We start from the raw sequence: 286,094 nt of genomic DNA on the forward strand, positions 1-286,094 counted from the left end.
CTGATGTGATGCACCTTCTGGCCAGGTTTTCACAGTTTTTGTGACTGGGGGGGCTCTTCTCCTAATGGGAGTGTATGCAGGGATCAGCAGCATGGACATGTGGTCTGACAAACCTAGATGTGGTAGAGGGGTTGCTCTGTAGCCTTTTTGGATGTTGGTGTAGGCTTTATCCAATGTGTTTTTCCCCCTGGTTGCACATTTAATATGCTGTTCAAATCTGGGGAATACTGACCTTAAATCAGCATGGTTGAAGTCCCCAGCTATAATGTGCACTGCGTTTGGATGGGAGTTCTGCTGGTTGCTTATTGTCTTGTGCAGCTCCTCCATGGCCGAGTTAGCATTAGCATCGGGTGGTACATACACGGCCGTTACCATGACAACAGTAAACTCGCGGGTCTGCACTTCACAGTCAAATATTCCAAATCCGGGGAACAGTGGCTGTCTACAGTCTTTGTGTTTTTGCACCAGCTGTCATTGGTGTAGATGCATAAACCCCCTCCTTTGATCTTACCGGAGTGGCCGTTCCTGTCGTGACGGTGGACCGTGCGGCCTGCTAGCTCAATAGCCGAGTCCGGAATTGATGGCTGCAGCCAAGTCTCTGTGAGTAATATTATGCTGCTGTCCCGTACACACTTGTTGATTGCAATCTGTAATCTCAGTTCGTCGATTTTGTTGGTTATGGACCTGACGTTAGAGAGGAAAATACTCGGAAGCGGTGGCTTAAATGGCTGTTTCTTTAGCCGTGCTAGTGGTCCCGCCCTGCAGCCACGCTTTTGCCTCCTTTGTTTACGTTTCCTCTTTGTCTTGCCGCTGGGAAGAACCAACCACGGAGACCCTGGAGCTCTTATTATGTCCTCCGGAATGCCGTGAAAATGGTGGTAGTCCGATGTAATGCTCCTTGCACAGCGTAATCCCAAACTCAGAAGGTCCTGACGACTGTAAGTGGACTTTACTCGTTGTATAATAATAAAAAACACACACATCCACACAGATACACGTAGAAAAAGTAAAAAACAAAACACCGAACGTGAGGAGCAGTGAGCCGCTGCGTCTGTGCGCGCCGCCATATTTGAAAAATATTTTCTTATTTGTTTTATATGTTTGTTTCTACTTATTTTATTTATTTCTTTATGTATTTAGCGCTTAGTAATACACACACACACCTGCGGCGCTTTCACTGGCACGAGAACAGAGAGAGGTGGCTGACACGCCCTTCTACTTTTGAGCTATTCTCAAAAGCGGTGTCGACTTTATGTGATAAAACACGACCTTCCTCTCAGTTCACCAGTACTTCAGCGACCAACAGTAAACAAATCAGTGGAATAGTTCAGCCTCCTTATTGTGCTGTAGAAATCAACTTATTCCACCACAAAAATAGACAATAAAAGACAGACAGTTTCAACGCGCGTTCACGGTACCAGCCTCTTTAAGGCGAGCGTAGTGCTTCCAGCCTCTCTGGGCGAGCTTACAGGCCTATTTTTACCCTTTCAGGGAGCTACCAATCACTCTGGACGAGCTCAATGTTTATTTTACTTCCAGCCCCTCTGGGCGAGCCTAATTTCTTTTAGGTTTCGATTTCGTTTTTATGCAAACCTTTATTATCTCAAAGTAGTCTGTCTTACCTTGGCGCTGGTTTCTTCAGATGCACCTGATCAGCCCCCGACGGTGCGGACCGCTTGTAAAACGTTGACCAAGACCCGAATTCACGCTCTTGGATTTTATCACACACCTAGTGCGTGAGCTGCCGGCAGACTTCAATGTGGGCTTCTCGCACCGACGGGACCTGGTGAGGCGCCTCTTATGGGAGCTGTTTTAAATAGGCCGTCCCAATCCGGCTTCGAAGGACCAAGAAATGTCGGGGGAAAATCCCAAATAGAAGGCTGCCAAGTAAAACAGACACAGTGAGACAATATAATCAATCACATGTACATGGGTGAACGTCTCGAGAGAGAGTCACCCAGTACACTTCTTTATTGCAGGTTATATAGGCATGTGGTTATCACAACAGAGCGGAGGCAGTCTCCGCTTATTCTCAGAATATAGATTGCTTAACAGACAAATGCATATCTTGTTAAAACATTCTGTCCATACTATACTAAACATCTGCTTAAGAGGAACTTTCCGTTCTTTTGTACACAGGCATTTGATAAAGCATAGGCAAGGCTTCATGTTTATCAGGGTGAATCGTCATTCAGAGTTTACACAATTACAAGCAAAGCATATTTCAAGAATAAACAAAATCTTTTCACAGTACTTAATTAGAGTAACTTAACTCTGCGGGCCCCGCCCCACGACTTCATGGTTCGAGACATGGATGAGACACACCAATCTTTGGTGGACCGGAATAAAAAGCCCAACGGGCCGAAGGTGGCCCGCAGGCCGTAGTTTGCCCACCCCTGCTATAGTGGAATACATTTTAAAAGTAACCTTCCCAACACTGTTGACAACTACTCTTTGAAAAATGTTTGAGATGAATGGAAGGTTGGAGATTGGGCTTTAATTAGCTAAGACATAGCTTTATATTAATATATTAATAGAGATAGACTGATCATATTTAAGATGGAAGCAGTAATTAATGTTTGGATACCCAGCATCTCTGTTTGCGTCATCATCAACTCTTCCCCCCACCCCACTTCTCTTTCTTTCTGTACCTTTTCTTTTTCCGTTTCTCTTCTTTCTTCATCCCCTGTCAGCTCCAGATGCTGTGGCATGACCTTAAAATGGCAGTTCATGCCAAAAACCCTCCAATGTGGCTGAATTACAACAATTCTAAAAAGATAAGTGGGCCAAAATTCCTCCAGAACTGTAAAAGATTGATTGTAAGGTATCACAAACACTTGACTGCAGTTGTTGCTGCTAATGGTCGTCCAACCAGTTATTAGGTTTAGGGGGGAATCACATTTCCACACAGGGCCGTGTAGGTTTGGATATTTTTTCCAATAAACACCTTTATTTAGAAACTACATTTTCTGTTTACTTTTCTTATCTTTTTCTAATATTTAAATTTGTTTGATGATCTGAAACATTTTAAGTTTGACAAACATACAAAAAATAGGAAATCAGGAAGGGGGCAAACGCTTTTTCACACCAGTGTGTATAGATAGATAGATATGCATACAGTTTTTTCAATGATGAGTTCATGTTTTTCCATCAAACATATGAGAAGATGTAAAGTATCTGATTTAGTGCTATCAGAAGAGAAGTAGAAAATTAAAATGACCAAATAAAACAAGTCAACCCAACATCCCAGTAAGAGAGAAAGCACAAGAACCTGATTCTAGCCCCTGATTTACTTCCTGTTTTATTTATAGAAAAGGCAAAGCTCCAAACAACCAAAACAGGAAGTGTTGTAGCTGTCACACCTCTCACATGGTGAAAAGCAGATGACCACTGAAGGTGGTATGATGATTTTCATTATCAAACACTCTTGTTTCAGCAATGAGATGCAAAAACACCTGATGAAGTAGTGAGGCAAAATTAGAGGAACTTCCAGCCCCAGATCACAGGTGTTCATATGCAATGAAAATCTTCTCTTCATTTTTGTACAACACAGCACCTGAAGCAACGTCTCCATCTCCGTAAATGTTCCAGTCAAAGTGGTAGGCCCCTCTTCTCAGAGTGCAGTGAAAGTACCTGTGGGACATTTGTTTTTGTCATGTTAAATGGAAAACCAGCTGTTAGAACATCTGGAACATCTGACATCAACATGGCTGAAATGACTTTCAGTGTTATTACCTGAGGACGAGTTGTAGGCGTTTCCAGTGTTTGTGACAACATACACACAGGTGCACAGCTGACAGCCCTATTTGACAACTGTTAGAATTCATACTATGGCAAAAAAACCATTCAGCTAAGTAAAGAGAAACGACAGTCCATCATTACTTTTAGAACTGAAGGTCAGTCAGTCTGGAAAATTGCTAAAACTTTGAGTGTGTCCCCAAGTGCAGTCGCAAAAATCATCAACCACTATGATAAACTGGCTCACATGAGGACGCCCCAAGAAGGCAGAGCAAGTTTCACCTCTGCTGCTGAGGATACATTAGTAGTAATATAGCTATACCTTTTTTGCCCCCCCCCACACACACACCCCATCCCACACCCCCACACCCCTCACCCCCTCCCCTTTCCCCCTGCGCGTCCATGTGAGTGCACGTACGCGTGCGTGTCCCCCTGTAGCAGGTGGCTTTGCTCGTGCATGTGAGTTCGGGGGTCATGTGAGTTCACATGTGTTTAATAGTGTTTTATTTAATGAAACCATTATGTGTTTTAATTAAACTGTTTTTAAGGATTGTATAGGTCTCAGCGCTCTGTTATTTAGACATAGATGATTTAATTTAGCTAGTTTAGGGGTATTTCCTTTTTCTTTAGTGCTCTGAAACACACAGAGGCTAATAGTTTTAAACAGACTGCCACAAACAACATGTATTCCTTTAGAAATAAACTTTTCTTGTGATACTTCTAAAAACACATATTCACACATAGCCACACTCTGCAACAGTAAGACTTGATGATTAGACAGAGGGGTTACAGGCAGGGCCCCCAACAGCCAGCAAAACAAGTCATGAAACAATAAAAGCGGCTTCCTTATCAAGAGCATCCCAGCATCTACACATCCCAACTGTAGTTCCATAGTTTCCACCTTTTTTCATTACAAACAGTTCCTTTATCTGACAATTACAACTCCTACTGACTAACCAAACCTCCATAGTTTTTCCACCTTTTTCTTTACAACCTGTTCTTTATATCTGCATCTCAGAGGCCAACTGAAACCAAATCCGCCTATATAAAAACACCCCATCAGACACACAGTATTTTCCTCAGCACTTCACAACTGTCGCAAGGTATAGCGTTTTAACTTTTTAGTTTTCCCAGACACAGCGGTGTGAGGTAGTTAGCGCACAGTTTGGACATGTAGAAAACATCGTTTGTTTGGAACGCATCAGCAGAGGTAGAATCATCGCTGTTCATAAGAGTTTAATTTAATCAAACCTCATTTTATGGATCTAAGTGGCTCCTCATCATTAGCCAATTCACCATTTTATTTAAATATCTGAATTTTCGGAATGATGATCCAAGCGGGACACAGAGGCTGCTAGTTTTAACGCACCAGAATGCAAATATAAATAAAAGCCTGACTATCCTGAGGGCCTAGCTGCAGCGACACCTTTCTTTCACACGGATGCCTGGATGTGTGTTGGAGCCGACTTTGCTACCCACACACAGCGTTTCTGACCTACGGGCGCTGCTTATACAACAGAGAAAAGCAACAATACAGCGTGTTTCTCTGCTCCAAGACATCAGCGGGCCTTTCACACGGTAAGCATGTCTGTTATACCCAGCGCATAAATGTCTGTGTGTCAGTGCTGATTATACAAACCCTGTTTAAAATGTGACACATATGTTGTCCGAAAACAAATCCTCTAAATTTGCAAAGCTACTGATTTAAAAATATATTTTCGAATTTTTAGTTGCATGACAAACATACGATAGACTCTTGAGCACATTTATATAGCTACATTCACAATGGTATAAACGTGCTAAATAAAAGATGCCCAAGCACCAAAGCACTCTAATGCAAGCCTCTAAACCAGGGGTGTCCAAACTTTTTTCACTGAGGGCCACATACATAAAAATATAGGAGGGGCTGGGCCACTTACTAGAAATAAGGTATATAACCTTAACTTTACTGTATTAAAAATAATTTAAAAGTGGTCAAATGTGTTATATTGTTGAATATAATTAAAGACAAAACTGCCTTCATCACAGTTTTCCATAAATGGATCTTTATTGATTTATTCAGAAAAAGCTTTGGTAGCTCATTCTCAGAACAGCAGCAGATTTCTTCTTGGACAGCAGATTTACAGCACAGAGGAAAAACAATAAAGGGGAAAATGGGACGGGGACATTTCAAGCTTGTTATTTAAGTTCTTAGGCTTAGCAACACACCTATTAACGTTCGTTTGAAACGGTTATCAACATTAACAGACTGAACTGGACTTAATAACAGGAGTGCATATAATTTTAGTAAATTATTCTGGTGAGCATCAGCTGTGCTGGGTATGTAAATCGGGCCATCCAGCCGCGGTGCTGATCCGATGCCACTCGTGCCAAAAATCCGGACAAATGTCACTTGATGAAGGAGCAGATCTGCATCAGATGAGATCAGCTGACTTTGCGTGTGCGTGCGCTGTGCACAGCGGTGTGTACTCTGTGTGTTAACAAGAAAACGCATATAAGAAAGTGGTGCGCAAAAGCAGGGTAGTGACAGAATTGATGCGCATTATTGATATTTGAAGCGTGTGTACCTGCACATGCATGCTTATTAACACACGGGTACTGTGGAATATATTTTACTCACCTAAAGCGCGCTCGTGCTCGTCCACCCCCATAAAAAAAAATTTGCAGTGGTGCGGTGTCTGTGGCATCGGTGCTCGGATCACATGCGATGGAGTAAAATCAAAAGCACAGCTTTATCAGACAGTTGCAGTTTAATGTTGGCTGACAGTCTTCAGTGCGTGGCACAACTGTATTTCTGGACATGCTGACGTTGTTGAAGTCCTGCACTGTTTCCAGGCACATTATTTTGGTGACTTTAACGAGGCCGTGTTTTATGAGGTCTCCATCTGAAAAAGGCTCGCCATGTTTTGCGATGAGTTGGGCGACCTCATAGCTGCTATTGGAGCCTTTTCCTGGACAATTTGAGCACGAAACAAATACTGTTGCTGACCCTGCAGGACAGCTACCCTTTGCTTTAATTTCTGCTCTCGCTCAGCACCAGTGTAGGATGCATAGGCCTGATGTTTGGTCTCATAATGACGTCGTACATTATACTCTTTCATAACTGCCACAGTTTCAGTGCAGATCAAACAGACACACTTCCCCTTTAATTCTTTGAAGAAATATTCACTCTCCCACCGTGTCTGAAATTTTCTGTACTCACTTTCTTTCGCTTCTTTGGTTCTGCCATGTTTGGTAACTTGGGGTAAATTTCTTCTGTGATTGTCCTTTTTGGTGGAGCAACTGCCTTGATCATCAGTAGCTCCCCCTGGTGTTAAAACTAAGAAGTGCAATACACTCAAGCAAAAGTTAAAGTGCGGGCCATTTTATATTCTATTTATAAAATTACTTGAGGGCCAATTAAAACTGGACCGCGGGCCGGACTTTGGACACGCCTGCTCTAAACTGTATGTTGATAAGTGCGTGAAGTGTACCTCTACCTCTACAGCTGAAAACAGTTTGTATCCAAACTTTGAGGATCTGCTGAATTGTTTTAATGGCACGTTTTGACAAACTGCAGATGATGAATTCCTCTTTATTGGAGAAACTGTCCCTAAGCTATCGTTGCTCATACTTACTGAGTTCCCTAGCTACTTCCTTACTATGGCAGCAAACCTTTTGAACAATAGAAGGTATGGTAGATTTAAAGAAGCATCCTAATTCAAGCAAAGGCAAAAAATTGGAATTAATTTTATGTGACTGTTCATATTAAAGCCAACAACAAGTGAAAATCCAAAACCGGCTCCAATCCTTTGTATTAATGATCTCTCTCTCTCTCTCTCTCTCTCTCTCTCTGTCTCTGAGTGTGTGTGTGTGTGTGTGTGTGTGTGTGTATGCCTTAGAAGTCAAATAATACATTAGCCGTATAAACAAACATCTGAATTTCATTTAGAACTGAGATTCTAAGTTGTAAGCAGAAATCTTATGCTCAGCCACAAACATGTTTCCCCACTGTCACAATGCTGAGGTGTCAAATCCACAACCCCCAACAGATGGTTTGTTACACGCGGGTGTGAAGGGCAAGCTTTACTCACACAGCCTCACACACAGTAGATTTTTAAAGTTTTTGGGTACAGCGGTTTAGCCACAGATGCAACTTCTACTGTTGATAAAGATCACTCCACCTGTTTATTTCTTAAGAAATTAAGCTCTTATTTATAAATGTCTACACAATAATAGACACCGTGTGCTCTGTGACATTACAGTCTTCTACTGCTGCTTCCATTGGTTTGCATTTTAAACTCCCAACCTTTCAGGTTGTTATGAACGACTTATATTTCTAACATTTTGTGATATAAAAGTGAACCATGTGTTTTTTTTATTTTCTGTGTGATGGAAGGACTTAAGACACGAGTTATTTAAACAATTCTAAATGACAGTGTGATGGCCATAGTACTTTATGTGGGCCAAATATGTTAAGGATAATGTTTATCAGTGTAACATTGCAAAGAACTTGTGGATAGATTATAATATTTTGTAAACAGTTACCTCAGAAGCTGTACTGTCAGCCCTGTGTATGTAAGGTAAAACTTTCCACAGTAGTTCCACTTAAGTAACTAAACACATAAAGTCACCCTTACCAATAATCCACTGCTCCTTGAAAAAAGTAGCACAAACAGACAACTGACTCAGCAATGATGAGTAGAGCTACCCGAGGCCGAGACTCAAGCAGAAGAAAATTAAATGTTGTTGTTTTTGTTGCTCGAAAAATTTAAGAAAGTATATTTAATAATTCAACAAGACCCGCACTTTCAACACGTGTACATTCAAACTTTGGAACAGGCTCAACATTGCTGTTTGTTCAATAGTTTTTATCCGTTCGAAAAAGTCATTTTATGGCTTTAATGTTTCCAGCTGATGAGGAGAATGAGTGCATTTCAAATGTGCGTCCAAAGGCTTTAAACATCCGCTTTGTCTGTAACGACAGTATCAAACTACAGAGCATTGTTTTTACTAAAATTCAACATTTTCAGATGATTGATTTTGTTACCACAAACTTTGTGGTAAAGAGGTAAAGAGATTTAAACACACCAGTTTAAGGAGGCAGCGGTTGGACCAGTTGGACCAGCTGCACAGGACAGGTGAAGCAGAGAGTGTCGGGGGAGACGTGCAACAGAAGCAGAGGGAACATTTTACAAGATGATAAATGGCACATTTAGGTGATTAAGGACTTGTTGACAAGATTAAAAGACACGTCCGTCAGAGTTCAACAACATTTCAGTTTGATTAAATAAAAAGTTTTTAAACTACACAGGGTTTATTTTCTCCTCTGATAGTAATCATATTAAACATGTCAAGAAAGAAAGAGCATAAAGAAAAATAGTAAATGTGTCTAATTCAACTCTTCCTGTGAACCTTATATCATCCTTTAATATGTTCGGTGTTACAAACTTGAAGAAGCACAGAAAAGATTATCAGACATTAATCTAATCAGTTTTTCAGCCTTCATTTATATTGAAACGTTGAAATCTTCCCTGCTAGACCGAAGTGCAGCGTTTAACACTGTTGACCATAACATTTTATTACTGCTATTATTAAATGGAGAGTCCTCTTCACACACCGAGGTTAATTATGAAGCTCCACAGGCTTCTGTGCAAAGACCAGTTCTCTTTACATTATACGTGCTTTAGAAGGCATAGCGTACATTTTCACTGCTATGCAGGTGATACCCACTTTTATTGGTTAAACTGTCTTAGACACATAATGAGCTTTAATTTTCTGCTTCTAAGTTCAGATAAAACTGAGGTTATTGTAACGGGGCGTAAAAATCTTAGAAACACTGTCTAACAAGATCCTTACTCTGGACAGCATTGAGCCGCCTGTTGTAGTGATTTGACACATTATAAATAAAATTGAAGCACACAATCCTGTCGCACAACATCAACATTTATTTATATACAAAATTAAAAATGCTTTTTACAGAAAAGAATTGTAACTTCACAATTCATCACCGATTACGTGGGTACATGTTTTAAAAATGCGCTAAATGTAGGATACCTTGTTTGGTAAAATGCAGGTTACACATTTGAAGAAAGAAAGAAAAAATAAGTCTTTCAAAGAAAACATTAGCAGCCTCCTTTGTAACACTCTGCGACCAACCGTAGCTGTCTGATTTTCACCATGTCCAACCCAACCAGATTGGTGTATGCCTCGGCTATGGCGTCAAAGACTTTCTTTACCGATTTCAGTTCGTGCAAGAGAGTTTCCGCCACCATGCGGACTTTGACGTCGTCCATTTTGACGTTGCGAGCAATCAGCAGCCGTTGAATGGATGGAATGAAACGAGGGGTGAGGAATATTTTTCTGATGCTGTGATAATTTTCAGCGTAAAAGTCATCCTCCAAGACTTGCACACACGCGTGTTGTTTCTGGCGGGGGTGATCGGACTTACAGTCGTTGCATTCGTCAGTGAGGTACTTGTTGATTACTAGGTTGACTAGATGATACACCGCGGTTTTCACGGTATCGATGAAAAAAGAAGATGCCCAACCGTCAAGCTCGTCGGCTTGCTGCTGCTTCTCCAAGGGACGATAGTAACCGGGCGTGTCAGGTACTATTGTGCCCTCGTCCGCAGAACTTTCCTCCTCCTCAGTGTGGCGCAGGGCTGTAGAGACCATACTTCTCTCTGTTTTTGAGCTAAAAAAAGGTTTGAAGGAATGAGACGGCGATCTTCTTTTTTAAATAACCGAAGGGGGCATGATCTGGAAGTGGGTTGATCTTAGAAAGTGGGTAGGAGTGGCAGCGATTTTCAAAAACCGTAGAGTTGGCCATGGCATCTCTCCAGCAGCTGTAACTTTGGAAAAGAACGGTAATGTCCTTTCTCATCTGTTGGGGTTTAAATTCTCCATGAAAATGGCATCTTCCAGCCCTTCTGCTCTATCAACCATCAAAGTGGCAGAACTTGGTACAAGCAGCATCACCAAGAGTAACAGAAGTGAGTGTATCAGGGATGCTGGGCAATCTTTACTCTCTGAAGAGCCATCCACGAACCCTGCATTTGAAGATTGCACTGTAAAATGTAATATTGTGTTTAATTAAAAATATTAAATAGGCTGAACTCAATTTTTATCAATTTGTTATTAGAACTCAATTTAAATAAGTTACCAGTACTTTTTATGCAAAAACGCTGATAAACTCCATTTATTTGAGTTGTCTTAACTTAGAAAAACTAAGTAAACTGGAAGTTTTGCTTCTCAGTGCGGAAGGATGAAAGATGTGTTTTGAAAATGCCACGTCACTACCGTCCTCCTCCCTCGGATCAGTCCGTATGTTCACGGTGCATTTTTTATGGAATATATTGAGCAAACCTGGAGAAGCGTCAGCTCAAGATATTATTGTTGTCATTGCTGTGGATCTTTACTGACTTGGTGAGTAAATGTTTACTGTTATTCAAACTGATTTTGTAGCTTCTCTTAGTTTAGCACCAGGTTTATAATCTTGCTAGCTAGTTAGTGTTAGCCTAGCGTTGCTGCTGCCGCTGGGCTCATGTTACTTAAAAATTAACACCACAGCCTTAAAAACCTTACATAAAACTATGTGGTGAAATTTTCTGTTGATTGTTTGAAATAAATAAGTGAGATAAGAGCCCAGACAAAATTCTTTGGGAGGTGCAACCGTTAGGGGTGGGGTAGGTGTGGAGTGTATTTTCAATCCATAGCCATAACTAACTATAACTAACTAACTATATATATCATGTTTAACCTGAGTAGCAAAAGACCGCAGGGGGGTTGAAAACAATACGCCAGGAGTTAGCTGTGCTCGCGGACTCTATCAAGCCTTGACCTCCCGGTCAGCTATCCCGCTGGTGGATAACAGAGCTCTCCGAAAACGTGGAAGCACTTTTGCAAATATGTGATATTTTGATAAATTAAGTAGATATTTGAGCATTACACAGCTACATTATCGCCTGAAAATATCTTAAAAGGTTATTTTGTGACCCAGAAAGGGTAGTGTGGGGAAAAGGAGGATCGCATTTGTCGGCCACGGTTGTCGGAGCCTGTGCGTATTTGTAAGCGCGGCAATGGCGGAGGCGCCGCTGAAGAACTTATTACTTTTTCTGGGTCACAAAATAAACTTTTAAGATATTTTCAGGCGAGATTGTAGCTGTGTAAATTTCAAATATCTGCTCGATTTATCAAGACATCACATATTTGCAAAAATGCTCGGCGTTTTCGGAGACGTCTATTTTTATTTTTTTCATGCTTTATGGCAGCTTTAGAACATCTGTGGCATCTATTAATGTCAAATCTAGCCTTTATTTAACAACATAAGCAAACTCTATGTTACAATGATTGCACAGCCATTAAGGATCAAATCAATGTTCTGTTTTTTCTCCCTCTGCTTGCTTCTTACTGTCTTTGAGGCTCGGGACCAGCACTCCTGTTGTTGGACAGAAAGACATCAGTAAGTGTTTTGGTTTTCCAATATATTAGCAACTGTCAGTGACATTTATATTAATCAGGCTGAACTTTAATCATACTTTAGATCAGCCTGTTTTACTTATTGTTTTATTTGTGCTTTGGTTTGGGGAAGTTGTTTCTTTACTGATCTTTTCCTGTCTTCTGTTATTAGACTTGAGATATGACTGCACTATGCTGTTGCTGGTGACCACAGTTAATTCTAGAAGACATGCTGTGTAAGTAAACAAACAACAACAGTTTGGTCTGTGACAGGGGATTTCTTTAAATCACCCTGCCGCTCTTTCTTTAGCCAAGACTCCTGAGTTTAGAAAACACAAACACTGCAGTTCTTTCACTCGCGAGGGCAGTCATGAACACAGGATCTGCGCCCATTGACTGTCCGCATCCTTTATTTATACTTTTTGTGTGTGTGTGTGTGTGTGTGTGTGTGTGTGTGTGTGTGTGTGTACAAAGGTAACAACGTCATTTAGAGCAGCGGGTTTTTCCCCTTCTCTTCATTTGCATGTTCTCGTAAAAGAGCTGAGCTTGGTCTTCTCTACATCTAAATGTTCAGAACAACAGGATGCGGTTAGTATCTGCATAAGTTCAGCACACAAGTTACTAGGTAAAGAGTCATGTAGAAATGTGCTTAATGATAATACATTTCATGTAGCTGATCACATATATACCATATTCTCTTAACATTCCGCCCTGTTTATCAGAGAAATGAAATGTACAATAAGCAACTCAGTTACTACATCATAAGTTACACTTCATCTTCATCTGACAAACAGGAAAAGAAGTCTTCACTGGTTTTGGTACATCTGCGTATGCTGTGAATGATAAACTTATCATCTGTGAAATTACAGCTTTAAACAAAGAATAACATAAGTAAAGAAAAGCAAAATAAAATCAAGAAAAATTCAATGATGATCAACAGTCTCTTTAAAACTTGTTAAAGTTCAGGGCTTCTTCCTGGATCAGGATGTTGATGATGTTGTGCACCTTACAAAAGTCATTAGATCAGATTTGGTGCACTTGTTCCAGGGTGTTTAACATAACAGTCTTTCTCTGTGGTCTGTATCAGGCATTTTTCATCCAAGGATGGATGTAAGGGTGAGCTTTTGTAGTCAAGGTAACCATGAGGCTTCCCCTTCACATTGTTGCACATTGGTCCATCACACCTGCACCTGGCTGCCCTAAAGTTGATCGGATAGAGAGTGGAGTGCAGGCTTACCCAACGGGGGCCCAATCGCACTACCCCCCCCTCACCCCCGAAGCAACCAAACGTAGGTGAGGCCTTCCCAATGTGCTTCCTCCTTAGTGATGGGGCTTCCCGGGACCTCAACCCTTTTGCAGTGGCTCTGATGTATCCAGGAGGGTCTCTCTGCAATTTTACAGGCTGTGGGTGTCGTCAATAACACTTGGTGTCAACCTGCAAGAGACTGGAGAGTCTTACGGCAGTTTATTGTTCAAAACAATATCCTTATTTTCTAGTAGTTTTGCCATCCATTCTGCCAGAGTTGTTTCTCTGACGGATTTTTCTAAAGGTTCACTTTTACAACTGAGATTGCATCTGCTTTTTACACTGGATAAATCTATAATCACTAGAGTATAAAAGTGTGTATTAAGGACCTGGACTATCCTCTCGAGGACACATGGGTCACCCCATGTGTCACTAATGCTGCTGTTCTGCACAGGGACTTGGGGAGTATCGGTTTACTTTCACAAGTCATCAAATCATATTATTTTGGTATTCTGATGATTAAATTGTGCCCTAAAGCAATGTCAGCTGACTTTCTTACTGCTTCTGCTGCGGCTGCACAGGCCTGCACGTCCATCTACGTGTAAGTAGAAAGGCTTATCATAATCAGGCAAAGCCAAAACTGTATTTGTCTGTAATGCCAGTTTCAAGTTACTGAATGCTTCTTCTGCTTTCTTCTTTGTAGATGCAACACTACATTTTGACTTAGGGCATTTTAGGCAATTCCTATTTCTCAAAGAATTCATACATCTTACATATTTCAAACTTTTAAGTTAAGGAAAAACTTTGCATTGCTTACAGCTCATAGCTCACAGCTCTGAGCTGTAAGCTCAGACAAAAAACAAAACAAATTGCCTATGGCACCAAGGCTTTTGCGTTCATATTAATTGAGTGTAAGCTGCTTTCTTCATTGCAAGTGTTTGTTTCAATAAGGTTTAATTCATGCATCTTATCACTGAGTTCTAAATTCAAACTATCTCACTCCTGATTCATTTCAAAAATAATCTCACATGTAACAATTTGTATGTGTGTTTTCTATTTATTAAGGTAATGACAATTATTTCTTTCATTATTCTTACCTTTTCTAATGTTTACCTCTTTGTTATGCTGTGGTGGACATCCCTAAACAGTCATGAGTTCAGGTTTCAACTTTCAATCCAATTATATCCTATATTCTCGCAGTCAAACTCGTCCAGCTTCATCTCTCACGGTCTCTCTTTCATTCACAGTGTCCTGTTCGTGCTTCAAAGCTCCAGCAAACACAGTCTCAACTCAGCTGTTGTCTTCTTCTCTGTTTCTTTACAGTCTTTCTTTCAGATTAAGTCCCAGCATGGCAAAATATCACTCAATGTCCAGTGCTCTTCCACAATTCTTTATCCCACTGTTCAACTGCCCAGCCTGTATTTTCACAGTACATGTTGCATTACTCTACACATGCTGCTGCTGGTCGTCAGTCGTCATCAGTGTTAATGGATCAGTGGCACTGTCGTTTGCCTGCTGTATTCAAGTCCACGATGTTCTATCGGTCTTCATCAGGCAATTGACTGTCCTTTGAACTTCTTCTCAGTTTCAGGGACAAAGTGAGAGATCAAACTGCACAATTTCGAGCCAAAACTGGCTTATTTTCTCCCAATTCTGTTAATCTGCTCTTCTGCTGCTGAACTCAAGGTTGCAAAGTTGAAAGACGCCCACCTGTATTGACACACTAAAGCATATAATTTAGTATTATATTCATTTTTTCTTAAAGGCTTCATTTGCTTCATGGGCCTCATCTGTCTCTCTGTGTTCTTTCTGTACACACTCAGTTCCCATATATGGGCATGCAAAGTTCCTGTTCACTATTTCCTGTCGCTGCAGCGTCGGTACACAGAGCCATATTTCCTGTTTCTTCAAACTAATCTAACTCTTTTTTTTTTTTTTTTTCTTTCTATTTATAATCTACAGACCCTCTTTAATTCTACTAAATCTCTTTAATTCTACTAAATCTTGATCTAAAACCAACACCTTTATGTCATTCACACTTTTAAACATTCTAACCTCTTTTGTCATTCAGTAATCGTCTCACACACTGCCTTTTCTCTCTCAAACTTCCATTTTCCACTCACTCAGACAAATCATGCAGAGTCACTCAAATCAAATACTGACAGCATTCACACGGTTAAAATCACTTAAAATACGCTTTCATACGAGTATTTTAAACATGCCTTCCATGATCAGAAAGAGCAAGTCAAAAGAAAAAAAAAAGAAAACTGAAACCTCTCATCATCCTCACGGCTTCTCATTTGCATTCTCACACACACACCGTCTAAAAATAGAATCAGCAGCCAGTGCACTGTTGTGTTGTCACAAACCTGTAGCTTTAGCTGTTGTATTCAGGGCTTGACTTATTATTTATTAGTATAGGTTTGCTCTTCATCTCAAGAAAGTCTCATCTAGGCTAACAGGTTTACAGACAGGTCAGGTGTCTCTATGCACTTGATTAGATTAGGTATTTTCCTTATTTTTTTTCATCGCATATATCATTGTACTGAGTTTGAGCAAACCTTAAGCTTGAATCAGACTACTTTTAACAATTATCCACCTCACATCATAACTGACTGAGGTGTCTCTTATTATTAATATTATGTCATTATTAATGTTATCATTGTATTGTTTTTCCTTTATTATAACAGCAATAGTATATTACAATATACTACTATACTACTAATATACAATAGATTATTATTTTATATTTTATTATGTATCCATCACGGGTCTGTGTGAACCTGCAGCTTCACACCTTCCCAAGCTGGAGACATTTTCCTTGGCTGAACAATGACGCAGCCGTAATATACCTTATGCATCTGTCTTTTTATTTGATATATTTTGTGTGAATTATCTGCTTTCATTCATTCTATTCATTCTGGGTATGGTTGTCTCACCCAATTTTGTATCATTTGGTAATACCAATTTACAGGTTGCTATGCTTCCTATTATTAGTTTGAATATAGTAGCGATAAGCTCTAATTTAATTTAAGTTAACCTTAATTTAACCTTTTCTTTATTCCACTTTATTCCTAAGAGTATTTATATATATATTCAGTTGGGTCTGTATCCAACTCATTTTAAACTTCTACTTTGATCTCTAATTTTCACTTGATGAGGGATTATTATGTTCTTCCTAGTCTGAACTGCTTCTTAGTTTCTTACAGTCACGTACAAAATGTCCCTCTTTTCCACACCTCCAGCATGCAGTGCTAAAGCCACTTTTGGTGTGTGTATAGGTCTACCTCTACCTCTTGCTGTTCCACTAAGCATTCCTCTGTCTTTCTTTTGGATTAGTCCTACTCTGGTTTGTTGTTTTTCTAAACATTTCTCATCAGGTGTTAATTTTGCTTGTTTATTCTCCATTCTCAAAGATTTTGCTGGGCCGTCACTGGCACGCTAGACTTCAGAGTGGTTTACTGGTACGGCCTTCTACTTCATTTCTAAAAAATGAAGCGGTATCAGTTTTACGAGATAAAACTCAACCGTTCTTCTTTGTCACCAGTACGTGAGCCTCAGCAAAGAAAACAATAAAAACAAAAACAATGGAAGTAGTTCAGCAACTTATTGTGCTGCAAAATCAACTTACTTCCAAAACACATATACGTACACACAGATAGACATTTGCGCGCTAATTTGTCACTTAAGTAATTCACGGTCACTTCTAAAACCACTCTAAACACAGTTCCTTGTGGCGAACTTAAACCTTATTTGTCACGAAGTATTTGACGGCTACTTCTAAAACCACTCTAAACACAGTTCCTTGTGGCGAACGTAAACCCTATTTCACGTGCTTCTTTGAAGTAATTCCGGCTACTTCCAACCTTTGCGCATTTCCTGAAGTAATTCGGCTACTTCTAACCTATTTGCGCATTCTTCTAAACCCTTCCGGCGGTTTAAAACCAAAAGTGTTTTCTCACCCTCAGTCGTCTTTTGCTGGTTGTTCAGGTCATCTGGATCCCAACGTCGTGGACCAGTACTAAATCACCGGCCTGGACCCGAATTCAACGTTCCAGGACTCTCACCTCTACCTGGAGAGGGCTGTCGACAGACTTCGGTGCTGGTTTAAACCACGGCGTCAGGATGCAGAAATCAGACCTTATTGGAGTCACAGAAATGAGTCTGCTGTTTCCATCTCTAGGTTCGAAGGACCAATTTAAATGACAGGGATTTCTTTAAATCACCCTGCCGCTCTTTCTTTAGCCAAGACTCCTGAGTTTAGAAAACACAAACACTGCAGTTCTTTCACTCGCGAGGGCAGTCATGAACACAGGATCTGCGCCCATTGACTGTCCGCATCCTTTATTTATACTTTTCTGTGTGTGTGTGTGTGTGTGTGTGTGTGTGTGTGTGTGTGTGTGTGTGTATGTGTGTACAAAGGTAACAACGTCATTTAGAGCAGCGGGTTTTTCCCCTTCTCTTCATTTGCATGTTCTCGTAAAAGAGCTGAGCTTGGTCTTCTCTACATCTAAATGTTCAGAACAACAGGATGCGGTTAGTATCTGCATAAGTTCAGCACACAAGTTACTAGGTAAAGAGTCATGTAGAAATGTGCTTAATGATAATACATTTCATGTAGCTGATCACATATATACCATATTCTCTTAACAGTCTGCATTTCTTGAAAGATCACATCCCCCAAACTTAGTTTAGAGGGTCTACACCAGGGGTCTGCAACCTTTTACACCCAAAGAGCCATTCGTACCCGGTTTCCACGCAAAAGAAATCACTGGGAGCCGCAAATACTTTTTGACATCTAAAATGAAGATAACACTGTATATATTGTTTTTTACCTTTGTGTGAACAACTAAGGTGTGCTGCTTATGAAATCCATGAAGTGCTACAGAGAAAATTACATTTTATTTATGTAATCAACACATTTTGAACTCTTAAAGAAATATAACAAAAGCAAAGACACCCAGCTGAACTAAAATGATCCATGTAGCAAACAAAAACTGTTGTCAGCCGCCTCCCTTATATCGCCTTTGGGCTGTTGGAGCCTTGACCTGACTTTTAAAAAATAATTGGTAAAAAAGCTTTATGCTGCTGAAAAATTGAAAATAGATATTTGCAAAATTCTGCCTAAATATGTATTTTACCTGGTTAATGCGTGCAGCGGGGGCGTGGCCTGCAGCGCCGCTGCAGGGAAGGCGGACGCACCTGAGCGACACCGCAATCACACCTCGCCGCCTTAAAGTCTGGCGCGCTATCTGTGCTGTTGTGTTGGTGGTGTGTGTCGGGCTGTGAGCTGCGGCTACAGCCGGCTGTGGCGCGTACAGCAACCGCGTGTGAAAAGCGCGTTCATGCAAACATCGTCGGGTCTGCCGTGGTATGTTTACAATGGGACTTCTGCTCCTGAACCTATGCGCACAGCGTCTGCTAATCGGTGCTGTGCGAAGTCAGTTTACGCAGGACTGTAAGCTGTCATCTGTCGTCTGTGAGGCGTGAGCAGTGTTTGTCTTTAACATAGTTCACGGTGGAGCTGCTGACATAATGTGGATCCGAAGATCCATAATTGGCCTACCCGGGTTGAAAGTCTCGATAAATGCACGGTGTTTTGCGGGAATACCGGCTTCATGAGTGTGACGCTTGTATTGAGCGAGGAAAAAATAATAGAATATAATTTTATATTTATATTTCAATATCACAATAATCTTCCAATTTACAACTACAAGTTTAAAAGAACTAACATAAATAAAATACACTTCAGCTAAATACTTCTAATTTATTTTCCCAAACCACGCGGAGCCGCAGTATAAGGACTAAAGAGCCGCGGGTTGCCGACCCCTGGTCTACACTGTATATAGTGAAGTCTGCAAGTTTTCTAACAGCAAAATTTGTTTTGTGCCCAAATCATTTTGCAGATCATTAGAATGAAAGTTATTGGCCATGTTTGCATAGCCCTTTTTAAAATGATGCTTTCATGACATTATTGTATGTTGGGTGGTGGTCAGGGCTATGCAGACTGACAATTGGGACATTGAATGTCACCTCTCCGGTGGGGAGGGGGCCTGAGATTGTCTAAATTGGAGTCTGTTTTATACCAAATGCAGAAAAAAATGTTTTAAGAAAGCAATTAAGGTCATGTTCCAAAATATATGATTGTTTGCTTGCAGGACACCAGGAGAGATGAGTCCTCCGTCACAGATGGTGTGAAGATGGTCGCCTGCAGGTTCAAGCTCATTGCATCTCCAACCCACATCCACTGCTACTGTACTTAAGGGAAGTTAAAGACTTTCTTCTGCACCTACATTTGGATCATCTCGATCCATGATAGTCATTCAGGCAGTAATGCCTGGACTGGAAACAAGCATCCTTAAAATAATACAACATTCCAGCTCATGTGTTGGAATGGAAAACAAATGTGTTGTTTAAATTAGAGACTGCACTTGTGACAGAACAACAAATATTTTATTTTGATTATATAAGTAATGTAAGTACAAAACAAACTGTGGTAGGCCTAAACTTATTTTCAGAATAATTAAATCTGAGACTTTGTTTCATTGTAAGATTATAACAGTGATGGCAATATAATTGTTTGTTGTTCAGCAGAACAGTGTCCAGTATGTTGGCTGTTGTACTTTGTTGTGTTTGAAAATAAAAGTTGGGCTGATTTTAACATCATTACAAAAAGTGTTGTTAATTATTTTTAATCATATTCAGGTTACCACAAATTGTTTTTTCATTTAGTTGAACTTAACATGTTTGTCAGTAGGTAAACAATTAGTATTGTACAGTCAGAAATATCAAGTTATTGTTAATACTGCAGACTTGCAATGTATAAGTTGTCCTAACAGTCATCTTAAGTAAGCTTTACTTAGTTTTTTTGAGGCAACGAGTTTCCATAATTTTTTTGAGTTCTGGGAACTAACAAGGCTGTACAGTGTACTCAAAATGAGTAAGTTGCCCTAACTTGGTCATCTTAAGTAAACTTGATCCAATTTTTTTGAGTTCTGGGAACAAATGAGCTTGTACAGAGTACTCAAAATAAATAAGTTGTCTTAACTTAGTCATTTTTAGCTAAGCTTTACTCAATTTTTTTGAGGCAACGAGTTTCCATAATTTTTTTGAGTTCTGGGAACTAATTAGATTTTACAGTGTGGAGTGAAGACGCACCGTATTCACCAGTATCAGAGTGGAGCCCACCCCCCTCACCACCACAGCTGTGGACTATGGACACTGACAACGAGGAAGATTTTTTGTATTTCGGTGACTCTCCCGACATTGATGAGGTAGACTGGACATGGCCACCCTTCCAAGGCCCTGAGAAATTACCGGAATCACTATGGGATAATGATGAGGACTTACCCTATGTACCCACGTAATCGGTGATGAATTGTGAAGTTACAATTCTTTTCTGTAAAAAAGTATTTTTATTTTTGTATATAAATAAATGTTGATGTTGTGCGACAGGATTGTGTGCTTCAATTTTACTTATAATGTGTCAAATCACTACAACAGGCGGCTCAATGCCGTCCAGAGTAAGGATCTTGTTAGACAGTGTTTCTAAGATTTTTACGCCCCGTTACAATAACCTCAGTTTTATCTGAACTTAGAAGCAGAAAATTAAAGCTCATTATGTGTCTAAGACAGTTTAACCAATAAAAGTGGGTATCACCTGCATAGCAGTGAAAATGTATGCTATGCCTTCTAAAGCACGTATAATGTAAAGAGAACTGGTCTTTGCACAGAAGCCTGTGGAGCTTCATATTTAACCTCAGTGTGTGAAGAGGACTCTCCATTTAATAATAGCAGTAATAAAATGTTATGGTCAACGGTGTTAAACGCTGCACTTCGGTCTAGCAGGGAAGATTTCAACGTTTCAATATAAATGAAGGCTGAAAAACTGATTAGATTAATGTCTGATGATCTTTTCTCTGCTTCTTCAAGTTTGTAACACCGAACATATTAAAGGATGATATAAGGTTCACAGGAAGAGTTGAATTAGACACATTTACTATTTTTCTTTATGCTCTTTCTTTCTTGACATGTTTAATATGATTACTATCAGAGGAGAAAATGAACCCTGTGTAGTTTAAAAACTTTTTATTTAATCAAACTGAAATGTTGTTGAACTCTGACGGACGTGTCTTTTAATCTTGTCAACAAGTCCTTAATCACCTAAATGTGCCATTTATCATCTTGTAAAATGTTCCCTCTGCTTCTGTTGCACGTCTCCCCCGACACTCTCTGCTTCACCTGTCCTGTGCAGCTGGTCCAACCGCTGCCTCCTTAAACTGGTGTGTTTAAATTTCTTTACCTCTGTTGTGAACTTCACACAAAGTTTGTGGTAACAAAATCAAACTGAGGAGGATCTCGTTTGAAAAACACGCACTCACGAGACAAAATAAAAACAGACTGCTCAAAGTAAAAGCAGAGCCCTCACAGCTGGTAGTACAAAACACAGTAACAACGTGCGTATTAGATACACTTACTCCCAAAAGCATGAATATGAAAAAAATGGGATCACCAAGAATATCCTAAAAATGGCATTGAGGGTGTGTTACAGTGAAAAAAGCAGCCAAATTTTCATCTGAAAATGTTGAATTTTAGTAAAAACAATGCTCTGTAGTTTGATACTGTCTTTACAGACAAAGCGGATGTTTAAAGCCTTTGGACGCACATTTGAAATGCAGTCATTCTCCTCATCAGCTGGAAACGTTAAAGCCGTAAAATGACTTTTTCGAACGGATAAAAACTATTGAACAACAGCAATGTTGAGCCTGTTCCAAAGTTTGAATGTACACGTGTTGAAGGTGCGGCTCTTGTTCAATTATTAAACATACTTTCTGTAATTTTTCGAGCCACAAAAACAACTTTTTTTTTTTTTTTTTTTTTTATTTGTTCATTTCAGGCGCAACAAAATACATATATTGAACATAAAGTGCACAAAACAAAAAACAAAAATTACCTGAAAAGGAGTGGGCCGAAGAAAACTTATTAAATCGCACCCCTATACTCACTCATCAACAAAAAAAACAATAAGCTTCCCGCAGCTACGCCCATCGTTGCAAACCAAACAAACCCATCAACAGCTCCGGGCACATGCAAGCATCTCAACCGCAGCTCGCAAACAACAAATAGAACCTTCATAACAGAATACAGAATATATTAATTACAAATTGCGTTACCACAGGTAACAGGCAATAATAATTACATAGTAACAAACACACATACATATACATACATACATATATATCTACACACACATGTACATACATGTACATACATACGCACACACTCTTTTTTGGGGGGGGGGAATCCATACCAGCAATGGTAAGAGAACAGACATTTCAGAGCACACTAACACCATCATTGATTATACTGTGACCAGACCAACTGTTTGTAGAGGAATTTAAATCTATGAATATTTTTGCATTGTTTCAGTTGTAAACTCAGACTGTTCCAGATTTTCACACCACATACAGACACAAAAAAACCTTTACGGGTTGTTCGAGTTCTGGGTAATTTAAATTCTCCGAAGCCTCTCACATTATAAACCCTTTCTCGAATTTCAAATATAGTTTGTAAATTTGCAGGCAGAAGTTTATTAAAGGCTTTGTATAAGATTATGGATGTCTTGTAATTAACCAGATCCTGGAATTTAAGTAACTTTGCCTGAAGAAAGAGTTTGTGAGTATGATCTAGATAACCAGCCTTGTGAATAATATGCAGTGCTCGTTTCTGTACTGTGACTAATGGATTAGTTGTATTTTTATATGTGTTTCCCCACACTTCCACACAATATGTAAAATATGGAAGAACCAGAGTACAGTACAGAGTACGAAGTGCATCTTTATCAAGGTATGGTTTCACTTTGTTCAAAACTGCGAGGCTTCTGGAAATTTTGGTTTTTATGTGTCTGATGTGGGGTTTCCATGAAATTTTGTTATCAATTACGACTCCCAAAAATTTGTTTTCACTCACATTATCAATTGGTACACCTTCTATAGTAATTGGTAATTCTATATTATATTTTAAATTACCAAAAAACATTGCTTTAGTTTTATTTATATTTAATGATAATTTATTTATATCCATCCATTTTTTTATTAATTTTAGCTCCCTGTTTACGGTCATTACAAGATCAGTGTAATCATCGCTACTGAAAAATATGTTAGTATCATGTGCGAACAGTATGAGTTTAAGTACTTGAGAAACATCAAAAATATCATTTATGTAAACATTGAAAAGTTTTGGTCCCAACACTGACCCTTGGGGAACACCACCAAGTTTCTCTGAATGGTAATGCCCTATGCTAACATATTGTTCCCGACCCGTTAGGTAACTTTTTAACCAGTGTTACGGGTTCGAAATTGAGGACGAGAGTAAAACAATGATAGTCCAGAAGAGGTCGTTCAAACGATTGATTTTAATGCACGCAGCGTGGAGAGGTGTAAACTGCCAAACAGTTGTACATCTCTACCCAAAATACACTCTAGATTGCTTTTATAACATCAGGGTATTGTAACGCCCCTTCTTGCGTTTACAAGCACATAATTTGCATGTACAGAACATTCATGTATTTTAAGAATTAAATGCAACATAGAGGTTCCTCCTTGTGGCATACTCTTCCGAATATGGTGATGACCTAAGGCCTTTGAGGTCACCCTGGACTGGACATCCTTCCGTCACCTGTAACTAGGCAAACTCAAATACCACAAGAAGCTGAATACATTCAGGCCTTTGCTCAGCTACTATTTTACTGTACCAATATACTCAGCATATGAGTTATGATACATATATATTTAACTCAATCATTTTAAAGTAGTTATAACTGCACCTGTAATAAACATGTTAATATTTGATTATGATAACCCCTATAATATAAATTATAACATAATGCCAGCAGCTTCAATAAACGCTTTGATGAAATGATAATTAATGCAATGATAAGATGATGGTTATGTAAAATAATCCCTGTAATTCCACAATTCCCTCTTTTGACGTCTTCCAAAGACGTCACTACACCATTCCCAGGTCCACTACCTTCACTCTGACCCTCTCTCTGCTACACCTTACTAACCTACTGTGTTCATCTAAGGTTCCTGTCATTATTCAAAGTTGGTTCACAATATCATATCAGGCAAAATGATAAACCCTACTGCCACGTCTGCTTTGTTAAGCTCTTCAGTTAGACTCTGTACCGGTTTACCAATCTGTGTGTACATACCTCTACACTTTTAATGTCTAAATGCACATCTGGATGTATGTGCACTTGTATGTCTATCTGCATCTATGAGTCAATCATTTTTCAGATATAAGGCGTTAATGTGAGAAATGTTTCCTGACTATTAACTCCTGATACTGGAGGGACTTTCCGGGTTGCCCAACCTCTTAGGTTTGGCCTTTTACACTTTTACTAAAGAAATTTTAACAGAGCCCAAAGAGATTTTTATTTTGCTCCTGTGCTTGACAGGTTAAGCGAAGTTGGTTTTTTTTTTTTGTTTTGTTTTGAAATTTTTCCCTTCTGTGTGTGTGTGTGTACATAAGTAAGAATATAATAATCAACATAAGATCCCTGGTTTGCAAATGATTTTCTGCCCCCGCTGCAGGGCAACATCATGTGGTGGTGAGTCTATGTTGGCTAGTTTAATACAGATATGTAACAGTTGCTTCATTGCATTGCCCACTCAGAGTTGCGCAGTTTCAAAGTATGTGGAGAGTGTTTTCACAGTTTAAACATAGGTTACTCACATTTCTAGCCTGATTGTTTCCCAATAAAAGTGAAATCAAACATTGCATTTGATTTCACTTATGTATTATCATGTTCTGGGCTCTATCCATTATATTAACTTTATTCAATCTCAATACTCTTTATGTGTGTGAGCAACGCTTTTAGCTTTATTAAACACAACCCGAGTAAAATACACACCATCCCCATGTCAGCCTAAATCTCCGCTAAAAAGCACACTTCAAAGTTTTCTATCTGGATTTACGCCTCTTTTGGCCTCAAGCATATACATAACATGCAAAAGTTACTGTTAATGCCCATTAGACAAGTTTCCATTATCTACAACATTTTGTTTCACCCGGCTCACCCTTACACATTTCCTGTTCACTTATTGCATATTTATCATTAACACCTTTTACCTCAGTAGTTGCTAAGCAGAAACAAAGCAACCTGTGGTCCACCTTTACCCTGTAAAATAAACCCCTGTCATGTTTGTGTCTGTAAGCATGTTTTGCATTCATTCATTACACTCCCCGCCATTCCTGCAAGTTAGGAGCTGTAAAGTTGAAAGCTGCATCCAGTCCAGGCCTTTGGCCTGGCCTATATATAAATCATGTGTGTTTGTAAGCGTGCATGCAATTAACCTGCTATGTTCTCATCTTCCCTCAACATGTATCACCTGGACACTCTCACCAGTGAAGCTTAAAACCCTTTTGGACGGAACATCAACTCTAAACAAGCACAGTTATGCATTGTGTATAAAATGAACTCAACCTGTAAATAGAGACATCACTGTTATGACAAACATAAAATAATACTGTACAACACGTTATTAACACAGTCATCCTAAGGCAGATTATATGATAGCAATAAAAAATCTCTAAATCCCCAATCCCAACAGGTCCTGCTTTTAAATCTTCCCTGACTTTCCCTTCAAGTTCTGCTGTCTTAGTACAATAATTAGGTCCTCCTAATCCCATTAAATCTGCCATATTGATTCCTTCATGTGTAAATGTCAGATTTGGAGCATCTAAAACTTTACTCAGTCTCTGTTGTGCTAATGATGTCATAGTGAACGCCTGCAAGTTCACATACGCCACCACACTATGTTAGTTAGAACTTTTAGTGAGTGTTCTCTCCCTACATGTGCTGTTTCCTATATTATTTTGGCCACCCCTGCTGCATGCTGTGCACATTTAGGGTGCCTTGCTTCTGTTGGACTCAACCTCATGCTAACCTACATAAGTACCTGTCTTAAGAGAGACCTCTGCACAGCTCAGACGCCAGTTGCAAGAGCTCTCTAACATTAGAATCATCCACTGTGACTTATATAGTGTTATTTCGGTACTTTATACTTCACACATTTTCAACGTTGTTTATATGGGGAGTTCCTCTTTTTGTGTCTATATTTATTAATATGCCTTGTGCACTAAAACTTCCTGTTTTTCAGTCTGGCTGAGCACTTGTTTGTGAGTAAAAACTGACCTCTACAAGCCTTCATTAGCAGATACACATTACAAATGCTTCATATATACAGAGAAAAACCCAATAATCCACATTTCACTATTTTGTTCTTTGGTTCAGATTTGGATTCTGTATTGTTCTTTATTTGTTATTATTTATATTCAGATTGTTTTGCTAGTCTTGGTTTGTTGTTGTCTGTTTGGGAGCTGACATAGTCTCTATAAATAAACTTCTTTTGGTGGAGCAGCACCAGGAGAGAAGCTCCAGAGAGGCATCTTCCATGTTAAACACTAAAATATAACAAAAGAGATCTTCTCAACGTGTTGTATATTTTTAATATTTCCTTATTATTTTGTCATAAAATAAATCAACCAAATAACTTAAGCTGTGTGACAGCACCTTGCGTTTACGCCAGGCTGTGAACTGCCCTGAAGCTACACCCCCTTTTACCCCATTTACTTTCTCAATCTTAATTTAAACTATTCCTGACCTTCTCCTTCTCTCATCTGATCCTCTCAAGTACGTCCTGTACCAAATTTGCTTCCTCTTTTCAAGTCCCACATTTAATTACAAGCTCCAACACATTTGCCCTATATGGCTGTTCCGACGTGTTTCCTGTCAACTTAACAGAGTTATTCTCAAAACTCAGAGCTGAGGTTCCCCTTTTCTAAGTCTGTATGTTCTACAAGAGAGCAAGTCGGTAAACAAGTTTATCATCACAAAGGTTATTAGGCAAAGGTCACGTAGACATTTGCTTAGTAACCCTAAAACAGCACATTTCATGTAGCTAATCGCATATATTAACACCCCCTTTTGTGACACATCTCATGTGTTACAAACTCAAAATCCTTCACTCAGGTTAGGCAATTAAAAGAAAAGTTTAATCCTATCATATTATGTATAAATGCTCCGGAGGTTAAACCTGTGTTTAAGGAATGAAATCAAATTACTCATCATGTCAAATCCTTTCTTGGCTCCATCCACAGCCTGCATCCTTGAAACGTCCTAGTCCAGTCTTTTGTCAGTGTCCAGGTGGTCCAACCTATGGTCTGCCTGGTCCGTCCATTCACCTGTCCATTCCCACACATTCACTCACACGCATTAACATCTGGTAGTGGTAGACGTCTGCACAAATAATCACATTTTCCACTTTCAGTAAACTCAGTTAATTTATATACTCATCTATTTTCTTTTTAGTTCAAAGTTTTCTAGGAAAATAGTTCTTTATACTTTTGGACTGGATTGGCTCGCTGCAATCCTTTTAGACAGGGACCCACAATCTGACCCATTGTAATTCGGACAAGGTCACCTTACTTTTTGTTCTCCTGAGACTATTGTCAGCGCCGTTATTCATTGTTTTCTTTTGCAGGCCTGCTTACAACAAAAATGAGAAAAAAGAGAGCTGAGTATTAGCTCATCAAAGTACCAAACAAAATCACCTGACAGGTTTTTTCTTTATAAGTGCACTGTTACAAAACCCCTTAAACATGTCCATGTTTATTAAAACTCCCTCTTTAAAAATAAAACAACAACCTCAAAAATCTTCAACAATCTTAAATTTCACCCATCCAACACACCCAAAACGTAAAAAGCTTCACCGTTTTGTACACAACATCCCCTTTAAGCACTTTACCAAACTCACATTCAACCTAACCTATAAGCACGTTCTCACAATATGTCAACACTAATTTATAAACCTCTTAATCAAATTTTCAGCTCGTAACAGTCTACTTCTCCTCTAAGGCCTCAAGCACACACACAGCAACCTCCTCTGTCCTCAGTCACATAAGCTCCCTAACTAATTTGCATACTGAGTCACATCTCAACAACTTAACTTGGCATACGAAATACATGATTACACTTCATCACATTATTTAATTATTGTCAATTTCTTCCTATACTAATCCCTTGTTTTGATCAATCAGTGCAAGAGCACTCCTAAGTCACCCTTTTAAACTATGTCAACCACTTTATTAAACATTCACACCATTCTATCACTCATACAAGTAGCAAGCCGATCTTCATTGCGTATGTTTGTGTGTGCTATTTTGCATATATGGCTTCACAGTCTCACAGACACTTTCCCATTCTCCAGTTAAAGAGTCAGTTTTCTCCGTCCCCCAATCACTAACCCAAATTTTACTTCCCCACCTTAAATCACAGCCCTCCTGATCTTCCGCCGCCAGTTAGGGCTTGCTGTCAGGTTCCTGGACACTGTAAACAATTCAACCAGAAACTTGCCTTAACATATCCATTCCTGTTAACCTGTAATTTCTTCAGACTCCTGCATCTGGAGAATTGGTCCGGGTCTGCTTTACTCCTGAAAATAACAAACTAAAACATTTTCATTATTATCACGGACGCCTAAACGACCCATTTCTCTTTTTCTAGTCAAAAATACCAATTATGTCATGTATGTAAGCGTGTTCTTCCTTGCGTTATGTGGTCATGTAAATGCAGTGTAAGCTGTTTTCTTCATTGCATGCCAGGTGATCATCTTAATTAAGTGTAAGCAGTTTCTTGATTGCATGAGTGTAAGCTGCTTCTTCATTCCATCCTTATGTATTCATTGCATTTTCATGTATTCATATTTAATTTATGCATCTTTTCGCTGAGCTCAACATTCAATCTCACTTCTGAATCGTTTCGAAAATAATCTCACATGTAACAATTTGTATATGTGTGTTTTCTATTCATTAATATAATTGTCAGTTATTTTGATTATCTTTACCTTTTGTATTGTTTACCTCTTTGTTGTGACGTGGTGGACATCCCTAAACTATCACAAGTTCAGGGTTCCATTTCAATCCAATCATCTCCTATCTTCTCGCAGTCAAACTCGTCCAGCTTCATCTCTCACTGGTCCTTTTTCATTCACAGTGTCCTGTTCGGGCTTCAGAGCCCCAGCAAACACAGTGTGTTTCTTCTCTGTTTTGATCTTTCAGTATTTCCTCTTCCTTCAGTCTTATTTTCATTTGCTGTGTTTTCTTCTGCATCCATCTTTTCAGTCTTTTCTTCCAAGATTGCTCCAAGCTTGGCAAATATGACAGTCAGTGCCTTCAAGCAGACATATCACGCTGTTCTTCACCAGCATGCATGTTGCATCACGTGCTTTCTTCCATGCTGCTGGACTCATCAGTCGTTGTCAGTGTTACTGCTTTCGCCTGCACTGTCTTTTAGCTTCGTTACTTCTTCACGTCCACGATGTTCTATCGGTCTTCATCAGGAAATTGACTGTCCTTTACGTGTCTTCTCGGGGTCAAGGACAAAGTGAGAGCTCAAGCTGCACAATTTCGAGCCAAAGACTGGCTTATTTTCTCCCAATTCTTTTAATCTACTTTTCTGCTGCTGAACTCAAGGTTCCAATGTTGAGAGAGTCCACCTGTATTGGCACACTAAAGCATATAATTAGTACTATATTCATTTTTATCTTAAAACCTCCCTTTTGCTTCATCTGCCCAGAGTTAAATCTCTCTCTCTACTCTGGGTGCACACTTGTCACCGTGAGCTTCCCTTTTATGGGCATGCATTTCCTGTCCCAGACACACACACGGTTTCCTGTTTCTACAGCTTCTGCAGAGACTTCCTTTTAATTTCACAGTCTACAAATAATCAGTAATTCTACTAAATCTTTATCTAAAAGCAATATGCCTTCATTTCACTCACACACATTTTAATAGCGCTCTTTCACACATCAGGACAACTAACACTTCTCCACACACACATCACCATTCTTTAGGTCAGTTTTGTAGCATCAGTCACACAATAATTTCTTGAGTGGGTGTACTAAGTGCATATACTTATGTGTTTTCAATCAGCGTCAGTGGGATTTAGATTTCTATCCTGCCTACAGTATAATTCCAGGGCCCGAAATATAACAATACTACTACCTGCAAAATCTAATAATGCTTCTTCTGATCGCCTTATTACTTAAGTTACTAAAAAGCCGTAATGAGTATCTGAAACCACAGCGTGACATCGACAGGTTACGTCATAAACATCCCCTGTCCATGTATATTCAACTACACAATACCCTGAATCCAACATATGTATTTACGCAAACTGTTATAAAATGTTAAAAAACGGTGTCAGTACAAACAGTCAATAAAACACAAGTCCTATTACTTTCAGCAAGTATTACGTCGTTCAGGGACGTGTAAAGCAAAACCCATACTCCAATTCTACATGTATCATAAAGTAGTCGTCATATTTAATAACCGTAATGCCAACAAAGTAGAAATAAAAGCAATTCTTCCCTTAAAACACAGACGTAAGTCGTCCTGAACCCAGTCTCTGCAGTCAGTCATTAGTTACTCATTAGTAAACAGGAAATGTCACTCTAAATAAGTCACAGGCATCTCATTTACATAGACACAGACACACTCTCAAAATAAACAGCCTGCTGCAGTGCCCGTGGCAGACAGAGCCTATATACAAACATAAAAATTATAACACAGAGACGTCTGATAAATTAAATAATATTTACAAGGCCTTAAATTGCACAACCTACATAATTTAGACAAAATTTGAATTAACTCTCCAAGGGACAAACTCCAAGTTTTTGATAATCAATGACCCAGTATCAGGTCCAACCTGTGTCTGGTCTAATTGCTAAAGTTCCTAAGTCAATTTAAAAGCGTCCAACGCCCAAGGTCCAACCTTTACTACCCAAAAAAGTGCATAAACCGTTCCAAACGGTCAACTGATCCAATCAGTAGCTATTTAGGAGCGTCGTTGTTCTCCACACTTGCCAAGTGAACTATCCCTCCCAGAGGAAGATGTCGATCGTCACCGACAAATTGGAAGCGTCACCTTCCGACAATGCACTTCCTAGAACATCCCACAGTTCCGTTCTACAGAAATTTAATTGTGTTGTAAAGACATCCTATGAAACCACAAAACCGACTATATTGATGTCCAAGCCCAGCTTTATATTCAATTATAACTGCATGACCATATACAGTTTCCAAATTACCTAATCCTAAATTCAGTAGTCCAACTACTTTAAATTCTCTTTCCTTAGCAGTCCAACTGCATTTCCTTTAATCAGTACTGTCACTTAACCTTACATTATCATTACTTCAACTTCAATTCTCATGAGATTTTCACCAAAATCAAAACAGACCTTTACCAGTAATTTTCAGTGAGTAGACTTTCAATTTTGTCAGAACCAATTCAGCACTGTTTGGAAATAATTCAACAGGTAGTGCCTTACCTTTGAATAAGCCGGCTTATGTCAACTCACTTCGACCACTGACTCGTGTCTGCCTGTTTGAGCACCTTGGACCCTCTCAGTCTCAACCTCCAACTCTCTCTACTCAACCTCGGCCAATGCACCAAATGTTACGGGTTCGAAATTGAGGACGAGAGTAAAACAATGATAGTCCAGAAGAGGTCGTTCAAACGATTGATTTTAATGCACGCAGCGTGGAGAGGTGCAAACTGCAAAGCAGTTGTACATCTCTACCCAAAATACACTCTAGATTGCTTTTATAACATCAGGGTATTGTAACGCCCCTTCTTGCGTTTACAAGCACATAATTTGCATGTACAGAACATTCATGTATTTTAAGAATTAAATGCAACATAGAGGTTCCTCCTTGTGGCATACTCTTCCGAATATGGTGATGACCTAAGGCCTTTGAGGTCACCCTGGACTGGACATCCTTCCGTCACCTGTAACTAAGCAAACTCAAATACCACAAGAAGCTGAATACATTCAGGCCTTTGCTCAGCTACTATTTTACTGTAACAATATACTCAGCATATGAGTTATGATACATATATATTTAACTCAATCATTTTAAAGTAGTTATAACTGCACCTGTAATAAACATGTTAATATTTGATTATGATAACCCCTATAATATAAATTATAACATAATGCCAGCAGCTTCAATAAACGCTTTGATGAAATGATAATTAATGCAATGATAAGATGATGGTTATGTAAAATAATCCCTGTAATTCCACACCAGTTACCAGCTTTCCCTCGAATACCATATCTTTCCAATTTATCCAATAAAATTGAGTGATTGATTGTGTCGAAGGCCTTTTTGAGATCAACAAAAATACCAACTGCATATTTATTTTTATCCAGTGCATTAGTAATTTCTTCTACTGCCTCAATTATCGCCATTGAAGTGGTTCTTTGCGTTCTGAAACCATACTGACCAACATTTATTATTTGATGTTTTTCAAGGAATTTTTCTAATCTTGAATTAAAAAGTTTTTCTAAAATTTTTGAGAATTGAGGCAGTAGAGAAATAGGCCTATAATTGGTAAAACTGTGTTTGTCATTACTTTTGTATAGTGGTATTACTTTCGCAATTTTCATTTTTTTTGGAAAACAACCGGACTGAAATGATAAATTACAGACATATGTTAAGGGACCAGCAATATTCAGAATAACCTGTTTAACTACAGACATATTTATGTCATGATAATCCATTGAAGACTTACTTTTACATTTTAATGTGACATTTATTACTTCTTGCTCATTTGTAGCTGAGAGGAACAGTGAAAAAGGATTTGATTTTATATTACTGATATTTTCATTTTTTTGACACGGGATGTCCGCTGCTAGTTCAGGGCCAACATTTATAAAAAATCAACAATGTTACTCATGTTGTGATTTTCACCATTTGCATCAATGAAATATTCAGGATATGATGTTCCAGAAGATCCTTGTTTGATTAAGTTATTTAACACATCCCAAGTTCCTTTTATATTGTTTTTATTTTCATATAATCTTCTTCTATAATAAAGTTGTTTACTCTTTCTTATAATATCAGTCAATTTATTTCTGTATGCTTTATATCTTTGTTCCACTTCTTTTGTTTTTACTTTGATGAACTGTTTATACAGATTGTTTTTCTTTTTGCAAGCATTGATGATTCCTTTTGTGAGCCAAGGACTAATTTTCTTCCGCTTGAGTCTCGGCCTCGGGTAGCTCTACTCATCATTGCTGAGTCAGTTGTCTGTTTGTGCTACTTTTTTCAAGGAGCAGTGGATTATTGGTAAGGGTGACTTTATGTGTTTAGTTACTTAAGTGGAACTACTGTGGAAAGTTTTACCTTACATACACAGGGCTGACAGTACAGCTTCTGAGGTAACTGTTTACAAGATGTTATAATCTATCCAAAAGTTCTTTGCAATTTTACATTGATAAACATTATCCTTAACATATTTGGCCCACATAAAGTACTATGGCCATCACACTGTCATTTAGAATTGTTTAAATAACTCGTGTCTTAAGTCCTTCCATCAGACAGAAAATAAAAAAACACATGGTTCACTTTTATATCACAAAATGTTAGAAATATAAGTCGTTCATAACAACCTGAAAGGTTGGGAGTTTAAAATGCAAACCAATGGAAGCAGCAGTAGAAGACTGTAATGTCACAGAGCACACGGTGTCTATTATTGTGTAGACATTTATAAATAAGAGCTTAATTTCTTAAGAAATAAACAGGTGGAGTGATCTTTATCAACAGTAGAAGTTACATCTGTGGCTAAACCGCTGTACCCAAAAACTTTAAAAATCTACTGTGTGTGAGGCTGTGTGAGTAAAGCTTGCCCTTCACACCCGCGTGTAACAAACCATCTGTTGGGGGTTGTGGATTTGACACCTCAGCATTGTGAAAGTGGGGAAACATGTTTGTGGCTGAGCATAAGATTTCTGCTTACAACTTAGAATCTCAGTTCTAAATGAAATTCAGATGTTTGTTTATACGGCTAATGTATTATTTGACTTCTAAGGCACACACACACACACACACACACACACACACACACACACAAGAACAACAACACAGAGAAGAAGAAGAGGGGGTAGTTTTACTATGCATCATAAAAACGTTCTGGCTTTAGAATCGTAGGTTGTTTACTGAGCCGTACTTTGGGAGTCATACTGTTGTGATACTGGGGAGAAAAGGGTAAAGTTTGATAGACTAAACCATCACACACAAAACTTCAAAAACCTAGAGAGTGAGACTGTTAGCTGTGTCGTTCAGCAATAAACTCATCTACAAATGTGTTAGTAAAGAGTGACGTGTACTTCTGTCACATTAAGCAACGGTTTAACAAATTCCACTGCAAACTATAAAAGGAATCTGGATTTAAATAGAACATAGTAGTGATGGATTAAGTGCAGGAAACACTAGTATAAGGTGTCTATGGAACAAATCTCCTTCAGTGTTCAAAATGACCAAAGTGAGGACTACAGGCGTTTCTCTCAGTTGGTTGTGTTTAGGGAACAAGCAGCTAAATACACTGAGACTGCTCCACATTGTTAGTGAGTTAACTCTGGATGTTTGTGGGTTTGTCAAACTTGGAGTGAACAAAAGCAGAAAAACAGTAAAAGATGCAGACGGTGAAAGTCTGGTTTATTTTATGAACACAATGAAACATTTTACAGTCCACAGAGCAAAGCAGCATACATGATAAATAGATACACATAACACGACCTGTGAGAAGTAAAACTCATCGTCTTACCACATGTTATATTCTGTAAGCTTAAAATAAACCACAGAAATTAGAGTTTAGTGTTTTAAAGTCATCTATTAAAAACATGAGTCAACGTTACTGAAGTGACACTTTAACGATGCTTCATATCACAGTGTTTATGATGATAAACATGTTCTCTCATTAGCACATGTCTGCGCTGTCACTTGTCATGAAAATGTCCAGAGCCTGGGTTCAGCTTCCTCTTCAATTACCATTGATCATTAATAGGGCCACAAAAGATTTGTTACATTATCCCCATAAACAACATGTTTTTATAGAAATCGTTGTGACACAAAATATTTACATTCTTGTTTCACAATGTGCATGAACTCAAAATCTTTAGAGTATCGCAAAGAATACATTTACAGGGAGTGCAGAATTATTAGGCAAATGAGTATTTTGTCCACATCATCCTCTTCATGCATGTTGTCTTACTCCAAGCTGTATAGGCTCGAAAGCCTACTACCAATTAAGCATATTAGGTGATGTGCATGTCTGTAATGAGAACACCCAGCTGTTGTGTCCCAAGATCCCGCCAACAGTCAACCCAGGCTCCAAACTTGTGTCGCTGGTGTTTCTGCCACGGACGAGAACTGCTGGTTTCAACTAGGGGCCAGACCCAAGGCTCTGGTCAGCTCCACTCCACTCCAACCAGCGCCATGGACCATGGTTGGGACGCGCGGTGGCTGCAGAGGGGCCAGGAGGATCCGTCTCTCGCACCCTCACCCCTCCGCTGTGGTAGTGCTGGAGAATAAATTCAGTATCCTGGATCCTGTGGACTTTCCTCCTCTGGCCGCTAGCCCTCGCCACCCCGCTGTGTCGCTGAAGTCTGCACCATCTCCACCACTACGTCCCCGGAGCCGTGGCGGGCAGCCCGGCCCTGTGGCGCAAACTCGCCGCGGAGAACTGTTCTTCACCCCGGCTCCTCGGAGAAGAGGACCCACGGCGCAGCTACCTGGGAGTCACGCATGCGGTCCGGCTGGTGCATCCCCATTTGAACACCCCCGGTGCCGTGGCGCAGGCGTCTCAGATGGTCAGCAGTCCCCGGTTGCATCTCCTCTCTCCACGCTGGTCCTCGGGGATTCCATCATCAGGAACGTGCGGATGAGGGGGCGCCACGCTGTCGCTCCCGGGAGCCACCGTTGTCGACATAGTGGACAGAATTCCCAACATCCTGGCGCCCCACCCACAGGCCAACCGGCTCATCATCCACATCGGCACCAATGACATTCCCAAAGAGCAATCTGAGCTGCTGAAGCTGGACTTCCTCCAACTCTTCAGCCTCCTGGGTCAGTTGCAGGTGAGTGCTTTTATCTCGGGCCCACCCCCACCTGCGGCAGAGGATAGGCCGTTTCAGCCGGCTGCTCAGCCTTAACACCTGGCTTTCCTCCGCCTGTGTCTCCCACGGTGTGGGTTTTATTAACAATTTTGATGCCTTCTGGGAGAGGAGACATCTTTTGGTGCAGACGGACTCCACCTCAACGCCTGGGGACGCCGTTTGCTGTCCGCCAATTTGGTATTTGGCGACAGCACTCCCCCAAGACACGGCCCTGTCATTACCCCAAACCGACACTACCCGCTGATCTGTCCGCCACTGACTGATGTCCCCTGGTCCCAGCTCCTACATTTGTTCCACTTTTAACAGTAATACACAAAACTCTGGACTCGGACCTCTCTCCCACAGTCAACACAATACCCGTCATAATCACAAACAGAGAGCAACACAATTATCATAAATCCAGTAACTCCAAAACATTAATAACCTCCGGCCTCTTCAAAAATGTCAGCATTCATTGAACTCTACTGTCAAAAATCCACCAGTCTCAATTAGTATGGCACTTTTAAATGTCCGCTCTCTGTTGAATAAGTCTTTTATTATTAATGATTTAATTTTAGATAATAAACTTGATTGTTTATTTTTAACTGAAACATGGCTGGGTTCGGATGCACCAGTTGTTCTCACTGAGGCCTCCCCACCAAATTTTAATTTCTCTTTTTCTATTAGAAGTGGTAAGAGAGGTGGTGGGACTGCATCTTTAACCAACAACACACTCACCACCAAACAAATTTTATTCGATCATTTTACCACTTTTGAATTCCACGCTATTGTTTTTAGCAGCCCTCCAGTTTTATCTGTCACAATTTATAGACCACCTAAAGACAGTGCTGCTTTTATCAAGGAATTCTCAGAATTTTTAACAAACATACATTCAAAATATAACATGATAATTCTAACCGGTGATTTTAACCTGCACATAGATAATCCTTCTGACCCTGCATCAAAAGACTTCTTAAACATTCTTCACTGTATGGATTTTACCCAGCACGTCACGCAGCCGACTCACAACAGAGGACACACTCTGGACCTGGTCATCACCCATGGGCTGTCCACCAGTGTGTCCTCTGTCGTTGACTTAGCTGTCTCTGACCACTACTGTGTGTTTTTTAACATCACCAGTTTTATTCAGCGGGAGACCTCGGTGCGAACTGTGAGGAGGCGCTATCTAACCTCTGAAGTGGCTGCAAATTTTACCAGGGTTTTAGACGAATGCCCCCCTGTGATTCTACCTGCACCCTGTGATTTTATTTTTAATCATTTTAACCTCAAACTGAAGAAAAGCCTTGACTCTGTTGCTCCACTCACCACCAAAAAGATTAACGTAAAACGTGTATCACCCTGGAGAAACGAAGAAGTCAAAACACTCAAAAGAAATTGCAGGGCAGCAGAAAGGAGATGGAGGAAAAATAAAAATGCAATCAACCATCAAATACTTTGCGAGCAACTAAAAATTTACAATAATACACTAAGGAATTCAAGAAATTCATACTTCGCCAAAATAATCAGTAATAACAAAAATAATCCCAAGGTCCTCTTCTCCACCATAGATCATTTATTTAACCCTGATTTTAACAGCTCCCAAAGAACCCCACAGACTCACTCTGTGAGCAGTTTGCAGACCACTTCAGGGGAAAAATCAACACCATCAGATGTGATATTTTATCTTCTCGTGATATGATTTTAAACACATCTGAGGGCTCGACTGTACCTGAGGAGACACTGGACAGCTTTGTCTTGGTTAATGCTGAGAACCTTAAGTTTTCTCCACAGTGAGACCCACCACATGTCTTTTAGATCCAATCCCCTCTTCACTTTTTAAAACACTTCATGATTTTTTTGAAGCTGAGCTTTTATACATGATGAATTGCTCTCTTCAGTCGGGTGTCTTCCCTGCTGCCTTTAAAACGGCGGTGGTGAGGCCCCTTCTGAAGAAGAGCAATTTGGATTGTAATGATTTTAATAACTACAGACCTGTATCCAACTTACCATTTTTAAGTACAATTTTAGAAAAACTTGTTTTTACTCAGATTAATGATTTTCTGAATGATAGACAGATCCTGGAGATATTTCAGTCTGGATTTAGGGTGAACCACAGCACAGAGACCGCTCTCCTAAAGGTTTTAAATGATCTTAGATGTAACTGGGACTCCCAAAAGCTCTCAGTCCTGGTGCTACTGGATCTAAGCGCAGCCTTTGATACAGTAGACCACGCTATACTTTTAAACAGACTGAAACACATGGTGGGCCTCTCTGGTGCTGTACACAACTGGTTAACTTCCTATCTCTCAGACAGAACTTTTATGGTGTGTATGGATACATGCTCCTCTAAGATCCATAAAATGACATGTGGTGTGCCCCAAGGGTCGGTTTTAGGCCCTGTACTTTTTAATTTGTATATGCTCCCTCTTGGCGATGTCATCAGGAGGCATGGAGTGAACTTCCACAGTTACGCTGATGACACTCAGCTGTACATCTCCGTGTCTCCTGATGACACCAGACCAATGGATGCCCTTTTTAACTGTATTTTAGATATAAAATCTTGGATGGCAGAAAACTTTTTACAGCTTAACCAGGACAAAACTGAAGTTTTAATCATCGGTCCTGAAGCTCAGAGAGAGAAACTCTTGTCTAAATTACAGGCATTTTCACTATGTCCTTCACTACAAGTGAAAAACCTGGGTGTTATTCTTGACTCTGAGCTTGGTTTTATCCCACATATTAAACATGTAACCAAAATTGGATTTTATCATCTAAAAAATATAGCCAGAGTCCGCCCTATTCTCTCTCAGGCCAACATGCTGATGCATTCTTTTATTACCAGTCGCATTGATTACTGTAATGCCCTGCTCTCTGGTCTCCCCAAAAAGAATATTTCACCTTTGCAACTTTTGCAAAACTCTGCAGCTCGTGTGCTGACGAAGACCAGAGGGCGGGCCCACATTACACCGGTTTTACAATCGCTGCATTGGCTCCCCGTGTGTTTCAGGATCGATTTTAAAGTTCTTTTATTGGTTTTTAAATGTCTTAATGGTCTTGGGCCTTCTTATCTTTCAGATCTGCTTTTACCATACGAACCCTCGCGGACCCTGAGGTCCTCTGGTACTGGCCTTTTGACTGTCCCTAAAGTCAGGACACATACTCACGGAGAGGCAGCTTTTCAGTGGTTCGGTCCTCGACTGTGGAACAGCCTGCCGGAGGAGCTCAGGGCCGCAGAGAACGTTCATGTTTTTAAGAACAGGCTCAAGACCCATCTTTTTAATTTAGCTTTTAACTAACGTTTATTTATTTTATGCTTATTTATTCTAACCTGTTATTCTATTTATATTAATTTAGTTTTATCTAATATTTATTGATTGTATTCTTATTCATTTTTTATCTTCTTACTCTGTTTATACTTATATTTATATTGTATCCCGTTCTTATTTATTTTATCTTTTTATCCTGTTTATATTCTTATTAGGTCATATCTCCAGTGTTTCCTCGGAGGGGGCTCTCTGCACCGGGGCTGTGATCGACCGTGGCTGCTGGGGCTCTGTGGGTCCTCTCAGCCTGGCTGGGGGCTTCTTTGCCTCCCTCCTGCTGCGTGCCCAGCCTGGAGGCTGCGGTCTGTGACCGGCTCCCGGTGCAGACGGCTCCCTGTGATAGTGTTTCCTCACTTGGCTAATGCGTACCAAGCCCAATTTTACTCTTTAAGTGTGTGTGTGTGTGTGTGTGTGGGGGGGGGGGGATGTGTGTATCCATGACCTTTCTGTTAATGAGAGTGTGGGGAATGAGTGGGAGGGTGGGCTGCTTTTAACCATGTAAAGCACTTTGTGCTACAGTTTTTTTTTGTATGAAAAGTGCTTTATAAATAAAGATTGATTGATTGATTGATTGAAGGGGTGTGGTCTAATGACATCAACACCCTATATCAGGTGTGCATAATTATTAGGCAACTTCCTTTCCTTTGGCAAAATGGGTCAAAAGAAGGACTTGACAGGCTCAGAAAAGTCAAAAATAGTGAGATATCTTGCAGAGGGATGCAGCAGTCTTAAAATTGCAAAGCTTCTGAAGCGTGATCATCGAACAATCAAGCGTTTCATTCAAAATAGTCAACAGGGTCGCAAGAAGCGTGTGGAAAACCAAGGCGCAAAATAACTGCCCATGAACTGAGAAAAGTCAAGCGTGCAGCTGCCAAGATGCCACTTGCCACCAGTTTGGCCATATTTCAGAGCTGCAACATCACTGAGTGCCCAAAAGCACAAGGTGTGCAATACTCAGAGACATGGCCGAGGTAAGAAAGGCTGAAAGGCGACCACCACTGAACAAGACACACAAGCTGAAACGTCAAGACTGGGCCAAGAAATATCTCAAGACTGATTTTTCTAAGGTTTTATGGACTGATGAAATGAGAGTGAGTCTTGATGGGCCAGATGGATGGGCCCGTGGCTGGATTGGTAAAGGGCAGAGAGCTCCAGTCCCACTCAGATGCCAGCAAGGTGGAGGTGGAGTACTGGTTTGGGCTGGTATCATCAAAGATGAGCTTGTGGGGCCTTTTCGGGTTGAGGATGGAGTCAAGCTCAACTCCCAGTCCTACTGCCAGTTTCTGGAAGACACCTTCTTCAAGCAGTGGTACAGGAAGAAGTCTGCATCCTTCAAGAAAAACATGATTTTCATGCAGGACAATGCTCCATCACACGCGTCCAAGTACTCCACAGCGTGGCTGGCAAGAAAGGGTATAAAAGAAGAAAAACTAATGACATGGCCTCCTTGTTCACCTGATCTGAACCCCATTGAGAACCTGTGGTCCATCATCAAATGTGAGATTTACAAGGAGGAAAACAGTACACCTCTCTGAACAGTGTCTGGGAGGCTGTGGTTGCTGCTGCACGCAATGTTGATGGTGAACAGATCAAAACACTGACAGAATCCATGGATGGCAGGCTTTTGAGTGTCCTTGCAAAGAAAGGTGGCTATATTGGTCGCTGATTTGTTTTTGTTTGGTTTTTGAATGTCAGAAATGTATATTTGTGAATGTGGAGATGTTATATTGGTTTCACTGGTAAAAATAAATAATTGAAATGGGTATATATTTGTTTTTGTTAAGTTGCCTAATAATTATGCACAGTAATAGTCACCTGCACACACAGATATCCCCTAAAATAGCTAAAACTAAAACAAACTAAAACTACTTCCAAAAACATTCAGCTTTGATATTAATGAGTTTTTGGGTTCATTGAGAACATGGTTGTTGTTCAATAATAAAATTATTCCTCAAAAATACAACTTGCCTAATAATTCTGCACTCCCTGTATAAGCAGCGCCCGTAGGTCAGAAACGCTGTGTGTGGGTAGCAAAGTCGGCTCCAACACACATCCAGGCATCCGTGTGAAAGAAAGGTGTCGCTGCAGCTAGGCCCTCAGGATAGTCAGGCTTTTATTTATATTTGCATTCTGGTGCGTTAAAACTAGCAGCCTCTGTGTCCCGCTTGGATCATCATTCCGAAAATTCAGATATTTAAATAAAATGGTGAATTGGCTAATGATGAGGAGCCACTTAGATCCATAAAATGAGGTTTGATTAAATTAAACTCTTATGAACAGCGATGATTCTACCTCTGCTGATGCGTTCCAAACAAACGATGTTTTCTACATGTCCAAACTGTGCGCTAACTACCTCACACACCGCTGTGTCTGGGAAAACTAAAAGTTAAAACGCTATACCTTGCGACAGTTGTGAAGTGCTGAGGAAAATACTGTGTGTCTGATGGGGTGTTTTATATAGGCGGATTTGGTTTCAGTTGGCCTCTGAGATGCAGATATAAAGAACAGGTTGTAAAGAAAAAGGTGGAAAAACTATGGAGGTTTGGTTAGTCAGTAGGAGTTGTAATTGTCAGATAAAGGAACTGTTTGTAATGAAAAAAGGTGGAAACTATGGAACTACAGTTGGGATGTGTAGATGCTGGGATGCTCTTGATAAGGAAGCCGCTTTTATTGTTTCATGACTTGTTTTGCTGGCTGTTGGGGGCCCTGCCTGTAACCCCTCTGTCTAATCATCAAGTCTTACTGTTGCAGAGTGTGGCTATGTGTGAATATGTGTTTTTTAGAGGTATCACAAGAAAAGTTTATTTCTAAAGGGATACATGTTGTTTGTGGCAGTCTGTTTAAAAAAAAAGCTATAGCTATATTACTACTTACATTCATCCAAGTCACCAGTCGCAGAAATCACAAGTTAACAGCATCTCAGATTACAGCCCAGATAAATGCCACAGAGAGCTCCAGTAGCAGACACGTTGCTGCATCAACTGTTCAGAGGAGACTGTGTGAATCAGGCCTTTATGGTCAAATAGCTGCTAAGAAACCGCGACTAAGGAAAAGCACCAAGAGAAGAGATTTGTTTGGGCTAAGAAACACAAGGAATGGACATTAGACCAGTGGAAATCTGTGCTGTGGTCTGATGAGCCCAAAACTGGGGTGGCTGTAGCTCAGGAGGTAGCACAGGTCACCTACTGAGCGGAAGGTTGGTGGTTCAACCCCTGGCTCCTCCAGTCTGCATCTCAAGTATCCTTGGGCAAGATACTAACCCCAAGTTGCTCTCAGATGCATCCATGAAGTTAGAAAAGCACACTCAGTATGTGGCATGTTGCATAGAGCGCTTTGAGTACTCCGGGAGAGTAGAGAAGCGTTATATAAGAACCAGTCCAAAACTGAAGGCACACTGAACCAGCATGTCTACCACAGCCTGCTACAGTGACATGTCATCCCATCTGGTTTGTGTTTAGTTGGACCATCATTTATTTTTCAACAGCACAATGACCCCAAACACACCTCCAGGCTGTGTAAGGGCTGTTTGACCAAGAAGGAGAGTGATGGAGTGCTGCACCTGACGGCCTGGCCTCCACAGTCACCTGAGCTAAACCCAGTAGAGATGGTTTGGGATGAGATGGAGCGCAGATTGAAGGCAAAGGGCCAACAAGTGCTCAGCATCTCTGGGAACTCCTTCAATACTGTTGGAAACCATTTCAGGTGATGACCTCATGAAGCTCATGGAGAGAATGCCAAGAGTGTGCAAAGCAGTAATCAAAGCAACGGGTGGCTGTTTTGAACAGTCTAAAACATATTTTGAGTTATTTCACACTTTTTTTGTTTACTACATAATTCCATATGTGTTCATTCATAGTTTTTGATGCCTTCAGTGAGAATCTGCCATCTAACTAGTCATGAAAATAAAGAAAAAACATTAAATGAGAAGGTGTGTCCAAACTTTTGACTGGTTGCATACATCGTTTGTCAACACGTTTTTGTCCTTTAAAAACTGTTCTTTCCATATTTTAGTTAATTTGAATTTGAAATTTAGAAGAATTGTAAAACTTACAGTTTTTAGTACACTCACACAATGTACACTCATAATATGCTGTGTGCCAGGCAGCATGTAGACCCAAACACACAAAACTGAAACAAGACTAAACCTAATAAACTGCTTTATTTCTGGAACTCTCAGTAAAGTAAGTAATAAAATACCAAATGCAATGCAAAAGCTCAGAATCTAAAGGAACACAAAACAGGAGAGCACACAGCTAAACCTGAGCCTGAGACAATAAATACACATGCAGGCTAAACAGAGGATGGGAACACAGCTGACAACAATCACAGGAAACTCTACAACGGAAGCAAGACTAGCAAAATAAGACAGGAAACATAAGAAGTGCTGAGAAAGAGAGTGAGACGTACAAACTTGACACAAATGAAAAGGAAGCAAACTGGGAGACATGACTGACTGAGGAGACCGGGCACACAAACAAATCATTAACTCATATTCTGCACTGTTGGCTGCAGCAGTCATCAGGGGCACAAAGACATTCTTTCTTATTGCTCTCCTGCTGATATGGATAGGAAAGGTGGAACTCTTGTACAATATTTAATGTTTTATTTGGTTCTTACGTGGTTTATTTTTATATTTGATTTTTGTACATCTTGAGCCTTGAATTCTTAATTTCTGTTTATTTCCTTTTTAAATTGCGATAAGTGCTGCTTTAGTATAGTTTGCTTGTGTTATTTTTCCTAACACTCAAGCAAGTCCCAGCTGTCTTCATAGCAGGAAAAGGAAACAGATACAGTCACAAATACAAGAAGAAAATACAAATATGAATATAAGATGCAAACATAACTCACCTGAGATTAGCAGAACACTGAAATTAAAGAGTCTGAGTTTGTAGGAAAGTTTAACAGAGAAACACTCACAAACAGTAAACTCATATCTTAATTAGAGATGGACCAATCCGATATTACGTATCGGTATAGGTCCGATACTGACCTAAATTACTGTATCGGATATCGGAGAGAAATAAAAAAATGTAATCCGATCCATTAAATATCAAAAAAACACCTCACAAAACTTGCGACAGCTGTAACTCAGCTCATAACCGTAGCACGTGGGAGCAGTATGCTCACATAGAGCGGCTGTGTGTATTTGTAGCCTGCTACCAAACCAGCATTTCATCTCCGAGGAAGTTATCCCAGAGAGAAGTAAAGCAAGTGTGTAAGTTCATCTCTGAATGTTTGTAAAGCGTTCCCATGTTAAGCTTAACAACCGATATATGGAGCGACTGCCTCTCCCTCCCTCTGCTGCTGCTACTTCAATCATGAAACTGATCAATGATCAGCTGATCGGCTTTTCTGTCGCGAGTCCGTCTCTCTTCTCTGTTTTTGGCCCACTTTGCACCAGAAAGAGGAAACCAGCGGCTGAACAACAGCAGCACGTTTAAGCTTGATAAGCTGTTGTTAGAATTTATTTAATATTACTTTCACACCAGGATCCTTTTCACGTAGCTGACGGCTGGTAACTGTGCAGGGGCGGATCTAGCAAAGTGTAGCCAGGGGGCCAATAGGGCATGAACAGGGAAAAGGGGCACAAAGACATACTTTTCTTTCTTATTCTCATTTAAAATGTCTCGCTTTTAATAAATAATTATCTGAATCTTACACCCAAAGTTTTAATCTGATGTAAAATGTACAGAAGTCCATTACTGTATATAGTAACTGTTAAGTCTAATATACCCTAGTAAGCTATAGTACTTTTTCCTTTGGGAAGGTACCATCTGTGCAGTCTGCAGTTCTGTTGAAGAAAGATGTTGAATCTATTTAATTATTCTTGAAAAATAATTTAATTCTGTGCATTTTTTTCACCCTGCATCAAATTAAAGTTGATTACATCGATTAAGCATCATGAGGTGGAGGGTGGGGGTGGTTCCCTTTTTTTTGTTGGGAGTTTGCAACCCTATTAGTTAGGTTGCTTAATATTTCTGCTAAGTACTCTTTAAAATACCAGAATAGGGAGGATGGAGCAGGTTTAAGTTTATTAGATTGATCAGTGTTGCTGAACTATGAAATATTTTGGGTGCAGTGTATTTTTTGCATACAGGTATAACAGAATAGCTTTAGTGTTGTTGTTTATTTAAACTTGAGTATGAACTTATACAAAATGCAGCAAGATATTAAAAAAGCAGTTTTATTGATTAAAAAACACACTATATCGGATTCATATCGGTATCGGCAGATATCCAAATTTATGATATCGGTATCGGACATAAAAAAGTGGTATCGTGCCATCTCTAATCTTAATCATTACATATATAAATGTTTGATTAGACTTCCTCAATGATCCATTTGTACTTGAATTAATACTTTATTACATGGTTAATCGATCATTTATGAAATATAAAAATGCTGTTATTAAACACATTATATATGAGCTTATTAAACTAAATTTAACATTTATATCCATGCGTATAACTGACATGGCAAGGAAGAATAATGGGTTGAAATGAAGGTAGTAACTAATAACTTATTATTGCTTAATGACATGTAGATATTATGTTAGAGGTTAATTTGATCACAATTGTTCCATTCAGTTTTATTTATACAGCACCAAATCACAACAACAGTCACCTCAAGGTGCTCTACTTTGTAAGATCCTACAGTAACACAGAGAAAACTCAAAAAGCAGATGATTCTCTATGAGTAAGATTAAGATAAGATGGGGCCTGATTATTTAAGACCTTGTATGTGAGGAGCAGGATTTTGAATTCTGGATTTAACAGGAAGCCAATGAAGGGAAGCCAAAACAGGAGAAATCTGCTCTCTCTTTCTAGTCCCTGTCAGGACTCTTGCTGCAGCATTTTGGATTAACTGAAGGCTTTTCAGGGAGTTTTTAGGACATCCTGATAATAAAGAATTACAGTAGTCCAGCCTGGAAGTAATAAATGCATGAACTAGTTTTTCAGCGTCACTCTGAGACAGGATATTTCTAATTTTAGAGATGTTGCACAAATGGAAGAAAGCAGTCTTACATATTTGTTTAATATGTGCGTTGAAGGACATGTCCTGGTCAAAAATGACTCCAAGGTTCCTCACAGTGTTACTGGAGGCCAAGGTAATGCCATCCAGAGTAAGAGTCTGGTTAGATACCATATCTCTCCTGGGTTTGATCTTAATTTAGACACACAGAAACAGACTGCAGCCTGTAAATGATGATGCCTTTGCAAGTACAAAACAATTTGAAGCGTATGGCAAAAAGAAAACAATATCCCACGAGCCCTTAAAGAGTTTTAGGATAAGAAATACAAGCTAAATTTAATGAAAGCCTATCTGGGAATTGTAATGCTGTGAATACAAGACCCTGAAATGCGTTTCTGCCATGGGGTGGCTGAGCTCAGCTTTAGAGTTCAGACATCTGGAGCCATTTGAGAGGGACCAGAAAACTGAGCCCAATCCACACCAGCTGGGCAACTCCCTTATGGGACAGACAGAGTGTAACATGACACTGTGGGGAATACGATCTGGCCTGGAAATACATTGGGAACTATGAAGTTTTGCCGAGGAGAAGAAAGTTTGGAATACCTGCTCAGCAGGTGTTAGATAATGAATGGATGGATAACTTTAATGACCTTTATTATTTCTGACTGACCGTTTGAACATTTTAAAAAATATCATGAATAAGTTAAGAAAGCAAAAACCACACAATGGTGATTTTTATTGTTTATGACAGGGAAGGTTTCTACTTCGAACCGACAGAGGCACAAAATGATGGGCTATGACGAGACTTTGTTGGTGTATTGATGTTCATGTTCACAACTTTACAGCTGCTTTAAGTAAACTTTCACTTTCAGACAACACTGCTGCATTCTAATCCTGTCCCTGTGTAAGAACGCAGGTTTCAACCCTTAAAATATTAAATGTTGAAAAGATGGAGTCTTCCTCAGATATTGGATTGTTTTACAGTGTTCAACAGAAGTAACTCCCTTTAGCACAACTCTCTCATGTGAAAGGCCTTTACAATGAAAGTGATTCCATGGTTAAACAAACCTTTGGACACACAGAGCTCTATAGAGTGCAATGGGTGCCACTGAGACTAATGCACATAGAAGGAGCTGTCAGTGTCTGACCTCAGTGCCCTGCTCTGAGCTCCCTCTGAGGTCACTGAAAGGTATCAATATATTAAAAGGGGTCATCAGCAAATGTTTTAATATGAGGGCTAAAGCAAGCACCACATCTTCAGCATCTCTACTTCAAGCCACTGAATGAGAGGCGACTCATGTAAAGAGAAAAAGCATTTCCTAACGAAAATGCAATTTGAAGATTTTGCCTGAAATCCTTAAAAATATTTGAAATGTTTAAAGCTGAACTTACTGAATGAGCATAATTATATAACATTAGCAAAATATCAGCCAGCTTAAGGGTAAAAAACCAAAAAGTACCGAAAAACAAAAATGCAGAAAATAAAGCCAAAAAAGTCTAAACTGAGCTTCATTTGCTAAAATGTATTTTTGTTTTTTCAAAACAAAAAATGCAAAACTTGGAGCTAAAGATCAATGAAATGAAGAAGTGCTCAAATAAATGCTGATCGAGAGAGAAAGACCTGAACTAAGCTCAGTGTCAGTCCATAAAGTCTAAGGATGCAGTTTCTGATTGGTGGCAGTTTGTAAACACCCCTCTGACACACACAGACTCGTTTTCATATCTTAATGAGGACATCTCATTGACATAATGCTTCCCCTAGCTGCTGCCTAACCCTAACCATAACCCTGACACTAAAACCACATTTCGAGCCTCAAAAAAGTCTTCAAACTCGTGGGGACGGCGTTTTGTCCCTTGTTTTGTTGGTCCCCGCAAGTATAGTAACATGCCAATTTTTTGTCCTCACAAAGATGTCTAAACATGTACACACACACACACACACACACACACACACACACACACACCATGGAGTGAGTGTGTGTGTGTCTGGCTTTCTATTCCAATCACGCAGTCTGAACCCACGTCTGTCTTTCATACAGTCATTAATCTGAATGTGCTGAATTTGGAGCCAAAATGAGATGCGCCGAAGCTGTAAATGACAAACTGAAACAAAACACACGTGCTCAGGTTCATTGTCGTGTTTACTTCTTTTTAACAGAAATGACAATATTTGATTTTTTAAAAAAGAATCCTTTGAGTATCTTGGGTGTGTTTGTGTATCCGCCGAGATCAACGTGATCACGTTTCAACATGAAAAATAATAATCAGAATCAGACATCTGCCAAACACCTGAAATCCCTCCTAGGACCTGCTAAGAGTGTGTGTGTGTGTGTGTGTGTGTGTGTGTGTGTGTGTGTGTGTGTGTGTGTGTGTGTGTGTGTGTGTGCGCACAGCTGTCTCTGTGAGGACCAATGTGAGTTTTAGGTCTTTAGAGTGAGGACGTTTTCAGACTTTTAAAGGGCTGTTTCAGAGTTAAGTCTGGGTTTTAGACATAAGTTTTGAAACAGTCTGCCAATGGCGGTCCCCATGTAGACACGTGTGCAAAAGTGTGTGTGCGCTTTATATTGACAGGCTTTTGGGGTTGACCACCCGGCCGATAAAGAGCAGCGCCCCGGATGTTTCATCCCGGATCAGGTAGAGGAAGGGGCGGTCCACCCGGTATGTCAGGTGGCTTGGCGTTGTGTCGCTCGGATACTGATTCCCCTCTGGTGCTGTCTCCATGGTGACCTTGTGATTGACAGAGATAAGTTTGGCAGCCTGAGTGGAGATTTTCTCCAGCTCCGGGTTGTCTAGCCATTCAGAGAGACCTGCCGAGAGGGAGAGCAGGAGGAAGTCCATGTTAATCAATCAGCAGAAAAAGCCTACACTACTACAGCTTCATGAGTGTTTTTTTTTTTCTGAATGGACAGGTCATCATTGATATATAAATATTAATATACTCCTATATTAGAACCCTCGAGTCAGAAACGTGGTGGATCAAACTGACCAAGGTCGCCGAGCAGCGGCAGCAGGTCTGTGGAGTAGCTGAGCTTCAGGACGGGCAGAGTAATGGACACTTTGGCAGGAAGTAGCGTCATGGAGAGGTCCTGGACAAACTCGGAGGTCAGACTCTCCTCCAGAAGGGTCATGTTGGAGGTCACATCCTCGGGCAAGAAGATGAACATGCTGACATCGTCCTGCATCTGGATCTGAGTGATCTGATCAAGGAGAAAAACATAAAGAAATGTGTTGCAGTTACGCTCCTGTAGCCATGGTTCGGAGACGGGTTCCATCGAAGGAGTCTGCCGTGAATTCTTGTTTGATTTAGGACTATTGTCAATGCAGTATTTTTAAACTTAATAAGAAATGTGTGTTTTTTTGTCAAAGACCTGGTAAAATTATTTTAGTCATTTAGCATTTCTATTCATTAAGTATCAGCTCATTAGTGCCCCCTACTGTATGTACAGCTGAACTGCAGCCTATTTTTGTACAATGGGATGAATGAAAGGAAGTAGAATGGCTCTGTTAGATCTGCTCCATTACCAGGAGCTCAGCAGCGTTTTTCCTCTCTGCCTTTGTTTGCTTTAGTAAATATCAACCCTATATTATTTTTTTTCCTTTGTAATACTAATCATGTGATTATTTTGATTATCAGTACAGTGCTGTTGAATTTATATACATGAAACTGAATAATAACCTGCATGCAGAGACTCTAAAGTTTACTCCCAGCACATAATGATATGCACTATGGTCTAACATACATAGATTTTATACTGGCATCCGTTTATTCATCACGCTCACCGTGCAGCCCAAGTCCGAGTCAACCCCCATCTTCACTGGGTAGTTATCCTGTTGCATCATGGGAACGTGCACGGGTGCTGCGCCATCCACCTGGAAGTTTTCCAGCCCTCCACTCTGAGCGAACCGAGTCGTCCACTTCCCTGTTTGGACAGGAAACTAACCCATGATTCATCATGGCTGAAACTCACTTTGAGGATCAATCACTTGTCAGAACCTGTTCATGGTTTCAATGGCATAGGACTTGGATACACAACCAACTTTGAATTAGTTTCAACTTTTCCAAGATTTGCTGAATGGATAAAGGTCACTTTGTAGCAGCGACCGGTCTTTAGTCAACTCTCGGGGTTAGGTCCCGTTCCTAAGAACTTTAGTCGCTTGCCTCAAAGTTCAGGTGCGTTTAACATGTGAGCTGATCACTTCACCTACACATAAAGCCATACACAAGCATTTTGGAAAAACTCTTACTATTACAGTTATCTGATAAGTAATACTGATCTCTGACTCACCATATGGATTTTATTTATATGATAATTCTAACTAATTCGTAGATATCTGCCTCTGCAGAGCTGAAGATGTACCTTTAAAATAGGCGGCGCTCACAACGCTTATGCCGGCAGCACGAGGGAGGGGCTTGGTCAGAAAGCGCTGCACCTTCTTGCCCGTCTGCTGAGACACCCAATCGTTGATTTCTTTCACATCTTTGGATCCTCCCAGCAGCGCCTTGGGGCGAACTCCATACTGCTGCTCCACAAGACCAAAGAACTCCTGCTTCAAACGAAGTCCTGACAACATGAGAGAACATTACGATTTCAAAATAAAGATTCAAACGCCGTGACAGCGAGCCACCACCAGTTCCACCTGGCTCCTTTACTGCCGCTCACCTCAGTAAACACGTTCATGAAGAGCTTATGGTCTCGGTCACTAATTTCAGTCCAAACATTTCAAACATTAAATTAAGGTTCAAGATAAGGTGAAGGTGCTTAGCTCACTTAGCTGCATCTGATGAAACTGCAATGTTTTCTTAACCACTAAACAACAAAAACCTTTTTAGGCTTCTGATGGTTTTATTGCTCACATTGACTTGTTTTCCTCGCATTTCTACAAGAACTCTTCCCAGAAGGTTGAAACACAACTGAGCCAAACACAGTTTTTTCTATGGTGATCGGGTCCAGCTCACGGGCCCCAGGCACTGCCCCTCAGCAGGCTTCCAGAAGAAAGCCAACCAGAAAAACTGGGTTTAATGGATAAGGTCCCTAAATAGACATTACAGGACTATAACTGCACCTTTCATATGCCTTTTTTAAGTTTCTGTGTAACACATCAAATAAATAAGCGCTTTTGTTTTTAAAGATCATGCTAAGCTGCTCAGGAGAAGTAGGAATGAGAACCTGAAGCAGGACATAGAAAAGAAATGAGCCAAATTTGTGTTCTGTTGCTTTGGATTAGCTGCAAAGTCACAGCTGATGTTTAGACTCCATTCAACCCCAACGTGAACTCACGTCTCGCCAGGTACAAGCGTGCAGCGGTACTCAGGCCTTTCCCCGCCGTCCTGACTGACGCCAGCATGTCCTTCAGGGTGTTGTGGAGCTGAGGGTCCTGCAGGGTGTGGTACCTCAGGGCCCTGTACAGCTGCCTCTGAGCATGCTCAGATCCTCCTGGGAGGACAGGAGGGCTTGTGTTAAGGTCACAAGTAAGTAAGTAAAAATATATTTATATAGCACTTTTCACAGATAAAAATCACAAAGTGCTTTACAACACAAGAAATGGAAATATAAAACAATGTAACACTAAATACAGTAAACCTCTGACACAACTGTTTTATTCATTAGAGAAACAGACGTGGGCATCACTTTTACTGTAAGAATGTCTCTATTTTTAAATGAATATTCTCCACTAAGGCTCTTGTGTCCACCTCCTCCACAGGGTGGCACTGTTGTACAATCTTAGCCTAGCTGAAACTGAACAGAGGAAAACTAATCACAGAAGTACAAAAACAGACTAAATAATTCACAATGGAGAAAAAACAAAACTGATCCCGTGACACTGACGGTGTTTTTGGGAGCAGCAAACACGAATGACCTTGAGCCAGTCTGGCCTCTGAGCTCGTACCAACACTAAAGCCAAAGCTCGGGTTTGGACTGAATTTGTGTGTTTGTGTCTTCACCCATGGACAGCTGAGTCAGCGCCTCGGACACGCTGAGCGGGGACAGGAAGACATTGGTGGAAGCGTCGCGGCTCGCCAGGGCACGGAAAAGGTTGTAACCGAAGTCGGAGGTGGCAGCGCCCATCTTTGTAGTCGGAGTCGTGAAGAGCTCCACGTGTTCCTCCTCTCCGGCCGCCTCCTCGCCGCCCGTCTCAGACTGCAACGGAGCAATGAGGGAAAGATTTCTGGACTAACTGAACTTTGAACCTTCGCTCCACTAATAACTCTGAACAAGGCTGTGTTCATTGAAGAGGAGTGATACTTCATCAGTGTCTGCACAGGTTTGCTTCATTTTTTTTATTTGGTTTTCTTGTTTCAAGTCACACATCTGTAGTAAAGTTTAAATAACAATGATCCTGTTCAGCATCTCCAAAGCATTTAAAGCCTTTAATGATGTGAAAAATGTGCAAGTACACATGAAATACTAGATTTCCCCGATTTCAGCAAGACAACAGAAACCCACTCTGATTGTATTTGCTTTCCAAATTGTGATTTAATGCCAGGAACATGTGTCAGTGTGTTAGCTCATCATTTAACAACACTGTAAGTGTTTGGGAGAACAGCTGCTGTAGCTTAAAGCCAAATATTCCTCCTTGTAGGATCTTAGACAGACAGGGCATCTCTGAAGCAAACATCATGTGGATGGCAGCACATGTTGTTCATAAACCTGTCAGTGTGCTTCAGTTTGAACTCTTTACCTTGAAAGGGGTAATCCCTGAAGCTCTTTTTAAACTGAGGGTGGTCTCAGCCAGTGCAGCCACCTTTGGAAAAACCCAGAAACCATTCTAATGTTTGTCAAACCACATCTTCATTGATCTATCCTGAAGCGTCAAAGCTCGTCCTTTAGGGCACGGGTAGGTCATCTTTTTACACACAGTCACATCACTAATTGACCTCATCAGCTCTGAGATTTTCCACCAACGTTTCGTCTTCATGTTGTTTATGTTGCAGCTTTTTAAGGCATGTTGCTGCCATCAAATTCAAACATGTTTTAAAATTCGATGTCCGAGCCACAGACTGATTAAAGATGGATGTAGCTTCCAGTGAAGCCGGAGCTTAAGCACCCGAAACCTGCGATCTTTCTAAAGGCCACCAGGGGGCGACTGTTGTGTCTGCAGAGGGACTTTGCGCTGCAGAGACGTCTGTGGGAAACAGCCTTCAGCTCCTGTTCTCTGACCTCAGCAGACACTTTATGGGCGCGGTCGCTCATTTCAAGTCTGCCTTGTGGTTTAGAGTCGTTAGTTAATCAGTGTGTGGCTTTACAGTGAGAATAGGAGAGAGCGAAGACGCTCACCTCGAGGCTTCATAAATCAAACCAGTGGGTGGGGTGACATTGGATACATCCATCTTTTTTACTGTCTGTGGCTCCAGTGTTCTGGCTCTTGGGATGTAAATTACATAACTGAGGAAACAGGAGCCCAGAAAATGTGTGTGGATGGCAGATGTTGATACCTGAGCATCACAGAAGCTCAGCACGACTCCAAACAGCAGCAGGAAAGTCGTTCGCTTCATCCTGAAATCCAAACACAAAGAAACAAAAGTTTTTACACATTTCCTCAAACAGAGAAGGAAATTAACCATATTTCATATATCATCTCACAGCTGCTGTTCCTCAGGCAGGGACGCCCTCTGCGTCAAACCAAATGCCTCTAATTTCTCCATAAGTGCAAAGAAAGGCTGAGCCAAACCAAGTCCAGAGGACGAGTAAAGAAAACAAGTTCAGCCGCCACAGAGGCTACAGAGACGAAATTATCCAAAACAAAGGCAAAATTCAAAGACAAAGATTAGAGTCAGAGCCAGAAGCAGAGCTGTGGAAACTCTGTGAAGTTTATATCAGGTTATGTAACAAACTCTGAGCTGCTCATCGGGACACAAATCATGATCTCAGGTCTGAGCTCAGTGTTCATTAAAGAGTAAGTCTGACACACACACACACACACGCACACACACACACAATGCTTTCTTTGTTCCACACACATCTGGACCTGCTGCTCATGCTTTTACATAAACAGAGGTCTGTCATTTGAAGCTCAGACACACACACACACACACACACACACACACACACACACACACACACACACACACACACACACACACACACACACAAACCACAGGCCTGATGGAAAACCCAGACGCTCTCTTCTTCTTCTTCTTTAACCTCCTGATGGTCGCAGTGTCTCATCTTTTCTTTCCTGCAGCTTCATAAACTCAGAGATAACATGTCGTCAGTTAGGTGGGTTTAAATCTAAGATATTTTAAACATTTATGAGAGAAATAAAAGAATCTGTGCTTTACAGCCTCACTGAATCAGCTCAGCTTAGAAAAATGTCCTTGAACTGCTCACAGTGACCTGATCAGAGTCTGTGAGGAGCTCGCTGCTGCTGCTGCTTTTAATCCTAACGTCACACACAGACCTGAACTTTATGAAGCTGACCTCTGTCCTCCATGCGTCAAAGCTCAGATCATCTCAAACTGGTTTCTTGGAGTTAACTGAACTGTTACCCAGAGGTGAATGTGGAGATTATCTGAGCATCTCTGGGATGTGGTGGAACAGAGATGTTTCCAGTTCTGCTCTGAGGGCAAAAACTGGATCCAACCCAGCACCAGTAACATCTCTGGGCTTCATAAGGCGGTGGTGGTATGTGAAGAGTGACAGGAAGCCCGAGCCCGTGAGTCCAAGCTCAGGGTTAATGAAAACTCACACGTGTGCGTGTCGGCAGCAGATATCACACTGACATCAAACTGAGGGCTGGGTGAGATGTACCTAATGATTTGTCATTTTAGTGCGTGGATAAAAATACCTGCGCACGCGCCCCGAGAACACAACAGTGTTTCTGCTGAACTGCGAGTGAGTCAATGACACACGTCAGTGTAAACGAGTACAGAGAGGTGACGTCTCATCCTGGACTACTGTGTGTGTGTGTGTGTGAGAGAGAGAGAGAGAGAGAGAGAGCGAAAATGTGCGTGTGTGTCTTTGTGTGCTCGCGCGCTCATCCCCCGCCCTGCAGACCAGCTGACTCAGCACACTCCTGTTCCTGCACTAACTTGTCTCCGGTCCTCACTGGAACGTTTTGTCATTGGCTGTTTGTGAACTCTCTGATATCACATCAGGGGGTTTTAAAGTCCAGGTCACTAACCTGAACATATTCCACAGTGAAACGTTTTTCTTGGCGCCAAACTCTTTACAACCCCAAATAACCTCAAACCTGCAAACTTATTAAAAATCCTCGGTTTTATCAGAACCATGACAATTTAGAAAAATTAAAAATGTCTTTACAGACTGAAGCTGATGATCGTCTGTCTGGTTTTAGTGACTCTGACCTGCTGGTCTTATATAACCTGCTGAGTGGAAAAGCCCAGATTGGCTGCTGAACAGGAGGAAAAACGCAGCGTGTCTGAGAAACACCGACCTGACCAAGTTTTTCACAAAGTCTGAATCAAAGCGCTGCGCTGAATTCTGCAGAAAACCTTCCTGTGCTTCATGTCTGATCTGATCTGAGCTGGGCTGCTACGAAAACGTCCAAGTTTTACTTTTTTCCCAGCTGGCGCAAATATAACGACGCAAAAAAGTTCAAATCCAGTAGAGCGAGAGTTACTCACCTCTCCGCTCTCTTCTCCACGTCGATCAGCGTCTCTGCCTGCTCAGAAAGTGAGTCTTCCTCCCCGCTGACGCCTCTTGTCTCCGCACCCTCAGCGGCGCGCATCCAGCTGCTGCCAGCAGAGGCAGCGGGAGCGCGCACAGATCCAGAAAAAAACGAAGCTTTTAAAAATTCTGTAGTTTAATAAAAAGTGTAAAGACTTTAAAAATAACTGAAGTTTTGAGAGAACACGAAGAAACAACAGCTCAGCACTGTTTCAGAGAAATCAGCTGACTCGAAGCAAAGACTGTAGATAAAAGAAGTACATCATCACATGACACCGCCCAATGGTTTCTGGCCTCCACACATTTTTCTGTGCACGTTCGTGTGCCTGTTTGTGGTCCAAGTGCTGCTCAAACACAAAGTATCCATCTGCATGAAAAAAACCTGGAGGTGTTCATGCTCCGCCCCTTTTACCCAGAGTCCATTTGAATGAAAAGAATTAAAACTGTCAGTTATATTATCAGAACACTGCTGTCGTCCATGATGTGACATATCTGCTCCAGTGTTTTTAAGATAAGATAAGATAACCATTATTAGTCCCACACATGGGAAATGTGTTTGTTTGGAGATGTGATGTCCTGCTAGCCAAACTGAAAGTGTGTCAGACAGCCTAATGTCAGAACGGTTTCCACGTAGTTTGAAAAGTTTCCTCTGGCTCTGAAGCTCAGATAAAAATCTGTCATCTGTTTCTGAACAAACCTTACAACTTTGGTTAAAGCGCCTTCTTCACCTGTGACTGATCTGGCTGTCTTTATTCTCTACTGCATGTGCCACTGTTGTTTTATTAAATTTATTATTTCTACACCTGCCTTTGAGTCTACCTTCAGCTCATGATCGTTTTCCATCACAGAACCACGTCTGTCTTTAATACGGTGCTGCTGAGCACGTGAAGGTCAATGGCAGCCAGTGATTTTCAGGCTCGTCCCATGCGTACAGAGATTTCTCCAGATTGTTCAAATCTTTTGATGATATCATATACTCTGATCAGATATTGAGTTTTCATTGTTAACGCTGATGAACATTACTCTGTAATTGTATTTGCAGATGTATAGATGCAATTTTTTGCAGATTAATGAACCATCTACTGACCTGCTGAAAATGAACCTGATTGGCTGCCCATCCAGCTGTTTCTTTACTTGTTACTTTTGTTACTTTTCCAGCATCTTTTATTTATGTATTTATTTGGCACTATCCCAACTTTTAGTGTTGATAATATTTTTCATGCAGTGTCTCTCTTTTTTTAACATCTGATATCAAATCATTGCAGCCTGTTTTTTATACAGAGTCTCGACTTTTTCTGAACTGTGTTTGCACTTCTGTGACCTGAAAATGGAGCGAGTCAGTGACAGCAATAAGAAAACCCTGTTAGTGTCACTAATGTGGCTGCTAGCACCCAAACACATAACATACTGATGCTATGTGACAAATCGCCGGTATGTTACACATTCAAAGACATGAGAGCTAATGAATCTATACATGTAGAAGTGTTTTACATTCTGATCCCGAATCCCTTTGGAAAACACTATCTGATACAGTTAAATGGTAAATGGCCTGTATTTGTATAGCGCTTTACTTGGTCCCTAAGGACCCCAAAGCGCTTTACACTACATTCAGTCATCCACCCATTCACACACTGGTGATGGCAAGCTACATTGTAGCCACAGCCACCCTGGGGCGCACTGACAGAGGCAAGGCTGCCGGACACTGGCGCCACCGGGCCCTCTGACCACCACCAGTAGGCAACGGGTGAAGTGTCTTGCCCAAGGACACAAGTTAGTTATGGTTATGGTTAGGGCTGGAATGGAGGACTGGAGCCTCTGCTTGAAGTGCGTGTTACAGCCATGAGCGGCATTCTGTTGGATTCAATAGAGAATCCGGAGCGTCTCATAAGGATGCAGAAGGGTACCTCTTGTGTTACTATGAGACGCCTCAGGCTGTGACAAATCGTTGGTATGTTACACATTGGGAATGAGAATGTTCTCGCTAGCATTGATGGGGAAACTAATCATGTATAAATACTGTACCGTGTGTGACTAACAGCCTCAGCTAAACTGTGAGCCTGCTGCATTCCTTCTCTTTTATTCTTTCACTCACACTGGATTTTGATGAAGTTAAATTTCTGAAAAAATCTGTTTCTGTTTCGTTTTTTTGAGACAACAGAACAACTGACGGATTACTTTAAAGTAGCCCAAAAACTACAGGAAAAACATTAAGATGCACAAGAGACGTAAGCCAGATTTTGAAACTATGCGAACATGCATTCATTCAGGTCAGTTCAAAGCTGCATACACAGAAAGTGGCCGTTAAAGTACGAAGTACATTAAACCTTCGAAACCTGCAGCATACAGGCATTGTACAAAAAATCATCTGTAGGTTATTTCATGATAAAATGTAAAATATTCATTCTGGGTGTGTGGGTGTAATCTTCACTGTTAGCTTTTTTGTTTATTCCATTTCATCTCTTAAAATAAAATCAACACACAAAAATGAAACTTCTGTAAGAAAACAACATTCATGATGTACAATTTTGTGGAAAACTTTCTTTTTGTATCAAACAACTTTTATGAATTTGTATGTAAAGCTTGAAACGCACCAGCAGTCACTGAACACTTCATCAGAAACCTATGTTTATGTTTAAAATGTCATTATTAAAAGTCTTCGCATGAACTTTATGGAACAACCGATTACTGCATCTGTATTTTTTTGTTAAACTACAATAACTTGTGAACACCAGCCGTTTCCTCGGCTGTAATTCTAAATGCACTTTCACATCAGATGCGGCATGCGCTGCGCTCACCGCTAGGTAGAAAAAGTTCAACTTTGAACTTTGACCGCGGCACGCATGAGTACTCCACGCTGCTGTGCCTGCGCTTACCTTGGCACAGCGGGAAACCATTATTGCGCAGCGCAAACAATAGAACTGAAAGGGTTTCAGAGCGCAGCGCTGCATGTGCTGCATGTGCTGCATGTGCTGCATCCAGTGTGAAAGGGCCTTAAATCTGCTTTAAAGGGAAAATGACTGACACTTTGGAAAAAGGGCTCATTTTGTTTTACAGAGAAGGAGTTAGGATGAAACAAATAAGACATCAAGTATAATTAATGAACTTTAGAAGTGCTTTTACATGTATATTGATTTCCAGTCTCTTACTGTAAGCAAATCTAAATAGTTTGTTTTCCCCAAATGTTTTTTCTTTAATTTTAAACAGTTAAAAACTCAGGGAAGTCTATAGTACCATTCCCATTACCAGAGATGGGTTTGTATGACTGCTTGTTGTGGGACTCATCATTCAGCATGGGGTTGTCAGGGGCAGGGTTTGTGACGATGCCCATGAAGAGGGGGGTCAGGGAGGCGTCATCGACGAGAGCAAAAAGAAAAGGGGAGTTTACAGAGAACATGGAGACTGAGCGCATGGAGGTTACAACGGTGGTGGCGGAGGCCTCGACGCCTTCTTCACTGAGTTCTATTGTGCTGGCGTGCCGGATGCCGGTCACCGTGAGGGGCTGGTCCGATATCCCAGAGAGGTCAGGACCAGAGAACAGAGAGCCAAGGCCTGATGGACACAATGAGAAACAGAGACAAAGGTCAAACGCTTGCAGACTAAGAAGTTTTGGTCAGCCCCTGCAGGTAACAACAACTTGTGGAACCACACACTTTCATAAGTTTGGCTCTTTTTTTCATTCTCAGGACCGACATGAACTCTGAACTGGAGTAATAGTCAGTTGGCAGTTGGTATGCACCAAAATGTCCTCAGTTATATACAGTAGGGCAGGGGTCAGCAACCTTTAAGACCCAAAGAGCCATTTGGACCCAGTTTCCACGTAAGAGAAAACACTGGGAGCCGCAAATACTTTTTGACCTCTAAAATGAAGATAACACTGTATATATTGTTTTTTACTTTTATGCTTTCTGTGAACAAATAAGGTGTGTTGCTTATGAAATCCATGAAGTGCTACAGAGAAAATTACATTTTATTTATATAATTAACACATTTTGAACTCTTAAAGAAATATAACAAAAGGAAAGACACCCAGCTGAACTAAAATGATCCAATGAAACAAAAACTGTTGTGAGCCACCACCCTTATATCGCCTTTGGGCTTTTGGAGCCTTGACCTGACTTTTAAAAAATAATTGGAAAAAAAAAAGCTCTATGCTGCTAAAAAATTAAAAATGCAGGGAGTGCAGAATTATTAGGCAAGTTGTATTTTTGAGGAATAATTTTATTATTGAACAACAACCATGTTCTCAATGAACCCAAAAAACTCATTAATATCAAAGCTGAATGTTTTTGGAAGTAGTTTTTAGTTTGTTTTTAGTTTTAGCTATTTTAGGGTGATATCTGTGTGTGCAGGTGACTATTACTGTGCATAATTATTAGGCAACTTAACAAAAAACAAATATATACCCATTTCAATTATTTATTTTTACCAGTGAAACCAATATAACATCTCCACATTGACAAATATACAGGGAGTGCAGAATTATTAGGCAAATGAGTATTTTGTCCACATCATCCTCTTCATGCATGTTGTCTTACTCCAAGCTGTATAGGCTCGAAAGCCTACTACCAATTAAGCATATTAGGTGATGTGCATCTCTGTAATGAGAAGGGGTGTGGTCTAATGACATCAACACCCTATATCAGGTGTGCATAATTATTAGGCAACTTCCTTTCCTTTGGCAAAATGGGTCAAAAGAAGGACTTGACAGGCTCAGAAAAGTCAAAAATAGTGAGATATCTTGCAGAGGGATGCAGCAGTCTTAAAATTGCAAAGCTTCTGAAGCGTGATCATCGAACAATCAAGCGTTTCATTCAAAATAGTCAACAGGGTCGCAAGAAGCGTGTGGAAAAACCAAGGGGCAAAATAACTGCCCATGAACTGAGAAAAGTCAAGCGTGCAGCTGCCAAGATGCCACTTGCCACCAGTTTGGCCATATTTCAGAGCTGCAACATCACTGGAGTGCCCAAAAGCACAAGGTGTGCAATACTCAGAGACATGGCCGAGGTAAGAAAGGCTGAAAGACGACCACCACTGAACAAGACACACAAGCTGAAACGTCAAGACTGGGCCAAGAAATATCTCAAGACTGATTTTTCTAAGGTTTTATGGACTGATGAAATGAGAGTGAGTCTTGATGGGCCAGATGGATGGGCCCGTGGCTGGATTGGTAAAGGGCAGAGAGCTCCAGTCCGACTCAGACGCCAGCAAGGTGGTGGAGGTGGAGTACTGGTTTGGGCTGGTATCATCAAAGATGAGCTTGTGGGGGCCTTTTCGGGTTGAGGATGGAGTCAAGCTCAACTCCCAGTCCTACTGCCAGTTTCTGGAAGACACCTTCTTCAAGCAGTGGTACAGGAAGAAGTCTGCATCCTTCAAGAAAAACATGATTTTCATGCAGGACAATGCTCCATCACACACGTCCAAGTACTCCACAGCGTGGCTGGCAAGAAAGGGTATAAAAGAAGAGAAACTAATGACATGGCCTCCTTGTTCACCTGATCTGAACCCCATTGAGAACCTGTGGTCCATCATCAAATGTGAGATTTACAAGGAGGGAAAACAGTACACCTCTCTGAACAGTGTCTGGGAGGCTGTGGTTGCTGCTGCACGCAATGTTGATGGTGAACAGATCAAAACACTGACAGAATCCATGGATGGCAGGCTTTTGAGTGTCCTTGCAAAGAAAGGTGGCTATATTGGTCGCTGATTTGTTTTGTGTTTTGTTTTTGAATGTCAGAAATGTATATTTGTGAATGTGGAGATGTTATATTGGTTTCACTGGTAAAATAAATAATTGAAATGGGTATATATTTGGTTTTTGTTAAGTTGCCTAATAATTATGCACAGTAATAGTCACCTGCACACACAGATATCCCCTAAAATAGCTAAAACTAAAAACAAACTAAAACTACTTCCAAAACATTCAGCTTTGAAATTAATGAGTTTTTTGGGTTCATTGAGAACATGGTTGTTGTTCAATAATAAAATTATTCCTCAAAAATACAACTTGCCTAATAATTCTGCACTCCCTGTATAAATAAAATATTCATTGCAGGACTAAAAATGTTGTCCTCAACTGTAAGTCCAAAGAAATCCTCAAAATTCAAGATGGCTTCAGTGACTCGTTCAGTTTCTTACCCATGTTGGTCAGAGCCGCCTGGAGCTCCTTTTGGTACTCCAGCTTCACTTTAGGCAGGTTCACCTGCATCAGTTTCTCCTGAGGTAGAGATCTGTAGAGGTCGGAGATGTTTAGTTTGGGAAGCACTGACAACAGGTTTCCTCTGGGAAGGATGATTAAGAAGCTGGTGTTTCCCTTGAAGGGAAAACTGGCAACCTGGACAAGAGAAAACGATATTTTATCTAGGTCTTTTCCTCAACTTCATCTCAACATATAAACTAAAAGTTGAAGGGAACAGGCTGGAAGATGAGGCTTGCAACTTTGGATGGGAAACTGAGAAATCAACTTTTGTTTTTGCCTTTGGTAAGACACCATTGATTAACCTCCTGAGAACCAGCCTATTCATTTATGTCCTCTGTAATGCACATTTGTTCTTTGATCTTTCGACTTATTTGAGCTATCCTAATAAGTCCTTTCCAAACACCGGGTCTCTGTGGCTTTTAAACCCCAAAACACGCTGCGCCAAAAACTGGTCCACCCCAAGGATCGGGTCCCCCGACACAAACAGAGTAACATAGTGTACGCTGTTAAGTGCCAGGAGGATTTCCAGAATTTATACATCGGGGAAACCAAACAACCTCTGGCTAAGAGGATGGCACAACATAGCAGAGCCACCTCGTCAGGCCAGGACTCTGCACTCTATTTACACCTACAGGCCAGTGGACACTCTTTCAATGATGAGGATGTACACATCCTGGACAGGGAAGAACGCTGGTTTGAGGGCGGAGTCAAGGAGGCCATTTACGTGAAAAGGGAAAGACCATCTCTGAATCGAGGAGGGGGCCTAAGGGTACATCTGTCACCATCTTACAATGCTGTGATTGCAGCCATTCGCCAACTCTCTGTGAATGGGACTCATGGTTATTGATCAGTAGTTATTGATCAATGGTCATGAGAATTTGCATATTAATGATCAAGGAACTGACCTCACAGCCCATTGTTCATTCAGTGGTGCTACTTTCAGTCACTGTGCAAATGTACAGTTTATAAGATTGGGGAAACCTGCAGTCAGCTGAGACCGAAGAAGTCACTTGGATGAGTGAAGAAATGTTTCTCCCACTGAAAACGCTACGTCCAGATGAACAGAACCAAACTTTTGGGACTAATACGTCCTGGTGTATTAAATAGATGACATCCTGGGCTTTACATTGATGTCTTATGTGTTTGGGCAGCCTCTTTTAACTCAAAAGAGGAAGGAAATCACAAAAAAAGTTTAATGGGAAGATTCATTTTTCTTTGGTTCTCTGGATTAAGGCATGGCATAGGTGAGCTTCCACAGCTGCTATAAGACTAAACAAATTTAAGATTTTTATAGAATTTAAAAAAAAAAAAAATTACATCTTGAGATTTTATCACAAACAACAAATATGCCTTTCAAGTCACATGGTTTCTGTCTATGTTCCATGTTGTGCCATCACTGCTGCTGCCCCAGACGTTGGTGTTACCTGTGCTTCCAGTTTGGAATCATACATCAGGCGTAAAGGGTACTGGACAGATTTCATCATGTCCACTGACACAGAGTTCTGACTGTCCAAGTAAAACTCTCCCTTTGATGTTGCTTGTGGGTCAAACTGTGTTTGCCACTGACCTGATGAAAAGTGGAAATAAGGCAGAATCATTAGCAACTTAAATTCAGTTTGTTTATTTCTCTGTTATTAAAGCGGCTGTACATAATCACACTGTATCACGTCTTTTCTTTACAGTGCTCATTAATAGCATAAGAAGCATCCCTGGTTTGCACAATGTGCTGTCTACTCATATTACAGTGGTACTGTTTCTTGATAATGATGTCCTCCCTGGCCAGGACAGATTTCTCCCTTCAGAAAACTTTCATGTATTTGTCCTGTTAATGAGGAAAGATTTAGCTTTTTTCCATCTTTTCTCTGACTGTAAAACACAATAATGAAGAGTTTTGTTTTGTGGAGTGGGTCACCTTTGAAGTATACAGCATTCATGAGCATAAGCACCACGTCGTGTGGAATACTTTCTAGGAAATTGGGGATGTGTCCATTGGTAACATTCTCAACCCACTGGTTGACCTCCTCCATAGAGACTAAAGGAACAGGCTGTGATTTGTACCTGGAAAAAATCATATCAACATGGCACATACAAGACAAAAGTAATGAACAGACGTTTAAGAGAGGTATCTTTTCTCATTTTTGCCTATTTTTTTTACCTGCATCAAATATAAAATTATATATTTTAACATGACGTTCTGTATTATCCAGTATACATTTCTGGTCATGCTCTCAGGCCCTCTTTAGCTTTCTTCTTAATATCTTAATTGATTTTGAGCATTGTTGCACCACCTAACAGACCGTAAAACCGTAAACAAACAAGAACATGTGAAACAAATTAGTTTCATCTGTTTATTCCACCAAAAGTGTCTTCTGTCTCAAAACTAAACTTGGCTGCTTCTCTGTAACTTTGTGCAATACTTTCCCAAATGTAAATTATACCTGTGCAGAGACTCTTCAACAAAGGACGCCTTCACTTTAAATCCTGAGATAGAACGAATAGGAAAAAGTACAAATAAAAGTCCAGATTCATACCAATCTTACGATAAATCACCACGAGTACAATATTCATCATCTCATACCTGGCTTCAGGTACATGCGTGCTGCTACCTCCAATGATGTGTGGCTAAAATGAGGTACTAGGCTTCCCAGTGCATGATGGTAGCATGCCAGACCGTGGGCATGAAGGGTCTTTAGTAGCAGGTTCTCTGTCTCAGTGCGAGCACCTTCGAGAAAAATCAGATCACATAATAAAATCAAAGAAATACATTTCATACCCAGCTCCTAAGCTTCATCACAACATGTCTGCTTCTGTCTTGTGTAGAAAAATACAAAATGTAGGCTGTTGGTGTTTATGATGTTTGTTCCTTTTGCATGTGGACTGAGAAAAAAGAGAATTCACAGTAGACAAACAGCTTCTATGAAGTTGAATGAAACCATATTTAAAACCAAGTCAGAAGTACTGGCAGACTTTCTGTTGTTTGGGGTTCAGGAGCTGAGCTTCTTCTATTTGATATTAATTCTGTCTCTCTTGTTCACTTTAAGTTCAAACCAAACTTTGAATCAGCTGGCCCAGGATACCACAAAGTCAAATATCAAACTTCATTAGAAGGTGGAAATGACCATTTTTAACATTGTTGACAGTAAAGCTCAGACCCACCATCAAATTCATTGCCTCATCTTTGTATTTCAAGCAAGTGATCAAGAATTTAACAGGTTTCGTCTTGTGACGGTGCTGGCAAATCATATTTTACAACATTTGTCAGATAAAGAGATGGCATTGAAAATATAACCTCTAACCCACAACTGACCTAAGGTGAGTTGACCGAGGGCAAAAGCAAGGCTGAGCGGTGAGAGGATGACATTGGGCTGCTGTGGACTAACAGGAAGATTTTCCAGGAGCTGTAAACCCAGTTGCTCAGTGGCCTTTCCTATTGCCCTGTGTGCCTCAGGGCTGAACGCTCCTCCACAGCTGTCACCCTCTGACGCCTCGTCTTCTTCTGTTATACTGACATTTGTAGGTGCTGGACTGGGCTCCTCCTGAAGACATGAGGATAGACTGGGTTATTTTCTAGTGTACAGTTACACAGAAAGTATTTCCTCTTAGTTATTTAGACCAAGGTTATTCTTACAGTGAGTCCCAGATGGCAGAGACAAAGCAAGAGAAGAAGAGGATATAGCTTCATCTTTGAACAGTCAACCTGAAAAATGTAAGAAAGAAGAACATGTTTCATTTTAATGAGGATTATTTAATGAGCGGCAGAAATGAGCTTCCTCCGAAGGGTGGCTGGCCTCTCCCTTAGAGATAGGGTGAGAGGTTCGGCCATCCGGGAGGGGCTCAGAGTAGAGCCGCTGCTCCTCCACATCGAAAGGAGCCAGTTGAGGTGGTTCGGGCATCTGACAAGGATGCCTCCTGGGCGCCTCCTGGGTGAGGTGTTCCGGGCATGTCCCACCGGGAGGAGGCCCCGGGGCAGACCCAGGACACGCAGGAGAGATTGTATCTCTCGGTTGGCCTGGGAACGCCTTGGTGTTCCCCCGGATAAGCTGGAGGAGGTGGCTGGGGAGAGGGAGGTCTGGGCTTCTCTGCTTAGGCTGCTGCCCCCGCGACCCAGCCTCGGATAATGCGGATGAAGATGGATGGATGGATGGATGGATGGATGGATGGATGGATGGATGGATGGATGGATGGATGGATGGATGGAGGATTATTATAAAATGGGAACGGAAACAGCCATCAAAGTTCCCAGATACATGTACAGGGTTACTCCTTTTTAAGATCTCTTTTCATTGACTTTTGAACTGATTAAAAGAATAGGGGGACACAGTTTCCCTGAGGGTATAAAGTCCCGCTGGGTGCAATTCATTGATTTTTATTTATTTATTTTTGTACCTTATTTTTTTTAAATGTTATTTTCCTTAGTACTAATTTAAGTCTTTTAACCAGAAAGAACACAGCTACATAAATGCTGAAAAAATATTATCTAGCAGTAGTTTTTCCACTTCTTGCACCAATAAGAACGTAGCTACAGTGATGTCACTCGCTGGTTTTGCCATCCTAATCTTGGTGTTTTGATGTGATGAGCGAGGGCCGGATCAGACTGTTAACATCATGCAAAATGAAGTACAAGACAACAACAACAATGTAAGCATAACATTCCCCAGCTGGAGAGTTTTAGGGATAAAAACATGTTAACACAGTATATGAGTATCACCTCCGAGTACACCTGAGGCTCAGGGAAACTGGTTCAGAAATATTCTGTACTGGACCTAAACGCTGAACAAGTAGCATTCTAAATGCTAAAGGAAACCCAGAACATCCCTGCGGTGACAGTTGGGTTTCATCCTCTAGGAACCAAAGGTAACAGTATATTTACATGTGGTACATGCAATATTACTCAGGGTATTTTAGCCTGGACCAACGCAAGATGGAACATAAGGCCAACATCTGCACACCTATGCTCCTCAGTATGAAAGCTTTCAGGGTTATTGATATGTAAATATTCCTTTGCTAGGTTCAGACTGAGTTGACGTTTCAGATATGGCTGCTGTGTTTACCAGGAGACTAAAGGTTACTGTTTCAGAACCTTTTTTGGCTGCAGTACGCAGAATACACAGAACAGCGAATGCACAGAACCACATAAATACACCATCACTACATAAAGCGATCAGGCTCACCGTCATATACATACTCCTCTGCAGAGTGCACTTCAAAATTCAACTTATATACAGATATTGTAGATAAAAGTCGCTGACTGCAAATTTCTCTCTAGAGATCAAATGCACGAAGGTTTCGGTAGATGAAGACATCCTTGAACTCACCTGACTTTTGTCTGATGTGGAGACAGATGATGGGGATCAAAAGGGTTTAAAAGGTGAGATAAAATAAAAGTAAAGAAATACAAACCAACCTTCTCCAGGCTGGACAGCGTAGCACCTGGACCCGACTACTACCACTCCTCTGCTGGCTAGTTAATGATCAACCTGGTGTCTGCTGCCGCCACGCAATGTAAAAAACATTATACAGTCTGACAGACAAGCTGCTTTTCACACTGTAGCATGTTTCCCTGCACAAGCTGCCAGACTGTGAAAACACTTCAGTGAAGTTATTTGGCTTCAGTGAACAGGAAGGAACCAAAGTTCCTCTCAAAGTAATACTCCGATGCAATACTTTGTCTTTAGCGTTAAAAATACTCTCTGTGTAAAGTGAGTGCACTTCACCAACACTGGTTTTACTTTGAAAGTCATAGCTCACACAGAACAACAGTTATGGTGAAAAACACTGACTGTCATTATAAAAAAACATGATATCATTTAATACTGACAGCGTACACATAATGTAAATAAGTCATGAAGCCTCTGGGTAAATGTTTACCGTAGTGAATCTAAAATTAACTATAAATTTTACTTAGAGCCATATTTATTATTACATTTACTCTTTTTTACTTTCCAAGGAGAGACTTTTTTAGCTTTTTTTTTTAGCATAACTTTGTTATATATTCTAAAATGACAAATAAAGTAACTCTGACCACATTAAAAATAATAAAACTTTCTTTTAGTATCTTAATTTGAAAACAATAACAGGTTAAACCTGACAGCAAAGGTTTCAAACTCCACCAATCATTTGGCCCCCTGGAAACATCTTCTGGAAAATTAAATAATCACGCCGTCTGGCACAAACACACTAGAGATCTGGGAAAACGCGTCATAAAGAACTGGAACAGCAGCATACTGCTGTTTGATTTCGGAGCCAGGAAAACGATTATAACTTTAGGTGCAGGCTCGTATTTTATAATCATTAAGTGCAGTTTGAAAATGATTGTGTGCAGAGAAAATGTGTAGAACCATAAACAAAGAAGCCTCTTTCTGCACAAGTCAGCAACAGTTAGGTTACTAAGCTCCGGTAGGCAAAACGGCACAGCTAAGCTCAAATAAGTGTAACCAAGCTGTGCCCTGTTAGACTTCAAGGTAAAATAATCAAAGCTTAATTAATTTAATACCAACGTTGGGCCACAGTAAACAACAAAGCTGCAGCAAAGCAAATAAACCTCAATTAAACTTCACAGTGAAAGCTAAGTTAAACATAGCTCAACACAGCTGGTAATCAAAGCTGGAGCGGCACCACGTTTCCCTGGACTGAAACACAGTCTCAGAGTTTCTTGTGCAATCCTCCTCCACTTTGGAACCTTCGTGTTGCCGTGCACATACATTCAGCAGAGAGTGGGCGAGTGTTTGTCTTGTTCTGACCGCCGGGTTCCAGCCTGACGCCCCCACAGAGCAGTTCAGAAACAAACAGCGTCCTCCCCCCACCTACATTCACTTTGACCCTCGAGTTTCACCACAGCTTCCATTATAAATAAATACAGAGCCTAATTCAAGAGTCGCTCCTGTTACTTTTCAAATGAAGACAGCAACATTTGAGATTTTAGCAGTTTAGCGCACGTTTAGCTGCGTGGCTTTCCTTTTTGGTTTGTGCTGACTGTGCATACAGACAAACCTACACGTGCCATCTCGACCCCGTCTGTTGGTGTAGATAGAGCGGTTCACTGAGGCTACGACCAAACATACAGGCGTGTGTTTAAATGAAGATTTCAGCTTTAGTTTGGGGAAATGTCTCCACATAACGATGCAAAAACCAAAGCCAAGTGCTGTGAAGAGAATGTCGGTGCAACGGTTGGAGTATGACCCTAACCACACAGATGAAAGACTCACCTTCAAGATTCAAGATTCAAAGTGTTTATTGTCATATGTACAGAAGAAATAGCATTTCTCTGTGCAATGAAATTCTTCCTTTGCTGTCCATACACAAATGTCAAGTTAGGTCAAGTTTAAAAAGAACGAGATAAATAAGATAAAAATAAGTATAAAAAATAAGTAAGTGAAGACAAGTGTGGTATGCAGATGTCGATGTAGATGGATGTACAAAGGAGCTTAACTGTGTGAATGCCGTGATCCTGTTTCTCTTTATTCTTTCTTCTACCTTATTCTAGTTGCTCAGACCTTTGCTGGTTAACTACTCCCTCAGTTTTCATCTGATTTTCACCATTCAAACTTTAAACTGTTCTGCTCTTTCTGCTAATGCCTGCTATATCTTTTGGTGCTCATAACTTTTATACTTTTTCAGATATTAAGCTTTTTATGTCATTTTTTGGCCCATTTTGCTGAATGGGACCACATTATCAGTGTGATCACCAGTTTAGCTTGCCGGGCTGAGCCATGTTTTAGCTCAGTGAGCTGAGCAGCCGTTCTCAGTGCGGGAGGCCTGGGTTCGAATCCTGCCTATGGCAACAACTATTTCAGTTACCAGTTAAACTTTTTTTTTAACTCTTTTCCACAGAAAGTTCAGCCTCTTCTGCTCTTTCAGCAGAATTTCAGCTTTTTCACCTGTTTTAAGCATGATTCAGCTTCTTTCCCTGAGGACCAGTTTGGCTCAGTGAGATGAGCAGTCGCCTTGAGACCAGGTAACGCAGGTTCGAATCCTACCTGTGTCTAAGGTAGTTGACCTGCCAGTCAAAAAGTCCTGTAGCCAGTCACATAGGGTGGGGTGTAGACAGTTTGTGGATGAGTTTGTGAGGGATGAGAGCCTTGAAGGTGGAGCTGCAATCAACCAATACCACCCTGATGTAGGAGGCATTAGTTTCCAGGTGGGAGAGGAAGTAGTGAACGGCAGCAGCGATAGCATCTGATGTTGACCTATTGGGGGATCCAGAGTGTCTGGGACGTTGCTCTGGATGTAGGCCAGCACCACTCTCTCAAAACACTTTGCAGTGAGTGCAACTCCTCTGTAGTTGTTTAGGCAGGTCGGTGGGCTTTTCTTGGGGAGAGGGATCATAGTTGTGGTCTTGAAGCATGTGGGAACGATGCTCTGGCTGAGGGAGAGGTTGAAGATGGAAGTGAGAACATCAGCCAGCTCGTTAGTAAATGCTTTAAGGGCCCATCCTACGATGTTGTCTGGTCCTGCTGCCTTGCAGGGGTTGATCTTCCTCAGGACTTTGTGTACTTGGTCTATTGAGACCGCTGGTGGGGGAGAAGGTCGGCTGATCTTCTCCTTGTGCATCTGTAAAAGCACAAACAGGGTTTCTAAAAAGTTTCACCTCTTTGGTCAAAACACTGAGAAAAAGCAGCTTTTTACAAAATACCCACAAATGTGTGGACAAGACCTGAGAATTATTATATTATTGGTTTAAAGTCTGGGTGATTCAGTAACAGTTATGGCTTATTATTGACTGATGAAGCCATTTATTCAAGCTAGAGATTTAAAGTTGTGTAGATTTAGTGTGTTGTTAAAGAATAATTTTATTTTTACCCTGTTATATTTTCCTATAATCTCCTTATTGTGGATTTGTGGGTAATGCAAACTTTGCATTGAGTCTTATATCAGGGCAAAAAGCAAAGAAGTTCCCCTGAATGAAAAAAATGATCATATTTAGAAAATTATTAGCAGATTGCCTTTAATTTCATGACTTTTAGGGTCCTGAAGCAAACGAGGAAGTCCTTTAGATCATAAATGCTGTATGCTATCCAGAGTTCATTTGACTTTTTCTTCTTCTCATTCATCTTGTTTCTCTAAATCTTTGGAAAAACGTCTCCTGTTTATATGGACGTTATGCAGCGGTGACAACTGCATATGGATCATAGGGGTTGCTGGTTAACATGCTTCAGGTTATAATTCACTAATCTTACCTTTTAGTAACAGTCTCAAAATACTCCCTGGTAAAAATACACCTGAACTGATATCACTATGAGCTGCAAAGTTGCTCCTCATGGAGCCCAGGCTTGTGTTCCTGGAACCGTACATTATTACAAACAGGACACTTGATGGCAGCAGAGACACTGATACAAGCTCAAATTAATTTAACAAAACAAAAACACTGTTATGGTCGATACACATTCATGTTTTTGTGATCACTGTCTGTTTCTACTGCATTTTCTTAACTAACTTTGAATTATTAGTTATTATGTCTCACCATAGACAGTAAACAGTCTACTGATGCATCATTATCCATGAGATCTGGTGGTGTCGGTCGACGATAGGGCCACGTTGTCTCCTGTGGGCTGAAGAGGACGGGTGCGTGTCTGTAATTTCAGACATTTTTCAGTTACTGACACAGTTTCAGGCTTTCTGGATTTCTGTTTGACACTCCTGTTTGTCTGAACCTCTGAGTTGTGTCACAGCAGATGTGGTAACAATCCACCACACTGCCATCATCTGGTGAATGCAGCAATGAGACTGTCCCTTCCATTACCCATCCACAGAGGCAGACGTGACCATCGTGTGAGCAGATTTACACCACTTTCTTTGATATTTGTGTAACAGAGAAAAAACTATGTCCTGTTCGAGTAGCCAACATCTCCACGATATTGATTCTGACTCACGTTGTAGATACATGCAGCACTTTATTCTTTTCAAATCAGTCCTTTCTCACGTGTCTCTTAAGGAGTCCTGTGTCAGGCTGCCAGGTTCTCTGTGGGTCAGCATGTTGCAGATACTGCTGATCCTCCGTCGTGGTTGCAGGTCAGAGTACTCCCATCATTTTGGCTGTCATTGTTTAAATAAAACTAAACATATGAAACTGTTAGGAGCTACTGCTGTATATCATATATGCATTCATATATAAACTGCAACAAAACATGCACAGTTGCCAGATGCCAACATTACCCAAAACAACCATCTGATGTCCAAGTGAACTAACGACCATAAAAACTCTTAACATGTGTTTTCTGTTAATAGTATTTGGACCAAAGTCAGAATGCCCGATCAGTTTGGGACACGTGCTGTTTGTAAATGTGTGGAATATAGCTTGCTATTTACTCTTCTTTAAGCTATAAAAAATAATACATTCAGATAATTTATTAAAATATATCAGTGTTGTTTTGTTTTTTAATTTGATTTGTATGTTTTACAAGAGAATTTAAAATGAAAATCATAAAAATCAGGCAGTGTACAATCAAAGTTGTAGACTGGCTGATCTGTATTTAGATGATAATCCTAATACAGCCAAACACGATTACTTCAGTGATTTGGGGCTTTATGACATCAGATATCTGCTTAAAACTTTAAAATAAGCTTTATTTAAACGATGCTTTTCCCCGGTCTGTCTCCACTGAGGAGGAAGGCAGATTAGATTAGATAGATCGTTTTTAAACCTTGTATTTGAACTTTTGTCATCAGACAAAAGATAAAGACTATTATAATCCCGCACAAACCGACTGACTTGGCCTACAGTGGCCTACATCATGCCCAACACAACTGTTTATACATAACTTAAAAATCTATTTCTTACGCATCTATTTATTAATATTATTGTCTTTTTATTGTTTGGTTTTACTATTTGTTCCTCTCTAATGGGCAAAGGAGAGATGCTGGTCTAAATTTCATTGTACTTGAGAATAAAGATTATTCTAGTCATCTCTACTGTGCCCCATCCTCTGTGTGTGTCTTGAGTCTTTCTGTGACTCAATGTGTGAAGCACCCCACACGTGTTAACGGGCACACACATGACCTCGTGGACGATGTGAGCTTCAGACCACAATGCTGTGCTGTTTCAGGTTCCATCTTCTGTGCGGTGATTCACTTCAGGTCACTAAATTCTACTCATGTTGCTAGTTTCTGTCAACCTTTGCCACTCAAACAACCTCTCACAACATGAGCGAACGCAGCGTCGCTCTGAGCTGGTCACTGCCTTTGATAGCTCCTGCTTGAGTCTCGATTCTCTGATTCCAGCCAAAATAAGAAAATTAGAAACCTCTGGTCGTTGGTCATTAATGAGGAATTTTAAAGAGGAAATGCAGAAAGACTGAGAGGAAGTGGAGAAAAGATAAACCAAATGCTTCTCTCATTGCTCTGAAGAACCTGATTGCAGGATTGTTCGACTAACAGTGTCGTGTTATGTTCTTGTTTGTTGAGTTTAGGCTTCAGTTAGTTCTGTTGATACTGAGATACTGAGTCTGTCAAGTCCCCCTCGCCCTTTGTGTGTTTCGGTGATGTCTTTGTCTCCCGTCCTCTCTTTAACTATCCTACATCAAGTCCGTGTGTCTTAGGTTTGTGTCTCTGCTTCCTGTTTTATTTTGACAGCCTCGTGTTCCGTGTTCATTGTGTTTAGTTTTGCTTCCCATGTGGCCTCATGTTCGTGTGTATTTATGTTCTGCTGTCATTCATTCTTGGTCAGGTCGTCTGTTATGTTCCTGCCATGTTTCCAAGATTTTTGCCATATTTTTTGCTGTATTTTTGCCAGGTTTCCATGTATAGGGTTTTGTCATGTTTCTAGTTTCCCCATTTTAGGTTTTGTTTACTTTCTTTTGATTTGGCCTTTTTGTTTTTGTACTGCTTAATCGGCCACAATAACGGTTCGCTTTCTGTTAGAATCAAGTTTCGTTTTCACATGTCTGTATTTGGGTCCTGCTTCCGCTGATTGTGACAACCAGAAGAAATTCAGGGAACTACTGTCTTTCACAATCCATCACTAACCATGGTCACAAGTCCAGAATCCTTTTAAAACTAACTGTGATTGGTTCTCGGTCTGCCCATCATACTGAATCTTCATCATCTTCATTGGAAAAAAAGAATGAACAGTGTTTTGAATATATTATCAATAAAATGCTGTATTCCTTATGTTCGTAGAGCTAAACCCAGATCACAGTCTTTTCCCTTCTGCCCAGACTTCAGTAACCACACACTCCATTTCTGATCCAGCGTCTGTTACCCTACAGGCGATGTCCTCTTTAACAAAGGTAACAGCCTCCTCCCACCTGTCCCATTTATAATAAGATTTAAGGAGGGTTTGAGCCATGTCTCCTGGACACAGAACAAGTCTGTCCTTCTGACCATAAATGAAGTGCTACTAGTCTTGCTCTCCACTGGAGGATTAACATTCAAAATACTGATGAGCAGCACTTCGTAAATGTGGACTTTTAGCTGCTTTGACTTCCTTATCAAAGCAGATTTTTGGGCAGCTGGTTTCGTTATGATCAGTATTGTTTCTGTTTTAGATTTGACCTCAGCGGTCATATTCTTGATTCCTACTATGAATACTCTCCTTCTTTTCTTGCGTAACACTTGCAGCAGTTTGCCCCCCGACAATTTTTGTCCAGTCATCAGGGCTTTCTTAGCATATGAAACATTCTTTTTCACTCTTGGCCACAGTAACAGCACATGGGTTTGGCTTGGGTCTCCCCCACATTTCCCAAACTCATGGTCACACCACCACATCGTGTTAGGACCACTGCCACAAACTACTTTTTTGCTTTATGAGCTTATGACCGTAGATAATGACGTGTTAAATGCAACCATTAGTATTGTGGATGTAAACAAGGTCCACAGAGACTCACAGAGGAAAATTACAATTAATTTTCAGCTCAATCAGCTCTTGTAATCAAACTTTGTATTTGATGTCATTCATTGTTCAGTTTTTAACATTTGTAACCTGGGTTACCCATTTTTCCTCGCCTCCTCTATCTGTGAGCACTTATAAGGATGTCACATGTTTGAAGGGCAGGACTAGAAGCAGACTCTCACACTGAGATAATATAAGAGGAAAGCAGTCAGACCTGCAACACAATTATACACCAGCTGCTTGCAGAGGGACAAACATGGACAGCACATATGCTTTGCTAGGTAAGTACATGGAAACAAATAGAGCTCACTACACATCTGTTTTTAGCGTTTATTTTCTCTTTTCTACTTCTTTGGTTGTTTTCTTTTTGTTGTTTTTTATGTATTTTTTTTTTATTATTAAGCACTTTGTTGAACCTGAGCTAACATATTCAGTCACTAATTGGGTTTTGTTTTTTTTTTGATAGGTTTTTTTTATATATTAGTGTGTGCTGAAATATGGGACTGCTGGACTTTTTCATATTGTAAATATCTAGTTATTAAAAATTTTAACATGTTAATGTTGTAAAAACAGGCTGATTTTAGATGGATTGACCCACATGAAAAAAAAAACGGACCCTCTTCTTCCTGTAAATTCTGTGTAACTTCTGTTTTAAAAGTTCTTATTAATGTAATTTTCTTGCAGTTCTTTCTTGCAAAATTCGTCACACTTGCAAGATTTTTCTTCATCCATCTCAGCAGCGTGGTACTGTCAGCTCACTGTTTAGGTTCCAGATAACAAAAGCAAACTTTTGATGTTTTAAAAAAAAATTTCCTTCCAACAGAAAATGGAAGGAAAAGGTCAAATGTACTCTTCTGATCACCATTAACATCAGTGTCATGTTTTTAATATTGTCTGGCAGATGATGAAGAAGAGGAAGAACCTGAGTTCCGGATAATCCTTGTTGGGAAAACTGGAGTTGGGAAGAGCGCAGCGGGAAACACCATCTTAGGAACAAGAACTTTTATATCTACAACATCTCCTTCCACAGTAACGTTAGAGTGCCAAAAGGAAAGGGGAGAATTTGGTGGTCACGCGCTGGCTGTCATTGATACTCCGGGTCTGTTCGACACCAGCAAAACTGAAAAGGAAGTGAAAAGAGAGATCGCTAGATCAATCTCTTTTGTTGCTCCTGGTCCTCATGTGTTCCTGGTTGTGCTCCAGGCTGCCAGATTCACAAAAGAAGAACAAGAAACAGTGAAAATCCTTCAGAAGGTGTTTGGAGAAACAGCAGCACAGTACACTATGGCCTTGTTCACACATGGAGACAATCTGGAGGCCGATGACGTGACCATAGAAACATTTATCCATAAAAGTAAAGCTCTCAATGACTTCCTCGATCAGTGTCAGGGAAGATACCATGTTTTTAACAACAGAAAGGAAGATCCCGCTCAGGTCAGAGAGCTGTTGGAGAAGATCAACACAATGGTTCAGAGAAATGGAGGAAGCTGCTACACCAATGAAAAATTCCTAGAGGCAGAGAGAGTCATAAGAGAGGAGATGGACCGACTTCTGAGAGAAAATCCAGGCATGACACCCCAGGAAGCACGGAGACTGGCAGAGAAAGACAACTGGTTCATCCAGGCCATTGTGGCAGCTGCTGGAGCGATTCCTGGTATTGGTCTTGGAGCCGGTGTTGGACTTGCTGTTGAAGTTGCTATTGGAGCAGGTGTTGGAGCTGTAGGAGGCCCAATTGGAGCTGCAGTGGGAGCTGTAGTGGGAGCTGTAGCTGGAGCTACAGTCGTGGCTGTGAAAAGCGGTGCATGTCCTATACAGTGAAATTCATTTAGCTGTGACTCATTAAAGTCAGCTTAATATGAAGATCAACATTGAAGTTATTATCATGTTTGTCTATGTTTTTACTGAATCACATTTACTCAGATGTTTGTTTATCATGAATGTTGATGAAGTGATTATTGGGATGTTCCTGAACTCTTCAATCGAAAATAATCAAAAGGTTGGATTATTACTGCATGTGCTGTTTGACCGAGTTTGACTATGACTTATGAATCAAACACATTAATAATGAAAGTTGTTTTCCTCTGCTGTCAAAGGAGGAGTAGTATCCCTATTCAAATAATAATGCTACGAGTAAACGTTTCAGCTTTCAGATGATTAAAAACTCTGTTTTAGGTCCGTTTTCAATCAGAAGTAGGAGCATCGAATTATGGAACTGCTTTTCATATAAAATAAAAACTGTTCCTCCATAAAATGTTTAAAACCTTAAAACTGGTGTAATTTGTTTTGTTGGTCATGTTGGCTTCATATTGATGCCGTTGTATCCTTTGATTTTTTTACTTATTAGAATATATACTGTATATTTTCATGAGTCAACACTGTATCACTTCATAATAATAAAAGTAATCATATTTTTTCCCAAGTATAACTTTAAATGTGCAAAAAATAAAAGCAAATTGCTCAAATGTAGGAAACTGGATTCAAATATTTTGCATTGAGGAAAATTTTAAAAAATGATAATTTGTCTTGATCAAAATGTGACATTAAAGATGGCAGAGAAATTTCATGTTTCCTCTGAAATTTTTCCATTTTCTTTCATGTTAATATACAGTTTACTATAGTATAATATAGTATATAATCCAGTGTTTGTTATATCTGCCCATTAATCTTCTCCTGCTTATCTGGGACCGGCCTGGGCAGCAGATTAAGCAAAGAAACCCAGACCTTCCTCTCCTCCTTCCTCACCTCCTTCAGCCCAAGTGGGGAAACACCTAGGTGTTCCCAAGCCAGTCGAGATATATAATCTCCCCAGCATGTCCTGGGTCTGTCCCGGGGCCTCCTGTTGCAAGGACATTGACGGAACACCTCATCCAGCCACCACAGAGTCATCCCAGTCAGAGGCCTGAACCACCTCACCTGGCTTCTTCTGATGCCAGTTGTTGCCACTCCGATGTGGAGTTGCACTTCCACTCTGAGTCCCTCCTAAATGACTAAACTCTTTACCTTATGTCTAAGAGAGAGACACTCCCAGGCACCCTTTGGAGGAAGTGTGCAATCTTATTCTTTCAATCACTACCTAGAGCTTGTGGAGTGAGGGTAGAGACATAAATGGCCCTTTAAACGGAAAGCTTTGCTTTTATACTTAGCTCTCTCTTAACCAAAGACCAATCCATCGTTTAATCTTCCACTCCCCCCATGAACAGACTTGGAGGTGCTGATTCCCATTCCTGGTGGTTTAGACTCAGTCCATTGTGTGCTGAAGGCCACTACCTGATGAAGCCAACAGAATTCAATTCAATTCAATTCAATTTAATTCATAAGGCGCCAAATCACAACAACAGTCGCCTCAAGGCGCTTTATATTGCACAGTAGACCCCACAATAATACATACAGAGAAAAACCCAACAATCATATGACCCCCTATGATCAAGCACTCTGGCGACAGTGGGAAGGAAAAACTCCCTTTTAACAGGAAGAAACCTCCGGCAGAACCAGGCTCAGGGAGGGGCGGGGCCATCTGCTGTGATTGGTTGGGGTGAGAGAAGGAAGACAGGATAAAGACATGCTGTGGAAGAGAGACAGAGATTAATAACAGATATGATTCGATGCAGAGAGGTCTGTTAACACATTCTGGCTGTGTCCCAATTCAGGGTCTGCACGCTTGAAGTACGCATTTCAAGCGCGAGTACGTCACCGCCACGCGACGACGGCTGTCCCAATTCAAAGTGCACTCCAAATGCACCGTCGATTTCCCCAAATATCAAGCGTGGTCCGGTGGACGCTTCGTGGCCCCATATATCCCACAATCCATAGCGCGGCGGTGGGTGTGGATAATTTTGCCGCAAAATACGGCAGAAGGGAGCGGCCGAAGTGTGAACTGTCAAAAGTAAGTACTGAATATGATGTCACTTATTTATGTGCGAATGTTTAAGAACATTAAAACATGACTGTTGGCCACATGTCGGCAAAGTTATGTGACATTAGTGATGTTTGTACTTTCAGCGGTAACTTGGTTTTAAAGCCTCTACGTCTAAATATATATATAGTCGACCTTAATCTTACAGAGAATGTGATGATTTTATGGATAATTAAAGTCAGTCATATATCCACAAACACAACAAGCTGAAAGTCAGTGATGCTGCTCGGTTTGCAGTCCTGAATATGACGGCACAAGCAGGATTCACTGCACTGTTAATGTTAGCTATGTTATATTGCTGCCTCTGTTCGGTGGTGTCGAGCCAAACGGACTTTAACGTGTGTTTGAACGAGCTGACGGTTCACTCGTTAAGCTGAAAGAAAGATGCTTTAATCACAGGAGTCACACATGTGTCCACTGGACCATCTGGGAACTCTTCTTGTTTAGCACTCGTAATAACACAAACACTAAATCCTCCTTCTCTTGTGCTGTTTTGTAGCAGTGTGTACACCTGAGACTGTCACCTGTCTGTCTGTCCTGCACTCTCTCTGTTTCTTTCTCTCTGATTGTGGAATAAAAGTATGAACATGTATTTATAAGTTACACTTGTGTTTGAATCCTGCAGCTTATCACACATTTGATTTCCATGTGTGACAACTGCAAGTGTCCAGAGTGAGGACAGACTGAGGGACCCACTGCTGCACATCATCTGTGAGGCTTTGCACCCTGATGATCCACCAGGACAAACTCAGCAGTGTGTGAGGAAGAGGAGGAGGAAGAGCCAGCAGCAGCTGACAGATGGAGAGAATAGACAGACTGTTCCCTGTTTGTGAAGGACTGCTAGGAAAGTTTAAAATAACTAATTGTCTGTCCTGAATCAGTCTTATTAGGTAATGTTCAGATAATGTTATCATCCCAGTGTTTTCAGTGTGGGAGAAAGTACTCAGGGCCTTCAAGTTACACACTATGAAAGGCAGCAACAAGTTTAATATTCAGAAACCTAAAGTATGTATCAGCAGCAGAATGGAGCTAAAAATAAATGTTTGTTTCAGTTCTATGAAGCTTTGAGTATTTTGGATTAGTAGCACTGCTGTGTTTGTTGCATCATATTGTTGTAATTGTTTATATGCTTTATATATTCTGAGCTAAGTTGATCTATAGTGTTACATCATATTCTATAAGGATGTTATGTGTTTGTATACTTTCTGCCCAGTTTGACCCATTTAGCAGAAGTCAGCCTGTTTAAGGCTCTGATATCTATTCTGTATGACTTAAAGCAGTTATGACATGGTCTGATTTTCTCACCCAATAAAGGAATATTTAATATATCAGTCTACTCTGCATTCTATCAGAAACAGTTATCACAGCTCATACATTTGCTTTTTACACATATATATAAGCATTGAGCCAAATTTAGTAATGCCAACATAATGAAAGAACAATATTTGTCTATACATACATATATATACATATATATACATATATATGCAGCTGGATAGCGTAGTGGTTAAACTACACTCCTTTGGAGCAGAAGCAGAAGAAGATCGCAAGTTCGATTCCTGCCTGGGGCGTCTGTATCCAGTAAGGGTCCTAAGGCTAGACCCCCTATGCTAAGTGAGCCTACCGCAGACATGAGCGAGACAGATAAATATGAAGGCATGCCGGCTCGGACGTCGCCCGGATCAACAAGGTCCGCGTCAGGTGTTGAGGAACCAGGGCACCCTGACGACAAGTGGGCTACTGGAACAAGAAGGCATCTGTGGGCAAGAGATGAAAACAGGGCGTTGTTGGAATGCTACTACGCAAGTAACCCTGGCGGAAGGGGTTACATGAATAGGATGAGGGACCTATGGATTCTTCGATACCCAACATCCACAATGACGGCGAAACAACTAGTAGCTCAGTGTTCCAACATTCGAAAGAAGGGACTGCTCTCACAGCTAGAGATTGGCGAGGTACAACATAAATGCTACGGCAAGGAGGATCCATCCAACTACCGACCAATAACCTGCCTCAGTACTACATGGAAGCTCCTGTCAGGCATATCGGCTAAGATGAACGGGCACATGGGTCAATACATGAGCGGGGCACAGAAAGGGATTGGCAAGAATACCAGAGGTGCAAAACACCAGCTACTGGTCGACAGAACAGTCAGCCGAGACTGCAAGACCAGACTGTGCACAGCCTGGATTGATTACAAGAAGGCCTATGACTCAATGCCCCACAGCTGGATACTGGAATGCCTAGAACTATACAAGATCAACAGGACCCTAAGAGCCTTCATCAGGAACTCAATGGGGATGGCGCGACAACACTAGAGGCCAACCCAAGCCCATAGCACAAGTCACCATCAAGTGCGGGATCTACCAAGGAGATGCTCTGTCCCCACTGCTGTTCTGCATAGGCCTGAACCCCTCAGTGAGATCATTAACAAGACTGGCTACGGATACCGACTACTTAAACGGAGCGGTTGTCAGCCACCTCCTGTACATGGATGACATCAAGCTGTATGCCAAGAGTGAACGAGACATCGATTCACTGATACACACTACCAGGCTATACAGCAATGACATTGGAATGTCGCTCGGACTGGAGAAGTGTAGTCGGATGGTAACAAAGAGAGGGAAGGTAGTCAGAACTGAGGGGATTGAACTACCAGAAGGCAACATTGCAGACATAGAGGACAGTTACAAGTACCTGGGGATCCCGCAAGTTTAATGGGAACCATGAAGAGGCCGCTAGGAAAGCTGCAACCACCAAGTACCTGCAGCGGGTCAGGCAAGTCCTGAGGAGTCAGCTGAACGGTAAGAACAAGATCCGGGCCATCAACACCCACGCCCTGCCCGTGATCAGGTACCCTGCTGGGGTAATAGGCTGGCCAAGGGAGGAGATAGAAGCCACTGACATAAAGACAAGAAAGCTCCTTACGATGCATGGAGGGTTTCACCCCAAGTCCAGCACCCTGAGGCTGTACGCTAAGCGGAAGGAAGGGGGCCGGGGACTGGTGAGTGTCAGCACCACAGTCCAGGATGAGACAAGAAACATCCACTTATCACATCACGAAGACGGCCCCAACTGACAGCGTGCTCAGTGAATACCTCAGGCAGCAGAAACCCAAGAAAGAGGAGGAAGGCGAGGAACCATCATGGAAGGACAGGCCCCTGCACGGTATGTACCACCGGCAGATAGAGGAGGTGGCTGATATCCAGAAATCCTACCAGTGGCTGGACAAAGCTGGACTGAAAGACAGCACAGAGGCACTAATCATGGCAGCACAAGAACAAGCTGTGAGCACAAGATCCATAGAGGCTGGGGTCTACCACACCAGGCAAGACCCCAGGTGCAGGCTGTGTAAAGATGCCCCAGAGACAATCCAGCACATAACAGCAGGGTGCAAGATGCTAGCAGGCAAGGCATACATGGAACGCCATAACCAAGTGGCCGGCATAGTGTACAGGAACATCTGCGCCGAGTATAACCTGGAAGTCCCGAGGTCAAATGGGAGATGCCCCAAGGGTGATGGAGAATGACCGAGCTAAGATCCTGTGGGACTTCCAGATGCAGACGGACAAAATGGTGGTGGCTAACCAACCGGACATAGTGGTGGTAGACAAACAGAAGAAGACGGCTGTAGTGATCGATGTAGCGGTTCGAATGACAGCAATATCAGGAAGAAGGAACACGAGAAGCTGGAGAAATACCAAGGGCTCAGAGAAGAGCTCGAGAGGATGTGGAGGGTGAAGGTAACGGTGGTCCCCCGTGGTAATCGGAGCACTAGGTGCGGTGACTCCCAAGCTAGGCGAGTGGCTCCAGCAGATCCCGGGAACAACATCGGAGATCTCTGTCCAGAAGAGCGCAGTCCTGGGAACAGCTAAGATACTGCAAGAGGACCCTCAAGCTCCCAGGCCTCTGGTAGAGGACCCGAGCTTGAAGGATAAACCGCCCGCAGGGGCGTGCTGGGTGTTTTTTTTTTTTTTTATGTATATATATGTACACATACAGACAGACAGACAGACAGACAGATAGATAGATAGATAGATAGATATGTGTGTGTGTGTATATATACACATATATATATATATATATATATATATATATATAATCTGACAATACATATAATATTGTCCATATTATATTAACATTACCACAGTGAGATGACTTTAGTCTCATGAACAACATTAGCTAATTATTATTTACTAACTAATCTTGAAATGACTGTTCAGTACAGAAATGAAGCCCAACTATCATGTTTTACAGTCCTGTGGTCTCAACTAATCAAAGTGATGTCATGACAAAAATGAATGACCAACAAAACATTTTTTCTCCTTCATTTCTGTCAGACAAAGCTGTATGAAACATTTCTCGCAGTTAGTATCATGGTTGCTAGGCAACCTGAACAGCGCGACGAAGGCTAGACCGTCCCATTTCACAAGCCTCTCACTTCCGCACTTCCCGTACTTGTAGTACGCACCGTACGTAGTACGCGTAGTGTGCGTACTTCAAGCGTGCATACCGTGAATTGGGACACAGCCAGTGAGTGAGAAAGGTGACTGGAAAGGAAAAACTCAATGCATCATGGGAATCCCCGGCAGCCTACGTCTATTGCAGCATAACTAAGGGAGGATTCAGGGTCACCTGGTCCAGCCCTAACTATATGCTTTAGCAAAAAGGAAAGTTTGAAGCCTAATCTTGAAAGTAGAGATAGTGTCTGTCTCCTGAATCCAAACTGGAAGCTGGTTCCACAGAAGAGGGGCCTGAAAACTGAAGGCTCTGCCTCCCATTCTACTTTTAAATACTCTAGGAACAACAAGTAGGCCTGCAGTGTGAGAGCGAAGTGCTCTAATAGGGTGATATGGTACTACAAGGTCATTAAGATAACAACATCCACATTCACAACATTCGCAAAACACAATTAAATTATAGTGCCAAATCACAAAATCAGTCGCCTCAAGCTTCTTTATATTGCACAGTATACCCTCTACAACAATAGAGAGAACACCCCAACAATCAAACAACCCTGTGTGAGCTAGCACTCGGCAACAGTGGGAAGGAAAAACTCCCTTTTAACAGGAAGAAACCTCCGGCAGAACCAGGTTCAGGGATGTCCAGCAATCTCTACGATCAGTTGGTGGTGAGGGGAAGAAGACAGGACAAAAGACACACTGAGAGCCAGAGATGAAAAATAACTGGTGATTAAATGCAGAGTGATGAAGCAGTGAAAATGTATGCTATGCCTTCTGATGATACTGCATAAGGGAAGCATGTATAATGCACAGAATGTAAACAGAATTGGTACTAGCACTGAACCCTGTGGAACTCCATAATTAACCTTAGAGGTAAAGAGGACTCTGCATTTATATGAACAAATTGGAGTCTGTTAGATTGATATGATACAAACCACTGTAGTGCTGAAATCTGCACTGAGGTCTAGCAGGACAAGCACAGAGATGAGTCCACTGTCAGAGGCCATAAGAAGATCATTTGTAACCTTCACTAAAGCTGTTTCTGTAACAGGCAAACAGAGAAACAGAAATGAGATCCTGAGACCTTCAAATTGGAAGCATTCTGCATATGCTTAGAAGTTCTACCCATTAACTACCAACAAATGTGACAAAGGGCACCCCTAGTGATGTTCATCACCCACTGACATGCCTCACAGGATCCTCTAAAGGTCAAAATGTTTCATCGAACTTCACAAAGCACATATAGACTAGGTGGCCAAACCCTTTCCACGACCAGGGTGAAAACTGATGCTGATCTCTGGTCCTTTGTTGGACCCAACAAGTTTCATCACTGGTCCAAAATGTCAGCTTTATGTTATAATCTACTAAAATGAGGACGCAAATGCAGGCTAATAAACAAAAGTAAGATTTAATATAAAACTGATAAACCATACAAACAATCCAAAATATAAAATTAACCACAAGAAAAACATGTCAGAAAAAACAGATAATGCAAAATAAATATAAATACAAAAATCCAAACAGTCCACAGTCAGAGGGGTAGAAAAAACAAGGACATGAAGTTCAGCCCTTTAAAACTTGTAAAAGTGAAATATTCTGGGGAACAGCTAGACTTAACATATTTGGCAGGTACCCCAGTCTAGCTGGAGCAGCTTTAACTTCTACAAATCTGGCCAAATTCATTATTATCATTATTATTATCTTAGTTCAAATGAATGAACATACTGAGTCATACTGTCAGGATCCTCCAAGCACAGGTCAAGGAGGAGGACTGGCAGCAATCCTTAGGAATCAATCATAAATTCAGAGAGAGTCTGAAATCATTTGAAACCCTGGCTTTTGTACACCTTAATTAGAAAACTGAAAAAACAGTCTTATTTGTTATGTATTGTTCACCTGGACCTTACTCAGAATTACTCCGAAAATAGCTTCTGTGATGACAGGTAGAAGCTGGTGTAGAAGTTGGTGAACCACAGGAAATAATCTACAATAAGTGGAATCATTTATGTGAAAATGCTTATCGCGTCCTTTTTTTTTTTTTTTTTTTTTTTTTTGCTTTCTTATGTTATTAAAAACTGGAAATTTTTCAGAATGATGCAACACCACATGAATGTTTCATGTCACTCTTCATCACAGTTTTCAGGACCGCCTTCAGCTGCTAACATGACCCCTGAGTGTGAAGCACTAAATGATGCAAGGCCTGTATTTCCCTAGGAGAAGCAAACATGAGGGCTGGTTTCTGTGTGCAACTTTAAGGAAGCGATCCTTCCTCTGTCATTTCCTATAGTCTGTGTGGTGCCACAATGCAGAGCAGCTACCTAAATCCTGCTCTCACAGAAGTCAATCATGTTGTTTATTGTATTACATCCTCAGTGCGTATGACGCTGGATGCCGTGGCTTCTCTGAAAAAGAAAGCAATCAGTCAGCGAGGTTAGACTCCTTCCTATAAAGTATCTAAATAATGTTTGGCATGGTATGCTGGGGGTTTTCACTGAGGGATGAGAAGGTCGCTTCCTGGCACCTTTGGGTCAGGGAACAGGTTAGTCAGTGAGTGGGGCAGTGGAGCTGCCTCATCTGGTGACTGCGTTGTTCTTCTGGGAGACTTCAATCCTCACATTGGCAACGAGACCTGGAGGGGGGTGACTGGGAGGAAGGAAAAGTTTTCTGCAAAAGCACAGCGCTTTGGGTGTGTATGTGTTCCAAGACAAGTTTACATCTTAAAAAAAAAATTGTGTTGTTTTTTACAATAGTCACAGTGTGTGAAGGCTATGAGGCTGTGGATGCACTGCATCACTCCTAATCAGCACACTCCTCAGCGACAGCAACACTTGTGAGGTGTTGAGACCCCACAAGCAGCTGCTAACAAACAGAAGAAGACAAAGCCATCATCCACCCTACACACCACCCATATCCTGGGGACACAACACCTGCATGTATGAACCTCCGAAGAGTCTCACTCTACTGCTCTATGGACAATCCTACTCTCAGGAAACCTGCTCATGTTGGTCACTTTATTTCACACTGTAAACTGTAAAGCTGCTACATAGGTCATTTTAAACCACTTTAAATCTCAATTGTAAATTTTTAGACTGTTATTAACCCTTTTACCTCAAAGTGTATATATATTTATTCTTCTTATTCTCACTCTTCCTATATTTATTGTTGTTCTTTTGCACTGTATGGAACTGGAGCCTCGTCGTCTCGTCTCTCTATATACTGAACTATATATAGCAGAGATGACAATAAAGTTTAGTTTGACTTTGACTTTGATTATATCATGTATAACACTGTCAGGACACTCGATGGCAGCAGAGATCCCCGTACAGTTTTTTAGTTGGAATAGAGGCAAGAAAAATTTATGCAACAAACTAAAAATGAGCCAGTGTGAACTGTTATCACATCAGTTTGGCACAACAATCCACATTTACTATGAAACATAAACTGAGTATAATTTAATGTCTCAGCATTTTAAGTTGTGTTTTTTTCTAATTAAATTCCAAAGCAGTCATCAGAGCCTCATACTGCATATTTTTTATTTGTGGCCATATGTATAAATCCTCCATGTTTAAAGGACATAAAGGTCCACTTTCATGATTGTTCTAAGTTTCAGCAGTACATCAGATTTTCACATACTGCAGTTCGGTACATGAACACGGAATTTCATGTTCAGGAACATGAACCATCGGATTAAATTAATTTCACGCTGCTACGAGTCTGTGTTGCTATTGAATATCTTAAACTATAAACCAGCACACTTGTCAAACAGACTATGAAATCCAGTTTAAAATAAATGATCAGAGCTGTGGACTGACGATCTCACGCTGTGATCTGTTTTTATGTGATAATTCCAATAAAACAGGATTTCTACTGTGAGTTAGACATGCTGTTCACCAGCCGGCATTATTTTACTTTTTAAAACTCTTCCTTAGGACTTGTGATTTTGGGCTTCATGAGTGTATTTGCCAAGTGAGACACCAGATATCTACTCTGTGACTTCAATAATTGAAAACAGATAAATGTTGAAAAGCTGAAGGAGGCTTGGTGCAGTTCGACCTGTGTCCACTGAGCGGCAGCAGAGGACCACCTGCAGACTGTAAAAGCAACAGAAGTCAAAGATTTTATCCAGCTGTCATTTTTCCAAACACACTACAAACTGATTTGAATTGACATGCATCTATAAAGTGCCTGTGACTTTTCTCTCTAAATAAACTACAACTTGTATTTCTCAATTTAATTCTGGCAAAAATAGTAAAGTCTAAAAAAAAGAATAAAATAACATTAAAAAGTGATTAAATATTATTTAAACATTTAGTTAACGACAGTAGCAAAGCAGTGCAGGAGTGCAGCACTGGTGTCAGATTATCTGAACATATACACTATATATGTGCATGCACTACGTTGGTGTTGGAGCTGCTCTGTGTAACATTTAGTTTAGCTTTAGATTCTAGTTGTTAATGAAATGGGACCGAACGGAGCAGCAAACTGAGATTAAACATTCATCTCCATAAAACAAACAGTTCAAAGACCACTGGATGACATCACAGTGGCTTCATCCATCTTTTACATACTAAACCAATTCATATGTGCTGAATTTAAAGTAAGAAATGCACAGAATGAGAAGACCTAAGCAAAACATATAGAGCCTGTATCTACTGACCCTGCAGCGTTTAACCCTTTGCGGTGACACGTGTTATACATCTTTTAGAGTTCAGTTTAACCTTTTTAACAGTAACACATAGGGTTGTTTTTTTGTTCAGCTGACTTCATTGCGTTGGTCCAGTGTCATGTATTTTAATCCATTTATGTGCCAGAACCCAATTTTTCTACCTGTGACTAACTAGTTTATCCAGACTGTTTAAAAGGTGTGTTTCCACTGTCTAGGTCAAGTATCAGCAGCCAGAGCTACTGACATGGCCCTAACTGCTGGTTATTAGGTCAGGGTTAGAGAATATTGATTTGTGTAATGTAATGCAGTGTTGCCCCAATTACAAAGACAGATAGCCTTTGTCGGACTCAGCTGGTCTCACTGAGTCTCAGTTCAGTTAAAACACAGCAGGAGGACGAAAGAACAAATAATCAGAGTTGGCGAGAGGGGAGCAAAGGCTGGAGTGAAGAGGAAGAACGAGGAAGGTCATTTTAGGGCAGGAATTACAAAAGAAGAAGAAACGTTTAAGAGAAAAGCTTAGTTGTACGTTATGATGTTAATTTTTGCCCTAACGTTTAGTTTCACTCATTTGAAGTGCCTCAAAACTGCATATATTTTAATGACCAGCAGGGAGCGACTCTGTTGGCCAAGAACAAGAAAATTCTGGTTGATTGAAAGTCTTAGAGAAAATGATTCTGCTGCTCCCTTAATTTATAACCTTTGTAAACACTTTGTCTGTACGTTTTTGATCTCAGTCACTAGTTTAAAGTCTTATTGAGTAAAGAAATGATCATTTTGTAAGTTATGGTCTGATTGGAGACAAAAAGGCTGACAACTGGCCAATGTCCATGCAGTGTCCTTTAGTTTCATCTGTGCTCGTCAGTTTCAGCTGCTTTGGTGTTGATGAAATTAACCAACAGGTACATTAGAGGGCCAACAATGAGACAACCCCCGAAACAGGAATGGTTTTACAGGTTGAGGCCACTCACATTTTTTCCAGATATCTGGACCCTACAGAGGTTCCACGGGTAGTTCAAATTCTCCATGATGGCACATGAATACGTGCCATTGCCAGGTTTGCTGTGTCTCCCAACACAGTCTCAGGAGCATGGAGGAGATTCCAGCAGTTACCCCACAAGAGCTGGACAGAGCCGTAGAAGGCCTTACCCCATAAGCAGGACTGGTATATACTCTATACAGGATGAGCATGCCCAGAGCTACAAAAGGAGCTCCAGCAGGCTGCTGGTGTGAATGTCTCTGACCAAACAGTCAGAAGACTTCATGAGGTTGGCCCGAGGGTCCCTGTGCTCTTATGGTCCCTGTGCTCACTTTTTGACACTGTGGAGTCCAACTGGCATTTGCCATAGAATACCAGAATTGGTGCCCTGTTCTTTTCATAGTGACAGCAGGTTCACCCTGAGCACATGTGACAGACTTGAAAGGGTTCAGAGAAGCCATGCCTGTAACATCCTTCAGTATGATAGGCCAGATCTAAATCCAATCGAACACCTCTGGGACTTAAATTTTCAGTTCATCTGTCCAGGAGCTCAGGGATGCCCTGGTCCACATCAGAGATCTCCCTAATGAGACAACATCCCTTGTCTCATTAGGAGCATGCCCCAGCATTGTCAGGTATGCAAACAAACTAGTACTTTTTGGAGTTGCTTCAATGAAATTTCAGCAAAACGAACTAACTTGCTGTTGATTTTTGGGGTGTCTTTGAATTCAGCCCTCTTGATCATTTTAATTTCCATCAAACGATGTGATGTCTTTTAATGCCGAACACGTTACCCAGTCTATTTCAGGAGAGATATCCTGCCTGATTTTTCTCCCATTAAGATTTTTTGAGCTATGTATATTTGCTCGGACTACGCCCTTCTGTCTATTGGGGGCTCAATGCCATTTCTGTCAATGCCATTGGATGGGAGCATCGATAGGCCCGGAGTTTGACTGCAAGTACAGTTTTAATGTCCTTGTTACATAATCAACAGTCAACAGGACAGAAAGCGAACACTACAGTCAGGCAGAGCTAAACATAAAGTGCACCCTCCAATGGTGGTTAGAAAGTAGTCCAAAATACAAAAAAAACATGAAAAGTAACAAATCCAACAAGCAGGAAAAACTCAGGGTGAGAACACTGAATCAAGGACAAGGGGAAGACTGAAGCTATGTAAGCACACAGGATGTCTGTAGTTTCTTACTCATCCAGGTCATGGTAGTCTTGAAAAAAGAAAGCAACTGGACTTCTATAAGTTTGTGAAGATGTTTCAACTCTAACCTAAGATTCTTCTTTGGTTCTAAAAAAAGAAAAGGTGGAGAGTCAACTCATTTGTTCTTGTGTCTCTCTTGTCTTTGGTTCTAGACATTTAAGGTTCTTTATTGGTTTTGACTGATGATTGTCTACGTGTTTATGTCTCAGTCTGATGTCTTGCCCCCTTAAATCTAATTCTTATTTCTTATTTAAATTGAATTGGTTCTGAACCAGTATTGGATAAAAAATTCTGATCCTGGACAGTACTTTTAACTATATTTTTATTCTTCAAAATGTCCTTTTGTTTCATTTAAAGGGTCGAACTGCTTCTTTCACTCGTTCAGTAGAAAACATTTTAAAAATGTTTAACTTTTATCCAGCTCCACTTATCATGTGATCCATCCAAATTCTGGCAGAGTGAAGATGAAAAAGTGCTCTGAATGATCGGATGTGTTGACCTCGAGCAGGAAGATAACAGGTGAGTTGAGACTGACGCAAACGGATCTGATTTCCACTTCAGTGTTTGTTCTGGTGAGAGTTTAGATAAAGAGAGTGTGTGTGTGTGTGTGTGTGTGTGTGTGTGTGTGTGTGTGTGTGTGTGTGTGTGTGTGTGTGTGTGTGTGTGTGTGTGTGTGTGTGTGTGTGTGCGCGCGCTGTAACACACATAAAGTTAATATTTAGTGTTGACCGTGAAATGCATCACAAATGTGTCGGAGAGAGAGTGAGAGAGAGAAACCTGGGAGCAGCCAGACTGTGAGCCGGACACAGCTGCGAGGCACAGATTCGGCTTCATTCAGCACTGACAGCTTTTTGTTTTCATCTTCATCTTCATCACCACCATCAGCCATGTCAGTTCTTCCTCTGCGGGTGAAAATGCTGCGGCAGGTCTGGAGGCTGAAGGGCGTCGTGATCCTCGTCTGCAGCCCGTTCCTCCTGCTGCCGCTCGCCGTCAGCACCACGGTGAGACCGCTTCACAGACCAGTTTAACCCACCAGTTTACTGACAGGTGACCAGTTCACTGTGCACTTTAACTAGTTTTCATGAACAATGACTGGTTAAAGTTACCAGTGAACAAATGTACAGGACCAACTCATTTAACCTGTTAACTGACAAGTAACCAGTTATACTTCCAACTTTACTGAGTACTAGCTGTCCTGAACCATCTCACTGAGAAGTGCTCAGGTTAGTACTAACTGGTCTAAATAACCAGTTTATGGCACAACAAAGAGTCAATGTTGACAGTTCGATAGTATAGAGAACAAACTAGTTGAATTAACCTTCTTATTCAGTACTGAACAGTTCTGCTGATAACATGACGGAGCAGTAACTGGTCTAAATAACCAGTTTACTTAGAAGTAACCAGTTTACTGAGCAGTTTAGCAATGCAACCTAAAAGTCCCACACAGATAACCTCCAACCTATCAGTTTAATATAAGTGATCTAAATATTACATTTGAAGAATGGTGATTAAAATAATTTAATTAATTACATAATTATTATTATTTTCTTTGGTTTTTTATTAAACTGAACACTAACCAGTTGCACTCCATTCTTACCACTACTCTAGCTTCTGCCGACGTTGCTATTTCTAAACTAGTGCAGCGTAGTTACCAGTTTAATGAGCACTTATTGGTCTAAATATTACCAAGAACAAAAGATCAACCAATCAGTACTCATCTAAGCAATCTGTTTAAATAATCCATATTCTGGAACAATGACCAGTTCAAGTTATTGATTGACCACTCCAGAGAACAAACTAGTTTAGTGAAGCTGTTAATGAGAACCTGCCAGTTCAAACTGAGCAGTAACCAGTATAAATGGCCAGTTTTCTGAGAAATTACCAACTCCAGTTAAGAGTTTACGGAGCAGTTTATTAATTAGTACATGCTAAAAGTTTCAGCGCGACCATTTTAGTCTAAAGAGATCAAATATCCTGAACAATGACCAGTGAAAGTAACCAGTTTACCAGAACAGAGAAGAAACTGGTTACATTCGCCTGTTTACTGATCAATAACACATCAATAACTGCTGTTTACAAGCGTTTGAGCACCAACCAGTATGAATGGCCAGTTTACTGAGACTGTAATGCAGCAGTGAACCAGTCTAAGTGATGTCATACCTGTGTGTGTTTAAAATGACCAGTTTTCTGAATGACTAGTTAAAGTTAGCAGTTTAGTGAACACCTGCCGTTTAACAGAGTAATCATGACTAAATAACCTCAGAGTGTGAAAGAATCTCTACGATTTAGTCTGACACATTAATCAGCCTTGTGTTTCATCATCATTTTCTACTTTGTTTTGATCTCACGTTTACACTACAGTGTAAAGATTTGATTTAGAAACCAAATCTACTCATTAGAGTTCACACAATAGAAACTGAAGACAAAGGAGGTAATGAGTTATAATATAAAAGTGTTCCTAATATTTTGCTCTCCTCAGGTGTGTTATTAACCTTTGAACCTTTTTTCTCATTTATGCCGAGCGTGAGCTCAAAAATAACAAACAGCAGATTTTCTGGAAACACTGAAGTTTTGTAAAAGTTCACAGCACAGGCGTTCCTAATAATCTGCTCTCAGATAAGAACTTGTGAAAGTTTGGAATAACTGCAGCTGTGTGTTTATTTCACAAAGAATAATAATATAACATGTTTTCTATAATATTAAATAACAGAAACAGTTTCTTTGTATTCCTGTTATGGGCGTTGTGAGCTCGATGCTTCGGTGATGAACCTGAGCGCTGTGTTGATGAGCAGCTGCTGCTTGTTTGCACAGCAGCTTCTTTCACAGTTTCTTGTCACTGATTGACAAACAGACTACAGACGGTCTGAAAGGTCACGAGACGCTCTCTGAAAACACAATCATTGCTTTAACTATTCGCTCGTACTTCACTGGATTTCCACAAAACTGATAAAAGTTTGGAGCTTTTATTTTATTTTAAATAATTTGAAATAAAGTTACACTGTTGTCTGGGTCACACTCCAAAAATCTCACATTTTTGTGGAATTTTCTTTCACAGCAGCTCTTCGTCACTCACACAGCACACAGTCCAGCCGGACTTTGCACAGGGCAGCTGGACTGTTGGCAGGTCAAAGGCTGCTTAATGCCCGATGTGATCACGACTAATGCAATCAGATTATTAGAGAGTATAAAATCCCTCCAAAGATTGAATCAGGTTGTATTTATATACTGCTAATGTACAACAATCATGTCAACACACATGATGTTATCAGATAAAGAAATTACAATATCAGACAGACATCCTCTATCAGCGGTACGTGGCAAAGGTGAGGAAGAAGAACTCAGTTTTGACAGGAAGAGACCTCCAGCAGAGCCAAAGCCAGGAGGGCCAAAGCCAGGAGGGCCAGGCGCCTGCTGCAAGTGGAAAAGAGAGAAAAGACGAGAGAGTAGACAAAAGCTAAAGGAGAAAGGCTCAGTGCATCATGGGAAGTTCCCCAACAGCTAATAACAGAATAAATAAGGAAGCGTTCAGAGTCACATGATCACACGACTATAACCTTTATAAAAGTTTGGAGAGTGAATGAATGAGTCAATCACACAAACAAAAAGTCAATGAAAACACAAAGAAGGAAATCTTCAACCAATCAGAGTACGGCCTCACGTCTGAGACTTTAGTCACGTTTCCCAGACTTCCACATTTCCTGGAAATCTCTGCGTTACACACTGTGTTAGTGTGTATTTAACTCTGAGCAGGTTTTGTTGTCTTTCAGTTAATACGAATGGAGACGCCGTGGTTTGTTTGGACACAGGGGGTCCTGTCAGCAGACTCCCAGCAGCCTCTGGGGCTCTGCAGATAGAAACAAATGCAATCTTTCCCCTCATCGTCACGCACTCTTCACCCGTCTCCTCAGAATTACAAGTTTCCACCAGCTGCGGTGTACAGGGGTGGGCACAGTAACCCTAAGCTGCTCCATCAGTGTGTGAATGTCAGGCAGGAAGCAGTAAAGCATGGGAGAAAGTGCTGATACAGGCAAGCAAGGTGTGGTGGGTATGCAAGAACCAGTCCATTTACAACAGACGTCCAGTTTAGTAAAAAGCTAAACACGAATCGCATAAAACAATAACAACCATTTTCTGCTGCCCTTAAACGTACTGTTACACTGACCAACTGTTTTTAACTCCAATTAAAGTCAGAATCACACAAGATCGAAATGAACATTGAGAAAAATTACAAACCTTAATAAATATGATTAAGTGTTTATAAGATCATAAAACAAAGAATTTTTCAGAAAAACGTTTTTAAAAAAAAAACTATAAAAACTCAAATTTCCAAATATTATGAGGCATTTGGAACATTGTATAAACTCATATTTTATTCACAATCAAAGATGGAAAACGTAGCAGACGTTTAAACTTTAAAAGTTTGTGAGAAATATTTTGATGTCAAACACATTAAAAAGACACAAACAGTCTGACAGACGGTCGACGGCTGGAAAAACCCTCGCAATTATGTTCCTGAATATGAAGTGTGAATACTGTGAACAGTCATCATCTGCAGTATTATTATTATATCATCATTCAAAGATCAGTGTGGACGTCTGCAACCTTCAGGCAGAAACATGATTCAGAGATTAAACCAGGAACGTCCACACATGCAGGTTGAAGCTTCACCAAAATGCAATTTACATTTAAAACTGCAAATGATAATAATAATAATAATAATACTACTAATAATAATAATAATAATAATAAGAGGTAGCAGGAGCCACAGCTCCAGATGTTTTGTAGCTGTAATGGCTGATTATCGATGTGTAAAACTGCAGAAAGTGGTGAGCTTCTCTTTATGGAGCGTCACTGTGATTATATTTGTACTGTTTCACACGTAGCTTTGCTTCAGCAGACAGGCTCAGATACAAAAACATCCAAATGTTCAAAGCTTTAAAGTTCACGGTTCTGAAAAGTCAGTCATCATGAAACTGCTGGAAGTGGAAAATCCTGACACGTGTTGGGTTCGGCACCTTAAGACTTCCCAGCAGGAGTCTGGATCAACACATCTCCTCTTCTACAACAACAACTTGTGTTTACACAGTTTTAGGTAACGACAGGGGGAAGTCCAGACTTTAAGAGCATCACAGCTTACATAAATCTGACAGCTTACAGGTGTGTGATCCTGTTTCAAGAATTAGTTAGAGTTCGATTAGATTAATAGAATAGAATAGAATAGAATAGAACAGAATAGCCCTTTATTGACACTGACTCTTTGCAGCAGTGTCAGAAACGACTAGAGCAAAACTGTAGATACTAATTTCCGGTACGGTTGTTCCAAAAACAAGCAGAACCTGAAGTGAGGTCACGTTACAGCACACGCTCTATTTTTCCAAAATATTTCAGTGTAAAAAAACAATATTACTATATTACAAACCATTCTTACCTTTATGTTGTTGATAAATGGACCTCAGTAAAGAATAGTAAAGTGCTCTGAGAACTCACATAGAGTAGAACAGCACATTTACCATTTAAGTCTGGGTGTTGGAGAGCCAACCATCCACCCAGACCTCCTCCCTGAAGTAATCTTCTAATGTAACTTTTTACATTAGAAGATTACTGCCATTAAGAACTTATTAAATTTTCTTTCAGTTTTTTAAATTCACAACATGTTTTCTTTGTCTTTAGTGATACTGTTCACGCAGAGTGAAACATTTAGATGAACTAAGGTTTGGGGAGCTGTAGTTTTGGGGGGTTTCTTTAAAGTAAGCTTACACAAATATCATCCTTGCAGAACTCGACATGTGCAGTGAAGCTGGACTGGTTTCTGTTTGCAGCAAACTGCTGGATGAATTTTCTTTTCTCACAACAAAAGACTCAGAAAAATGCGACTAACATTTTAGCAATAAACAGAAAAAAAAAGCTAATGGCAAATACGTGGTCTTAATGCTAGGACGCTACTGCGTAACACGTTAAACCTGTGAGATCATTCACGTTTACTGCAGCCACTAGAGGGAGCTGTCATTTAACTGTAGACACGTGTCCGTTTGAAGCATCTGTCTGAATTTTTTGTCTTTGTTTAACCATCATTTGTTCTGCAGCAGCTTAATGATAGCCACAAGAGCGTTAGCGCCCCCTGCTGTTTTATATGAACACTACATTAGTGCAAGGAAACACCCACTCGTTCATATCTTATGGATTTTGTGTTAAAAACTGCAGGTTTCAGGTTACATTTTGACCTGAACTTGTTTTCTGATGTGTGTCTAGGAGGCAGCCTGTGCTTATGTCATAGCCCTCATGGCGGTTTATTGGTGCACGGAGGTGTTGCCACTGGCGGTGACGGCGCTGCTGCCAACCATCCTGTTCCCCGTCCTGGGCATCATGGAGTCCAAAGAAGTAAGACTGTGCACATACACATAGTATACTACATCTGGTACTACAACTCCTTTACATGTACATTTACCCAAAAAATGATACTGAATTATCAAACAGGTTTTTCTTGCACTCCTGTATGCTAACCATTATTCCTCCTTGTTTTTGTCCAGTTGTGTATGCAGTACCTGAAGGACACTAACATGCTGTTTGTCGGGGGCCTGATGGTTGCCGTAGCCGTCGAGCACTGGAACCTCCACAAACGCATCGCGCTCCGGGTGCTGCTGATAGTCGGAGTCCGACCTGCCCTGTGAGTCACCTGAACCTAATTTGGTCCCTACAGGGCTGCAGTGGAAGCCAATCACTTCCTCTGTTTCTCGGGCTTAATCCGATCCCTCCCCCTCACAGGTTGATGCTGGGGTTCATGGGAGTGACGGCCTTCCTGTCCATGTGGATCAGCAACACGGCTACCACCGCCATGATGGTCCCCATCGTCCAGGCCGTCCTGGACCAGCTCCACAGTAACGTAGACCCCGAGCATCCGGCCAAGAGTAAGAACAGGAGTGAGGCACTACCTCAGGAGCATCAGGAGAAAACCATCAGCATCCTTCAAGCTGTTAACCCAAACATCATGGAGATAGGTACGATGTAGGCTTCTGACATGTAGCTACTTTCTATAACCACATGGAAGCGATGCCAGAAAAACATTCCTCTAAGGTACTGGTAAAGTCCTAAAAGTACTGCATTACAAAGATTACAACAAAGACAGTGGAGCAACCTGTCAGATTGGTCTATCACAAACTACATGCTAGCAGTTTTGTGAGAAGGGTTTTAAAGTGGCCTTATTCCGCCTTTCCTTATTTTCTCTCATTTAAAAAAATACTGAGGTAATACAGCTCAACAATATTAGGTGCTGCCCCTCGGCAGGCTTCCAAAAAGTGAGCTGTTAGAGAGGGTGGCCTTAAAGAGAAAGCAGCTTATTTCAGACTTACCATAAACTGATGGGGTGCATGAATGATCAGAATAACTGTCAATCATGAGGAAACTCTGGTCAAGACCCTGAATACAAAGTACAGAATAGGGCCTCTGTCAGGGAAACAGACAGGCTGAGTCTGATAGAGTTTGTTTAAATGAAAGCATTAAAAAAAAGAAAAAGGAAGAAAAGTCACTTTGATATTGATTCGAAAACCCTAAACATGTCGTCAGTAACATTGAACGAGACAGCTTAAATATTCCTCTTTAGTCTGACCCTGAGGTATTAACGTATAGGTTTGTTTTCAGGTCTGAATCAATCAACCCAACCTCAAGGCAACTCAGAGAAAACCAGCAACCTACAAGGCAACGTGTTGCCTGAGCATAAAGGGGTGTCACAGGGTCAGATGGACACAAAGGAGACTGTCAAACCAGCACCACAAGACAAACCTCCATCAGACAGCAGCAGCAGTCCCGGTAAGTCCACAGAGGCAAGGAAAGCTGACATGTTGGTGAAACAGATAGATGAGCACATACAGAGATCAGCTGGAAGAAAAAGCTGTAATCAAACTCTTTTGTCTCTGAGATAAGTGAGTCACAACCTTTGGACCAAGTGTCTAAATGGCTGATGTAGCCTGAGGGAGGAATGGTTTTTCTGCCACTGTTAAAGAATCTAAATGAGTCCAAATCAGAAATAAAGAGTCAAATATAAAGCGTGGACACTGTGAATACATTAAGATAAGTGTGAGCCTTAGCTCAGTAGCTGTTGTGGGTAATAGGTTCATTGATTAACGCTGTAAACTGTTTTCAGTGGTCGTGACCGTGGAGAGCAACTTCTGTCAGATGGAGCTGGAGGAGCTGAGTGATGTGGAGGAGGAGACGAGAAGGATGAGTAAAGGCCTCCTACTGTCAGTCTGCTACGCCGCCAGCATCGGAGGCATCGCTACCCTGACAGGAACCGGGCCGAACCTGGTCCTCATCGGACAGATGAGCCAGTACGAACTCAGTAACGGCACCAAAATCATGTGACCACAAGTCCTGTAAGGCCTGACTTTCAACTTCCTGTTTCTTCCTCGCAGGCTCTTCCCTCAGAATGGTGACGTGATCAACTTTGCATCCTGGTTTGCCTTTGCCTTCCCCACCATGGTGCTGACGCTGACCCTGGCCTGGTTCTGGCTGCAGTTTCTCTACGTGGGCTGCAAGTGAGCCATTTACCAAAACACAACCCCCAACATTACTGTGACGTCTCCCACAGCTCCCACAGCTCCCACAGCTGCTCTTTACAGTTGCAAACATGTTTGGGTTTTTTGCTTTTGTGCGTCACAGCCTGAAGAAGACGTGGGGTTGTGGTGCGGTCCAGTCGCAGAAGGAGCGGGCGGCATACGAGGTCATCAGGGATGAGCATTCCCGTCTGGGACCCATGAGTTACGGAGAGTTCAGCGTTCTGGCACTTTTCATCCTCATGGTGGTGCTGTGGTTCACACGAGACCCGCGCTTCATGGACGGCTGGGCGACGTACATGTTCAACTCCAAAGCTGAGTGAGTACCAGCGAAACCTTCATGAGTGCGCGCTGTTGTAGCTGTTGTAGCGGCGCAGACTGAACCCAAATCAGTCACAGTAATGACCCGTCACATTTTCGTGCGGGGCTCAGAACAGATCTCCATCGCCATCTCGGTCTGAGGGCCCAACAAGCTGGGACCGACAGGTCACTGACACCTGCTCATCCAGCATTACCTGCTCGGCCGGGGTCGGCGAGCTCTCAGCTTTAACATCGCTCGGGGTCGGAGGTTCTGCTGCTAGCGTTGATGTCTGTATGCAGCGTTTTGCAGAGTTAGAGTTATTTTAGCAGCAGGAAGCTGCACCCAGGTGACAAACATCACCCAACAGAATAATATCTGAGTTTCATCAGGTGGAGCTCAGACCTGTTGAACTCTCTGTCGGGACAAATCAGCTGCTCAGATAGTGTCATTAAAAATGCTCCAAAAGACCCGATTACGTCCTGGTTTGTTACTTCTTGTTTTATTTCGAAGGTTAGCTCTTTATGTGATTTTTGAAAATGCACTTTTCTTGTTCTGGTTCATGTTTTTAGATGAATCTGCCTCTCCTCATTAACAACTTTCCAAGCTTGTAGTTTATTTATTTATTTATTCTGTTAAATGAAAAATGTAAGAAATTTGGATTTAAGTCTCATTTTCAAACTGAATCTAGATCTTTTGTGAAGCACTGGAATGATCCTTTAAAGGGGGGTTTTGGGGGGTTTTAGCAGAAACTTTCACGTGTTCATCTCTGTTTCTGCATTAATGTGAGATGGAAAAAAAGGGCCTGCCTCGGGGCAAACTCCCAGGACAAACAGGAATCAGAGGCGAGGAACAAACACTGGACGTGCCCTGGGTACAAATGCTGGACTTTAGTGTCACCAGCTGCAGCTTTGACCCGTGTTACACAAATACAGGAGGCATGAACTGAGATCACCTCCACACCTGACACTGGGCCTAGTTAGAGTCAGACTTTTCTTTTATTTAAAAATTATTATCTCAGTTTTTATTTTTCAATCCTTTCAGCAGAATTTGCACAATTAGTTTTTGTGAATTAAATCTTAGTCTATCAGCTGGTGATACTGGACTCACTGGTTTCCAGATTAGGTTAACTATGTATTTAATCCATTAGATGATATTAACAATTAGAAGATTTGCCATGTAGTTTGTAAATGTGACCCAGTCACGTGCTTTGCTTGCACAAACTCAGCTTCTCCAGGATCGAGGCTCGTCTGCAGGCAGATGTTTCACAGCTGGACTGATTTTCTTCAACTTCAAACGTAACGATGTCTGAACTGTTCAGGTTTCGGTTCTTTGCCCCTGCAGCTGTGACTCTCTGACACCTGCACAGTGGTTTTAGAGACTTCGTGGGGCGATCGTGGCTCAAGAGTTGGGAGTTCGTCTTGTAATCGGAAGGTTGCGGGTTCGAGCCCCGACTTGGACAGTCTCAGTCGTTGTGTCCTTGGGCAAGACACTTCACCCGTTGCCTACTGGTGGTGGTCAGAGGGCCCGGTGGCGCCAGTGTCCGGCAGCCTCGCCCCTGTCAGTGCGCCCCAGGGCGGCTGTGGCTACAATGTAGCTGCCATCACCAGTGTGTGAATGGGTGGATGACTGGATATGGAAAGTGCTTTGGGGTCCTTAGGGACTAGTAAAAGCGCTATATAAATACAGGCCATTTACTTCCGGGTTATGCTTGCTGCAAGATCCTTTTGTACCACAGACTGTATGTAAAAGATGGACTTAACGTCTCTGTCCTGCTCGGCAGCAGGAAATGCGTGAGCCGGTCGTGTTGTTGCACTTTGCTGAGTTTCTGGATTTGAGTCATTCATGAGCAAACTTTCAAAACAAATTCACAGAAACAAAGACTCGATTTCAGACACAGAAGCAGCCTGAGCGTTGTCACATTTGTTTGCTTCACTTCTGCACTAACTGAAATCATATATGTCTGAGTGTATGTGAGTGAGTCACAAACAGGAGCTCATAAATAAAGGCAAACGCTGCCTAAAGAAGCTGAGGCTGTCTGCCTGACTCCTGCTCATAGAGGAAGATTTTAATCTGTAAAATGATGTTTTGTAACTCTGAGACGTTAAAGTTGACTTTAAACCGCCACCACAGTTAAATACACATGCGTATTTAACCGTGTGGGAAATTGGCAACACATGACATGACCTCCAGTCCCGGCCCCGCCCCCTCACCTATCACCTGCTTACCTTCCCGTTCATTCATAAACTCCCGGCAGGGTCACATGACCAGCGGGAGTAGCGCAGACGTCACGCATTGACCTGTTTGTTTCTGCGCTCGTACCTGTCATGTTGTTGTTAAGGCCGAGACTGGAAATAAAAAAATACTCAGTTTCTGAGAAAAAGAAGAAAAATGTGAATTTTATCACGTAAACAGAAACATTTACAACATCAAATTCAAAAACAGAAGCACTGAAAAGTTCATTCATCTTTCTTTTAATCAGTTTGACCAAGATATAGGACAGTTTTTGTTTTTTGAACATTTTAATCTTTAAGATAAGATAAGATAAGATGACCTTTATTAGTCCCACAGGTGGGAAATTTGTTTTGTTACAGCAAAGTGCAAAGTTATGTAGCAGAAATTAGAAAACACTGGGAAGCAATAAAATAAAATAAAATAAAATACCATATACAATAGAATAAAATGGAAATACAAATACGATATACAACTGAATTCACATTTTAGTCTCATCAGAGCGTTTTTCTCTTTGGAGAATGAATGTGGAGAGAAAGTCTCGAAGAAGCTTCCAGAAACAGTAAAAACTGCATCAAATATTCAGTGAACTCGTGTTTTTCTGTGAACAGTATGTTGCCTCAGGTTCAGAGCTTCATCATAAAACACGTTAAAATGAACAAAAACAGCTGATGTCAGATGTTTGCCCTCAGTCGACTGATTCTTTAAGGCTTTGTTGGAAAGCTTTTTCAGACTTTATCAGACCAATAACACGATTGTTCTCAGAGAAGTCACAGTTCTGGATGTTACTGAGCATCAGTTTGCAGGTTGTTGATGAAGCTAAGGAGCATTAGCCTTCAACCTTTCATCAAAGATGAAAAATATCAATATGCTCCAAAAAAACCTGGAAGTCAGCAGGTCTGTGTCCACCAATGAAGGCTGCAGGAAAAGCTCATTATTATTTTTATTATTGTCATTTTTTCTTAGAAATTAGGATTTTTTTAACTCCCTCTTCCTTCTTAAGTGAAAATCCTTCAGCTGTCATTGACTCTGTTCACTTCCTGTCACACGGTCTAATATCGACCGCTGAGTTCGTGAGAAGGAATTTCACCACAGCCGGAGGTTTGGTATTTGCACACACTCAGTGACCATGCAACCACTGGGTTTGTGTTTCTACATCCACCTCCTGTGAGCTTTGTACTTTTTGACCTTTTAGGGCTTTCAGTTATTTGAAATATTGATTTGGAGACAGGAAGCAGGCCGTGCCCTGTGCCTGGTAACAGCGTCTCTGTGTGGAAGCAGTCAGAGCAGAACAGCAAAGAGCTGCAGGCAGACTGTGAAAGATTGTCTGTGGGTATCTGTAGACTGAAATCTGAAACAGCTGCTTTAAATGGGCTCTCGGTGGAGAATCTCTGTTTTTACTGAAGGAAAATTCCTTTTTTGCTGCACAGTCGTTGATGATGTAGTTCACCTTAGATATTTTCCAGATGTGTTTAACTCTGGCCAGCTAGTAGGAAGTGATGCATCAATCTGAATGAAATCCTTTTCGGCTGCTTTGAACAGTAATTGCTGCTCGTGGCATCGACAAGGTTGCAGAAAATTCATTTGAGGTGAATGTTGCTGTCAGGGCGTGACATCAGCTGAGATCTGAGGGCGATTGCACGTCAACTGTAAGCCTGTGTAATCAGGAAACATTTCATAATCGTCTGTTTGCACAAACTAAAGGTCCAAGGTAACCAAAACTAGACACACCCCCTTTCAACACCAGGTCAGGTGAAACAGAAACAGAACTGAATTTAAAGTATTGTTTATAAGTTATTAAATGAGCTGGACCCTGAACACACAGCTGGGATGTTTAATGAATACAACCCTGGTGAATCTTTACGGAGTGAAACTAAACAGAGGGATCAGGCATTCACCTGCTACGCTGTCACATCTTCTCCGACCTCGGCAGATTTGAAAAAGAAGCTGAACAGTGTTGATCTTTCAAAGCCCCGTGACTGACTGTAATGTTTGGAAGGTGCTAGAAAAATGAACTTTCCTTTCCTTTAAGTCTTTAAAGTTTGATGTTGCAGATTCAGGAGGAACCTGCAGCTTCAGTCACAGGAAGCAGCAGGTTCCCCGGAGGCTCCGAGTTTTGTTATTCCTGTTACAGAGAACCTTATCTGCACTTTGACCGTGACACTGGGTAATGAGTCAGTGAATAAGCATAACCATTTTGCAAAAGCTGCCATGGTGATTGCCAGATAACTATACAGCCATCAGAATTCCAGATGGTTGAGACAACATAACTCATTAATACTGTAATCTTCCTGAACCACCTGTGGTCTTTGGAAGTGACAGTATTTAGTTCATTGTTTGATGCTGAGTGGATGACAGTAGATCTAGCACTGAGCTCTCTCTGTGTGTCTGCAGGTTCGTCACAGATGCAACCGTTGCCTTGTTTGTTGCTGTTTTGTTGTTCGTTCTTCCCTCCGAGCCACCGCGATACCTCTGCTTCTGGAGGCGCTCCGACACAGGTACCACAAAAACACAACATGTGGATGAGACACAAAGGCAATTTCTATTTGTGATTCAAATGGTTTTGTTTGATCCAATCAGAGTCTCGGGTCTCTCAAGGCCCCGCCCCTTCTCTGCTCACCTGGCAGGTGACTCAGAAGAAGATGCCCTGGAATATCGTCCTGCTGCTGGGAGGCGGCTTTGCTTTGGCCAAAGGCAGTGAGGTAAAACCTTTGATTTTATTTATAAAAAGTAGATCTGTCAGCGTTAATCTCATTAAAATGATGTTAATGCCATAACCGCATTAACGCGCCAAATCTCTGTTAGCGAGTTAACGCGGATCACCCCGTGCAAAGGCTGCACGGCGTCAACACGTCATCGTGGCTAGCTCGTTAACACCTTAACAACGTACAGCCCCTCGCACGGGCGATCCGCGTTAACTCGCTAACAGAGATTTGGCGCGTTAATGCGGTTATGGCGTTAACATCATTTTAACGAGATTAACGCTGACAGCACTAATAAAAAGAATAAATGAGGACCAAGATGACAAATCACTAGATACCAAGTCCACCACGAGGTTTCTTTTATTACGTCAGCCTTGATTTTTAGTTACAGTTCAAAGACATTTACAGATTAGATCTGTGGCGGCCTTCTGTTAAATTCTTTTATGCAACCTTAGTTTTGATATTTGTAGAAGGAATAAACTAAAAATACACTTTGATAGCCAAGAGAATAACACAACTAAGACTTTGTGAGTAAATGAAAACGAAACGACTCTTCTGCTCTGTATGGGCACAGTGCAGATGGTTTAATGAGATTAAGTAAATCTTATATAATATGGAAAAGTAAAGACACCAGATCGAGTTTTCATTAATAGTAAAGAGAAACCTTTGCTTTCAGACTCAGACTGAAGTCCTGCCTTTTCTTGTTGGTTTTTCAGGAGTCTGGTTTGTCACGTTGGCTCGGTGATCAGATGACGCCGCTCCACTCAGTCCCTCCGTGGGCCATCGCCATCATCCTCTGCCTGCTCGTTGCCACCTTCACTGAATGTGCAAGCAACGTTGCAACAGCAACTCTCTTCCTGCCCATCCTGGCTTCCATGGTACCAAAAACACAGGCAACACGGACTGTATTTGTACATATGCATAGTGTGATGTAACAGTACATTATCATCAGCATACAGTAGAAGTACAAGCTGCTGCACTTCCTACAGATGTTTCATATCATAAGGTGACAGAGAACAGAAGGAGCTTCACCCTTTGAGCCACTGACAGACGTTTATTATGATACATCTGAACAGGAAGTGTTGAAATGTAACAGGAAAAAAAGCCATTGAAGCCAGTTTATCGGTAAAGTTGATGACTCTGTTGTCCTTTTCCCGACCCAGTCCCAGTCCATCAGCTTGAACCCTCTGTACGTGATGATCCCCTGCACCCTCAGCGCCTCCTTCGCCTTCATGCTGCCGGTGGCCACCCCACCTAATGCCATTGTGTTTTCCTCCGGTTTCCTCAAAGTGTCCGACATGGTGAGTTCTTCATTTCTTCCAGTTGGAAAGAAATAATCATTCTGATTCATTCTGTCATCATAGCCTCCTCTTCCTCTGCCACTGTGCCCCCTACAGGCTAAAACAGGTGTGGTGATGAACATCATCGGCATCGGCTGCATCAGTCTGGCCATCAACAGCTGGGGTCGGGTCCTGTTTTCTCTGGACACTTTCCCCTCATGGGCCAACGTCACTGCACCCGTATAGGAGCAACATCCTCCCACATCTTTATTTATGCACATAAAAACTTTTTCAGGTTTGATCTTTCAGCTCCAGCATCTGGGCATTTCCCTGCAAGGAGTTTGTTTTTTATATTCGTGCTGCAGCACTTTCTGAGCCACCAGAAACATCATCTTGATTTTGTTGTTTGTGTCATTGTGCATGTGCACGTTCTAGTAAACTGTCTACAGAGTAGCATTAATGGCAATTAATGGACTCCCACATACAAGGAATATAGTCTACGTTACCTTTGGTGGATTGAAAAACTAGATCTACCTTTATATGTTTGTACATGATGGTGTTAAATAAATACACACAAACTGAGGTTACAGTTTAACATAGAGTGCAGGTTTTAGTATTTGTTCATAGTGTCTTTAAAGCAATCTTAGTGCCAAACAACAACAGCTTCATGCACAATTCCAAGTCCACAAGTTTTAAATGGATTCTTAAAATGAGTTGGACTGTGGACTCTAACTACAAACATTCAAATTCTTGTTGCCCCTTTAATTATAAAAAAAAAAAGAACTATTGAATGACATTGATGAACATTTAACAGCTGAAAGAAACCTGAAATTAAAAAAAACATCACAGGCTTTTAATTTGAAACATCTTCAGAAAGCTGTACTGTCAGGAGTGTAATATTATTTTTTTAAAGGCATCAAAAAAGATGAAGAAGCTGAGAAGGATGAAGGATGAAAGCACATTGTGAGTAAACCATGGAAACACGGAGTAAGTTTAACAGAGGGTGAAAACAGGACCTAAACAAGATGATTATAAAACACTTAATAAAGTGTTGTCTGTAATAACAATGTCATATAAAATTGTTCTTTTTGTTTGAAGTAAAATAAGAAAAACTGCTGCTCCTGATATTTATCTGCTCATCATAAATGTGTGAAACTGCTTGTTAGCAGGTGTGCCACAGGGCTCTGTTTCAGTTTATGTTAATGAGATTGTTTCTTCTGCAGATGATACTGTATTATAATTTTCTTCCTGATTGCTGTGAAGTTTTTTTCTTTGTGATTATTTCGCTGTTCTGTGTTTTTTATTTGGAGGACTGACTCTAGAAGAGCTGCAGCAAAACTTTACTGACTGGGAAAATTCCCAATGAAGAAACCACTATTTTCCCTGTGAACTGGAATTATTTTAGCGTAATTAGTAAATATGCTTCACATTTTATATGGTTTATATTTAAACATAATAACACAGTTTTTATGCGAGCTGATGAGTGTGTTCTGTACATATGTGATGTTTTGTACCATCTTGTTAACAGTTTTATTTCATATTAATAAAGATCGATCTTTAAATGCACTTTTTGTAAATTCTGCTGGGTTTTTTTAAACGAACATCTTCCAAAGTGAACTAAAGTTTGAACAGAAACAAACAGAAGCTTGGATTTTATGTCAAAAACATCTAAGTTTTATATTGAAGTGATATCAGCTGAAGTTCAGCTGATGCCAGGCTGCACTTTCATGCCGTTTGTACCAAAAAATGGTGCAGTGCATCGATGTGGCCTGTATCTGAAGAGCAGGACACTGACATCGAGGATAAGACTAAAAAGAAGAATTTTAAATTAAAACAACACACATCCAGGTGAAACTCTGCCCCCCAGTGGTCAAACTTTTAGCTGCAACTTTTATCTGGGGGAGGAAAAATGGGATTTGGACAAAATGATTTACTTAGATAATTAAATGATTCTTTTGCCACTTCAAATGTCCACTAAACATTAAATTAGCAGTGTCCAATATTAGTGGTCATGCTTTTCACTCTGCACTTGCTTTGAAAGCAGTGACAGGGTCTAGTCTAGGACGTCACTCTTGTTGTCACTCTTGTTGGTTTTGGCAGAACCTCTCAGCTCAGCTATGTTGGCTGCAGAGATTGAGTGACTGCCAGGTGCAGCTCTCTACATAGATGCTTTATCAGGTTCATGTCCAGTCTCTGGCTGGGCCAGTCCAAGCCTTCCTGTGTTCATGATGATGTGCTTTGGGGTATTGTCCTACTGAATGATCCTGCTCTGCGTTTGTTTTTCGCTCTATGTTAAAATACATCATCCCCACATCCCTGCAGTCGGTGCCTGTATTCTTCCACTCATGTCACTGTGTGTTGTGTCACAATATTTGAACTTTGGTTTCATCAGACTGGAAGATTTTGTTGCTGACGGTCTGATAAGCATTCGGGTAACTTTCTGTAAACTTCCAGCAGACTTTTATATATCTTTGAGCACCACACCTGGAGATTCTGCAGGGGTGAAAATTAGACTCTGCGTGTGACGGTTTACACAAGGACAACATCCAACATATTTTAGAGGGTAAACAGGAGAGAACCTTTACACTGACAAAGACATATACAGCCAATATGTGTTCAAACTGAAGAAAGCTGTGCTTTGTTTTTTATACTAATACAAAATCTAAAAAGAAAGGCTCTTAGTTTTGTGTATAAGTAGCAAAATGTTTTGAAGGATTGTATAGAACAGAGGTCACCTGTGACCTGAAATAGTACATGATCACAGTCACAGTATTAGCACATTAGTTGGTTTTCTCATCATCTGACTGCACCCTCATGGCCTGATCAGTATAGTAAGTACATCTTCAGTGCTTTTCTGTGCATGAAAAAATTATTATTGTTATTATTATTATTATTATTATTATTATTATTAGTTATCCTGTGAATATTGCGCTCACATAAATTATTATTATTATTACATAAGTGTAATCAAGTTATTTGTGGTAGTTTGAAGGAGCTTTTTTCTTGTCGTCTGTTGCCTCCCTCTGGCGGCCAAACAACGAACAGCAGGCGGCGTAAAGCGACGTAGATGTCGCGAAGACGGCGGAAGTTTTACGTCATTTAGTCTGCACACGTTTGATAGCAGCGATTAAACCTGAAAAGAGCAAAACCCGGCTTTCTTTTCTTATTTTTGCCTTTTAAACATTTTTAGACAGTTTATCTGACATTTAAGTCCTTCATCTACTTACTGGTGCCTTCAGGCTGTAGCCATGGAAACAGGTTTGTAGCAGATTGTTTGATCAATGCTAATCTGCTAGGCTAATATTTCCTGCAAGACAAAACACCAATAAATCCGTAAGTTTTACTTTGTTGGCTTTAAAAGCCTGTCTGTGAGCAGCTGATGGTATTTAGATGTGCTCTATCTTGTTTTTCTACTTTGACAACGAGGCTTTTCCCAAACCGACAAAGCGGCGTTAAGTTGTCACTTTTTTAATGGAGTCTGGCGGCGCTGGGATTACTGGTTTTATTTAAGGGAGTTAAAGGGAGCAAAGGTTTGGTTGTTTTTAAATGTGGTTCAATGTGTTGTTAAATACGTTGGTATACTCATGATTAGCTTTAAGTCAGGCTGCAAAGTGTCGGTCTTTTCTGTCCTGTTCACTACGTCGCAAGAAATTATTCAGATTAAGAACAAACTTGATTTATCAGCATAAGTGAGTGTGTTTGAAGATAACCGGGAATGGACTCTGAAGACTGTACTCTGAGACTCGCGCTTTAATTCGGCTCTCAATAATTCACCGTTACATTAAATTTAATTTCCAAACTGCCTGTTTAAAGTTTTCAGAGTGGATTAAAACAATGTGTCTTTAAATTTCTATTTTTTCTAATGGAGTCTGGTATAAAAACATGCTTTCTCATGGCTGTGTTATGTTGGCGTGTGTGTAGTGTGAATTGAATCCTTTGGGACATTATTACTGTAATTAAACACGTGTGCTCCTGATGATCTCAAGATAATCAGTGTTGTTGGGTTTGAATGTCGTGTTACTGATTAACTCGTGTGCTTCCCGGTGCAGAGGAGCAGGCCAGGAACCGTTTCCAGTTGGAGCTTGAGTTCGTCCAGTGTTTGGCGAATCCCAACTACCTGAACTGTGAGTGATGCTGTGATCAGAAACTCTCACAGCTTCACGTTTGCCAGAGTTTGACGGAGATTTTGTGTGTTTGTGTTTCCAGTTCTGGCTCAGAGAGGCATCCTGAGGGACAGATCCTTCATCAACTACCTGAAGTACCTGCTGTACTGGAAGGAGCCCGAGTACGCCAAGTTCCTCAAGTACGGCGACATGTTTGATTCTTGGTTTAGACAATTTTCTGTGTGAGAGTAAAGTTGTGATGTTTGTCAACCTTCTGTCAGCTGACCTCTGCTCTGTGACTCCGCCCACTGCAGGTACCCCCACTGCCTGCACATGCTGGAGCTGCTGCAGTACGAGCACTTCAGGAAGGAGCTGGTGAACGCTCAGTGCGCCAAGTTCATTGACGAACAGCAGCTGCTGCACTGGCAGCACTACTCACGCAAACGCATGCGGCTGCAGCAGGCACTCGCCGAGCAGACGCAAGCGCAGCCGCAGACGGCCCCGCCGCACGGCAACGCCGCCGCAAAGTGACGACGGAGTTGGAGCGCTGCTGGGATGCCAAGGTTATTTCTCCATTCACATGAACATTAAAGACTGCAGGGGAGGAACTGAGGTGGGAGCTGATCAGCTGATGGGAAGCATCAGCTTTGACCTTCCTGTTGCGATTTTCAAGTTAAAATTTCTCCTGGATTTATGGATGTGGCTATTTCCTGGAACTTGTCAGTCCAATGGTCTCAGCAGGAAGAGACTGAAACAGATAAGACAGCAGAGGTTATAATTTAAAGTGCTGCTGCTCAGTCAGGTCCTACCAGCTGCAGAGTGAGCTCCTGCCTGATGGGGCATGTTTTTACCTGCGGCGATCACCTGAGTGTCCAGTTGAGGGAGAAGGGTGTGGTTGGACCTTTTTTTCATCCTTTGTTCTAATAAAATGTTTGAAATGTGAAGAGTTTGTTTCTGTTTGCGTGTTGATGAAACCAGTAAAGTTGTGCAGGCTTCCTTTGTGTTAGTCAGCTCAATAACAACAGTGACCTCCTACATCCTTTTCCTAACCTCTTTTCCTTGACCTGAAATATCCTGATGTGAAGGAAAGGTGGGAGGAGACTCTTAGAGGAGGTGGTCTGATGCAGGTCACATGAAGAAGATCTCGCTTCATCACAAAGAGAATTCTATCACGGCCAGTAAAATAAAATAAATCGGATTTTCTTTGCTTTTCTTTTTTCTGTCAGAGCAAAGGTTCACTCCATCATCACTTCTACAGCAGAGCATTAAACAGTGATTCAGTGAGGGTGGCTCATGATGTACGTTTTAAAAGGAAACGCAATCCTTCTATTTTTAGATCCAATTTAAAAATTGAACTATTAAAAACAGATCCTGTGGAAAAGAGCAGAGCAACAAGACAAAGCAAAGCATCCCCAGGCTGCAGAGCCTTGAGCACAAGCGACAGACAACGACACAACAGACAAAGAGAGAGAGCCCTCCTGGACCCTCTGTTTATTGGGTGTGTTGTTACCTGCTGCTCTCAGCACACCTGTAAAAGTTTAAGAGCTCTGTTTATGACAGATGAAGGACCGAGGATTAAACGTGCAGCGAGCAGTGCAAACACCATTCACAGAGGTCAGCTGACTGTGATAAAGCAAACAAACAAATTTTATTATGAAATTCACTTAAAAAGAAAGCCGGACATATAGTTTTAGTCATTTTTGTTAAATACTGACACGCCAAGCAGCCGTAATAGAAAAGCTAAAACCTAAACTAATATCAAACCCAGTTTCCAAATACACATCTGAGTTAAGTAAATCCACTCAGGAAACTAAATGAAGCTAAAATGTATTGAAAATAAAATAAAGTGTTATTTTTTCCGTTTTCTCACGCAAAACGTCATTAACTGGTCACTCTTGGCCTCCCTCCTCTCACATGTGCCTGGATAAAGGACTTTCTCACAAACCGGCCCCAGACTGTAAGACTCCGCCCTCATCTCTCCTCCACTCGCACACTGAGCACCGGCTCCCCACAGGGCTGTGTGCTGAGCCCCCTCCTGTATTCTCTCTACAACCACGACTGCAGCTCAACCCACAACAACAATCTCATCATCAAGTTTGCTGATGACATCACGGTAGTCGGACTCATCTCAAAGGGAGACGAGGCAGAGTACAGAGAGGAAGTCCTGAAGCAGCCTGGTGTTCAGAAAACAACCTGCACTGAACACCAAGAAAACCAAAGAGCTCATTGTTGACTTCAGGAGACACAGCACTGACTTAGCCCCCCTCTACATCAACGGGGAGTGTGTGGAGAGGGTCCACACCTTCCAGTTCCTTGGTGTCCTCATCTCTGCTGACATCTCCTGGACAGAAAACATCTCAGCAAACGTCAAGAAGGTCCAACAGCGGCTGCACTTCCTGAGAGTCCTCAGGAAGTATAAGCTGAACTCCAACCTGCTGCTGACCTTCTACCGCTCGTCCATTGAGAGCCTGCTAACCTATTGCATCACGGTATGGTATGGCAGCTGCACCAAGGCAGATAGAGTGAGGCTTCAGAGGGTGGTCAAGACAGCACAAAAGATCATCGGCTGCCCTCTCCCCTCCCTGGTGGACATTTATTCCTCCCGCTGCCTCAGCAGAGCAGCAAACATTATCAAGGACAGCTCCCACCCTGGCTTCAACATGTTCAGCCTGCTTCCCTCAGGGAAGCGCTACAGGTGCATCAGCACAAAGACCCACAGACTCAAAAACAGTTTCTTCCCTAAAGCCATAACCACCCTGAACTCACACATGCACCGATACCACCCCCCACCCCCCCCTTTTTTAAAACCGGCTTGTATATTTATACATTTTATATATATTTCTCTCTCTCTCTGTTAATACTGTCCATATGTATATAGCGCTGCAGACCTGCCCCCCCCCAGCATGTTTGCACTGAGTAGGAGATGCTCAGTGTCTCATTGTACAACTGTATAGTGACAATAAAGGCATTCTATTCTAGTCTATTCTCTATCTGCTTTTATTGTGAAGGATTCCGGAAGTTACTTTGCTGATGTTAGCGGAAGACCCGGGGCAGTTTTCTCCGTAACACCAGGGCCGTTGCGCGGTAACGGAGCGGTGTTGTGTCGTGAGTCGTGCCTCGGTGCCTGGATGGACGCCCAGCGGTTCAGTTAGCTAACGTTTAAGCGATGCTTTCGCTGTTTTCCGCGGACACCGGGACGGGAAACGGCTGAGCGGGACGACGGTAACTCCTCGTTTCTTCATCGTCACTGATCAGTCGGAGTGTTTTGTTTAAAAGTGCCGACTTTAATGTAGAAACGGAGCGATCTACACTGACAGGTAGATTTAAAAAGTTTGTGGCCGCCTGGTGTGGGCATGCGCAGTTTGCAATATTGGGTTGAATAAGTGTGATTTATGAAACTCTGGCTGAGTTAGCTTGTTAGCATTCTGATAAGAGAGTTGTTCATTTTTGCTCATCTGTGAAGTGTGGAGTGGATCTAATGGCTCAGACTGTAAACTGCCAGCCTGCAGGTCCAAGTCCAGGCTGGGTTAAACTATAAACTGAGTTAGAGTCACAACTTCACCTGTGACCTCACATACCTTTTATTCTTGGAATTCGACAGGGTTCAAAATAATCAGATTATACAGGGCTTCAGATTCACTAGTTTTAACTCCTGCCCCTTTGAGCCAGTTTTCTTCTGATTGGCTGCCCCTCACAAGCATTTAAACAGCAGGTGAGTGGGGCTATTTCACATTAATCAGTTATCACCTAGTCATCCGTCTGTGTAACCTTCTGTGACCTCATAGAACCATAGAAGAGGCAGCCCGAGTGTGTGTGTCAGGCTCACAGGGATCACCTGTGTACACACCGATCTTGGTGCTGTGGCTGTGTTTGATGTGAGCACGTAGCACTGGAACATAGATTTACAACAGGAAATGAGGTGGAGCAGATCAGCATGTACTGTATTCATTAAGCATGTTAATATTTAACCGCACGTTCATTATTAGCTGTTTACTCGCTGTGATAACCAGACCTCATCTCACGCGTGTCTGTCTCTGTGCTCAGTTCGGGTGGAGTCACCAGCACAGACCTGATGTTGCAGCGGGTGGCGGTGGTCGGTGCCGGAGCGGCCGGACTCTGCACGGCCAGGCACATCCTGTCCCGTCCGGGCCACTTTGCTCCTCCAGTGGTGTTCGAGCTCTCTGAAAACGTAGGCGGCACCTGGTGTTATGACGAACGTGTTGGAAAGCTTGATAACGGGCTGCCAGTGCACAGCAGCATGTACAGAGACCTCAGGTAGGCTCACCTGTCTGCACGCCATCGATGAGTTCGCTGCGAGGGCCTGCTCCACGTTTCACTAAAGTAGCTTTGCATAATTTATTTTGTAAAGTCATCCTTAATGCTTCAATCCTGACTCAACTAAAGCCTAAAGCCACAGTTATTTGATTCGGGTCATTTCCTGTGTCTTTGGGGTCATTCTCTCTGCAGTCTCCTACACTGACATGAACACGAGAGAAAGGCTGACCTGCAGTGAAGTTTCCTTTCTGTTAATGTTTTCTGATATTCCAACAGGACCAACCTGCCCAAGGAGGTGATGATGTTCCCAGACTTCCCCTTTGACCCCCAGCTGAGCAGCTTCCTGCCCCATCAGGAGGTCCAGAGGTACCTGGAGAGGTACTGCCAGAGCCACGGCATCGAGCCTCACATCCGGGTGAGTCGTCCTGAATTCTTCTGAGTCAGATTTAACATGCTGGCTCTCATAACTCAGTCTGTGATGTCATGTAGGGAATAGTTTTCCCGCAGGGTTCAGGTGGCCGGTTTGTGATACATGTAGACTTTACGATTTAGTTAAAATCTTTATTGATCGCAGCAGTTTTTTATTTGATGCCCTTCGAGTGCAGAAAGGAAAATATCGACTCATTAATGTTTTATTCCTTTCTTTGTATTATTGTAGAGTCTTTAAGCACCTGCCTCCAGGTGCTTAATGAAGCACCTGGAGGCAGCTGTTGTTGTGATTTGGCGCTGTATAAATAAAAATTGATTGAATTGAAAAATGAATAATGTCTGCATGTGTAAAAAGTAAGAGTGTGGAGTTCGTGGGAAAGATCACAGTGGCGACCATTGCGATGTTAAGTCTGAGCCCCAGATGTTGACGAACCAGCAACAGTCTGAAACAAGGTTCCAACCAGCTCGACTGCTTCTTGTATTTAACCAAGAAGGTCTTTGAGGGTAAAATCTGCTTCAACAGAGACCTGATCAGGAATAACAGATCAGGAATAAAAAGTTCAGGAATCACAGATCGGGAATCACAGATGCACTCTGCAGTAGAAGAACTCAGGTTTAAAGTTTCCCAGCTGGATAAAAGAAGCTTTGTTCGTTTGAAGGTTCTTTTTTAACTCCTGGTACCAGAAACACGACCAACAATCCTAACAGCTGTTCATAGGCAATAAAGATAATCAAGGCGATTACCCAGCATGCTTTGGACATGAAAATGTACCAGCAGTGTTGCTTCCTCAGGCTTAATGAAACCTGTTCATAAAGGACACAGTGACGGTCATAAAGCATGGTGTGACACACCGATGTCATGTAAGCAATGTTGCCATAATCACAACACAGATTAGATGAGCGTTTCTGAACTGCTAAATTACTCCGGGCCGGATTTCCAAAGAAACTCAAAAAAAAGTTTTCATTTCCTTTTTCTTTATTCATCGTCTCATCTCATTTATGTTGGGAGCAGCAGGCACATGCTGCATTAAATAAACCATAAAACCCAAATAAAGATACAGCAGTTATACAAACACTATGTCACAGCACTAAAAACAAACCCAGACAAAAGGAGTTTCCATCCATCCAATAATAATCCTGACCTGGTTAATGTTACATGGCTGGGTCAGTTTTTCAGAATCAGAAGTGTGATTGTGGTTTGTTGTCCCAAATTTTTTAGTTCTTGTTTATAAAGATGTGACAGTGATCTGATTGGCTGTGACAGGGTGTTAAACATAAGAAAACATCGCTCCATCCAGGAACAGCCTGATGCTTCGTCACTAATATGTCGAAACTGCTCTCTAGTATAAAGCCAATACCTGAGTACCTGCCACAGGTATGGACACCAGGATGATCAGAGATTTGGAGGCGATTTCAGCTCCGTCAATAAAAAGCTGCTCGGGTTGAATTTTCTAATAGATCTGATTTGTCTCAAACATGATACATTACAAAAGTAAACCTCCCGCGGCGCCACCTTCACTCCTCACTGCGACTCTTTTTGTCAGTTCAACACTGTCGTGGAAAGAGTGAAGCCCGTTGTCGTGACGGCAGAGGGCGAGGTGGAGGAGAGGACGACGTGGGAAGTGACGTCATCTGATTCTTCAGGTCATCAGAAAACGGAGACGTTCGACTCCGTCTTCATCTGCTCGGGGTGAGATCACACACTGCGTTCTGTCTAATGACCAGCAGGGGGCAATGACAAATAAATCTAATAGTGCAGAAATCTATGAATCTGGATCTGTGACCAACACTTTGCCGATGAGTTGATGGTCTCAGACGTAGTTTAAAGTTTCATTAAATCAAATGTGATTTTGATTTTGTAAAATATGGTTTCAGTAGAGTCACAAACGAGGTTAAACGACAGCATTCTCTTTGGCTAATGATCTGTAACACCTGGTCAATGTGTGGCTGCGATTCAACATATTTGCATTCACTAATTATTCCAGAGAGCAACTTTAATACAATGTCTTTGGGTTTTTAAAAAGTCTTTAAATGTTGAGATTTACAAATAAAAGTGTGAGTCTTGTGAAGTCTAAGCTGTTGTGTTTTGGAGAAAGAACAGGATTTTATTGAAAGCAGAAAGTTACAAAATGTGGATTAAAGCTCTTAATTTGAAGGTGAACATTTTGTTTTGAAATGATTCTGTGGGCTGTATAAAAAAACAAACTCTGGCTGCATGTTTATGTTAAAGAGTGAGGCTGATCTGGTCTCTCAGCTTTACTTCAGAATAAAAGTCTCTGCCCCCTGCTGCCACTTGAGGGCACCAAAGCTCTGAGTTCACCGGCTTCAGCGGCTCTTATTATTTTGACTGTTATTTTTGTCTGTTTTACAGGCACTACTCAGACCCTCACATCCCACACATACCAGGCATCGAGAACTTTAAAGGTAAAACAAACATTTATGCCTTCATAAAAAAAAAACAAAAAAAACAAACAAAGCTTTTACAACAAGCAAGAAATTTTAATGAAAAGTTCCTGATATGTTAGAAATTTATTTTTCTGAGGAGATTGAATGAAAGCAGTGGACTACTGATATCTTCATCAGGTTTATTCTTGTGTTTAAGCCTCAGTAACATCTGTGAACACTCAGTCGTGATTAGCATTAATCTTTTAAAGTGTCAGTTTACTAAATCGAAGTTCGCTGGCGCTAGATTGGATCAGCGGAAGGACTGTGCCGCTTTTCCCTGACCATCAGAAAGTTGCAGAGCTCAGTCCTCTCCTTTCCGTCTGCTGCACACTGAAAGTGTGGACAGTTGTGTGAGTTCACAGCAGGTCGTGATACTTCAAACTGAGCCGCATTGGTGTGAAATTTGGGAATGTTTGTGCGGCTGGTTAGACACACCAGCATTGTTTGTTCTCATTTTGTGCTGAATCCTCACAAAGCGTACCTTGGGGTGTGTTCAGACACCTCTGGGAAGCCTTCGTGTTTCAGTCAGTTGGTAAAATCAGAGGTTTAAGAGGCTTCTGGACACCAAAGAAGTTTGAATGAAAGCTCAATGGGCAGCTCAGCCGAGTCCGGAACCTTTATCCGCCACGTCTCCTTTACAACAGTGGAACAACTGACACAGCTGCACAGAGCATCCCTCCCAATGATCCATTCTAGAACCAGTGTGCCTCTCTGTGTGCAGGGAAAGTGCTCCACAGTCACTCGTATCGATTCGCGGAGCCGTTCACGGGTCAGTCGGTGGTCGTTCTGGGAGCCAAAGCATCAGGTCTGGATATTTCCCTCGAGCTGGCCAATGTGGGTGCCCAGGTAACAACTAACATCTGCATGCAGATGTATTATTTTTATTATTATGATATTTATTTTATTTTATTTTATTTATTTATTTCTTGCATATTTCAGTTTACATACCAAAAAGTCTGAGTTAAAGAGGAGCTTTTAAACATGCAGAGACAAGCTGGGCACCGGTACCGAAGGTGACCCTCTGATAGGAGGAAGGTGCCAGGTGATAGACAGAGGCTGCATGTTCCCACATTTGTATTAACTTTTTGGCAAAGCCATCGGGAGCCTTTGGTTAGAGACCCAGGCCTGGAGGAAGAGGAGCGAGAGCAGAGACCCATAATTCTGTATTTAAATAAAGAAGTTAACAGCAGGTTACGCTGCATAACGCTGCAGCGAGTGCAGAAAGCGTGTGATGGAGCTTTAGACTCGCAGTAATTTGGGTGTTTTTCTTTCTTCTTCTCTCAGGTGACTCTGAGTCACCGCCGTCCTCGTCTCACATTCCCTCTGCCTGCTGGGATTCAACAGTCCAGCTCAGTAGAGGCCGTCGAGGACGACGGCAGAATTCGCTTCCAGGTGACTGGCCTCAACTGTATTAATCCTCCACTACAGGAAGTCCACGTGATATATTTAAATAAAGTTCGAGCAGACACTCCCTGTGATTGGTTATAAATAAAATTGGATTGGATTGGTTGGTGGTATGTGACGCTGTGATCGGTTCCAGGATGGCTCGGTGACGGAGGCGGACGTGCTGATGTTCTGCACCGGCTATAACTTCAGGTTTAAGTTCTTGGACGCAGCCCAGCTGGGTCTGGACATCCAGGACCAGATGATGTCACCTCTGTACCGCTTCATGGTGCCACCCGCCTTCCCCTCGCTCTTTTTCATCGGCATCTGCAAGATCATCTGCCCCTTCCCCAACTTCAACTGCCAGGTGAGTGGGAGTGTACCCTCATACCCACTATTCTCCACTGCAGCAGTTCCAGTGCAGACTTTCTAAGAAACAGAGCGGACTTACTCGGGTTTGAATGCCGTTTGTTAAGTAGCTTCGGTTGCTAATTTCCTTTTTCTATCGCTGCAGGTCCAGTTCGCCCTGGCCGTGTTGGAGGGCTCGGTCACGTTACCCTCTCGAGTTCAGATGGAGGATGAGGTCCGGCGGGAGCTGCAGGAGAAGCTGGAGCGGGGAGTCCAGCATCGCCACCTGCTGATCTTGGACCAGGATCAGTGGGAGTACTGCAACACACTGGCTCGCTCTGCCGGCTTCCCGCTGCTGCCTCCAGTTGTACGCAGCCTGTACGAGGAGGTGTGGCGACAGCGACAGATTCACCCCAAAAACTACCGGAAGCTCAACTACAGGCTGATCAGCGACTTGCAGTGGGAGCTGATCAATTAATCGGTGAATGGCAGATGTGCTAAGGAAGCTGAGCCTCTAGCGCCACCTCAGGCTGTACCTGAGAGGCCTGCTCCCTCTGCCCCTCTTCACATTTACTACACTTGCTTAGATTGAGGACTTCCACCCTCATCTATAATTATGCTTTAATAAACTGTTTAGCCAATGAAAATCTTTTATATTTAAACTCCCACTGCAGCTAATAGAGGCTAAAAGACAAATCAAACCAAAATACATAGAAACTTGACTTAAGCAAAGCACCAGCAAGTTTATAGGATGCACAAATCTCGGATGAGCCCCCAATTTAGCTCAGAACACAAAGAGTCGTCTCAAAAAACACTTTAAAAAATTCAATTCAATTCAATTTTATTTATATAGCACCAAATCACAACAAAAGTCGCTTCAAGGCGCTTTATATTGTACAGTAGATAGCACAATACTCGAATGCTTCAACTTTTGTGCTTACTGTGTGATTAATGTTCTCCCCTGCTAAAGCTGCTGTTAAAAACACACCTCAGAATTTTATTGTTTTAAAAATCCAAACTATTTAACACATAACTGGACTTGTGAAGGCTGCTTTTACTCCCTGTGAGTCAGTGATGTAAACTGGTTGGACTCCAGAGCTGTCACTAATATATCTGACTGGCGTTTATAACAATGGCACTTTGCTTTTAGTTTTAATTACTATTATAGAGGACAGTTAATCCTCACAGTTATCCTGTGAAGAAACAGACACAGAAAGGAAAGTGCTAATTATCTGCAGGTTATAGAGACCTCCAGCACTGAGCTGACACTGATGCTGGTACAGAGATGAGACTCCACACCAGATGAGATCACATCCAGAGTCTGTGCAACGAGGCAAAGTGTTGTTAGATTTCAACTTTGGTAAAAACATCACACTTCACACTGGAGTTGTCCCAATGACACCGACAGGCAGAAAGTGAAGGCACCGCAGTAGGTTTTACCTGACAGACTGAAGGTGTGATTAAAGCGCAGACTTTGAGCTTGAAGCGTTTGAACAGAGGGAGTGCAGCAGGATCGCAGGCCCCGTTTCCTCTTAGGAGCAGTCAGGAGTCGATTCAGCTCATTTTAAATGAACTAATCAATCTGATTCTCAGGCCTTCAGAACTCCTCTCACAGCAGGAATCTAAATGTGTTTGCCCACAGCTGGCAGCAGACAGAGTAGTGAGCTCTACACAGTGACATTATCACTAACTGCACTTTATATGCTGAGATTTTGTTGTGATGGAGGTGTTTTGAAGCGAATGTTGGACGATCGCTGTGTTTTTAATGAGCTGATCACTGCAGCTATGTCCTATGGATCAGGCTGACAGGAACTCTCAAAGTGTACTCAGATTACTGTGAAATCATGGTTCCAGCTCCACAGAGGACCAAGCCTTTTAGATTTGAATCACCTTCTAGCACCACCCTCTGGCTGTGATTAGCAGAGCTGCCTCTAATAAACATTGTACACTCAAATCTACCTCAGTCATTACAATAAACCTTCTTTATTTCAAGGATAAAGACATGCTGTGTCAGAGATTAATAATAACTAGTGATTAAATGCAGAGAGGTCTATTATGGTAAATGGACTTGTTCTTATATAGCGCTTTTCTACTCTTCTGAGCACTCAAAGCGCTTTACACAAATTGTGCATTCACCCATTCACACCAGGACATTTTTCTAAGTAACATTCACACACTCATACTCCGATGGATGCATCGGAGAGCAATTTTGGGGTTAGTATCTTGCCCAAGAATATTTGGCATGCAGACTAGGGGAAGCCAGGAATCAAACCACCAACTTTCCGATCAGCAGATGACCTGCTCTACCGCCTGAGCTACTATTAACACATAGTGAGTGAAGAAGAAACACCCAGTGCATCATGGGAATCCCCGGCAGCCTACGTCTATTGCAGCATAACTAAGGGAGGATTCAGGGTCACCTGGTCCAGCCCTAACTATATGCTTTAGCAAAAAGGAAATTTGAAGCCTAATCTTGAAAGTAGAGATAGTGTCTGTCTCCTGAATCCAAACTGGAAGCTGGTTCCACAGAAGAGGGGCCTGAAAACTGAAGGCTCTCCCTCCCATTCTACTTTTAAATACTCTAGGAACAACAAGTAGGCCTGCAGTGTGAGAGCGAAGTGCTCTAATAGGGTGATATGGTACTACAAGGTCATTAAGGGGGCCTGGACAAGCACAGAGATGAGTCCACTGTCAGAGGCCATAAGAGGATCATTTGTAACCTTCACTAAAACTGTTTCTGTGCTTTGATAAGCTTTAAGTTTTTCTTTGGTAATTTAGTTAAATGAGTTCCTTAATTTTCTGATTTTTGTTGAAGACCTTGGGTGTAGTGAGAGAAGTTATGGGGGCACCGCCTCCGTAATAAAATACCTTAATGTTGCATCAGCTCTCGTCTTTAGAGGAAAACTCACCATTTTGTCGTCCATCTCGTCATTTTACTTGTTTGCTTTGTTTTTTTGGTTAGTAAGTAATAAGTGTTCACTGTGTAAAACCTGACCTGTAGTTTATCTTGGTGGGATTGAAATCCGTGTTTGTTTTGTGTTAGCTCACCACACATGCCGTAGTCGTGTTGCAGTTTTGTTTCCTTTCTAATCTTAAGGTTTCTTTCTCTCATGTTTATACAGCACAGCTCCTGTAAATAAAGTTAATGAGTCCACACAGACTGTTTTGTGTGTCTCCGGAATAACTGTCTGCAGTTGGTGTAATATTAATCCTGTCAGATTTCCACTACACAGATATGCCCTACGTGCAACCCAGGAAAGCTCGTCCTGCCAGCATATGCCGAAAAAAGAATGTAATTGTTAGCTCTGAGCAAGCCTGGACAATAAGATGTCATTTCTGGTAAAGACGGCCCATCATATTACTTAAAAATACACACATATCTATCTATCTATCTATCTATCTATCTATCTATCTATCTATCTATCTATACATACATATGTATATGTATGTGTGTGTGTGTGTGAGTGTGTGTGTGTTGGAACACACTAATCATGGCAGCACAGGAACAAGCTCTAAGACCATAGAGGCTGCGGTCTACCACACCAGGCAAGACCCCAGCTGCAGGCTTCACATAACAGCAGGATGCAAGATGCTAGCAGGCAGGGTACACATGGAACGCCAAGTTGCTGACATAGTATACAGAAACATCTGTGCAGAGTATGGCCTGGAAGTCCCAAGGTCAAAATGGGGGACGCCCCCTATGGTGGTGGAGAATGACCGAGCTAAGATCCTGTGGGACTAGACAGAAGAAGACGGCCGTAGTGATAGACATAGCGGTACCATCCTTAAATTCTTACATAAAAGATAGCTCCCACTTCTTTCTTTTCCTCAAAGATCTCCCACTAGTTGATACAGATATAATATTGTGCACCCTGTATACCAATATTAATCAGGAACAAGGCCTAGAGACCCTGGAACATTTCCTTGATACCAGGTCTACGAAATTACCATCTAGTTCCTTTCTAACTAAGCTGGCTGCTTTTGTCCTACAGAGGATTTATTTCTTTTTCAACAACACACCATACCTTCAGATCTCTGGCACTGCAATGTGAACCAAAATGGCCCCCAGTTTTGCCTGCTTTTTTGTTGGTCGCCTGGAAGAACAAATTTTATATAATCACCAAAACAGCCCTTACTTTCCATTCATTATGTCTTGGAAACGGTATATAGATTATATGTTTTTACTCTGGAAAGAACCAGTCTCTATATTACTAGAGTTTGTAGAATTCCTGAATGGACATTTTGCAGGCTTTTGTTTTACCCTAAATTAAAGCAATGAAGAAATTCACTTTCTGGACATAAAAGTAACCACAAAAGCCAGATCTCTGTCCACCTCTTTGTATTCGAAACCCATTGATCGAAATACATTACTTCATGCTGCAAGTTTCCATCCGAACCGCCTCAAAAAAGCCTCCCTGTAAGCCAATTGATCAGACTCAAACATATCTGTGAAATTCCAGAGAAATACAATGAGAGCAAAGAAGAGATGCTGAACAAATTTAAAGAAAGGGATTACAAAGAGTTAAGATCTGCAGAACAGAAGGGGAATTCAGTAAGGAGGGAAACTAGAAACTAAGAAATCTCCAAAACTTAAACCTAACCCATGTCTTTTGTACAACCTTCACACCAAAAACCAGGAACATTAAAGAAATCATTTTAAAACACTGGTATATCCTTCAAAATGACCCAAACTTATTGGGGACCTTCAAAGAACCCCCAATGATAACCTATAGGAGAGAAAAACTGTTAGAGATCGGCTTGTTAGAGCTTCCCAGAACCCTAATATGCCAGATAAAACCCTGGTAATTCATAACCTACAAGGTAATTTTAAATGTGGGTCATCCATAAATTCTCAATACACCAAAAACGTAAAATCATTCAAAGATCCTATCAGTGACAAAACCATTGCCATAAAGGGTTTTCTTACCAGCAGAACTAAAAATGTAATCTACATGATAAAGTCCCCATGCAATAAAATACATATAGCAGAAACATCCGCCCTCTGAAAGATTGAATTAATGAACACAGAAGTGTGATCAAGAGAAATGATCTAACCAGCCCTGTTGCAAGACACTTCAATGATAAACACCATAATTTACCTTTTTTCTTTCTAGGCATTGAAGCCATTAAACTCAGTCAAAGAGGAGTTAATACTAATTTTATCCAGAAAAAAAGAAGCATTCTGGATATTCCGTTTTAAGAGTTTATATTCTAGAGGTATGAATGATTACTTTTCTATCAATGAGTTTTTGTAAACTGTAAATTTTATGATTTTAGTACTTTTAAGCAGTTATTTTGCCTTGTTTCTTATTTTTGCATGGGTAATATGTATTTATTTATTTTATCAGTAAAATCGAGAAACATTCTAGACAACTCGTTTTATGAGTCCACATCCTAGAGGCATAAATGAGGATCTTTTCACAAATGTGATTCCGTATATGCTGTTTTCTTGCTTTCCAATCAGACTGTTGTACTGACTTTATTTTTTTTTTCTTTTGTAATCACTTTACTATTTTTCTGTATTATTCTAACATTCTTTCTTTTTGGGTTTTTTCATATGTATTATGTGAAGATAGGTGGGGATTATGCCCCTCCCCCCTCGTTTTTATCATTAATGGTCTAGTCCAGTATTCACTTGGGCCTTGTCTTAACCAATTAACCTATTAACCAATACCAACCTGTTATACGTCAGCTGGTTTACCTATGAAGGGGTGATTGGTTCATTTGAATTGTTTTTCCTTTTTTCTGTTTCCTGTCCTTTATTTAAACACAAATTGGTTTATATGTTGTTATGACCCTGATGAAGGCCACGTGCTGGAACGTGTTGGTCAGTTAATAACATTTAAGTGTTGCTAGAGTTCCTGCGTTGTTAGTTTCTCATGCATGCACCTTAGAAGTAGGTGAAGTTGTGCCAAAAACTTTTGTTGCTATTTAACCTGTGTACAAACAGTAACGTCAGATGTGAGTTTTTATTCCAATTGCTTATTTCACTGCTGCTTTTCTTGATTCTCCTCTTTCTGGTGTTAATGGTATTGTGGATTTATCAGCGGAGGAACTTGCCAACCTTTTTAATACTACCTGCACTGACATTCTTAATTCGGTGGCACCTCTGAGGACTAAAAGTGCCAAATTGTTACAGCAATTTGGCACAAAAAAGATAAACTCCATGTCTCTCCGGACATGCTTCGTAAATGTTTATCTAGGTATCAAAAGTCTGTTAAAGCTGCTAAATCTGCCTTCTTCTCTGGTATTATTAGGTCTAACTGCCATAATCCCCGAGCCCTTTCTAGTATTTTTAATTCCTTGATAAACCCTTGCCCCTTCACTTATAGGGATCCCTCTCCTGTACTTTGTGACAATTTTTAAAACTATTTCACTGACAAAATTTCAGCTCTGAGGGCATCTCTCTCATCTCAGTCATTGTTAGTTTCTGATCCTGTTCCAGTCTCTGAATTCTTGACTGTCTTTCAACAGTTCAAGTCACTGGCTTATTCTGATTTAACAGCTATAATTGATCATCTCAAAATCTCTAACTCCCCCCATGATATCCTTCCCTTTCGTTTTCTTAAGGAAGCTTTGCCCACTGTTGGTCCCTGTATCCAACTTTTACTGGATGTATCACTGTCATCAGGTTGTGTACCGTCAGTATTTGAGCACACTGTCGTGCAACCCATTATAAAGAAAAAGAATCTTGACCCTAGTGCTCTAACTAATTACAGACCGATCTCCAACCTCCCTCTTATATCCAAAATTTTGGAAAAAGTGGGTCTAAAACAACTTCAGACCTTCCTTGATACTAACGGTATGAATGAAAAATTTCAGCCTGGTTTTAAACCTGGCCATAGCACTGAGACAGCGTTACTTAGGGTTTTTAATGATCTTGTGGACTCGGGCCATTCCGTGGTTTTAGTTTTACTAGATCTGACTGTTGCCTTTGACACTGTCGACCACAACATTTCCATCTCTAGACTGGAACATGTCGTTGGTCTTAAAGGCATAGTTTTATCTAGGTTCAAATCCTATCTCTCAGGCTACGTCCACACTAATGCGTTTTCGTTTGAAAACGCATCATTTTCTCTCTGTTTTGGCCTCCCATCCACACTGAGACGGCGTTTCTCTCAAGGAAAACGCATACATTTGAAAACGGTACTTTTGCGTCACAATGTGGACAGCGAAAACGGAGACTTTTTGAAAATGATGACAGATTTTGACACATGCAGTCAGTCGGAGGGCATTATACAGCAGTTGTTTTGTTTGCTCTCAATTTTGACAGCCCTATTAAAAATAATCAGTTTCTACATGCTCCAGATAGCTTTTCTTCAAATTCTTTAATTCTCACTCGCTTTTGCAACTTTGTGCTTTTGTGTTACTCACAGCAACAACTCCACCTCATTGTTAGTCCATTTAAAAAAACTTGGTGTTTTTCCTCGACATTTTGCCGCAGCGTTTCAAAGAGCCGGAAAGTAAATAAACGGCAGTGTGATGGCTGCATTTACAGCCACGCAGTGGTAATATCCACCATATTAGTGTACAGGCTTATAAATAACATTGCATCCACAGTTGTCTTTCTTTAAATATAGGAATTAATTTACAGGATAATAAATAACTGGTTTTGGTTTAGAATTAATTCACATACTTCACATACATGACACTGTAGTCTAAAATAAGTGTGCACATTTTAGTTTACACTGTTATGTATGATTAATCTTTGTTTTCTGAGTTACCTTAGTTGCAGCTGCTCCAGTCCCTTAATTGAGGAGCCAAGAGGTGGAAAAGAGGCGGAGCGAGCCTTGATGGAAGCTGCAAATTGGTTCATTCCATAACTCGGGACCATGGGGGGGGATTGGAGTTCATTATGTTTGGTTTAGTTAGGTTTTGTGTGTTTTACCCCTTTTTGTGTTTTTGTGGTCTGATCAGCCACTATTTAAGTTTCCCCTTTGTCTCGTTTAGTTAGGTCAGTTTGTTTGAGTTATCAGTATGGTTTGTTAACTTTCAGTAGAGTTCTGTTATTTTGACCTCTTTTATGGGCCCAAGATTTTGATTCTTTTTGCATGATTTAACCAATTATGTTTTTGGGTTAAATAAAGAATCCTTTTTTTTGGACTTTAACCTGTGCCTAAGTTTTCTTCGCTGCTCGGGCCATCACAGGCAGACAGCAATGAGGTAGATTGAATCGTCTTGCGTTTCACGCATGCGCAGTACTGGAACGTAAGCGTTTTCGGCTGTTTGGATGCACAACTCTAGTTTTTGTTTTTGTTTTGTTTTGATGTTTGTTTGTTTGTGTTTTGTTTTGTTTTTTTGCTTTGTGTTATTCTTTGCTTCGAGCCCTGTGTACAGGAGCTGCATGCTAAAAGATCTTTTGTTCAAAGGGTTGGTGTAATAAGCATATGCTTCAGCCAATACCTATTGATTAGCCTTCTCTCGTGCTTTCTTGTTTTGTGGTAATCTTTATTCTGTATTCACTGAGATATTTAAATGCTAATCAATAAATCAAAAATATCAAAATAAATCAAATAAATCAAACTCTGTGAAAACGACTGAAAACAATGGTGTGTATGCGGAGCGTTTTCAGGCGAAAACGCCGTTTTCAAATCTATCCGGGCTAGTGTGGATGTAGCCTCAGAGAGGTTGTTTTCCTTAGCAATGGGCCATCACTCTCCAGCTTCTGCCCCAATTCAAGGATCTGTGCTCGGCCCAGTTCTTTGTTCTTTGTACGTGCTGCCATTGGGATTAATATTTTAAAAATATAACATTTCGTTTCACTGCTACGCCGATGACATATAAATTTATTTCCCTTTGGCATCGGATGTTTCTACTTCTCTGCCACCCCTATTTAACTGTCTAAATGAGGTCAAAACTTGGCTGTCACGTAACTCTCTCACACTGAACGAGGATAAGACAGAAGTTATAGTTTTTGATAGTCACACCCGCTGGAACAACTGATGCCCTAGGGCCCCTTGCTAGCCATCTCTCACTCACTGTTAGAAACCTTGGTGTTTTCCTGGACAGCTCTTTCAACCTCGAGAAACAGATCTCCTCTGTGGTACAAAACAGTTTCTACCAGCTGCATCAGATATCCGAAGCAAAGCCGTACCTCCCTTTGAAGGACCTTGAAAAGCTCATTCACGCTCTTATCACTTTCAAATTAGATTACTTTAATTCCCTCTACTCGGGCCTCCCACCTTCCTCTATTCACCTGCTCCAGTTGCACATTTCTTAACTGGTACTAGAAATTATGCCCACATCACACCAGTTTTAGCCAACCTACATTGGCTCCCTGTTGAATATCGTATCAATTTCAAAATTCTCTTGCTTACCTTTAAAATCTTAAACAATTTGGCTCCCAACTATCTATGCGAACTCCTCCATTTGTATATCCCTAATAAGGCACTTAGATCTTCCAATCAAATGCTCCTGACGTGACCGAGGTCTCGGCTGAAGTCCAGAGGTGATCGGGCCTTTGCTGTCGTAGCACCCAGACTCTGGAATAACCTCCCTCCTTATATTCGTTCCTCCGAGTCCATCCAGTCTTTTAAATTGCGACTCAAAACGTATTATTTTAGTCTGGCTTTTGATTCAAACTAGTTTGTTATTTTGTGGCTAGTTATGTTGGTTTTTTTACCCATATTGTTCATATTGTTTCCTGCCCTCCTTTTAACTGTTTCTTTTTTATTCTGTCGTATGCTATTGCTCTGACCGACTGTGAAGCACTTTGGTCAACTTTGTTGTATTATTATGTGCTATAGAAATACATTCTGATTCGATTTGATTTCTTCTGATTTCGGTGATGTAAGGAGGTGTTTGCAGCACTTTTGGAACATGAGTTAAAGATGAACACAGAGAGGGAAACACACTGCCTGGTGTCTGCTACATTCAATCCAGTCTCTGAACTCTGAATAAACCTTTGTTTTTCTGATGGTTGTTTGAGGTTAACATTTGTTTAACAGCAAAAACATAATTGTTTGATTATGATCACATGTTTTGCAGACATGTGTTCCTGTGCACCGACACCATTCTGTCACCAGTTTAGGATTTTTTTATAGCGATGAGTATCCTGTCAGACTCAGCTGGCCTTTGTATGAAATGTGACTATAATTAATAACAGTGATGACATAAATGCTGCTTAGTATTAGTTATTCTATGATGGTCAGCAGAGTCAGAGGCTGGGCGGATGTGTCTCTAAAACAGCTGATTATCATTTCAGAGGCTGGACAGATCTTCACGTTAACCATGAACAAGGCTGCACAGAGAGCTGAGTTCAATAATACACTTTAATCCAGACAAAGTCCCACAAAAACATCAAAGAAATGAGGTGTGATATCACAGAGTGACCCAGGCTCTGCAACAACATGACAGGAAGCTGCAGCGCGTGCCCCTGAAGGAGTTCCATCCAAACAGCAGGGCCGACACGGCTGCAGTCAGCAGGTACAAAGGTCCACGAGTAACAGCTGAATGACCTCACAGCGGAAAATCATAACGGTCACTTTAAAATTTTAATAACTCGTCAGCGCTGAAAACGCAGTGTATTTATAAACAGGAAGTACTTCAGTGGGTTTGACTAAAGGGGACACAGAGCAGTTTCTACTCTTTTTTTAATAAACATCAACAACATCATAGAAGAAACAACTGATTGGTCAGGACTCCCGTGTCCTTATGATCTGTACCCTTATTGTTTAAAATTCAACATACTTCACAGAAATTTAACATGCAGCTTTAATCAGATTTGACCTTCAGTGGATTCATGCACAAACATTTTTCTTCTCGTCCTTTTTTCTGAGAGATTTGCTTCTACAAATGTTCAGATTTCCCAAAGCACAACAATGAAAAAATTTCACTGTACAGAAGGTAAAGGTAGAGACAGCATCTCCTGTCAGCTGTGATCATCCTGCTGTAGTTTGAAAGAATAGAAGAAAACATTTATTTCATAAAGAAGTACATAAAAAAGGATTCATATTTATTTTCAACATTGTGAACCCATCCATCCAGCAGCATCGCTGTGGTGCACAACCCTGTTCCAGCTGTCAAGGGTGAGGTACACCTGGACAGGTGTAGCACAATGAGACAGCCAGGCATTCTGAACATGCATATGTTTGGACTGTGGGAGGAAGGCGGAAGGAGAAAGGCGCGAGCCGCCCTCCCTTCAAGCTTTGACAATACAGCTGTGAGTTGATGGAATTCTTGATTTATTCGGTTAAAAGTAAAAAATCGTCCCTCCTTCCTATGTAAAGTGAAATGTTTGTGCTTTGTGAAAGCCACTACAGGGCTCGAGACCGGTTCCCAAAGTCAAAGAAAGTCAAAGAAATAAATAGAATAAATAAAAACAGATTTGTGCAGGTAGCTAATCATTTTAAAATCATCCAGCCCGAGAGCATCAACGGGCAAATCAACACGGAAAAGCTTTTACTTTAAGTATATAGCGCTCATCTTAATGCACTTAAGGTACATAGCCTACTATTTTAAAGAGAGAACCTCAACAATCAGATGATCCCATAGAAGCAGCACTTGGCAATAGTGGGGAGGAAAAGACCTCCAGCGGAACCAAGCTCACTTTGCTGTAGCCATTGTCTGCAACTGGTCATGAAATCAACAATTCAGGAGCTCAAATCACAAAATTAAGAAAAAATATATCAGAATTTCTGTTAGAATATTGTGACTTAACAATTTGACAGCTTTGTTTATAATTCAGTTACAGATTATTTGAAATAAACACCATCTCCTCCATCAGTTTGTTGGTCCTTTTTCATTTTAAAAACAATTCCAGTATTCAGACTGACTGCTGCATATATTCTGCAAATCCAATCAAACTCTGCCCAAGAAAGAAGTTCCTGTTTCTTTTTAGCAGTTATTGTTTTTTTTAAAAGTTCTATGCTTGAACAAGTTGGAAATGTTTCTCAAGAAATTACCAATGCCATTAATGAGACTTACAGTTGCACTGCAGAAGCAGTCAGTAAATGTGTGGTGCAATGAGGAGTCTGTAGACATCCTCAAATAAAAAACAGCAATCCCACATTTCCAGCCCTTGTCATTCATGTGGCCTTTGACCCACTGAGGATCTATAGCATCCTAGAAGATGACTCTGGAGGACTTGGACTCGTTCTCTATGTGCACTTCCCTTTCAACCCTCTCGGCCACCTCGTTATCGTCTTCTCCCACTCCATCTCTTTTGAGGATCTTCAGCGGCCACCAGAGGGAGCCATTACGGCGGTCTCGATGGATGGTGCGTTCTGCTGGCCAGCAGCTGGGGCCACTTTTATCGCCCGTGAGGAAGTAGAGCAGAGCATTGAGCCATGCGTTGCAGGAGGCCAGAGGTCTGGTGACCTTGTAGCAGATGGAGACGGTCTTCATGGCATTGCAGCCGCCAAGCTGTCCCCGCCGTAGGAGCAAGAAGAGCGTACGAGTCACATGAAAGGGTAGGAAGCAGAGCGCAAACAGCAGTGTGATGGTGACGATGGTTTTAATGGATTTCCGCCGGCGGCGGATGTAGTGTGAGTACTGTGAGCCAGAAATAGAGACGGAGGTTCTCTCGCGCCCTCGAACTCCTTCCACAGACCCATCACCCACCGGTCCATCCTCGCCACCCTCTATTGAACTGGGAGGAGAGCGCAGGGTCTGAAATATTGTCCGGACCACATGGGAGTAGCACCAGGCGATGATGACGAAGGGCACAAAGAAGCCTAAAAGGTGGAGAACAATGCCATATGGGACGTAGTCTGCAAACTCCTTATCTATGGCATCATCCCAGCAGTTTATGTACCCATCGCCAACCTGGTCTCCAGTCCTGTTACCATCATCGCTCCCTTCTCCAGGCTCTACAGCCTCACCAGCTCTACGCCTAACGTATCCGGTCTGGGCGAACCTGAAGATGGGGCAGGTGAGAATGAAGACCACCACCCAAACTAATGCACAGATCCCCTTCACCACCCGCTTACTTTCCAGTGTGATGGTCCTCATCGGATGACAGATCCCCAGATACCTGTGGAGAGACGACAAGTGGTCAGTTCAGTCCATCAGTTTAACCTCTTCACATCCAGCATGTTTCACTGAGGTTCATATAAACTGTTATGGAGTTTTCAGCCAGAAATAACAGGAAACTCAGAAAGTCAAAAATCCATAGAAGAGTTGATCTGAAAGGTAACAGCTTCTCATTTCAGTTCAGCACATGATTACTAAAATACAAGATAACCTTGTAGTGTTTTTATGCAAATCCGACTACAACTTATCAGGTGATCCAGCTAACAAACTAACAGATAAACCATACCTACCTTGGAGGTAGTGAGCTAATGAGCAAATGAGAACTAGCCTTTATTTAGTATTGACTGATGACCATAATGGCAGGTTCAGATTATCAGGGGTCAAATTATCAGCTAAAGCTTACCCATTCAAACCTGTTGAACAATTATATGGCTCTTTAACAGAATGGCTTTTGGGTAGGTCAGCAGTTTACTTTGATCACAAGCTTTGAGGTCAAACCCATCAGCTCACCTGTTGCAAACATTTGACCAACTTCCGACGGGCTCAAAGATCAGAAGAATCTGATAGCTTGCTAATTTCCTGTTAGCCAGTCAAAGTTCAAATAGCAAAGATAAGAAATCCATCAAAAATTAACATTACCAGGAAATAATATGAGTAATTATTTGTTTGTAGTGTCGGTGATGTTCCTGAAAGTGTGCTTCTGGTTATGAGCTGGAGACAAAGGGGGGAGGAGTTGGATAGCTGAGTTACTAAACCAGTCTCATAACAGAGACTGTAAAGTTGAACAATTACAAAACCATTTGATAAACAACAAAAAGCAAAAAGATGCCATCAAGCCGACTTTGACTTGAGCTTTAATGGCACCAACTGAAAATCTGTCACAACCAATTCTTGCTAAACTCTAAGAGCTGGTCGTGACAGGAAACTTAAATTAAACTCAATTCAATTCAATTCACTTTTATTTATATAGCGCCAAATCACAACAACAGTCGCCTCAAGGCGCTTTATATTGTACAGTAGATTCTACAATAATAGATACAGAGAAAAACCCAACAATCATATGACCCCCTATGAGCAAGCACTTTGGCGACAGTGGGAAGGAAAAACTCCCTTTTAACAGGAAGAAACCTCCGGCAGAACCAGGCTCAGGGAGGGGCGGGGCCATCTGCTGAGACCAGTTGGGGTGAGAGAAGGAAGACTCACAAACTCTTACATTAAATCCAAATATTCACAAAACTTTCATTTATTTGGATTTATTGTGCAGGTTAAAGTTGGTTAAAGTTTAGACAACATTTATGCAGAAGATAAACTTTACATTTTCATTTTGCTGCTGTGTTTCTAGGCTGTCCTACCTGTGCACAGAGATGCAGGTGAGGAAGAAGATAGAGCAGTAGAGATTGAAGTAGAACAGGAAGCGTACGAGGCGGCACATGAAGTCCCCAAACACCCAGCAGTCCCTCAGCACATAGCTCGCCACCAGAAAGGGCAGAGACAGGCCGTACATCAAGTCAGTGGTGGCCAAGTTCACCATGTATATCAGTGAAGTGTTCCAACGTCGTCCATGATGCCAGCAGGAGCGCAGGAGCACCACCGAGTTCAGGGTAAGGCTGAAAAGGAAGGTCAGCGAGTAGCAGACGGGTAGGAAGACATATTTGTAGGATTCATCGATGCTGCATGACGGCAGAGGTAGTGAAGAGGTGTGCGAGGCGCCTGATGTGTTGAGATGGTTGCTCGCCACAGCTTCCGCCAGCAAGCTGATGTCTGGGGTGATGCTGGAGGTTTGGCTCAACCCCATGATGAACCGTTGAAGGCTATTTGTGGCAGAAGAGGATCAGTTCAGGTTTGTCTGGCATCATCTCAGCTCCTTCCAGTCTACTCCTTAACTATAGTCTTCTTCGGGATCTATCTATCTATCTATCTATCTATCTATCTATCTATCTATCTATCTATCTATCTATCTATCTATCTATCCTCGGTCTTGGCTCATTGTTGACTGATCCATGTCTCTGTGAGAAGAGAGGGAGAGAGAGCAAAAAAAACAGAGCCTTATTGCCTCATTATCCTCGGGAAAGCTTGTTCAGAATGTACCACCAACGTTATGCTGATGAAGACTCTGTCTCGCTCAATTAGCCCCTCAATCATTAATGAAACTTTCCAGAGACCATTCGTACAGCAGGCTGGTGGTCTGTTCTAGATGTTGGGGTCGGGTTCTTTTAAAGCCTGTATCACAATAACTGAAGAAGTGTGGGTCAAGATCCCCCGTGCAAAGCCGTTCAAACGGCTGAGTCATGTATATTTATGATCGAAGTCAGTATACAGTAGGGTAGAAACTCCACTCTGAGCTCTACTTTGAATTTATATACAGCACATTATAGTGGGTACGTGTAAAAACACAAAGTCTCTGGGAAGAAACAGCTGAAGTACAGGGTGTTATTTTTAGAGTATGTTCCATGTTTATTAGTTGAGCTATTAATGGTTCCACGTGCAGATTGTTCTTTAACCTCTGAACAGCGATCAGAGTGTCAGTACACATCTTAGGGTTAGGTTTTTTTTGTTCTGGAATTTTTAACAGTTTAAAATGGTCAAATATAAATCTTATAAGAGAAGAACTGTGAGGCCAAAATAGAAGTAAGGGACTTGATTACAAGCTTTAGTGTGTTGCACCAGCACAAACTTGGTTTTGGTGAGATTGATAAAATTATGTGTTAGAGGTGGGAACTCTGGGATTTTTGCAACTGACTCTTTAAATATGTATTTCTGGGAGTTCCTTTGTCAAGGTCAAAACCATAGAGAGAAGAATATTTCAATCAAGCACACAGTTGGATTTAACTTTCGCGACACCTGTGTTATTGCTAATTGCAGCGATATTCAACACTGGAAAGAAGCTTGATGTGATGGCAGTTATTGCTGTGTGGAGGCATTGCAGAGATTAAAGACTCCGTGTTAGAAAAGTGAGACATTTCTCCATTGAAGTCAATTTAATTGGAAAGCCAGACAACAATGTGATAAAAATGTAAACCATCCCATTCTGAATTTTCTCAGTGAGTCACACAACACCAGCAACAAAACTTCTTCCAGTTCTTCACTTTTTGGTGTCAGTTCTTTCCAAAATACTATGGCAGGAATTTCAAGGCCTTTATTTTAATTTGCCTGGTCCCAGGTCCTGATGGGACTGACGAGAAGAGCAAGCATTTTCCTTAGGGACTAGTAAAGCGCTATATAAATACAGGCCATTTACCATTTACCATTTAAAAAACTGGGGATGGAAAGTAGTTGGCCTTTAGGTAAGACCAGAGCACAGCATTTCATGTTTTGATTGTTGAGCCACCGATTTTTGCTAAACCAGATGCCACTGCTGCCAGCTCTGTGAACCGGAGGTAACTCCTGTTACCTGTTCAGATCTCAACTATTTTGGTACTTCACCCACAGGACATCCAACCGTCTCCTCTGCTGATGCCTTGTACACAGTTTTTGGTCTTGTGAGTCGCCTTAATCATTCCACCTGTCTTAATTTCTTCAGTGGAGCTGCATTCACCCTTTCTAAAAAGGATTCCCAAATAGTTCCCTGACAGCCAGACTGAATGCTCAGATTTTTCGGTCAACTAGGACCTCCAGTTCAGGTGCAGAACTCCAGGTCCTCTCCTTATTTTCACCATTGTGGTCAACATGAGAGCATCTGTGACCTTTGCTTATGTACTTTTCTGATTCCTTTTAACAAGCCAGATTGTGCAGGTTTTGGCAGATTGGGCACGTCATGCTGAAATTAACTTTAACTGTGTTTAGAAAAAGCAACTTTCGTAAATCATCTGTAAAACCAGGTGCTCCTATTTTTGCCTCACTTAGTAAATCTGGCCCTTGATTCCAAACAGGGGCTATCAGATGGGTTATCATGAAATTTTAAAGAGCATTCATGTTCCCCAGAAAAAAAAAGATTTTGGTGATCAGTCTGCTTGTAAAAAGAAGTCTGAGTGTATAATGCAAATATTTTTACTGTATTGATCTGGTATTTATTTTACTACAGCAGCTAATATGATTATAAGGAGAAGGAGAAGCAAATGAGCCCACTGTACACCACTCTGATGAATTTATGGTCTCAGTTACCTTTAGATCTTTACCATTGTCCCATTAGAGTCACAGAAGCCAGGGCATGTTTCGGGCTGTGATTGTGATTGAAGTTATTGTTGCATGAAGTTCTACTCTCATCATTTAATTATGGATCATCCACAGAGGAAGCGATTTGATTTCCTGATGGGTGGGCACACCGTCACGCTGGACATTCATAGGACATGCTCTGGTTGCCTCGGTAACCCTCTAATATTTGTACTACTCTGTGTAATGACTTATGCGACTCTGGAGAAATTTCTGTGTGCAAGGCACTTCAAGGGCATAATCCTAACTATGGTGGCCACAGTAGGGCAAAGTGTTCATCTGTAGTATGTGCCGTTTACCTCACCTCTCAGTATATGGCAACATCTAGCCTGGAACAGGCTGTAAAAGTTGTGAAAGCAGTCTGAAAAGAGCCGAAAAGACAGTAAAGCTCACTTCTGTACAAAGACAGTAATACTGAGGTGAATTGTAGATAATATCCTTTACTTTTTTTATCAGTGTGCTGCTGTTAGCCTCTGTTAGATTCCACTGGCCTTTGTTAGCTGCTGTTAGCCTCTGTTAGTTGCAGTTAATCTCTGTTATCTGCTATAACTGACTCTCTGTTAGCTGCTCTTAGCCAGCATCAGTAAAAATAATAATGAACCATGAACTTTGCAGCTGGTCTTCAGCCACATTCTCCCTGTCTCCGCCCCACCCTTCCACTCATTTGAATACATTGGAGTACAGCTCCTTGGATCTACTCCCACTATTACATGTACCAAATAAGGAGCTTGTTAAGTTTGGGGTTTCTACAATACATAAAATTTTCTACTCATTCTAAAGGTCATATCTGGCGTTACCCCCACATCACAGTAAAGCCAGTCTGTTTCCCAAATCTGATCATAGGTTTATTTCTTTTACTGTAACTACAACAGCTTCCAAAACGTGTACCCTCTGTCACCCTCGTGACATCACATTTAGGAAAATTAGTAATATTAACCCTGCTGATCTTTCATCTGCCATTTACAACCTTCCATTTATTCACAGCTCCTCATCCCCTGATGAACTTGTTTCTTACTATAATGTCAACCTCCATACCCTTCTTAACATATTTGCTCCACTTAAACACCGAACTGTCTCATTTTCCTGTTCAGCACCAGGGTTACTCTTATCCTGCGCCATCTCAAAGCTAAAGGACGCCAACTGGAACGTCTGTTCAAGAAAACCGGACTTACCATACACAAAGAAATGTATAACAATCATATCTTGTTGTATTGGACTGCATTGCTTCAGCCAAGTCTGAATACTATTCTGGTTTAATCAGTCCCAGTGAGAGTAACTCCAGGTCTCTCTTTTCATTGTTTAGTAAATTACAAAACCTCTGGACTCATTCCCCTCTCATATGGACTCTGCTGACTTCTGTAACTCTCTTATATCTTTTTTTCACTCATTAAAATCTCTGATATTCACCAACAACTTAACTCTGCAGTAGCCTTTCTGTTTTCCTCACTGTCTTCCTGTCAGTTATTTTCAAGTTTTACTCTTCGCTCCATAGCTGATGTATCAAATCTTATTCAAAAATCAAAATCATCCACTTGTCAGCTTGACCCTCTTCCCACTGTTTTAGTTAAAGCCTGTCTTACCTCATTGGCTCCTCTCATAACTAGTATTACCCACTCTTCTCTTAACGCTTGAATTGTTCCTTCATCTTTGAAAACGGCTTCTCTCATTCCAATTCTCAAAAAGCCTGGTGCAGACCCCAATAATTCTGATAATCTTCACCCAATATCAAACCTCCCCTTTATTTCAAATATCCTTGAGAAAGTTGTTGCCTCCCAAACAGGCAGGAAAAGGACCCAATATGCAGGTTCACGGAGGCGGAACTTAAACTTAAAAACCACAGCTTTCTTGCTGGCAAAAGACTAAACAAAACCTAAACAGGGACAACTAGAAACAGAGCATGAAAAGAGAACACACAGGCCAGAATGAGGGACGACGCGACAATGAACGGGAACACACGCAGACACTAAATACAGGTGGGAACAGGGCAGAGAGCAAACACCTGGGAAACACGGCTGACACAAAGACGAGATTGGGAGGAAGCAAAACAGAATAAGCTGACCTTCAAAGTAAAACAGGAAACAGACTGGGCACAGAACTAAACCTAAGAACTATAATACATAAACAGAACTCAGAACACTACAAGTCATATACGAAGACGAAATCATAGAATAACAACAATAATACACAAAACAGTGGGTCACCGACCCAGGACTGTCACACCTGTAGCTTAACAAAATCTCACAGTTTCTTCATTAATATTGAAAATTCCCCCACCCTTCCTTCCCCGCAGGTAGTTTGGGTGTCATACATGACACTACGCTCTCATTTCAGTCTCACATTAATTACATGACCCAGTCTGCATACTTTCACTTGCGTAACATTAGCCGACTTCGTCCCTTCCTTACTCCCCATGCTGCTGCCATCCTTGTCCATAGTCTTATTACTTTCCAGATCGATTATTGCAGCTCCATCTTATTTGGTCTCCCCAATAAGTCCCTCCATAAACTTCAACTTCTTCAGAATTCTGCAGCTTGGGTCATAGCTCGTACTCCCTTAAGAGACCATATCACCCCAATTCTTCAGCAGCTTCACTGGTTGCCCATAGAAGCCAGGATAAACTTTAAAATCTTAGTTCTCACGTTTAAGTGTATTCATAACCTTGCCCCTCCTTATCTCTGTGATCTGCTTCATATCACCACAGTTTCCTGCTCTCTCAGATCTTCATCTTGTTGTTCCTTCTGCTCGCCTTACCACTGTGGGGCACAGAGTTTTCAGTCGCTCTGCTCCTCGGCTCTGGACTCACTTCAGCCTTAAGAAATATAGATTCCCTTCCCTTATTTAAATCACAGCTCAAAACCTACTTGTTTAAACTGGCTTACTCGCTTTAATACAGATTTTACTTCCTGTCAAATCGTGTTTATTTTTTTTTATTTGTTGTTTTTTTGGATTTTAATCTATTTACTGTTTTATTGATATCTTTTTCTCTTTGTAAGGTGACCTTGGGTTTTAGAAAGGCGCCCTCAAATAAAATGTATCATTATTATTATTATTATGACATATATTAAAGCATGACCGAGTAGAACAGTGATGTCCATCTTGGCTGTATTCAAGATAGCAGGTCAACATGGCAGCTTCCAAACTGACGCCTGCTTTTATGTATTTTTAATGGTTTAAAGTTCATGTGAATGCAGTTAAACACTAATCTACATATATTTATCAGTATAACAGTCATTTTTATATTAAATAAACAACACAAAAATTTTGATTGACTGAGTGTAAGCTCTAACACGCAAAGAAGAATAAATTGAAATGTGAACATGATCCAGAACCCAAAGTGAAAAACTGTTCTGGGGTCATATTTACGTGGATTAGAGCGATCCATGTTCCCCTTCAGACGTATTTTCATATTTCAGCATGATGATGCTAAACTGCATGTTGCATTTATTCCAACAGCTTTGTAAGAGAAGTCCGGTTGCTGAACTGGCCTACCTGCAGTCCAGACCTTTGACCAGCTGAGAACATCTGGAGCATCATGAAACCAAAAACAAGACAAAGCAGAGCCAGGACTGCTGAGCAGCTAGAATCCTCCATCAGACCGGAGCAGGACAACGATCCTCTGTGAGTCCAGCAGCTGCTGTCCTCGGCTCTCAGACGTTTACAGACTGATGCACAGTGGAAACATCAGTCTGTCCCAACTTTTTACAGATGTGTTGCTGCCATCACATTTTTCATGAAATAGTCTCAAACTTTTTATATGTTTTCTTTGTTCTGTTGTGTTTACGAGCTTTGCAAATCATTGCATTTGTCTGTTATTTACAAAAAGCCCTCACTGCTTTATTGGAGTTATATTGTTTTTCTTCTTCTTTATAATTAAAAGAAGGAAATGTAAGTTTCTATTTCTTTATCTTGCTCTCTAAACAAGATAATAGCAACAACAGAAGGAGAAAAAATGTAATTATAACTGAATGGTCTTCATAATTTATCACTTTCATTATGATCAGTTATAGCAATCATTCATTACTCAGTGAGCAAACACAGTATCACATCTGTAGGAGAACAGAGGACAGAAGATTAAATCCAGTCTGTATGTTTGTGGACTCACCTGTGATGGTATTAACTGATAGAAGCTGACAGCAGCTGTCACCTGGTGCCTGATTTTCATGAAGACATTTCTCCCACAAAGTGTTGCGGACAAACTCGTCCACGCAAATTTAAGGCAGTGTTCGGTCAGATGAGTTTGAAGGATGTGAAGCAAGTCTGGCCTGAAATTGATTCTGTTTCATCTTCAGAGCATCAGCAGATCAGCGTTCCCACCTTCAGCCCCTCCTTGTCCCAGTCGTCCTCCGGGCCTCCACGTCCGGCTTGGGGTTCTGAAGTCTCCGTTTCAGGCCCAAAGGGTCTCTCGGGGCTTCTCCCCTGACCTTCAGCTTCTCTGTAAATAATTGATCAGCGTTCATTCAGCCACAACTGCAGGAATGAAACCCAATACAGGGACTGCAGCGGGCGAGGAGGAAGAGGGGGAGGAGGTGCTCACAGCGCTGATGATTTTACACGAGCAGCCGAGGTTTGAATAATTCAGAGTAGACATAAAACATTTTAATGGCTCAGGTTTAAATGTTGATGTCACCCAATATTTGTTGAATTTATTAGGATGTTTTAATGTCTTTACTTTTTATTGCTGATTGAATGAAGTATTTGGATGCTGGATATACAAATCAGCTCGACGCCAACTCTCCTGTAATCATGATGAACTGTCCTCCACCCGACCCGAGATAAAAACAGTCACACATTTCAACCAATGAGCTCCTCGCTTCTACAAGCAGCCTGAAAGTCAAAGGTTTATGTTCATAAATCCTCAGAGTCTACACGTTCAAAGGAATTAAAATAATTTGATCAAAGTGGGCTTTAAAAAGCTTTTCGTGTTGAAGCAGATGGGATCACTCACCTTCTCCTCTGGATGAGCTCCTGAAGCTTTCAGCTCCTCGCTCTGCCTCCAGTTATCTGAGGCTTTAATTAGAGAGAAAAGTGAATGGATTAGCCCCTCCTCCTCCTCCTCCTCCTCCTCCAACCCGTCTGCTCTCTTCCCTCCATCATCACCACCATCAGCTCTGATTCATACAGTAAATACTAAATAAACAGAGCTGAGCGGCAGACCAAACACTTTCAGTGGTGTTGAGTGTGATCAAACACGGCAGCGGGATCAGTGTTCACACAGCCAAGGTCTCCTCATTCCTGTTAAACACGGCCAAAGTTTCTAACACTGAGCTCAGTGTATGACAGTTTATCACAGTTTTTTCTTCTCCCAGATCTCTGTGATGTCATAGCGAGGTAATACTACTACTGTAGTCATCTCGGGGGGTTTAAAGCCACACATGACTATATTTGGACAACAGGGTGGAACTAACCTTCTGTTATGTCACAGAGCGGATATCCTTATATGATCCATTAACTTTGCAGAAAACATGGACAACGTGACGTCGTGTCTGCTAACAGGTAGCAAAACAGACAAACTGACAGAAGGCTGAGCTTCATTCAGGGAATAAATGTCTGCTAAGAAAACAAGCAGTCCTGAGCTCCTGTAGAAACGTTACAGCGGGGCTGCGTGAAAAGTGCTGGGAGTTGTGTGGAGTGGGTGTGTGGGCTGGAGCTTGAAACAGCAGCTCCACATCAACTAACTGATGCACTGATCCTGGATCTGACGATCTGTCGGCTCCCATAACCACCAAGTTCTTGCTTCATTTTTTTACAGTGCGAAGAAATGGAACCAGATCCTCCAGCTTTTATACCTCGCTCGTCTCAAACCTTGTGCTTACGGGTGACAGCCAATCAGGAAAAAGCTGGTGTAAAGGCAGGATAAACATGGACAAGGTAAATAAAGATTATTACCACCTGTGAATCCCAGAACAAAAACAATAATAATACTAATTTTTCTTCTTTCTTTTTTTTACATTACCTGATCCAACCTAACTATAAACTCTATGAATAATAGGAACCAAAAACCAAGATGTTTAGGGCTACAAACAATAGCCTCAAGTTAAAAATTCAAATTTATCCTGCAGGTGTTTATGTGTCTAAAGCAGGGGTGTCCAACTCCAGGCCTCGAGGGCCGGAGTCCTGCAGGTTAAGACATTAAAAATAATAAAAGAAGTGATTTTGTGTCTTTGCAGATAAACCTGGGTATCATCTGCATAGAAATGCACATATATCAACAACTACAGCAATTCCAACACACAGCAATATGACATCATCAAGTTTTGTTTTTAAAAATACATTTCAGGATTAATGTTTACATATACAAATATATTTGTAGTTAATTTTATTTACAGTTTCAAATACTTCTCCAAATATTCTTAAAGTCACAGTGAAATGATAAACAGCCTTGTATCAGTGTCATAACCTTCCATAACCTCAAAACAGCACATTTCAGTGTGACTTTAAAGACGTTAAAGTAAACAAAAAGCACATTTCCCTTTACAGTACATCGCTTTCATTGTAAATGACATTCAGCTTCTTATCACAGGCACGAAAGCACAATGCTAAATATCCTCGACTAGTGTATAAATGACTGGTGGGGTCATGAAAACAGATTCAGGGAGTTATTTAAAGCACATAATGTTCACATGATGGATGAGATGCAAAACATTTAGTTTTAAGAAGAAAAATGAAAGTAAGGCATTAATCATGGCACATAGTTGGTGACATTCAGTGGATTCTTCCCTTACATTTAAAGTAAACAACGATAGCGCGATCACAGACGGTACCTGAAGAGTTTAGCATCAGTTAAAGAGGAATTTCACCACTGTGTAACTTTGTTAGGCTGAAGTTGTTTCAGTTATTTATTTTTTGCTATAATGTGATGATGACACATCAAGTTTGGGTGAAATTCCCCTTTAATTAAAAAAACAACAACTAAGTATAATGTCCAAAAATCAAGATATCATTTGAGCTCTTTAACTCCACATTTGAGCTTTATATCTGTGTACTGTTCCGCTTTTATAGTAACAGGTAAAAGTAGTTCAGTAATTAACACAATAAAACTAAAATTAGATTAGTTAGATCTGCAACAGTTCAATCCCTTTCGTTGATTACGTTAAATTAGTCTCGCCACAACTCAGAGAACACAGAGTTGGAGAAAATATGTGAAAACAGGATTTTTTAGAGGAAATTTGATCCCCAAACTCCCAAATCTGAACGTAATGTTAGGAGTCAGAAAGTTTGACTTCGATGAGGATGACTAAACAGATGACGAGCAGTCACTGAGCTTTCAGCACGGTGTGAAGTAACACCGTTTTGTCAAAAAGCATCTTCTAAATTAACTGAGTAACATTCGTTGTTTAAGGTCCAAAGTTGGACAGGCATAGAGACCAGTTGGCAACCACCTACCAACCAGCAGGCGCTGCAGAAAAATGTGTTTTAACCAACTGAGAGGTTGCTGGAGGTTGGTAATGAGCTCCGAGGCACAGGCAGACACCGACAAGCCTCTTTGTGGTTGGTTTGGCAGGCTGTCGCTCCCAGCTGGGATGTGACTGCTCTTCCTGCCAACACTCGACCAACAAGCGGTAAACCAAACGGGAAAGTGCAACACAAACCTGAAACCTTCAGAGTAAAAGTTGCACCTTTTGAAATGTGATGTTTTCAGTAGTAAGGTACAACTTTTACTCTGAAGGAGTTTCCTGTTTGCCTTTCCCGACCACTCTGCTCAGTGTGAATGTTTGCAGACAAGTTGTTGTCTTCAACGCAACCGTGGCAACCAAATCAGTCACAGGGAGGTTTCTGGGTGAAGCCCTCCCTTTGCAACCCATTTTCACCCAGTGATAACCAGCAACCACTCACCACTTGGTGGGAATATACATGTATTGATAGCAACTGCAGGTTTCCAGGGGGTTGCTCACCACAAACATTTGACTCGCGGGTTTATCGAAGTCATTGTTTTTGGTCTGGTGACCATGATTATGTCTCCCAAATTTCATCCTGTAGCTTTAAGACCTGTCTCTCAAAGCAAAAACACGTTTACGGGCTGTTTGACAAAGACAACAGATCCTCTGAGGAACATAAAGTCTCCACAAAAATCATCTTGAAGGACAGAGTGAGGATAATAACACAGCTATGCTGCTACCACGCTGGCTTAAAATGAGCATTTAGAGGAGCACAGTTATCAAAAAAGATTTGAAAAGACCTCCAGCTTTCTCCAAACATCACAGCAAAATATACTAAACTCTCCCAAACTGACTGCCTAGTTTGTAAGTTCGCAGTACGTCACTTTCATTTTCAGGGACCGAGCCTGTAAATCTGTAGTGCAGATGGAAGACCCCTGTCATGCAGTTTTGGAGCAGAACGATTTAGTGAAGCTGGAAACATGCTGAGAAAATGCTGCATGAACATGTCACCTGCTGAAAACCATGAAGAAGATTATCTGAGGTTTCTGTAAAAGGGACACAATAGGTGACCAATCAGAAGAGAGTGTGCTTATAGAGAGGCGGGCGTTAAAGGAATAGCCTCAAACAATGATTCTTTGAGGCTGAGGATAAACTTGGGGCGTCACATACGGAGCTGCTGTGAGATGAATGAGCTGCTCTAACAACAGAAACGTAAGACATCCGATTGTGAGGAGTCAGAACAACAACAGAGACTTATGCTTTAAAATGTCACAAGCCAGCAGCTGATTGGACGTGCTGATGAATGAATCTGGCTTCCCCCCCAAAAATCCCCCGACATCTGAGCTCTGTATAAACGTTATTCCTTTCTGTAAATACCGACGTGTGTCCTCCAGTATCATGTCCCTGTCGTGTCTCTGGATGCTGCTGATTGGTCACTTTAGATGAAGCAGCAGGTTGTGGTTGACATGGTAAACGGCTCCGGGGCTGACACACCTGAGCAGCCAGCCTGGTCCCAGAGAGGCTGAAAGAAGGAGCACTGGGCAGAGACTGTGCGATGCGTCTGCCGTGCCATTCTGGCGTTAGGTGAGGTCCTGGACGTCCAGCAGCATGGCGTCCTGCTTCGTCCTCAGCTGGTCTCGTACCAGGAGGTGGGCCACCAGCTCGGAGCTCAGAGCTGGAAAACAAAAAAAGCAGAGTGAAGGCTAACGCGAGGCTTTTGTCCCCAGAACAAAGTGGAAGAGATTTCTGAGCCCACATCAGTTCAAGCTGGTGAAAAATTATTACCTCATCCTGTCGGTCAGGTAGAGGCCACAACAAGGTGAGGCTGAGATCAATCAGGTCTGACTGTTAAAACCAGACAACTGTGATCAAACGCTCCATTTTTCACAGCACAGCTCTGATTTTTTTTCTTGTGTCATAAATGAAATGCACCTGTTTCCTTCACTGCAGCACAAAACAGCCTTCGGTCGGCTCTACAGGAAGTAAAGTCTCAGAACTGTGGAAAGATTACTGACAGCTGCGAGTAGCTTCACATCTTTTCAATTCAAAGTTTTTACGTCTTCACTGACAGACTAAAAGATTTATTACGAGGCCAATGAGGCATGGCATTACTTAGAAAACCAGCCTGGCTTTTCCATTAGAATCCTGCAAATACTTAATAAATAGATAATAAACACAAATATATCAATTTGTTTCTTTATTTTCAAGAACAAATTTGTTGGATGTAAACCGGGACAGAGACAAAGTTAGTGATCGACTCTAAATGAAACTGAGATGTGAGGCTGTGAGCAGCACCGTCGTGTTTCCGTTAAAGCTCTGCGTACCGTGAACGTCTCGTTCCAGCGACGCCCTCAAGCTGCCGAGCTGCTGCAGCGAGCGCTCCTGCAGCTCCCAGCGCTCCAGATGTTTCCGCTGGGCCACACAGCTGCTGCCGGCCAGCCGCTGCAGCGCGCACACACACACACACACACACACACACACACACACACACAGATGAGCTTCAGGTCATCGATCAGCAGGTCAGTCTCAGGTTCATTCTTTCTCACCTCCTCCTTCTGTTCGGCCAGCAGCTTGTCTCTCAGCGTCCTCAGAGCCGTGGCCACTTCCTGTTTCAGCCCGGCTGCATGGCAACCATTGTGCCCTGTTCCCTTTGTGATCTGACAGGGTCAGAGGTCAGAGGTCAGACTGTGGACAGCACATGTTTGTAACTGTGTTTTAACCTGAGCACCAGGCAGTGGTGAGATAAGGCAACCCTGGGATCAGAAACAGCAACAAGACTCGCTGGGGAAACACTGCCCCCTGCTGGTGACAGCTGTAGTTACGTTCTGCAGCAGGTAATCACAAAAAGTGGCTTTAATGATAGTTAAGAGTTACACTCCTCGTGCAGCTGTGTGTTCAGACATTTATGGAGTGAGAACATGAGTTAGTGCCTGATACTGACTCAGCGCCAAAGGAAAAGATTCCCCCATGGAGCCCAGAGAACTAATCGTTTAACCCTTGGTGACTTCCAATCAGTGTTTCAGCTTCCTGTTTTAAATTTGGTCTCTCCATACGACGGACTCTGAAAACTCTAAAGGCTGACCCCATTTTTCTGTGTAATCGAGCTGTTTTTTATTTTTATTGTTGCCTGGCGATGAACTGATGTTCTCGTGCTCTGGCCGGACTCTCCTGCAGATCTCTGGCAGTAACACTCGCTCAGCTGCTGTTCTCAAATGTTTAGAAATGTCTAAATATCCTTTGAGAAAAGCTGTGTCCACACCCAGAGAGCTTTGCTGCCACTCTGCTAGAGGTTCTGTCAAACCTGAGTCACAGATCCCAAAAGCTTAAAATGTTCAGCGATTACAAACAGCAACACTGGAAGGTTTCACAAACAGACAAACTCTCCTTTCACTACATGAATCTTCTGAAGCTTAGATTCTGAATCATTTTGTTGCATTTACTGTAAAATGTGTTCCTGATTTTTGTCCTGAAACTCGCTGCAGTGGGCAGAGCAGGAAGCACCTTTTTATTGGCCCCCTCCTCCTCCTCTTCACTGTCGCTGTTGTTGATGAAGCACAGCTGCAGGTTTCTGTGGTTGTGAAATCTGTAAACAGATAAAAACATGCAGTGAGTTTATCTCAGCTGTGTATTTCTCCCATGTCTGCAGGTATTCACCGCACTCGTGCTTTATTTTCCTCACAAACGAGAGGGGAAGAAACGGTCATCGGCTAGCTGTAACTCATGGCCGAGTCCACAGACGGTAATGGCACGGCCACGCTAGAATAAAAGCAGGACGGCAACCTCCCCGTGACTACAGAAACTCGGTGGTTGCCAGGTGACCGAACTTAATTTTTTCACATCCAGGAACCAACTGCAAGTAGTTGTAGTGACTGAGTGGACGAATGGATTGATAAATGTGTAAATAACTTCAGACTGCCAACATGTTGCAGTCAGTCTGTAACAACTGTTATTACAGCATAGCACCACTGGGGGGTGTCGTTCCACTATCATGGTAGGAGGAGAGACCCCTAGAGTCAGTACTGCCCGTAGCCATTACAGACGAGCTAGCTGCTATCTTCTTACCTCTTTGTGAGGAAGACCTTACCCTTGCAACGGGCTGGCACCAGCATCTGCCTCACCCCAATCATTTATGCCACGCCAAACGGTTCTCCTGGTGTGACGGTAACTTTAGATGGAATTTACCGTGATTTGAAAACGTTCCGCTGAGTCATCAGATCATCAGAATTTGGAAGAATTATCCGACCGTATTCATCAATTTGATGCTGAAAACAAAAACATCCCTGCAAGAATCTAATTTCCTGCAAAGACGATGAAAACGCATCTGGAGGCATCACGGCGGGACCTCGCTAACCAGCAGGTGTCGCTCCCTTCATCCTACATGATGGAGCACCGGTGTAGGAGCGAGCTGGCCCACCTGCGTCACCGTCTTCACTGGGCGACACTTTGGCAGATTCAAACCAACAAACACAAACTCAACAAAAAGCAGAGATTATCCACGACGCTTCATTACCGTGACGTGACAACTGCCACTCGACACCTCCTGAAGTCTTCCTCCTTCTCTTCCTCCCAGACGTTGCTCCACACTACATGTGGACTCCCCTCCGTCCTCAGCCCCGCCCCTCTCTGCAGGAAGACAGCATTACCTGAGGATAATTCTCCACCGATCACCTGACGACTAACCGTCAACATGCAGGACTGAAAAATGAAGCACCAAAAGGCGCAGTTCCCCCGATGACCACTAGATGCTCTAAAGGTGCATCCAGGACTTGGACTGGAAGGTTTAGTCTCATTGCTTGCTGTGTTTGGTTGCCTTAGTTGCAGTATTTTGGTTTAGTTACAGAAGTTGACGTTTAGTCGCAGGCATTGCTGTGTTTGCACTGGTTTTGTTGGTTCAGTTGCACAAAAACTTAGCCTAGCATTGTTGCTGTAGTTGCAGCAGTTGGTTTAGTTGCTGAAGCTGAGACTATTGTGTTGCTGGTTGCAGGGGTTGGTTTATTGGAAGACGTTGGTGTGTTTAACTGCAGATGTTGCTGTAGTGTCAGTGGTTGCCATATTTGGAAATTTCCTTGTCTAGTTGTTGTCTTGCTGGATAAGTTGTACAACCAACCGTGCTCAGTCAGAGTTAGTTTAGTTGCATAAGTTGCTAAAGCTGCTGCTGTAATTGCAGATGTTGCCATATTAAGCTGATGGAGCTGTTGTAGTTGCAGCAGTTGTAGGTATTTTGTGAAGGGCTGCCATGTTTAATTGCAAGGTTACAGTATTTTTTTAAGTTGCTGCTGTTTGTTTTTCTTAGTTGCACAAATAGATGTTGCCTTGTCTAGTTGCTGGTGTTGGTTTAGTGCAGTGATGTTTTTTCGGTTTTACTGGTTGGTGTTGTTAATGGCTGTGACTGGTTTCAGTTGCAGACATTGCCATGCATAGTTGCAGGTGTTAGATTGGATTCGCTGCACAAGCAACACTACTTAGTTAATGCTGTTGCTGTAGTTGCAGGAGACTGAGTTACAGTAACTAATATTGTTAGTGAACTAACATTGGCCTTTCAAAACTTAGGAATAAATGAGTGATGCCACAGTGGTCGTGTCCATCTTTTATATACAGTATATATATGCTGACAACAAGCCACTCAGACTGGTTTAAGATGTTTCTGTGCAGCAAAGCGAGGGTGAAAGAAAAAAGTCCTCCAGCAGCAGCAGATTCTCACCAATCAGAGTAAATGTACTAAGAACTACAGTGTGATGAGTATCAGCACAAAGAGCAGCACAGATGAGAGGCTGTCGCCCAGAGCAAGCAGGAAACTGATGTTGGGAAGTTTTGAGTGATCATCCTGTCACCACAGAACGTATAAACATGCAGCTGTGACACCGGGTCGTTAAACCACCTCCTTCTCCTTGTTTTAGCTCGGTGTGGATTACAGCAGCGGCTCTTCAGACACAACAAACACGATCTCATCCTGTTCAGGATCGAATTAAAAACGAGGGCGGCTCACAGCAGGAAACAGAGGAAATGGCAAAGAATATCAGGAACAAGCTCCTCAGAGACCTGAAGTAAAGACCAGAGGGGGCCAAACATGCTGCATACTACATTTCCCACAATGCAGCTGAACAGCAGACAACTCCGCTGGTTTAATTCTGCACATATTCCTGCAGATGTTTTTCTAACATTAGAATCTGCTCCCAGGCTCTAACGCTTAGTTCCAGGTTACAGCCTGAAACTATGGAAACCACAGCTGGCTACAGATTGTGTGTGCTGCCCAACCAGTTGCCCAGTGGCTGCTGAAGGTTGCTGGCTGTTGCTAGGTGGTTTTTGGTGCAGCCAAAAACCACCGCCTTGTGATAGCTTTAAAATTGGGACTGACTAACTGCTTGAGCCTCTAGTGGACATTAGATGAACTGCAGGGTTTGATGCTTCATTTTTCCGCAGTTGCTTTTTTCCTTCTTTGTCCAGCGAAGTGCATCATGGGAAATGTAGTCTTTCCCACTGACTGAGAAACAGAGCCTCAAACCCTGAACATTATCCATAGCTGACCTTTGACCTTTCCCTCCGCTCCTGCTCCTGTTTCTCCAGCTCAGCTATCCGCTTGCTCAGCTCCTCCCAGTGCATGATGGGAAGGTCCTGGTGGTCCACAGAGGATGCCTCCACGGGGTGATTCTGATGAAGCTCCTTCTCCTCCCCCTCCTCTTCCTCCTCCTTCTCCTCAGACGTCTCTTTCTCTCCCTCCATCCTCCTTGAATGAAAGAGAGGAAGATCAACAAAAAGTAAACAATAACATGTGTAAACACAAAAAACAACAAACAGCTTTGTTTTCTTTTAAAAACTCTGAAGACTGAAGTGGAAACTTCAGCCGACAGAACGTCTCAGGCTACGTCCACACTAATGCATTTAAGTTTGAAAACGCATTGTTTTCTCTCCGTTTTCGCCTCCCGTTCACACTGAGACGGCGTTTTCCTCAAGGAAAAACGCAGCGTTTTGGAAACGCTCTCGAAAATGCATACATACATACGTTTCAATGTGGACGCACAACACTGTGAAAACGACTGAAAACGCTAGCGTGGACGCAGAGCGCTTTCAGACGAAAACGCCGTTTTCAAATCTATCCGGGCTAGTGTGGACGTAGCCTGAGACAATTCATCCACAACACTCATTAACATGTTACAGACCGTTTTTTCTACTCCTGGATCTGTAAGACGTCACACAGAGGAAAAACCTTATATGGTCATCTCAGGCACTGAAGCAGCACCCATCTGCACCCATCTAGCATTCTGTTTATCAGTAGCAGCCATTAAGATGTAAGTGCCATAAAGAGGGAGGGGCTAAAATGCCATGCCACAGTGCATGTTTTTGTATCTATTTGATATTTAGTAATTAGTAGCAGTATTATTAGTAGTATTGGGCCAATATTGCCAATACCAGTACTAATAATATGGCAGCCTCTCAGTGTGTCATGACTTATTTGCTAATACTGAACATATTTTAATGATCACTAAATAACAGTGAATTTAACAAAAACATCTTTCAGCGTCTCCTGTAGTTTGAAACTGGTTTTTTTAAGCCTGGAATTTAAATGGTCCTGTCTCTGAAGCCCTTTGGCTCAGCTTCTGCTGTTTAAAGGTTTCACATGCTGTTAATACAATATACAGTCAAAACACAAAGGTTAAGATATTTATCGATACAGCATTAGTATCGATGCTATTCTGTACATTTCTATGAAACTGCTTGTTTCAGGCAGATGATGAACTGAAGGCCCAGTTTAAGATAAAGAGGGCTTATTTTGAACTGTAACTCATGTAAAGCTACTGTAGAAGCCCAGGATAAACACCTGGAGCTGGAACTGAGCAGTAGTGTGAGCTAAGGTTATTAATATCATTAATAACCCAGCATTGATCATGTAAAGCTGCACATATGCCAAATAAAATCAATAGAGATCAATAATTAAGGAACAGTTTCAATAATCTGGTAACGTTTAAATAATACGGGAGATGTATTGGTTGTAAATGATCTATCCATGTGGTTGTAGCTGACCGATAAGAGTTGTTGACTGCTGCTCTCTGAGCCCTCCCGGCGGCTGTGGCTCCGCAGTGTCCCGCTGCTGTCGCCCTGCTCTGGCCGCATGTTGTTTACCAGCGGCGGGGACACCTCGGAGGGTTTTGCCCACCTACCAGTCACATCCAGGCGGCTCCGGTTCGCTCCAACATGTCGCCGTCCGCCTGCGGTCCCCCCGGCTACTCCGTGTGCGCTTCCCGCGAAGCTTCGCAGTTTTTCGGGAAACTCGAGAGAAGCAGCTCAAAGTTTCCTGAAACTATTTTAACTCCGTCTGAGGAAGGAGCACCTCCTCCTCTTCCTCCACCTCCCCTTCCGCTCTCCCAGATTTAACCTCTCGTCTTCGCGGAGGGCTGATCGTTAAAGTGACCGACGGCACGAGCGGTAACAGGACGGTACTCAGAGTACTTCTCACTGCCGTTTCTCCGGTGTAAGGGTCCGTGAGCCCCGAGTGTGGACTGTAAGGTGCAGTCAGGAGCGCGGTGTGGGTGCTTTAGTTGCAGGAGTTGCCCCATCTTGTTGCAGCTGCGGTTAGTTTGGCTACAGAAGTTGCTGAGTTTAATTGCGGGTGTACACTGTTGTGTCAATGGTTGCTTTGTGAATTTAAGGTTGCAGCTACTGTTACTATGGTTACTTAGTTGCTGCAATTACAGTAAATTTGTTTTGCTTGATTGCTTTAGTTGCTTTTAGTTTTGGAATATTTGCCATCTTAATTTTACTAGTTGGTGAAGTTGCTGTGATTTGGTCAAGTTGCATATGCAGGCATTCTCGCTGTAGTTGCTGAGGCTGGCTACAGGTGTTGCTGTAGTCGTGTATGTTGTCCTTAGATATTTGGTTTCGGAGCAGAAGTTGCCACACGTGGTTGGCCAACTGAGGCTGTTGCCGTAGTTTCAGTGGTTGCCTCGATGTGAACCTGAAGGTCTGGGATGTTGAAGTGATCTTTGTTGTTGGATGTGGATCAGAGTTGAACGGAGATTAGCTGAAGCACACTCTGGATGCTTTTTCAGTAAAATATTTTAATCTTTTATTAACTTCATGTCTGTGTTGGACTCTGGTCCAGGTTCAGGTCTGGCTGATTCTCTCCTCGTGGGAAACATCTGCACAGTGGCAGTGAAGGGGTTAAGGTTGCCGGTGTCCAGTTTCACCATATTTTGGAGATGACAACTCAGCGCAGATGAAGAATTCACAACAACAGAAGAAACCACAACATTCCTGCCATCGAACCTCCGTCCTGACGCTCCGTGTTACTGAGCTCAGCCATGAGAACTTCCTGTCTGAGCTGATGATCATTTAAACATAAAATACAAAACACTCAGTTTTTATGACTTTAACTGAACCTCTCTGAGTGTAACCATCTGAAGACGCCACCCTGGACATAAATGACGTATGATGACCAAAGACCAGATTATAGATATAATGGTATAAAATGAAGAAATGAATGTCCCTCATTTCTTCTTCATCCATCTGTTAAAGTAAACTCAGGAAAAAAGGAACTAATGATAATAAGAAAAGATAAAAGTGCTTCCTTTAAACAGTTACACCGTTTTTTAAATTAATTTTAAACTTTTTTAAGAGACAAAATTTTAAAAATTTTTTAAGCAAATAAACTTAGCTTAGTTTGGTTTACCTTCATTATATCCTGTTATATCAAAAAGGGATGTAAAGTGTGGTTCTTTGGCTGCACCACGGCACACGCGGCGCTTCAGAGGGTCATTAACATGGCCCAAACAATCATTGGACATCCTCTTCCCTCCCTGAAGGACCTGTGCAGCACTCGCTCTTTCAGTGTAGCTTGCCATCACCAGTGTGTGAATGTGTGTGTGAATGGGTGGATGACTGGTTGTGTAAAGCGCTTTGGGGTCCTTAGGGTCTAGTAAAGCGCTAAATACAGGCCATTTACCATTTACCATATTCAGTGTACTCAGAGACCAGTTTACCATCAAAAATCTTTATTTTCTGCCGATTGCTTAGCTGTGTCTTCAAATAAAACTTCTGTAACTTTGCTCTGCTTTACTTCAGCAGCATCAGGTAATGTTTAGATGTTGATTCATGGTTTTCTTCTGTTTTTGATCTTTCTGTGTTTGATCCTCAGTTACTTTGACACAAAGACATGCTGCTTTGATGCTCACACCTCTGACGTCTCACAAGTGTCAGCTTTGTGTTTATACATAGATATAAAAATATGGACTGTACTGATAAATGATCAAGATTATAATATTTTTCACTGTCTGAGTCTGAATTGAATCAGTTATAGAAATTGCTACCCAGCCCTAGCAATAGCCCTAATCAGTGCTAACAGCTGGCCTGATTGGCTACCTCCCTGGACCTTTGGGGGGCAATAATGTGCAATAAACATCCATTCTTGAATTTATTAAGTCATACCTTTTTGCACTTTTTATCCACTTTAAACTTTACTGTGTTGTGTTTAGTGCTGACATGACAATTTTCTAATATCATTGTACTCTTTTACTAATTATGACTGCAATGACAATAATATCACATGTTGTTCTGTAGATTAGAATTATTAAAAATGATAATAATAATGATTAAAAATCGGTGTGAGCTGGATTAACCAGTTGGACAATAAAAAAATGACAAATTCTTCACTAAATTAAAGGTATTTATATTTTTTTAAAGTGTATTAAATATTGATGGATCTTGTGTTAACGTGTGGAAATGCTTGTCATGTAGGATCATCTATTGAGTTTTGGAGGAAGAAACAGAGGACAGAACATTTTTTTTAATGTTTGCATGGCAGGCTGCAGTTCCCACTGTAGCCGGCCGGCGGCGCTGTTTCCACAGTTGGTGAACTAGCTGTATTTGGTTGAAGGACTATGTTGTAAAAATCTTTCAAACTGTTAATTTTCGGACTTTTCGCGGCTCCTCCGCAGGAGTGCTCGGTGGGTTCGGGGCCTGCGTGACCGCCTCTTCCCGGGGACAGGCGGACCTTCCCGCCTCGGACCGTGTGGCGCGGGTGCTTAGTGGTTTTCTGATCTCTGGAGGTTTTTGCTGTTAGCTCCGCAGCTAATCCTAAAAGTCGCGTCAGCTGCGCGGATTAAAAGTTTCCCCGCAGAGCCGAGCCCAGGAGGAGGCTCTGCTGGGCGCATTTAGGGAACTTTATCGCGGCTGTTTCTGCGTGTTTTTCGTGGTTTTACGCAGTCGTAAAAAATTACGTTAGCGGCACAGCAAGTGAAGCCAGCTGTGGGTCATAAATGTCGCCGTAGCCCGCAGTCACGCGCGGATAATAAGATTTTCGTGAGGAGATGCGGTAAAGAGAGGAGAGCTTCGCTGTACCGCCCGCTGACTCGGCGGCTCTGGGCTTGCTGCTAGCGAGGCCTGCGGGTCGGGCTTCCACCGGGCTCAAGTAGAGCCCGTAGCCGCCGTCGAGAGGTTGAAGGCCGGCAGACGGCGCAGCCGCAGTTGGGCCTGTGGACCAAAGTATGGAACGGATGGAAGTGGACCAGTGCGCAGGCGCAGGAGGCGGGGCACTTCGCAGGTCGAACAGCGCCCCCATGATCACGAGTGTCAGGTCAGTGGTACTACACCACACATTGAACTCCGACCAAAAGACCTTAAATTTTAATGTATTGATCACAGAAAGCTCGCAGGTATCAGTTTAGTAGTTAAAGTAAGTCATCTTAATACAACAGTTCTGGGTCTTTTATTCGGCTTCATGCTTGGTGTGATGTAGTAAAATTAAATGTTTATTCTACTTACCTTGTTATCACTTAGAGTTCTACATGATAATTATAGAAATATATATTAAAAAAAAGGTAAATATAGTGGCTGCTACTGTTTTTATGTTTGGTAATCTTCTGCTGTCATTAATAATATCTTAGCTTTAAAGTAGCAGCCACTATAGTCTATAATTAGTTTAAACTACAGTTTATTTACACATGACATAATTTGCAAATCTAAAAAATGTAAATATGAGAAATTAAAAAGTTCTCCAGTTGCTTGGATAAAAAAAACACTCGTGGCATCCTTTTTGATTTTTGTACCTTGAAAACCATTAAAAGGATTTTAAAGTAACATGTACCATGAGGGCAAAAAGAATCAGTTTGAACTCTGAACATATGAGAATAAAATGTTAACATAATTGTTCAGATGTTTAAGATACTGATGCCAATAAATAGAGTTATTTATATATTTAAATATCCAAACCTCGGCTCTGTGACAAATACACGAGAGGTTATTGATTATCTTATTGATCACGTTATTGGTCTCTCTCTCAGTGACGCGATGACGGTCTTCAGTCCCATGTCTTCAGCTCGGTACAGACGCAGCAGCATCTCCATCAACCCCAGCTGTCCCTCGCAGGTCAGTAGCGCTAATACGGCTCTGCAGAAACTTTATTTATCGGAAGATGTTCATAATCGGCTTCTTCCAGCTCTGTGTCAGAGCTGAGTCTGCTGGACGAACTTGTTGGACTAACCTGTGAATTCTGGATCCTGTCTCATTTACTTCATGGTAAATTTAGCAGCCACCTCCTCTCTTCACCCTGAAGTCGGCCCGTTACCTCAGTAGGATGAGGAGTGGGTTCAAACAGTCACTGTGGTGTGTTATTAAACAGCAGGTGGTGAGGTCACATCGTTTTTTAAATGTTTTTCACCAGAGACCACACGCTGAGGAAAAACAGTCAGCTGAGTCGGGGAGTGAACAGTGAGATAAAACAGTGTTTAAACACACCTGATCCTCTGATCTGAAGAGTCAGGTGTTTCCTTTGAGCTGTAGAGGTCGACCGAAACTGAAACCAGAAGAGACGGAGAGCTGCACAGGAACCAGATGTGACAGGTGCACCAGCTTTCAGAAATACCATCTGATCTGGATATTAAAGGTTTTATCAAGGGCTTAAATTGGAAGGTCTCATTAACCAGGGCTCTAGACTAACTTTTTGCCATGGGCGCACCGGTACGCCTAACTTTAAAAATTTAGGCGCACCGGCACAAAAGTTAGGCGCACTCAAATTTTTCAACCGCATCGCTTAACACCGCAGTTTTACATGTGCACTTTCTTTGGGGGGGGGAAGTCCATACAGACAATATTCATTTCTAAATTATTAACTAACAAACTTGTGCTTAAATTGCTTTGTCAATATTGTAGAAAATGTTAAACTTAATCATCATCTCGGCTCCTCTGACGACCTGTTTGCTGCTGCCTGCTGCTGAAAGGCAGTGGGGAGAGGGGACACTTGGGCAGTGCATTTATTGCAGCATATAATGTGTTTTCTGGATACACTGCTGCTTTTTCAGCATTCAAAGATTGATGGCACCGTGTCAGAGCTGGCTATGAATTTCAGACGGATCAGGCCTTAACTTAACACAAAAGTTATCAATAGTTCTTTTCATCTCCTCTTATTACCCACAGCTACATCCACTTCTGTCACGCCTAGGCTGCTCACTAGGGCTGGGTATCATCACTGATTTCTATAATCCATTCGATTCCGGTTCTCAAAGTCCTGATTCGATTCAGTTTAGCCTCAGACAGTCAGAAATATTATAATTCTGATCATTTATCAGCACTGATACACATGAGACTTCATCAGAATTGTGAACATCACAGCAGATGCCTTTGTGTCAAAGTAACTGAGAATAAAACACAGAAAACATGAAGGAGATTTTCCTGGTCTGGCGTTTTATAGCAGATAACCTTAAAAATATTCTGCAATTTTGCATAATTTTAAGAAGTTTAAATTTCTTCAGTATTGAACAGCAGAAATTAGGCTTTCTTGTCCGAGGTCATTAAGTGAAAAAAAGAAAAGAAAAAGACAGCGGCCGACAGCGCTGTAAACAACGGTAGACTGGTGGGTAATAAGCCAATGAATAATGCAGAAAACAGAGATTTGAGACGGAAACTGTTCTTGAAGTACAGAGAGAGAGAGAGAGAGCTGTGCATGAAGTGTGATTTTTATCGTGGTGGAAGCAAAACAGCAAAAGTCAGAGGGAATTCATGACGACATTGATCAAATGTGAAGCGTAGTTTGCTGCTTCTTTTGCTGCTGGCTCGGCGAATTTTGGTTGGGGAGACAAAACCTGCAGCTCAGAATCAGCGCAAAAAGACGGAAACACAGCGCGGACCCGCTGCATCAGAATCACTGAGCTCCGACAGCGTGTCCGTGTTCAGCCGTGGGGTGAGAAGCCGAGAAAGACAAAGCTGATTCTGATGCGTCGGGTCCGCTCTGTGTTTACGTCTTTGTGTGGAATCCATTAATGAATCGATATCGCTTTATTCAAGCTACTCACCTCCCTCTTCCACCTGCACTTTCAACTGGACCACGGCCAATCGGAGAGGTCCCGCCCCTGACTATCTCTGATTGGTTTAGTCCACGATAGGGGCATAATGTGTGTCTGTTGTTGACCACACGGAGAGTTGCAGAGATTTTTTTTTTTTTTTTTTTTTGTTACCTGAAAATATTTGGTCGCACCGGTGCGACCAAATATTTTTTTTTTTAGTCGCACCACTGAAAAATTTGGTCGCATTCGCGACCAAATTGGTCGCACTCTAGAGCCCTGTTAACCCATCACAGCTCCCCTAACTGCACCTCATGCCGATGTTCATGACTGCTCGAACGCTTGCAGAAGGAAACGAGGAGCCAACTGCACTCATATTTTACAGTTCAACATACTTTTAACTCAAAATGTTCAAGTACTGAGGAGAAATTATAAGTTAAGCACCACATTTGACTTTTTAATCTGCCGTTGAAACACAGAGCAGAGGCTCACACTAGTTTCTAATCTGATGATCATCATAGACGCTGGGCCAAACACCGCATCTTCCTCCGACTTCTCTGTAACTTTGTTTTTGTACTTTTGTCTTCACCATAAAGATCAGCAGCAAATATCCAGTCACGACTTCCTGTTTGGATCCTCGAAGAACACAGCAGGACTACAAACAGAGATTAAAGTCAGACTAAACTGTGATGAGCACTTTAGCTGCATCTGTTCTGAAGTTAACCCTTTAAAGCCGGTCGGAGTGGGCATGCTCCATTTTGCGTAACTATTTTTAAATCCTGGTAGCACTGCAACCACGTAAGCTAGTGCAATAATGTTTTTTTGCATATGAAACCGGAGAAGTTGTACTTACATCTAGGGCTGCCACAAACGATTATTTTGATAGTCGACTAGTCACCGATTATTTTTGCGATTAGTCGACTAATCAGATCATCATCCATTGGACGTAAAACGTACAGCTTATTTCACCAGCATGCATCTGCTCTTTTATAACTATCATTAGCTTACAGCTTGAAGTGTTTAAGGTATGTGCCAACTAAAAAATAAAGACAAGATGATACGTTTATTAAATTTTAATGACATTTGTAGTTTGTTTGGTGGAGTTTAATAAACTCAGCCGTCTGCTCCTTGCTATCTAAAATATAACAGGACACCGGAGTATATTCTGGAGCATCTCACACTTCTGATGATCAGCTGTCTGCTTGACGTTTATTCAGCTGTGTAAAACTATAACTTTAATCTCAGCCAACCCGATTTACTCAGGAACAAATAAAACACTAAAAAAAGCCAAACAATATCATTTTTAAGTTATCTAAGTGACTTATATATCATGTTTAACCTGAGTAACGAAAGACGGCGGTGGGTTTAAAAGTGATTTGCCGGGAGTCCGGTGTTCTCACCGGCTCTAGTGAGCCTTCAACCCCAGCTAGCTATCGAGCTGGTGGGTAACAGACATCTCAGAAAACGTCGGAGTACTTTTGAAAATATGTGATGTCTTGATAAACTGAGCAGATATTTGAAGTTTACACAGCTACATTCTCGCCTGAAAATATGTTAAACGTTTATTTTGTGACCCAGAAAGATTAATAAGATTTTCGGAGTTTCTCGCTGACTGTGCATCCCGGTATGACCAGGTCCTGCTACTCGGTGATTTTAATATACACGTATGTTGCCCAGGGAAGCCCCTGGCTAAGGAATTCATGGACCTGGTGAACTCTTTTAATCTTGTTCAATCTGTTAAATGTGCCACTCAAGAACGTGGTCACACATTGGATTTGGTGTTGTCATATGGGTTATCTGTCTGTAACTTACATGTGGAGGATGCTGTATTCTCTGATCATATGCCCATTTTATTTGACGTTGTTCCTCTTAGTCCTGTTGTTAAACGGGCTGCACCGACGCGATGCTATCGTGCCTTCGGCTCAGATACTGCTGAAGATTTTTCAACACTATTTGAACAACTTATGTCCAGTCCCTCTGAGTCGTCCTCCGTAGATGGATTACTCTCTCATCTGGACTCTGTTTGTAAATCTGCCCTTGATGTTGTTGCACCTCTAAGACTCAGGCAGTGTAAACCCAAGGCCAGCCCTTGGCTAACCGATTTTACTCGAGCCATTAGAAGAGAATGTAGGAGATGTGAAGGCGATGGAAAAAGGACAGGCTGTGTCGTCTCTTTGGAAGCTCTTAAGACGAGCTGGAAAGCTTACCAGAGGGCAGTAAAGACCGCCAAAAACTCCTATTTTTCACAACTTATTGCTGCTAATTCACATAACCCTCGTGTTCTGTATAATACCATTAATTCTGTACTGAATGCAGAGGATCATGTTCTTTTGCAATCTTCTGAGGTTATGTGTAATAGGTTTCTCAATTTCTTTGTGGATAAGGTTGCTAGTTTGAGACCCTCCACTGTAGCTTCTGTTGACCCGGCTGTGCATGTTCCCTGTTTAAGTTTGCTTATTGCTTTCCAACCAGTTGTTCTACCTGAACTAGAGAAGCTTGTGTTAACTGCTAAAACCGTGTGGTTCTCCGAATGATGTCGTTCATCCCGTTTTCTGAAAGAGGTGTTTCCTACTGTTGGACCACATATTCTGAACATAATCAATACCAGCCTCTTGTCAGGTCAAGTACCAAGTGAGTTTAAGCATGCAGTTATTCATCCCTTACTTAAGAAACCAGGCTCAGATATTTCAGTAATGTCAAATTTTAGACCCATCTCTAAACTTCCTTTTCTGAGTAAGATCTTGGAAAAGGTTGTTCACACTCAGCTGATGGATTATCTAAACAACTTTCAAATCTTTGAAGTTTTCCAGTCCGGCTTTAGGCCGCTTCATAGCACAGAGACAGCTCTCATAAAGGTTATGAATGATATTCTGGTAGCGACAGACTGTGGTAAACACGTAGTGCTTATACTACTAGATATGACTGCTGCATTTGATACAGTGGATCACAACCTGCTGATCTCTCGATTACAGCATTGTGTGGGCATTTCTGGCTTGGCACTCCTGTGGATAAAATCATATCTCTCAAACAGGAGCTTCTGTGTTAAGTTGGGCTCGTCATCGTCTTCTGTGGCCCCTCTGTCATGGGGTGTACCACAGGGATCTATTCTTGGGCCATTACTGTTTTCATTGTATCTCCTGCCACTGGGTGCGATCTTTCGTAAACACAATGTTTCATTTCATCTATATGCTGATGATTGCCAGCTCTATTTTCCTTTCAGTCATTCTGATAGCTCCTCAATTAGACTCCTGCTTGATTGCCTTAGTGATGTTAAGTCATGGATGGCTCAAAACTTTTTAAATTTTAATGAGCGTAAAAGCGGAAGCAATTGTGTTTGGCCCGAATCGTTCCTCTGATATCCCTGATGTTGACCTTGCTGCTCTGACCCCTCACCTGAAGAGCTCGATTACCAATCTTGGGTTAAAAATCGATTCTGCTCTTACCTTTGATGGCCACGTGAATGGGGTGGTGAAATCGTCATTCTATCACCTCAGGCGTCTGTCGAAGGTTAAACCTTTCCTTTCAAGGCGTGACTTGGAGACTGTCATCCACGCTTTTATAACCTCACGCTTGGATCATTGTAACTCCCTTTTAATTGGGGTTGGACTGGGCACTCTGACACGCCTGCAATTAGTACAGAATGCTGCGGCACGCGTTTTTATCTGGTAAAAGGAAATTTGAGCACATTACTCCAGTTCTGGCCTCCTGCACTGGCTTCCAATTGAATTTAGGATTCATTTTAAAGTTCTTTTATTGGTTTTAAATCTTTAAATGGTCTGGCACCTGCATATATGTCTGATTTGCTGAAGCCCTATGTCCCCACTCGTTCGCTCCGGTCAGCTGAGCAGCTGTTGCTCTCAGTCCCCAAATCACGGCTGAAACTGAGAGGCGACCGGCGTTCTCTATTGTGGCTCCTAAGCTTTGGAATAACCTTCCTCTTCACATTAGGCAATCGACATCAGTGCTGGTTTTTAAATCCAGATTGAAAACGCATTTTTATTCACTGGCTTTTGACTCAGTGGTTGACTGACTTGTATTTACTTATATTTTATTGTTTTTGCTATGTTTATTATGTTTATTATTTTTATCGTATTTATTATTCTTATGGTATCTATTATGTTTCTATTGTTCAGCACTTTGGTCAGCCTTGTGTGTTTTTAAAGTGCTATATAAATAAACGATGATGATGATGATGATGATGATAATAAGAGTAATATTAAAACTAACTAGCTGCCGCCATTGTTGGAAACTGAGCAGGGCCGCGCTATGAATTCTGGGACACAGCTTCTTCTTCTTCGGGGTTTAACGGCAGCTGGCATCCTTGTACATGCAGTGCTGCCATCTTCTGTTTCAGTCCGTCATTACACTCTTAAATCCTACTACTTATTCCTGCGTCTTTTGGGATCTTACAAAGCTTCAAACGACGCGTCGACTATTAAATTAGTCGTTGACGATTTTAATAGTCGACGTAATCGTGACTAGTCGACTAATCGTGGCAGCCCTACTTACATCTTATGCCATCAGCTTGCCCTAGGTCACGGTTTCCTTCCACATATAGCTTTGCAAAAACTGCATAAAAAGTGCTTGCAGCAACAAAAACATAATATTTCAGAAACACGCTTTGCCGATCAGATCAGCTGTTCATAACACTTCCTGCGTCCATCAGCGTGAACTATCGCATGCCCGCCATGACCTGCCCGAAACCGGAAGTGACGTCATTTTGCGGAAATGTAGTTTTTTACCATCGTGGCCTTATGAGCCTATACTTGTGTTTTTAAAAGTTATGTTTAACTTAATGACTTTCTGTGTCGTTTCTGGGATGCTTAGGACTCATATTGCACTGCTGGAAATAGTTTATTTTGATGCATATGCTGGTTTTTTTTCAAAATTGCATTATAATATTTATTTTTGTTTTTCCTGCAGTATATGAAAATTGGTGTATTTCAAAAATAAACCTATGAAGACACTTAAAATAAATTTCCTGTGGTGGGAAACTATTTTGTGCAACTTTTTTGTATTTACAGTTTTGAGGGGTAAGCCTCTTAAATTTCTCTAACTAGAAATATATGTTAAAAAAACAAAAACGATTTTCAATTTTTTTGTAGTTTATTGCACTTTTTTGCAATTTATGTAATTACTATGGGCTTAATGCATACATATTATTAAAATCTGGGCTATAATGGTTGTATTGATGTATAGCAACTTGAAATGCTCCCAAAAATGGCACTACAGCATGTAAAAATATAATATAAGGTCTGGCAGACTTGGTTCTATGGTAGGTCTTAAAGGGTGGAGATCACACAGAGTTGGAAAAATCTAGAGACAGTTTTCAGATCAAATAATAAAAGCTTTTATTCATGTCGCACCTTTTTAACTTAAGTTCAGACAGAATGCTGGACAGCAGGGCCAGAAATACACCAGGATAAAATTAAAGAACACAAACCGTCAACAGCTGCAAAATAGAATAAAAAGATTAGACAATCAATTACAAAACAATCAGTGATGACAGAATCAAATCAAATGACAGTGTCTGAGCCTTCTGTCCTCAGGCGGGTCGACCCAAAGCCTGATGGAAAAGCACAGTTACAGCCTTCAAACACAAGATGGCAGCACAGCTTACAAACTCACAGCTCGTGAGCTCTGACCTGTACAGCGGGTGTCTTCAGTCTGGAAGTTTGTCCTTTAAATGATGCTCTCTTCATTTCAGCTTCACATAAACCTTTCACTCCACTTTTGGATTTTTATCTCTTTGAGCTCCTGTTTTACACATTTTTTCCTCTTTCAGCTCGTCCCTCTGTCTCCTTTCTCTCTGACCGGAGACAGACTCGACCACAAGAGGCAGGTGAGGACAGACTTCCTGCTTGGTTTCCCGCCAGCACGCCACTTTCTTTCTGTATTTGCTCAGCATCATCTACAACGTGTTTAAGCTATTTTTAAATCAAAGAGCCTGCTTCAGTGTCTGTGTTTGCTTCACCTCAGGAGGAGAACACGGAGATGACGCTCAGAGGGACTCTGCAGAGACTCAGGTAATCCAGAAGCTCTCCTTCTATCTTTGAGGTTTAAACAAGCAGTTAGTAACCCTCTGTCTCTCTTCCAGTCCTTCCAGTCTGGTCCCAGTTCCTCCAGTCAGCCAGTGGCACAACCACACATCAGTGGTGAGCGTCTCCACATCAGTTTTCATGCTGCCTCACTCTTATTTTGATGGTTTACAGCAGCACTTCCTGTCAGGATGCTTTATTCTTTTCTAACCTGCTGAGCTTCATAGGTATTGTAGTTTTTAGACCAATAAGAAAGAGCTTTAGTTTTGAATTTAGTTTGAATATTCTGACTTGGGGTCCTGAAACTAAACCCGATCAGATAGTGAATGAAGGTCATTTCAACTGGAGCTTTTTCTTCTTCAGTGGTTTCCGTCACACGACAGCGGCGTCACGCCCAACTCCTCCCCGAGCCCTACCAGGAGGTTCAGGTTTGTTTAATGCCAAAGCCTGATTTATTGTGTATACATTGCGCCGCTGTGCTGACGATTGTGTCGATTGCCCCGCAGACCTGCGGTCAGCACCACAGTGAGGTGGCCGGCGTTGACTCCGCTGAAGAGGAAAGGTAACCAGCATTTTACTGTTGATCATTCTTATTCTGCAGTCTTGAAATAAAAGTGTGTAAATCTGTGAAAACTCATCTCTCAGGGGGGGTGGAGTCAGATGGACCCCCAAAGAAGCTCTTTGTTGCTGGAGTAACAGACCCCACCCACCGCAGCAGCTACACAGTTAGGTGAGGATCACCTGAGAGATGCGTTGTGTTCAAAACCTAAAACCTGAAAACTGATCTTCCTCCTCTCTTCTCAGCGTCTCTCAGTCAGCGGCAGACTCTCCTCCTGTGGGAGGGTCCATTCCTCAGTCCCACCCTCTGTCTCTCTCGCCCCCACCCTCCTTCACCCCCTTCACCTCCCACCAGCACCCCGGACACTAAAGACCACCTCACCTCCAGTCCCGACCCCGTCACAGTGGGTGCAGACTGACCGTCAGCTGGAGGAACTTCAACCTTCATCACATCATAAATCTGTTCCAGTCATCCGCCAGTGTCCCTGTAAGCCCCGCCTCTGTAGATTTCCAGCTGTCCCCATTGGCTGATTGAAGATTTATCTCCACAATCATGTCACTTTGTGGCTCCACCCCTTATGCAGGCCACAACCACTGCCATCAAACAGTGCAGAGAGGACTCGACATCAGTGTCATCGTGACATCATGAAGTAAACCCAGGAAAACTTGTAAAAGGACTGAAGACACGCTGGTTGTGTAATCAGGCTGAACAGGCACAGCTTGGAGTGAAGGGGATTGTGGGTAATCCTTACGTGAACATCGAGCAGAAATTAGGACTGAAGAGGAAAGCAGAGGATGTCCCATTCTTTGGCTTCCTTTCTTTAAAAACACGTTGAAGAGTTCTCGGCTCGTGGAAGGGTGAAACATCGGGGCTCCTGTCCAAACGGACCAATCAGCTGATGCTGCTCATGAAGTTCCTGTTTCTCTCCGGTTATTGTTATTATTGGGATAGTTCAAACGAGGTCCTGAGTTGTATTCAGGACTTAAACACAGACCGCTGTCCAGACGGTCTTTGGAGGCACTTCAGGAACATTTGAATTCCTCTTCAATGGACAGGATCGGAATCAAACTCAGAAACTTCTGCAGAACTTTTGTTTCCTGAAGTTGCTTTTGTAAAATCTCAGAAATCTTTCTGTAAGGAAGACATAGAAATTATGAGGTTTATTTAGACACGAGGAAGTCCTGAGTGTTCATGATCATCTGGACTCACAGCACTTCATCAAATCAAGGCTATCATTCCGAATCCCAAAACCACATGAAGGCGGGCTGAAGCTCTGCCTCTGAACAAAACTTCAGCCTTCAAAGACTTTTTGTGTTTTAATGAAAACTTCCAGTTATGGATGAGACTGGATCCTTCTGGGTTTTCCAGAAGAATCCCGACAGCCCGGTCAGATCTCACTTGGAGGTTTTGTCACCGGATACGAGGCTGTTTTTTTAAGCCAGTCTCCAGTAAGAGCACAGAGGTGGTTTCTTGTTAATAGTGTATCTATATGTGAATACTTGGAGCAGCTGGTGTGCGCTGACCTTCCTTCGGCCTGCAGGGTTTGATTGTACATATTAAATCGGCAGAAAGAAGCCGTGCTCTTCCTCCTCTGAGGTACATTTAGGATTGAACTCGTTGAACCCACTTCAGTCATTTTACCTGAGTCTGCTCTGATTTATCAGCCACACCTGGCCTACAGAGAGTTTAGAGTATTGAGTGCTTCCTGAGGCTGTTTGACTGGGGAAGGTAGACTGTGCATGGTAAAGGCCCCCATAAAGTGAGGGGCCGGTCAGTTCTTCAGTGTTAGCAGCATTCAGTTACATGAAAGGATTATTTTATGGAGAAAGCTCACTGAGACCAAAGCAAAGAACAGTTACCAACATCAGTTAACTTGATGTGGTTTTGGATGTATTTGCCGTGTGGTGTTACCATGAAGTATTATCCTCGTGGAGCAGCCATCGTAACGCCGGCCTGTGGTGTGAACAGTTTTATTTGACGTCTTTGGAGCCTCGAAGGGAACGAGACTACAAAACACTCTGAGACTGACCGGAAACCGTCTCACCAGCAACAGTTCAGCACGCGATTGGTCGCTCTGCACAGATTATTTGGCACAGGGGGTAGAGCGGGACAGCTCGCCCATCATTGGATTGATCCCTGAATACTAAAGTTCATGTGTTGGAAGTACCCTCGGACACGAGCCTGAACCCTGAGTTACCCCTGATATGATTAATAAAAGCAGTGTGTGTGAGGCTTGTAGTAACAAAGTGCTTTCTGCACTTTCTGAGTAGAAACGCGTTACAATCGCCAGTCCATGCACCATGTACCATAAAGAACCCCAGCCGCATCGGTCACTTTGCTCGCCAGCGGTGGCGTCATCACGCAGCCACATCTGTTATGCTCACCTTTATGGAGCTTTTGTGATAACAGCAAAACGCGCAACGAAAATCAACATGTACGGCTGTCCGAAATGACACCAAAGCACGGCATGTGCCTGCAGAAGTGCAGCGTAGCGCCTGTTGAACGGTACCGTGCAACAAAGTTGACGTCACGACCGCTGTTTCTGCCGGTCGTGCATCTCTCAAATTTTCCAAACTAGTGCGCTGTGGCACCGCCATGTTGTAGACCTGCGTTTACAATCATGTCGGTTTTTACCACTATTTTAAAGCCGCGTGAGTGCAGAAGCTCAGAGTCACCGATGGTACAGAACGAGAAAAGACGAGACTTTGTTGAACAAACTTAAAAAAAAAAAAAACGTTGCCTTTGCGTCAGGTTTGGACTGTTTCTCCTCCACCAAGCCTGACGTGGAGGTTTTGTCTCAGCGGCGCCCCCTGTCCTTCAGGGAAATACTGCAGCTGCTGCCTGCACTGTAACAGCAAGGTTAAGTGGGCGTGTCTGCGTGATGGTGCTACCTGCGGCATGTAAAGCGACCAAAGTGAAGGGTACACTGGAGCCTTTTGACAGACCACCCATCTGAAAACAAGCCACTGCACCAGCCTGAAGGCTCGCCCTGCTGAAGGACCCGTCGAGGCTCCATAAGGTTCAAAGTTCACGCCACATGTCAGTGAGCAGGTTTGTACTGTAAGAATGTCCAGTCTGGAAGCACCAGTTCACCAGTCTGGATATAATGATGTGAGCACAAAGCTGAGGTCAGGTCATGGGTCAGAGGTCGGTATGTGGACGAGCTGCAGTTCTGCTTCCACCGTTTGCACAGTGTTGTACAGTTTCCTACGATCACTCATCGTGCCTGAACATGTCTTCATTTGGGAGGAGTGGCAGTCGGGTCAAAGGTCAGGCCTGAGGTTTCAGTGAGACGTGTTTGTAAATAGTCTCTATAAGCTCTTTGATGAAGTGTCTTTATTCCCAGTTAAAGACAACGACCCGCTGAGCGTCAGTCGCCGCTGGCGACGCAGACACAAAAGCTTTGTAGGTTTTTTTTAGAGGCAGATTTTTTTTTGCCCTCACCACTTTGCACAGTTTGACCATTTTGATGACATAACCTCGTGGAAGGAATGCTGTCCAGTTCTGCTGCTTTTTCTGTTCTTGCTTTATTGTCACGACTCTGAGTCTGTCCTGTTCCAGACGAACGCGCTCTCACACGGCGGCTCAGGGTTCGTGAGCAGGCCCACACCAAAGTCTTCACCTGCTAAAATGTCTAAAAGAAAAAAAAAAACTATTTTAATTTTTTAAAAAGTTAAACGTGTCAAACAAGATTTAAATCGACAATAATTCTTCTGCAGCGTTTTTCATGGAGTGTGTCTGAATCAGGACTCATTTCCAGTTTGAAGCGTCTGAAGCAGGACAGACTTTCCTCAGAGGTCACGACACGCTGCACAATTCTAGTCGCTGTACAGACAGACCGTAGCTTTAAGACAACTTCCTGTGTGTGTGTGAGAAAGATAACCTTTGCACAAACGCCACCCCATGCTGTCGGTAGCTCTGGAGAGAGGTGTTATGTAGCGGGACAGAAATGTGACGGACTCTGGTTTAAACGTCTTTGGTGTTTCATCGCCGAGACTCTCGTCCTGCAGGTGTCTGAAGTCCAATATCATGTTTTTATTTTTATATGTGATGCACATGTCCAGTGTGATTGGAGGTTTTTGTGTTTGAGATGAAGATTTTATCCGTTACATCCTGACACAGACAGATGTTTATGCAGAGGCGAGGTTGTGAGCGCTGTTCTCAGAGAGGTATTTGCTGAAGGTTTTTCAGTATTAAAGGAGTATTTCACTCTGGCAGAGCGCCGAGAGTCAAACGTCAGAAATGACCCTTGGGGGGCCCCGTAGTTCCCCCGCCTCCATCAGACTGTAGAGTTTCAGTTTGGCAGCAGCTCAAAGGTCAAGTTCACTCAGGCTTCATCTGAGTCTCCATCAGTGGATGGAGTCCTCTGAGTTCCAACAAACAAAACATCCTGTGTGGGAAATAATGTTTTGGCTCAGCCTGACACCATAGCGCCACCTTGTGGTCATCCAAAGTAAAGACGAGGGAGCACAGGACGGGAACTGGGTTTTCAGACTGCAGAGGCGTGGCCTGTGATCATGTGACCAAGACTTCCCCTGTCAGTCACATGGTAACAGCTGGCTGATACCCATGTTTCAGTAAACAGGCCCCGCCTCCATGTACATCATGAGCCGAGAGTGACCTTCAGCTGGTTTTATTGTTTTTACTCACACGCTCATCAGCAACATGAAATATTTAACTTTTTAATGAAGATAAAAGCCCGTTTTTATTTTTCTGAGATTACGAAAGTCGACGAAGGACCAGAGTGAGATACGACTTTAACAAAAGGGCTGCTAAGAGTTTTATTGTTGAGGACAAAGGGAACTAAAAGCACATTAGTCACACGTTCACATGTAAATACTTGGACTTCTCTACATGAGACGGATGAGACGATGTATTTTTATGCAACTGAAACATTAAAGTCTATATTCTAGTGTTCATTCCCTCGAGACGATCTCACGGCTGTACGAGAAAAAGAACGACTTTAGTGGAAACCGTTCATGTACACACTATAAATATATATAAATATTATATTGTATATGAAAAATACCAATAAAAGAACGTCTGTACCTTCACATCGGCGAGTTTGTTCTCATCTCATCATTATTACGAGACTCTGGTGTCAACATGGCAGCGTCACGGAGGGATGATCGCTCAGAGAACCTCTGCTCTGTTCGAGCGACACACAAAATGAATCTTTAAAAACAGATTTACTAAATTTATCAGCTTCGATTTCTTCTTCCAGTTCAGACACACTTTACTTAATATCAGGCTGTCTGAAAATCAAGTTATAAACGTTTAATCTTCAGCCTGTCCCAAACCGTCCTGATCAGGTTAATAAGAAACAAACTCTTCAGATTTGTGTCTTTTGTTTTCCGAAGTTTGCCCCAAAGCAAAGTAAGAAAAATGCGTCAAACAGTTGTGAGTCGAGTTTATTCAGTATAATTCAAAGGTCACAAAGCTCGCCGCGGATACCGTCATGGTTGCTGTGCACTAGCTAAGACGACTGAAGGAGATTTCCTGTCATTTCGAGCCCCTCTGAGCCTTGAAGCTCCACCCACACCACCTTATCAAAATGCCGGCAGACAGCCGCCGTCTTTGAACAGGAAGTTGTAAAAGAGCGATGATGTCAGCATGATGAGCAGAGCTCAGCAGGACGCCGGGTCAGGGCAACCCAAAGCTTCAGAGCGGTGGTCACCTCTGTGGGGGGTCAGAGTCAGGGTGGAGCTGCTTCACACTGAAATGAGCCAATCATGAAAACATCTGAAAAATCACGACCGCCTTTTTGGTCGGCTTGTTGTCATAGTGATGATGATGCTGATAAGCACTCATAATGCTGGTGTGGGAGGAGCCATGCACTGTGTAGTGGCGTTCACACGTCCAGGAGAGCGCTGAAGCTCCGACCAATCAAATCATGTTTACTCTGAAGGTGGAGGTTGGCCGCTGGCACCACGTCCTGCAGCAGCATTCAGGTGGGCGGTGTGGGTCAGAGTCAGGGGTGGGGTCATATTTGGAGGCTCAGAGGTGAGTCTGCACATGAGTATCTGCAGGTAAATGTTGTCTTCATGATAACGATGCTCACAAACTGAACTGAAACTAAAACTCACTGAAAATAAAAAAAGATTGCGTCACTACAACAGAAGAAAAGTCTGACTCGAGCTTCATCGGGAGAAAAAATAATAAAATAAAACAAAGTGAGAAAGTGAGGTGGCTCTGGAGAGGTCAGCGGGACAGGAGGGGGAGGTCACTGGAGTTCATGATGAGGCTGGAGTCCAGGTTGAGGCTCTCTGAGGAGAGAAGAGGAGTTTATAGACAAACTGAAGTGAGAGTGCAGGAGCTCCACGCCTTCAAACCTGCGCCACACTGACCTTGATCAAAGTTCAGCTTCTTATTGGACGAGCCGTCTCCGAGGCCTTCGATGTCCACCAGGTCACTGTTGACGTCCGAGTCGTTCAGAGCGCTGAGCGTCACGTCTGCAGGCAGAAGGACAGCTCGGATTAACAGAGAACCTCTGAGCTAATGAGGATGAGTCTGAGGCCTCGGGGGGTTAAAGGTCACCACACAGTGGCAGGAAGTCCAGAGGTCCACAGTTCTTCATCTCCTCCTGGGCCTCAGTCATCCTGTCTGAAACCAGCTGCTTTAGCTTCTCCCCTTCTTTCTAACCATCATCATAATGGTGGCATCCCCTCTCTGTGACATCACACAGACCAAAGAAAACCGCAGGAGGTCTCACCTGCTGTCTTTTGCTTCTTGATGGGCGGGGCCAGGGAGGGGCTGCTCTGCATTCCTGTGGAAGCCACGACCTGTGAGGTCGGCACGGAGATGATGGCAGACGCGGCGGGCGCCGGGGTGGGAGTCATGGCGACTGGAGTTTTCTTGACACTCTTCTTGGGGGACTCGGAGGAAATGGGCACCCGGCTGTCCTCGTACAGCTTCCTCTTCACCGTGCTCTTTATCTGAGCTCTGCAGAGGAAGAGGAGCGGCCATCAGCCAATCAGAGTTCATTCTGTTTTTTTACATCCTTAAAGGAAATGTTTGAACTTTTTAACATAAAATATTCAACAGTGAAACCTTTAAATGAATCACGTGAGCATTTATTGACATTTCTATAAGTCTTGTGTTTGCAGTCCTACAACAACAACCCGACACCAGAGTCTCACTCGGGTTTCCTACGTTTATGTCCTCTATCCATTTAACACAAACAGCAAACATGAAGTGACCTCCGTGCGTTAGTGGAGCCCTCCTATACTTTTGATTCCTTTTGTGTTGTCACGTTTCCTCTGGTGGTCTCGTCTGATTCCTGTTTTTGTTCTAAAACTAAACATCTTCATTAATAAAAGGCAAACTGCTCCTTTAACACTCACACTGTGCGCTCTTTGATCACCGTGCTGATGTTGTTGAGGTCGTCTCCAAACCGACGCACAGCCAATCGCAGCATTTCGATCTCCGTCTCTGTCCATTTGGCCCTGAGGACAGAAACACGACGTCGGTTCACAGAAAAACTCAAACGTCTCAAACCGCTCACGTCCAAACACGTGAAACCACGCTACTCGTTTACAGCTCTGTGTTTTTATCCTCCAGCTCTGCATGTGTGCGATGTTCACCATTCAGGCTCACATTCACACCAAGAACAAGTTTATAGTTTAAAGTTAAGCCTTTTTGGTCATGTTTGGTCACAACCATCTGACACTGTGTCAGTAATGCAGCCACTTCCTCTGTGTGTTTGTGTGTGTCTCACCCTGCAGGGCTGGAGTCGGACACTGGGTGGAGCTGCATGGTCAGCTCTCCCAGCTTGGTGAAAGCAGCGCCAGCTGCTGAGAAGATCTCGCCCACCTGCAGGAAACACAGCCATCAATGCGCCGATTTAAACAGTGACCTGTACGCCTGATCTACGCTGCACGCCACCTTTAACTGCACACAGGTGCTACACCACCAGCTGTGTTTCCCTCACTGTAAACATGGAGACCTATCAAAACCTGGATCAGGTGTGCACCACTGCATATGCACACGTTCACTGCATTTCTAAACAGATTCTAAACAGTCTGAGGAAAAAGTGAAGCACAAAGCAGGAGATTTACTCTGAGCTGATTTATCAGGACTCTCTCTGCATTACAGTCAGTGTAATGTGTTCCTACTTTTGAATGTTGTTTCTGGTTCATCATTTGTCTCTGATAAGAACAACACAGTGTCACTTTTAACACATCTTGCTATCATGGTGAGGAGATACAGGGTTCGTACGCTTTTTTCAGGGTCAAATTCAAGCACTTTTTAAGCACTTTCAAGGTCCCTTTTTAAGCTTTTCCAGCACACAGTTGCAGCAACTGTGACGTTCACTAGTAGAACTGACACACAAAACAAAACAAAATGACTACACTACACACTAACTACACAAGACAACACACTAACTTGAGACTCCAAACATGATAAACATCACAAATCTCTCACGTATCAAAACTCTCTCTCTCTTTTTCGCTCACTCACTCGCTCTCTCTCTTCCCAACAACCAAATACCACATGTTGCCGTATCATTTTTTGATTGGTCGACATGGTACATTTTTCCACCAATAGGGAAGGAGTGTTTTTTCTTTTTCACTCACAAGCAAAGCATGTTTGCTAGCGCTCTCCATAAAAACGCCGTTTTTACCGTTTCTTCCCGAGTAAACGCCACTGTTTTATTCAGAAACCCCCAAAAACATCGGTTTTACGTGACCTATCAACACAATTTAAAAACTGGTATATAGCTTGAAGTCCGCACGTTCGACCCAAGTTGAAATGGAGGCTCTGGGTCCGTCGACCCCAGAGGGTTAATCAGAAAGCCTTAAGTTAGCTAGTTACGTATCGGGCTAATGTTTAAAGCTTTCACTTGAGTAAATTAACTCATATTACTGCTAAGTAATGTTAGCTAAGTTCACAGCATATTCCGTAATAGCGCTGCCATACTGCATCACACTCAGTGCATTTCAATCATTTCTCCAGCGAGTTTGATAGCTAGCAAAATAATAACCATAATTTTAAAAAAATAGCATGTGTAACGTACACGTACTGGAAAATTATTTACTAGGACTCACCTATCATGCGACTGGAGAACGCAAACTCCGCCATTGTTGTTTTCCATCAAACACTCATTAAAACAGCAACCTACAGGTATGTTAGCGCACTCATCCCCGACTGTCCGAGGGAGGGGCGGGGTCACATATTGAAACAGACGCAAGGCAGCCCAGGCGGGGAAATTTTGCTTTTGTGTCTCATTTTATTTCTCTATCTGATAAGAAAACAATTCAATCAGATAGCTATTTATTGTGAATGAAATACAGTTACGTTTTCAAGCACTTTTAAGCACCACATCTGAAATTCAAGCACTTTTCAAACCTTGAAAAGATTACATTAGAATTCAAGCATTTTCAAGGATTTCAAGCACCCGTACGAACCCTGGAGATAGTACCGCACTGCTTCTAATCAGAACTGAATTTCTGCGCAAAAATAAAAAGCTCTGGGTGTTCAGTATGTGCTGAATTTGCCTCTACTTTTTATAAATTTAGGGAAAAAAAACATTTAAAGCAGATTTCATGACGCTCTTCTTCATGCTGCAGCAATTGAATTAAACTGACAGATTTGTGAATGGAGTTCTGCGTGCAGCTACATGACCGGTTCTCTAAAAGTTGGCTTTTAAGCTCACTTTTCGCACTTACGTAAAAGAAAAAAAAAACATAAGCAGGTGAGACCTTACCTTAGCAGAGGCTGACGTCATTTCTGAGCCTCAGGTGAAAAAATATATTATTTTATTGTTTTGATCTCAAAATAAAACAAATGAAACAAACCGTAGCTAGCTGGTAGCTACAGTTAGCTCTTGTAAGCTTAGCTAGCTGGCTTCCGTTAGCGGGATTCCCGAGATTTAAGATCCTAAACTCGCGAAGCTGTGCAGGACTCGCATCCGATGAGAAGTTGCTTTTTAATTTGGTCATTTATTAATTACATATTCAGAAAGAAAAACTGTAAATATCACAACAAAGACAAACGGGAAACAGAGAATGTTGCGCGACTTTGCAACTTGAACGCCATTGGACAAATTGACAGGAAAAGGCGGGGTGTATGGGCACAGGATATTTCATTGGTCGCTGGCCTGCGGCTTACGAACAGTACCGACATTCGCCGAGTGAAGCTGACCGAGAGGCTCGGTTCTTCGATGGGTCTTCTTTCAGTTTAGAGTATAAAAATAATAATAATAATCTTTTGATCGTCAACGGGACGCGGACATGCCGTCGTTGCTATTCTGCGGGCCGAAGATGGCCGCGTGCGGGATCGTGATCAGCATCTGGGGCGTCATCATGCTGGTAAGATCACGGCGGGACCGACTATTTCCTGGAAGGCTAAGGAACTACCAGTTGGGACTCTGTATTTGGATTAAACATAATTTCATTATGAATAATTTCTTGCTGCTTATTTTATTCCAAGTTCGTAAAACTCTTAACGCATTTCAACGCTGACTGGCTAATCACTGAATTCCAGTACTTCTCGGGTACATAGACGGAGCCCACATAGGCCCATCTGAATGTAGTTCTGCTGGTTTCACCCTCCTTAAACGCTGCAGCAATAATCAGTACACAGATACATTAATCAGGGAGTTCCTGGGGAAGAGCTGTACCCGTCTAATTAAGGTGATGAAGGCGGCTAAAGTCTAGTTTTCCAGTCAAACGAATGATTACGTTTTCATTAATGCAGATTTATTAATGTTGTGGTTTAAAGGTCACGGGGGAACCGACTAATACATGGTACCTAATCAGGTTAAAGCAGTGGTTCCCAAAGTGTGGGGCCCGCCCCCTAGGGGGGGCGCAGAGCTATTGCAGGGGGGGCGCGGCATGAAAAGGGGAAAAAAAACAAAAACAAAAACAACGCTTGGACACTGCTAGCACGGGGCGCCCACACAAACGCAAAGCAGGGGCCTGTTCTTCGTACCTCACTAAGTAAGTTAGCCGGATTTGAATGTTGACGATTTCGCGTGATCTTGGATCGTTCGGTTCTCCGAAGCTCATCTGGGACTTGCTGTCATAGCAACACATCCGTAAGCGTAAACCTGCTCGGGAGCAGGTTTACTTTATGTAAACAGGATTAGATCGCGGCCACTCAGGTATGTCCGCTGCAGTTATATGAAAGCAAGAGCGATATTTCGCCACTGTTTTACCATAAATAAATATTATCAATGTAACTAAAGATAATGCAGCATTTGATTCTTTTATTGATTTCATACAGATACATACAGGTCATTTCCGAAAAAAAGGAAATGTACTATTAATCATTCTATTACATGTAGTAGATCATGTCAGATGTAATTCATATTTTAGAGTAGTAATAGTAAATTACTACGTGCAATCAAGATGAGAGACCACGACTATAAAAGCGAAGGTGGATTTGGGAAGTCTGTCGCAGCCATGTCCTGTCCGTTTGTACGCGAGCAAGGAAGGTGCAAGATTGATAAGGAGAGTTTACAGAATTTAGCGTATATTGCGGGATAGACAGGATCCTTTAGCTCAGCGCGACGGTGTGCTCATAGAGAGATATCGATTCTCCCGTGAGGGTATTATTTACTTTCTCTCTCTCTCTCTCTCTCTCTCTCTCTCTCTCTCTCTCTCTCTCTCTCTCTCTCTCTCTCTATATATATATATATATACTTACTGTACTGTATATACTTACTCCCGACTTACTGTGCATGCTTCAGTCACCCCTTGCATGGGAACAGGTAAAAGTGATGGAGTGTTATGTCAAACCACACAAAAAACCCACAATGTCAATAAATGTCACAGTACAAAAAAGAGGTGTGACGAGGGGTGCAGGACCACCACCTGTCTTTATTTGCTCTGCCCTTTTCTTGGTTGCTGTTATAAACAAACAAACAGATTATTCCAGGGTCTCTTGTCATAGACTAAAAGCAATATAAGTGATAAATATTACCATTCTGTGGAATATTCTTATATTTCACTTTTACTTTTTCCCATGTTCTAGTGGGTCCTGTTGTGGCTCTAATGTGAAAGAGGATATGATGTAATATAATATAATGTGGTATAATATAATATCACATGATATAATGTAATATCATGGATCACTTACGAGTTTGATTTGTCAGCAACTTTCTGCCAGCCGTCTCTCCTTGCTTTTGCAGCCTTTGCAGTGTTCCCCTGCGTTTTAATTAAACTCTGAAACTCCTGATATCCCTCAATCAAGAGTTCTTGGTCTGCTGCCGTGAAATACTGTGCGCGCTCCTTCGACATCTTCGCCGACCAATCACAGGGTTGCCGATCAATGTTTCTACTATCGATGCGTAGCCCCTTTTAAGCCACCCAGTGATCTCAGATTACTTCATCCAGCTATACTAATCGTCAACAACAGGTGCGTTCGGAGAACCGGATTAGCGAGCTCAAAGTTAGCGCGATGATTTGATCTTGGATGTGTCATTTGATCTTGGATGTAGTAAGCGAGGTACGAAGAACAGGCCCCAGGAGATGAAGCATCGCTGAATATGTTTCCAAACCAACTTCATTCTAAGCCAAAGACTAGAAAATATGGTGAAGCATATCTTCCCTTTGGCTTCACCTGCACAAGTGCTGAGGTAGGTCTCCCTGCAGAATTAGTTTTCCCTGCATCGGGAGCAGCGCTGGGCTGTTCAAATCACGGACAAACAGTATCCCACAGTTGTTTATGTTTTGAACCCATTTTGTAGAGGGTTTTTTTGAAAATGTATTGATAGCAATGTTGAACATTATTACACAGGAAAAAAACAACTACATGTAAAATAATTACACCGTGACGCCTCTGCCTTTCTAAATGCAGGGACAGTAATGGCCTGTATATGTAAGCCTGTAAAACCTGAAGATAGTCAGATTAACAGTAACAGTATTTTCTCTCTATCTGCCATTCTGCAATTCATCTCATGTAAACAATAACGTGGCGCACAGTGTGACGTGAAAAAGGCACATACCTTTGACATTGCGTGACAAACTCTGTATTCCTTGTCCACACGTAAACGCAAAAAAGGAGTTTTAAAAATCTCGTTCTCGGTGATTCGATACGCCGTTTACATGTGCCCAAAAACAGCTGCGTTCAAAAATACCCGTGTAGGTGCGGACTGAGCGTAAAAGAGTTGGTAGTTTATTTTCTTACTACCTGTAATTTATTGCAGATTATTTGTATTTGCTTAATTGTTTAATAAATGTTTGAGGTGTGAAATAAACCGCAATGGAGCAAAATATGGGTGGTGTGGTTGAAGGATGTGTTTGTGCGTGTGCGTCTTGGCGCGTGCCTGGCGTGGGGGTGGGGGGCGCGAACATTTTTCTTGTTAAACAAGGGGGGCCCGGCAAAAAAAGTTTGGGAACCACTGGGTTAAAGCATTTATTGATCACTTGATCAGCGCTGTGTAAATCATAATTATTGGCTCTGGTAGATACATGTAGATGTTTTTATGACAGTAGACTGATCCAAAAGTTTATTTTAACCATTTTTTTCATCTAAAGTAAATTTTAAATGGATAAAATTCTCTGAATTAACATTGTGACTCCTTTTAAACCCTCATGTGATGTCTCACAACAGGAGGTCAGTTTTTCCACTTCCACTCTGTGATGTCTGCTGTTTTCTGCAAAGACTCAGTAAAAAGTGGGAAATGTCCTCAAAAGTCTTTTTTGGTCTGAGGGGGAAAAAAAACTAAAAGTGAAATCTGTTCAGTTCTGAGGTCTCAGGTCTGTCAGTTAAAATATTCAGCAGATCACTTCCTGCTTTTGTTATCAGAATAAGTCCTCAGTTGAAGCAATGGATAGAAAACATTTAAACTAAGTGACAAGGTTTGATTTGTGGCTGTGGCCCTGGCTGGTCCCTGAGCCTCATGTTGACCCCCTGTCTTGCTCTCTTGCAGGCGATGTTGGGAATCTTCTTCAGCGCCAAATCAGCCGTGCTGATCGAGGACGTCCCATTCACTGAGGACGACATCCGTAACGAGTGAGTCGGGGGCTAAAAGCTGCTCGGTCGGTTCGACCCAAGCTTCAGACGCTGCGACGCGTCATGGACGTGACGCAGTCTGACAGATGACAAACAGCAGATAAATTCTTCTTCTCTCTCTTTTTTTTCCACAGTAAAAGTCCTCCTCAGAACATCTACAGTCTCTACAACCAGGTCGGCATCAACTGCTTCATCGCCGCCGCCGTCTATGTGGTGGTGGGCGCCATCTCGCTCTGCCAGGTCCGACTCAACAAGCGGCAGGAGTACATGGTGACATAAAGACCTGCGGCGACGGCCTGACCTTTGACCTCGAGCACCCAGTTCCTGTCAAAGTTTATTTACGTCTCAACTCTGGGAGATCTGATTGGCTAAGATTAAAAGGGGGCAGGGTCAGGCATCACCTGGATTATTTATTTTGTATTTACATGTTTGTTGTTGTTGTTGTTCTGTTGTTGGGTGAATTGTTGTTTCATTCCTTTCTGTCGGACATGAAAGTGACCAAAAGCGTGAAACACTCATGTCTGCTCGCCACATTTAATCACATTAACAAGGAAACTGGGGGGGGCGGAGCCCCGAGGACGCCTTCACCATCTGCTGAGGCAGTTTTATTGTGTCACAAGAGCAAAGATGAGGGCGTCGCTCAGGCGTCCTCCTCTGCTCGAACAGATCGGAGGACACGAGGCTGTGTTGTGTCTCTGATGTGGGTCTGTGTTTGCTGGAACATCGTTTGCAATAAAGTGTGTGAGTGGAAAGTACAGGGAGTCGCCTTCATTTCAGTTACTGTGGAAAAATGTTCCTCGTGGATTTAAATGGGTTTTTTCTCTTTTTTTTTTCTTTTTAATTATGAAAGTAAAATTTATTTTAAGAAACCCTCTTCTTTGTTGATCTGTAGTTTAAATTATATATTATTTTACTGGAATATTTGCAAAATTTGCTTCAGAACAATCTTTAATTGCCATTAGTTCACATTTTTTGATGCTAAGATGGAGACTTGATGCTTTAGAAGATACCATAGTGTTAATAGCTCTAGGAATTTAAGTTTTCCTTTAAAAATTGTGTCACCTGTCCAGTGTGTTGAAACGAAATTGCGCACAACTAAAAATCGATATGAGGAAAAAGGATGTCATCAGTGAATTCCTCAACAACTATTAAACCTAAATCCAAGTTGGGTTAGTGAGTGTGGAATATAAAGTTGTGCTGTAATAAATCAACTGTTACTCTGTAAACATCTGAAGCTAAAATAAGTCTGTTCTTCAAAAACTTCAGGATAAACCAAAATGAGCCTTGTGAGGGTTTTTTTTTTTTTTTTATAAAACCTGACTGTGAGTCATCAATATTCCAAAGTCCAAAATTGAATTTCATCTTTTTACAAAAGTGAATGCTGGAGTTTTATAATAGTTAGTTTCCAGTGTTAGAGAAGTTAGACGGTGAGTTCGGGCTGTGGAGAACTGCAGTATCCACACTGTCCATATAAACATGTAATAGAAAGGCAGCTGCTTTACTTTGGGTGTATTTCTACACTGAATAATCTAAGCAGAGCTCAGGTAATAATACTACAATTATTATTATTACTAAGTTTTTTAAAAAGGCAGGCACGCTGACGTTGACTCCGCCCCGGTGCGAAAATCCCGCCAAACTCAAATGTACAGGAGACCAGGAAGGAGCGACAGCAACAGGAAACAGGCTGTGGACGAAAACAAAGAAACGTGAGCATTCTTTCACTACTTTATGATTGTTTTACTGCTGGAGAATGAACGCGATGACGGTATGTTAGTGCTCGGTTTCGCGAAAGTCTCTTTTTCTACAGTCGTTGCTTTTTAGCCGCTAAATCACCGTCTTACCCTGAACACGTCGCGTGTTCGGGAGCAGGTCGGAGTGTCCGTGTGCGTTTTCAAGGACTCTGTTATTCACGGCATGCTTTGTGTGTGGACTCTCTGTAGGCGAACATGTTTTTTATGTGCAGCTGAGTTTACTAAAAGTATCGAGTGTGTGCGCGTGTTAATGCTGTTACTGAAACACAGAGAAAACATGTTCAGTAAAACTAACTTCATTTTATCTGCGATAGAAACTGAAGCAGTTTCCACTTCTCTAAAACCAGGCTGTATGAAAGCAGCAGTGAGGGTTTTTTACGTGGTTAAAGTGTTTAAAACATGTTCAGCGCCATCTTCGGTCAGCCAAGCGTGACGTCATAGGGTCGGCTGGTTGTGGCTGTGTTCACACCAAACGCGATAGACGCGAACAAAACGCGCTAGACTATGGCAAGCCATTAGTGAGAACCTTCACAGACATATCTTCCTGAGATACTGTTAACATTATAAAATGTGAAGGCTATTATACAGTGGTATTACTTTAAACTGAGTAAAACGGTATTTTGATAAAAGTTAAGGTCTCCGTTTGTTTCAGAAAAAGCATTCTGTCATTTATTTGCTTTTATTATTTATTTATATGCCCTCCACGGACCATCTCTGCACTGCGTGGGTGATTAGTGGCTCCGTGCACACTAAGTGCTGCACACAGGGACAAGGCGCACTAGGTTACGATCAGATCTTCCCTGGGCGGGGGAGGTGATGAACTGTATGCCACTTTTTCATTGGTATACATTAAGTACAATGTTTTATTGCCTACGGTGGGGCAGGTCACATCTGGGTGAAGGTGGGCAGTATGGAGTCCAGCGAGACATGATTAAAGTCCCCTGGTATTAGAAGAAGAGCTCTCGGAGATTGCGTTTGGAATCTGCGGACCACAGAGAGTCACAGGCTGCCTCCACGGACTCTCAATGTCTCTGCTGCAGAGTTGTTCTTTCACAGCAATGTACCCAGGGGTCCCACAACTGTCTTTAACAAACACTGCCAGTCCCCCTCCTTTCCTCTCACCGCTGTCTCTTGTATTGTCCGCCCGCAGCAGCTGGAAGCCGGGCAGCCTACTGACAGAGGGAGTATCGGCCACTGTGACCGGGTTAGCGTCATTAGCTCCTCAATCATATCAGGGAGCGATCTCACATTTAGAGTGATTACAGGAAGGAGAAATGGTGTGTAAGGTGTCCTTCTTGGGAGACATCACCCCCGTCACTTCCCTCACTGGGGACGTAGGGTCTGTCTGCCGGTAGCAAAGCTGCAGGGCGCAGCGCTAACAGCTGATCCCTAACGTAAACAAAGAAGCCATGCGCAGAGTGTCCAAATACGGGTGAAAAAAGTGGAGACAAAAGAAGAGAAAAGTCAACATAACAAGCACGAAGCAGTAATACATGATGGCAGAATCTGAATGCTAAGTTAAAGGTTAAGAGAAGTAAAGAGGAAAATAAGAAAGAAGCTCAGAAATGAGCAGAGCTGCCATAACAGGTACCACAGTTAAGGTTTCAGAAAAAGCATTCTGTCGTTTGCTTGCTTGATCATGCCTTAAACACATCAAAATGCATAGTGGGATTATAATACATGTCAATACTGTGACAAGCACTGGTACTGAATAGGCAATCACTTAGCAGTGAGGAGGGGGAGATACAGGAGAGGTGGAGGAAGATCTCAGCCTGGGCGTCTATTGTCTTGTGTAGTCTGGAAGATGAGTGGATGACGGGGTGGGTGCAGTTTTCTCTGTGGTGGGGTCGGGTGGGCTGTCCCGGGCTCTGTGGGGCGGCGCCTCTGCAACCCGCCTTTCCCTGGCGGGGTGCCTACTGGGGTCAGCGGGGGAGCTGGCCCCAGGGAGGGGTCACTTGCTCCTCCCTTCCTTCCCTCCCCATCTCCAGCTGCCCCCTCTTCCCGCTCCACCAAAATCACCCACACATGCAGGGCCTTGGGGTAAAGGTGTGTCACCAGGGTGCAGGGGAGGCATCCCCCCCCCTCTGTCCCCTTCTGGCAGCCTGTGCCTCAATTTTGTCTCACAACTTAGACATTCACATTACTCACACTCCAGAGGATGCAATATTTCAAGTCTTCACAACTTAACCCCGAGAAACATTATTCTGAAATTTTGGCACAATTTTTTAATTGAGTTTTTTGCAGACTGACCAACCTCTGCCCACATTTCTTTCAGATCATCTCTGCTTCTCTAAGATGTTCTTTTAATGTCGAATCATGTTACTGACCTGTTGCCAAGTAACCTAATTACTTTTAAAATGTCCCTCCAGCTGTTTCTTTTTAGAACCACTTATTTTTCCAGCCTTTTCTCGCCCCATACCAACTGTTTTGAAACATATTGCTGCCATCAAATTCAAAAGGAGTTATTTTAACGACATAGTCTAGGTTTAAACATACGACATATTTTCTATGTTACACTGTGAATAAATAATGGCTTTGAGATTTGCAAATCACTGCTTTCTTCTCTCTCTCTCTCTCTCTCTCTCTCTCTCTCTCTCTCTTTTTTTTTTTTTTTGACACAGGAGACCAGTATTTTCAGAACTGGGTTTGTACAAAGTCTGTCTGGGGAAAAGTGATCTGCTCTCTAATGTTAACACTTTTTTTCAGCTGTGTACTGTCACAACACCAAACACACACTAAACCACTTTATGTCCACTGCACTGTACTGAGCCACTTCAAGACCTACTATACCGTTTTTTCTTCATCTAATTCTTTACTATAAATGTTTTATAGTTGTTTATCATTATTAGCTGCTGTAACGTTTACACAAGTTTAGTTTATGATATATATGATTTATGTACGCAATATTTTAAATTAAGTATCAGCTCATTCACCTACATTACTCATAAACCAAAACAGGACAGAATAAACAATAAGATAAGCCTTTATTAGTCCCGCACGTTAGAGAGTTTTAGGTCATGGCAAAAAGTACAAGTTTAACAGCAGTAAACATTAGGAAAAACACAATAGGCTCAGGTAAATATAATACAATACTATGCAACAAGAATAAAATACTCTGTTACAGTAGGAAACACCGCACAGGTGGGTCCGGTGTTATCCACACAGAAGTTAATGTAGCCCGCAACACAGGTCACAACGCTGTCAACGTCCTCCCCCACAACAGAATCAAAAGAATCTTTAAGAGTCTCCCCGCTTTCCTCCGACCATCTGTGTGGGGCAGGTCACATACTGGGTGAAGGTGGGCCGTGTCGAGTCCACTGTTGTGTATTTAAATGGTAAATGGTAAATGGCCTGTATTTGTATAGCGCTTTTCTAGTCCCTAAGGACCCCAAAGCGCTTTACACAATCAGTCATCCACCCATTCACACACACATTCACACACTGGTGATGGCAAGCTACATTAAAGCATTCCTGATATTAAAAAAGGGCTCTCGGAGATTGCGTTTGCAGTCTGCTGACCAGAGTGGAGAAAGTCACAGGATGCCTCGACACACGCTAACGGCTAGCAGCCCAATGTATCTGCTGCAGAGTTATTCTTTCACAGCGGTGTGCCCAGGGTTACACTATCTGTCGTTCACAAACACTGCCAGTCCCCCTCCTTTCCTCTCACCGCTGTCTCTCGTCCTGTCCGCCCACAGCAGCTGGAAACCGGGCAGCTCCACACTCATGTCCGGAGTTTGCGGTGTTAGCCAGGACTCCGTTAGCATCATAATGCTACACTGCGGTAGCGCAGCGCTAATAGCTGATCCCTCAAGTAAACAAGCGACCCATACGCCACACAGTTAAGGTCTTGTTTCAGAAAAAGCATTCCGTCGTTTGCTTGTTTCATCATGCTTTAAACATATCAAAATGCATAGTGGGTAAGAAGCACTGGTACCGAACAGGAAATCACTTAGCAGCAAGGTGAATCGGTGATGCATTAGTGTGGTCTGCACTTCCTCTTCTTTGATTGGGTGAAACGAGTTGAAAGTAATTGGATGAGGGAACCATGGGGAGTGCCCTGCATAATTTCAATAAAACGCCGTTACAGCTGGCATAGAACGCGGTAAGAAACGCCGTTTTTATGCATCTTTGAACGGCGTTTTCTGCCGAGTGGCGGAAAAAACAGCGTTTCCGTCCGCGTTTTACGTCACTTGGATGGTGAGTTCAGGGTGCCATGTGAGAGTCGGAAAAAACGGCGTTTGTCGGAACAGAACGCCGGTTTTTTCGGCGTTTTGAATAATTAAACGGCGTTTTTTTACGCCATTTCTTAACCAAACGGGTTAGAAAAGTGGCGATTTTTGGCACTAATGGCTTGCCATACTAGACGCCCCTAATTTGATGCGTGCACATTCGCACCTCGACGCGTGTCCAATGCGAATCAATCGCGACGCGCGTGAACCGGAAATGTGGGAGGAAGTTGTGCCAGACAGTTGCCGTTTCTCAATTCTCAAGTACGTGAGTACGTACTCGCATTCTCGGCGAGTACGTACTGGCCGAGAACGCACGTGAGTACGGACTCGCCGAACGCGAGTCCGTACTCACGTTTGAGAATTGAGAAACGCCTTTGTCTGAGTTTCGGACGAAATGCATTCTGGGATATTTAGCTGTACCAAGTCCACACAAGTCACCACCGATGCATGCTCGATAAAACGGGCGGAGCGAGAACACATCCGGGACTTTTTCGTGTTCTCGGTTTGATGCGTACTTCGAATTGGAACAGTACTTGGTCTCCGACTGATGACGTATCACGAGTACACGAGAACGCAAGTACGCACAAGTACGCATATTGAGAAACGGCCAGTATCTTTGCAAGATGGCAGCTGTCAATCTAGCACTTGAAGAGAGAGTCTCCCTTCTATATTTACTGTGGAGAGCAGAGCAGCGGCATAAAGGACGTCCTCGCTGTACCTGGGTCCATCAGGTCCTCCAGAGGCGTGAGCAGTTTGGTGAGTTACACCATTTGCTCCAGGAGCTGCGCCTGGACGACGGCCGCTTTCAGTGATACCACCGTCTTTCCCTCGCCCAGTTTGAGGACCTGCTGTCCCGCGTCGGTCCCAGCATCGCCCGCCAAGACACCAACTACAGGCGCTCCATCCCACCTGTCCATCTGCCTGCGGTTAGTAAAAGTGTTTACTAACACTGCAACGCGAAAGCACCGTTTTCAAATGTATTCGTTTTCGAGAGCGTTTTTCAAAATGCTGCGTTTTCTTTGAGAGAAAACGCCGTCTTAGTGTGGACGGGAGGCCAAAACGGAGAGAAAAGATGCGTTTTCAAACGAAAACTTATGCTTGTGGACGTAGCCTGAGTTTCAAAATGTTGGCAGTGCTCAGCATGAAGCCAAATAAATGAACTTTACTTGAGTAGTTAATGCTGCTGATCAATTTAAATGAGCTGATGAAAGCATCTTTAGTTTTCTTTTTAAAAAGTTCATGTAGATTAAGTTGCAGCTCAGCTGAGCTGAGCTCAGCTCAGGCACCATACTACACACGATATATACATACAACATGTATCCACACTATACAGGGTGAAATAAGAAGCATCGAAAATATAGACTACAAAGGCTCTGTGCTAGTCTACATGTTTTTACAAGGTTTTAGAAGTTTTAATTTGCTACATACATCAGTATTAGTATGTTTTGCTTATTATTTTCTCTGTGCCTCAGATGTCATCAATTTCAGAGTCAGAGTGGAAAAAAGCACTGACCTTCATCATTGAGGATTTGGATAAGCCACAGCTCAAAAAGATGCTGGGATTTCTGGATATCCCCAAACAGAAGAAGACTACCAAGTCCAGAGAAACCATTCCTCAGACAATCATTGAGTTCTACGGAGTGGAAAAGTCTATCCAGAAAATCGATGAAGCAATGCTCTGGATACCAAGGAAGGATGGAGCAGTCCAGGATCACCTGCGCCCCTTTGTTGAAAAACTGAAGAACAAAGAAAACGAGGGGAAAAAAGGTGAGTTCACTCATTGATATTTATTTATTTTTATTTGGTCAGGCGTCTACAGGTTTTCCAAAAAATCTCATGTGTAATAGTAAATCATGTTTAAATTTATAAAATGTGAATCTTAAGTTTTATTATAATTGTCTTTATTACTTTGTCCTACCAAACTATTCATTGTAAAGCAGCAATTGAACAAATTCCAAATTGGCAGAAGTGAATCGAGCATTTGTGAAAGTTTTTTGTGTTATTCTGATCAAAAGTAGTAAAACATAGTACAAAAAAGCAATTGGAGTTAAAAAGAAATCATGGAATCAATTTATAGAATAAAATCAATTCTAAACCTCTGACTCATCAAAGTAGCCGCCTTTGACAGCTTTAACAGCTGAACACATCCGTGGCATTCTTTCTACAGTAGAAATCAAATATTCTCCCATATCTGTTACAGAAGTTCATAAATGTGTGGCACTTGGAGGTTGCATTGCTTTCACTTTCCTGTCTAGTTCATCCCAAAACCTGCAGGGGTGAAAGGGGAATTTAAAAATATATATATATATATGTAGGGCTGCCACAAACGATTATTTTAATAGTCAACTACTCACCAATTATTTTTGCGATCAGTTGACTGATCAGATCATGCATCCATTGGACGTAAAAAGTACAGCTTATTGCACCAGCATGCATCTGCTCTTATATAACTATCATTAGCTTACAGCTTGAAGTGTTTAATGTATGTGCTAACTAAAAATAAAGGCAAGATGGAGTAAATTCTCGACCATCTCACACTTCTGATAATCAGTTGTCTGTCTGACATTTATTCAGCTGTGTAAAAACTGTAACTTTAATCTCAGCCAAACCAATTTACTCACGAACAAATAAAACACTGAAAAAAGTCAAACAATAACATTTTTAAGTTATCTAAGTGACTTATATATCACGTTTAACCTGAGTAGCAAAAGACCGCAGTGGGTTTAAAAACGATTTGCCGGGAGTCCGCTGTTCTCACCGGCTCTAGTGACCCTCGAGCTCCCGGCTAGCTATCGAGCTGGTGGGTAACAGACGCCTCCGAAAACGTCAGAGCACTTTTGCAGATATGTGGTGTCTTGATAAACCGAGCAGATATTTGAAGTTTGCACAGCTACTTTCTTGCCTGAAAATATGTTAAAAGTTTATTTTGTGACCCAGAAAGAATAATAAGAGTAATATTAAAACTAACTAGCTGCTGCCATTGTTGGAAACTGAGCAGGGCTGCGCTATGAATTCTGGGATAGGTTGGGCCACGAAGTATACACCCGACCCATCCTTCAGATTTGGGGAAATGAAGGAATTGTCAGGGTCTTCGAATTTGGACAGTCTTCGTTGTGTTGCTTTAACGTAATCGGCCTACAAATGCGGGCACAGGAGGATGCGGTTCCTGAATTTGGAAACTGCTACGATACCAGACACTGCTTCTTCTTCTTCGGGGTTTAACGGCAGCTGGCATCCTTGTACATGCAGTGCTGCCATCTTCTGTTCCAGTCCGTTATTACACTCTTAAATCCTACAACTTATTCCTGCATCTTTTGGGATCTTACAAAGCTTCAAACGACACATCGACTATTAAATTAATCGTCAACGATTTTGAGGCGGTCTATCCCTCAAGCTCACGTCCCCTACCAGAGGCCTGGGAGCTTGAGGGTCCTGCAGTATCTTAGCTGTTCTTAGGACTGCGATTTTCTGGACAGAGATCTCCGATGTTGTTCCCGGGATCTGCTGGAGTCATGTCTCTCTCTCTGTCACTCACTCAGACTCTGGGACAACAGTGTTGTTCCTGTGCAGCAATTTTCCTTGTTGCTGGCTTTCAAAAATGAGTTTTGATTTTCAAATGACTCATCAACCAGACCAGCCAATCACAGGCTTGCAGTCTGTTGACATCAAATTTTCCAGATGGCCTTGGATTGCTTAGAAACTGTGGCAGAGTCGGTGCTAAAAAGGTACCTGATACCATAACCTAGCGTGCTGAGCCGAGCCAAGAAGGTACTAGTAGAAAAAGGCTTTGAGCGAAGGTGCCTATCAGAGTGTGAACCGTTACCATTAAATCTGATCGGGGCTGAAACTGATTCTGTTTTCTAAGGAGCTGTCTTGTTGTAGTTGTGAAGAGAGAGACCACATCAATGGACACTATGGTTTCATCTGGATCCAGTGCAAGTTTGTGGATCTTGTTGGTGAAGTCATTGGAGGTTTTGATGTGATGGGATGTAGGGGTGGGCGATATAAACGATATACGATAGAAACGATATAAATTTGGCCAACGGTAGAGATTTTGACTATACCGCTCTACCGCGATAGCGCATGTTGATGATGTCATCAAGCTCCGCCTGTTTTGGTCGAAAGCATCGCAGCGGCTACAACCATTATCATCTGCAAATTATGCCGGGCGACAGTCATAGCAAAGAGACGAAGCACTTTTGAAATATGGGGAAAGCCAAAAACTGCGCTTCCTCCACTTCCGTACCATTGATTCATTAATGTTGAATTCTCTCGCAGCTGCTCTATTCCCATGTTGTTGCAGTATATTAATAACTATCTCAGTTGTTCTCCTGACTGAAGTTTGGTCCGTTTACAGCATCCTGCCATGCGATTGCATTTGTCCCTAACCATCGGGAACCCTCACGTTAACTTTTATCGAGTGGAAAAAAGTTAGCGTTCATCCTCCAGCTTCACTGTGTTTATGCTATGCTAACATAGCTGTGTCGCTAGTGATCACATAGCACAACATTATATACCAGCTAGCCCAACTTCAGTAACCCTACAAACGTCACTGCTGTTTAGTTTTCTGTCTTCATTTATGTTGGAAGTGATAGCAGAGCTGTACATTTGAATTCTTTCAGGAATCTCTCAGTCAGAACATGTTATATCATGTTTAGGTGGAAGCTAGCGAGCTAACTTCCTGCTAACTTCTAACTCTGTTAAATGTAATAAATCCTGTTTTCATGGATGCCTGGATGTTGAACTTAATAGTTACACCTGGCAGAGCAGCAACGCTGATCATTTTATTAAAGATGAAAGAATTTAGATGTAATGCTCCGACAGTCCATCCACCAGTGCGGCTTCGTAGCTTACCAAAGTTGTACTAAAGCATTTTTTGACAGATTTCTGCACGCCGTGTACCACATAAAATCGGTTCTAGGTCAGTAGACACAACCAAAATTCATACATAAGGCACACTCTCGATTTTTGAGAAAATTAAAGGATTTATAGGGTGGAAAATACGTTATACAGAAAAAAAAGAATATATCGCGATATATATCTTTACCGCGCATGCTTCAAATCATACCGCGATATGGATTTTAGGTCATATCGCCCAGCCCTAATAGGATGTGTTCCTCACAAATGGAAGTAAAGTGATGATAAGGTGCTGGGAAATTTTGTAGGTGACTGAGTTTATACTGTTAACAGTGGGTCTGAGTGGGACCCCTTCTTTGTGGATCGTTGGAAGTCCATATATACGGGGTGTAACCTCTCTCCTTGTAGTGCTGAAGGCAGATTATGACTTTCTTTGGTAAGATATTCTTACCAAAGTGCTCAAATTATGTATTATTTATAAAGCTGCTGCAGATGCAGAGTTGCACGTGAACAGACTGAACAGTAATCGCTGCTTGTGTTTTTATATTTGCAGGGTTCGTACGGGTGCTTGAAATCCGGGAAAGTGCTTGAATTCTAATGTCCTCTTTTCAAGGTTTGGAAAGTGCTTGAATTTCAGATGTGGTGCTTAAAAGTGCTTGAAAATGTAACTGTATTTCATTCACAATAAATAGCTATCTGATTGAATTGTTTTCTTATCAGATAGAGAAATAAAATGAGTTGCAAAAGCAAAAGCAGAATTTCCCGCCTGGGCTGCCTTGCGTCTGTTTCAATATGTGACCCCCCCTCCCTCGGACAGCCGGGATGAGTGCGCTAACATACCTGTAGGTTGCTGTTTTAATGCTTTTAATGTTTTTAATGATGGAAAACAACAATGGCGGAGTTTGCGCTCTCCGGTCGCATGATAGGTGAGTCCTAGTAAATAATTTTCCAGTACGCGCACGTTACACATGCTATTTTTTAAAAAAAAAATTATGATTATTATTTTGCTAGCTGTCAAACTCGCTGGAGAAATGATTGAAATGCACTGAGTGTGATGCAGTATGGCAGCGCTATTATGGAATATGCTGTGAACTTGGCTAACATTACTTAGCAGTAATATGAGTTAATTTACTCAAGTGAAAGCTTTAAACATTAGCCCAATACATAACTAGCTAACTTAAGGCTTTCTGACTAACCCTCTGGGGTCGACGGACCCAGAGTCTCCATTTCAACTTGGGTCGAACGTGCGGACTTCAAACTATATACCAGTTTTTAAATTGTGTTGATAGGTCACGTAAAACCGGTGTTTTTGGGGGTATATTCTGAATAAAACAGTGGCGTTTACTCCGGGAAGAAACGGTAAAAACGGCGTTTTTTATGGAGAGCGCTAGCAAACACGCTTTGCTTGTGAGTGAAAAAAGAAAAAAACACTCCTTGCCTATTGGTGGAAAAATGTACCATGTCGACCAATCAAAAAATGATACGGCAACATGTGGTATTTGGTTGTTTGGGAAGAAAGGGAAGAGAGAGAGCGATAAAGAGAGAGAGAGTTTTGATACGTGTGAGATTTGTGACGTTTATCGTGTTTGGAGTCTCAAGTTAGTGTGTTGTCTTGTGTAGTTAGTGTGTAGTGTAGTCGTTTTATTTTGTGTGTCAGTTTTACTAGTGAACGTTACAGTTGCTGCAAAAAAGCCACCAAAGGCAGATTGCAGTGTAAACGCTGAGTGACTCACCTGCTGTCAGACCTGCGGGATTGATCCCTGTGCTGTTTTCATCTGTGTTATAGTGGACACAAACTATTTTTTGGAGTTGCATAAATAATTTGTGTGCCTTCTTATTTGATGCAGCACAGCTGATTGTTCTGTAAATAGTTTTGAATGGTTATATAAAAAACGTCTGAGCCTTGGCTGCATTTTTAGGTAAATAGTACTATATAACTTTGTTGTTTGCAAAACTTGTTCATATTTTTTAAAAATGTCCAATTTCTATTTGCATTTCAAGTTATGAAAATGATTCCTTAAACATGCTTGTGGTTTTTACAGTCAAAAATATCACTTTCTACTTGTATTTTATATTTTGTCTGAATTTAGATAAATTGTGTTGACACATTATGTCAAAATGAGATAATAACAGATTGGCAAGATAAACAGTTTTTAATGGTGAAATATAGAGGCCAAATCAAAAGTAGGCAAAAACGGCCAATTATACCCTGGACACCAGAGGGTTACCGGCTAAAAGCAAAGTTGTCACCAAGTACTGTTTATATTTGTGTGTATTGCTGCAGCTTTTTTGCGTATTAATTTGGTGCCTTTGGGTGAAATAATGGTAATATCAGTGATCCATATGGTCACAAAGAATAGCCACTTGTTTCTGTGCTACCAAGGTTCCCCGGCTTTCATTCAAAATGTGTTTATCGCCACCTACACATTAAACTACTTAAACAGTCAGTGCTGTTCTCCATGCCTGTCTGACTTGATGTTATTAGCACAAACACTTTAAAGGTGATCATTTAGGACTTCAGGAATAATACAGACAGCAATGTAGTTAGCAATAAAACAGTTTTATTGGGAAATAACTTAAAAAACAAACAAACATCTGTCTCCTATTTTTTTTGTCACACAGGAAAGAAGCATCAATATCTAGACTTATTTCTTTATTTTTCGTTTTTTTCTTTTTCAACAGGAGAAGAATATCTCTAACAAGTTGATTTGTTCACATTTGCACATCTTAATTTTAAGTGAAATGTGCATTTTGAGTTTATACACTAAGTATATAAGGTGACCGTTCCTTTTGCAGTATTTTTGTGTGGTGCGTTTTTCTATGTCCTAACAAAAGGGGAGCTAAGGTGTCTTTTCACATGGTCTTACTGAGGTGATGCAAATTGAAACATGCATTCTCTTTTTTTTTTTTTGGCGGGCGGGGCGGCGGCGGGGGGTACTGGAAAAGCTTAAAAACGGATCTTGAAAGTGCTTAAAAAGTGCTTGAATTTGACCCTGAAAAAAGCGTACGAACCCTGTATTTGCTTGGTGTAAGTATGAAAGAAACAGACTTTATGTTGACTGACTCTTGAGTGAAAACCTGACACAGACATGCTCTCACAAGTTGGATTCATTTCTGTTTCAGGAAACAAGAGGAAACGCAGTGAAACTGAATCAGAGTCAGCAGAGAAAACGCCTGAAGCTGGTAGGCAAACACACCCTGAAACTGTGGCAGTGATCTTTATATGAGCTACTGAGCTGTGGTCACAATCACGAGAGTAAATACTTTATTCGATGTAAGTCTGATGTTGAGCTGTGTGTTCAGGCTTTAAGAAGAACAACATTGTGAATGATTCAAGTTCAGATGAAGAGCGAGAGGCTGAAACTGGTAAGTGCTGGAGGAAACAGTGCTACTGGATTTTAGTGCTGCTTTCCATCTCATACATCATGAGCATCATGAAGATTTACTAATAGATGAAGAGCTAACTATCCAACAGACAGTGATGTAGTTTGTTTAAAATGCTCAATATCAATTTTTAGATCCATTTCAATTCAATTCAGTTTATTTATACAGCATCAAATCACAATGAGTTGTATCAAAGCACTTTATATTGTAGTGTAAAGGCCCTACAATAATACAGAGTAAAACCCAACAATTACATGAAACTCTATGAGCAAGTGGTTGGCAATAGTGGGAAGGAAAAACTCCCTTTTAACAGGAAGAAACCTCTGGCTCAGCGGGGGCGGCATCTGCTGAGACCAGTTTGGCTGAGGGGGGAGATTGAGAAACGACATGCTGTGGATGAGAGCCAGAGATTAATAAGAACTAATAGTTAAATGCAGAGAGGTCTATTAACACATAGTGAGTGAAGAAAAACACCCAGTGCATCATGGGAGTCCCCCAGCAGCCTACGTCTATTGCAGCATAACTAAGGGAGGATTCAGGGTCACCTGGTCCAGCCCTAACTATATGCTTTAGCAAAAAGGAAAGTTTGAAGCCTGATCTTGAAAGTAGAGAGGCTATTGCAGCCACAGCAGGATGAATATGGGGATACTGAAGACGCACACCAATAAACACATAAAATGCTCAGCCCACCTTTTCACTCATTAAACAGCAGGTGAGGCGAACAGGTGAATGCAACACCTTTATTGCTTAATACACACAAATGAGTCACGCCCACAACTGCGCACCAACACAGTGTGTGTATTCTCAACCAACCCCCTTAACCCAAAACAGAACTTACACAGGGCTCCTACAGCGAGTGTCTGTCTCCTGAATCCAAACTGGAAGCTGGTTCCACAGAAGAGGGGCCTGAAAACTGAAGGCTCTGCCTCCCATTCTACTTTTACTGTTACAGGAAGTAGAAACAGGCTGCAGCCTGACTGTTTGTTACCTGTTAAAGTTCGGCTCTGGCTGCTGGACTGGAGTCTGCATACGCTCACCTTTGACATGACTCTGGGTTTTTGACTAGCTTAGCATTAGCATGCTGTCTGTGCTTGTAAAGAGCTGAATGCAGCTGTTTCTGTCCTGGATGCATTTTACACTTTACCATTGAGCTTTTGTCATTTTACATTCTTTTACAGATGGACTGAAGAGCCCTCAGCCTGACAAGGTAGAAGTTGTGATTTTTTTTAAGGTTAATGTAATACTGCATATTACATCACACCAAGTTTTAAATAATTTTATTAACTTGTGAACATTTATGCTTTCTGTATGATAGAAGTAATTACACCAAAGAGATCAGCTCTGTGGGCTGGTAGGGATTTGATTCCCACATAACTGTTTGCACATTTCTGAAAACAGTTTCTTGAACATTTACAATATTCAGTCTGAGTGCAGTTCTGAACAACTTACTGTTTAACTGTTTCTTTTCAGGAGATAAAAATCCCTTCATGGGTGAGTGAATCTTTGAGTTTTCATTGGATGATCACAGCATCTGACTTGTTTTGCGATGTATGTTTGTCTGCGAGCTGACTCTCCATCTGCCTCCAGAGGAAATCCATCCATGATGTAAAAATCAGCGGTGACCTTGGAAACAAAGTCATAGCTGGCAAAGTTGTGCAGAAATCTGGTCTGCGTGCATATGAAACCAAAAAAAGGGAGAAGAAGTTTTTCTTTTACCTGGGAGTGGCTGATGAAACAGGCTGCATTAAAGTGATGGTGTATGGAAGAGAGCGCTATCAGCGTTTCCAGGAGAAGAGCTGCTACCTGTTCAGAGAGGTCATCATGGAGGAAAATGTCATCAAGGGTGAATCAATCATGAAAGTGACCAAAAAGAGCGTCATATCAAAGACGGCACCTATTGATGTTCCTGAGAATGTGGAGATGGAAGCTCAGATGCTCGTTTATTCCCAGACTCCAGTTTGCTCCATTGGACAGGCCATCGGATCAGAGGAGAAGACATCAGTGAGTGTTGAAGGAAAAGTAACGGAGGTAAGTGTGAACTGAATATGCTGCAGTGAAGCTGTGAGGGCGCTCCCACAGAACAGTCATGTTTGGCTTAGTGTCCTGCTGAAGGCTGTGCTGTGAAACTCTGATGACATCAACCTTTAAATGAACCTTTAATTAACTGTCTTTGAGTGAAATGGATGGAGGTTCTTGTTATTACATGTGTCAAACTCTGGCGCCGAACAATGAAGCCATCACAGTGGCAACAGCTAAAGTTCCTCTAACAGCAGCTTGAGGCTGAATTTGTGATTCCAAACTTCACAGCAGAAATAAACATGCACAGGAGAGTTGTTGGTCTCTGAGTTGTTGTCATGTTGTGTTTGGTTTGTTCAGATCGGCTCTGTTGAAACCGTCAAACTGAAGAACAAACGGAGAAAGAAAGACAAGCAAGAGTTCCAACTTGAAGATGGCACAGGCTCCATCTGGATCACTTTGTGGGGTGAAGACATGAAACAGCTCAGAGGAACATCACGTGGAGACTCTGTCAGGGTGGTCAATGTAAAGACAAGTCACTACTATGATTCAGTATCGCTGAACTCAACAGATTTCACCAGAATTTTCAAGGTAATTTCTGATGCTGGCTTCAGTTTGAAATGTGTTTAATATTTGGTATTGATTCAAAGCGGAGACTGTCAGCTTTGACCTCCTACTGGAACATTTCCTCACTATTGTTGAGTCTCTGCTCTCTAGTTAATCCAGCTGTACCTGTTCTAAGTGTCTCCACCAGGTGGCTCACTGTGAGGGTCTCCCTGTGGTCCGACAGACTCATCTCCACCATCTTGGACTCCAGCTGGTGACATCAGTCTTTGCTCTGCTCTGTGAGCTGGAGGGTGACTCCAGAATATGTTCATGTGCTGTTACCTGAGCAGAACCAGGACTGTCTGCTGCAGGACAAGATGGTGGATTTGGAGTTCTTCTGCAGGATGAGACTCACTATGAAATCATCATTGCTCACTTTTTTTAAATAAAAAGTTCTTCAGTTTTATTTGTTCAACATGTCCTGATCTCGATGGTCAATCTGGTGTTTTGCAGGTTCAAAGTGCCGCAGTCGAGAACGTCGCAATCCAGATCATTGGGATCAAAGACGCCAAGAAGACTGAAACAGAGGTGGATGCACTGATCAGCAGCGGAGAGGTGCAGTCCTTTGTGGTGACTTCATCCCTGCTGGCAAAAGCGTTTGGTGTCAGACTGGAGGGCGACTTTGAGGACAGGCTGCTGGAGAAAATGCCGTTCTCAGCAGATGTAGAAATAAATGGAAACAAGATCATGAAGATTAAATACGCTTAAGAGCAATAAAGATGAGTTCCACTGTTCAGGCTGGGCTGCAGCTGCAGAGAATCTGAACTGGATTCATGACATTTGAAAAATTTGAGTAGATTTTGACAGTTTCAATAAAAAATGTAAATCTCTCTTGAAGCAGTTTTATATTCCTAATCATTAATGTGTGCTGTTTCTTCTTTCCTAACTGGTTATTCTTGATTTTTCTTGTCATCTTTTTTCCTGTGTGTAAGAACTGTACGTTTATATTCATGTTGTCAGTGCTGTAAAGCAGTAGATTCTCATAATTAATCATAACTAATGGCTCTGATGTTGATGATGATGATGGAATGTTTATGTTGGAATAAAAAAGGCTCTGATTTAACTGTTTGTTCTGTAAATCTGTTTACAAAATCCTCCTGTCTGATTTCCTGTCACAGGAAAAGCAACAATCAGCAGTAAAGTGACACCGATCCTCGTGCAGACAGAAAGCAGGGCCAGCAGTCATGGGGCTCACAGGCAGTGAGCTCAGCTCTGATGTGTGACTCTTTCCCAGCTCTGCTTCCATGGTGCCGGCCCACCGTGGCTTTTCCACCATCACTATGAAATATCATTACCATTCTTTATCTCAGTATTGCTGTGTGTTAAGCTTCCTCAGCTTCCGCCTTTGGTTGTTTTGAGATTAGTCAGGAAGTAAAAACTAAAAAAGACAATAATCAAAATACAAACGTGCAGTTATAACGTAAAACAACTCAGAGCTGCTGTCAGACTGTGGGACAAACAGTAAAGGAGCAAAACTAGAGGGTGAAGCCGTCAGAGAAATATTCAACCTAGAATAAGTTTAGCTTCAACCTTCTGTAGAAGGAGTGAAATGAGATCAGTCGAGTGTCTGACTGCATCACTTCAAGTGTTTTCCACTGAGTCTGCCCAGCAGAAGCAGATCGCCTGCAGCTGGGAGCAGTGGTGGTAACAGTGGACAAGCAAACCAAGCTGGTTCGTCTTACTCCAGGACCAGATGGAAACGAGCATCGCTAAGCTGCAGGTTAGAGACGAACTCTGTGCCGGGTCAGTGATTCTTCTTTTGCACCTCACCTACTCCACAGGAGACAATTCATCTGGACTCATATTTAATATTTATGATTTTAATTTGACACATTTGTGGGACAAATGTAGAGGCAGCTGTGACAATGCCTTCAGTAAGGGTTGAGTTTATTGGAGATGTTTTTATGGCCCTTCGGTGAATTTTAGTGACTCAATACAAATAAATTAATGCTGTAAATCACTTATCTGTTTAATAATTCATTTAATATTTATCTATATAGCATGTACAGAAACGACAACCTATGTATTAATATAAATCACTTAACATATCTATGCACTCTTAGTCCTGCTGTTTATTTCTAATGTGATGGCTCAGGTCTGATTCTGTCCACAGCATAATAAAGGAGACGTAGAAATCACTTTAGTTGTACTTTGTCAAAGTAAAGTTAAACTGGATAATGTAATAAAGGCTAGTGACAGCTTTTCTGTACAGTCACTTTACTCATCCTTTGCTTACTTTCCAGTATTGAAAGATATTTCATAATATAAAATAATAAGAGTTTCAGCATCACATCATTTGCTGAGTCACTGTTTGATTAATACAAATCTAAAAAGAATAAGCAGGATAGATTTTATGTAAACAGCTGGTGATATTTTTCAGGCTGTCTGAAATGTTGCATTAGACATTAAATGTTTTTTTAAAGAAAAAAGGTAACTCGATGGCTGTAAGCATGAGACAGAAAAAAGGATGCCACTAACATTTACTGTGTGTGTGTGTGAGCGCGCGTGTGTGTGTGTGTGTGTGTGAGTGCGTGTGTGTGTGACCAGGAGTTAACCCTCAGATGTGGCAGCCAAAACTTCAATGACATGTTCATCAGGAATCCAGACAGCGAACTCATACTTGACACACTTACTCAGGTGATGATAAATCTGTTTGGAGGTGTGAAATTCGAACAGGTCAGTGGTTCTTAGACAATATCACCAGACTATATGAAATGTAATTTTATGTTGTAAAATGCATTACCGAATAAAACTGAGTTAAATTACATTTTATGTGACATAAGCACAAAATGAAGAGGATCAGAGCAGTTCTGATGTGCAGTATGTGCTTACCTGAATGCTCTGAAACCAAATATACTAAACCTAAAAATCAGGATTCTATATTTTGATTTTCTTTTAATTCCAGATGACCATCCAACATCCGGTCATGTGGAAGGTAAGACTCTGCATGTAAAGTTGCATTACACACCAACCGTGTTTGAAAAAATGACACAAAATTAGAAATTTTTCAGATGCAAACATGTCGCATCTGAAAAATAAAAGGAAGCCACAGATCCTGGGCTCATCTGATTCTCAGGAGAAGGCAGCAGCAGGGAGAGTTTCCTGATTTAATCCAGGAGTTGAAGCTGTATCACAAATGCACGGGTCTGATTGGTCAGATTTGTTTATTTGCAGGTAAAGAAACAAGAAAAGTGAGCTTGGTCAGAAAAAATAAATTGCCTAAATTCTTCCTGCAAAGTTACACAGTCAAAAACAGTCAAGCAGCAAATTGATCAAAACCAAGACAACCAAAACGAGGATAAACAATTAATTCTTATAAGACTTTATCTGTTTGTTTGTTTGTTATAACAGTAGTTTTTCAGAAGTGTGGATGTGGTAAACATTAAAAAAAATGTTTTTACAGCTGTATGATGTCGCTTAGACTGACAGGTGGGTTATGAGGAGCAAATGTAACCAAAACTTAAAAAAATGCTGCACAGAGCAAAATATCCAACTACTAAATAGAATAAGAATAAACCAGAGGGAGATGACATGATGGTACTCAGGCACAGGTGAAGTCAATCATGGATTACCAAAAGTAGGAAAAACCCCAAAACAAAGGAGGGAAGTAAACTGAAGCATGGACAAAGGACAAACCCAGACAGGATGATCTGGTGTTGATGGGATCAGCCACCAGGGTCACGTTCACCATAAGCTCTGAGGTGATTAACTTTGATATCAGCAGCTCTGAGTTTTAAAGAGAAAAATCTGGAGAAGCAGATGAGACATAGTTTACCAACAGACATCTGCTATTAGTTACAGCAACAGCCTCTACGTAGCTCTACGCTTAGCTCAGTTTTTCATTAAGTAACTATTTCTGCTACAGTTTATGGCTATTTATTTTGTTAATAATCTCTATTTTATAGAGCATTTTTCTTTCTACTATAACTGAAAAAGAAGCTTCATGAAGTTATGAATGAATGACGTTAGCCCTCCGTCTGGATCAGAAAACCTGGACCATCTCAGGTAAACTCATAGCTAAACCTGCTTCCTGGATTAAGGCCCTGATCACTTGCCATAAGCAAAGATGCATCATGTGATCATAAATGTTTAACTTTCAAAACCATACTTTTGACCGTACACTTGAATGCTATAAGCTAAGAAATTCAGCTCGCAGACGTTGACATTAAATTCTGAAGGCAGCTCATCAAACAATGATATCAAACATCCATATTTCAATTTCTTTCCTTCAACCATCCAAAATCGGTCACGTTATAGAAAATTACAGCCGAGAAGTTTTTAGAGGAATGTCACTCATAACCTCATATATGTTGGTGTTCTTCAGGTAGAACAGAACTCAGTGGAGTCGTCTTCTACTGTGGTGAAAGCAAACTGAGGGCAAATTTAAAGAAAACCAGAGAACCTGTGTTATATCAGACATTTTACCACTTTTCAGTACATTTGTTACAAGATTGGAATTTTCATATATTTTTTACAACACTGGGACCATCAACTGGAGCAACTGGTGTCAGAGCTCTGACTGATGGTAGGCACACAGCTGTCCTCAGTAAATGTGTTTGATTAGAAACACAGAAAAGCATCACAGCGTTTGTCACGTTCATGAAGTTCAAACTGCAGACACCAATGAGACGATGACCTGAGTGAGACTGAACACAGACACCTGAGAGAGGAGTAATACAGGACAGATGAATCACTGACAGACAATCAAACAGAGAAAACAAAGGATAGAAGCAATAATACAGAAAGTCACACGAGGAGCTAAACAATAAATTTAGAAGCAAGCAGGGAAGCTTATGGTGTCACACTAATGTCATAAATCACACATGAAATAATCTCTGGAAAATATTTTTCAGGCGTTCACGGCAACTCGCACAATTACATTTCTCTCACATAAATTGAAGAACCTGCACACACAGGACTAAACAGCATGACATGCTCAGAGAGGAGTTTGGTGAGCTGTGCAGGAGATTCATTCAGATCTTAAACATGAATCCTGCAGCAGTTTGACTGTTTGAAGGGCGGAGCTCAAGAGAACGATGTGATTGGTCACTTTCTGGATTTTAGTTTGATTTAACAAATTTCTGTGATTTATGTTTTGAAATAAACTTTGTTCTTGCATTTTGAAATAAAAGCAATGCAGCAAGACTCCAATTCTGTCATTTTTCCCTCAGGGCAAAACCACTTTGTGGATGCACATGAAGCCGAGCTGATCCACAGAGTGAGCAACATCGAACCGATTCTGGATGACCTAAAAGGAAAAATCATCCAACAAGAAGCTTATGATAAAACCAGAGCTCTGCAGACCTCTCAGGAGAAGATGAGGAAGCTCTACAGCGGCCCTCTGAAAGCTGGCGATGCCTCCAAAGAAGCCTTCTACCAAATCCTCAAGAAACATGAGAAGATGCTCATTGAGGCCAGGGTCTCCTTTATGATCACAGAGTAACTGAGCTGATGTTTGTAACTTACAGGTCTATCAACCCCGTGGCTGTTAGACTGCATCAACACTGCACCTGTCCCCAGAATAGCTTCCTCACACAGGGTGCAGCCAACATCAGAGCACCACACAGAAGGGTCCGCTAACTGAGGAACTGCGGAGTGCTCCGGAGGCATCTACCAGCGACCCCCGCTCCCAGATCTCGCCCACAGTGGAAACGTCTCAGGTGGTGCAAGAGGAAACAGAAGAGGGGTAAGCGTGGAGGCATCCGGAGCAGGCTAGCAGCTGATTTTTTTTTTTTTTCACATTTTTGTGCCTTCTGCAGAGGCACCGTTGAGAGCATCCTCACCAGCTGCATCACTGTGTGGTCTGGCTCCTGCACTGGGTCCTGCCAGAAAAAGTTATAATGAGGATCGTGGGTACTTCCCCTCCCTCCCTCCAGAACACCTACTCCACCCGCCTCAGCTCTCTGCATTACAGGTGACTCCACTCATCCGTCCAGCAGCTTCTTCAGTTTGCTGCCATCAGGAAGGAGACTGAAGAGCCTCGGGGCCGCAGACTGAGAGACAACTTCATCCATCAGTCGGGATGCTGAATTCACTCCCTGCTCTCACACACACAAACTCCAGACCTGCATCCACCTCTGAACCCCCCAAACATACAAACTCTGAACCTCCACCATCGGCCTTTCACTGACTGCCCCACCTCCACATGCACATGAACTCTTGCCCACAAACACTGTTGGACTCTGCTGTTTATGTAAGATTGTATTGTATTGAACATAAGACTTTTATTTTATTTTCATCTTTAAGTTGTTCATTGTACACTGAGTGCTGTGGGAGCATTGCAACTTCAGATTCCTGTCTATGACTGTACAGATGGTCTTTGACAATAAAGCTGACTTTGAACTGTGTATTCAACCTGTAGTTAATACGATTCCTGTGTATGGTGTGTGTTGGAGGACTGTGATGTAAGTCTTATCTCCCAGTGTCCACCTCACCTTACAGTATGAAGCACCTGGAGACACCTGTTGTTGTGATTTGGAGTTATATAAATAAAGTTGAACCAAATCCTCACATGTGTAAACCGTAATAACTCAGCTTTAGCTCTGCTTATTTATGTGTGTTACTTTAAGAGAAGACAGGAAGTGTGCTGTACAGTTGGAGGGCCGCGCTGGACCAAACCATTATTTATGAGAGTGGGGGTGGACGGGACCTCTGATTCTGAAACTGCCTGTTAGGAGGATAAAGATTTAACTCTGAACAAACAGTCAGTGCTAAAAATCTGTGTGTGTGTGTGTGTGTGTGTGTGTGTGTGTGTGTGTGGCAAGCAAATGAGATGAAAGGTAAGTTGTTATGTTCGACCTGCACGCTGACACCACACAGACCCTGAATAGTGAAATATGATACTGAGCAGCTTTCCCGCCTTCCTCGAACTACTGGCTGCTCTGAAACTCATAAAGAAACTAAGCTGCAGCTGAAAACCAGCAGGAGTGAGTATCATTTAAATGCTTTTCCCTGAAAGTTACAAAATAAATGTATTAAAGTTAAGAATTTTACATTCATAAACTATTGGTGATCTTGTGGTTTGAACAAAGAAATGTGAGAGCAGATTATCGCCTGTTATGGTTTCTGTTTCCTGTAAGTGCGTGTCATTAGGACAACAGGACTCTGGAGATTGAAACAGCTTCTCCAGCAGCTCTGTCCTCAGGCAGCATCAGGAAGATGTTTGTTTCAGGGAAGCTTTATTTCAGCAGACCATGAACTAACGACCTCTGCAAAAATCTGTATACAGTGTATGTAGTATGTAGCTGCTCCTTAGTGCAAAGAGGAACAGGATGAGCAGTGTCGGAGCTACAAAATGACCTGCAGCAGGTCAGTGGTGTGAACGTCTGTGAGCAGACAATCAGAAACAGTAGGTCTGTGCTCACGGCCCAACACCATGTAGACAGACAATAACAGAACTGAACAGTTGACCACTGGCACTCTGACAGACGGGGTCCTCCTGGTGCACAACACCCGGCCTCATGTAGAATAGAAAGGCTCACATTATTGGACAGGTTACAAAGTGCTTGGAAACAGTGACTATAGAGTCTGTGTAAATGTTGTTGTTTGTGATTCTGATCTGCTGAGTTGATTTCTCACAGCTGGAAACAGAACACACAGATCACTCTGTGTTTACATGACAGCTCTCAGAGGGCGGGGCCTTTAAACTGCGTTTCAATAAATGTTAAAACAAGGCTGAAAGTAGAAATGAAAACTTCTCTGATGAATGTGAGATGCAGTGAAAACTGCACATTGTGTTGGGTTTATGGAGCTGATGTAACAGAGCGTTTCTGTCTGTGTGCCAGATGTCAACGATTTCAGAGGAAGAGTGGAAAACAGCTCTGTTCGAGATCCTCGAAGAGCTCGATGTGCCACAGTACAATAAGATGATGTTTTTTCTATCGGATATCCCCAAATATGTAAAGACCACCAAGTCCAGAGAAGAGATGCCCGAAGTAATCATTGAGCGCTACGGAGTGGAAGCATCTGTCCATAAAATCCATGAAATAATGGATCGAATACCTCGGAGGGACGCTGCAGTGCAGGACCGACTGCGCCCCTTTGTGGAAAGACTGAAGAAGAAACAGGACGATGAGAGAAGAGGTGAGTTCATACTGTGACCTGATGTTTATGTGAAGTTTCTACAGATGGTCTGTGAGTGAAAGCAGAAGCTTTAATGGTCAGTTCAGGTGATAATAAAGAGGTTTTTACAGATGTTTGATGTTTAGGTCTTTTTTTCTTTCTTCATGTTAAAATGAGAATCTAAGGTTTTAATTATTCATGTTTATTCATTTTATTGTAATTCCACATTTCTTGAACAGTCAAAAAATGTTTTATGAAAGTGCCAGATACACATCACATGTTCCCAGATTAAACCAGGGACCACTGGGAGGGTTTCATGTTTACTTTGTGGAGAAAACTGGTACTCTGTCTGAAAGTGTGTCCAAATTCACAGCTCTCATCATGTTGCTGAAGACTGACCTGCAGATAACAGTGAGACTGACAGGCAGGCTACAAATATAGAGTCATCAGTTCCACCCTGAGGAAGCAACAAGAAAGTATAATTCCACAAACCAGGAGCAGATTTTAGAATTTAAGGAAGATGAAGCTGAGAAGGAGTGAGCACATGCAGACTACACACACACAGGGATAATAAAGCACTGGTGAACTCAGTCATAAACAACAGCAAATGTAGGGAAATGTTTTCCTTTCAAAAATATTGAACTTTGATTATAATGAAAATGACACTAAATATACTTTGACATGCTCTGAAATCAGATATGCTAAGAAATGTCTGGTACAACATTTATTCAGCTGACAAACCTTTAAATTAGATTCTGCAGGCAGCATGTAAGACCAGGATGTAAAACCTCACATTTGTTGGAGTTCCTTCAGGTAGAGCAGGAGTGGGTGGAACAAACAAAGGAGAGAACTTGAGTCTGTTTACCTGTGTTTTTGTTGTTGCTCATTTGTTTTTTGTTTTTACAGCACCGGGACCATCAACAGGAGCAACTGGTGTCAGAGCTCTGACTGATGGTAGGCACACAGCTGTCCTCAGTAAATGTGTTTGATTAGAAACAAAGAAAAGCATCACAGCGTTTGTCACGTTCATGAAGTTCAAACTGCAGACACCAATGAGACGATGATCAGGTGAAAAATAAAGAACTTTAATTAAAACTCCTGGGAGGCGAATAATACAGCACAAATGAATCACTGATCAACCACAGACAGTAATGACGATGGAAAAAGGAACAAAGGATAAAATCAGTAAAACACAGGCAGGCCACTCATATAACAATCCTCTGGTCTCATTACCAGAGAACCCAAACAATGACATCAATATTTCTGGATTTTTCTTTAACAAACTTCAGTAATTTGTGTTTTGAAATAAAAATGTATTCTTGCATTTTGATATAAGAGCAATGCAGCAAGACTCCAATCAGTCGCTGTCATTTTTCACTCAGGGCAAAAACACTTTGTGGATGAACACCGAGTCGAGCTGATCCAGAGAGTGAGCAACATCGAACCGATTCTGGACGACCTCCTACAAGAAGAAATCATCCAACAAGAAGCTTATGATAAAATCAGAGCTCTGCCAACCTCTCAGGCGAAGATGAGGGAGCTCTTCAGCAGCCCTCTGAAAGCTGGCGATGCCTCCAAAGAAGCTTTCTACCAAATCCTCAAGAAACATCAGAAGATGCTCATTAAAGACCTCAGCTGAAAGAACTTTGTGTTTTTAACAGTTTGAACATAAGATGAAACATTTTTATATTTGTGCATCTAATGTACATCTTTGCCACCTTATGTTGGGATTAAATTCATTAAAATTTGTGTGGCAAATCACACACCAGCATGTCAGCGCTTACCTTTCTTTGGTCACAGAAAACAAGTTTCTTCCAATAAACACAAACTTCTACTCAACCAGGAAGTTACCAGACAGTTTTTCATGAGCCAGTCATCTGTAATGACTGGCTCATGGTGTGTAATGAGGTAATGCACCTTAAACACAAACATTTTATTTGAAATTAACAGAACCAAATAAGACTTTTTTACTTTTACCGAAGTAAAAATTATGAGAAATGTCAGGCAGTACGTCAGTGGTGTTGGTGTGTCTGTGTGTGTGGTGAGTGAAACAAAAGGTCTCTTGAAGCGGGTACAGTGTGTTTTACAGCTGTTCCTAATCTCCAATGACCTAACCCAGAGGTTCCCAAAGTGTGGGGCCTGCCCCCTAGGGGGGGCGCAGAGCCATTTCAAGGGGGGCGAGTTATGAAGAAAAAAAAGAAGAACGCTTGGACACTGCTAGCATCATTGACAGGTTTTTGACGGGGCTCCCACACAAACGCAAAGCAGGAGATGAAGCATAGCTGAATATGTTTCCAAATCAAATCACGGACAAACAGGATCCCACATTCTTGATTTTTAGTTCACAAACACTTCTTGTAATAACTAACTACTCCTGACATTTTGGACATGTTAGCTCTTTATGCAGTAAAGTTACAGCGGGATACAAATAATATCAGGCTGATCCTGCCGTAATTTGTTCCCTTGGTTCAAATCACGGACAAACAGTATCCCACAGCTGTTTATGTTTTTAAACCCATTTTGCACAGAGAGACAATTTTTGAAAAATGTATTGACAGCAATGTTGAATATTATTACACAGGAAAAAACAACTACAAGTAAAATGATTTTCACACTGCCTCTCTGCCTTTCTAAATGGAGGGACAGTAACTGTGTGTGTATGTAAGTGTGTAAAACCTGCAGACAGTCAGATTAACAGTATTGTGTCTCTATCTGCCATTCTGCAATTCATCCCATGTAAACAATAACGTGGCGCACAGCGTGACGTGAAAAGAGGCACATACCTTTGACGTTGCGTGACGAACTCTGTATTCCTCGTCCACACGTAAACGCAAAAAACGTCGTTTAAAAAAAAATGTTTTCAGTGATTCGAAACGCCGTTTACGTGTTGACGAAACAGCTGCGTTTTCAAAAATACCCGTTTAAGTGTGGACGCAGTGTAAAAGAGTTAGTAGTGCATCGCATTATCGCTGCCTGTAATTTATTGCAGTTTACTTGTATTTGCTTAATTGTTTACTAAATGTTTGAGGCCTCAGGGGCTTGGGTCCTGGTTGGTGTGTTGCCGAGGTTGTGGGCGGGTGGGTGTATGGGGGCCCGGCCCTGGCGCAGGGTGCCGCCGGTGCATCGAGCCACCTGGGGGGCTCTTCAACTGGTGGGGGAGGTTGTCACATCTTGCAGGAGCTTTCCTCTCTTCAGGAACTCACTCTGCAGGAGGGGGAGATACAGGAGAGGTGGAGGAAGATCTCAGCCTGGGCGTCTATTGTCTTGTGTAGTCTGGAAGATGAGTGGATGATGGGGTGGGTGCAGTTTTCTCTGTGGTGGGGTCAGGTGAACTGTCCCGGGCTCTGTGGGGCCGGGCGGCGCTGCTGCACTGGGCCCCGGTCCGGATGGGCCTGGGCCCCCTTTCCTGGCGGGTTGCACAGCATGGGGTGCCTACTGGGGTCAGCGGGGAGCTGGCCCCAGGAGGGGTCACTGCCCTCCTTCTTTCCCTCCCCATCTCCAGCGGCCTCCCTCTTCCCGCTCCACCACAATCACCCACACATGCAGGGCCTTGGGGTAGGGGTGTGTCACCAGGGTGCAGAGGAGACCCCCCCCCTCTGTCCCCTTCTGGCTGCCTCTGCCTCAATTTTATCCCACAACAACTTAGACATTCACATTACTCACACTCTCATTACACATACATATAGGATCTTGGGGGTGGGCACGCTACACGGATTCCAAACTACCATCAGGGTGTACACCTCACCCCTGGCGTCGCTGCCCACCTCTCAATTTTAAATACATGTAGACATTGAGGGCTAGCAGGAGGGCTATACGCTTACCTGCTGCTCTGGCAGGTAGCTCCATGCCCTCCTGGGTTTTAAATGCACCTTAGAACACACATACATCAACACTACATATGAGCGGGTGGAGGGAGGTTTGAGTCTTCCTACACCCCGTTCTCTGCGGCCTGCTGGAGCGGGGGCTAGGAGGAGGAGTTGGCCGTCCGACTGGGGTCTGGTGTATGGGGCCTCCCTGCTGCTGCGGAGTCGGGCGGTCTGCTTCTCCCACCGCAGGGAAAAGGGTTACACCACCTGAGTCTGGGTGCAGTTTCCCCTCCAGGGCAAGGGTACCTAGACTCGGGGCTTAGAGTACGCTTGGGGAGTGTGATTGTGTGTACAGTGTCTCTCTATGTCTGTCTCCACGTTGGGTGAGTGTTGAGCAATTGTATATGAGAGCATGAGGGTGGGAATAGATGTTTGTATCTGTGTGTGCCTGTTTGTCTGTGTCTATATGTCAGGTTGGGTATCAGACGCCACCTCTCTGGGGACATCTCAGGCCCTCCAAGGTTTGAGGCCCATCTCCCCCACCACTTCCCCTGCCGGTGGCGGACGCCCTCAGACATCGGTGCATTGGTGGTTCTCTGTGTCCGGGGGTGGGCGCCCAGGTACACACCGGCTCACTCCTTGGCGGCTGCTTATTGGGGCCTGGAGCCTGGGGCTCGCTCGGGCCACTTTGGGGATGGGGTGCCCTCGGCCTCACGGCCTGGAGCTCGGCCACTCAGGCACAGCTGGCTGCCGGCGGAGCTCACGGGCACGTCACTGCAACCCCCCCTGGCTTCTGCTCCGCGGCTGCTGAGTGACCCCTCATCTGGGACTCTCCTCAGCTCTTTCTGGGATAGTGACGCGGCTGCCCCTCTGTTGGTCTTCCTTGGTCTCTTGTGTTCTGGGGGCCTCTGGATGTCTGGAGTTTTGATCTCCTCCATACCTGCTTCATGCCCTGGAGGACGGGGCTGTGGCCCCCCACACCCTCTAACAGATCATTACATGAAGGAACCTTTTAAAAACAAGCGCGTTCATGCTCACAGGTGTACACACAGGTGATCACACACACAAACTACACCCTTTTTGGCTCCTACCTCAAAGCACACTGTGCGCTGTCGATCTCACGTGCTGCACAATAATGTTTAATATTTAGTATTTACTGTCTAAAAAAAAATAAATAAATAAAAAAATGTTTGAGGTGTGAAATAAACCGCAATGGAGTTTGAAAACAAAATATAGGTGTGTGTTGTTGGAGGATGTGTTTGTGCGGTGGGGGTGGGGGCGTGAACATTTTACTTGTAAGACAAAGGAGGGCCCAGGAAAAAAAGTTTGGGAACCACTGACCTAACCACACCTAACAGTCACCAGCAACACACAGGACAAAGATACCCTGACAGGTGCAGAAACCAAAAGGTGGGGTCATCACATCACATCCTATAAAATTAGGATCCCAACAGGATCCACTACATTTAAGGATGAAGTAGACAGTGTAGATGAGGTAAATTGACTCCAATATAACAAGCTTACACACCACCTCAACCTCAGCGGCAGGATCCTGTTTGTACTCTGCTTCCGGAAAGAAAGATGAAGGTCCTCGCTCTACAGGGGCACATCTGCTACTGTGTTTTTGGGCCCCTTGATGTGACATATATCCAAACAGTATGACTGCAACATCAAAGAACACCTCATTAATGCTTGATGGGGACATTTCAGATAAATCAAGTAGGTTAGTGAATTGTGGTCAGTAAAAGTAGCAACTGGTACCCCTGAAGTCACATACACAACAAAATGAGGTCCAAAGAAAAGCCAGGGTCTGACGTGATCTTTGTTACACAGAAGGCCCTTGATACTCTGGAAAGCACAGAGAAGACCACACATATGTCACATGTTCCTTCATCAGATCAGTAAGGGGAGTGGCAGTGGAGGAACGCTTCAGACAGAAACTATGGTAACATCTGACCTAAAAATCACATCAGCTCATTGGTTCTTGGCATGGGGAACTATTCTATGACCATCACCTTCACTTATGCTGACTGGACCTGACCCGAACCCAAAGTACATCACTGTTGTACAAGCAAACTGACATTTTATCAAATAAACGCTCAGTCTGGCTGCAGACACTGATTCAAATAGGGAACAAATGTAAAGTCCATGATGGTCCCAAGTGTCACTATATACACAACTGCATCATCCAGATAGCACAGCCCTCCACATCACCAAACACCATACAGATGTTGGAACATTGCTGGCAGATTTTCAAAAGCCTTGACAGCCTCAACACTACATTTAATCTATTATTAGGCTCAATTTGCTTCTCTCAAAATGTAAAAGAACCCAGTCACTGCTTTAATCACACTGGATCTGGTTCTGATATATTGATTTCTGAAAATCATCTTTTTGTCTGATCATTTCTTAATGACATTTACAATAATGGATTACACAGCAGTGGGGAATATGTTTCATTACAGCAGATGTTTTTCTGAAAGTGCTGTAATTAAGTTATGGATATAACTCCTACACTGTTAACATCTTCAGTGACAAAAATTCAGAGTTCTGTTGAGCCAACCATTCCTTTAACATTAAGTAGTAATGACTTCATGAATGTCTTCACAAATAACATTTTAATTTGATCAAGCCACTCCATAGAAACAGCTTTAATCAAAGTGGTAAATGATCTATTGGTAAATGCAGACAGTGATCACACTTCAGTTTTATTACTGCTAGATCTAAGTGCTGCATTTGACACTGTGGATCACTTTATTTTATTGGATAGGCTAGAACATTTTAACAGAGTTACGGGAAATTTAATATCATGGCTGAGATCCTACCTGTCTGGGAGATCTCAGACTGGTATTTTGAAAAATGATCTCTCTGAGACCTGTGCAGTGAGGCATGAGGTCCCTCAGGGCTCTGTTCTCGGCCCATTGCCGTTTTCTCTGCATCTGCTGCCTCTTGGTCTTCTTCTACGTTCTTTTTGTCACAATGGCCAGAGGCTGATAGCTAAACTGGACTCAAACGCAGATAACCATAACAGAGATGGCTCATACGTTTTACAGCGTTTGTTTATTAGGTCAACAGGGGAATTCGTGGCAAAGTGTTGCTAATGGTGTGGCCGTGGGTCAGTGGGGTGAACGGGGAATTAGCAGGTTGCGACGGGGATGGAGCGGGTGCGTCTGGGAAGAAAAGAGAACGGGGATAAGAAGGCGGCAGGCGCAGGGTATTAAGCAGAGGTGGTTATGACTGATAATGCTTACGGATACTCGGATAATCCAAGGAGAGCTGGGGTTGAAGGCAGTGGCAAAGAAGGTCCTGGAAAACTATAGCACAGGAACTCAGAGTAAACGACAAAACAAGTAGCAAGAGCATGAAAAAACCTTAGAGCCAATACCAACATGAGGTCGTTGACGAACTGGCAGTGAAGGAGAGTCTCAGTGGAGCTTAAATCCTCAACTTGATTACCCAGAATCAGCCTCAGGTGTGCAGGACTGCAGGAGGGCTGATGGCTCCGGCCAGGGGTGGAGACCATGAACTCAGGTGCCTGATGGAACTTTCCAGTCAAACCTCCAGATCCTGACACTTTTGATGTAACCTTTCATTGTTACGCTGACCTGCAGCTTTCTGTTCCTTTAACCACTGGAAACTGTGCTGACTTGTCTAAATTAGAAGCTTGTCTATCTGCAGTTAGAGGCTGGCTATCTGATAATTTGCTGCTTCTTAATAGATAGATAGCTAGCTTTATTTGTCACGTGCAAAGTTTTACAACCTACAGTGAAATTGGACCCCCACCGACCATACATACATAGCACAAGACATCACAGGGGAAGACAGGTTGGTGATCGGTAGTAGTTTAGAAAACAATGAAATGTACAATACAATGGGCAAGTGGAGTATGAAAAAAAAGAGACCTCTTTTCATACTGGGCTCCTGGTGGGAGGTCAGTATGAGAACAGAAAACAAAAAAAAGCTCCTTGGCACAGAAAGCACACAAGTCTCCACATCTTAACACCATAGAAACACATGGCAAGCAACAGGGGTGGGTAAGGTTGGAGAGTGAGCCGATGTAGACACAGCTATCCGCATCTGCTGACATTCTACGGCGCTGAGTTGGACCCGCCGTCTGACCTCGGCTTGGAGATAATCAATCAAAGACGGAATCGAGGACAAAGAGTCTGAACACAGTTCTGTTATCAGGGAGAGAATCTCATGTTGTTCAGCTTCAGCCTTGAGACACCGATATAGCCGCATGAAATAATGGTGGTTTTCCTTTAGTGCGAACAACTGCATGTCAAATTTTACAGTTGATCTAAATGTCCGTCACTGGACTCTCAATCTGTGAGCCTCTCCAAGATGTTATCAAATTTGCGTTTCAAAGAGCATAGTCTGAGTACTCACAACAGCTGTGAGCTGCTCCAAGATCTTATCCGTGTTGCATTCAATGAGCATAGAAGTCAAGGCTCGCCCCATCATTTCCATCACAGCCACTGGACCACAAAAATTTAAGTACTTGTCCCAAAAAAATTATACTTTGAGAATTGATGACTATGTCATAAATAGCAGGTTCAAGTAAAGAACTTGGGTGTGTGGTTTGACACGGTGCTCTTCTTTGACTCTCATGTAAAAAAGACAACAAGGACTGCCTTTTATCACCTAAGGAACATAGCTAAAAATCAGACAAGTTTTATCACTGGGCACTGCAGAGGTTCTTGTCCATGGATTTGTGTCTTTGTGCATTGATTATTGTAATGCTCTTCTTTCTGGGCTACCAAAGAAAAGTTTTAGAGGTTTACAGATGGTGCAAAATGCAGCAGCTCGCTTTTTAGCCAAAAGTAGGAAATTTGAGCACATTACCCCCGTACTGAAATCGCTTCACTGGTTGCCTTGTCAGGTTTGAGCAGATTTTAAGGTCCTGTTGCTCACCTACAAAGCTTTAAATGGTTTGGTGCCTTCATATCTCTCTGACCTTTTGCAGCTCTATGTTCCATCTCGTGCTCTCCGATCTCAGGATACTGGCCTTCTAAAAGTTCCTAAAGATGGAAAAAAGACTATTGGTGAGCGTGCTTTTTCTTTATGTGCCTCATATTTGTGGAACAATCTCCCTCAAGATATTAGGCAGGCATGCTCTGTGGAGGTTTTTAAAGCTAAGTTAAAGAGGTTTATCAGTTTTTAAATTGTATTGTTTTTTCTGTATTGTTTTTATTTATTTATCTTTTTTCTTCAAATAGCTGTTCAGCACTTTGTTTGAAAAAGTAACTTAGTTACAAATAAAGTTATTATTATTATTATTGTTGTCTGGGGATGTAGCATTTATGTGAGAAGCTGTATCTTTGTGCTGAGACACCTTGAAACATTCAACATGGCGGCGTGGACAGACGTGTTCCTGTCTTCGTTATGCTCTTTTTTCATACAGTCGTAAGCTCCTGCTCAAAATCAACAGACACAAATCCATGAACCTTTCACACGTGGAAGAGCTACGAATCACACCCAGGAACTGCGGACTGCTTCGGAGGCATCTACCATCAGCGACCCCCGCTACTAGATCTGGCTCACAGTGGAAACAGAAGAGGGGCAAGCGCGGAGGCATCCGCAGCAGGTTGTTTAGTGTAACACTGAGGGCTGTGGGAGCGCTGCAATTTCAAATTCCTGTGTATGATCTGTACATGTGGTTTTTGACAATAAAGCTGACTTTGACTTTGAACTGTGTATTCAGCCTGTAGTTAATAAGAGTCCTGTGTAGGGTGTGTGTTGGAGGACCGTGTAGTAAGTCTTATCTCCCAGTGTAAAGTCCACCTCACCTTACAGTATGAAGCACCTGGAGACAACTGCTGTTGTGATTTAGAGCTATATAAATAAAGTTGAATTGAACCACATGTGTGAACTATAATAACCCTGCTTACTTATGTGTGTTGCTTTAAGAGAAGACAGGAAGTGGACAAAACCATTCTATATGAGGATGGGGGTGGATGGGGACTGTGACTCTGAAACTGCCTGTTAGGAGGATCAAAATTGAACTCTGAACAAACACTCAGTGCTAAAAATCTGTGTGTGTGTGTGTGTGTGTGTGTGTGTGTGTGTGTGTGTGTGTGTGTGTGTGTGTGTGTGTGTGTGTATCTGTTATTATCAGTGTGTATGTGGCAAGCAAACAAGTTAAAAAGGTTAAGGTGGTATGTCCCACCTCCACTGTCATCACACCTGTAACAGACCCTGAATGGTGAAATATGATACTGAGCAGCTTTCCCGCCTTCTGCAGAACCTGAAACTACTGGCTGCTCTGAAACTCATAAAGAAACTAAGCTGCAGCTGAAAACCAGCAGGAGTGAGTATCATTTAAATGCTTTCCCTGAAAGTTACAAAATAAATGTATTAAAGTTAAGAATTTTACATTCATAAACTATTGGTGATCTTGTGGTTTGAACATAGAAATGTGAGAGCAGATTATCGCCTGTTATGGTTTCTGTTTCCTGTAAGTGCGTGTCATTAGGACAACAGGACTCTGGAGATTGAAACAGCTTCTCCAGCAGCTCTGTCCTCAGGCAGCATCAGGAAGATGTTTGTTTCAGGGAAGCTTTATTTCAGCAGACCATGAACACGCCACCTCTGCAAAAATCTGTATACAGTGTATGTAGTATGTAGCTGCTCCTTATTGCAAAGAGGAACAGGATGAGCAGTGTCGGAGCTACAAAATGACCTGCAGCAGGTCAGTGGTGTGAACGTCTGTGAGCAGACAATCAGAAACAGTAGGTCTGTGCTCACGGCCCAACACCATGTAGACAGACAATAACAGAACTGAACAGTTGACCACTGGCACCCTGTTATTTTCACAGATGAGAGCAGGTTCACCCTGAACACATGTGACAGACTGGGTCCTCGGGTCCTCCTGGTGCACAACACCCGGCCTCATGTAGAATAGAATAGACCTTTATTGTCATCGTACATGTGCAACAAAATTGTGGGTGCTCTGCACCAACTGTGCAGGAATAAAAATATAACTTGCAGGACAGCAGGAATAAATAACAGACAAGAGGAGCAAATACAATCAAGAGACAGGCACACATTAGTGGACAGGTTACAGAGTGGTTGGAGGTAGTGCAAAGAAAACACTTGGTCTGAGTATAGAGTCTGTGTGTGAGTGGACTGAGTGATGAGGGTTACTCACACCATGGTTCAGGTGAGGTGAGGGGGTGGGGGGTGTTTGTTGGCATTGATCTTCTTTTCCATCAAACAGTGAGACATCCTCTCACTCCATCCATATTAGCACAGACGTCAGATCGATGAGATCTGAGGTGTTCTCAAAGTGTTCCTTTCACTTTGATGAGCAGTGCTGATTCTCAGCTGGGGGAATGTTTTATATGTCCAGCTTGCCCCTCACTAAACCCACTGAACGAAGCACAAATTGTGGGATGTGTTTTCACAGGAACGTGCGTGTACTCATTTGGTGAAAATGTCTAAATGTTGTTGTTTGTTATTCTGATCTGCTGCTGAATCGCTTTCTCACTGCTGGAAACAGAACACACACCAACAATACCTGTTCAGCCAATCACATTCATTTCCCTTTGATCTGCAGTGATTTCCACGTGTCCTCCATCAGGTTGTTTCAATGTTTCAGTGGATCCAGTTTAAAGTTTCAGGCTGTAATCAGCAGCACTAAGCGTGCTCAGTGACAAAAATAAAAACTGGATTTCAAATGTTTACTTTACTGCCATAAATCACCAGATTAACCAGTTTCTGTCGCAATTATCTCTTATTTGTTACAGCGCTGCATTTTACTGTTAGATTTTAATCACCATTTTATTATCATAATTATCTGATCTGTTTGGATCACTTTGTGCAGAGCATGAGTCACATGACCCCTAAAATGCCCTTTTTTACACGAGAGCTCTCAGAGGGCGGGGCCATTGAACTGCGTTACAATAAATATGGAAACAAGGCTGAAAGTAGAAATGAAAACTTCTCAGATGAATGTGAGATGCAGTGAAAACTGCACAGTGTGTTGGCTTTATGGAGCTGGTGTAACAGAGCGTTTCTGTCTGTGTGTCAGATGTCAACAATTTTGGAGGAAGAGTGGAAAACAGCTCTGTTCCAGATCGTCAAACAGCTTGATGAGCCACAGTACAAGACCATGATGCTTTTTCTATCAGAAATCCCCAAAAGTGTAAAGACCACTGAGTCCAGAGAACAGATGCCCCAAGTAATCATCGAGCACTTCGGAGAGGAAACATCTGTCCATAAAATCAATGAAATAATGGATCGAATACCTCGGAGGGACGCTGCAGTGCAGGACCGACTGCGCCCCTTTGTGGAAAGACTGAAGAAGAAACAGGAGGATGAGAGAAGAGGTGAGTTCATACTGTGACCTGATGTTTATGTGAAGCTTCTACAGATGGTCTGTGAGTGAAAGCAGAAGCTTTAATGGTCAGTTCAGGTGATAATAAAGAGGGTTTTTTTTCTAGATGTTTGATGTTTAGATGTCTTTCTACATGTTCAAATGAGAATCTAAGACTTTACTTGTTCAGGTTTATTCATGTTATTGTAATTCCACATTTTTTGAACAGTCAAAAAATGTATTTTAACATAAACTTGTTCGTTTTTATGAAAGTGCCACATACACATCACACGTTCCCACATTAAACCAGGGAGCACTGGGAGGGTTTCATGTTTACTTTGTGGAGAAAACTGCTGCCTCACATGACTTTAACAACCTGTGTGCTCAACTTTTAAAAATGTCACTTTCAGGGAAGAAGAGGAAACAGAGTGAAACTGTTCTGAGGTCAGCAGACAGAAAGGATGGAGCTGGTGAGTACACATCTATCTGTATGGAGTCACAGTGGTTCTGCTGAAGGTTAATGTTGTTTTCACACCTATAGTTTGGTTTTTCTGATCACAGAAAAACTCAAGTGAACCAAAATGTTTCTCTAACCATCAGAGAATGTTGAGTCCACTCATTGGTCAGACATGTCTGAAGGCAGGAGCCACAAAAGTAAAACACTGCACTGGTAGATAACATGGTGAGTTTACATAAATGTAACAGCTAGTTACTTGCCTGAACTGACATCTATGGCATCCTGCTGCATCCCAGAATGCAAAGCGTGGCTACAGGAAGGCGCTTTGCTCCAACTTACAGCATTCCTGGTAATTTCTTTGGATCTGGTGTTTGTTTGGAACAGGACCGAGACCGTGTCCTCCAAAGGGTCTTGGTGCACTTGTTTTGGTTACACTCGAGTGTGATTACTGTCGGTTCCTGCATAGCCCTGAGTAACCTGTAACAACGGACCTGACACTCGGTACTCCCAGAGCTCCTCCTACAAGACATCCCACAGGGAGACACCACAAGAGACATAAGAGACGCAAACCTCCACACGCTCTCAGTGAGAGGGTAAATATTGGTCCCATGCTGCATAGCTGGGATGAAAAGTGCATCATCCAGAATGTGAGGATGATCTAACTTCCCTTCCCAGGGCGACAGAGGAGTGTGAGTCCTGATTACTGCACGAACCACACTCTGGTGCCCCTCTTTAAAACGTGGGACCACCACGCTAATCCAGAGGCTCTGACCCTGATATCCATGCAGTGTAGCAAAGACCCGTCAATCAAATCAACTCTGGTTGACCAGCTGACGTCTGTGAGCTGACTCAAAAACTCCAAAGGCTAGACAAGCTAATCAAACTCAATAAGAAATGGTTAGCTTGTGGCTTGTTGGCCGTCACGTTGTTGGTGCCACAACAGGAACCACAGCTGCATGTAGCTAAGTCAGTAGTTGAGATCGGTAACTCAGCCCATACTGACTCATCATTGAAGACCAGACCAGAGCTCCCAGCACATCCTCAGTAAACACCAGAGCACAGCAGGGCACCAACTCACGCCCAGGTTATGATCACACAGCTCTGCTCATGGATTCAGCTGAGTCTCCATGTGGCTGCACATCTGATGCTGGGCTGGTGTTTGGCTGTGCGTCGAGGTGAGCCTGACTATATCTGGTAATCTCTCAGCCTCAAACACAAGCTGAGGCTCACTGGCCACCACAGAGTTGACAGTACAGGCTCCAAAAGCCAGTTTGGATTGGACTTAATCCACAAAGACTGGACCAATGCAGCTCTTCCTCTGGGTGGGGAACTACAGGAGGGTGTATCCATGTGTCCGGCTCCAAACAACTATATTGCATTAAACCGACAGATTTGAGGGTTTTACCTTCAAACCAAAGTAACACAATTTCTTCTCTTATAGGTGAGCAGAAAAGCTGCCAGCCTGACAAAGTAGGAGAGAAGTCATCATCATCAGCACTGAACCACTCCCTCAGTCAGGTATGGTCATTTATTCTGCTGCTTTTATATCTCCTCAAATCAGAGGAAGAGGAGGAAGGTGATGACATGACAAACACAGAGACACTGAATCCATGTTGACAGATTATTCATATTTTCATACAGTGTTTAACACACAGTCCCTGCGTTACATTAACATAACTCTGATTAATTCCTCTGAGTTAATGAATGATCGCCTGTTTTAATTTTGAGCTGCTGGTTTCCTCAGACTGATCCTGGGACAGCAGAAAAGTCCAAGAAGAAGAAGAAGATGGAAAACAAAGATGCATCCAAGACTCACAAGGTACCTGCTGCTCTCAGAATACAAGGGAACAGAGGGAACATGTTATTAAAGTGAGGGAACCGATTAACAAGTCAAAGAACCTGATTGGTAAACTGAGGGAGGCTGCAGGATGATCCGGTCTGTGGTTTTGGAGGATTGTTGCATGAAACAGCCTCAATCTTAGTATTTATTGTTCACTCTGATTTGAATACAGGTACACTAGTCCAACCTGAGGGTCGGGCCCCTGAAAGGGGTCAACAGATAAATGTGAGGTGTCAGCTCATGATTAGAAAGAGATATAACTATTTCCAGATCAACATACAAATACCTGCCTCCAGATTTTGGACTTTCTTCACTTTTATAGTTGCGGTGAAGTTTTGAATGACAATAACAGAGAAATGAAAAAGACTCAGAAGACACTGTCTCTTGATCTCTTCACTGCCGGAGTTACACTGTGATTGATTTTCTAAATTTACTGTTTCAATGTATAATCTAAAATAACACAGCTGTGTGAGTCCAGTATGTCTCTGTGTCTCAGGTGCCAACGATTTCAGAGACAAACTGGAAAAGAGCTCTGACTGCCATCCTCGGGCAGCTGAACAACCCTCAGTACAATGAGATGCTGACATTTCTGAAAATCCTCCAAAAGAAGAAAACCACTAAGTTCAAAGAACACTTGCCCCAAAAGATTATTGAGCGTTTCGGAGTGGAAACTTCCATCCGGAAAGTCAAAGAAGCACTAGATCAGATACCTCGGAGGGACGATGCAGTCCAGAAACACTTGCGACCCTTTGTGGACAAACTGAAGAGCAAACAGGAAAAGAAGAAGAAGGGTGAGGTCACACTGTGAGGTGTGTTAATGTCAGACTTCTACAGACAGTCTGTGGTGGGACCAAGCTTTTATCACAAAAAACACTGTTTTTATAGCTTAATGTGCAGCATTTAGTCCACTTTGCATTAAAATGAGAATCTAAACCATCATGTCCCTACTGTAACTCCTAAAAACGCAGAGCCTTTAAGGGGGGAAGGATCCTCCTCTCTGTGGAGAGCAGGGGCAAAAGTTCATCAAAGGATTCATTGAATCTGAAATCTCTGCACACACAGAGAAACCTGCAGACCGGTACTGAGGCAACACCTGCTGCCATCCAGACGATGGCTGTTTCAGGGACACTGCTTCTTATTTCAGCATACGATGAACAAAGCACCTCTGCACTTACACTGACATGTCTGCAGTCCACACATGAAAACATCCGCAGCAGGTTTTTAAACCAGCTACTAAACTAAGGAGCTGATTGAACATACTGTGATCAGCTTTTCAGGACCTGAAAACTCAGTGTCTGATCTCAGAGTGAATCAGCTCGCAGTTTGAAGTTAGAGTTTGTTTTCTGCTTCTCGAACAGAAGCCAGATCTTAACAGCATTTTTCTTCTTTTAAAGGTAAACGGATAAACTCCCAGCGTAAGGTAAGAAGAAATAAACCACCATTTTTAACCACATGGCCCCTGCAGTGCATCACAATTAATTTGTGTTTAATTAATGATTGTTGTGAATTTGGTCTCCACAGACTGATCCTGTCGGCATAATGAAGTCCAAAAAGAAGAAGACGGAGAACAAAGATTCATCCCTGAGATCAGCTGAAACCACAGAAACTCCAAAGGTAGCTGCTGTTTTCAGCCCATGGCCTATGAATACTGTATCATCCATGAGTTTGAACAGAGCCACCAAAACTCCCGAAGTAGCTGCTGTTTACTCACTGCAGGGTGTAAATGTGTTTGAATTGTTTTTGAGCCCGTTTTTATTCAGTTTTTTTAGTATAACATAAGGTAACAGCTTAATAAAAGAGAGGAAATAAACTGAGGGAGTACATTAATAAATCAAGGTAACAGCTTAATAATTTTATAGAATTGATTGGTAAACTGAGGAACCAGAATTGTGGGAACTGATTAATAAAACGAGGGAAGTAATTAGTAATTAGTAAACATAAGGAACTGAATAATAAATGTAAGTAGTAAAAGAAGGGAATAGATTTATAAACTGAGTTAACAAAGTCATGATTTAAGAGAACCTATTGATAAACTGAGGTAAATTAATAAATTAAAAATAACTAAAAAATTAAAGGAACAGATGTCTTGATGCATTCTCAATCATCCAGGAAAGTAAATCTCCAAAAGTTGAATCTGTTCATCTGGACGTAGCGTTTTGTGGGAGAAACGTTTCGTCACTCATCCAAGTGACTTCTTCAGTCTCAGCTGACTGCAGGTTTCCCCAAACCTTATAAACAGTACATTTGCATAATGACTGAAACCAGCCCACTGAAGGAACAATGGGCTGTGGATGAGTGGATGCGTGACAAAACGTTTCTCCCACAAAATGCTACGTCCAGATGAACAGATTCAACTTTTGGAGATTTACTTTCCTGGATGATTGAGAATGCATCAAGACCTTTTAACCCACTTTGGCAAGGACTGCCTAAAGCTTGTACGTCAGTATGAGCAAACAGCACGTAAGATGGCGGACTACAGGAACCACCTGAGATTCAGCCTCAGATGCCGACAAAACAGGATTACTCCTAAAAGTCTGCAAATGAGCTCTTCAGTTAAAGGCTTCCGGGCAACAAAAATCCTCCAGAAGGCACAGCATCAGTTGCTTAATGAACGGGTGAGGCAAACAAATTTTACCATCGACATGCTAAAATCTCAAGAGGAGCGGATCCGACAGAGACTGACTATGCTTTTAGATGAGAATACTCTTAAAAAGGTGTTTGACTTTACTGAGAAGGCTCGTCTAGCACAGCACAAGAAGTCTAAGACCAGGCAACAAAGGAAGTTTGACTTACTTGTTGTACGTCGGAAACAACCGCAAAATACGGAGAGTGTCCTCAGTGGCCAGAAGAGACAAGGATGTGACTCGGAGGATGTGGACAAGTGGGTGAAGAATTTGTCTGACAGACAGCTCACCCAAACAGAGAAAAACATCCTTGCTAAAGGGTTGAATTTTGCCATCACACCGAGACAAATCCCGCTAGTGGAGCTGATCACAGCCACAGAAACAGCAATTCGTAACAACAATATTGCAGAAGTGGAAGCAGAGCAACTACGGATGAAAGTTTCGGCCTGTCTCAGCAATGCAAAGCCCCCAGCATCCAACATCACCATGGAGGAGAGGAAGGCACTCACATCACTTAGTGATGACAACAACATTATCATCCTTTCGGCAGACAAGGGGAGGTGCACAGTATTGCTAAACCAGAAAGACTATCATGAGAAGATTTTGTCACTACTCAGTGATGAAAATACTTATGAGCCACTGAAACGAGACCCAGGAAGTGGTTACAGGAAGAGGGTGATAGACTGTCTGAAGCAGTTAGAACAAGACAAGGCTATCGACCGGACCTCATACCACAGGCTGTACCCAGGGGAGTCTACACCAAGGCTGTATGGTTTACCGAAGATACATAAACAGGGTGCACCTTTAAGACCGATTGTCTGCATGATCAACTCGGTCACCTATAACATCTCCAAGTCCCCCCCGACACACACACACACACACACACACACACCCTCTCACATCATCTATAATTGACTGAGACAGGACTCTCTTCCAGACACTCTAAACCCACCGGCACAATGTACATTTCAAATTCCTTTAATTTTAAATATGTTTATACTGTCTATTCTGTAAAATAGTCAGATTGTCTATTCTTATTTAATTCATTTAATGTACAGAATTCACCTGCTTGCTGCTGCTACTGCACATTCACCTAATGTATATACTATATATATATAATGTTCTTCCTCTGCCCCCCCCATTTTTGCACATGTCGAGGAGCGTGTTAGGCTACATTTCACTGTGTGTTGTACTTGTATAACTATGCATGTGACAAATAAAGAACCTTGAACCTTGAACGCTCAAAAGTTTGGTCATACTTTACGAGAACGGATGGCAACAGGGCAACTTGCAATAGAATAGAATAGAATAGAATAGAATTTAACTTTATTGTCATTGCACATGCACAGGTACAGGGCAACGAAATGCAGTTTGCATCCATCCAGAAAGTGCTTTAGCCGTGATATAGATATATTACAATATATATTAGCAATAATATAGATGTGTAAGTATATTACAGAAATGGGTCTATTATGGTATGTTATAATGTACACAGTGTGAAGTATGTTATGAATATTCTATAACTATAAGTATGTACAGGCTGTAGTGAGTACAAGCTATGTACAGGTTATGAACAGGATCTAAATATGAAATAAAAAACTATACAGAAATCTGAGATATACAGCTATACAGAAATGTGAACTATGCAAGTTATAAACAGTTGTAGGATTAAAAATTATCGTATGTACAGAATGATTATTTACACAGAACTATACAGTAGTGCAGTTAGGATAAGTGAGATATGTGGATATTGTGATAGTGATAAAGTGCTAGTGGTTGTGGGTGTGTGTATGTTCAGTCCATGAGTTTAACGTGGGTCAGATGTCAGGAGGCAGAGTTCAGGAGTCTGACAGCTGTGGGGAAGAAGCTGTTCCGGTACCTGGTGGTCTTAGTCCGGAGGCTCCTGTAGCGCCTCCCAGAGGGCAGGAGGGTGAAGAGTCCATGTGATGGGTGACTGGGGTCTTTGATGATTTTCCCAGCCCTTTTCAGACACCGCTTCCTGTAGATGTCCTTTATGGCAGGAAGTGGTGCTCCGGCGATGCGCTGGGCAGTTTTCACGACCCTCTGCAACGCCTTCCGGTCCGAGGCAGAGCAGTTCCCGTACCAGACTGTTATACAGTTGGTCAGGATGCTCTCGATGGTGCAGCGATAGAAGTTCACCAGGATGTCTGAGGACAGGTGGTTCTTCCTCAGAGTCCTCAGGAAGAAGAGGCGCTGGTGAGCCTTGTTGACCAGCTTGGAGCAGTTGGTTGTCCAGGTGAGATCCTCAGAGATGTGGACTCCCAGGAACTTGAAGCTGCTCACACACTCCACAGCCGTCCCCTTAATGTGGATGGGTGGATGTGGGTCAGCATTCCTCCTGTAGTCCATGATGAGCTCCTTAGTCTTCTCAGTGTTAAGCAGCAGGTTGTTTGTGTCGCACCACTCAGCCAGACGATCCACCTCCTCCCTGTAGGCAGTCTCATCGTTGTCACTGATGAGGCCAATCACCGTGGTGTCATCTGCAAACTTAATGATGGTGTTGGAACCATCAGCAGGTCTGCAGTCGTGGGTGAAGTAGAGGAAAGGGCTCATCACACAGCCTTGTGGTACACCGGTGTTCATTGTGATTGTTGATGAGCAGCGGTTATCCAGCCGGACATGTTGGGGGCGGTTGGTCAGGAAGTCCAGTAACCATTTGCAGATGAGGGAACTGATGCCCAGGTCTGTCAGTTTCCTGATGAGTTGTGAGGGTGGATTGTATTGAATGCTGAACTGAAGTCTATAAACAGCATTCTGGCGTAGGTGTTGTTGTTGTCCAGGTGTGAGAGGACAGAGTGCAGTGCGATGGAGACTGCATCCTCTGTGCTCCTGTTCTGGCGGTATGCAAATTGGTGGGGATCCAGGGTGGGGGGGAGACAGGATTTGAAGTGTGCTAAGACCAGCTGCTCTAAGCACTTAGTGATGATGGGGATGAGTGCTACTGGGCGGTAGTCATTGAGGCTAGATGGGTTGGAGTTTTTGGGTATGGGGACGATGGAGGTGGATTTGAAGCAGGCCGGTACCACAGCGTGGGCCAAGGACAGGTTGAATATGTCTGTCAGGACTCCTGCAAGCTCCCCAGAACACGCTCTGAGAACACGCCCGGGGATGCCATCAGGACCTGCAGCCTTGTGGACATTGATCCTGCTCAGCACCGCTCCTACATCGGTGGGGGAGAGAGTCAGAGGTTGGTGGTCTGGCGTCATGTCTGTTATGGTTGTGGTTGTGGGGTTTCCTCGCTCAAAACGAGCATAAAAGTTGTTGAGCTCGTTGAGGAAGGAGACATCAGAGGATGCGGGGGAGGGTTTGGTGGTCCTGTAGTCTGTGATGGTCTGGAGTCCTTGCCACATGCGTCGGGGTTGGAGTTGGAGAAGTGTTCTTCTACCTTCTTTTTTGTAATGGTGTTTGGCTTTTTGATGCCCTTCTTTAGATTAGCCCTGGCTGTACTGTAGGCGTGTGCATCTCCTGACCTAAAAGCAGTGTTGCGGGCCTTCAGGAGGAGACGAACATCCCGGTTCATCCAAGGCTTCTGGTTGGGGTACATGGTGATCCGTTTCTGGGTGGTGACACTGTCTGTGGTTTCGGAGATGTAATCCAGTACAGATGAGGCGTACTGGTCCAGGTCTGTGTGGGTGAACATATTCCAGTCTGTGTTTTTAAATCTGTCCTGGAGCACTGCGTCTGTCCCTCTGGCCACACTTTAATTGTCCTCACAGCAGGTTTCACACGTTGGATGAGTGGTGAATACCTAGGTGTGAGGAACAGGAGAGATGGTCCGATTGTCCAATGTGGGGAGGGTGTTGCTTTGTAGGCTCCAGCCAAGTTGGAATAAACATGGTCTAAAGTCTTGTCTCCTCTGGTGTGGCAGGAGACATGTTGGTGGAATCTGGGAGGACTGTCTTTAAGTTGGTGTGGTTGAAGTCGCCAGCAACAATAAAAGCAGCCTCGGGGTGTTTATTCTGGTGTTTGTTAATGGCTGCAGAAAGTTCTTTCATAGCCAACCTAGCATTAGCGTCGGGGGGGATATACACTGCAGTGAGTATGACAGAAGTGAGCTCTCTGGGGAGATAATAAGGTCTGCATTTGACCATTAAAAACTCCGCATTAGGTGAGCAGTGACTCTCAGTAGTAGTGGAGTTCATGCACCAAGCATTGTTAATATAAATGCACAAACCTCCACCTCTGGTCTTGCCGGAGTCATCTGCTAGCCTGTCGGCTCGGTGTGTGTGGCGTCCTGCTAACTCGATAGCATTGTCCGGGCAGCTGTTGTTCAACCATGTTTCGGTGAAAAACATGACATTTGAGTCCATAATCCGTCTGTTGTTAGTCATGGAGAGCCGTATCTCATCCATTTTGTTTGCCAGAGAATGGACACTGGCGAGGAAAATACTGGGTAAAGGCAGCCGATGTGGTGTTAGCTTTAGCTTAGCCCGTAGCCCTCCGCGCCTACCTCGCCTTTGTTTACGTTCTCGGCGCCAATACTTGCAAAGTAGATATTTCATTTAAGGGAGGAAACACTACGAATATGCAAAAGCATTTGCTCACAAAACACGCGATGACCTTAAATGAATGTCGTGTTTTTAATTCCGCTCCAGACTCGTGAATCTCAACCCAGCAGCAGCGGTAACGTTTGCACGTCCTCTCCCATTAATGCGGCAGGTAAATAATCAATTAACGGTGCATATTATGTTAGCGCGATCTGCCTTATTACAAAACCTGCCATTACTGTGCATTTAGGTGACCATGATGAGAGAGACAATCTGGCTGGCTCAGATGCTGGCAGTTGTCTCTGCAGTCTACCGGTAGCGTCTCCTTTCAGGCCAGGATAGACGAATGTCACCGTGCAGTGACCAAGTTTGTGGTAAAAGGCTTGCACCCATTTGCCACAGCAGATGCCCCCGATTTTCGGTAAGTGAATGTGTTTAATTGTAGGCAGGGACATTACTGGATATTCTTGTGTAATTGCTACAGAATAATTTATGTTATACTTTGTTATTGCTACAGAAGAATATTTATTTTATTATTTTACATTTACAATTTTTTTTCCGGGGACCCTGTGACACCCCATTGAAGAGCCGTAGGCTGTGGATCTCTTAAGATCTCACTGTTGGGTTTGTAAGGCCATATTACTCCTAAATTTCTATCTTGTTCAAAGAGAAGATATAAAACAAAGTTCTAAGCTAATCGACCTTAGTGTTCTCCTTTTTTAAAAAGAATCGATAAGAGAATCGATAAAGAATCGAATCGTTAAACAGAATTGAAAATGGAATCGGAATCGTGAAAATCTTATCAATACCCATCCCTAGTCATCAGGACGCTACAAAACAAAGCGAACACTATCCCCACTGACACAGCGGCCAGGGAGGCAGAAGAACAGCACATCAAGAAGGCCCTGAGTAAATGTGGTTATCCCAGCTGGACTTTTGTCAAAGCTGGAAAGGCACCTAAACAAAGCTCCAGCCGATCGAGGAGAGAAGGACAACCGCTGCCCAAGCGAAAACCTGTAGTGATCCCGTATGTGTCAGGAGTATCGGAGCAGTTGAGACGCATTTTTTCTAAACACCGTGTCTCTGTGGCTTTTAAACCCCAAAATACGCTGCGCCAAAAACTGGTCCACCCCAAGGATCGGGTCCCCCGACACAAACAGAGTAACATAGTGTACGTTGTTAAGTGCCAGGAGGATTGCCAGGATTTATACATCGGGGAAACCAAACAACCTCTGGCGAAGCGGATGGCACAACACAGAAGAGCAACCTCATCAGGCCAGGACTCTGCAGTTTATTTACACCTACAGGCCAGTAGACACTCTTTCAAGGATGAGGATGTACACATCCTGGACAGGGAGGAACGCTGGTTTGAGGGCGGAGTCAAGGAGGCCATTTACGTGAAAAGGGAAAGACCATCTCTGAATCGAGGAGGGAGCCTAAGGGTACATCTGTCACCATCTTACAATGCTGTGATTGCAGCCATTCCCCAACTCTCTGTGAATGGTACTCATGGCCATTGATCAGTGGTCTTTGATCAGTGGGTTTTGGTCAGTGATTGTTGATCAATGGTCATGGGAATTTGCATAATTATGATTAAGGAACTGACCTCACAGCCCATTGTTCCTTCAGTGGGCTGGTTTCAGTCATTATGCAAATGTACTGTTTATAAGATTGGGGAAACCTGCAGTCAGCTGAGACTGAAGAAGTCACTTGGATGAGTGATGAAACGTTTCTCCCACAAAACGCTACGTCCAGATGAACAGATTCAACTTTTGGAGATAAAGGAACAGATCAATAAACTTGGAGAACCGATTACTATAGTTATGTTACCAGATGAATTATTCGAGGGAACTTATTCATGAATTTAGGGAACTAATTAATAAATCAAGGTCAGTGAACCAACAAGAGAACTAATTGATAAACAAAGAAAACAGATTAATAAACCAAAGAAACCGAATAGTACTGAGTTAACAAATTAATAAAGTTAGGGAAGTAATTAATAGAGGGACATTATTAATCCATCAAGGGAACCAGACATTAAACTCAATAAATCAAAGGTGTATAATATACTGAGTTGACAAATTAATTAATTAAGGAAACTGATTAATAAACTGGGGGAACTAATGAAGAAAAAAGGCAACAGATGAGTAAACTAACAGATTAATCCACTGAACAAAAAGTTTATTAAATGGCAGTTTACACTCTCACAGTTAACATCCATAACTGACAGGATGTAATAGAGAAACTCAATTAGAGGTCAAAATGTATTCATATATCTATTAATATTTTTACATATTAATATATAATATTTATTTAAAAATTATCAATAATATTTATTAAATAAATAATTATATTTGGTTTTACCATAAGGCCCCTGCATTGCATCACAATTAATTTGTGTTTAATTACACTGTAAATGATTTTCTGTTTTAATTTGGTCTCCACAGACTGATCCTGTCGGCACAATGAAGCCCAAAAAGAAGAAGACGCAGAACAACGATTTATCTATGAAGTCAGCTGAAACCACAAACACTCCCAAGGTAGCTGCTGTTTCCAGACTGCAGAGTGCAAATGTTTGGGATTTTCTTCCTTTTTTAATAAGTCAATTGTTATTCAAATGCTTTGTAAAATACAAGGGAATAGCTTATAAATAATGGAAATGAACTGAGGGAACATATTAGTAAATCAAGATTACAGATTAATAAAGCAAAGGAACGGATTAGTGAATGGAAGAAACCAGAGAGTGTGTTTAAAAGGAGGAGCTAACATTTTAATACATTAAATGTAAGGATTGGATTAACAGATTTACAAACAAGGGGTAAAGATTAGTACCACATGACCATTAGGGGGCTCTGTAATTTGGAGTTTTTGGGTAACCGTGTGCTCTTTTTCAGTCTGATTGTTCAGAACCATCAAAGGCTAAACTGGAGGAACCAGTGAACAGTGATTCATCCCTGAATTTGAATGGAGCCACCAAAACTCCCAAGGTAGCTGTGCAGGTTCAGAGTGCACCTGTCCACACTGGGAGAGTTAAAATCAAAGCAGTCACAGCCTTCAATAAAAGCAACACTCACCTGGTGGTAAACGTAAAAACGCAGCTGAAGGAGTGTTTTGTGAGGACTCGTCTCCTGGCAGAGGCACTTGGCTACAAAATGGATGAAGGCGTTGAAGCCAGAATCCGCGAGGCAATGCCGATCTCAGCAGAGGCTGAAATGCAAGGAAAGAAAATTACGGCCATTAAAAAGGTGTAAAAGTGTATTTTTATGATTATTTAATTTTACCCGTCTCACTCTGTTTTTCTAAGCTCATGGTGTAAATGACCATTAAATAGTCACACATACAATGGACACACATATTTCAGTAGTATTTTCAAGTTTTTTGAATGTTTTGTGGTTTTGTTTTGAAGTTCAGCCTTTTATTTTGAAAGACAAAATTATAGTGCAAAACAGGAAAAAGGCTAAGTAGTAAGAAGTAATGTGAGATAAATCTCGCAGTGTTTTCTGGTCTGTTAGGTTTTTGGCATTATTTCCTCTGTTCAGATTGTCGGGTCTGTGGTTGTTGTTGAGTTAGTAGTTTCAGGCACTTTGTGTAGCACTTCTGGAAGTTGCAGATTTTCCCAGTGTTCCAATGACTGATGGATCAGAGGTGCTTTCAGACTCAAGGAACTTTTTCAGAATTTTTAAAAACTTTTTAAGTGACTGCATCTTTTTTTAGCTTCTGCCTCCAAGAAGCTAGGTGCTTGGAGTTCTTCAGTGGTTGAACAAAGAGGAGCATCAAGAACAGGCCCAAACATGGTAATATGCTATGTTGTTCATGTGGAGGTAACACGTTTGGACAGTTACCCTCAGGTAAAGTTCTCCTATATTATATACAGTACTGTGCAAAAGTTTAAGGTGAGAACAAATGCTGTAAAGAAAGAATGCTTTCAGAAATGGAAGTGTTAGTCATTTATTTTCATCAATCAACAAAATGCAGTGAATGAGCAAAAGAGGAATCTAAATCAAATCATTATTTGTGGTGACCACCCTTTGCCTTCTTCTAAGTACACTTGCACACAGTTTTTGAAGGACTCGGCTAGTAGGTTGTTCAAATATCTTGGAGAACTAAGCACAGATCTTCTGTGGATGTCGGCTTCCTCACATCCTTCTGTCTCTTCATGTAATCCCAGACACACTCGATGATGTTGAGATCAGGAGTCTGTGGGGGGGAACCATCACTTCCAGGACTTCTTGTTCTTCTTTATGCTGCAGATAGTTCTTCGTGACTTTGGCTGTGTGTGGGTCAATGTCCTGCTGCAGAATACATTTGGGGCCAAAAAACAATCATTTATATTCCTGAAAGCTTTCTTTGTTTACAGAATTTTTTCACACCTGCCTAAAACTTTTGCACAGTACTGTAAATAATAATAATGCTATTACTACTACGAATACATTTGTTGCTGTAAGTATTTTTAAACTCTGTGTAACATTTGAGACATTTTAGATGATAGGGAAACAAATAATGTTTTTATCTTATCTTACATACATAGTTATGTGTTGTGGATGATGAAGTATCCACTAACATTACACATGAAAGAGCTTTTCTACTTTTTGTTTGTAATTACCAAAAATTATTGAGACAAAAAGGAGAAAATGGAATCTCTCTTCACTTTTTTGCTTCTGTACATACATTTTTAAAATTTTACATACCAAATACAGTCGTCATTGTTCCCTTCTGCCTGACTGATAATGACTTCCTGTTAAATGGTGAATGATAAACGGTGTTACCTTTAATGTTAGATGATTTTCTTCCAGACTTAATCCTTTCTTTTGCTAACTGTAGTGTTCCTTTAAAAGCAGTTCAGTAGACAGTTTGAATGTCAGTAATAAACTAACGAAGCCTTTTTATTTGCTGGTTGTACTTTTTGACCAGGTTTTGATTTTGCTTCCAAACATGGGTTACAGGTCTGTTTGGTGTTCTTGAGGTTTTGTGTCTGAACCATTTCTTTATCATCACACCACATTAAAGCTGTGTTTCCTGTTCCTGTTCTCTTTGGCTTGTTGAATATTCAGTAGAGTTATTTCTGTTTCTGGGGTGTTTTTAAAAAAATTAAATTAAACCCACTTGCCTCCATCATACAATCACACAGGCCTGTGCCCTGCAGTGTTTCAGGCTTATTTGTTCTTGCGGGCAGCAACCTTTTATAAAAGTACAGCTGAACAGTATAATACCCAAGGTTATTAGATAATTTAAATGCCACTCTTACACAGAAACATTACAGTAAACATTCATGTTAAATCTGGAGGAATTACAGATTTATAAACATCATAAAGTGCTTCCACATTGTTCTGTAAAATATTTATACGTGTCCTTTACTGATCCATAACAGAGCTCCAACCTAGTGTGACAGGAAGCATACACATGAAGACTAGAATGAAGCTTTTTTTCATTTCTTTAATAAGAAAGATTCCATTAAAGTCATTTTCTCTTGTCTTTTCTTCTTCTGTCTGCACATGGTCAGCCAGTCATCCAGAGGTTACCAGCACTTAGCCTAAATATATAGTCAGTCTATGCTGTACATCTCATAGTGTTAAAGTCAAATCAAAATAAGTCATGTTAAGTTGTGTCAAAGGTGTCGTCATCATGGGTCGGAGGTCTCCTGAAGTAGGTATATCTTTGTGATGGGTATGCATACATGGCTGATTGGGGTCTTAACCAGAACTGGCTTACAAGCCCTTTTTGGTCTGGCGCAGCTCCTTTGACTCTCCCAATGATCCAGGAACCGTGAGGTGCAGAGTCATCCAACATGAGGACCACATCTCCAGGAACAAAGTTGTGTTTAATCCTCCCCAATTTCTGGCACTGTTGAAGTTATAGCAAGTGTTCTTTAATCCATTTTTTACAAAACAGATCAGATGTATATTGGAACTGTTTGCATCGTTTTCATGCATAGAGATCACTTTTGGAACTGGAACAGACCAGGTGGTAAACATGCGTTGGACTTGAGAAGGAGGAGGTGGTTTGGTGTTAAAGCTTCCAAATCATTTGGATCGGTCGATTCCAGTGTATTGGGTCTACTGTTGGGGATTGACTTGACTTCACAAAGAGCAGTTTGGAGTCCTTCTTTGTTAAATGCTGTGTCTACAGGGTGGAATTAAGGACCTTTCTGATGGAAAAAAATTAACCGTTGCCATGCTGTGCCATGGTGTGATCCAGTTGGAGGATTAAAGATCAATTTCACTCCCTTCAAGATGGCGCATCAGAGATCTTTTCCTGATTTCACTCTCGTCTCAGCTCGCGCTCTGCGCCAACAAAGTTGGTCCCATTGTCGGAGCACAGGAATTGAACCTGACCTAGTCTTGCAATGAAACGTTGTAAGTCGTTAATGAAAGAATCCGTGTCAAGAGATGAGGCGACCTCAATATGTACTGCTCTTATCGCCAAACAAGAAAAAATAACTCCATAGCACTTCCATCCATCCATCCATCCTCATCCGCTTTATCCGAGATCGGGTCACGGGGGCAGCAGCCTAAGCAGAGAAGCCCAGACCTCCCTCTCCCCAGCCACCTCCTCCAGCTCAACCGGGGGAACACCAAGGCGTTCCCAGGCCAGCCGAGAGATATAATCTCTCCAGCGCTGCCCTGGGTCTGCCCTGGGCCTCCTCCCCAGTGGGACATGCCCGAACACCTCACCCAGGAGGCGCCCAGGGGCATCCTTGTCAGATGCCCGAACCACCTCAACTGGCTCCTTTCGATGTGGAGGAGCAGCGGCTCTACTCTGAGCCCCTCCCGGATGGCCGAACTTCTCACCCTATCTCTAAGGGAGAGGCCAGCCACCCTTCGGAGGAAGCTCATTTCTGCCGCTTGTATCCGCGATCTCGTTCTTTCGGTCACTACCCACAGCTCGTGGCCATAGGTGAGGGTCGGGACGAGATCGACCGGTAAACTGAGAGCTTCGCTTTTGCACTCAGCTCCCTCTTCACCACGACGGACCGGTGCAGCGTCCGCATCACTGCAGCCGCAGCACCAATCCGTCTGTCGATCTCCGGCTCCCTTCTCCCATCACTCGCGAACAAGACCCCGAGATACTTAAACTCCTCCACTTGGGGCAGGAACTCATCCCCGACCCGGAGTGGGCACTCCACCCTTTTCCGGCTGAGAACCATGGCCTCAGATTTGGAGGTGCTGATCCTCATTCCCGCTGCTTCACACTCGGCTGCGAACCGTTCCAGTGCGAGCTGGAGGCCCTCACCCGATGAAGCCAACAGAACCACATCATCCATAAAAAAGCAGAGATGAGATTCTGAGGCCACCAAGTGAAAGCCCTCCGCCACTTGGCTGCGCTAGAAATCCTGTCCATAAAAATTATGAACAGAATCGGTGATAAAGGGCAGCCCTGGCGGAGCCCATCACCCACCGGAAACGAGTCCGACTTATTGCCGGCAATGCGAACCAAACTCTTACAACGGTTGTATAGGGATCGAATGGCCCGTAGCAATGGGCCAGACACCCCATACTCCCCGCAACACCTCCCACAGGACACCCGAGGGACACGGTCGAATGCCTTCTCCAAGTCCACAAAACACATGTAGACTGGTTGGGCAAACTCCCATGCACCCTCAAGTATCCTCGAGAGGATAAAGAGCTGGTCCAGTGTTCCGCGACCAGGACCTAAAAACCGCATTGTTCCTCCTGTATCCGAGGTTCGACTAACGGACGAACTCTCCTTTCCAGCACCCTGGCATAGACTTTCCCAGGGAGGCTGAGGAGTGTGATCCCCTGTAGTTGGAACACACCCTCCGGTCTCCCCCTCTTAAAGATAGGGACCACCACCCCGGTCTGCCAGTCCAGGGTACTGCCCCTGATCTCCACGCAACATTGTAGAGGCGTGTCAACCAGGACAGCCCTACAACGTCCAGAGCCTTCAGGAACTCGGGCGGACCTCATCAACACCAGGGGCTCTGCCACCGAGGAGTTGTTTAACTGCCTCAGTGACCTCGACCCCAGAAATTGGCGGGTCATTCCCCTCGCCCCAGACTCTGCTTCCTCCTCGGAAGACGTGTCAGTGGGATTAAGGAGGTCCTCAGTATTCCTTCCACCGTCTGACAATTTTCTCAGTTGACGCCAGCAGCGCACCGCCAGCACTATACACAGTGCAGGTAGACCACCGCTTTCCCCTCCTGAGACGCCTGACGGTTTGCCAGAATCTCTTCGAGGCAGTCCGAAAGTCTTTTTCCATGGCCTCTCCGAACTCCTCCCACACCCGAGTTTTTGCTTCAGCCACTGCCCGAGCCGCATTCCGCTTGGCCTGTCGATACCTGTCAGCTGCCTCTGGAGTCCCACAGGCTAACCAAGCCCGATAGGACTCCTTCTTCAGCCTGGTGGCTCCCTTCACCTCTGGTGTCCACCATTTGGTTCGGGGATTACCACCACGGCAGGCACCAACCTCAATGCAGCAGCTTCGGCAATGGAGACGCTGAACATGGTCCATTCGGACTCAATGTCCCCAGTCTCCCTCGGAATGTTGTTGAAGCTCTGCCGGAGGTGTGCGTTGAAGATCTCGTGGACTGGGGCCTCTGCTAGACGTTCCCAGCACACCCTCACCACGCGTTTAGGTGCACCGGGTCTGTCCAGCGTCCTCCCCGCCACCTGATCCAACTCACCACCAGGTGGTGATCAGTTGACAGCTCAGCCCCTCTCTTTACCCGAGTGTCCAGAACATATGGTCGCAGGTCTGGTGATACGATTACAAAATCGATCATCGACCTGCGGCCTAGAGCATCCTGGTGCCACGTGCACTTATGGACACTCTTATGTTCGAACAAGGTGTTCGTTATGGCCAAACTGTGATTTGCACAGAAGTCCAATAACAAAACACCACTCGGGTTCAGATCAGGGAGGCCGTTCCTCCCAATCACGCCTCCAGGTCTCGCTGTCGTTACCCACGTGAGCATTGAAGTCTCCCAGCAGGACAACAGAGTCTCCAGGTGGGGCACCTTCCAGCACCCCCAGGGACTCTAAGAAGGCTGGGTACTCTGAACTGCCACTCGGTGCATAAGCGCAGATGACAGTCAGGACCCGTCCCCGACCCTGAGGCGCAGGGAACAAACCCTCTCATCCACGGGAAAAACCCCAACATACCGGCAGCAAGCGGGGGATATTAGAATACCCACCCCAGCCCGCCGCCTCTCACCAGGGGCAACTCCAGACTGAGACAGAGTCCAGCCCCTCTCCAGGAGACTAGTTCCAGAGCCCAAGCCATGCGTGAGGCGAGCCCGACTATATCTAGCCGGCACTTCTCAACCTCACGCACTAACTCAGGCTCCTTCCCCACCCAGAGGTGACATTCCATGTCCCTATTGCCAGTCTTGGCAGCTGGGGATCGGTCCGCCAGGGCCTCCGCTCCTGGCCGCCGCCCGACACACAATGCACCCGACCCCTATGGCGCCTCCTGCGGGTGGTGGGCTCCTGCGGAGGATGGGCCCATGTCTCCTCTTCGGGCTGTGCCCGGCCGGGCCCCATGGACTAAGGCCCGGCCACCAGACGCGCTCGCCCTCGGGCACCCTCCCGGGCCTGGCTCCAGGGCGGGCCCCGGTAACCCTATCCCGGCAGGGTAAACTGTTCCCTCGATGTTCTTTTCATACGGGTCTTCTGAATCGCTCTTTGTCTGGTCCCTCACCCAGGACCAATTTGCCATGGGAGACCCTACCAGGGGGCAAAAGCCCCCAGACAACATAGCCCCTGGGATCCCTGTGACACACAAACCCCTCCACCACGATAAGGTAGCGATTCACGGAGAGCACTTCACAAGACTAATCTCACGCTTCACTTCAAATAGACCAAAATAGTCCACTCCAACAAAGCTAAATGGGGGTTTCTCAGGGGTCACTCTGCTTTCGAGCAAGTCAGCCATCTGCTGCTGGCCTGCAGCTCTATGAAGCCTTCTGCAGATCACACATCTCAACATAATGCTTCTAATCAAAGCACCAGGAATCCAATATTTCTGATGCAGCTTTGAAGGCATATGGTTCCTTCCACCATGACCCACCTTTGATGAATATGCTGTAGAATGGGATTCAATTCACTTTTATTTATATAGTGCCAAATCACAACCGTCGCCTCAAGGTACTTTATATTGTAAGGTAAATCGTACAATAATAAATACAGAGAAAAAGTCAACTATCATATGACCCCCTATGAGCAAGCACTTTGGCGACAGTGGGAAGGAAAAACTCCCTTTTAACAGGAAGAATTTTTGAAGAAATTTTTGCATTGGGATCAATAAAGTCTTATCTCAAAGTCTTATCTTAGATACCATAGTTCTATGATTTTCAGGACCGCATAAAATAACCTCAGTTTGATCTGAATTTAGAAGCAGAGAATTAGGTGACAGAGGTCATCCAGGTCTTTATGTCTTTAAGACATTCCTGACAGCTGGATCACAACAGCTGATGAGTCATTTCTGTTACTCCCCCTGTTGAAAACAGTTACAAAAGAAAAAAAGGCAGAGTCCACCTAACACTGAGTCTGACTGCTCTCTGAACCTCTGCCAACATCTGGAGAACATCAAGAGATAATGTGGCCATTTCAGTCACATTTTCTGGGTTAAGACAATTTAAAATTATATGAATAATAACTGAGCGAACATCCAAACTTCCCCTGCTCCTAACTCAACCTTCTCCCTTGACTTAGGAGCCTTTTTATACTTCAGTCATTTATAAGTCAGAGAGAAGTGGCTTCATAAACACAACATATTGTTTCAAAGAGCCAGTGTCTAAAGAAAAAAGTAAAGGCTTTCAGAAAGCTGGAGAACTATTGCTCAAGAGCACTTCAAAACATTACAAGAAGGTCTGGCTGCTTGGAAGCAAAATATACAGAAATGAGGGGTGGCACTGACCTTTGCACAGTACTGTGAGTATATATATCTAAAAGCAATGCACACATTTACACGTGTGGTGTAGTCACAGCAATAACTTCTGTAATACTTTGCAGGACAGGATCAGGAGCTCATCTTATTTTCCTTTAGCTGCAGCTTACTGCCATGATGTTTTTAGCAATAAAGGCATGAACTTTTTCTAAGCAGATGATTCACTCCTTCATTAATTAATCTCAGGTTATACGGTATTAAATCTATTATAGCACCAAATAGAGACCCTACATTAATAAAAAGAAAACAGAAAAGTACCAGAAAAGCTGGTACTTCAGCTTACATCACTACCACAGACCGTATAAAGACCCGAGCTTGTACCTCCTAATTGCTTACCGGCCCACGTGAGAACAAATTTAAATGCAGTTTGACCCACTTCAGCCACCAAAAAACACTCCGGTCAGAAAACAGCTTACTGTAGATACTCAGACCAGCAGGAGCTTACAAAGACAAAATATTCATATTGAGCAGAGTTCAGTTTACTGAGTCAGCTTTCACAACTGTTCCAGTTTCTCCTGTGGCCCCTTTTGAAAATTAATTGCCCACGGGCCTGACGGGCCTGCTGTGGCATTACACACCGATTTCATTTAATTCTCATTTTTGTGAACTTTTGCGCTACATTAACAATTATTGAAATAAAGTTTAAAGGAGAAAACAGTAAAAACTAAAACTAGAAAGCGAAAATTTCAGAAGAAATTTTATGTGTGCCTATGCCGCTGCTAATCAGTGTAGTTTGCCATTCATACGGCTACAGAGAGCAAAACTCAGCAGAGCAGCCATTCTCCACCATGAATTATGATAAAAACAAACACCGCTCGCGCCTCACAGATGACAGCTTACAGTTTTGGGTAAAGATGAGGTGACTTCAGACAGCCCCGATTTGCAGGCGCTGTGCACAGAGGTTCATGAGCAGAAGTCCCATTGTACCACGGCAGACCCCAACAATGTTTGCATGAACATGCTTTGAAGCATTACGTTATGGACCACTTTTCACACATGGTTGGTGTACCCACACAGGCAGCCGTAGCTTTTCAACTCATAGCCCAACACACACCCAAAAAACAGCCAAGAGAGCACAGACTTTACACCCGTGGGTCCACCTCTCCTGCAGCGGCACTGCAGACCACGCCCGACACACATCAAACACATAAAATAAATATGTATGCACTTTCGCATTCACTTTTGTTTTTGTTATTTTTACATAGTGTTCTGAATGATGAACAATGGTCTACAGCCAATCTTGTGTATTATTATACAAACTTTGGTTGTAAGATTCAGATAACTATTTAATAAAAGCTAAATATTTTATACAGGGAGTGCAGAATTATTAGGCAAATGAGTATTTTGTCCACATCATCCCCTTCATGCATGTTGTCTTACTCCAAGCTGTATAGGCTCGAAAGCCTACTACCAATTAAGCATATTAGGTGATGTGCATCTCTGTAATGAGAAGGGGTATGGTCTAATGACATCAACACCCTATATCAGGTGTGCATAATTATTAGGCAACTTCCTTTCCTTTGGCAAAATGGGTCAAAAGAAGGACTTGACAGGCTCAGAAAAGTCAAAAATAGTGAGATATCTTGCAGAGGCATGCAGCAGTCTTAAAATTGCAAAGCTTCTGAAGCGTGATCATCGAACAATCAAGCGTTTCATTCAAAATAGTCAACAGGGTCGCAAGAAGCGTGTGGAAAAACCAAGGCGCAAAATAACTGCCCATGAACTGAGAAAAGTCAAGCGTGCAGCTGCCAAGATGCCACTTGCCACCAGTTTGGCCATATTTCAGAGCTGCAACATCACTGGAGTGCCCAAAAGCACAAGGTGTGCAATACTCAGAGACATGGCCAAGGTAAGAAAGGCTGAAAGACCACCACCACTGAACAAGACACACAAGCTGAAACGTCAAGACTGGGCCAAGAAATATCTCAAGACTGATTTTTCTAAGGTTTTATGGACTGATGAAATGAGAGTGAGTCTTGATGGGCCAGATGGATGGGCCCGTGGCTGGATTGGTAAAGGGCAGAGAGCTCCAGTCCCACTCAGACGCCAGCAAGGTGGAGGTGGAGTACTGGTTTGGGCTGGTATCATCAAAGGTGAGCTTGTGGGGCCTTTTCGGGTTGAGGATGGCGTCAAGCTCAACTCCCAGTCCTACTGCAAGTTTCTGGAAGACACCTTCTTCAAGCAGTGGTACAGGAAAAAGTCTGCATCCTTCAAGAAAAACATGATTTTCATGCAGGACAATGCTCCATCACACGCGCGTCCAAGTACTCCACAGCGTGGCTGGCAAGAAAGGGTTTAAAAGAAGAAAAACTAATGACATGGCCTCCTTGTTCACCTGATCTGAACCCCATTGAGAACCTGTGGTCCATCATCAAATGTGAGATTTACAAGGAGGAAAACAGTACACCTCTCTGAACAGTGTCTGGGAGGCTGTGGTTGCTGCTGCACTAATGTTGATGGTGAACAGATCAAAACACTGACAGAATCCATGGATGGCAGGCTTTTGAGTGTCCTTGCAAAGAAAGGTGGCTATATTGGTCGCTGATTTGTTTTTGTTTTGTTTTTGAATGTCAGAAATGTATATTTGTGAATGTGGAGATGTTATATTGGTTTCACTGGTAAAATAAATAATTGAAATGGGTATATATTTGTTTTTGTTAAGTTGCCTAATAATTATGCACAGTAATAGTCACCTGCACACACAGATATCCCCTAAAATAGCTAAAACTAAACACAAACTAAAAACTACTTCCGAAAACATTCAGCTTTGATATTAATGTGTTTTTGGGTTCATTGAGAACATGGTTGTTGTTCAATAATAAAATTATTCCTCAAAAATACAACTTGCCTAATAATTCTGCACTCCTGTATGAGAGTAAGAAAGAAAAGTATATCTTTGTGTCCACCTTTCTCTGTTAATGCCCTACCTGGCCCCCTGGCAAAAGCTTTGCTAGATCCACCCCTGCACAGTTACCAGCTGTCAGCTAAATAAAAAAGGAGCTTGGTGTTTATTTCTCTCAGAAACAGTTCATAACTTCCTTCAACTCATTCATGTTACCTAAAAAAAAGGTAAACCTGTTTCTCCATCACCAGTTCAGCTCTGATGATTCAGTAAGGTCATCTCCTGGTTTCGACCAGCCGCTTCTACAGCTGTGGCTCCAGCAAACATCAGCTGATACTAGAAATTAAAATCAAATGAATTCTAACAACAGCTGATCAAGCTTAAGCGTGCTGCTGTTGTTTAGCGCGATAAACAAACAAGAGAGAAAAAGCCGATCATTGATCAGTTTCATGACTGAAGTTTGAACAGGCGAGAGAATGACAGGGAGGCTGTCATAAACTCCATCGTGCTAGCTACCACGCAGTACGAGTTATTATAACTGATTGTAAAAAGTCAGCACAAGAAAAATAAACTACACCTAAACTCGGTTTATATCTGACCCAAATAGAGTGCAGGTCATAACTTCTTACCTGAAATTCAGTTCACCTCACGCTCCGACCGGCAGCCGCCTGCTTCTCCTGCCTTCGGTTTCCTGATCCACGATCTACCACCGGTCGATCGGCGGTCGCTCGCCGCCTCGTTCCCGCATGTTCTTTCTGACACACACGGTGGATAGCTGCCCTCGGTTGTAGCTCCGCGTCAGCGACTCACCAAACAACTCAGTTATTTTTTCCACATCGACCAGCATCTGGACAATCCACCGCCTTTCACTGTTTGTACCGTTACTAAAAAAACCCTCATCGGCTCATAAAAACGAAAAATAAGTCCAGCTATGACCCTGAGTCAAAAAGACAGCCAGCTCGGGTTAGCTAGCTACCTGTCTAGCTCTTTGCAGGCACCGAAAACATCAGAGCTAATATGGGATGTCTTGGTAACACGAGCAGATATTTGAAGTTTACATCTGGCCAATCCACCACCTTTCACTGTTTATACCGTTACTAAAATGAATAAATAAATAAATCATCGGTCAATATAAACGAAAAATAAGTCCAGCTAAAACACATACTGTCGGCGAGCGACCGGTGCTGACACGAGTTTCACCCGCCTCAATATAAGCCAAGCCTGGGTGCTTTTTCACGAAGGGTCGCTAGCGGTGCTAGCTAACTATGCTAGCGGCACTAGCTAGCTAGCCGGCTATCAGCAACACGTAAGAGAACTGCTGCTAAATAAACTACACCTAAACTCGGTTTATATCTGACCCAAATAGAGTGCAGGTCATAACTTCTTACCTGAAATTCAGTTCACCTCACGCTCCTGCCTTCGCTTTCCCTGATCCACGATTGACCTCCGCGTTAGCAAACACCGGACGATCGGCGGTAGCCTCACCGCCTTGTATGTCTCGTTCGCGGCATGTCCTTTCTGTCACACACCGGTGGATAGCTGCCCTCTGTTGTAGCTCCACCACCAAACAACTCAGTTATTTTTTCCACATCGACCAGCATCATCGGCCCATATAAACGAAAAATAAGTCCAGCTAAGACACAGACCCTTGCCGAGCGATCGGGCGATTAAACAAATTTTAGCCACCTCACTATCAGCCAAGCCTGGGTGGTTTTTCACGAAGGGGCGCTAGCTAGCTAAGCTAGCGGCTTAGCAAGCTAGCGGCTTAGCTAGCTAGCCGGCTATCAGCAACACTTAAGAGAATTGTCGCTAATATGGGATGTCTTGATAAAACGAGCAGATATTTGAAGTTTACACACCTACATTCTCGCCTGAAAATATCTTAAAAGTGTATTTTGTGACCTAGAAACACGAATAAAAGACATAAAACGAAGTGGTGTCCGCCATTGTTTAACTCGGCAGAGGGGTGCTATGAATTATGGGATATGGAGTTTTGTAACAAGCATACAGATTTTCAGCCGTACTACTCCCGGTATACCACTAGAGAGAGCCAACCCACCACAAATAAAGTCTGTTTCTATGGAAATTGGCCTAAATTTGCACTAAAATCTAAATATTTCAAAAACTATAAAAGTCATAAACACCAAAAGTGTATACCATACTAGTCCAGCTCCAGCCGCACAAAATGATCTAACATATGTAACCCTATTTTCAAAACTGTTTGGCAGAGAAGCGGGAAAATTTTCACTAAAATATTAATATTTAAAAACTATAATAGTTATAAACACCAAAAGTCATAGCACACCATTCCTGATCCAGCCGCACAAAATGAGGTAACATATATGAAGCTTGTCTCAAAACTGCGAGGCGAGTTTCGCTGCAAAATTTCAGGCGGAAACTGAAGAATAATAATAATAATAATAAATCCGACGAATAGTAATATGTGTGCCTCTTGTCATAGGCACACATAATAATAATAATAATAAGAATAATAAATCCGACGAATAGTAATATGTGTGCCTCTTGGCATAGGCACACATAATAATAATAAGAATAACTAGAAAGCGAAAATTTCAGAAGAAATTTTATGTGTGCCTATGCCGCTGCTAATCACTGTAGTTGCCATTCATACGGCTACAGACAGCAAAACTCAGAAGAGCACCCATTCTCCACCATGAACTATGGTAAAACAAACACCGCTCACGCTTCACAGATAACAGCTTACAGTTTTGTGTAAAGATGAAGTTACTTCATTACAGCGCCGATTTGCAGGCGCTGTGCACACAGGTTCATGAGCAGAAGTCCCATTGTACCACGGCAGATCCGACAATGTTTGCATGAACACGCTTTGAAGCATTACGTTATGGACCACTTTTCACACATGGTTGGTGTACCCAAACAGCCGGCTGTAGCTTTTCAACTCACAGCCCGACACACACCCAAAACAGCCGAGAGACCACAGACTACGCCGAGAGGCGTGATTGCAGGTGCCGCTCAGGTGGGTCCACCTCCCCTGCAGCGGCACTGCAGACCACGCCCGCCACACACATCAAACACGTAAAATAAATATTTATGCACTTTTGCATTCACTTTTTGTTTTTGTTATTTTTACACAGTGTTCTGAATGATGAACAATGGTCTACAGCCAATCTTGTGTATTATTATACAAACTTTGGTTGTAAGATTCAGATAACTATTTAATAAAAGCTAAATATTTTATATGAGAGTAAGAAAGAAAAGTATATCTTTGTGTCCACCTTTCTCTGTTAATGCCCTACCTGGCCCCCTGGCAAAAGCTTTGCTAGATCCGCCCCTGCACAGTTACCAGCTGTCAGCTACACAAAAACAGGAGCTTGGTGTATATTTGTCTGTCAGAAACAGTTCATAACTTCCTTCAACTCATTCATGTCACCTAAGGGTAAACCTGTTTCTCCATCACCAGTTCAGCTCTGATGATTCAGTAAGGACATCTCCTGATTTCATCTTCATGCTCCAGCAAACATCAGCTGATACTAGAAATTAAAATCAAAAGAATTCTAACAACAGCTGATCAAGCTTAAACGTGCTGCTGTTGTTTAGGGCGATAAACAAACAAGAGAGAAAAGCCGATCATTGATCAGTTTCATGACTGAAGTTTCAACAGGCGAGAGAATGACAGGGGAGGCTGTCATAAAGTTCAACATCGGTAACATCGGTAACTTAGCGCGCACAGCTGTATACAAACTCCGTAGTGCTAGCTAGCACGCAGTACGAGTTATTGTAAGTGATTGAAAAAGTCAGCACAACGAAAATAAACTACACCTAAACTCGGTTTATATCTGACCCAAATACAGTGCAGGTCATAACTTCTTACCTGAAATTCAGTTCACCTCACGCCCTGCCTTCGCTTCCCTGATCCACGATTGACCTCCGCGTTAGCAAACACCGGACGATCGGCGGTAGCCTCACCGCCTTGTATGTCTCGTTCGCGGCATGTCCTTTCTGTCACACACGGTGGATAGCTGCCCTCTGTTGTAGCTCCACCACCAAACAACTCAGTTATTTTTTCCACATCGACCAGCATCATCGGCCCATATAAACGAAAAATAAGTCCAGCTAAGACACAGACCCTTGCTGAGCGATCGGGCGATTAAACAAATTTTAGCCACCTCACTATCAGCCAAGCCTGGGTGCTTTTTCACGAAGGGTCGCTAGCGGCGCTAGCTTAGCTAAGCTAAGCGGCGCTAGCTAGCTAGCCAGCCCGCTATCAGCAACACGTAAGAGAACTGTTGCTAAATAAACTACACCTAAACTCGGTTTATATCTGACCCAAATAGAGTGCAGGTCATAACTTCTTACCTGAAATTCAGTTCACCTCACGCTCCTGCCTTCGCTTTCCTGATCCATGATTGACCTCCGCGTTAGCAAACACCGGACGATCGGCGGTAGCCTCACCGCCTTGTATGTCTCTCGTCGCGGCATGTCCTTTCTGTCACACACCGGTGGATAGCTGCCCTCTGTTGTAGCTCCACCACCAAACAACTCAGTTATTTTTTCCACATCGACCAGCATCATCGGCCCATATAAACGAAAAATAAGTCCAGCTAAGACAAAGACCCTTGCCGAGCGATCGGGTGATTAAACAAATTTTAGCCACCTCACTATCAGCCAAGCCTGGGTGGTTTCACAGAGCTAGCGCTTAGCGCTAAGCTAGCGGCGCTAGCTAGCTAGCCGGCTATCAGCAACACTTAAAAAGAATTGTCGCTAATATGGGATGTCTTGATAAAACGAGCAGATATTTGAAGTTTACACACCTACATTCTCGCCTGAAAATATCTTAAAAGTGTATTTTGTGACCTAGAAACACGAATAAAAGACATATAAAACGAAGTGGTGTCCGCCATTGTTTGACTCGGTAGAGGCATGCTATGAATTGTGGGATATGTAGTTTTCACCAAGCATGGCACCCTTTAGGCCGTACTACTCCCGGTATACCACTAGAGAGAGCCAACCCACCACAAATGAAGTCTGTTTCTATGGTGCCAAAAGCAGAATCTTTCTCAGGAGCCTAGAAATTGGCCTAAATTTGCACTAAAATCTAAATATTTCAAAAACTATAAAAGTTATGAACACCAAAAGTCACACCATACTAGCCCAGCTCCAGCCGCACAAAATGATGTAACATATGTACCCCTATTGTCAAAACTGTTTGGCAGAGAGAGCGGGAAAATTTTCACTAAAATATTAATATTTTAAAAACTATAATAGTCATAAACACCAAAAGTCATAGCACACCATTCCAGATCCAGCCGCACAAAATGAGGTAACATATATGAAGCTTTTCTCAAAACTGCGGGGCGTGATACGTGCCGAAATTTAGGCGGAAGATGGAGAATAATAATAATAATAATAATAAGAATAATAAATCCGAGGAATAGTAATATGTGTGCCTCTTGGCATAGGCACACATAATAAATCCGACGAATAGTAATATGTGTGCCTCTTGGCATAGGCACACATAATAAGAACTAGAAAGCGAAAATTTCAGAAGAAATTTTATGTGTGCCTATGCCGCTGCTATTCAGTGTAGTTTGCCATTCATATAGCTACAGAGAGCAAAACTCAGAAGAGCAGCCATTCTCCACCATGAACTATGGTAAAACAAACACCGCTCACGCTTCACAGATAACAGCTTACAGTTTTGTGTAAAGATGAAGTTACTTCAGACAGCGCCGATTTGCAGGCGCTGTGCACACAGGTTCATGAGCAGAAGTCCCATTGTACCACGGCAGATCCGACAATGTTTGCATGAACACGCTTTGAAGCATTACGTTATGGACCACTTTTCACACATGGTTGGTGTACCCAAACAGCCGGCTGTAGCTTTTCAACTCACAGCCCGACACACACCCAAAAAAGCAGCCGAGAGAGCACAGACTACGCCTGAGAGGCGTGATTGCAGGTGCCGCTCAGGTGGGTCCACCTCCCTGCAGCGGCACTGCAGACCACGCCCGCCACACACATCAAACACGTAAAATAAATATTTATGCACTTTTGCATTCACTTTTTGTTTTTGTTATTTTTACACAGTGTTCTGAATGATGAACAATGGTCTACAGCCAATCTTGTGTATTATTATACAAACTTTGGTTGTAAGATTCAGATAACTATTTAATAAAAGCTAAATATTTTATATGAGAGTAAGAAAGAAAAGTATATCTTTATGTCCACCTTTCTCTGTTAATGCCCTACCTGGCCCCTGGCAAAAGCTTCGCTAGATCCGCCCCTGCACAGTTACCAGCTGTCAGCTACACAAAAAAGGAGCTTGGTGTATATTTGTCTGTCAGAAACAGTTCATAACTTCCCTTCAACTCATTCATGTCACCTAAGGGTAAACCTGTTTCTCCATCACCAGTTCAGCTCTGATGATTCAGTAAGGACATCTCCTGATTTCATCTTCATGCTCCAGCAAACATCAGCTGATACTAGAAATTAAAATCAAAAGAATTCTAACAACAGCTGATCAAGCTTAAACGTGCTGCTGTTGTTTAGCGCGATAAACAAACAAGAGAGAAAAGCCGATCATTGATCAGTTTCATGACTGAAGTTTGAACAGGCGAGAGAATGACAGGGGAGGCTGTCATAAAGTTCAACATCAGTAACTTAGCGCGCACACAGCTGTATAGAAACTCCATCGTGCTAGCTACCACGCAGTACGAGTTATTATAACTGATTGTAAAAAGTCAGCACAACGAAAATAAACTACACCTAAACTCGGTTTATATCTGACCCAAATAGAGTGCAGGTCATAACTTCTTACCTGAAATTCAGTTCACCTCACGCTCCGACCGGCAGCCGCCTGCTTCTCCTGCCTTCGGTTTCCTGATCCACGATCTACCACCGGTCGATCGGCGGTCGCCTCGCCGCCTCGTTCCCGCATGTTCTTTCTGACACACACGGTGGATAGCTGCCCTCGGTTGTAGCTCCGCGTCAGCGACTACCAAACAACTCAGTTATTTTTTCCACATCCAGCTGTAACTCCGATTCTGTGCGAGCATTTGCGAGACCGGGAGGTGAAACGACAGAGAGAGTCCCTCGCTATCCATTTGCAGCCAAGGCGCGGCTAGCTAGCTAGGTAGCCGGCTAGCTGTCAGGCAGGACCGACGTCGTCAGAGCACTGTCGCTAAATATGGGATGTCTTGATAAAACAAGCAGATATTTGAAGTTTACACACCTACATTCTCGCCTGAAAATATCTTAAAAGTTTATTTTGTGACCTAGAAACACGAATAAAAGACATATAAAACGAAGTGGTGGCCGCCATTGTTCACTCTGTAGAGGCGTGCTATGAATTGTGGGATATGGAGTTTTCAACACAAGGATAAATCTTTTCGGCTGTACTACTCCCGGTATACCACTAGAGAGAGCCAAGACACCACAAATGAAGTCTGTTTATTTGGCGCCAAAAGATGAATTGGCCTAAATTTGTACTAAAATATTAATATTTAAAAAACTATAAAAGTCATAAACACCAAAAGTCACAACATAATAGTCCAGCTCCAGCCGCACAAAATGATCTAACATATGTAATCCTAATGTCAAAACTGTTTGGCAGAGGAGGCGGGAAAATTTTCACTAAAATATTAATATTTAAAAACTATAAAATTCATAAACACCAAAAGTCATAGCACACCATTCCAGATCCGGCCGCACAAAATGAGGTAACATATATGAAGCTTGTCTCAAAACTGCGGGGCGTGATACGTGCCGAAATTTAGGCGGAAGATGGAGAATAATAATAATAATAACTAGAAAGCGAAAATTTCAGAAGAAATTTTATGTGTGCCTATGCCGCTGCTAATCACTGTAGTTGCCATTCATACGGCTACAGACAGCAAAACTCAGAAGAGCAGCCATTCTCCACCATGAACTATGGTAAAACAAACACCGCTCACGCTTCACAGATGACAGCTTACAGTTTTGTGTAAAGATGAAGTTACTTCGTACAGCGCCGATTTGCAGACGCTGTGCACACAGGTTCATGAGCAGAAGTCCCATTGTACCACGGCAGACCCGACAATGTTTGCATGAACACGCTTTGAAGCATTACATTATAGACCACTTTTCACACATGCATTCACTTTTTGTTTTTGTTATTTCTACACAGTGTTCTGAATTATGAACAATGGTCTACAGCCAATCTTGTGTATTATTATACAAACTTTGGTTGTGAGATTCAGATAACTATTTAATAAAAGCTAAATATTTTATATGAGAGTAAGAAAGAAAAGTATATCTTTATGTCCACCTTTCTCTGTTAATGCCCTACCTGGCCCCTGGCAAAAGCTTTGCTAGATCCGCCCCTGCACAGTTACCAGCTGTCAGCTACACAAAAAAGGAGCTTGGTGTTTACAGGAGTGCAGAATTATTAGGCAAATGAGTATTTTGTCCACATCATCCTCTTCATGCATGTTGTCTTACCCCAAGCTGTATAGGCTCGAAAGCCTACTACCAATTAAGCATATTAGGTGATGTGCATCTCTGTAATGAGAAGGGTATGGTCTAATGACATCAACACCCTATATCAGGTGTGCATAATTATTAGGCAACTTCCTTTCCTTTGGCAAAATGGGTCAAAAGAAGGACTTGACAGGCTCAGAAAAGTCAAAAATAGTGAGATATCTTGCAGAGGCATGCAGCAGTCTTAAAATTGCAAAGCTTCTGAAGCGTGATCATCGAACAATCAAGCGTTTCATTCAAAATAGTCAACAGGGTCGCAAGAAGCGTGTGGAAAAACCAAGGCGCAAAATAACTGCCCATGAACTGAGAAAAGTCAAGCGTGCAGCTGCCAAGATGCCACTTGCCACCAGTTTGGCCATATTTCAGAGCTGCAACATCACTGAGTGCCCAAAAGCACAAGGTGTGCAATACTCAGAGACATGGCCAAGGTAAGAAAGGCTGAAAGACGACCACCACTGAACAAGACACACAAGCTGAAACGTCAAGACTGGGCCAAGAAATATCTCAAGACTGATTTTTCTAAGGTTTTATGGACTGATGAAATGAGAGTGAGTCTTGATGGGCCAGATGGATGGGCCCGTGGTTGGATTGGTAAAGGGCAGAGAGCTCCAGTCCCACTCAGACGCCAGCAAGGTGGAGGTGGAGTACTGGTTTGGGCTGGTATCATCAAAGGTGAGCTTGTGGGGCCTTTTCGGGTTGAGGATGGCGTCAAGCTCAACTCCCAGTCCTACTGCAAGTTTCTGGAAGACACCTTCTTCAAGCAGTGGTACAGGAAAAAGTCTGCATCCTTCAAGAAAAACATGATTTTCATGCAGGACAATGCTCCATCACACGCGTCCAAGTACTCCACAGCGTGGCTGGCAAGAAAGGGTTTAAAAGAAGAAAAACTAATGACATGGCCTCCTTGTTCACCTGATCTGAACCCCATTGAGAACCTGTGGTCCATTATCAAATGTGAGATTTACAAGGAGGGAAAACAGTACACCTCTCTGAACAGTGTCTGGGAGGCTGTGGTTGCTGCTGCACGCAATGTTGATGGTGAACAGATCAAAACACTGACAGAATCCATGGATGGCAGGCTTTTGAGTGTCCTTGCAAAGAAAGGTGGCTATATTGGTCGCTGATTTGTTTTTGTTTTGTTTTTGAATGTCAGAAATGTATATTTGTGAATGTGGAGATGTTATATTGGTTTCACTGGTAAAAATAAATAATTGAAATGGGTATATATTTGTTTTTTGTTAAGTTGCCTAATAATTATGCACAGTAATAGTCACCTGCACACACAGATATCCCCCTAAAATAGCTAAAACTAAAAACAAACTAAAAACTACTTCCGAAAACATTCAGCTTTGATATTAATGTGTTTTTTGGGTTCATTGAGAACATGGTTGTTGTTCAATAATAAAATTATTCCTCAAAAATACAACTTGCCTAATAATTCTGCACTCCCTGTATGAGAGTAAGAAAGAAAAGTATATCTTTGTGTCCACCTTTCTCTGTTAATGCCCTACCTGGCCCCCTGGCAAAAGCTTTGCTAGATCCGCCCCTGCACAGTTACCAGCTGTCAGCTAAATAAAAAAGGAGCTTGGTGTTTATTTCTCTCAGAAACAGTTCATAACTTCCTTCAACTCATTCATGTCACCTAAAAAAAGGTAAACCTGTTTCTCCATCACCAGTTCAGCTCTGATGATTCAGTAAGGTCATCTCCTGGTTTCGACCAGCCGCTTCTACAGCTGTGGCTCCAGCAAACATCAGCTGATACTAGAAATTAAAATCAAATGAATTCTAACAACAGCTGATCAAGCTTAAACGTGCTGCTGTTGTTTAGCGTGATAAACAAACAAGAGAGAAAAGCCGATCATTGATCAGTTTCATGACTGAAGTTTGAACAGGCGAGAGAATGACAGGGGAGGCTGTCATAAACTCCATCGTGCTAGCTACCACGCAGTACGAGTTATTATAACTGATTGTAAAAAGTCAGCACAACAAAAATAAACTACACCTAAACTCGGTTTATATCTGACCCAAATAGAGTGCAGGTCATAACTTACCTGAAATTCAGTTCACCTCACGCCCGACCGGCAGCCGCCTGCTTCTCCTGCCTTCGGTTTCCTGATCCACGATCTACCACCGGTCGATCGGCGGTCGCCCGCCGCCTCGTCCCCGCATGTTCTTTCTGACACACACCGGTGGATAGCTGCCCTCGGTTGTAGCTCGCGTCAGCGACTACCAAACAACTCAGTTATTTTTTCCACATCGACCAGCATCTGGACAATCCACCGCCTTTCACTGTTTGTACCGTTACTAAAAAAACCCTCATCGGCTCATAAAACGAAAATAAGTCCAGCTATGACCCTGAGTCAAAAGACAGCCAGCTCGGGTTAGCTAGCTACCTGTCTAGCTCTTTGCAGGCACCGAAAACATCAGAGCTAATATGGGATGTCTTGGTAACACGAGCAGATATTTGAAGTTTACATCTGGCCAATCCACCACCTTTCACTGTTTATACCGTTACTAAAATGAATAAATAAATAAATCATCGGTCCATATAAACGAAAAATAAGTCCAGCTAAAACACATACTGTCGGCGAGCGATCGGTGCTGACACGAGTTTCACCCGCCTCAATATAAGCCAAGCCTGGGTGCTTTTTTCACGAAGGGTCGCTAGCGGTGCTAGCTAACTATGCTAGCGGCACTAGCTAGCTAGCCGCTATCAGCAACACATAAGAGAACTGCTGCTAAATAAACTACACCTAAACTCGGTTTATATCTGACCCAAATAGAGTGCAGGTCATAACTTCTTACCTGAAATTCAGTTCACCTCACGCTCCTGCCTTCGCTTTCCCTGATCCACGATTGACCTCCGCGTTAGCAAACACCGTTGATCGGGCGGTCGCGGCATGTCCTTTCTGTCATACACCGTGGATAGCTGCCCACTGTTGTAGCTCGGCGTTATAGCACCACCAAACAACTCAGTTATTTTTCCACATCCAGCTGTAACTCCGATTCTGTGCGAGCATTTGCGAGAGACCGGGAGGTGAAACGACAGAGAGAGTCCCTCGCTATCCATTTGCAGCCAAGTGCGGCAGCTAGCTAGGTAGCCGGCTAGCTGTCAGGCAGGCAGGACCGACGTCGTCAGAGCACTGTCGCTAAATATGGGATGTCTTGATAAAACAAGCAGATATTTGAAGTTTACACACCTACATTCTCGCCTGAAAATATCTTAAAAGTTTATTTTGTGACCTAGAAACACGAATAAAAGACATATAAAACGAAGTGGTGGCCGCCATTGTTCACTCTGTAGAGGCGTGCTATGAATTGTGGGATATGGAGTTTTCAACACAAGGATAAATCTTTTCGGCTGTACTACTCCCGGTATACCACTAGAGAGAGCCAAGACACCACAAATGAAGTCTGTTTATTTGGCGCCAAAAGATGAATTGGCCTAAATTTGTACTAAAATATTAATATTTAAAAACTATAAAAGTCATAAACACCAAAAGTCACAACATAATAGTCCAGCTCCAGCCGCACAAAATGATCTAACATATGTAATCCTAATGTCAAAACTGTTTGGCAGAGGAGCGGGAAAATTTTCACTAAAATATTAATATTTAAAAACTATAAAATTCATAAACACCAAAAGTCATAGCACACCATTCCAGATCCGCCGCACAAAATGAGGTAACATATATGAAGCTTGTCTCAAAACTGCGGGCGTGATACGTGCCGAAATTTAGGCGGAAGATGGAGAATAATAATAATAAGAATAACTAGAAAGCGAAAATTTCAGAAGAAATTTTATGTGTGCCTATGCCGCTGCTAATCACTGTAGTTTGCCATTCATACGGCTACAGAGAGCAAAACTCAGAAGAGCAGCCATTCTCCACCATGAACTATGGTAAAACAAACACCGCTCACGCTTCACAGATGACAGCTTACAGTTTTGTGTAAAGATGAAGTTACTTTGTACAGCGCCGATTTGCAGACGCTGTGCACACAGGTTCATGAGCAGAAGTCCCATTGTACCACGGCAGACCCGACAATGTTTGCATGAACACACTTTGAAGCATTACATTATAGACCACTTTTCACACATGCATTCACTTTTTGTTTTTGTTATTTTTACACAGTGTTCTGAATTATGAACAATGGTCTACAGCCAATCCTGTGTATTATTATACAAACTTTGGTTGTGAGATTCAGATAACTATTTAATAAAAGCTAAATATTTTATATGAGAGTAAGAAAGAAAAGTATATCTTTGTGTCCACCTTTCTCTGTTAATGCCCTAGCTCCCCCCAAAAGCTTTGCTAGATCCGCCCCTGCACAGTTACCAGCTGTCAGCTACACAAAAAGGAGCTTGATCTTTGTCTCTCAGAAACAACTCATAACTTCCCTTCAACTCATTCATGTCACCTAAAGTGTAAACCTGTTTCTCCATCACCAGTTCAGCTCTGATGATTCAGTAAGGACATCTCCTGATTTCATCTTCATGCTCCAGCAAACATCAGCTGATACTAGAAATTAAAATCAAAAGAATTCTAACAACAGCTGATCAAGCTTAAACGTGCTGCTGTTGTTTAGCGCGATAAATAAGAGCGAACAGCCGATCATTGATCAGTTTCATGATTGACGTTTCAACACGCGAGAGAATGACAGGGAGGCTTCGTAACGACAGAATAAATCATAATGTTTTCTCTGAATGTGGGACGATTCCGTTTGTACGGCACGGCAACTCTATGAACTAACCCTAATGAATAAAATAAAGTCCAACGTCAGTGACTTAGTGCGCACACAGCTGTATATAAACACCAGTGGCATTACGATTGTAAAAGGTCAACGAAAATAAATTACACCTAAACTCGGTTTATATCTGACCCAAATAGAGAGCGACCGGTGCTGACACGAGTTTCACCCGCCTCAATATAAGCCAAGCCTGGGTGCTTTTTCACGAAGGGTTGCTAGCGGCGCGAGCTAACTATGCTAGCGGCTAGCTAGCTAGCTAGCCGGCTATCAGCAACACATAAGAGAACTGCTGCTAAATAAACTACACCTAAACTCGGTTTATATCTGACCCAAATAGAGAGCGACCGGTGCTGACACGAGTTTCACCCGCTTCAATATAAGCCAAGACTGGGTGCTTTTTCACGAAGGGTTGCTAGCGGCGCGAGCTAACTATGCTAGCGGCGCTAGCTAGCTAGCCGGCTATCAGCAACACATAAGAGAACTGCTGCTAAATAAACTACACCTAAACTCTGTTTATATCTGACCCAAATAGAGTGCAGTTCATAACTTCTTACCTGAAATTCAGTTCACCTCACGCTCCTGCCTTCGCTTTCCCTGATCCATGATTGACCACCGCGTTAGCAATCGCCTGCCCGGCCTCATATGTCTCGTTGGGCGGCATGTCCTTTCTGTCACACACCGTGGGTAGCTGCCCTCTGTTGTAGCTCCACCACCAAACAACTCAGTTATTTTTTCCACATCCAGCTGTAACTCCGATTCTATGCGAGCATTTGCGAGAGACCGGGAGGTGAAAGGAGAGAGAGAGAGTCCCTCGCTATCCATTTGCAGCCAAGCGCGGCAGCTAGCTAGGTAGCCGGCTAGCTGTCAGGCAGGACCGACGTAGTCAGAGCACTGTCGCTAAATATGGGATGTCTTGATAAAACAAGCAGATATTTGAAGTTTACACACCTACATTCTCGCCTGAAAATATCTTAAAAGCTTATTTTGTGACCTAGAAACACGAATAAAAGACATATAAAACGAAGTGGTGGCCGCCATTGTTCACTCTGTAGAGGCGTGCTATGAATTGTGGGATATTGAGTTTTCCACCAAGCATTACCGTAACTTTTGAATGATTTGCGCAACCTTAAAAATTCCAATGGCTCCTGAAAGCAGCGGCGCTGTGCGCACCGTTGAAATTGTCATCATTACGGTAATCCAAATAAGGGTACACAGGCTGTACCACTCCCGGCATACCACTAGAGAGAGCCAACACACCACAAATGAAGTCTGTTTATTTGGCGCCAAAAGATGAATTGGCCTAAATTTGCACTAAAATATTAATATTTAAAAACTATAAAAGTCATGAACACCAAAAGTCATGACATAATAGTCCAGCTCCAGCCGCACAAAATGATCTAACATATGTAACCCTAATGTCAAAGCTGTTCGGCAGAGGAGCGCTGGAAAATTTTCACTAAAATATTAATATTTAAAAACTATAAAATTCACAAAGACCAAAAGTCATAGCACACCATTCCAGATCCGCCGCACAAAATGAGGTAACATATATGAAGCTTGTCTCAAAACTGGGGCGAGATTCGCTGCAAAATTTCAGGCGGAAACTGGAGAATAATAATAATAATAACTAGAAAGCGAAAATTTCAGAAGAAATTTTATGTGCCTATGCCGCTGCTAATCACTGTAGTTTGCCATTCATACGGCTACAGAGAGCAAAACTCAGAAGAGCAGCCATTCTCCACCATGAACTATGGTAAAAAACAAACACCGCTCACGCTTCACAGATGACAGCTTACAGTTTTGTGTAAAGATGAAGTTACTTTGTACAGCGCCGATTTGCAGACGCTGTGCACACAGGTTCATGAGCAGAAGTCCCATTGTACCACGGCAGACCCGACAATGTTTGCATGAACACACTTTGAAGCATTACATTATAGACCACTTTTCACACATGCATTCACTTTTTTGTTTTTGTTATTTTTACACAGTGTTCTGAATTATGAACAATGGTCTACAGCCAATCCTGTGTATTATTATACAAACTTTGGTTGTGAGATTCAGATAACTATTTAATAAAAGCTAAATATTTTATATGAGAGTAAGAAAGAAAAGTATATCTTTGTGTCCACCTTTCTCTGTTAATGCCCCTAGCTTCCCCCCTAAAAGCTTTGCTAGATCCGCCCCTGCACAGTTACCAGCTGTCAGCTACACAAAAAGGAGCTTGGTCTTTGTCTCTCAGAAACAACTCATAACTTCCCTTCAACTCATTCATGTCACCTAAAGTGTAAACCTGTTTCTCCATCACCAGTTCAGCTCTGATGATTCAGTAAGGACATCTCCTGGTTTGGAACAGCCGTTTTACAGCTGTGGCTGCAGCAAACATCAGCTGATACTAGAAATTAAAATCAAAAGAATTCTAACAACAGCTGATCAAGCTTAAACGTGCTGCTGTTGTTTAGCGCGATAAATAAGAGCGAACAGCCGATCATTGATCAGTTTCATGATTGACGTTTCAACACGCGAGAGAATGACAGGGGAGGCTTCAGAACGACAGAATAAATCATAATGTTTTCTCTGAATGTGGGACGATTCCGTTTGTAACGGCACGGCAACTCTATGAACTAACCCTAATGAATAAAATAAAGTCCAACGTCAGTAACTTAGTACGCACACAGCTGTATATAAACTCCCGTGGCATTACGATTGTAAAGGTCAACGAAAATAAATTACACCTAAACTCGGTTTATATCTGACCCAAATAGAGAGCGACCGGTGCTGACACGAGTTTCACCCGCCTCAATATAAGCCAAGCCTGGGTGCTTTTTTTCACGAAGGGTTGCTAGCGGCGCGAGCTAACTATGCTAGCGGCGCTAGCTAGCTAGCCGGCTATCAGCAACACATAAGAGAACTGCTGCTAAATAAACTACACCTAAACTCGGTTTATATCTGACCCAAATAGAGAGCGACCGGTGCTGACACGAGTTTCACCCGCCTCAATATAAGCCAAGCCTGGGTGCTTTTTTCACGAAGGGTTGCTAGCGGCGCTGAGCTAACTATGCTAGCGGCGCTAGCTAGCTAGCCGGCTATCAGCAACACATAAGAGAACTGCTGCTAAATAAACTACACCTAAACTCGGTTTATATCTGACCCAAATAGAGTGCAGTTCATAACTTCTTACCTGAAATTCAGTTCACCTCACGCTCCTGCCTTCGCTTTCCTGATCCATGATTGACCACCGCGTTAGCAATCGCCTGCCCGGCCTCATATGTCTCGTTGGCGGCATGTCCTTTCTGTCACACACCGGTGGGTAGCTGCCCTCTGTTGTAGCTCCACCACCAAACAACTCAGTTATTTTTTCCACATCCAGCTGTAACTCCGATTCTATGCGAGCATTTGCGAGAGACCAGGAGGTGAAACGACAGAGAGAGTCCCTCGCTATCCATTTGCAGCCAAGTGCGGCAGTTAGCTAGGTAGCCAGCTAGGTAGCCGGCTAGCTGTCAGGCAGGACCGACGTAGTCAGAGCACTGTCGCTAAATATGGGATGTCTTGATAAAACAAGCAGATATTTGAAGTTTACACACCTACATTCTCGCCTGAAAATATCTTAAAAGCTTATTTTGTGACCTAGAAACACGAATAAAAGACATATAAAACGAAGTGGTGGCCGCCATTGTTCACTCTGTAGAGGCGTGCTATGAATTGTGGGATATTGAGTTTTCCACCAAGCATTACCGTAACTTTTGAATGATTTGCGCAACCTTAAAAATTCCAAGGGCTCCTGAAAGCAGCGACGCTGTGCGCACCGTTGAAATTGTCATCATTACGGTAATCCAAATAAGGGTACACAGGCTGTACCACTCCCGGCATACCACTAGAGAGAGCCAACACACCACAAATGAAGTCTGTTTATTTGGCGCCAAAAGATGAATTGGCCTAAATTTGCACTAAAATATTAATATTTAAAAACTATAAAAGTTATAAACACCAAAAGTCATAACATAATAGTCCAGCTCCAGCCGCACAAAATGATCTAACATATGTAACCCTAATGTCAAAACTGTTTGGCAGAGGAGCGCTGGAAAATTTTCACTAAAATATTAATATTTAAAAACTATAAAATTCATAAACACCAAAAGTCATAGCACACCATTCCAGATCCGCCGCACAAAATGAGGTAACATATATGAAGCTTGTCTCAAAACTGCGAGGCGAGATTCGCTGCAAAATTTCAGGCGGAAACTGGAGAATAATAATAATAATAACTAGAAAGCGAAAATTTCAGAAGAAATTTTATGTGTGCCTATGCCGCTGCTAATCACTGTAGTTGCCATTCATACGGCTACAGACAGCAAAACTCAGAAGAGCAGCCATTCTCCACCATGAACTATGGTAAAAACAAACACCGCTCACGCTTCACAGATGACAGCTTACAGTTTTGTGTAAAGATGAAGTTACTTCCGTACAGCGCCGATTTGCAGGCGCTGTGCACAGAGGTTCATGAGCAGAAGTCCCATTGTACCACGGCAGACCCGACAATGTTTGCATGAACACGTTTTGAAGCATTACATTATAGACCACTTTTCACACATGCATTCACTTTTTGTTTTTGTTATTTCTACACAGTGTTCTGAATTATGAACAATGGTCTACAGCCAATCTTGTGTATTATTATACAAACTTTGGTTGTGAGATTCAGATAACTATTTAATAAAAGCTAAATATTTTATATGAGAGTAAGAAAGAAAAGTATATCTTTAGTCCACCTTTCTCTGTTAATGCCCTACCTGGCCCCTGGCAAAAGCTTTGCTAGATCCGCCCCTGCACAGTTACCAGCTGTCAGCTACACAAAAAAGGAGCTTGGTGTTTACAGGAGTGCCGAATTATTAGGCAAATGAGTATTTTGTCCCACATCATCCTCTTCATGCATGTTGTCTTACTCCAAGCTGTATAGGCTCGAAAGCCTACTACCAATTAAGCATATTAGGTGATGTGCATCTCTGTAATGAGAAGGGTGTGGTCTAATGACATCAACACCCTATATCAGGTGTGCATAATTATTAGGCAACTTCCTTTCCTTTGGCAAAATGGGTCAAAAGAAGGACTTGACAGGCTCAGAAAAGTCAAAAATAGTGAGATATCTTGCAGAGGGATGCAGCAGTCTTAAAATTGCAAAGCTTCTGAAGCGTGATCATCGAACAATCAAGCGTTTCATTCAAAATAGTCAACAGGGTCGCAAGAAGCGTGTGGAAAAACCAAGGCGCAAAATAACTGCCCATGAACTGAGAAAAGTCAAGCGTGCAGCTGCCAAGATGCCACTTGCCACCAGTTTGGCCATATTTCAGAGCTGCAACATCACTGAGTGCCCAAAAGCACAAGGTGTGCAATACTCAGAGACATGGCCAAGGTAAGAAAGGCTGAAAGACCACCACCACTGAACAAGACACACAAGCTGAAACGTCAAGACTGGGCCAAGAAATATCTCAAGACTGATTTTTCTAAGGTTTTATGGACTGATGAAATGAGAGTGAGTCTTGATGGGCCAGATGGATGGGCCCGTGGCTGGATTGGTAAAGGGCAGAGAGCTCCAGTCCCACTCAGATGCCAGCAAGGTGGAGGTGGAGTACTGGTTTGGGCTGGTATCATCAAAGATGAGCTTGTGGGGCCTTTTTCGGGTTGAGGATGGAGTCAAGCTCAACTCACAGTGCTACTGCCAGTTTCTGGAAGACACCTTCTTCAAGCAGTGGTACAGGAAGAAGTCTGCATCCTTCAAGAAAAACATGATTTTCATGCAGGACAATGCTCCATCACACGCGTCCAAGTACTCCACAGCGTGGCTGGCAAGAAAGGGTATAAAAGAAGAAAAACTAATGACATGGCCTCCTTGTTCACCTGATCTGAACCCATTGAGAACCTGTGGTCCATCATCAAATGTGAGATTTACAAGGAGGGAAAACAATACACCTCTCTGAACAGTGTCTGGGAGGCTGTGGTTGCTGCTGCATGCAATGTTGATGGTGAACAGACCAAAACACTGACAGAATCCATGGATGGCAGGCTTTTGAGTGTCCTTGCAAAGAAAGGTGGCTATATTGGTCGCTGATTTGCTTTGGTTTTGTTTTTGAATGTCAGAAATGTATATTTGTGAATGTGGAGATGTTATATTGGTTTCACTGGTAAAATAAATAATTGAAATGGGTATATATTTGTTTTTGTTAAGTTGCCTAATAATTATGCACAGTAATAGTCACCTGCACACACAGATATCCCCTAAAATAGCTAAAACTAAAAACTACTTCCAAAACTTTCAGCTTTGATATTAATGAGTTTTTGGGTTCATTTAGAACATGGTTGTTGTTCAATAATAAAATTATTCCTCAAAAATACAACTTGCCTAATAATTCTGCACTCCCTGTATTTGTCTGTCAAAAATAGTTCATAACTTCCTTCAACTTATTCATGTCACCTAAAGAGTAAACCTGTTTCTCCATCACCAGTTCAGCTCTGATGATTCAGTAAGGACATCTGCCGTTTTACAGCTGTAGCTCCAGCAAACATCAGCTGATACCAGAAATTAAAAGCAAATGAATTCTAACAACAGCTGATCAAGCTTAAACGTGCTGCTGTTGTTTTGCGCGATAAACAAACAAGAGAGAGAAACGCCGATCATTGATCAGTTTCATGACTGAAGTTTCGACAGGGGAGGCTGTCATAAAGTTCAACATGCGCACACAGCTGTATAGAAACTCCGTCGTGCTAGCTAGAACGCAGTACGAGTTATTGTACGTGATTGAAAAAGTCAGCACAACGAAAATAAACTACACCTAAACTCGGTTTATATCTGACCGAAATAGAGTGCAGTTCAAAACTTCTTACCTGAAATTCAGTTCACCTCACGCTCCTGCCTTCGCTTTCCTGATCCATGATTGACCACCGCGTTAGCAATCGCCTGCCCGGCCTCGTATGTCTCGTTGGCGGCATGTCCTTTCTGTCACACACCGTGGATAGCTGCCCTCTGTTGTAGCTCCACCACCAAACAACTCAGTTATTTTTTCCACATCGACCAGCATCATCGGCCCATATAAACGAAAAATAAGTCCAGCTAAGACACAGACCCTTGCCGAGCGATCGGGCGATTAAACACATTTAGCCACCTCACTATCAGCCAAGCCTGGGTGGTTTTTCACGAAGGGTCGCTAGCGCGCGCTTAGCTAACTAAGCTAGCGGCGCTAGCTAGCTAGCCAGCCGGCTATCAGCAACACGTAAGAGAACTGTTGCTAAATAAACTACACCTAAACTCGGTTTATATCTGACCCAAATAGAGTGCAGGTCATAACTTCTTACCTGAAATTCAGTTCACCTCACGCTCCTGCCTTCGCTTTCCCTGATCCACGATTGACCTCCGCGTTAGCAAACACCAGTCGCCTGCCTCGTATGTCTCATTCGCGGCATATCCTTTCTGTCATACACCGGTGGATAGCTGCCCACTGTTGTAGCTCGGCGTTATAGCACCACCAAACAACTCAGTTATTTTTTCCACATCCAGCTGTAACTCCGATTCTATGCGAGCATTTGCGAGAGACCGGGAAGGTGAAACTACAGAGAGAGTCCCTCGCTATCCATTTGCAGCCAAGCGCGGCAGCTAGCTAGGTAGCCCGGCTAGCTGTCAGGCAGGACCGACGTAGTCAGAGCACTGTCGCTAAATATGGGATGTCTTGATAAAACAAGCAGATATTTGAAGTTTACACACCTACATTCTCGCCTGAAAATATCTTAAAAGCTTATTTTGTGACCTAGAAACACGAATAAAAGACATATAAAACGAAGTGGTGGCCGCCATTGTTCACTCTGTAGAGGCGTGCTATGAATTGTGGGATATGGAGTTTTCAACACAAGGATAAATCTTTTCGGCTGTACTACTCCCGGTATACCACTAGAGAGAGCCAAGACACCACAAATGAAGTCTGTTTATTTGGCGCCAAAAGATGAATTGGCCTAAATTTGCACTAAAATATTAATATTTAAAAACTATAAAAGTTATAAACACCAAAAGTCATAACATAATAGTCCAGCTCCAGCCGCACAACATGATCTAACATATGTAACCCTAATGTCAAAACTGTTTGGCAGAGGAGCTGGAAAATTTTCACTAAAAATATTAATATTTAAAAACTATAAAATTCATAAACACCAAAAGTCATAGCACACCATTCCAGATCTGGCCGCACAAAATGAGGTAACATATATGAAGCTTGTCTCAAAACTGCGAGGCGAGATTCGCTGCAAAATTTCAGGCGGAAACTGGAGAATAATAATAATAATAATAATAAATCCGACGAATAGTAATATGTGTGCCTCTTTCCATAGGCACACATAACTAGAAAAATTTGCATTTCCTGCGAAAATGCAGTGTGGATGCTTTAAAGCTGAAGCTTTCTGCTGAAACTAGCTGAAAAAGCTGAAAAGTTGCAGAAATTGTAAAAACTTTGCAGAAGCAAAGGAACTTTGCTCAAATGTAGTAACTTAGCAGAACTGCAATATCTTAGAGGAAACATAATACTTGGCAGAAATACAATAGCATAGCAGAACTTAGCAAAAATATTGTAACTTACCAGAAACACGATAACTTCTCAAAAATACAAGAATTTAGGAGAAATAGTATAAGATAACAGAAAGAATATATTTAGCCAAACATTCTTAAACATTACAGAAATACTATGATTTAGAGAAACAGTACAACATAGCAAAAATGCTATAATTTGACAGAAATACTACATTTGGCAGAAATACTATGTTTTAGCACAAATACACTGGTTTAGCACAAATATTTTAACATAGCAGAAATACAATTATATAGCAGAAATGCTATATTTAGAAAGAAAAATATAATATAGTAGAAATACTATGATTTAGCAGAAAAACTGTAATCAGCACATATACTGTAACATGACAGAAATTCCTCCACTTAGTAGTAATACTATAACATAACACAAATGTTATGATTTGGCACAAAAAACCATAATTTGGCAAAATACTATGATTTAGCAGAAATACTATGATTGAGCAGAAGTACTAAGATGTAGTAAAAGTACTTTGATTTAAGAGAAATACAATTATGGAGGAGTAATACTTTAAAATGGGAGAAATATTGATCACACACACATACACAGAGCCTAAAGGGAACAGTATTTGTGCCATGGAGTGTTAACAAGAAACTGAGGTCCATATTAGAAAAGCTGGTAAAAGTTTTCAGAATTGTAATAAATGATGAATATGAATTAGTGGTCTGTGATAGTGTATTAATTTGTAGGGCAAAAAGATGTTGACCAAGGTGGACTTGAATCCACGACCTTTGGGTTGCAGACCCGTGTCATTACCAGCTGCGCCACTGGGAGAAACAGGGTGATGAGCAGTCAGAATTAGATCGCGGTGAGAGGCGAAGAATGCCGTTTTTGGAGTTACAAAACGTCGTGTAACTCAAAAGCTAGGTGGACTAGAAGCATAATTCTTGTACTGAGTGAATCAGCGGACTTTGGTGTACTTTTGACTGCGATTTTCATTGCTCTTTGTACATCCGACGCAGAGATATGACGAGAGAAGAAAGGGCAGACCTCAGATATGATTGGCTGGCTGGGAAGCCGTGCAGGCCCTGATATGTAAATTTGAATGTCTCAGTCCTCAGAGGATTGGCTGCCTGGGGACCTGGCAGAAATATATAGTAATAGTATGATTAAGCATAAATACTACATTTAGCAGAAATACTGTATTAAGCACAAATCCTATAAAAAGCAAAAATACTATATTAAGCACAAATCCTATAAAAAGCAGAAATACTATACTATGATTTGGTAGAAAAACTATAATTAATCAGAAATACTATATTTGGCAGAAATACTATATTTAGCACAAATCTTGTAAAATAGCAGAAATAGTATGATTCAGCACAATAGTAATAACTTAAACAGAAAAATTGGAAAAGCAAAATGGACAGCTGAAAAAATGCTGATCATGCTAAGGATCCTTCAAATGTACTTGTTAAATGAAAAAAAAAAAAACTCAAAAAAAAAAAGTATAACAGTCACACAATCACAAATATGGACAACTATGGAAACACACATGTACAGAGAGACACACAGGATCAAATTCAGTCAACCAGTCTAAATATATTGAATTTGAATCTTACAATGAGATCATCCCATGAAAAGGCTCTCTCTCTCTCTCTCTCTGTCACACACACACACACACACACACACACACACACACACAGACACACACACGATCCAATTCAGTCAACCAGTCTAAATATATTGAATTTGAATCTTACAATGAGATTATCCCATAAAAGGCTTTTCTCTCTCTCTCTCTCTCTCTGTCACACACACACACACACACACACACACACACACACACAACACACACACACACACACACACACACACACACAAGATCCAATTCAGTCAACCAGTCTAAATATATTGAATTTAAATCTTACAATGAGATCATCCCATAAAAGGCTCTCTCTCTCTCTCTCTCTCTCTCTCACACACACACACACACACACACACACACACACAGATCCAATTCAGTCAACCAGTCTAAATATATTGAATTTAAATCTTACAATGAGATCATCCCATAAAAAGGCTTTCTCTCTGTCCCTCTCTCTCTCTCTGTCACACACACACACACACACACACACACACACACACACACACACACACACACACACACACACACACATACACAAGATCCAATTCAGTCAACAAGTCTAAATATATTGAATTTGAATCTTACAATGAGATCATCCCATAAAAAGGCTCTCTCTCTCTCTCTCTCTCTCTCTCTCTCTCTCTCTCTCTCTGTCACACACACACACACACACACACACACACACACAGGGAGAGAGAAGTAAGTTTCTAGCTCTGTCAAGCAGCCTGGGAGCTGCTGAATTTGAATCCACCAATCAGAGAGCCTGTGCACTTTTTCCCGCCAAAACAGGTGCACGCAGCACAGAGAGACACAGGATTTTTGCAGTCTATTTCTCATAATGACGACTCCCCTCAAACAAATGACCATAATTTCCTAACCGTAGGGGCTAGAACGGTCATTCTTACACCGTTTTGTTCAGAAGAGATGGGGGAATCTTAAAGTGTTGACACTTTATCATTAAAATATGAATTATTAAAGATATTTGACTTCTAATGCACCATAACTGAGTAGAGCAAAGCAAAAACTGCCTTGACTTGCCCTCAAACAACGCTTTCTAACTCTAAATCTATTTGGAGTATGAATATCATTCTTTCACCGTAAGAGACAGCAGGCTTTGGTGAACTATTATGGAAATTTTCAGGTCTGTGTGAAAATCCATTAAAAAGATATGACGAGAGAAAAAGTGGTTCATTTCAGAGTTTGAAATCTGAAGAAATCTGAGAGAAGGATGAATTTCCTACCCTCAAACAAACCCAATTCATGGCCAAATGGTAATAGGTGAGAAAAAAATTCTTGAATTGTGAGCGTCAGGAGTGTCTGAAGATATATTGGCACAAGCCTCATGTCTTAACTTCGCTTCGTTAAGGAGATATGACGATTCGAAAATGCCTCTCATTACAGAAATCAAGCGGTGATTTTAAACGAACTCTCCATTGACTTTCTATGGGGATTTTTGAGACTTTGTGTTGGTCTGAGGAGATTTGCAAAATTCTATAAATCTCACAACAATGATAGTGACATTTTCTGAAAGCCAGCAAAAATACCTACGTTTTGATGTATAATTTGTGGACGTTGAGTGAAAATTGACCAAGTAGCAAGAAGTTGTTCGGACATGAAGAGAAGACTGCGAAACCTACAGTGGCACACTGGAAGCCAAGTGCATAGCAACCATAACAACGCATGTATTTTCTGAAAAATCACAATTTTGCAACTCAAAACTTTAAGAGGATAAGATGAAAATGGTAACAGATATGAAAAAGCTGAATCACACAGGAATAGCCCAATAATTTGTGAACATTTTAAAGTTTGAATGGAGTTTCTATGTGAAAGTATAAAAAAGTAGTTAAGTTTCAAAAACAAGCAAGTTTTAGCAGAATTATGGAAGTTTCCCATTCATTTCAATGGGACAAATTAAAGGAAAAAAGCTTAATATTTTAAAAAGTATAACAGCAAAAAATACCAAAAGTCATAGCGCACATTAGCAGAAATAGCAGAATAGTTTAAAATTTGAACGGTGAAAATCGGCTGAAAATTGTGGGACTAGTTAAGTGCCAAAAAACGTACGGAAGCAACTAGAATAAAGTATAAAGAATAAAGAGAAACAGGAACTCAATAGTGTGGATGCCTAAAGCATCCACACAATAATAATAAATCCGAGGAATAGTAATATGTGTGCCTCTTGTCATAGGCACACATAATAAATCCGACGAATAGTAATATGTGTGCCTCTTGGCATAGGCACACATAATAATAAGAATAACTAGAAAGCGAAAATTTCAGAAGAAATTTTATGTGTGCCTATGCCGCTGCGAATCAGTGTAGTTTGACATTCATACGGCTACAGAGAGCAAAACTCAGAAGAGCAGCCATTCTCCACCGTGAACTATGGTAAAAACAAACACCGCTCGCGCCTCACAGATGACAGCTTACAGTTTTGGGTAAAGATGAAGTGACTTTGCACAGCCCCGATTTGCAGATGCTGTGCACACAGGTTCATGAGCAGAAGTCCCATTGTACCACGGCAGACCCGACAATGTTTGCATGAACACTCTTTGAAGCATTACGTTATGGACCACTTTTCACACATGCTTGGTGTACCCACACAGCCGGCTGTAGCTTTTCAACTGACAGCCCGACACACACCCAAAAACAGCCGAAAGAGCACAGACTTTACGCCCGTGGGTCCACCTCCTGCAGCGGCACTGCAGACCACGCCCGCCACACACATCAAACACGTAAAATAAATATTTATGCACTTTTGCATTTACTTTTTGTTTTTGTTATTTTTACACAGTAAATGATTAACAATGGTCTACAGCCAATCTTGTGTATTATTATACAAACTTTGGTTGTAAGATGCAGATAACTATTTAATAAAAAGCTAAATATTTTATACGAGAGTAAGAAAGAAAAGTATATCTTTGTGTCCCCCTTTCCTGTTAATGCCCTACCTGGCCCCTGGCAAAAGCTTTGCTAGATCCGCCCCTGCACAGTTACCAGCTGTCAGCTACACAAAAACAGGAGCTGGGTGTTTATTTGTCTCTGAGAAACAGTTCATAACTTCCTTCAACTCATTCATGTCACCTAAAGCAGGGCTCGCATAAAATTTCAAAATCCCTGGTAGCCCTTCGGGAGGCACTCTTCAGTTTTTGGTAATAAATTTAAGTAGCCCGAAAAAAAAAAAAAAGAGGACAATTTTTGGATTGATGTTTTGTTTCCTTTACAATATTATACATTAAAGTATAATATTGTAAAGGAAACAAAACATCAATCTAAAAATATTTAAAACACAAATTACAACAACAATTTCAATCATCAACTCAAATATTTGGTTCTAATTGAACAAATTTCTATGAACTTGTAAGAACTGTACAACAGGAATCAGTCTGTGTCAGATCCTTATTTTTGACATTTCCACTGAAATCACAGGTAAGAGGCAAGTGCAACCAAGATCTAGGCCATTTGCTTTTTGAAGTTTGCAAAGACTGCTAAATTTTGCCAGTGGTAGTTCACTCTTTGCAACATAGTAGGCTGTTCTAAACAGATTTTTCAGGACTTCTTGTTATGCTTGGTTTATTTTTAGTATGCTTTTTGCAATTGGTGTTTGTTCTGGGAAAGATATTGCAGACTGGGCAATAATGCATTTCTTGCATTTGTCATGGGTTCTGATGGGGTCTTTCTTAAAATGACTGGTCCCAGTAACAAAGGCGCTTGTCGACTCAGAAATCGAGGGAAACTCACAACACACCCGGCAGAACATGAGGTTATTTAGCTCGTCGTATTCCAGCCACATAAATTCTTTAGTCCATGAAACCATAAAGCTGCGCTTTCTTTTTCCCTCATAGTCTGATTTGTCATAACTTTTCCGTTTTGTGGTTGGCTTTTCTTTGGCTGCCCCTTCTTCACCCTGACCTCTCTTGTTTGGCTCTGCAGAACTAAAATACCTGCTTAAATCCATCTGCTCTTACATGCATACTTACATAACGATCAGCAATTCTCTGCGTAATCAGCCTCTATCACGTTTAAGCTTGCTGCAGGAGATTTCACTTGTCATGTTTGATAGTAAGCTAACGATTGATAAGACGATGTCAGAGGAATTGGTGTGCAATTAATCTGTGACTTACCAATTAGTGCTGTCGCTCTCTACACACAGTTAGCGCAAAGTGAAAGTGAAAGCAAAAAACAAGCGCAAATTCAAACGCGATTTCAATGTGTCACATATTGACAGTGGCTCATCGATGCCGATGACATAATTACTCAGCTACATTTGCGAAAGAATGCAAAAGCATTGACATATCTTTCCCTCCCATGATAGCCCGACGGGCAGGGCTGAGATGGCTTTTGGTAGCCCGATTGGAAAAATCGCTAGCCCCGGGACGTCGGGCTAGCGATTTTGCGAGCCCTGTAAAGGGTAAACCTGTTTCTCCATCACCAGTTCAGCTCTGATGATTCAGTAAGGACATCTCCTGGTTTGGACCAGCCGCAAAATTAAAATCAAATGAATTCTAACAACAGCTGATCAAGCTTAAACGTGCTGCTGTTGTTTAGCGCGATAAACAAGAGCGAAAAAGCCGATCGTTGATCAGTTTCACGATTGAAGTTGCAACAGGCCAGAGAATGACAGGGAGGCTTCATAACGACAGAATAAATCGTAATATTTTCTCTGAATGTGGGACGATTCCGTTTGTACGGCAACTCTACGGACTAACGTTATGAATAAAATAAAGTTCAACGTCAGTAACTTAGCGCGCACACAGCTCTATAGAAACTCCTGTGCAATTCATAACTTCTTACCTGAAATTCAGTTCACCTCACGCTCCTGCCTTAGGTTTGCCTGATCCACGATCTACCACCGGTCGATCGGGCGGTCCCCGCCGCCTCCTATGTCTCGTTCCCGCATGTTTTCTGACACACACGGTAGATAGCTGCTCTCTGTTGTAGCTGCGCGTTAGCCAAGACCAAACAACTCAGTTATTATTTCCACATCGAGCGGCGCTAGCTAGCGGCGCTAGCCACGCTAGCTAGTTAGCCGGCAACATCGTCAGATATAATATGGGATGTTTTGACAAAACGAGCAGATATTTGAAGTTTACACACCTACATTCTCGCCTGAAAATATCTTAAAAGTTCATTTTGTGACCTAGAAACACGAATAAAAGACGTTTAAAACGAAGAGGTGTCCGCCATTGTTGAACTCGGCAGAGGCGTGCTATGCATTATGGGATATTGAGTTTAAAACAAGCATACAGATTTCGGCCGTACTACTCCCGGTATACCACTAGAGAGAGCCAACCCACCACAAATAAAGTCTGTTTCTATGGAAATTGGCCTAAATTTGAACTAAAATCTAAATATTTCAAAAACTATAAAAGTCATGAACACCAAAAGTGTATACCATACTAGTCCAGCTCCAGCCGCACAAAATGATCTAACATATGTAACCCTATTGTCAAAACTGTTAGGCAGAGAGGCGGCGGGAAAATTTTCACTAAAATATTAATATTTAAAAACTATAATAGTTATAAACACCAAAAGTCATAGCACACCATTCCTGATCCAGCCGCACAAAATGAGGTAACATATATGAAGCTTGTCTCAAAACTGCGGGGCGAGATTCGCTGCAAAATTTCAGGCGGAAACTGGAGAATAATAATAATAATAATAATAATAATAAATCCGACGAATAGTAATATGTGTGCCTCTTGGCATAGGCACACATAATAAATCCGACGAATAGTAATATGTGTGCCTCTTGGCATAGGCACACATAACTAGAAAAATTTGCATTTCCTGCGAAAATGCTGTGTGGATGCCTTAACGCTGAAGCTGTCTGCTGAAAAGCTGAAAAAGATGAAAAGTTGCAAAAAGTTGTATGGTGGTGAAAAAAAAATTGTCACCCTGAGCAGGATTCGAACCTGGCCCTCCTGGGCTCAAGGCGGCTATTCATCTCACTGACCCAAACTCACTCTCACAAGGAAAGAGATGGAGAGACTGACAATTATGGTGAAATGAGCAGAAACTGCTGAGAATTGTGCTGATAAGAGGTGAAAAGGCTGAAAATTTTGCAGAAAAGAGGTAAATCAGCAGAATTTCTGCAGAAAAGAGGCAGAACAAAAGAGAAAACTGAAAACAGGTTTTGTCATGACCGGGATTTGAACTTGGCCGTTCTCGTCTCAAGGCAGCTGCTCATCTCACTGAACCAAACTCTTTCTCTCAAAAACAAGAGATGGAGATTCTGACAATTTTGCTAAATGAGCAGACGCTGCTGAGAATTGTGCTGAGAAGTGAAAAGGCTGAAAATTTTGCAGAAAAGAGGTGAATCAGCAGAATTTCTGCAGAAAAGAGGTAAAGAAGCAATAAGTTGCGCTGAAAAGAGATGAATCAGCAGAATTTCTGCTCAAAGGCGGCTATTCATTTCCCTGAGCCAAAGTCATTCTTACAAAGAAGAGGTGGAGAGACGGACAATTCTGCTGAAATGAGCAGAAGCTGCTGACAATTGTGCTGATAGGAGGTGAAAAGGCTGAAAATTTTGCAGAAAAGAGGTGAATCAGCAGAATTTCTGCAGAAAAGAGGCAAAGAAGCAGAAACTTGCGCTGAAAAGAGATGAATCAGCAGAGTTTCTCCTCAAAAGAGTTGTCTTTTTTCTGAATACAGCCAAAAAAGCTGGAATTTGTGCTGAAAAGGGGTGAAAAAAATGAAAATTTTGCTGAAAAGGGGTGAAGAAGCTGAAGAAGCTAAAGTATACTAAATCAAAGTATTTGTGCCAAAACATAGTGTTTCTGCCATATTGTGGTACTACTACATTACAACATGAATACGGATTAAAGATGAAAGAAACTGGCAACAAATTCCTCCACTACAAACCAGTCTGATACCACTTCTTTGCAGTGTTCACGTTTACTAAGGCACTACCCAAAAGGCGCCACAAGAGGGCACTCCAACACAAGAGATGAGGTGAATGAGCAGAATTTCTGCTGAAAAGAGGCAGAAGGTTCTGTATGTAGAAAAAGAAACACTGTTGAACCATGTGTGAAATAAATAAAGAAATGAAATGAAAGAACAACCTGGTTCTGCTCAAATTCACCAATCAGAGGTACTGCCTCAGTCTGCTTCATCAGGCTGTGTACTTGTTTCTGCCATGGAGCGTTAACAAGAATCTGAGGTCCATATTAGAAAAGCTGCTAAAATCATAAAACTTTGCAGAATTGTAATAGATTAGCAATATAAATTACAGGTCTGTGATAGTGTATAAATTTGTAGTGAAAAAAAAAAAAACGTGGACCAAGGTGGGATTGAACCCACGACCTTTGAGCTGCAGAGCCGTGTCATTACTGATTGCGCCACCTGGAAAGGGGCGGCGGTCTGAAAGACAGATACTTGGGCAGTCAGAAAATAGATCGCGGTGAGAGGCGAAAAACGCCGCTTTTTTGGAGTTACAAAACGTCGTGTAACTCAAAAACTAGGAGGGCTAGCAGCATAATTCTTGTACTTGGTTAATCAGCGGACTTTGGTGTGTTTTGACTGCGATTTTCATAGCTCGTTCTACCTCCGTTGCGGAGATATGACGAGAGAAGAAACGGCTTCATTTCCAGAGTTTGAAGACTGAGAGAAGGACAGATTTCACCCCTCAAACAAACGTAATTCATTGCTCAACGGTAAGATAATTGTAAAAACTGCTTCCACTGTGAGTGTCAGCAGTGTCTGAAGATATATTGGCACAAGCCTCATGTCCTAACTTTGCTTTGTTAAAGAGATATGGCGATTTTAAAATGCCTCCCGTTACAGAATTTCAGCTCTGAATTTCAAAACCTCCCCATAGACTTTGAATGGGGAGTACTGAGACCTTGTGTCACTCCGAGGCAAATTGCAAAAAAAACGGTAAATCTCACAATAAAGATAGTGACATTGTCTGAAAGCCAGCAAAAATACCTACGTTTTGATGTATAATTTGTGTGGGGTTGAGTGGAAATTGAGTCAGTAGCAAGAAGTTGTTTAGACATGAAGAGAAAATTCAGAACGGACCAGCACTCACTCTGACTTAATTGCATAGCAACCATAGCAACGCATGTATTTTCTGAAAAATCACAATTTTGCAACTGAAAACTTAAAGAGGTATAAAATTAAAACGGTAGAAGATCTGAAAAAGCTGAATCATTCAGGAATAGCCCAATAGTCTGAGAACATTTTAAAGTTTGAATGGAGTTTCTAGGTGAAAGTATGACAAAGTAGTTAAGTTTCAAAAACAAGCAAGTTTTAGCAGAATTGTGGAAGTTTCCCATTCATTTCAATGGGACAAATTAAAGGAAAAAAGTGTAATATTTTAAAAAGTATAACAGTAATAAACCCCAAAAGTCATAGCCGGCATTAGCAGAAAGAGCAGAACAGTTTAGAGTTTGAACGGAGAAAATCGGCTGAAAACTGAGGGAGTAGATAAGTGCCAAAAAGTGTACGGAAGCAACTAGGGGAATAATAATAAAGAAGAAAGAGAAACAGGAAAACAATTGTGTGGAAGCCCTTTAGGGCATCCACACAATAATAAATCCGACGAATAGTAATATGTGTGCCTCTTGGCATAGGCACACATAATAATAATAAATCCGACGAATAGTAATATGTGTGCCTCTTGTCATAGGCACACATAATAATAAATCCGACGAATAGTAATATGTGTGCCTCTTGGCATAGGCACACATAATAAACTGTAGTAGTAGTTTTCAGATAAATGCACTGACGTAAAAAGAAATGTGTTTCTGCTTTTGTGTTGCAGATGGCAGCGATTTCAGAGGAACAGTGGAAAACAGCTCTGACTGAAATCCTTGCAAAGCTGGATGACAAAGAGTACGATAAGATGTGGGAGTTTGTTTCGAAAATCCCAAAACAGAAGAAGACGGAGAAGTTAAAGAGAGAGATGCCCAAAAAAAATCATTAAACAATATGGAGTGGATGGGTCTATCCAGAAAATCAAGAACACAATGAATAAGATACCAAGGAAAGACGCTGGAGTCTGGAACCTGCTGCGCCCCTTTGTGGACCAACTGAAGAGCAAAGCAGAAGCTGAGAAAAAAGGTGAGTTCACACCATCCCAGATAGCAAAATTGGTATGGTCCAGCTCTGGTCCACACAATGTGCTTACACATGGCCCACATACCGCAAAGAATGATGGCCCTTTGGTGGCCCAGATCTGGTTTGCCAAAGGTGGCCCACACATGGGCCAGCACAAGGCCAGTTGCAGACACACTGTTGGTCCTTAGCTGGCCCATGTGTGGATTACCTCTGGCAAACCTGATCTGGGCCACCAAAGGGCCGTCATTCTTTGCGGTATGTGGGCCATGTGTAAGTTGTGAGCAGCCATGGGCCAGTTGCAGACACACTGCTGGCCCTGTTCTGGCCCAGAGAAGTTTCAGCTCTGGCCCCAGATGTCAGCCTAATGTGTACCTTAATAAAGCCATGTAATAACAACATGTGCATAATAGTGCAAAAGTAACATGAAAAAACTCTGTTCAGACTGAATGGACTGATTCTTATATAGCACTTTTCTACTCTCCCAGATTACTCAAAGTGCTCTATACAACATGCCACATTCACCCAACCACACACTTTCTCTTAACTGAGTGCTGCCTAACTACATTCATATACACGACATGCAGACTGGAGGAGCCAGGGATCGAACCACTAACCTTCCGATCAATCAGTGACCTGCTCTACCGCCTGAGCTACAGCCACCCAATGCCAAAGATGAGCAAACTGTCACTAGGTTTTGGATAAAGTGTACACTCACAAACTTATCAAAACTGCATTTGAAACGTTGGTTACCATAGCAGTATAGTATTGCAACATGGCATTTGAGTGTTCTAACTAAAATAGGAAAATAGGAACATAAATAGTGCCTCATTGCCAGACCTGGCCCACATCTGGTTGACACACACTCTTCCATGACATGGGTCAGTCAGAAGTGCCAGCTTGATGCCGGATCCCGGCCAGGCCTGTTTTCTATGAGCCTGGGCCACATAAACCAAACCACAATCGAGCCAGATGTGGCATGCCATCACATAGACAGCGCCATCTATGCCAGGCCTGGCCCATATCTGGATGTCATACGTTTTATCATGCCAGAAGTCAGCCAACAGTGCCGGCTTGATACCAGATCCGGGCCAGACCTGCTTGCTATGTGCGATGAGGTCTGGTTAATATCAGGCTCCTGCAGAAGGTTTGTGAGTTTCATGATTAATGCAAGTGATCACAGAAAACAAGGTGCTTTTCCAGTTTAATGTGCTAACGTTAGCCAACATTGTTTTAAAATGAGAACGCGCTAACTCGGAACTGACACAACTCCCGAGTTCTGACATCCGAGTCTTGAGGTATCTTATTTATTTATTTATTAACCTTTATTTAACCAGGAAGATCCCATTGAGATTAAAAACCTCTTTTTCAAGGGAGACCTGGCCAAGATAGGCAGCAGCAGGTGTCTCACAGTTACAGAGATTACTCAAACACAGGCATCAAAAACACACATGCAACAATAAGTGAAAGAAAACAAATAAAATAAAATTCAATAAAAAAAAAAAAAAAAAGGCAGTTAAAATGACAATCAATCTAATTGAAACTAGAGATGGCACGATACCACTTTTTTATGTCCGATACCGATATCATAAATTTGGATATCTGCCGATACCGATATGAATCCGATATAGTGTGTTTTTTAATCAATAAAACTGTTTTTTAATATCTTGCTGCATTTTGTATAAGTTCATACTCAAGTTTAAATAAACAACAACACTAAAGCTATTCTGTTATACCTGTATGTAAAAAAATACACTGCACCCAAAATATTTCATAGTTCAGCAACACTGATCAATCTAATAAACTTAAACCTGTACCATCCTCCCTATTCTGGTATTTTAAAGAGTACTTAGCAGAAATATTAAGCAACCTAACTAATAGGGTTGCAAACTCCCAGCAAAAAAAATAGGGAAGGAACCACCCCACCCTCCACCTCATGATGCTTAATCGACGTAATCAACTTTAATTTGATGCAGTGTGAAAAAAAATGCACAAAAATAAATTATTTTTCAACAATAATTAAATAGATTCAACATCTTTCTTCAACAGAGTTGCAGACTGCACAGATGGTACCTTCCCAAAGGAAAAAGTACTATAGCTTACTAGGGTATATTAGACTTAACAGTTACTATATACAGTAATGGACTTCTATACATTTTACATCAGATTAAAACTTTGGGTGTAAGATTCAGATAATTATTTATTAAAAGCGAGACATTTTAAATGAGAATAAGAAAGAAAAGTATGTCTTTGTGCCCCCTTTTCCCTGTTAATGCCTTATCGGCCCCCCTGGCTAAACTTTGCTAGATCCGCCCCTGCACAGTTACCAGCCGTCAGCTACGTAGAAAAGGATCCTGGTGTAGAAAGTAATATTAAATACATTCTAACAACAGCTTATCAAGCTTAAACGTGCTGCTGTTGTTCAGCCGCTGGTTTCTTCTTTCTGGTGCAAAGTGGGCCAAAAACAAAGAAGAGAGACGGACTCGCGACAGAAAAGCCGATCAGCTGATCATTGATCAGTTTCACGATTGAAGTAGCAGCAGGAGAGGGAGAGAGAGAGGCAGTCGCTCCATATATCGGTTGTTAAGCTTTACACTGGAACGCTTTACAAACATTCAGAGATGAACTTACACACTTGCTTTACTTCTCTCTGGGATAACTTCCTCGGAGATGAAATGCCGGTTTGCTAGCGAGGCTACAAATACACACAGCCGCTCTATGTGAGCATACTGCTCCCACGTGCTACGATATGAGCAGAGTTACGCCGTGTCGCAAGTTTTGTGAGGTGCTTTTTTTGATATTTAATGGATCGGATTACATTTTTTTATTTCTTTCCGATATCCGATCCAGTAATTTACGTCAGTATCGGACCGATACCGATACGTAATATCGGATAGGTCCATCTCTAATTGAAACAGTTGCATATTATGGACTTGGCCTCAAGGATTCGTAGTTTAGATTTAAAAGCACTTAATGAAATGAATTCAGTCATTTTCCAGTCCTTCTGCAGTTTGTTCCAAGCCGAGGGTGCTAAATTGACAAAAGCTCTTTTACCAAGTTCAGTTCGGGCAAGTGGAACAGAAAGCAGCAAGTAACCGTGCGGACGAAGAGAATACCGACCAGCATGTTTCATTGCAAGCAGGGAACATATATAAGAAGGCAGCAACCCAAGTATTGCCTTATATATAAAGCTGTATAAATGAGAGTTCCTCCGACTTACCAAAGCAGGCCATCCTACCTGAGAGTATAACTCACAGTGGTGAGTCTGAAATTTACGGTTAGTGATGAACCTCAGAGAAGCACGATACACAGAATCAACCATTCGAAGACATTGAGCAGAAGCATTCATATATAGAATATCACCATAATCCAGCACAGGCAAGAATGTTGCAGAAACAAGCCGCTTCTTTGTATTAAAAGAGAAACATAACTTATTTTGAAAATAAAATCTCAGTTTTAACTTCAGGTTTTTCACAAGATTCTCTACATGTGGTTTGAAGGTGAGCGAGTCATCAATTAAGATTCCCAGATATTTATAGGTGTGAACCAACTCTATTTTATTACCTTCAAGAGTGGTTACTGATGGGATTATTTGGGCCAAATTCCTTGATTTAGAAAACAGCATGAGCTTTGTTTTGTCTGCGTTGAGAACAAGTTTCAGCTGAAGTAATGAGTGCTGGACAGCAAAAAAGGCTTGGACAAGAGTTGAATCACAGCTGTAAATAACTGTATCATCAGCATAGAAGTGCAAGTTTGCATCTGGCACATTTAGACAAAGATTGTTTACGTAAATGATAAATAGAAGTGGACCTAATACCTACCTACATACCTAATACACTCCATTGTGCACTGTAACAAAGTTAGAACATAAACTGTCAGATTTTATGCACTGAGACCTGTTACTGAGGTAGTTTGAGAACCATGCCACTGCTCTCTCAGAGAGTCCTGACTGGAAGAGTCTAAGTTTTAAAATACAGTGATCAACAGTGTCAAATGCTTTTGACAAATCAATAAAAAGGGATGCACAGTGTTGTTTTTTATCAAGTGCAATAGTAATATCATTTACCACTCTAATTGCAGCTGTGATAGTACTGTGATTCTTCCTAAAGCCTGATTGATATTCAGATAAAATGGCATTGGTATGTAAAAACTCCCTTAACTGCTCACACACAAGAGCTTCAAGAACTTTGGCCAGCACAGATAGATTAGATATTGGTCTGTAATTAGTTAACACCGCTGGGTCGCCCCCTTTTAATAGCGGAATAACAAAAGCTGATTTCCATCCTGAGGGAATTTCATTCGTATCCAGTGTGAGGTTGAAAAGTGTTGTGAGAGGCTCTGCCACAAAATCAGCTGCCAGTTTCAAGAAGTAAGGATCTAGCAAGTCGGGCCCTGGAGATTTTCTAGGATCTAACAGTTTAAGAGCTTTACAGACCTCCTGCACAGAGAAGGGAACAAAGTTAAATGGCTGACCAGTGTACACCGGAGGGTTTGTGCCAGATTTTACAGAGACTGGGTTCAGAGAGTCAAACAAAGAGCCAGAAGATATAAAGTGCTTGTTAAAGCAATTCATAATCTCTCTCTGTGAAAAGATTTTGTTTATTCTTCAAATATGCTTTGCTTGTAATTGTGTAAACTCTGAATGACGATTCACCCTGATAAACATGAAGCCTTGTCTATGCTTTATCAAATGCCTGTGAAGACAAGTTCCTGTGTAAAGAAGAACGGAAAGCTCCTCTTAAGCAGACGTTTAGTATAGTATGGACAGAATGTTTTAGCAAGATATGCATTTGTCAGTTAAGCAATCTATATTCTGAGAACAGGCGGAGACTGCCTCCATGCCTATATAACCTGCAATAAAGAAGTGTACTGTGTGACTGTCTCTCGACACGTTCACCCATGTACATGTAATTGATTATATTGTCTCACTGTGTTTCTGTTTACCTTGGCAGACTTCTGTTTGGGATTTTCCCTTAACATTTCTTGGTCCTTCGAGCCGGATGGGACGGCCTATTTAAAGCAGCTCCCATAAGAAGCGCCTCACCAGGTCCCGTCGGTGCGAGAAGCCCACGTTGAAGTCTGCCGGCAGCTCACATACTAGGTGTGTGATAAAACCCAAGAGCGTGAATTCGGGTCTTGGTCAACGTTTTACAAGCGGTCCGCACCGTCGGGGGCTGATCAGGTGCATCTGAAGAAACCAGCGCCAAGGTAAGACAGACTACTTTGAGATAATAAAGGTTTGCGCAAAAACGAAAACGAAACTTAAAAGAAATAGACTCGTCCAAGAGAGACTGGAAGCATTAAGCTCGTCTTGAGGACTGGTAGTCAGCTCGCCCGCAGAGGGTTGGAAGCACTAAAATAAAGATTGAGCTCGTCATAAGTGATTGGTAGCTCCCCGAAAGGGTAAAATAGGCCTAGCTCGCCCACAGTGGCTGGAAGCAGTACGCTCGCCTTAAGAGGCTGGTAGCGTGAACGCGCGTTGAAACTGTCTGTCTTTTATTGTCTATTTTTGTGGTGGAATAAGTTGATTTTTACAGCACAATAAGGAGGCTGAACTATTCCACTGATTTGTTTACTGTTGGTCGCTGAAGTACTGGTGAACTGAGAGGAAGGTCGTGTTTTATCACATAAAGTCGACACCGCTTTTGAGAATAGCTCAAAAGTAGAAGGGCGTGTCAGCCACCTCTCTCTGTTCTCGTGCCAGTGAAAGCGCCGCAGGTGTGTGTGTGTATTACTAAGCGCTAAATACATAAAGAAATAAATAAAATAAGTAGAAATAAACATATAAAACAAATAAGAAAATGGGAAATAAAGCAACAAAACTCACTGCTGACGAGCAGTGGCTAGAAAAGAAATGTCCAGGCGCCGGACAAATTAGTGCATATAGATGGAGAAACCAAAGAAAACCTAAATGTCCCACGTGGGAGGAAAATGCATTAACTAAATTATAAGAAACCCTCCAAGCAGAAATAAATACTGAAAAGGAAGCTAAAAAGAAATCAAAGCATACACAAGAGTTGTAATATTTTAAAGCATGGAAAGAGGAATGAAGTGGAATAAACAAAAGGTTAAATTAAGGTTAACTTAAATTAAAGCAATGAAACAAAATTGGGAAGACAACCAAGCTGAATGAATAGAATGCGTGAAACCAGATAATTCACACAAAATATATCAAAAAAAAGAGATCCATAAGGCATATTAAGGCTGTGTCATTGTTCAGCCAAGGAAAATGTCTCCAGCTTGGGAAGGTGTGAAGCTGCAGGTTCACACAGACCCGTGATGGATACATAATAAAATATAAACTAATATACTATTGTATATTAGTAGTAAAGTAGTGTATTGTGATATACTATTGCTGTTATAAAAAGGAAAAACAATACAATGATAACATTAATAATGACATACTATTAATAGGAAGAGGCACCTCAGTCAGTTATGATGTGAGGTGGAAGATTGTTGAAAGTAGTCTGATTCAAGCTTAAGGTTTGCTCAAACTCAGTACAATGATATATGAGATGAAGAAAATAAGGAAATAACTACACTAATCAGGTGCATAGAGACACTTGACCTGCTTGTAAACCTGTCATCTTAGATGAGACTTTGTTAAGATGAAGAGCAAACCTATACTAACAACTAATAAGCCAAACCCTGTATACAACAGCTAAAGCTACAGGTTTGAGAAGCTGAATAAAATGAATTAAATATGTGGACACTACCAAGCTGATGAGCAAGTTACACATTTTTTTTTTTTATTTGTTTTTTAGAGCAGAAGCTGCATATTAAAGGTCACACATGCAGCTGTCTGTGAGCTCAGTTTTTTCCTCACACTTCTGCTCTGTTTCTGGCAGCAGCTTTTTCTTTTTCTTTTTGTGTCCTTGATGATGATAAGTCCAGAGCCAGCTGAGAGCTGGGTTATCTGTTTTGTTTTATGTGACAAGGCTGAGAGATTAAAACTTAGTTTCTTGTTTTGAAAAAAAAAAAAAGGAGAGGTTTTGTGTTTCTCAGCCAAGAACAACAACAATTTCATTTTCTGTTTTGAGACAGGATAATAATAATAATAAAACAAAGAGTGATGTTTTGTTTAAGTGTTGAAGCAGGCTAATACTGCAACATATCATCTAGTGCATGATCTGCGAGCAATATATGAAATCATCTTATTTATCTTTAAATAAACTCCAATTATGGAGACCTGAAGTCACATGCTTAGGGCACACCCTCAGGTGAAGGCAGAAAGCTACTAAACAAAGAAAAGAAGCTATACAAAATGCGCCACAGCCACAAAACTAAGTATTCACATTCTTTCTGACTCTTTGTGAGCCAGAGTTATGACCTTGGCTCCCTGTTTTTCTGCTTCCACCAAAGGTGGGGGTGACGTTCCCGTGGCATGTGCTCTGTTCTCTTTACTATCACAAAGGAAAAAAAAAAGAGAGAGGCCCCTACTCTCTGAATACAATATTCTCTTCATAACTCGGCAGTATGAAATGTCATGAAACAGTGTAACTCACTCACAGTAAATCAGCAGTATAGGATAATACAAACCTATCTAATAAATCTAATGATTTTCACATTCTTTTAACTAAGAAGTGTGATGCAAACTAAAACTACATACTGATTACACAAGAAGTATGATGTGGCCTACAGCAGTATCATGATTCACTCATTTTGATTACAGGTATAATGTAATATAATCTCACAACTGCTACAAGCACATTTGCCTTTCTTAACACACGCGAGTGAAAGGCAACTGCTAAGAAAATGCCCTTTTGGGTGAGACAGGCCCAGAGGCCCTGCATGCAAGCGTACTAACACGCATACATGCAATGAAGAGCAACTTACACTAGAGCACACACTATATGTGCGCCTCTATATCTCACATTGGTGTTAAAACAGGAAAAACTTAATAGTTTTGTTATCAACTGCTGAATTTACCCACTACTGACATTTAACCCTCCAGCTTGCAGGACAATAGGTGAAACGTTTGTGAAAACAGAGAAGGAAAAATAAAGACACAGAGAGAGTCTGGTATGACCAAGCAGTGATCAGACAATAAATTTAGTTGGTAATACAATAAATTGTGAGATGCTTTCTCCTTGATTGATGCAACACAAGTAATTTACTGTATGGAGGAAATTCTCTTTTGTGATAATCTTTTGAACGTGCATTTCTGTTGACCTGTCAATTTAGTGCATTATAAGCTGATATGCAAATTAGTTGATTGATATTAGATTTGAAAAAATAACTGTATTATAAAATAAGTGAATAAGATGTAACAACGGTTGAAATTAGTTTTTTGTTTCTAGTGTGTGGAGAAGGTTTTATCATGGCACACATCTGTTTACATGGGAGGAAACTCCTCATGTGATGCGACATTTAGCAGTTTGCAAGTGTGCAGCACATCAGAAGAATGACTATGAAATTACAAAGGGAAACAATTTTACTGACAAAGGATGAACAAAAAGCAGCTCCCACAGCTGAGCAAATGAAATGGCTGAAATGCGGAGCGCAACTAAGAGATGACTTGATGATTTGTGAAGGAAAACCAATACTTCCAAAATCTCTACACAAAACAGCAGCCTTAGTGACACATGGAGTTACTCTCCATGCGTCAACAGGAGGGATAGGAGATATAATCTCCAAAACACTTTTACACTCTAAATTTCGAAACTTCAGCAAAAGAATTTGTAAGAACATGCATGATTTGCCAAAAACACAATGTACAAGGGAATCTTAGACCAAAGAGAGGTCATTTTCCCACACCACCCCATCCTTTTCACACAATCCACATGGATTTTATTAAACTAAATGAATGCCAAGGCTCAGAATACGCTCTAGTGATCATAGACGTGATCTCAAAATGGCCAGAAATCTATCCAGTAAAAAAAAAGCAGATGCCAGTAGCAAAATGTTTGTGCAACCATTTTATTTCAATATATGGCATCCCCACTCTGATAAGATCAGACAATGGGACACATTTTGTCAATGAAGTAATCAGTAAGGTCTCTGAAGCACTAGGAAATAAAACAGAGACTGAGAAAATGCATGGAAGAAACAGGGAGACCATGGCCTGAGTGTATAGGCCTGGTAAAAATGTGGATGAGACTGACACAAAGTTCTCAGAAACTCACAACTTGAAATTACTTGAAAATAAAGAGATTGTTCTAAACAACTCTCCAGTATCTTGCAGGTTGAAACCAGGTGATTGGATCCTGATCAAAGTACCCCAGAGAAAGAATTGGAGCTCGGCCCGCTGGGAAGGCCCATACCAAGTGCTTATCACCACACCAACTGCCTGTAAGATAGCAGAGAGACCATCTTGGATTCACCAAAGCCACTGCAAGAAAGTGAGTGACAGCCCAGACTCATAGACTCCGGCACCCCTACCCTCAGGTGATCTGACTGGTGAAGGGAGGGCTGATTGGGTATATCCCGCCCTCTGCTTCTTGCCAGTAGTCTACTCACCTGAGGACCTAGGTGTGTTTGGTTGTCATGAAGACACTCGCCGTCCTAGCAGCTGTCCTCCTGCTCCTAGCAGGACTCCTCGCGCCGAGGAGGACAATAAAGAAGACAAACAGCACCACCTACAGACGAGATGGACACACGACAACTCACACCTCCGTGACATGACGCAAGACCATATCCATCCATGGATGAACAATGCCTGGTACCGCTACGTACGTAGCCTAATAACACTGCATGTTACGTCTGCTCCCACATGCCTCGACATTTCCACCTTTTATGGAAACTACATGAATAAAACGCAAGCCAAGTGCGCTGCCAGCTTCGCGGGCATTGGCTATCAACATAAGAAAATCATCATTGATGAGACAAGCTCTATCATCTATTCGCTTAACCTTTTTAGTATCTTCCAGGGACCACCCCGATACGAGGTAATCACCGTTGAAGACGCTGGACTTGACAACGGAACGTGTGACCAGCTCTTCTGGATCAACTTCAACGTGACGAAACGGAACACGTCCATTCACTTCCCAGTGTTCTTGGACCAAACCCCAGGGAAGAACCACTCCATGTGCTACCGACAAGACAACGGTAACAGACCCCTAGGCAACACCACCAACTGTAACCAAACCGCAGCCAACGGAGAGGGCGCACCTGTAAACACGTCCGCGCCCAGCAACGGCACCTACTGGGTGCAGGGAATGGCCTGGCTGTGTGGACAACGTGCCTACTTCATACTGCCACCCGGATGGACGGGCACCTGTGCCCCAATCTTCATTTTAGACCACACCTTCAGGATGTCAGCTGTAAATAGCTCTCAGACTACAAGACGACGACAAGACGTCTCCGCAGTGCAACTACATGACCCCATCTATGGCAGTGATGTGCCAGAGGAATTTAAGCTTTGGACCACCGGACAAAAGGTCCTCCACTCACTGTTTCCATGGGTGGGCACCGGAAAGAACATGTTAAGAATTGAAACTTTGGACTACCGCTTTGGACTGTTCCTGAATGCCTCGTGCAAAATCAACAATCAACAAAATGAAGAGATTGATGCCCTGCGCATAACTGTGATGCAACACCGAGTCGCACTGGACATGATTCTGGCTGAGAAAGGAGGACTCTGTTTACTCTTTAACAACACATGCTGTACGTACATTCCAGATAATGTTCACTCTTCCAACATGACCGACGCCTTACGCACGCTAAAACAACTCAGGGACGCTCAGCAACAGGACTACGTCACGAACACTGAAGATTGGCTTACCTGGCTGTTGAGTGGTTCCTGGAAATCTCTTTTAATAAAAGGACTGGTTTTTGTAGGAGTTCTTCTACTCCTACTCTGTTGTTTTACTTCTTGTATCTTACCATGTGTACAATCAATGATTAATAAAGTTGTTGCAGTTCATGTGCAGGCATACCTGACACTGCCCATGGACGAAGATGATGATAATCCCCCTGACACTGAAATGCTGTGATACACCAATGTATGACGTGCTGATTAAAAATGCGCTGCAAGAAATCATGCACAGATAATAAACCAATGGTGTTTTAACTAGTGTGAAAGTTAAACAACAGGAGGGAAATGTGAAAAGATTTTGTTTATTCTTCAAATATGCTTTGCTTGTAATTGTGTAAACTCTGAATGACGATTCACCCTGATAAACATGAAGCCTTGTCTATGCTTTATCAAATGCCTGTGAAGACAAGTTCCTGTGTAAAGAAGAACGGAAAGCTCCTCTTAAGCAGACGTTTAGTATAGTATGGACAGAATGTTTTAGCAAGATATGCATTTGTCAGTTAAGCAATCTATATTCTGAGAACAGGCGGAGACTGCCTCCATGCCTATATAACCTGCAATAAAGAAGTGTACTGTGTGATTGTCTCTCGACACGTTCACCCATGTACATGTAATTGATTATATTGTCTCACTGTGTTTCTGTTTACCTTGGCAGACTTCTGTTTGGGATTTTCCCTTAACACTCTCCTATCATAAACAGGAACAGAATCCTTAAAAACATAGGTGGGTAGAGCGTGGGAGCTTTTACTCAATGAAAGAGACTTAATGATTTTCCAGAACTTCTGTGGATTATTTAGGTTCTCAGTGGTGACAGACAGATAATATTCTGATTTAGCTTTCTTAATAGAGGAAGTACATTTGTTTCTTAGTTGTCTGAAAAGAAGCCAATCACTGGGGTAGCCTGTTTTCCTAGCTTTGGCCCAAGCCAGGTTACGCTCATGAATGATATCTGCCAGCTCTGGGGAGAACCAGGGGTTTTCACGACCTTTTATCCGATATCTTCTTAATGGAGCATGTTTGTTCACAATTTTTTCACAAAAGAATGCCCACGCTAATTCTACATCAGGGATCAATCCTATTTTCTTCCAGTCATAGTTTGACAAATCATGATAAAATGCTTGTTCATTAAAATGTTTAAGAGTTCTTTTAAAAATAATGCGATGTTGTGACTTGGCCACTTTAGTATTTCTAATAACAGCAACAACACAGTGGTTGAAATGCAGCATCAAACCCTGGTGGGGTTTACTGCTGCTGTCACCTTGCAGGTGGTCAATAGAGTTATGGATACTCCCTGTAATCATGTTAGATGTTAGCATCCCATGGAACACACGAATCACCTGGGAGGGATGTCAGGATGGATTCCAGGTGGACTTCAGAAACATCTTCAAGCTTCTAAAATAGAAGAGCAGCTGCTTTCAGCTCAGATGCATCACCTGGATGACTGAGGCCCCCACGCAGACAAAGATCAGTTATACTCCTAAAGCTACTTTGATAGTGGTGACTGTCTGTGACCATCCGTGGAACAATGCATTTTATTCCAAATTAAATACAAAAATTGCACATCATGTAAACCCGTCAGATTTATAGTAATAATAATAATGATGATAATCTAATAATCTGTGTTGAACTCTGAAACATTTCTTTTAGGAACGAAGAGGAAACTTAGTGAAACTGATTCAAAGGCAGAGGATATGAAATCTGAAGCTGGTGAGTGAACATACTAAAAGCGTGAAACTGGGTCTGCTTTAGTGTTAGACACAACCTGCTGAACTGCATCTTGCTGGGATGGTAGACTTGCAAATAATGGCTGAACTGTGCTTGATATTTACGTGTTTGAAGGCGGGGTTATGATGAGATGTGTGTGTTACAGGTAAGAGCAGTGCTGCAAGTGATTCTTTAGATGTAGAGCAAGAGGCTGAAGGCAAAAATGATGGAAAGATGATAGCGAAAGGTCAGCTCTGTGAAACATGTTAGCACTTCCTCCAGTAACAAGAGAACAGTATGAAAACTCAACTTTTATTTCTTCTTTATAGACGAACCGGGGAGATTGCCTCAAAAGGTAGCAGTTATTAAATATGTCAGTTAGGTTAATGAAATATTTCACATCATTTATCAAAGCACCTCCAGCAAACAACCGCACATCCATAAACGTTAAGTTTTTTCCACACTTCCATCATGACAAACTGAGCATTTACACACAGTTTCTCTTCCAGGACAGGAAAAGACAGTCGTGGGTGAGCTGATTTCTCTTAATTTCCTTTAAGTAAAACAACAGGAAATATTTTTCCTTAGACCTGATCACTAGATCAGGAATGAAAAATAAACTCCTTTAGTTTGGTGTATTTCCTGTTCACTGTTACCTGAATCCTGTTTAAACATTGCAACTTTTAGTAGGACTCTCTGTCATAGCAAGGCAGTGGTGGAAATAAAACCCTGCAACATCCATGTATTTACAAAGGTAACAACCAGGTAACAGTGTAGTGACTTTTAGCTGACTAATGTTAGAGTGAATTGTGTTTGATGGGACAACAGAGCTGTTAATGTGTCAACAAATATAAAGATCAGTAATAGAGTAATATTTTGGTCAAAACCTGCTAGGCCTCTATCATAGCTATTACTTTTGTCTCTCCATCTGTGTTCAGAGAATATCCATTGGCAAACTAAAGGTCAGTGGTAACCCTGGAAACAAACCAATTGGTGGCAGAATCGTGCAGAAATCTGGTCTGCGTACATATCAAACCAGAAACAAGGAGAAAAAGTTTTTCTTTAACCTGGGGGTGGCCGATGAAACAGGCAGCATTAAAGTGGTGGTGTATGGAAAAGAGCACTATCAGGACATCCAGGAGAAGAGCTGCTACATGTTCAGAAATGTCATCATGGAGGGAAATGACATTAAAGTGACCAAATTAAGCATCGTATCGAAGACATCACAGATTGATGTTCCTGAGAATCTGGAGATGGAAGCTCGGATGCTCGTTGATTTCCAGACTCCAGTTTGCTCCATCGAACAGGCCAACAGATCAGCGGAGAAGACATTAGTGAGTGTTGGAGGAAAAGTAGCAGAGGTAAGTGTGAACAGATATTCTGCAGAACCTTTGGGTGGCCATTTCCTCACAAGGTCAGAGGGGTGTACTATGAAGCCAGATTAATGTGTTAGTGAGGTCAGCTGAGCCTGAAGTCTGAGTTTTCAGTGTCACAACAGTGGTTGTACTTTTACCGGGATAAAGCACTATCGCTAAATTATGCTGAACACATCACCTGGTCTGGATCAGCTGATGTTCAGAGTGTCGGTTTACAGTAACTGGAAGCTCCGTGTTTTCTTTGCAGTATGTTTAATGTGTGATGAAGTTACGGCAGCAGATTGCATGTATTCATATTCACATGGTGATGCATTAAATGTATAACTGTTGTATTTTGTTCACTGCTGCTGGGACACTTAGAAACTGACCAGTTACAGTTTTATATTTATTACCTAGAATTCCTGTTTAAACAAGAAAATTCCTCCCAGTCTGATCTGGTAACAGCCTGAAGAGATTCCCAAGTCTCATTTGACTTTAAACTGTGTGTAGTTTCACAGTAGTACCTAAGTATGCACGGAGGTCGAGGCGGAGAGGCAGAGTTAACAGTTGTGATACCCGTTATCACAGACTGGTTTTTCTGGCTTTATTGAGCCAGCAAACAAAAAGAAAGCCTGACTGTAGTCATGTTTAGTGTTTAGACTTATTATTAGAGTCCAGAAGTTTGGATTATTGAAATATGATGAGCTCTAAATTCCTTTTAAACTTGAACCGAGTGAAGCAAAGACCTGTCGATATCTCCAGCTCAGTTTAAACTACAGCGGGCTGATGAGCTGTGTGGATCTTCTGAAAGATCGACTCACCTTCACAGCAGGACCTCTGTACAGTCACTTGTCCAACTATAAGTTCAGCTGCTGTTAACTGATTAGTTAGAGCTTCAACCTTTCATCTAAACATGTTCACTTCCATCTCTAACAAACGGGGCGACCGTGGCTCAGGGGGTTGGGAAGGGCACCTGTAACCGGAAGGTTGCCGGTTCGATCCCCGGCCTCTCTGTCCTGGTCGTTGTGTCCTTGGGCAAGACACTTTACCCTATCGCCTACTGGTGTTGGCCAGAGGGGCCGATGGCGCGATATGGCAGCCTCGCTTCTGTCAGTCTGCCCCAGAGCAGCTGTGGCTACAACAGTAGCTTGTCTACACCAGTGTGTGAATGTGAGCGTGAATGAATAATGTCATTGTAAAGCGCTTTGGGTGCCTTGAAGAGCTCTATATAAATCCAATGCATTATTTACAAACAGACAACACAAAACCCAAACAGTTAAAGTCCATCTTTTAGATTCAGTCTGTGATCACCGGTTATGGGATTTGAGTCTCTGTATCCTGAGTTGTTCTCATGTTGTTGCTTTGTTCGGATCGGCTCCGTTGAAAACATCAAACTGAAGAACAGACGAGGAAAGAAAGACAAACAAGATTTTAAACTTGAAGACGACACCGGTTCAATCAGGATCACCTTGTGGGGTGAAGACATCAAGCATCTCAGAGGAGTATCATGTGGAGACGTTGCCAGGGTGACCAACGTAAAGACCAGTCGCTTCCAGGATTCAGTATCGCTGAACTCAACAGATTCCACCAAAA

At 42.1% G+C, this 286,094-nt stretch overlaps 16 protein-coding genes and 1 long non-coding RNA gene across 25 annotated transcripts in view; 11 read left to right on the plus strand and 6 right to left on the minus strand.

Annotated features, from left to right (window-relative positions):
* Positions 1–48,846: 48,846 nt before the first annotated feature.
* serpinf1 (serpin peptidase inhibitor, clade F (alpha-2 antiplasmin, pigment epithelium derived factor), member 1) lies at positions 48,847–68,007 on the minus strand. The gene is made up of 17 exons (XM_039618188.1): positions 67,864–68,007; positions 66,177–66,245; positions 65,856–66,084; positions 65,127–65,270; positions 64,987–65,029; positions 64,461–64,606; positions 63,973–64,115; positions 62,488–62,683; positions 59,555–59,901; positions 56,310–56,485; positions 54,159–54,219; positions 52,668–52,863; positions 52,003–52,158; positions 51,082–51,285; positions 50,504–50,643; positions 49,710–49,920; positions 48,847–49,530 (listed from the first exon to the last, which is right to left on the minus strand). The coding sequence occupies exons 2-17, from the start codon at positions 66,228–66,230 to the stop codon at positions 49,283–49,285; spliced, it is 2,694 nt and encodes an 897-aa protein (XP_039474122.1). The 5' UTR covers positions 66,231–66,245; positions 67,864–68,007; the 3' UTR covers positions 48,847–49,282.
* Positions 68,008–70,471: 2,464 nt separating this feature from the next.
* LOC120442233 lies at positions 70,472–72,313 on the minus strand. Its single transcript, XM_039618189.1, has 3 exons — positions 72,288–72,313; positions 72,009–72,117; positions 70,472–71,098 (listed from the first exon to the last, which is right to left on the minus strand). The coding sequence occupies exons 1-3, from the start codon at positions 72,311–72,313 to the stop codon at positions 70,472–70,474; spliced, it is 762 nt and encodes a 253-aa protein (XP_039474123.1).
* Positions 72,314–75,370: 3,057 nt separating this feature from the next.
* LOC116320774 (GTPase IMAP family member 9-like) lies at positions 75,371–77,942 on the plus strand. The gene is made up of 2 exons (XM_031740488.2): positions 75,371–75,655; positions 76,276–77,942. Exons 1-2 carry the CDS (start codon positions 75,631–75,633, stop codon positions 77,190–77,192), a joined length of 942 nt encoding a protein of 313 aa, XP_031596348.2. The 5' UTR covers positions 75,371–75,630; the 3' UTR covers positions 77,193–77,942.
* Positions 77,943–91,341: 13,399 nt separating this feature from the next.
* Positions 91,342–107,229, plus strand: LOC116320769 (solute carrier family 13 member 5-like). The gene is made up of 13 exons (XM_031740482.2): positions 91,342–91,606; positions 96,855–96,983; positions 97,133–97,269; positions 97,368–97,600; positions 98,241–98,408; positions 98,743–98,926; positions 99,011–99,133; positions 99,258–99,470; positions 104,076–104,179; positions 104,262–104,383; positions 105,100–105,261; positions 105,547–105,684; positions 105,781–107,229. Exons 1-13 carry the CDS (start codon positions 91,352–91,354, stop codon positions 105,907–105,909), a joined length of 2,097 nt encoding a protein of 698 aa, XP_031596342.2. The 5' UTR covers positions 91,342–91,351; the 3' UTR covers positions 105,910–107,229.
* A 1,498-nt stretch (positions 107,230–108,727) lies between these two features.
* med31 (mediator complex subunit 31) lies at positions 108,728–110,710 on the plus strand. The gene is made up of 4 exons (XM_031740483.2): positions 108,728–108,921; positions 109,713–109,787; positions 109,870–109,966; positions 110,081–110,710. The coding sequence occupies exons 1-4, from the start codon at positions 108,912–108,914 to the stop codon at positions 110,295–110,297; spliced, it is 399 nt and encodes a 132-aa protein (XP_031596343.1). The 5' UTR covers positions 108,728–108,911; the 3' UTR covers positions 110,298–110,710.
* Positions 110,711–112,810: 2,100 nt separating this feature from the next.
* Positions 112,811–120,759, plus strand: LOC116320772 (flavin-containing monooxygenase FMO GS-OX4). 3 transcript variants are annotated; one of them, XM_031740486.2, is made up of 9 exons: positions 112,811–113,083; positions 113,811–114,041; positions 114,318–114,456; positions 116,015–116,160; positions 116,842–116,894; positions 117,637–117,761; positions 118,200–118,307; positions 118,456–118,665; positions 118,813–120,759. In XM_031740486.2, the coding sequence occupies exons 2-9, from the start codon at positions 113,839–113,841 to the stop codon at positions 119,122–119,124; spliced, it is 1,296 nt and encodes a 431-aa protein (XP_031596346.2). In that variant the 5' UTR covers positions 112,811–113,083; positions 113,811–113,838; the 3' UTR covers positions 119,125–120,759. The 3 variants fall into 3 exon arrangements, with proteins under 3 accessions (XP_031596346.2, XP_031596345.2, XP_039473797.1); XM_031740485.2 differs by having other exon boundaries at positions 112,811–112,988; XM_039617863.1 differs by lacking the exon at positions 113,811–114,041 and having other exon boundaries at positions 112,811–112,988.
* Positions 120,760–128,899: 8,140 nt separating this feature from the next.
* Positions 128,900–133,560, minus strand: LOC116320768 (P2Y purinoceptor 3-like). The gene is made up of 2 exons (XM_031740481.2): positions 132,971–133,560; positions 128,900–131,619 (listed from the first exon to the last, which is right to left on the minus strand). Exons 1-2 carry the CDS (start codon positions 133,411–133,413, stop codon positions 130,710–130,712), a joined length of 1,353 nt encoding a protein of 450 aa, XP_031596341.1. The 5' UTR covers positions 133,414–133,560; the 3' UTR covers positions 128,900–130,709.
* Positions 133,561–142,066: 8,506 nt separating this feature from the next.
* LOC116320775 (schwannomin-interacting protein 1-like) lies at positions 142,067–151,762 on the minus strand. 2 transcript variants are annotated; one of them, XM_031740489.2, is made up of 7 exons: positions 151,163–151,762; positions 149,669–149,867; positions 147,654–147,766; positions 146,645–146,726; positions 145,690–145,800; positions 145,468–145,585; positions 142,067–144,818 (listed from the first exon to the last, which is right to left on the minus strand). In XM_031740489.2, the coding sequence occupies exons 2-7, from the start codon at positions 149,861–149,863 to the stop codon at positions 144,724–144,726; spliced, it is 714 nt and encodes a 237-aa protein (XP_031596349.1). In that variant the 5' UTR covers positions 149,864–149,867; positions 151,163–151,762; the 3' UTR covers positions 142,067–144,723. The 2 variants fall into 2 exon arrangements, with proteins under 2 accessions (XP_031596349.1, XP_039474465.1); XM_039618531.1 differs by having other exon boundaries at positions 151,300–151,750.
* Positions 151,763–153,358: 1,596 nt separating this feature from the next.
* On the plus strand, positions 153,359–169,061 carry LOC116320773 (protein FAM122A). 2 transcript variants are annotated; one of them, XR_004199475.2, is made up of 10 exons: positions 153,359–154,709; positions 155,416–155,500; positions 163,196–163,252; positions 163,390–163,436; positions 163,508–163,565; positions 163,812–163,876; positions 163,955–164,010; positions 164,094–164,178; positions 164,253–164,493; positions 164,591–169,061. XR_004199475.2 is itself a non-coding variant. In XM_031740487.2 (9 exons), exons 1-9 carry the CDS (start codon positions 154,621–154,623, stop codon positions 164,374–164,376), a joined length of 666 nt encoding a protein of 221 aa, XP_031596347.2. In that variant the 5' UTR covers positions 153,359–154,620; the 3' UTR covers positions 164,377–169,061. The 2 variants fall into 2 exon arrangements, 1 of the variants encoding a protein (XP_031596347.2); XM_031740487.2 differs by having other exon boundaries at positions 164,253–169,061.
* Positions 169,062–169,400: 339 nt separating this feature from the next.
* c10h17orf49 (chromosome 10 C17orf49 homolog) lies at positions 169,401–174,024 on the minus strand. Of its 2 annotated transcripts, none has more exons than XM_031740493.2 (6): positions 173,714–174,024; positions 171,725–171,819; positions 171,351–171,452; positions 170,720–170,949; positions 170,355–170,459; positions 169,401–170,273 (listed from the first exon to the last, which is right to left on the minus strand). In XM_031740493.2, the coding sequence occupies exons 1-6, from the start codon at positions 173,732–173,734 to the stop codon at positions 170,209–170,211; spliced, it is 618 nt and encodes a 205-aa protein (XP_031596353.1). In that variant the 5' UTR covers positions 173,735–174,024; the 3' UTR covers positions 169,401–170,208. The 2 variants fall into 2 exon arrangements, with proteins under 2 accessions (XP_031596353.1, XP_039474467.1); XM_039618533.1 differs by lacking the exon at positions 173,714–174,024 and adding an exon at positions 173,055–173,089.
* An 83-nt stretch (positions 174,025–174,107) lies between these two features.
* Positions 174,108–178,721, plus strand: rnasekb (ribonuclease, RNase K b). The gene is made up of 3 exons (XM_031740484.2): positions 174,108–174,317; positions 177,884–177,966; positions 178,101–178,721. The coding sequence occupies exons 1-3, from the start codon at positions 174,240–174,242 to the stop codon at positions 178,243–178,245; spliced, it is 306 nt and encodes a 101-aa protein (XP_031596344.1). The 5' UTR covers positions 174,108–174,239; the 3' UTR covers positions 178,246–178,721.
* Positions 178,722–179,405: 684 nt separating this feature from the next.
* On the plus strand, positions 179,406–195,875 carry LOC116333496. Of its 3 annotated transcripts, XM_039618946.1 has the most exons (10): positions 179,602–179,672; positions 184,637–184,875; positions 185,422–185,716; positions 191,930–191,989; positions 192,110–192,172; positions 193,369–193,421; positions 193,661–193,681; positions 193,778–194,218; positions 194,567–194,797; positions 195,266–195,875. In XM_039618946.1, exons 3-10 carry the CDS (start codon positions 185,422–185,424, stop codon positions 195,518–195,520), a joined length of 1,419 nt encoding a protein of 472 aa, XP_039474880.1. In that variant the 5' UTR covers positions 179,602–179,672; positions 184,637–184,875; the 3' UTR covers positions 195,521–195,875. The 3 variants fall into 3 exon arrangements, with proteins under 3 accessions (XP_039474879.1, XP_039474881.1, XP_039474880.1); XM_039618945.1 differs by lacking the exon at positions 184,637–184,875 and having other exon boundaries at positions 179,406–179,672; XM_039618947.1 differs by lacking the exon at positions 184,637–184,875 and having other exon boundaries at positions 179,473–179,672; positions 193,369–193,397.
* A 1,903-nt stretch (positions 195,876–197,778) lies between these two features.
* LOC120442327 (apoptosis-associated speck-like protein containing a CARD) lies at positions 197,779–201,100 on the plus strand. Its single transcript, XM_039618719.1, has 3 exons — positions 197,779–198,513; positions 198,718–198,817; positions 199,984–201,100. Exons 2-3 carry the CDS (start codon positions 198,772–198,774, stop codon positions 200,253–200,255), a joined length of 318 nt encoding a protein of 105 aa, XP_039474653.1. The 5' UTR covers positions 197,779–198,513; positions 198,718–198,771; the 3' UTR covers positions 200,256–201,100.
* A 364-nt stretch (positions 201,101–201,464) lies between these two features.
* Positions 201,465–204,712, plus strand: LOC116333498 (apoptosis-associated speck-like protein containing a CARD). Its single transcript, XM_039617963.1, has 4 exons — positions 201,465–201,738; positions 202,597–202,894; positions 203,780–203,827; positions 204,256–204,712. The coding sequence occupies exons 2-4, from the start codon at positions 202,597–202,599 to the stop codon at positions 204,510–204,512; spliced, it is 603 nt and encodes a 200-aa protein (XP_039473897.1). The 5' UTR covers positions 201,465–201,738; the 3' UTR covers positions 204,513–204,712.
* Positions 204,713–209,462: 4,750 nt separating this feature from the next.
* On the minus strand, positions 209,463–239,582 carry LOC120442401. Its single transcript, XR_005614718.1, has 4 exons — positions 239,561–239,582; positions 227,500–227,632; positions 209,931–209,993; positions 209,463–209,849 (listed from the first exon to the last, which is right to left on the minus strand). It is a non-coding gene; the product is annotated as an uncharacterized LOC120442401 (long non-coding RNA).
* LOC116333499 lies at positions 212,250–229,446 on the plus strand. Of its 2 annotated transcripts, XM_039618961.1 has the most exons (11): positions 212,250–212,266; positions 212,924–212,989; positions 214,712–215,009; positions 215,407–215,466; positions 216,895–216,971; positions 217,198–217,272; positions 217,790–218,084; positions 218,688–218,713; positions 218,815–218,907; positions 226,873–226,965; positions 227,320–229,446. In XM_039618961.1, exons 3-11 carry the CDS (start codon positions 214,712–214,714, stop codon positions 227,674–227,676), a joined length of 1,374 nt encoding a protein of 457 aa, XP_039474895.1. In that variant the 5' UTR covers positions 212,250–212,266; positions 212,924–212,989; the 3' UTR covers positions 227,677–229,446. The 2 variants fall into 2 exon arrangements, with proteins under 2 accessions (XP_039474895.1, XP_039474894.1); XM_039618960.1 differs by lacking the exon at positions 212,250–212,266 and having other exon boundaries at positions 212,762–212,989.
* A 43,460-nt stretch (positions 239,583–283,042) lies between the features above and the next one.
* Positions 283,043–286,094, plus strand: part of LOC120442234 — a 6,082-nt gene continuing 3,030 nt past the window's right edge. The window contains exons 1-5 of the mRNA XM_039618190.1: positions 283,043–283,149; positions 283,313–283,393; positions 283,476–283,501; positions 283,656–283,676; positions 284,085–284,507. Of these exons, the coding sequence (XP_039474124.1) occupies positions 283,134–283,149; positions 283,313–283,393; positions 283,476–283,501; positions 283,656–283,676; positions 284,085–284,507 (567 nt within the window). The 5' untranslated portion in view covers positions 283,043–283,133. The remainder of the gene's footprint in view (positions 283,150–283,312; positions 283,394–283,475; positions 283,502–283,655; positions 283,677–284,084; positions 284,508–286,094) is intronic.

This window comes from Oreochromis aureus, linkage group 10, assembly GCF_013358895.1.
Source record: "Oreochromis aureus strain Israel breed Guangdong linkage group 10, ZZ_aureus, whole genome shotgun sequence".
NCBI lineage: Eukaryota > Metazoa > Chordata > Actinopteri > Cichliformes > Cichlidae > Oreochromis > Oreochromis aureus.

Bases quoted from the DNA above. Each gene is read 5' to 3' on its own strand.
- serpinf1 (XM_039618188.1), bottom strand. From the start codon at position 66,230: ATGAAGCTATATCCTCTTCTTCTCTTGCTTTGTCTCTGCCATCTGGGA. The intron at 64,116-64,460 runs GTGACCCACTCC...ACTTTTCATCAG, and splicing joins GAATGCTGTATACTTCAAAG to GTCAGTGGCAAACACAGTTT. The intron at 49,921-50,503 runs GTGAGCGTGATG...CTCCTTGATCAG, and splicing joins ACTCGGACTTGGGCTGCACG to ATCACTCAGATCCAGATGCA.
- LOC120442233 (XM_039618189.1), bottom strand. From the start codon at position 72,313: ATGGTCACGTCTGCCTCTGTGGATGG. The intron at 72,118-72,287 runs GTAATGGAAGGG...CTGAAATTACAG, and splicing joins ACGTCTGCCTCTGTGGATGG to ACACGCACCCGTCCTCTTCA. The intron at 71,099-72,008 runs GTGAGACATAAT...GTGCTTTTACAG, and splicing joins TAGACTGTTTACTGTCTATG to ATGCACAAGGAGAAGATCAG.
- LOC116320774 (XM_031740488.2), top strand. From the start codon at position 75,631: ATGGACAGCACATATGCTTTGCTAG. The intron at 75,656-76,275 runs GTAAGTACATGG...ATTGTCTGGCAG, and splicing joins CAGCACATATGCTTTGCTAG to ATGATGAAGAAGAGGAAGAA.
- LOC116320769 (XM_031740482.2), top strand. From the start codon at position 91,352: ATGTGTCGGAGAGAGAGTGAGAGAGAGAAACCTGGGAGCAGCCAGACT. The intron at 98,409-98,742 runs GTAAGTCCACAG...AACTGTTTTCAG, and splicing joins AGACAGCAGCAGCAGTCCCG to TGGTCGTGACCGTGGAGAGC. The intron at 105,262-105,546 runs GTACCAAAAACA...TTCCCGACCCAG, and splicing joins TGCCCATCCTGGCTTCCATG to TCCCAGTCCATCAGCTTGAA.
- med31 (XM_031740483.2), top strand. The intron at 109,788-109,869 runs GTGAGTGATGCT...TTGTGTTTCCAG, and splicing joins GAATCCCAACTACCTGAACT to TTCTGGCTCAGAGAGGCATC. The intron at 109,967-110,080 runs GTACGGCGACAT...CGCCCACTGCAG, and splicing joins GAGTACGCCAAGTTCCTCAA to GTACCCCCACTGCCTGCACA.
- LOC116320772 (XM_031740486.2), top strand. From the start codon at position 113,839: ATGTTGCAGCGGGTGGCGGTGGTCGGTGCCGGAGCGGCCGGACTCTGC. The intron at 114,042-114,317 runs GTAGGCTCACCT...ATATTCCAACAG, and splicing joins AGCATGTACAGAGACCTCAG to GACCAACCTGCCCAAGGAGG. The intron at 116,161-116,841 runs GTGAGATCACAC...TCTGTTTTACAG, and splicing joins TCCGTCTTCATCTGCTCGGG to GCACTACTCAGACCCTCACA.
- LOC116320768 (XM_031740481.2), bottom strand. From the start codon at position 133,413: ATGGGGTTGAGCCAAACCTCCAGCATCACCCCAGACATCAGCTTGCTG. The intron at 131,620-132,970 runs GTAGGACAGCCT...GTCTCTCCACAG, and splicing joins ACCTGCATCTCTGTGCACAG to GTATCTGGGGATCTGTCATC.
- LOC116320775 (XM_031740489.2), bottom strand. From the start codon at position 149,863: ATGGAGGGAGAGAAAGAGACGTCTGAGGAGAAGGAGGAGGAAGAGGAG. The intron at 145,801-146,644 runs GTGCTTCCTGCT...TGACCCTGTCAG, and splicing joins AGGAGGGGGCCAATAAAAAG to ATCACAAAGGGAACAGGGCA. The intron at 144,819-145,467 runs GTACGCAGAGCT...TTTGTTTTCCAG, and splicing joins GCTGGAACGAGACGTTCACG to CTCTGAGCTCCGAGCTGGTG.
- LOC116320773 (XM_031740487.2), top strand. From the start codon at position 154,621: ATGGAACGGATGGAAGTGGACCAGTGCGCAGGCGCAGGAGGCGGGGCA. The intron at 155,501-163,195 runs GTCAGTAGCGCT...TTCCTCTTTCAG, and splicing joins ACCCCAGCTGTCCCTCGCAG to CTCGTCCCTCTGTCTCCTTT. The intron at 163,566-163,811 runs GTGAGCGTCTCC...TTTCTTCTTCAG, and splicing joins GGCACAACCACACATCAGTG to TGGTTTCCGTCACACGACAG.
- c10h17orf49 (XM_031740493.2), bottom strand. From the start codon at position 173,734: ATGACGTCAGCCTCTGCTAAG. The intron at 171,820-173,713 runs GTAAGGTCTCAC...TGTTTCCTGCAG, and splicing joins TGACGTCAGCCTCTGCTAAG to GTGGGCGAGATCTTCTCAGC. The intron at 171,453-171,724 runs GTGAGACACACA...TTCTGTCCTCAG, and splicing joins TCCGACTCCAGCCCTGCAGG to GGCCAAATGGACAGAGACGG.
- rnasekb (XM_031740484.2), top strand. From the start codon at position 174,240: ATGCCGTCGTTGCTATTCTGCGGGCCGAAGATGGCCGCGTGCGGGATC. The intron at 174,318-177,883 runs GTAAGATCACGG...GCTCTCTTGCAG, and splicing joins TCTGGGGCGTCATCATGCTG to GCGATGTTGGGAATCTTCTT. The intron at 177,967-178,100 runs GTGAGTCGGGGG...TTTTTTCCACAG, and splicing joins GAGGACGACATCCGTAACGA to TAAAAGTCCTCCTCAGAACA.
- LOC116333496 (XM_039618945.1), top strand. From the start codon at position 185,422: ATGTCATCAATTTCAGAGTCAGAGTGGAAAAAAGCACTGACCTTCATC. The intron at 193,422-193,660 runs GTTAATGTAATA...GTTTCTTTTCAG, and splicing joins AAGTTGTGATTTTTTTTAAG to GAGATAAAAATCCCTTCATG. The intron at 193,682-193,777 runs GTGAGTGAATCT...ATCTGCCTCCAG, and splicing joins AGATAAAAATCCCTTCATGG to AGGAAATCCATCCATGATGT.
- LOC120442327 (XM_039618719.1), top strand. From the start codon at position 198,772: ATGACGTTAGCCCTCCGTCTGGATCAGAAAACCTGGACCATCTCAG. The intron at 198,818-199,983 runs GTAAACTCATAG...TTTTTCCCTCAG, and splicing joins GAAAACCTGGACCATCTCAG to GGCAAAACCACTTTGTGGAT.
- LOC116333498 (XM_039617963.1), top strand. From the start codon at position 202,597: ATGTCAACGATTTCAGAGGAAGAGTGGAAAACAGCTCTGTTCGAGATC. The intron at 202,895-203,779 runs GTGAGTTCATAC...TTGTTTTTACAG, and splicing joins ACAGGACGATGAGAGAAGAG to CACCGGGACCATCAACAGGA. The intron at 203,828-204,255 runs GTAGGCACACAG...TTTTTCACTCAG, and splicing joins TGTCAGAGCTCTGACTGATG to GGCAAAAACACTTTGTGGAT.
- LOC116333499 (XM_039618961.1), top strand. From the start codon at position 214,712: ATGTCAACAATTTTGGAGGAAGAGTGGAAAACAGCTCTGTTCCAGATC. The intron at 216,972-217,197 runs GTATGGTCATTT...TGGTTTCCTCAG, and splicing joins TGAACCACTCCCTCAGTCAG to ACTGATCCTGGGACAGCAGA. The intron at 217,273-217,789 runs GTACCTGCTGCT...TCTGTGTCTCAG, and splicing joins ATGCATCCAAGACTCACAAG to GTGCCAACGATTTCAGAGAC.